The sequence below is a fragment of the Pristiophorus japonicus genome, chromosome 5 (genome assembly GCF_044704955.1).
Source record: "Pristiophorus japonicus isolate sPriJap1 chromosome 5, sPriJap1.hap1, whole genome shotgun sequence".
Taxonomy (NCBI): Eukaryota; Metazoa; Chordata; class Chondrichthyes; family Pristiophoridae; genus Pristiophorus; species Pristiophorus japonicus.
In genome coordinates, this window is record NC_091981.1 from 43,036,018 (window position 1) to 43,324,375 (window position 288,358).

General features: G+C 45.6%; 1 pseudogene; it reads right to left on the reverse strand.

The window, feature by feature from the left end:
* Positions 1 to 175,041: 175,041 nt before the first annotated feature.
* Positions 175,042 to 175,271, reverse strand: LOC139264924 (U2 spliceosomal RNA; annotated as a pseudogene).
* Between the last annotated feature and the right edge of the window lie 113,087 nt (positions 175,272 to 288,358).

A 288,358-nucleotide genomic window follows, 5' to 3' on the forward strand; every position in this document is an offset into this window, starting at 1 on the left:
TATTGGATTGGCTGCAACAGAGACAACTCTCAAATGGTCATCAGGCATTTCAACGTGTGTACTTCAAACTTGAGAAAACACAGGGAGAATGTTTTGTTTAAAGAATAAGACTTCTAATTGCTTCTAAATTTGTCAAAGTAGCATCTTGCATTATATTGACTGATAAAACTAACCATCCACCACCTAACAACAGCAGGCAGAGATGGTACATTCAATTGACAGATTTTGCTTATATTGCTTTTGTGACAAAGGGACAGTGTTAACTTAGGTATGTAATTGGCTAAGGGACAGGAGACAGGGAGTAGTGGTGAACGGATCTTCTCTGATTGGAGTGAAGTATGCTGTGAAGTCCCCCAGGCATTGGTATTAGGATCATTGCTTTTCTTATATATTAATAACCTGCACTTGGGTGTAGGGAGTACAATTTAGAAGTTTGCAGCTGATACAAAACTTGGCAAAGTAGTAAATAGTGAACAGGATAGCTGCAGTCTTCAGGAGGACACACAGACTGGTGAAATTGGCATGTAATTTAAAGACAGAAAAAGTAAGGGCAATTAGGGATGGGCAATAAATGCTGGTCTTGCCACATCCTAGGAACGAACAACAAAAAAGACTTACATTTATATTGCATCTTTCACGACCACAGGATAACCCAAAGCACTTATTTAAAAAAAAAATTGAAAATACTTAATTGGCTGTTAAGTACAGTCACTGCTGAAATGTAGAAAATGCAGTCACTGTTGAAATGTAGGAAACACAGATAAGTGAGAACATAAGAAATCGGAGCAGGAGTAGGCCATTTGGCCCCTTGAGCCTGCTCCGCCATTTAATAAGATCATGGCTGACCTGATATGGACTCCGCTTCACTTACCTCCCCGCTCCCCATAACCTTTTATTCCCTTATCCCTGGTGACAGATTAGGAAAAGGGGAGGTGCAACGAGACCTGGGTGTCATGGTACATCAGTTATTGAAAGTTGACATGCAGGTACAGCAGGCGGTGAAGGCGGCAAATGGCATGTTGGCCTTCATAGTGAGAGGATTTGAATATAGGAGCAGGGAGGTCTTACTGCAGTTGTACAGGGCCTTGGTGAGGCCACACCTTGAATATTGTGTTCAGTTTTGGTCTCCTAATCTGAGGAAAGACATTCTTGCTATTGAGGGAGTGCAGCGAAGGTTCACCAGACTGATTCCTGGGATGGCAGGACTGACATATGAAGAAAGACTCGATCGACTAGGCTTATATTCACTGGAATTTAGAAGAATGAGAGGGGATCTCATAGAAACATAAAATTCTGACGGGATTGGACAGGTTAGATGTAGGAAGAATGTTCCCGATGTTGTGGAAGTCCAGAACCAGGGGTCACAGTCTAAGGATAAGGGGTAAACCATTTAGGACCGAGATGAGGAGAAACTTCTTCACTCAGAGAATTGTGAACCTGTGGAATTCTCTACCACAGAAAGTTGTTGAGGCCAGTTCGTTAGATACATTTCAAAATTAGATGTGGAGTTAGATGTGGCCCTTATGGCTAAAGGGATCAAGGGGTATGGAGAGAAAGCAGGAATGGGGTACTGAAGTTGCATGATCAGCCATGATCATATTGAATGGTGGTGCAGGCTCGAAGGGCCGAATGGCCTACTCCTGCACCTATTTTCAATGTTTTTATGTTGAACTGGCTGACAGAAGTTTTGAGCATTGAAAGGCAGAAGAGAAAACCACAGGAAGAAATGGCTAGAAACACGATAGAGTACCTGCAATTTCAGGCCACCAAAAGTAGAAGGTAGTGTCAGGCTCAGCGAGAGGAAGGATATAGGAACTCAGAGAGCTGACAAGGCTGAGGGTCAGTTAAAAGATACAAAGATGGCAGACAGGGTAGTTCAAAATCAGGTATATGAAGAGGCCGATTACAGGCCCTGCAGTGAAAAAAATCAGTAAGTTGACCTTAGCATTATCCCGGGCCAGGGGTATGGGTGTCTTATGCCACCGGGGGAAGTTGGGGTAAACTGGGATGGTGAGAGAAAGGAGCCCGATGACGGATCCCAGTATAGTGAGGTTTGGCCAGCTCCCGAAGCACCGGGACCGATCAATAACTGTGATGAGGACGAATTGGCAGCATTGAGCCAGGATATAGGCCCCATTAACTTCACGGATGGTCCACTGGATGTTAATAGCTGCTGGGCGGATTTTTGGAGGGATAACCCGGAGGGGGGGGATGTGAACTTGAAGCAGATCCTTCTCAGTAGCTGCAAAATCATTTTTAGAAATTTGAAAGCTGACAGTAAGATGGTGCAGGAAAATGTGAAACAAGGTAAGCAGCAGGACCCTGCGGGATCCAAAAGGAAGTACAAAGCATGGCAATGTGTATTTGTGGTTCAGGGAAGCATTGTGTTTACGGCAATAAACGGTTTGTTTAAGAGACGAAAAAAAATAGAAAAGAATTTCTATGAGTTTAAGAAGGTGAACCCGACACTTAAAATACTAACTTTCGTGCCGCGAAAAATAAAACAGTGTTTGTACTGTGTGTTGTGTGTGAAAGCCTGTCTGTAAAAACTTTTGATGCTTTCAGGGATGTATTTTTTCTCAACTGGCACTGGTTAGTTTGAGATTGGTTTTAATTAATTTGGAGTTAAAGATTAATTAACCTGTGAAAACCAGACTTTCATTATGGCCATGGTGGAATTTTGGTTGGTTTAAATTGTGTGAAAAACCTCTGTCTCATGTCCGGAACTAATCACATATATTTGGTATTTTAAAAATAAAAATTTCTGACCAATTTCAAGAATGTGAGACCAGGGGAGAAAAAGGAAGGGACTGCTATTATGCGTAGAGAAGAGAATCATCGTAATGTGTAAGCTATTGGTACACCTGGTGTTGCTTTACAAATTGTTGGTACCATTGTTGTGTTTGTCAAACTTTTAAAATGCGGAAAAAAAATGTGAGGCTAACTCTTTGCACCAGGCTTCAGAAAGCAACACCTTGTGCAATGTTGAATGTAAATATTCTTAGCCTTTATGAAATGTTAAGAATATTTTAAGTTTCGAATTTGAGTGGATGTTTCCCTCAGTAACAAAAATGGATCAGAATTGATAAATTAACCCATTGGACTGGCACGAAAGCCACAATGGAGTTGCTGTTTTTTTTCTTCTAAGCAGGCCTGCTGATGGCAAGATTAACAAGAGAGACCTTTAATATGGAAGTGACTTCAAGGTGCTACCGAACTTGAACTTTTGCTGGAACAAAGGAGAAAAGCTCCAGTAATGTTCAAGAGTTTGAACTTCTTATCTGCAATGATGGATCTCAAATATCACAGCACGGTGACAAAATTGAACTTAAGACTTTGCTTTCAAAAAAAAAATGCTTGGAATTAATGATTTGGAGTCATGTTATCTTCCACGATACTCGACAGGGAAGATAAAGAACTTTCATCCAAATGCAGTGCAAATACCTTGTGTTTTGTTAAATCACAAAGGCTGGTCATAGTTGATTTAAATTTCACAATAAGCTAACTAAATTGATATGAGTTGCTGCTCAAGCACTCGGGAAGGGAAATTTATCATAAATTTAAGGGCATAATTCAATCTTATTTTTTTGAAAAGGTCCAGTCTATGTGGTTCCATTTAAACGGTGTTTAAAAGGATGTTTTTTGGGGGGAGTCTGTTGTGTTCTTGCAGACTGGACTGCTCTCTGGAATGACTATTTTAAGAAGGTTCATTAAGAGCTTATCAGCAGTCCAACTGTAAAAAACATAATCAGTAACCCACGGAAGAGCTTAAAACCAACATGCTCGTGTAAAGGGAAGATAGTGGTTCAAGTATTAGACACCTACTAACCCCGAGCCAACTACTCCACGCATTGTTCAGACCACCACCCCGATTGCTACGACCCAGCTTCTGGTTTGGGACTGCCCCAAACACAAGCTAGATCCAAGGGGAGCATATGCCATAAGGCCCACAGGAAAGATTGTGTATGATAATGTACAGTATGAATTGATACCTGTCGTTTTAAATATGTCAGATATTCAGTTGCCCGCCTGGTGTCCCAAAGGGATAAAACAGATATATCAAGCCTTGATCAGGGGGTTGCTCCAACAAGAGATAGGAAACAGCAGAGTTAGAGAAAAGAGTAGGAGTAGGAGAAGTATACTGAATGATATAGGTATGGCCTATGGTGCAGGAATGGCTACTGTAAATACTTTGGATATAAAACTAATCTGAACAGTAAAATTAAGACTGACTTCCCAAATAAAAAGGGTGCTGACCGAGATGAACAGCAACCGGGAACAATCCTCATAGGTAGGACAAAGTGGGATACAAACACAACAAGATTTGGTGATGATACCCTAGTTGGTACTACACTTGACCAATGCCAACAAACTGACCAGACAGTAAGATTTATCCAACTAATGCTGCAAGATGTGGTTCAAGGGGATCTCGGCTGTGAATTGCACCCTGAAAATGGAATCTACCACCAGAATGATTGTAAGAACCAGCTACCAGGGAAATGGAACTTATTGGTTCACCACAACCAAAGTCAGCTATCATTATGGGAACAGGGAATGTCCCATAAACACCTCAACTTTCTGAATGCACCCTTTAATACCTATGAGATTGGGTAATGAAGAAATCATCAACATTGAGAGAAGAGATACTGTCAGGATCAAGGTGACTGATAGCCTGAAAGGAAATCTGGACAATTACTTTGAGAAATATGACATTAATATCCAGTAGGAAAAGGAACATTTGATGAGAATCAATCATCAGCTTGAACTGGTACATCAGACCTATAGACACGAGTGGAGCAGAACACAAAGGAAATTGGCCAAGGAATAAAAGGTATCAAGTTAGATACTTAATGGGATGAAATATGGAACTGGGGTGAGAATATCAATGTCCACCCATGGATCAGACTGTTCTCACATCTTTCGGTGATCCTGATTGCTGTAGTATTCATATGTTTGTGTATCACCTGGAGGAGCATGGTACGATTGGAAAAAGGGTTGAAACTGAGACTCAACAATGTGGAAGTCTTTCAGGTTATGTAACACTTCACAGGAGATAATAATGAGGAAGGTGATGATCAATATGACCTATGGTTAATATGATCACAGGGAGGACTATGGAAAATACTGCAGCCACTACAGAATCAAGACATGTCGCATACACGGGCAACAAGTCACAACGGAACCGGACGCAATAATCACATTATCAAAAGCAAACAAATGGGAAGTCAAAGGCCGCCCACTTTCATCTAATCATAGGGTGCATAATCAGGTCAAAGAAAACATGAGATGCCTTGTGACTTCCACAAGATGTTCTGGAAGGCTGTAGCCTCATATCAGTCACCCCATGGGCAGGTTGGGGCACGTAGACTAAGTCTAAGAATGATATAAAAGTAGAGAGAAAAGGCTAGTCAACCAGAGAACCTTGGAGCAACACCTCGAGAAGCAGGGACCTCAAGTTAGGAACTTAAAGCGGGACACCAGAGCGAAGACTGATCACCTCTGTTTAAACGAGTAATATAGTACACAAGGTGTGAGGCTTGTGTGGTTTGCTTGTCTGTATTTTACTATTAGCTATAAAAGTGTTTCATTGGAATAGATGAGACTTGTTTCAATTATTCTCGACACTCAAAGACCTGAACCGTAATTGTTGTAGTACTGTACTGAACTACTAGTCAATCTAACACTCAGTTCACAAAGCCACAGCGAAAATATAGCAACATAACATGTGAATGGTGGGATGATGACCAAATGCCATTAGAGACAAAGAGAAAAAAAGAAACAGGCTCTGAGGGGGGGCAGGGGGGGAAAGGGAGCCAAAGATTGGCAGCAGTCACGCTCTGAAATTTTCGAACTCTATATTGAGTCCAGAAGACTGTAAAGTACCTAAACAAAAGATGAGGTGCTGTTCCTCGAGCTTGTGTTAAGCTTCGTTGGAACAGTGCAGGAGACAGAGGACAGAGAGGTCAGAGTGGGAATGCAGTGGAGAATTAAAGTGACAGGCTTTTGGAAGCTCAGGGTCACACTTATAAAAGAAAGACTTACATTTATATAGTGCCTTTCACGACCACTGGATGTCCCAAAGCTCTTTACAGCCAATAAAATACTTTTTGAAGTGCAGTCATTGTTGTAATATAGGAAACGCGGCAGCCAATTTGCACAAAGCAAGCTCCCACAAACAGCAATGTGATAATGACCAGATAATTTGTTTTTGTTATGTTGATTGAGGGATAAATATTGGCCAGGACACTGGGGATTACTCCCCTGCTCTTTTTCGAAATAGTGCCATAGGATTGTTTATGTCCATCTGAGAGCGCAGATGGGGCCTTGGTTTTACGTCTCATCTGAATGACGGCACTTCCGACAGTACAGCGCTCCCTCAGTACTGCACTGGAGTGTCAGTCTGGATTTTTGTGCTGGAGTGGGACTCAAACACAAAACCTTTTGACTCAGAGGCGAGAGTGGTATCCACCGAGCTACAGCTGACAGGGAAGATGGCAGGGCAACTTGATAAGGCAGTTAAAGCGCATGAGATAATTGGCTCTGTAAAGAGGAGCATTGAATTTAAAAACAAGGAAGTCATGCTAAACATTTACAAATCACTGGTTAAGCCTCAGCTGGAACATTGTGCACAATTCTGGGCATGACACTTAGGAAGGATGTCAAGTCTCTGGAAAGGGTACATAGGAGGTTTACCAGGATGATACCAGGTATGAGGGACTTCAGTTATGCGGTGAGAGTGGAGAAACTGGGATTGTTCTCCTTAGGGCAGGTTAAGAGTAAACCTAATAGAGGTATTCAAAATTTTGAGGGACTTTGATAGAACAAGCGGAGAGAAATGGTTTCCTCTGGCAAGTGGATCCATAAACAGAGGTCATAGATTTAAAATAATTGGCAAATGAACTAGGAGAAATGTTATCACATAGAAGCCCAAGATCTGGAACACATTACTTGAAAGGGTGGTGGAAGCAGATTCCACAGGAACTTTGAAAAGGCAATTGGACATCTACTTGAAGAGGACTATTTTGTAGGATTATTTGGAAAAAGCTGGGGTGTGGGACTAAATCAGACAGCTTGTTGAAAGAGCCAGCACAGGCACGACAGGCCAAATGGCCTCCTTCTATGCTGCAAGATTCTATAAATCTATGACATTGATCTTGAAGAGTTAATTCTACTCAATCAGAGGCCCAGGAAAAAAGGTAAGATTAGAATGAATGCCATATACATAGCACAATGATCAAAGGGAAATCTCGAGGTTTCCTTAATGTCTTAGGTGGTCAAAGACATTGAATAGCTGATCATTGGTCTGTGCTGATTTAACTGATCTCATGCAGGGCAGTGATAGTGGTGCTATAGTAGACCTCAGGGTCCCTAGTTAGGGAGGGGAGATCATTTAAAAAAAACTTGGCCAAGGTGTCCACTTTTAATCATAATCCAACAACACCTATGGACGTCAGATGGAGGACAGTGTTACCTTGGCTGAGATAACCTGACCGTCACAAATCCACGAATCCGACAACACTCACGGTCTAAGGCTCGGACCGGGAAGAACAGCTACTTGGACAAGGTGGCAGAGTACTGCTGGCATCTGTGGAGGTAGCAATGAGTCAACTCTATTCTCAACAGAGTTTCTCTCCTTTCCCACTAAGGCACTCAAGTTCTCGTATTTTTGCTTTCAAATCCATTACAGGGCGTTGGTAACAATAAGTGCCATTTCTGTGGGGGTTCGCACAATTCTCCACTGCAACGTCAGTGGGAGAGCCACAGAAATCTGAGGAAAATGATGTAAATGCTAACACCATTTTTACATGGTTTTCATGGCGCACATTTGGGAAAATTAATAGCTTATGTTTCTGAGAACCACTTGGATCAAGGCATTAGAAGATTGCAGCAGTATTTGCTTGATTAATATCCTCTGTATTGGATACCACTTTATTTTACCAAAGCTTGAAGGGTCCTAACTGCATTGTGAAACTTATTTATTGAGGGACAAAAAAGAATTTACCTATTACATATGGTTGACAACCTCAACAGCTTGGGGGATTTTCTCCCTATCTACCTAACACCTATGTCAGGATACATGTATTCCCTTTTAAGAGATTACATTTTGGTGGTCTCCAGCTTGGATCCTTATTGATACCAGTATGGACCAATAGAAAGCCATGGGTCGACTTTGGTTTTAATGACTAGACTGAAACATCAGCCTTGTGGAACAGTAGGATTATGCCATAGAACATTTTTGTCGTGTACCTAGATCCCAGAGAAACACAACTTGAGCTTTTTTTTTCATAATACTGATTACATTGCTTACTCAACCATCCTGATGGGCATTTAGGTATAGTCACATGAAGCTCCATACAGTACCAACGCTAGCATTATATTTAAAGACCATTTGTCTGGTTACGGAAATAGCCGCCATCCTCTCGGCCTTGAAGATTTTCCATTAACTCCTGGGATTCATTATTAAACTAAACACTACATTATGGGGTAGAGGGTGGGGAGGGTTGTATGGAGAGGAAGAATGGATAGCTGCAGAATCAGTCTAATTCAAGGTCAACACACCAGGAGGGCAATGTTAACATCATACATCAACAAGCCTATTAAGATGCTCATAGAATCACTCTGGCTGAAGCAACAAGCATGCAATCAAACAAGTAGTCAGCACCTGTAACATGTAAAGACAGCTTTGTGGAGAGTAGGCCCCTCCCCTTTTATAGGGGGCACTTGTAAAATATATGGTTTTAATGCCCCCCCCCCCCAAAAAAAAAATCACAAAAACCCCCCCCAAAAAAACATTTATTAGAAAAAGGGGCAGTTAAGTGTCTGGAGTGTCCCCCAGATCGGGGGGCACTTGATCCAACATTTATTTTGTTCCCCCAAAAGAGTTGAGGAGAGTAGGATACAGAGTTAAGGAATAAACTGGAGATTATTGCAAAGTTAACCCAAACTGGTTACCTTTTATCCTTCAACAGAAGTCAGATATTCTCTGGCGACCATTTCTTCTTTGAAAGATCTGATGAAGGTTCCATGTTAACTTGTGCGACTTTCACCGATCAATGGGCTCTTCTTTTTTTAATAAGAACATAAAAAATAGGAGCAGGAGTAGGCCATACGGCCCCTCGAGCCAGCTCCGCCATTCAATAAGATCATGGCTGATCTGATCATGGACTTCCCCGTTCACTCCCCATAATCCCTTATCCCCTTATCATTTAAGAAACTGTCTATTTTCTGTCTTAAGTTTATTCAATGTCCCAGCTCTCAGACAGCGAATTCCACAGATTTGCAACCCTCAGAGGAAATTTCTCCTCATCTCTGTTTTAAATGGGCGGCCCCTTATTCTAAGATCATGCCCTCTAGTTCTAATCTCCCCCATCAGTGGAAACATCCTCTCTGCATCCACCCTGTCAAGCCCCCTCATAATCTTATATGTTTCGATAAGATCACCTCTCAGTCTTCTGAATTCCAATGATTGGAGGCCCAACCTACTCACCCTTTCCTCATAAGTCAACCCTCTCATCCCCGGAATCAACCTAGTGAACTTCTCTGAACTGCCTCCAAAGCAAGTATATCCTTTCGTAAATATGGAAGCCAAAACTGCACCCAATATTCCAGGTGTGGCCTCACCAATACCTTATATAGCTGTAGCAAGACTTCCCTGCTTTTATACTTCATCCCCTTTGCAATAAAGGCCAAGATACCATTGGCCTTCCAGATCACTTGCTGTACCTGCATACTATTCTTGTGTTTCATGCATAAGTACACCGTCCTGCTGTACCGCGACACTTTGCAATCTTTCTCCATTTAAAATAATAACTTGTTCTTTGATTTTTTTCTGCCAAAGTGCATGACCTCACACTTTCCAACATTATACTCCATCTGCCAAATTATTGCCCACTCACTTAGCCTGTTTATGTCCTTTTGCAGATTTTTTGTGTCCTCCTCACACATTGCTTTTCTCCCACCTTTGTATCGTCAGCAAACTTGGCTACGTTACACTCAGTCCCTTCTTCCAAGTCGTTTATATAGATTGTAAATAGTTGGAGTCCCAGCACTGATCCCTGCGGCACCCCACTAGTTACTGGTTGCCAACCAGAGAATGAACCATTTATCCTGAATTTTTGCTACGTAAATTAGTTTTTCCTTACTCCAGTGAAATGCAAAACAGTTAAAATAATAAATTCATTGTAGCCTAAAGCTTAATAGTTTTCACATTCAACCTTGTTAGTTTTTAAATAAAGGTGAACAGCAGGCAGCTTCTGACAAAGTCAGACAAAGCACATGTTATATCAAAAAGCAGATCAAGATGTTCCAGCTTTAATTACAATCACTCAAGTATGAACCCAATTAAACTTGCAATCAAGTTCTTAAATAAATATCACAAAACACTATTTTACATAATACAAAATACTGAAAATTTGAAACACAAGAAAAAGTCATATAGGTATCACCTGGAAGCCAAAATCTGTGCTGGGCTGGGGAATGAACTCAAGGATTAACACGATTATATCAAAATAAGTTCACCTTGAGGAAATAAAGAAACGCATGCAACATGGAGAGTAAATCCCCCAGGGATAGATGGTTACATCATGAATTCTCAACATTTCTCCCAAAGATTTTCAAACCACCATCAAATGTTTACTGACAACCAATATAAATCCACAGGAGGATTCTGGAGGTTTTAGGATAGAAGGGGAAGTATCAAATGGTACATTCACACTTTAACCGTAGTGTTCGTGCGCAGCATAAAATTACATAGAACATACAACACAGAAGCAGGCCATTTGGCCCAATTGGTCCACGTCAGTGTTTATGCTCTACACGAGCCTTCTCTCACCCCTCTTCATCTAACCCTCATCTAATCCTAGCGGCATAACCTTCTATTCCTTTCTCCCACATATGTCTAACTAGCATCTCCTGAACTACATTTCCGCTGTTTACCTCAATTACTTATGGTAGCACCTTTTACATTTTAATCACTCTCTGGGTAAAGCAATTTTGCTTCAAATTGTAAGTGTAAATTCTGCCTCAATCTGGCTCAGGGCTCAACTCAAGACTGGGGCGAAGAGGAGCGAGCCTTCCCAGAGGAAGCAGTCTCACTCCACTTTGATTTAGAGACAGTTCAGGCCTCAGTACTTCACGTTTAACATCACTGCATAGGTGAAACCACTTTGCACCAATGCCAAGTCTGTAACGTAAATGTACTGTAACACTTTGCAGCAGCTACAAGCCTATCATTGCAAGTATGGACTGCAAATTCTTGGTCAAGACTCAAGAGTGGAACATTTCTTAACTACAAGTACAACGTCCAGAATCCGGCTGTCTGAAAACCGGAATTGTCTGAAAACAGGACATTTTTGTGGTGGCTAAGTTGGCGACATCGGGTGGCGAAGGACAAGGAAACCGGTAAAAATCGCAGCGCTAGGGGGCTGCGGGTGGCGAGAATCGGCAGGCAGTGAGGATTGGTGGATCGGCGGGTGGTGAGGAGCGGTGGGTCGGCGGGAGTCAAGGAGTGCCAACAGGAGGTCCGAAATCCGGAAAAATCCGAAAACCGGCACGGTCTTGGTCCAGAGGTTGCTGGATTTCGGATTACCACTCAGTTTGCCTTTTGTTGTCAAGTGCTAACAAAGAAATTGAGATTATATCAAACCCGAGTGGTTTAGTAACATTATCTTAACCTTCAAGCAGAGGAGAAATCCAATTAAAAGAATGATATAGACCTATATATCATAACTAGTCAATGCAACACTTGGTTACAGTGAACTAATACTCAAGATTACAAACACCCATGATATTTATCATAACAAAATAAATTAAGAGAAACTATTAAACATGCACTGATTTTCTTCAACTGCTTGTTCATTCTGCTGTAAACCTGTTGGCTTTCATCGGCAAAAACCCAAAGGGCAATTCATTGACAGTACAAAAAAAATGGCATAATAGAGAAATAAAACGATAAAATTACGATCCTTTATGTAAATTATTCATTGGAATATGTGGAGTGAATATTTTTGTAGTCAGAGGAGCACGTGTACAGAGTACGAAAAGCATTTATCAAGATTGAGCAGTCCACAGTGAAGTTGCTTGAGCGAAGATTGAATACGCAAAGACTCAAGGGGTAAATGTGACTTTTGGTGAGGGTGCAAAACTAGGGTATCCAATTCTGGTTGGATGCATTCTTGAGGTTTCATCACATAACCACCCACCTCCAACCAATCTCCAACACTTTTATAACTAACAAACAAGTGTTCAAAGAAAATAGAAAAAAAATCACTTTTTTTAATGTCCTTATGATTTTTCTTCTGGGTTACGAGCAGCAGTGTCAAAGAGATTAATCTTTAATTCCTGGAGACACCACAGCAATTCTTTAGGGTTGGCAACCCTATGTAAAACAGGCAATGTACACCATGCTCCATTTTCCCTTTCACTCACCACAATGGAAAGGAAAATCAGATGTTGTGTACATTGAGCAGCTAATTCAATTTCACCTATTTTACACCATCATCCAAAGTTAAAATTACCCCCAATCTTAAAGAAAACCTTGTAAAAATGAAAGGAACTGTTTATATATTAAGCACAGTGTGCCTTTCAGGTGACTAATGCCAATATTTTAAATTGTATTTCCGACAATTTTTTTTTTTTAAATTGAGTACAGAATGTTTAGTGTGCAATTTGATGACTTTTAAATAAACAAAGTATTACCAGACGTGTCCTAATAACTGATGGTGTCTGATTCTTGTATCATGTCAAGGATTTAGATGAACACAATCAAAAACTATTAAACGGGCATATCAAACCAGCTTTTTTCTAAGCCTGCATAATTTCTACAAAGATTCCGTTAAGTATCCTGCCCCTTTTTTGCAAAGACTTGGCACAATTTTCCATGTGTATTAAATCCCATTAAAATTAGACTGATTACACAGTATATTTGGACCAATTTCCTCAGTAAACATGGGTCCATGCTGTAATGTTGTCAGAACAAAATGTTAAACCCTGTGAAAAGCAATCTTCCTCCGTTGCTCCACTATTGTTTGATAAAAATGTACATTGTGCCGTTTTACTTGGAAATTGCACTAGAACATTAATTACTGTACTTTCAGGCTCCTTGCCATCATTCAGCCAATGAAAACCTGAAGGCATCACATGTCTTTAGGATGTGACAAGATAATGATGGCAGAGACAGACAGGTTTACAAGGTCAAGTGGATTAATTCAATACAGATTGATCTCAACTACTTATTTGATACCAGTAGCTCCATTTGCAAGTTTTCTAATTTCAAAGATGCACACAAGACCCTGAATACTGACTGACTGACTGACTTCAGGATGCATGCAGCAAAGTATACCTAATTTTGGTATTATGGCAATGCTGGGAGCCCATGGACAATCTTCAACTGTGATTGGTTGAAAAGTAAACTGTATTGTAATTTTTCTTAGAATGGGCTGCAAATACTTGGCACAACAATGCCAACATCTATGAACATACCATTGTCAATTAAATTTTGAAGATTTGTCACTGCTGCTAATCAGAAGAATATCCTGTGCTGGGTTGGTGAATGAACCCAAGGATCAACTTTATTCTGTCAAAAAAGCTTACCATAAAGCTCTTGTCCCTTCGAGACTGGCTCACAGCCTCTGGAGCATTATCCGTAGCATGTCATTTAGAATAGTCACCCTGAGTGACTGACCGATTCATCTTTCCCAATGCCCCTTCCATTCATCTCAATCACCTGGATTCCTCTGATTCTCTCGTTTGAACATCCTCAGCTTCTCCCTCCCAATTTTTTTGCTTTCAAGATCCTCATTTATTACACCTCCATCTTTGCACTGACCATCTCTCACCTTCAACAATCTCAATTTCCCCCTGCCCCCAATTCCCTTGCCCTGCTCAATTTCACCCTCCACATCAACTCCCTCAACCATACTAATCATCGCCGTCTCAACCTCATGGCCTCCAGTCCCTAGTGGACTCCATTGTTGACGAGACTGTGTCTAACCATTTCCTCATCTCCCTTCTCCTATTCAATGTCAAAGAGGAGCACCATGTAAACCGCAGTTTAGAATTATATAATCTTACAGCACAAAAGGTGACTATTCGGTTAAACATTCAGATCAGCCTTGGATTCTGACTGGAAGGAACCCCATTCAGAAACATCTGAAACCATTCTCACCAAGGAGGTGTTCTGAAAATCTCCAACTGAGATTAGTTGAGAAGTGTGCATCAATGAATTGTAAACTGCCTGTAAATAGTTGCTACATCGAGGGTATTTATATTGATAGTATTGCACCCTGTAGCAATGTCCTGCTTTTAATTTTATAAACAAATTCAGCACTGTATAAGGGACACAATGGGTGATTGAACTATTGTCATAATGAAACACTGGTGAAGGGAAAGGATTGCTCTGGTCACCTTGGCTGGGCTGTTCCGCTCAGGAAGCTGTACCAGCACAAGTTTGATAGAACAGGACTCCTAACCCACTGAAGAATACATCACCGTCCCTGGCGAGCATTGTGAGGTCAGCTTAAAATACATTTGGTGGGCTCAGGGGAGGGAAGGTCAGGAATAGCCCCAAGTGCCTGCAGTGGTGGATGGCTGGCTGCCTGGAAGTGCCAGCCATGGCTCAGTGGGTACCACTCTCGCCCGAGACAGAAGATTGTAGGCAACATTTATCCCTCAATCAATAGCACTAAAACAGATGATCTGGTCATTATCACATTGCTGTTTGGGGGAGCTTGCTGTGCGATTGTCTTGGCGGTACAGTTGTTTTCCTGTCCGGCGAGAGTTTCCTTTTTTCCTTGGTATTGCCCACATCTGAAGTCACCCGCCGGGACCAAACTGCCCACATGCAACACTGAGAACAACCGCTGACGTCCCTGTAAAAGCTGCTTAAACAGGACGGTAAGGGGGGACCCTGCAAAGAAAGGTAAGTTAAAGATTCTTCATTTATTTTTTCTTAATTTTAAAATGCGATTAGGTTTAAAACTGTCTTGGGAATGCTTTGTATGGTTTTATTATTTTTAACTAAAGTTTAGTATTTATTGTTCATTCCGGTAACGACCACCCATGTTGCTAACTTTCCACTTACCCGCCAAGAAAACCGCCGACAATGAGTGTGCAGCACCCATTTTCTCACCGGGCGATTCGTTTTACTTACTTTAAACACTAAAATGGAAATTCTTGCCAGCTTTTTTCACCCGAACATTAGCGGTTCTTCTCAGCGGGCAATCGGGCATTGAGGGCCTTTGGAGAAAGTCTAGCCCTATACTTCAAAAGTGCTTAATTAGCTGCGAAGTGCTTTGGAACATCTTAAGGTCATGAAAAGTGTAATATAAATGCAAGTTCTTTCTTTATTTGTGGCCAAAATTTGAAGTGTCCTCAGGAAAGGACTGGGTCAATCTACCCACGATTGATTCATTCCTTCGGGGTGTGGGGGGGGGGGGGGGGGGGGGGGGAGAAATTAAATATTTAAAGGGTCTTTAGCTGGCCTTGAGCAAAGCTGAACGGCAGTAACACAGTGTTGCTATGGTGGTAATGGTAGCAAATGTGACAGATTTGCCATTGCTTAATTACCACCTACTTTGATTATGCTTGCCTAATTGTCTGACATCAATATCAGCAGAAAAGCCTGAAAAGGCAACGATCAGCATAAAACCAACGTGACTTAAAAAGAAAAAAAACTCTCCCTAACGGGAAGCAACATTAGAAATTAATTCATGAAGATTTCCTTTTGTAAGTACTTCCACCAGATTTCACCAACATATTCATAAAAGAACACATTTATAATTTCACTAGAAGTACCTACGAGTGCATATCTTCAATAGATTTACAATGTTGCTCTTCATAATAATCCTTGCCAAAAACAGTCTTCAATCTTATTTTCCTCACCTATCTCTACAGGATCGTAGTCCCAACCAACACAGTCTGCTTCCAGCAGTCAGCTGACCACAATCAAAGGTTGTTCTGACATGGTGTAGATTTGGAGTACTGTATCGATGCATAACCCAGCCAGAGATGAGTTCAATCTACCGAAGTGTCCTTGAAGCTCTATTTGCTCTATTGAAATATTTTGCTGCCATTAACTTTCATGCTTGAAGGCATTTTTTATCTTGGATTGTAAACTGTCATAATAGAGTGTATCTCTATTTTAGATCTAGGACAGTGCTGCTCCAACACCCACATTCGCAAGACACTGGGTCATGCCCTACCTATTAAAACAACCGATGAGACAGAATGAGGAATTTTCTAGTAGGAGACTAAACAAAAGGAATTATACTCTTCAGAGAATATATTCTTCGGAATAAAGTTATGCCCCTTCCCATCAGTTTTATTCACCTACAGGTTGCTCTGCCCTACGCTTCCTATCTCCCCATCTCCCCCACCCCCCCACCCACCCCGCAAACATCAAGGAGATGGTTCTTTCCAAACCTGCTCTTGGGTAACCATCCAGAAGAAGCATGACAAAAATCTTTAGCCAATTTTTACTCTTATGAAACAACAGATGGCCTCTAACCAGCAAGGCCAAGATTGAGAATTCGAGAAACTGGATCCACTTCCCTCCATTTTGTCTGCACCATGCTTTGGGCACCCTGCTAAGTGGTGTTACCATTTTGTAAAACAGACAGTTATATAATGAAAGACACAAAACTTATGTTTTAACTCTCTTCCATAAAATTCCCCAACAAATTTTCCCCCTTCCCTTAGTGATTCTGGTATCTCACTTAAGTGGCAATTCCTCTTGCACAAGTCTCAGCAGAATATTTGACCATGGGATATCACAGCCTAGAATGATCATGTCCTCAACTGCTGCCCCGACGTGCACCTCCAGCAGGGGCCAATGTAGTGACCTGAGGAACCCTGTCCACTTTCTGTATCCTAACTCGCATCAAGTTCCACTTAGCCATCAACATCATAGGCAGCCCTTCGAAATCGAAGGAAAGGGTGGGGTGGGGAGTCTGGTTTGCTGCACGCTCCTTCCGCTGCCTGCGCTTGTTTTCTGCATGCTCTTGGCGACGAGACTCCCGGATGCTCTTCCTCCACTTAAGGCAGTCTTACCTGGTGGGGATGTTGCACTTAATCAAGGAGGCTTTGAAGGTATCCTTGAAATGTTTCCTCTGATCACCTGGGGCTCGCTTGCTGTGTAGGAGTTCCTAGTAGAGCGCTTGCTTTGGGAATCTTGTGTCAGGCATGCGAACATGGCCCACCCAACGGAGCTGATCGAGAGTGGTCAGTGCTTTGATGTTGGGGATGTTGGCCTGATCGAGAACACCAACATTGTTGTATCTGTCATCCCAGGGGATTTGCAGGATCTTGCAGAGACATAGTTGGTGGTATTTCTCCAGCGATTTGAGGTGTCTACTGTATATGGTCCATGTCTCTGAGCCATATATCACCCCTGTGCTCACTGACCTACATTGACCCAGTCTGGCAACGCATTGATTTTAAAATTCTCATCGTCATGCTCATCCCTTCATGGCCTCGCTCCTCCTGAACTCTAACCTCCTCCAGCCCTAAAACCCTTCGCTATCATTGCGCTCCTCCAGTTCTTGTGTATCGCCAATTTATCATTATTCCACCATTGGCGGCCGTGCCTTCAGCTGCCTAGGCTCTATGCTTTGGCATTACCTCCCCATCTCTCTCTCCTCCTTTAAGATGCTACTTAAAACCTACCTCTCTCCTGTCCCAATGTTTGGCTTGGTGTAAAATAGTTTGATAACATTCCTGAGAAACCCCTTGGGACATTTTACCATGTTAAAAGTGCTATTTAAATACAAACTGCTGTTGTCATTGTACACTGAACTAAATTGGTGTCCGACCACAGTGCCAATTGAGGTTGGCACCTGTGCAAGATGCCAAACCCGCAGGCATCCCAATTGGTATGGCTCAGCTATTCAAATGTCTGAACCCGCAGTGGCACGACAGACGATTACATTTTAGCTTTACTTCAAACTATTTTCACAAGATTGCTGTCCATAATCAAAAAATAGGATACATCCTGTATGCCAGTTGAACATTATACAGCAGTGTGTTTGTGTGTGTGTATACTAGGACCATGCAGCGGAGCCTGGTCTTCAATCATCTTGGATCCATTTGCCATTGGACCAACGGCCACCCCACATTAAAATAATTCTCGCAGAGGCATCTTCCACCTTTTAAAATGAAGTTCGGGACCTGGAACATCAGAATCCTCATGGATAATCCAAACAGCGACAGACTGGAAAACCGTACTGCTATCGTTGCCCGTGAATTCAGACGATTCGACATAGATATCGCCATCCTAAGCGAGACTCAGTAGGCAGGGAAAGGTCAGCTCAAGGAAGTTATGAGGAAAGGTCGAAGAGGTTGGGCATCTACTCATTGGAATTTAGAAGAATGAGAAGTGATCTTATCGAAACGTATAAGATTATGACGGGACTTTACAAGGTCAATGCAGAGAGAATGGGCCCAAGTTTCCACATGATTCGCGCCTGATTTTTAGGAGCAACTGGTGGAGAACGGACTATTTTAGAAATCGCAATTCTCCACATTTTTTTTCTGCAGTTCTAGTCAGGTAGAACAGTTCTACTTTAGAACAGAATTTTTTCTTCAAAAGGGGGCGTGTCCGGCCACTGACGCCTGATTTCAAAGTTTCCACAGTGAAAATGTACTCCAAACTAAAGTAGAATGGAGCCAGTGAAGATTTTTGTAGAACTGAAAAAACCTGTTCTACACATTAAAAAATCAGGCGCAGGTTACAAATTAGGCGTCCAGAACGAGGTGGGGGGGAGGGGGGGGGGGGAAGGGGACTCATTAAATTCGACAATAAATCCTTATTTATAATTATACAAATATTATGCAAATAAATCCAACCTGAATAAACATTTATAAGCAAAGAAAAGATTAAATAAACCATCTTCCTACCTGTGTGAAAGTGCTTCAGGCAGCTCAGCAATGTTCCCGCGAACGGGAGGGGGGGGGGGGGGAGGGGCAGGCAGGCAGTAACGAGGCAGCAAACAGCTTTCCACTTCAGGTGGAAGCCTGAGTCAACTCAGCGATGTTCCCGCGAACGGGAGGGGGGAGGAGGGAGGGGCAGGTAGTAACGAGGCAGCAAACAGCTTTCCACTTGAGGTGGAAGCCTTAGTCAGCTCAGCGATGTTCCCGCGAACGGGAGGGGAGGGAGGGAGTGCCAATGTTTTTTTCACACTGCGCATGTGCGAACGCTCCAACGCGCACGCGCGCACACGCTCCAACGCGCAGCGTTGCCGGCAGGGAAAACAACTAATTTAAATAGTACCCGCCCCCTCCCACTTACAAAATCGGTGCGAGTGTAGGCTCCGCCCCCCTGCACGCCGCGCCAGGCAGATAAGGAGCTGCAGAACGCTCGAGAATTGCGATTTTTTTTTTTAGGCGCCGTTTTAGGCGCGAAAAACGGGCGCCCAGCTCGGAGGGGTGCCCGTTTTTTTTCTTGTGGAAACTTGGGCCCATTGTTTCTACTGATAGGGAAGACTAGAACTAGGGGGCATAATCTTAGAATAAGGAGCCGCTCATTTAGGACTGAGATGAGGAGGAATTTCTTCTCTGAGGGTTGTGAATCTGTGGAATTTGCTGCCTCAGAGAGCTGTGGAAGCTGGGTCATTGAATAAATTTAAGACAGAGATAGACAGTTTCTTAACTGATAATGGAATAAGGGGTTATGGGAAGCTGGCAGGGAAGTGGACCCAAGTCCATGATCAGATCAGCTATGATCGTATTAAATAGCAGAGCAGGCTCAAGAGGTCGTATGGCCTACTCCTGCTCCTATTTCTTATGTTCTTATGTTCTAACAAGATGGTGGTTACACCTGCTTCTGGAAAGGTAAACGAGAAGAACAACACTGCTTTTCATGGGGTAGGCTTCGCCATAAATAATGAGCTAGTTGGGCAGCTCAAAGACTCCCCTTGCGAGATAAACAAATGCCTATGACCCTTCGGCTCACCCAAGACCGGACCCCAACACTGGAAATTACAGGCGAGACCAAAGAGGAATTCTATTCCAGCCTTGAACAATCCATGGCCTGAGTCCCATTGAGTGACAAGCTGATTCTCCTTGGCGAGTTTAATGCTCGAGTTAGAAAGAACACAGACCTATGGGGAGTTGTGATCGGCAGAGAGGGTGTAGGGAAAACCAACTCCAATGGTACCCTCCTCCTGACAAAATGCTTAGAACATGGTCTTGTCATAGCCAACACCTTGTTCCGTCAGAGACACAAATACAAGGCCTCATGGCATCATCATCATTGGCAGTCCCTCGAAATCGAGGAAGACTTGCTTCCACTCTTAAAATGAGTTCTTAGGTGGCTGAACAGTCCAATACGAGAACCACAGTTTCTGTCACAGGTGGGACAAATAGTGGTTGAGGGAAAGGGTGGGTGAGACTGGTTTGCCGCACGCTCTTTCTGCTGCCTGCGCTTGATTTCTGCACGCTCTCGGCGACGAGACTCAAGGAGTTCAGCTACTCCCAGATGCACTTCCTCCACTTAGGGCGGTCTTTGGACAGGGACTCCCAGGTGTCAGTAGGGATGTCGCACTTTGTCAGGGAGGCTTTGAGAGTGTCCTTGTAATGTTTCCGCTGCCCACCTTTGGCTCGTTTGCCGTGAAGGAGATCTGAGTAGAGCGCTTGCTTTGGGACTCTCGTATCTGGCATGCGAACAATGTGGCCTGCCCAGCGGAGCTGATCAAGTGTGGTCAGTGCTCCAATGCTGGGGATGTTGGCCTGGATGAGGATCTTGCGCAGACATCGTTGGTGGTATTTCTCCAGCGACTTGAGGTGTCTGTTATACATGGTCCATGTTTCTGAGCCATACAGGAGGGCTGGTATTACTACAGCCCTGTAGACCATGAGCTTGGTGACAGTTTTGAGAGCCTGGTCTTCAAACACTCTTTTCCTCAGGCAGTCGAAGACTGCACTGGCGCACTAGAGGCAGCATTGGATCTCATCGTTAATGCTCTTGTTGATAGGAGGCTCCCGAGATAAGGGAAGTGGTCCACGTTGTCCAGGGCCACGCCGTGGATCTTGATGACTGGGAAGGCATTGCTGTGCGACGAGGACAGGCTGGTGGAGAACCTTTGTCTTACGAATGTTTAGCATAAGGCCCATGCTTTCGTACTCCTCAGTAAATGTGTCAACTATGTCCTGGAGTTTAGCCTCTATGTGCGCAAATGCAGACGTTGTCCGCATGGCAACATCCTCGCTCGAAGCACTGGCATCTGCTGGACTACGCCTAGCAAGGGACTGCAAGGATGCCCACATCACCCGTGCTATGACAGGAGCTGACGACTGCTGGACAGATCACCGCCTAATCCGCTCTGACATTTCATAGAAACATAGAAAATAGGTGCCGGAGTAGGCCATTCGGCCCTTCGAGCCTGCAGCGCCATTCAATATGATCATGGCTGATCATGCAACTTCAGTACCCATTCCTGCTTTCTCTCCATACCCCTTGATCCCTTTAGCCATAAGTGCCACATCTAAGTCCCTTTGGAATATATCTAACCAACTGGCCTCAACAACATTCTGTGGTACAGAATTCCACAGATGCACAATTCTCTGAGTGAAGAAGTTTCTCCTCAACTTGGTCCTAAATGGCTTATCCCTTATCCTTAGACTATGACCCCTGGTTCTGGACTTCCCCAACATCGGGAACATTCTTCCTGCATCGAACCTGTCCAGTCCCGTCAGAATTTTATATGTTTCTATGAGATCCCCTCTCATTCTTCTAAATTCCAGTGAATATAAGCCTAGTTGATCCAATCTTTCTTCATATATCAGTCCTGCCATCCCGGGAATCAGTCTGATGAACCTCGCTGCACTCCCTCAATAGCAAGAATGTCCTTCCTCAGATTAGGAGACCAAAACTGTACACAATTTTCAAAGTGTGGCCTCACCAAGGCCCTGTACAACTGCAGTAAGACCTCCCTGCTCCTATACTCAAATCCTCTTGCAATGAAGGAGGAACTGAGGGAAATCCTTATTAGTTGGGAAATTGTGTTCGGGAAATTGATGGGATTGAAGACTGATAAATCCCCAGAGCCTGATGGACTGCATCCCAGGGTACTTAGAGGTGGCCTTGGAAATAGCGGATGCATTGACAGTCATTTTCCAACATTCCATAGACTCTGGATCAGTTCCTATGGCGTGGAGGGTAGCCAATGTAACCCCACTTTTTAAAAAAAGGAGGGAGAGAGAAAACACGGAATTATAGACCGGTCAGCCCGACATCGGTAGTGGGTAAAATAATGGAATCAATTATTAAGAATGTCATAGCAGCGCATTTGGAAAGAGGTGACATGATAGGTCCAAGTCAGCATGGATTTGTGAAAGGGAAATCATGCTTGACAAATCTTCTGGAATTTTTTGAGGATGTTTCCAGTAGAGTGGACAAGGGAGAACCAGTTGATGTGGTGTATTTGGACTTTCAGAAGGCTTTCGACAAGGTCCCACACAAGAGATTAATGTGCAAAGTTAAAGCACATGGGATTGGGGGTAGTGTGCTGACATGGATTGAGAACTGGTTGTCAGACAGGAAGCAAAGAGTAGGAGTAAATGGGTATTTTTCAGAATGGCAGGCAGTGACTAGTGGGGTACCGCAAGGTTCTGTGCTGGGGCCCCAGCTGCTTACATTGTACATTAATGATTTAGACGAGGGGATTAAATGTAGTATCTCCAAATTTGCAGATGACACTAAGTTGGGTGGCAGTGTGAGCTGCGAGGAGGATGCTATGAAGCTGCAGAGTGACTTGGATAGGTTAGGTGAGTGGGCAAATGCATGGCAGATGAAGTATAATGTGGATAAATGTGAGGTTATCCACTTTGGTGGTAAAAACAGAGAGACAGACTATTATCTGAATGGTGACAGATTAGGAAAAGGGGAGGTGCAACGAGACCTGGGTGTCATGGTACATCAGTCATTGAAGGTTGGCATGCAGGTACAGCAGGCGGTTAAGAAAGCAAATGGCATGTTGACCTTCATAGCGAGGTGATTTGAGTACAGGGGCAGGGAGGTGTTACTACAGTTGTACAGGGCCTTGGTGAGGCCACACCTGGAGTATTGTGTACAGTTTTGGTCTCCTAACTTGAGGAAGGACATTCTTGCAATTGAGAGAGTGCATTGAAGGTTCACAAGACTGGTTCCCGGAATGGCGGGACTGACATATCAAGAAAGACTGGATCAACTGGGCTTGTATTCACTGGAATTCAGAAGAATGAGAGGGGATCTCATAGAAACTTTTAAAATTCTGATGGGTTTAGACAGGTTCGATGCAGGAAGAATGTTCCCAATGTTGGGGAAGTCCAGAACCAGGGGTCACAGTCCAAGGATAAGGGGTAAGCCATTTAGGACCGAGATGAGGAGAAACTTCTTCACCCAGAGAGTGGTGAACCTGTGGAATTCTCTACCACAGAAAGTTGTTGAGGCCAATTCATTAAATATATTCAAAAAGGAGTTAAATGTAGTCCTTACTACCAGGGGGATCAAGGGGTATGGCGAGAAAGCAGGAATGGGGTATTGAAGTTGCATGTTCAGACATGAACTCATTGAATGGCGGTGCAGGCTCAAAGTGCAGAGTGGCCTACTCCTGCACTTATTTTCTATGTTTCAATGTTTCTTTTCTATGCCATTTGCCTTCTTCACCGCCTGCTGTACCTGCATGCCAACTTTCAATGACTGATGTACCATGATACCCAGGTCTCGTTGCACCTCCCCTTTTATGAATCTGTCACCATTCAGATAATATTCTGCCTTCCTGTTTTTGCTACCAAAGTGGATAACCTCACATTTATCTACATTGTCCTGCATCTGCTATGCATTTGCCCACTCACCTAACCTGTCCAAGTCACCCTGTAGCCTCTTAGCATCCTCCTCACAGCTCACATTGCCACCCAGCTTAGTGTCATCTGCAAACTTGGAGATATTACATTCAATTCCTTTGTCTAAATCATTAATGTATATTGTAAATAGCTGGTGTCTCAGCACTGAACCTTGCGGTACCCCACTAGTCACTGCCTGCCATTCTGAAAAGGAGCTGTTTATTCCTACTCTTTGCTTCCTGTTTGCATCAAGGTAGCCCCAAAACAGCAGCGGCAACAGAAATGATGCTGCCGGAAAATCAACGCTGGAGCCCTCAAAGACCCCGCTAAGAAAGCTCTATTCAGCCAGCACCTCAAAACCAACCTGACGACTCCTAGTGAACCGGAGATGCAGAGAGAGTCCACAGTGCCTGGTCTGCCCTCAAGACCTCCATAATTAGCACCTGTGAAGAGATGCTTGGTCACTCAACCAGGAAGCAGCAAGACTGGTTCGACGAGAACGACCAGGAGATCCAGGATAATAAGCTGCAAGTGCAAGGCATTCTTGAACTGTAAGCAGCAACACAAGTCCAGAGCAAGAAAGCAGCTCTATAGACGTCTGAAGGCCGAGGTCCAACGTAAAACTCACGATCTAAAGAACAGATGGTGGGTGAAAAAGCGCAGGCGATCCAGCGACTAGCCGAAAACTACGACGGCGTGGATTCTTTAGCCCAGTCAAGACCACCTATGTTATGTATGTAAACCTGTAACTACCATGTCTAACCACCAGAGGGCTTATCCCCTGGAGTCCCAAGGGATCCCACAATCCCTTCGGAGCATCTGTATATAAGGAGGCCTCACAGGCTGGAGAGGCACTCTGAGATCTGTAATAAAAAGGACTACGGTCACACCTTACTTTGAGCTTGCAGTATCTAGTCGGACTCTTTATTCAAGACATAACAACCTGCAGCTCAAACACCCAAGGTCCTACCCCACTGAGGGCCAAGAACAGAGAAGAAGTCATCAAGGACAGAGAGGCAGTCAATGCCCGCTGGAAGGAGCACTTCGAAGATCTCCTTAACCGAGACTCTGTCTTTGATGCGAATGTCCTAGACTCCATCCCACAGCATGCTACCCGCCACCACCTCAGCACAATCCCAGCCCGGCATGAGGTTGAAAAGGCCATCCAACAACTGAAGAACAACAAGGCTTCAGGAGCAAATAGAATCCTCGCCGAAGCACTAAAGCATGGCGGAGAAGCACTATTGGCGCGAATCCATGAACTCAATTCTCTTATTTGGAAGGAGAGCATGCGAGGGGATCTCAGTGATGCAGTAATCGTGACCATCTTCAAGAAAGGCGAGTTTCCCTGCTGTCTGCCACTGCGAAAGTCATCGCCAGAATCCTCCTCAATCGCCTTCTCCCAGTGGCTGAAGAGCTCTTCCCAGAGTCGCAATGCGGTTCCGCCCACTAAGGGGCACAATGGACTTGATCTTCACCGCGCTTCAAATTCAAGAAAAATGGAGAGAGCAGCACCAGCCTCTATACATGACTTTCTTTGACAAAGGTCTTCGACACTGTCAACCGTGAGGTATTATGGAGTGCCATCCGCAAATTCAGCTGCCCTCAAAAGTTTGTCACCATCCTCCGCTTGCTTCCTGATGACATGCAAGCCGTGATCCTGACCAACGGATCCACCACAGACCCAATACAGGTGCGGACCGGGGTCAAGCAAGGCTGTATCATCGCACCAGCGCTCTTCTTGATCTTCCTTGCTGCAATGCTCCATCTCACCCTCAATAAGCTCCCCACTGGAGTGGAGCTAATCGACAGAACAAACGGGAAATTGTTCAACCTCCGTCGCCTCCCGTCCAGATCCAAGGCCGCCCCATCCACTGTCATTGAATTACAGTATGCAGACGACGCTTGCATTTGCTCACGCTCGGAGGTCGAACTCCAAACTATTGTCAACATCGTCACCGAAGCGTATGAGTGTATGGGCCTTACACTAAACATTTGTAGGACAAAGGTCCTTCACCAACCTGCCCCCGCCACACAGTACTGCCCCCCCGATCATCAAGATCCATGAGGAGACCTTGGACAACGTGGACCCATTTTCCATACTTAGGCAGCCTCCAATCAACAAGGACAGATGTCGATGAAGTCCAACACCGCCTTCAGTGTGCCAGTGTAGCCTTTGATCGTCTGAGAAAGGTGTTTGAAGACCAGGACCTCAAATCTAGCACCAAGCTCATGGCCTACGGAGCAGTAGTGATAGCCACTCTCGTATATGCTTCAGAGACATGAACTATGTACAGCAGGCACCTCAAAGCACTGGAGAAGTAGCACCAACGCTGCCTCCGCTAGATCCTGCAAATCCATTGGCAGGATAGGCGCACCAATGTCAGTGTTCTCACTCAGGCCAACATCCCCAGCATTGAAGCATTGACCACGCTCGATCAGCTCTGATGGACAGGCCACATCATGCGCATTCCCAATACTAGACTCCCAAAACAAGCGCTCTACTCGGAGCTCAGACATGCATGCAGGTCCCAGGTGGGCAGAGGAAACGCTTCACGGACACACTCAAAGCCTCCTTGAAAAAGTGTAACATCCCCATCGACACTTGGGAATCTCTGGCCCAAGACCGCTCAAAGTGGAGGAGAAGCATCCGGGAAGGCGCCGAACACCTCTTTGCTGGAAGCACGTGGAAGCAAAGCAGAAATAGCGCACGACAACCCAAGCATCCCACCCAGCCCTTCAACCACCATCTGTCCCATCTGAGAGGGACTCGAGTTCTCACATTGGACTCATCTGTCACCCGAGAACTCATTAATGTGGAAGCAAATCATCCTCGACTCCGAGGTACTGTCTAAGAAGAATACAACAGATCAGAGGTTAAAGCTGGGTTAATTCCCCCAGTCATTCAGTCCCTGTTGGCAGCCTACATTGGTTGAGTCACCTTTAACCAAGAAATATAGCCATATAGATTACAAATTACACATTTAGTGCAACATAATTGATACCTCCTTCAAAAAGAGCCCAAATTTGTTTCTCTTAAATATCAAAAAGATGCAATTCTTAACACTAACATTTACTACTTAACTATGATTTTTACATTTATATATATTGCTAGGATTTCAACCAAAGTTTCCACTGAGGACACATGCACTCGATAACTTGTGCGCACAACAACTAACTGTATATAGCACCTTTAATGTTCCAAGTCGCTTCACAGGAGCATTATCAGACAAAAATTAACACCGAGCCAGAGAGATATATTAGAATAGGGGACCAAAAGCTTAGTCAAAGAGGTAGGTTTTTAGGAGTGTCTTTAACGAGAAGAGATGGAAAGGCAGAGACGTTTAGAGAGGGAATGCCAGAACTTAGGGCCTAGATGGCTGAAGGCACAACCACCAATCAAGGAGCGATGAAAATCAGGGGTGTGCAAGAGGCCAGAGTTGAAGGAGGATTAAAGCATGGAGGAGGTTATGGAGATAGGTATGGGTGAGGCCATGGTAGGATTTGAACAGGAGGATAAGAATTTTAAAATCGATGTGTTGCTGGGCCAGGAGCCAATGTAGATCAGCGAGCACAAGGGTGATGTGTGAACGGTACTTGGAGAGAGTTAAGATACAGGTAGCAGATGTAAAACTGAGTGACTGATGGACTCTCTGTAGCAGAAGAGCTGATATTTGAGAACTGACATTTGTGTTGAAGGAGCAGCTGTTTAAATGGCACACATTTCATGTACAAACAGCCTGTGTCTGCTGTACAAATGGCATAAAGCTCCAGTATGGTACCTGTGCCAAAATCAGCTTTTATAGAAACATCCTCCGAATAGGATGAAAAACTGGCCTGGAGTTTCCACTCGATCGCACTGGAGTTGTCGGTACAATACTCCCAATATCGGTGTAATTTTGGGCACAAATTGTGTTCAGCGCATCTCAAGTTTTGCAATCTTTTGTGCTAGTTTTAAAAACATCGTGCTAAAAGCAAGTTCCACCCACAAAACCGGCGACACCTCCAGGGTGAAATAATCACCTCTGGCAAATTGTGCTCGTTTGCAGGCCTTTGAGGGGAATCCCAAAATTAAGCTGGATCTTTTTGGCGCAAGACCACTAATACAGTGGTCCTCAAACTGCAATCTGTGGAGACTTTCCAGGGGGTCTGCGAAATAATGTGAACAGGACCTGTTGCTGCGATGGCGCAGGGTTGGGCGCGCAGTGTTGACCATTATTTTGATTTCCTTTGTCCACCTGAGTGGTGCAGCCGGGAGCTCACACACCGGGCAGTTTGATGTCAGGCCTGGAGGCATGGTACACTCGCACAGTGAGACACTGGTAAGCGATGGCTGGGCGGGCACTGGGGCCGAGGAAGCTCTGGAAACTGACATGTAACCAGATTAGCGGGGCCTTGGACTGAGTGAGAATCCCAAGAGAGGAGACAAGAGGTCCCAGCCATACCGGGAATGGATTTGCAGGGCTGGGGGAGGTTAGGAAGGAGCCGCCACATCAGCCTTTTCTAAGGGCCTGGAATGATGATCAATCCGAGTTTCATTTACTGACTAAAGTCGCAGTCCTAGTTACTGTTGGTGTGACAATGGCAGAAATGCCACACAGCAGGCAGCATGTCAGTGATACCCCAGCGCAGACAGGCCGGTAAACAGCAGAGGGGGAGGAAAAAAAAAACCCTGAAACATTCAGCAGCTGTGAAATGATTAGACGCCGGTGGAGGGTACACCTGAAACGTTGTCAGTGTTCCCAACAGGAGCCAAGGAGCCTAATCCCACTCCAGGAAGATGTCATGCAGTGAAGTATTCAACAAGCATGTTGCTGAACCTGTAGGGTTACCTTTCAACTGAAAGAAAGATAACATTTTTCACATCACCATTCACATCAATGCCCACGATATTAGACAGCCCTAGCAAAATGTCATGCAAGTCCCTTTAACAGGACAGTGAATGAACTTTTAAATTCAGAAATGTAAAATGTGCAAGGAGTTTATAGTATTATAATTTAGATGGTGGGGGGGGGGGGGTCCGTAATTACTAATCCATTTGAAAAGGGATTTGGGCAAATAGCCCAACTCTCCGCCTGCAGAGGCCCTTTACTTTCATATGCATGCGATCTGTCAAGAGGATTCGCATGTTTAAACCCGGAACTTGCGGGTCATCTACAGGCACGTGCGCACCTGGTACGGCCTTGTAGGGGCTGCGAATTCAGGGCAAACCTTAAAATAATTTATGCTATTCACTTCAACTACTCCACATGGTACCATGTTCCACATTTTCATCAAGAAGTTTCTCCTCCATTCTTTAGTGGATCCCCCCAGTCTGTATCAGGAGACATGGCTATCATCTCCCAGTTCGCCTTGGCCATTGCTGCATCCAGGAGGTTACAGAGACGAGACTTAATTGTCTTCTCTCTCAACAGAGAGAAGCAGAACAAGTGCACTTATGGCTTTGCCAGGAAAGCAGGCTTCCAATGCTGCAGGGCGCCTTCGAGTGTAGACACATGGCTTTGTGGGCGCTGTATGAGATGTTCTGTAATCGCAAAGACTAGCACTCACTTAATGTGCAGTTGTTGTGCGACCAGGCCCAGTGCATCATGATGGTGAATGCCCACTATCCTGGCAGCAGTCATGATGCCTCCATCCTGTGTCACCAATCTTCCAGCCACCATATCAAACCTGAGGGTGACTGCTCAGAGACAAGGGCTAGCCGCTTTGCACCTGGCTCATGATTCCCCTCCGCAACCCCAATCGTGCCCAACACTCATATAATGACAGCCATGAGGAACATCATCGAGCAGACCATCAGGGTTCTGCTGCCTTGACTACTCGACAGAAGCCCTCCAACACACACCGGAGCAGGTGTCCCATTTCATGTGCTGTATGCTCCACGTTGGCCATCAAGACGTGCAGCCCTTGCCACCGCAGGTTCCGGGACCACTAGAGGAGGATGAGGATGGACAGGAGGATGAGGACGGGGCATGCAGCACATCCCCATTCTGGACTGGCTGTCCGTGAGCATCTCACCAGACTCCAGTTCCAGTGAATGAAACCCTAGATCCCCGTTGCTCACCACTTCCCCATCTTACCATCCCTCTGTTGGAACATCAAAGAGATGCCCGAGCACAAAGCTGAAATGAGAGCCAACACAAAACACACATTCCAAACATAAAATTATAAATTTATCAAATTCAAATCAAAGTCAACTATTCACCCTTGTGCATTCCCTTAGTGGCTATCTTTCATTTGCCTTTCCTACTTTAGTGCTCCGACAAACTGCCCCTTCAGTGGCTGCAGCATGGCTGGTGGAAGGCTGCTGACTTTCAGTGTGGGAGAAGACTGATGGCCTTGCAGGACAACCTCGACCAGCTGTGGACTTCGAAGGACCAGCTGTAGACTGCACCACCTCAGCAATGGCAGCAGCAGTCTGGACTGGCTGGATGACAGGCAGCAGTAAGGGCCCTGATGGAGTGGCAGTAGGAATGCTGTCATCCTGAGAGAGGACAGCAGGTTCTTGCTCCACGGAGCCACTGGCACTACCCGGGGGTGGTGCCTCAGCATTCCTAGCCACCTAGTGGAACAGAGATTGCTGGACTGCTGTGACACACTGCAAGCCTTTTTCAACACTCGGAAACCCAGCCACGTGGCAGCAGTCTGGGGCTGCAGGAGAGCAACCTGCACTTCCACTGCTGTGATGAGACATTGGGTTACTTCCACCTGTGCTGTAATGGAAGCTGCGAGATTACCCATCACACCCAGGGTCCAACAAGTTCTCTCATGGAGTTGTCCATCATTTCCATCCTAGATATCATAGGCTCCAAGCTCTGCACAAACCCCATGCAATATTGGAGCCAGACTCTCCATGCTCCTTGACATTGACAAGAGGCTCTCTAGTACGCTTGCTACTGCACCAAGCACTTGTGTGTGCATGCCCATCAGCCTTCTTCTGAAGGCCGTCTTTATCAAGGTCATCGGAGTCCTGTGGAGAAAAACCCGTGCGCGAACTCACCCTCTGGGGAGTTGGTATCTGAATTACACTTTCCCCATGGCCTAGCTGCAGTCCACTCATGCCCAATGACTCATCACGTGCAGACCCCGACTCTATACTACTCTCAAGTACGCAGTGTGCCATTTTCCGAGCTGGTGACTGCGAGTGTCCGATGTGGTGGTGTTGGTATCCTCTTCCTCGATCTCCATCAACCTCCTCGTCCTCCATCTCCATCAATCTCCCCCTCCTCCTCCATCTCCATCAATCTGCTCCTCCTCCTCCATCTCCATCAATCTCCTCCAGAACTTCAGGACCAGGTTGGAGTTCTTGTGTACCTGAAAGGAGAAAAGTACAAAGGTCGGATTGTGGTGAAGCTGGGGCGGGGGGAGGGTGTAAACAAGATAGCCAAGCATACACCAAGCAGCTTGTAAATGAGAAGAGATTGTGGAATCAGGAGTAAGTGGGTTCTGAGAAGGATTGGGTATGAGCATACTGTCATCATCAGCAATGTTTTCCACTTCTCTGCTCACTACAGATTTTGTCACAGCTCCTCCAATGATGTCCAGAACTGCTTCCTCCTGGTCTGTCAGGTTATCAATTCTTGCTTGGTCTCCACCAGTTTGCTAGTGCTCTCTCTCGTTATGCGCCACCTTGGCCTGCAAGAGAAAGGAAAGTGTGCCAGTGAGTGTGGTACAATGTGTTTGGATGATGTGCCTGCCACGGTTGAGTAGCTGGCAGTGTGTGCAAGATGTGAGATGTGCGTCTGTGTTGCAACAGTGGTACCTGTGGTATGAGGGTGAAGCTATGATTGTAAGGCAAGAGTGGTGACGGGTAGAGATTGTTGGGTGTAGAGGTAGAGAGGTGTGGTATATTGAGCAGTGGTGAAGTTTGTGGTGCAAATGGTGGGATATGGCATTTGGTGAGGCATTCACTCACCTTGACCACTCAAGTGAGGTCATTAAACCTTTTGCGGCACTGGATCCAGGTCCTGAGGAACACTCACTGCAGTGACGGAATTATTCAATCTCCTCCAAGATCCTTCTTTTGATCATCCTTGAAGGCCTCTTGCCCCCCTGCAGGTAGAGGATGTCATGGCATCGTTGGACACCCAGGACCAAGACTTCCAGTGCTGTGTCAGAAAATCAGTTATCCTTTCTCTCTGTTAGGCTATGGCTTCCTTTCAACTGAAAATAAGGTGCTTCTGCAATAAAGCACCTCCCCTTTAAGTAATGCAGAGAGCCTGGGCCAAACTTTATTGGTCAGTTGATTGCACCCGATATTGGTGTCCCTGTTGAGCTCTAAGTCAATCAGCAGCGCATTTAGCGCTGAGATCAGTGCTGCAATTATGTAAATGAGCAGGCAGCATGAATTTTGTGTGCTGCCTGCACCATTTCACGCCCTTATCCAATTTCTAGGCCCTTATGAAAATCCAAGTATATTACATCTACTATATTACCCTTGTCTACTCTTATTGAATTCTTTGAAAAATAAAACAAGGTTGGTCAAGCACGACCTTCCCTTTTGAAATAGTGTTGACTATTCTTTATTACATTTTCAGTTTCAAGATGTTTTCTATTACATCTTTGAGTAAAGATTCCATTATCTTTCCTACCACTGATGTTAAGTTAACTGGTCTATAGATCCCTGGACTTGCTCTAACTCCCCTTTTAAATATAGAAATAACATAGCAGATAACGGATACGATGTAATTGGCATCAGGGAGACATGGATCCAGGGGAACCAAGGCTGGGAACTCAACATCCAGGGGTATTCAGCATTTCGGAAGGATAGACAAAAGGGAAAAGGAGGCGGGGTGGCATTGCTGGTTAAAGATGAAATCAATGCAATCGTAAGGAAGGACATTAGCCTGGATGATGTGGAATCGGTATGGGTGGAGCTGCGGAATATCAAAGGGCTGAAAACGCTAGTGGGTGTTGTGTATAGACCACCAAATAGTAGTAGTGAGGTTGGGGACAGCATCAAGCAAGAACTAAGGGATGTGTGCAATAAAGGTACAGCAGTAATCATGGGCGACTTTAATCTACACAGTGATTGGGCTAACCTAACTGGTAGCAATGCAGTGGAGGAGGATTTCCTGGAGTATATTAGGGATGGTTTTCTCGACCAATATGTCGAGGAACCAACCAGGGAGCTGGCCATCCTAGACTGGGTATTCTGTAATGAGAAGGGACTAATTAGCAATCTTGTTGTGCTAGGCTCCTTGGGGAAAAGTGACCATAATATGGTAGAATTCCTTATTAAGATGGAGAGTGACAAAATTAATTCGGAAACTAGGGTCCTGAACTTAAGGAAAGGTAACTTCGACGGGATGGGGCGTGAATTGGCTAGAATAGACTGGCAAACGATACTAAAAGGATTAACAGTGGATAAGCAATGGCAAACATTTAAAGATCACATGGATGAACTTCAGCAAATATACATCCCTGTCTGGAGTAAAAATTAAACTGGGAAGGTGGCTCAACCATGGCTAACAAAGGAAATTAAGAATAGTGTTAAAGCCAAAGAAGAAGCATATAAATTGGCTAGAAAAAGCAACAAACTTGAGGACTGGGAGAAATTTAGAATTCAACAGAGGAGGACTAAGGGTTTAATTAAGAGGGAGAAAATAGAGTACGAGTGGAAGCTTGCAGGGAATATAAAAAGTGACTGCAAAGGCTTCTATAAATATGTGAAGAGAAAAAGATTAGTAAAGACAAACGTAGGTCCCTTGCAGTCGGATTCAGGTGAAATTATAATGGGGAACAAAGAAATGGCAGACCAATTGAACCAATACTTCGGTTCTGTCTTCATGAAGGAAGATATAAATAACCTTCCGAAGGTACTAAGGGACAGTGGGTCTAGTGAGAAGGAGGAACTGAAGGATATCCTTATTAGGCGGGAAATTGTGTTAGGGAAATTGATGGGATTGAAGACCGATAAATCCTCGGGGCCTGATAGTCTGCATCCCAGAGTGCTCAAGGAAGTGGCCCTAGAAATAGTGGATACATTGGTGATCATTTTCCAACAGTCTATCGACTCTGGATCAGTTCCTATGGACTGGAGGGTAGCTAATGTAACACCACTTTTTAAAAGAGGGAGAGAGAAAACGGGTAATTATAGACCGGTTAGCATGACATCAGTAGTGGGGAAAATATTGGAATCGATCATGAAGGACGAAATAGCAGCGTATTTGGAAAGCGGTGACAGGATTGGATCAAGTCAGCATGGATTTATGAAAGGGAAATCATGCTTGACGAATCTTCTGGAATTTTTTGAGGATGTAACTAGCAGAGTGGACAAGGGAGAACCAGTGGATGTGGTGTATTTGGACTTTCAAAAGGCTTTTGACAAGATACCGCACAAGAGATTGTTGTGCAAAGTCAAAGCACATGATATTGGGGGTAATATACTGACGCAGATAGGGAATTGGTTGGCAGACAGGAAGCAGAGAGTTGGGATAAACGGGTCCTTTTCAGAATGGCAGGCAGTGACTAGTGGAGTGCCACAGGGTTCAGTGCTGGGACTTCAGCTCTTTACAATATACATTAACGATTTGGATGAAGGAATAGTGTGTAATATCTCCAAGTTTGCAGATGACACTAAATGGGTGGTGGTGTGAGCTGTGAGGAGGACGCTAAGAAGCTGCAGGGTGACTTGGACAGGTTAGGTGAGTGGGCAAATGCATGGCAGATGCAGTATAATGTGGATAAATGTGAGGTTATACATTTTGGGGGCAAAAACACGAAGGCAGAATATTACCTGAATGGCAGCAGACTAGGAAAAGGGGAGGTGTAATGAGACCTGGGTGTCATGGTACATCAGTCACTGAAAGTGGGCACGCAGGTACAGCAGGCGGTGAAGAAGGCAAATGGTATGTTGGCCTTCATGGCTAGGGGATTTGAATATAGAAGCAGGGAGGTCTAACTGCAGTTATACAGGGCCTTAGTGAGGCCTCATCTTGAATATGGTGTTCAGTTTTGGTCTCCTAGTTTGAGGAAGGACGTTCTTGCTATTGAGGGAGTGCAGCGAAGGTTCACCAGACTGATTCCAGGGATGGCTGAGGAGAGACTGGATCAATTGGGCCTTTATTCACTGGAGTTTAGAAGGAAGAGAAGGGATCTCATAGAAACATATAAGAATCTGATGGGACTGGACAGGTTAGATGCGGGAAGAATGTTCCCAATGTTGGGGAAGTCCAGAACCAGGGGACCTAGTCTTAGGATAAGGGGTAGGCCATTTAGGACTGAGATGAGGAGAAACATCTTCACTCGGAGAGTTGTTAACCTGTGGAATTCCCTACCGCAGAGAGTTGTTGATGCCAGTTCACTGGACATATTCAAGAGGGAGTTAGATATGGCTCTTACAGTTAAGAGGATCAAGGGGTATGGAGAGAAAGCAGGAAAGGGGTACCGAAGGAATGATCAGCCATGATCTTATTGAATGGCGGTGCAGGTTCGAAGGGCATAATGGCCTACTCCTGCACCTATTTTTCGATGTTTCTATTAGCTGTCCTCCAGTCCGCCGGCAGTACACCATTTTCTAATGCATTTTTAGAAATATACAATGATGCCTTGGCTATCTCTTCCCTAGCTTATTTTAGTATGTATGATGTAATCCATCCAGGGGTTTATCCTCTCCAAGTTTAAATAGTTTAGCAATTATTTCTGCCCTTTTGTCACGTCCAACTCATTAGTCTTCCTGGTAAATACAGATGCAAAGTAATTATTCAAAATTTCTGTCATTTTGCTGTCATTACCTGCAAGTTTATCTTGCACATCTGTTAGTGGCCCTATCCTGATTTTACTTTTGTTATTTAGTATACCCCTTTTTTTTATATTCCTTGATCATTTAATTTCATAGTGCCTCTGCTTTCCCAATTGTGTTTTTTTTTAAACTTTTCTCCGAACCTCTCCACATTCCTTTGGTCATCCTCTCTTTTATTGTATATGTACTTAGTATGTGCCTTTTTATGTAATTTCAACTTTACCCTCATCTCTTTATTCATCTATGGTGTTTCATTATTGGCTAGTCTGTTCTTGTTTTTTCGTGGAATATATTTCTCCTGAACTCTATTTAAATATTTCCCACTGCTGCTCTCTTAGTCAGTCAGTCAGTATTTTTTTTCCATTTTACTGTAAATATGAACAGACAAAATTGATGGGCAGGAAAGCGCTGCTGGTCCATGAAGCCTGCCCCACACTATGCTAGCTAGAACATTATGACTAAACATTTATTCACAGAACCCACACACACCATGCAGCCATGTAATTTCCTGGGAGAAGCAAAGAGACACAGTATAAATCCCAGGGTCAATAATGAGTTCCATTCTCGTTGCCTCAAAATTATTTTTTTTCCAATCTATACTTTAGTTTTAGTTGTGTCTTTTCCAATCATTGTCAACCTTATTATTTTGTGATTGTTATTTCCTAGATGCTCCTCTACATTTATTTATCTTATCTGCTCTGCTTCATTCCCCATTATTAGATCGAGCACTGTTCCTCGCTTGTTGGACTTCTTGCATACTAAGAGGAGAGTCCTGTACACTCGAAAAACTTTATTCCTTTTTCCCTACCTCATCTTGATCGTTAAAGAAAGAGGAAGTCTCACCAATAAAATAATCTACCTAAAAAGCACACATAATCCTGAATTTTGAACAGAAAGAAACACAGCAGAGTAGTGACACAAAATATTGTTACATCGTGCACATAGCACACACTTACCTAGCTGCAATTCCTTTTGCAGTCTCTAACCTTCGCTGCAACATATGGAGAAAATTGGACAGTGAGTAACTCTGATTGGCCAGTTCCGGAATGCTATTAGCAGAGGTCAGGATGCAGCAGACTGCTTTCAGTGAGCGAATGCTTGCATGACACTATAGGTTCAAATAAGGCGGGGACGTGGGAAAAAGGTTATAACCAAATCGAAGAATTAAAAGATTATATTGAAGCGAATTTGAAATGAATTGACTTTGGATGGGTTTTATTGTGAAATTTGATGAAGCCAGTATCAATGCTGAGTGTGAATTCACAGCAGGCGCAAGACTTCCTACAATGCATCAGATGCAACACCAATGTCAACTAGGCATCAGCAGTATGCATGCACATGCCTCAGTTTCCCAATTCAAATTGACCTTTGTTGCGTGAAGGTCTTCAAAACAAGTATAATACCTTACTTGGCATTCAAGTGATGTAAACTTGCTGCACACCATACTGTAAACAAAGATAAAGCTGAACTTTCATAGCTAGCTAAATGTTGTGTTGTCAGAGGGTGAACAATTTATGGTCAATAGTTAGACTCGGCTTTGGCACAGAATCAGATACTTATTTTTCCACTTTATTTCTCGCTCTTTTATTCCGTTCTTCAACACTCCGCCTGCCCGCCCACCCCTCTCCACAAACAAATTTGAAGAGACTTGCAATGCCACAGCCCATTCAGCCTGGCCAAGATTACATTCAAACTCCCTCCCCTTCATAAATTAGAACAAACTTATAAAGCAACGTTCATCCCAACAGAGATCATTATATCCGAGAGAAATGTTTTGATTGCTGTAATTTATCACCAAAAGACATCATAGCTGAAAGTGTGGAGCTTGAAAAATTTCTATTGTGTGTTCATTCCTCTGTGAAAGCCTATATTATAAATATATATATATATAATATATATGAAAAGTATATGAAAAGTATATATGAAAAGTGTGTATATATATATATATATAAAAAATAATATGAAAAGTATATTATATATATATATGGAAAGTTATCTTCTGCACCATCAAAATGAGTTCACATTTAAAAAGGAAGAGAAGAAATTGCTAATGAGAGAGTTCTGTAGTCTTGAAAAAAAGTATTTATCAATTTAGTTTTTATCTATTATGAAAGATCTCTTTCCTCCTGGAGCCTGAACTTCGTCTCTCCCAGTCTCATGTTTTTTTTCTCTTATTGCTACTCTCATCCTCTCTACCTCCACCTCTACTCTTCTCACTCCAATCATCTCCAGCACGCTGTGTGTGCTTCTTTCGACTCCCATGCATCTCTCACTTCCCCCAAGTCACTCCATCTCTTACCATTTCTATCATCTGCCCCCATCTATTCTGCATTTTTCTCCCTTGCCACTCCCATCTTCTCATCGCCCTATAGATTGCTCTCATCACAATTAAGATCTCTGCCTTCCTCTCCATAAACTCTTTAGCCTGTCCACCTGACCCTCTTCCATTCTCCTGCCCGTCCCTCGCTGTTTCTCTTCCACTCACCTCTCTTCGAAAAGATAGATTTGCATTTATATAACACCTTTCACAACCACCGGACATCCTAAAGTGCTTTACAGCCGATGAAGTACATTTGATGTGTAGTCACTGTTGCAATGTAACTCATCTGCTCTTCTCTGAAATAGTGCCATGGAATCTTTTACATCTACCTGAGAGCGCAGACAGGGCCTCGGTTTAATCTGAAAGAAGAGCATGGGCGTTCTCTCCGGTGTCCTGGCCAATATTTATCCCTCAAATAACATCACGAAAAACAGATTATCTGGTCACTATCACATTGCTATTTGAGAGTTTGCTGTGCGTATTCACATGCTGGTAAAAAGATTGTATATAACATGTGCGAGATAAACTATAGGGAAAATGTTCTGATCCCAGCATGTGGCGGGACCAAAGCAAAGCAAACAGTGCTTATTGACATCACACTGGACCAACCTCTCAGAGTTAGACATGCTTCAGTTCACCTCCCTATGTCTATATGTGGAAACTACAGTTTTGTGCACTTCACTATTTTTCCCACTTCCAAATGATTGCAGTATGCAATGACTTTTATTTCCAATAAACTTTCTTTTGACAGGTTCAAAAGAATAAAATGTGTTAAAAATTACTGTTGGCAGTATTAGCGGCTTTCTTTGTTATTTTAATGGATGGTGTTAAACCATTTGTTTTGGCTTATTGAAGTCTGCAGAACTGCTTTTATTTTCATCTGTACTTCAGTGAATACATCAGTGTAGTGACACCAGTTAGCTGTTTCATGCTGCTATTGCTATCCAGCAGGAAAGGAGATAAAAGTGCTGGCGGTGCTAACTGAGACAGGAGAAATTATAATGGGGAATAAGGAAATGGCAGATAAATTAAAATACTTTGTGTCTGTCTTCACAGAAAAAGACACAAAAAACTTCCCGAAAATAGTGGAGAACTAACGGTCTAGTGAGAAAGAGGAACTGAAAGAAATTAGTATGTTTAAAAAAAAGTACTGAGAAATTAATGGGACTGAAAGCCGATAAATCCCCTGGGCCTGATTGCCTACATCCTAGAGTTTTGAAAGTGGTGGCTATAGAGATAGTGGATGCATTGGTTGTCATCTTCCAAAATTCCATCGATTCGAGAACAGTTCCTGTGGATTGGAAGGCAGCAAGTGTAACCCCACTACTTAAGGAGGGAGAGAGAAAATGGGGAACTACCAGTTATAGACTGACACCAGTTGTAGGAAAAATACTAGAATCTATTATTAAAGACGTGGTAACAGGACACTTAGAAAATGTTAATAGGATTGGGCAGAGTCAACACGGATTTATGAAAGGGAAATCACGTTTGACAAATCTGTTAGAGTTTTATTGAAGTTGTAGCTAGCAGAATATAGGTAAAAAAACGGGATGAGGTCCTACGAGACAAATTTAGGGAGCTAGGAGCTAAATTTAAAAATTGGACCTCAAAAGTAGTAATCTCAGGATTGCTACCAGTGCCACGTGCTAGTCAGAGCAGGAATAGCAGGATAGCTCAGATGAATACGTGGCTTAAGGAGTGGTGCAAGAGGGAGGGATTCAAATTCCTGGGACACTGGAACCAGTTCTGGGGGAGGTGGGACCAGTACAAAGCAGACAGTCTGCACCTGGTCAGGACCGGAACCAATGTCCAAGGGGGAGTGTTTGCTAGTGCCATTGGGCAGGAGTTAAACTAACATGGCAGGGGGATGGGAACCTATGCAGGGAGGCAGAGGGAAATAAAATGGAGGCAGAAGCAAAAGATAGAAAGGATAGTAGTAAAAGTGGAGGGCAAAGAAACCCAAGGCAAAAAACAAACAGGGCCACATTACAGCAAAATTCTAAAGGGGCAAAGTGTGTTAAAAAGACAAACCTGAAGGCTCTGTGCCTCAAAATGCGCGGAATATTCGGAATAAGGTGGACGAATTAACTGCGCAGATAGCAGTTCACAGATATGATGTAATTGGCATCACGGAGCCATGGCTCCAGGGTGACCAAGGCTGGGAACTCAACATCCAGGGGTATTCAACATTTAGGAAGGATAGACAGAAAGGAAAAGGAGGCGGGGTGGCGCTGCTGGTTAAAGAGGAAAATAATGCAATAGTAAGGAGGGACATTAGCTTGGATGATGTGGAATCGGTATGGGTGGAGCTGCGGAATACCAAAGGGCAGAAAACGCTAGTGGGAGTTATGTACAAACCACCAAACAGTAGTAGTGAGGTTGGGGACAGCATCAAACAAGAAATAAGGGATGGTGCAATAAAGGTACAGCAGTTATCATGGGCGACTTTAATCTACATATTCATTGGGCTAACCAAACTGGTAGCAATGCGGTGGAGGAGGATTTCCTGGAGTGTAATAGGGATGGTTTTCTAGACCAATATGTCGAGGAACCAACTAGAGAGCTGGCCATCCTAGACTGGGTGATGTGTAATGAGAAGGGACTAATTAGCAATCTTGTTGTGCGAGGCCCCTTGGGAAGAGTGACCATAATATGGTAGAATTGGAGAGTGACACAGTTAATTAGGAAACTCGGGTCCTGAACTTAAGGAAAGGTAACTTCGACGGTATGAGGCATGAATTGGCTAGAATAGACTGGCAAAGGATACTTAAAGGGTTGACGGTGGATAAGCAATGGCAAACATTTAAAGATCACATGGATGAACTTCAGCAATTGTACATCCCTGTCTGGAGTAAAAATAAAACGGGGAAGGTGGCTCAACTGTGGCTAACAAGGGAAATTAAGGATTGTGTTAAAACCAAGGAAGAGGCATATAAATTGGCTAGAAAAAGCAACAAACCTGAAGACTGGGAGAAATTTAGAATTCAGCAGAGGAGGACTAAGGGTTTAATTAAGAGGGGGAAAATAGAGTACGAGAGGAAGCTTATGGGAACATAAAAACTGACTGCAAAGGCTTCTATAAATATGTGAAGAGAAAAAGATTAGTGAAGACAAACAGATTCAGTCGGATTCAGGTGAATTTATAATGGGGAACAAAGAAATGGCAGACCAATTGAACAAATACTTTGGTTCTGTCTTCACGAAGGAAGACACAAATAACCTTCCGAATGTACTTGGGGATAGTGGGTCTAGTGAGAAGGAGGAACTGAAGGATACCCTTATAAAGTGGGAAATTGTGTTAGGGAAATTGTTGGGATTGAAGGCCGATAAATCCCCAGGGCCTGATAGTGTGCATCACAGAGTACTAAGTGAAGTGGCCCTAGAAATAGTGGATGCATTGGTGATCATTTTCCAACAGTCTATCAACTCTGGATCAGTTTCTATGGACTGGAGGGTAGCTAATGTAACACCACTTTTAAAAAAAGGAGGGATAGAGAAAACAGGTAATTATAGACCGGTTAGCCTGCCATCAGTAGTGGGGAAAATGTTGGAATCAATCATTAAGGATGAAATAGCAGCGCATTTGGAAAGCAGTGACAGGATCGGACCAAGTCAGCATGGATTTATGAAAGGGAAATCATGCTAAGTGAATCTTCTGGAATTTTTTGAGGATGTAACTGGTAGAGTGGACAAGGGAGAACCAGTGGATGTGGTGTATTTGGACTTTTAAAAGGCTTTTGACAAGGTCCCGCACAAGAGATTGGTGTGCAAAATCAAAGCACATGGTATTGGGGTAATGTACTGACGTGGATAGAGAACTGGTTGGCAGACAGGAAGCAGAGAGTCAGGATAAACGGGTCCTTTTCAGAATGGCAGGTAGTGACTAGTGGAGTGCCGCAGGGCTCAGTGCTGGGACCCCAGCTATTTACAATATACATTAACGATTTAGATGAAGGAATTGAGTGTAATATCTCCAAGTTTGTAGATGACACTAAACTGGGTGGTGGTGTGAGCTGTGAGGAGGATGCTAAGAGGCTGCAGGGTGACTTGGACAGATTAGGTGAGTGGGCAAATGCATGGCAGATGCAGTATAATGTGAATAAATGTGAGGTTATCTATTTTGGGGGCAAAAACACAAAGGTAGAATATTATCTGAATGGCGGCAGATTAGGAAAAGGGGAGGTGCAATGAGACTTGAGTGTCATGGTTCATCAGTCATTGAAAGTTGGCATGCAGGTACAGCAGGTGGTAAAGGGTATGCTGGCCTTCATAGCTAGGGGATTTGAGTATAGGAGCAGGGAAGTCTTACTGCAGTTGTACAGGGCCTTGGTGAGGCCTCACCTGGAATATGTGTTCAATTTTGGTCTCCTAATCTGAGGAAGGACATTCTTACTATTGAGGAGGTGCAGCGAAGGTTCACCAGACTGATCCCAGGGATGGCTGGACTGAAATATGAGAGACTGGATCAACTGGGCCTTTATTCACTGGAGTTTATAAGGATGAGAGGGGACCTCATAGAAATGTATAAGATTCTGACGGGACTGGACCGGTTAGATGCGGGAAGAATGTTCCCGATGTTGGGGAAGTCCAGAACCAGGGAACATCATCTTCGGATAAGGGGTAGGCCATTTAGGACTGAGATGAGGAGAAACTTCTTCACTCAGAGTGGTTATCCTGTGGATTTACCTGCCGCAGAAAGTTGTTGATGTCAGTTCATTGGATATATTCAAGAGGGAGTTAGATATGGCCCTTACGGCTAAAGAGATCAAGGGGTATGGAGAGAAAGCAGGAAAGGGGTACTGAAGTGATGATCAGCCATGATCTTATTGAATGGCGGTGCAGGCTCGAAAGGCCTACTCCTACACCCATTTATTTTCTTCTAATTGGTACATCAGTCACCTGTTTAATACCTGTCATAGAAACATAGAAACATAGAAAATAGGTGCAGGAGCAGGCCATTCAGCCCTTCTAGCCTGCACCGCCATTCAATGAGTTCATGGCTGAACATGAAACTTCAGTACCCCCTTCCTGCTTTCTCGCCATACCCCTTGATCCCCGAGTAGTAAGGACTTCATCTAATTCCCTTTTGAATATATTTAGTGAATTGGCCTCAACTACTTTCTGTGCTAGAGAATTCCACAGGTTCACCACTCTCTGGGTGAAGAAGTTTCTCCTCATCTCGGTCCTAAATGGCTTACCCCTTATCCTTAGACTGTGACCCCTGGTTCTGGACTTCCCCAACATTGGGAACATTCTTCCTGCATCCAACCTGTCCAAACCCGTCAGAATTTTAAACGTTTCTATGAGGTCCCCTCTCATTCTTCTGAACTCCAGTGAATACAAGCCCAGTTGATCCAGTCTTTCTTGATAGGTCAGTCCCACCATCCCGGGAATCAGTCTGGTGAATCTTCGCTGCACTCCCTCAATAGCAAGAATGTCCTTCCTCAAGTTAGGAGACCAAAACTGTACACAATACTCCAGGTGTGGCCTCACCAAGGCCCTGTACAACTGTAGCAACACCTCCCTGCCCCTGTACTCAAATCCCCTCGCTATGAAGGCCAACATGCCATTTGCTTTCTTAACCGCCTGCTGTACCTGCATGCCAACCTTCAATGACTGATGTACCATGTCTAGACAGTACATTGGCTGACACTGCAGGTGATTCCCATAATAGTTTGGAAGGAGCGTTAGAAGTTGAGGGAGAAGGCGCCGTCTCTACAGTGTGGTTTGGCTGCAGGTGTTCTTAGCACTTCTCTGTAACTTGCTCCCTGGTCACCTGAAGCTGCAGAGTTAGATCACCATGGTCACTGTAAGGTAGGTATGTCAGGGTCCTCCTGTACAGTAGATGGTATTGTGGCAGGTGTGGATAGTCCAGCTCTGGTGGCTCCTGATCTCCCTGGCACATCACCTTTCAGCTAGTAGCAATTCAACTATGAAAGACTGCCTTCATAGAATCTTCCAGCTCAGGAGGCAGCCATTTGGCCCAATGTTTCTGTGCCACACCTTTGAAAGAGCTATACTATTAGTCCCACAGCCCTGCAATAGTTTTCCCCTTCAACTACATATCCAATTTCCTTTCAAAAGTTACTGTTGAATCTGCTTCCACCACCCTTTAAGGCAGTGCAATCCCGGTCATAATAACTCACTGTGTAGCATCAATAATCATTTTAACTTGCCCTGCTGACCACCATGTGAACTCTAATTTCCTCTTAAATACCTTGACGCTCCCTGATTTTCTGTAAAAGTTCTGCAAGAGCTTCTATTTCACATCTGTTTTAAAGTCTTCTTGTTCTGAAGTCTTGGAAATGCTCCAATTATAGTCAGCTTTCTAATGAATTAGACAATATTTAACTATTTTAGGTTTCACATAAATATAACTTGCTGTTAATACAAATTTGGAAGAGTAACTTCTTTTCAAAAATCTAAAGAGAATCCAAAAAACTTTATAAATTTGTGTATAATGTACTGTGAAACGCTAAACAGCTAAAATGCCTCTGCGCCTTTAACAACCCCATCGCAAAGATAGCCTACTTCCACCTTCAGCCTATTCCAGACTTGGCTATTCCAATGCTCTCCAAGCCGGCCTCTCATCCTCGTAAACTCCAGCTGATCCAAGACTCTGCTGGTCATATATTTCCCACACCAAGTCCTCTCGTCCAGCACCCCTGTCCTCGATGACTTACATTGTCTCCCGATCTATTTATGGCCTTGCTTCTACATCTTTGTAACCTCTTCCAGCATTAACACATCAACCACCGTCTTCTCCTTTCCACTCCGAATTATCCAATCCAGAGTCCATCCTTCCCTACACCATTGGTGGCCGTGCCTTTAACTGCCTCCTTAAACATCTTCATATCCCTCAACTCCTTTAAGATGCTCCTTAAAAACCCACTTCTTCGACCAAGGTCATCCCTCATGATTTGTCTCAATATGCATTTTTTATGCCTCTGAAGCACACTGCGATTTTTTTCTATGTTCAATGCGAGTTGTTGTTATTGATACTGAGCAATGATTTCTGAAAAGGGGAAAATAATTTTTTAAAATTCAAAAGTTGACCACTAAAAAGGATACTACTAAATCCGTAATATCGTATTAGAGATGTATTTCAGCTCACTAGCCAACATCATAGTATCAGCTGTGGCTCAGTGAGTAGCATGCTTGCTTGAGTCAGAATGTCATGGGTTCAAATCCCACTGCAGAGACTGGAGCATAAAATCTAATTTTTAGTGGATGTAAAAGATCCCTTGGCATTATTTTGAAGAAGAGCAGTTGAGTTCTCCCCATTGTCCTGGCCAATATTTGGCCCTAAACCAATACCACTGAAAAAAAAAAATTATCTAGTTATTGACACATTGCTTTTGTGGGGCCGTGCTGTGTACAAACTAGCTGCTGTGTTTCCTACATTACAGTGACTGCACTTCAAAGTACCTCCTTATTGGTTGTAAAATGCTTTGGGACATCCTAAGATCATGAAAGAAGTTATATAAATGCAAGCTTTAATTATTTTAATTGGCCTAAACTCATCAGCATTGTAGTTAAGGAGGAGAAGGAGGAGGAGTGTGAAATATTAGAGGAGATAATCATAATGAGGGGAAATATTAAGGGGTTTACCATCTTTGAAAAGTACATTAATCGCCAAGCCCGGATGAAATGTATCCCAGACTGTTAAGAGAAGCAAAGAAGGAAATAGTGGAGGCTCTGACCATCATTTTCTAATCCTCTCTGGCTATAGGTGTGGTGCCGGAGGACTGGAGGACTTAGTACCATTGTTTAAAACGTGAAAAAGGGACAGACTGAGTAATTACAGGCCATCTTAGTGGTGGAAAAATTGGAAAAAATTCTGAGGGACATTATTAATCGCTATTTAGAAACACATGGATTGATCAAGGTCAGTTAGCAGGAGGTCGTGTCTGATTGAACATTTTGAAGAGGTCACAAGGTGGGTTGATGAGGGGTATTGCATCTGATGTAGTCTGCATGGATTTTAGCAAGGGTTTTGACAAGATCCCATGTGGCAGACTGGTCAGAACAGTAAAAGTCCATGGGACCCAAGGAAAAGTAGGAAGTCGGTTCCAAAATTGGCTCAGTGGCAGGAAACAAAATGGTAATGATCGGCAGATGTTTGTGACTGAAAGGCTGGTTCCAGTGGGATTCCGCAGAGCTCAGTACTAGGGGCTAGAATTTCCCCAGCCTAATGCAGGTTTTAACAGCGTTTTTGCGTTAAAAGTGCTGTTTGTTTTTAAAAATGAAGTGCGCAAAATTCACCAAACCTTTAAAAAGGGCGTTTTGAAAATATCGACAAAATGCGATCGCCCTGGTGCAACGTGAAAAATAAACTGCACCGTCTAAGTTTGGCAATTCAGTAAACCCGTTTTGGGAGGGAAAAAACGCACGAGTACAGTAGCATTGCAATCTCAGAAGCGTCGGTAAGTAGGAAGAACTGCAGAAAAGGTAAGTTAAAATTTTATTTTTTAATTCTTTTGCAGCAATTAAGGTTCTTGTAAATCTTTTGTAATTTTTGCAATTTTGTGTGTGTTTCTTCCATTTCCAGGGCTTGTATTTTTGGCGTCGATAGGCCTCAGGCTAAAGTTGGCGAGATTACGGTTTTTAAGGCCAATCGTCATGCAACGCTGTTTTTTTTTTTAAGGACAAGCATATTTTGTGGCCAAATTTACCACCTTAAAAATGGCAACATTTTTTAATCTTATTTATTCACTAAAATTACGTTATTTATCAAATAATGACAGGCTGGGGAATTTCTAGCCCTAGGTCCCTTTTCTTTTTTGTTTTTTATCTCACTGATTTAGATTTCAATGTAGGGGGTATGATTAACATAGAAAATAGGTGCAGGAGTAGGCCATTCGGCCTTTCGAGCCTGCACCGCCATTCAATAAGATCATGGCTGATCACTCCCTCAGTACCCCTTTCCTGCTTTCTCTCCAGACCCCTTGATCCCCTTAGCTGTAAGGGCGATATCTAACCCTCTCTTGAATATATCCAATGATCTGGCATCAACAACTCTCTGCGGCAGGGAATTCCATAGATTAAAAACTCTGAGTGAAGAAGTTTCTCCTCATCTCAGTCCTAAATGTTTTACCCCTTATCTGAAGACTATGTCCCCTGTTCTAGACTTCCCCAACATTCCTCATCTAACCTGTCCAGTCCCTTCAGAATCTTATATGTTTCTATTAGATCCCCTCTCATCCTTTTAAACTCCAGTGAATAAAGGCCCAGTTGATCCAGTCTCTCCTCATATGACGGTCCAGCCATCCCTGGAATCAGTCTAGTGAACCTTCACTGCACTCCCTCAATAGCAAGAATGTCCTTCCTCAGATTAGGAGACCAACGCTGAACACAATAATCCAGGTGAGGCCTCACTAAGGTCCTGTACAACTGCAATAGGACCTCCCTGCTCCTATACTCAAATCCTCTAGCTATGAAGGCCAACATACCATTTGTCTTCTTCACCGCCTGCTGTACCTGCATGCCCACTTTCAGCAACTGATTAACCACGACACCCAGGGTCTCGTTGCACCTCCCCTTTTCCTAATCTGCCACCATTCAGATAATATTCTGTCTTCGTGGTTTTGCCCCCAAAATGTATAACCTCACATTTATCCACATTATACTGCATCTGCCATGCATTTGCCCACTCACCTAACCTGTCCAAGTCACCTTGCAGCCTATTAGCATTCTCCTCACAGCTCACACCACCACCCAGTTTAGTGTCATCTGCAAACTTGGAGATATTACACTCAATTCCTTCATCTAAATCATTACTGTATATTGTAAAGAGCTGGGTTCCCAGCACTGAGCCCTGCGGCACTCCATTAGTCACTGCCTGCCATTCTGAAAAGGACCTGTTTATCCTAACTCTCTGCTTCCTGTCTGCCAACCAGTTCTCTATCCACGTCAGTACATTACCCCCAATACCATGCGCTTTGATTTTGCACACCAATCTCTTGTGTAGGACCTTGTCAAAAGCCTTTTGAAAGTTCAAATACACCACATCCACTGGTTCTCCCTTGTCCACTCTACTAGTTACATCCTCAAAAAATTCCAGAAGTTTCGTCAAGCATGATTTCCCTTTCATAAATCTATGCTGACTTGGTCCGATCCGGTCACTGCTTTCCAAATGCGTTATTTCATCCTTAATGATTGATTCCAACATTTTCCCCACTACTGATGTCAGGCTAACCAGTCTATAATTACCCGTTTTCTCTCTCCCTCCTTTTTAAAAAACTGATGTTATATTAGCTACCCTCCAGTCCATAGGAACTGATCTAGAGTTGATAGGACTGTTGGAAAATGATCACCAATGCATCCACTATTTCTAGGGCCACTTCCTTAAGTACTCTGGGATGCAGACGATCAGGCCCCGGGGATTTATCGGCCTTCAATCCCAGCAATTTCCCACCGAAGGATATCCTTCAGTTCCTACTTCTCACTCGACCCACTGTCCCCTAGTACATTCGGAAGGTTATTTGTGTCTTCCTTTGTGAAGACAGAACCGAAGTATTTTATCATTTGGTCTGCCATTTCTTTGTTCCCATTATAAATTCACCTGAATCCGACTGCAAGGGACCTGTTTGTCTTCACTAATCTTTTTCTCTTCACATATTTATAGAAGCTATTGCAGTCAGTTTTTATGTTCCCTGCAAGCTTCCTCTCGTACTCTATTTTCCCCCTCCTAATTAAACCCTTTGTCCTCCTCTGTTGAATTCTAAATTTCTCCCAGTCCTCAGGTTTGTTGCTTTTTCTAGCCAATTTATATGCCTCTTCCTTGGCTTTAACACGATCGTTAATTTCCCTTGTTAGCCATGGTTGAGCCAGTTTTGTTTTTTCTCCAGACAGGGATGTACAATTGCTGAAGTTCATTCACCTGATCTTTAAATGTTTGCCATTGCTTATCCACCGTCAACTCTTTAAGTATCCTTTGCCAGTCTATTCTAGCCAATTCACGCCTCATACCGTCGAAGTTACCTTTCCTCAGCTCAGGACCCGAGTTTCTGAATTAACTGTGTCACTCTCCATCTTAATAAAGAATTCTACCATATTGTAGTCACTCTTCCCCAAGGGGCCTCGCACAAGATTGCTAATTAGTCCCTTCTCATTACACATCACCCAGTCTAGGATGGCCAGCTCTCTAGTTGGTTCCTCGTCATATTGGTCTAGAAAACCATCCCTAATACACTCCAGGAAATCTTCCTCCACCGCATTGCTACCAGTTTGGTTAGCCCAATCAAGATTAAAGTCGCTCATGATAACCTTTATTGCACGCATCCCTTATTTCTTGTTTGATGCTGTCCCCAACCTCACCACTACTGTTTGGTGGTCTGTACACAACTCCCACTGACATTTTCTGCCCTTTCGAATTCGGCAGCTCCACCCATACCGATTCCACATCATCCAGGCTAATATCCCTCCTTACTATTGCATTAATTTCCTCTTTAACCAGCAATGCCACCCCGCCTCCCTTTCCTCCCAAGTCTATCCTTCCTCAACGTTGAATACCCCTGGATGTTGAGTTCCCGGCCTTGGTCACCCTGGAGCCATGTCTCCGTGATGCCAATTACATCATATCCCTTAACTGCTGTCTGCGCAGCTAATTCATCCACCTTATTCCAAATACTCCTCGCATTGAGGCACAGAGCCTTGAGGCTTGTCTTTTTAACACACTGCCCCTTTAGAATTTTTTTGTAATGTGGCCCTTTTTGTTTTGCCTTGGGTTTCTCTGCCCTCCACTTTTACTATTCTCCTTTCTATCTTTTGCTTTTGCCTCCATTTTATTTCCCTCTGTCTCCCTGCATAGGTTCCCATCCCCCTGCCATGTTAGTTTAACTCCTCCCCAACAGCACTAGCAAACACTCCCCCTAGGTGCAGACCGTCTGCTTTGTACTGGTCCCACCTCCCCCAGAACCGGTTCCAGTGTCCCAGGAATTTGAACCCCTCCCTCTTGCACCACTCCTCAAGCCACGTATTGATCTGAGCTATCCTGCGATTACTACTCTGACTAGCACGTGGCACTGGTAGCAATCCTGAGATTACTACCTTTGAGGTCCTACTTTTTAAATTTAGCTCCTAGCTCCCTAAATTCGTCTCGTAGGACCTCATCCCATTTTTTTTACCAACATCGTTGGTACCTATATTCACCATGACAACTGGCTGTTCACCCTCCCTTTTCAGAATGTCCTGCACCCGCTCCGAGACATCCATCCTGGAGTCTCGGTTGCGGCCGCAGAAATGCCCATCTATTCCCCTTACAATCGAATCCCCTATCACTATAGCTCTCCCACTCTTTTTTCTGCCCTCCTGTGCAGCAGAATCACCCACGGTGCAATGAACTTGGCTGCTGCTGCTCTCCCCTGATGAGTCATCCCCTCAACAGTACCCAAAGTGGTGTATCTGTTTTGCAGGGGGATGACCGCAGAGGACCCCTGCACTACCTTCCTTGTACTGCTCTTCCTGCTGGTCACCCATTTACTATCTGTCTATGTACCAGATTAAGAGGTTTGCAGCTGATACAAAAATTGGTCCTGTGGTTGATAGAGAAGAAGAAAGCTGTAGACTGCAGGAAGATATCAATGGACTGGCCAGGTAGGCAGAAAAGTAGCAAATAAAATTCAATCTAGAGAAGTGTGAGGTAATACATTTGGTGAGGGCTAACAACGCAAGGAGAGAGAGAGAGAGAAAACAGGGAATTATTGACCGGTTAGCCTGACATCAGTAGCGGGGAAAATGTTGGAATCAATGATTAAAGATGTAATAGCAGTGCATTTGGAAAGCAGTGACAGAATCGGTCCAAGTCAGCAAGGATTTATGAAAGGGAAATCATGCTTGACAAATCTTCTGGAAATTTTTGAGGATGTAACTAGTAGAGTGGACAAGGGAGAACCAGTGGATGTGGTGTATTTGGACTTTCAAAAGGCTTTTGACAAGGTCCCACACAAGAGATTGGTGTGCAAAATCAAAGCACATGGTATTGGGGGTAATGTATTGACATGGATAGAGAACTGGTTGGCAGACAGGAAGCAGAGAGTAGGGATAAATGGGTCCTTCTCAAAATGGCAGGCAGTGTCTAGTGGGGTGCCACAGGGTTCAGTGCTGGGACCCCAGCTATTTACAATATACATTAATGATTTAGACGAAGGAATTGAACGTAGTATCTCCAAGTTGCAGATGACACTAAGCTGGGTGGCAGTGCGAGCTGCGAGGAGGATGCTAGAGGCTGCAAGGGGACTTGGACAGGTTAGGTGAATGGGCAAATGCATGGCGGATGCAATATAATGTGAATAAGTGTGGTGTTATCCATTTTGGTTGCAAAAACAGGAAGGCAGATCATCATCTGAATGGTGACAGATTAGTAAAAGGGGAGGTGCAACGAGATCTGGGCATCATGGTACATCAGTCATTGAAGGTAGGCATGCAGGTACAGCAGGCAGTAAAGAAAGCAAATGGCATGTTGGACTTGGCCTTCATAGCAAAAGGATTTGAGTATAGGAGCAGGGAGGTCTTACTGCAGTTGTACAGGGCCTTGGTGGGGCCACACCTTGAGTATTGTGTGCAGTTTTGGTCTCCTAATCTGAGGAAGGACATTCTTGCTATTGAGGGAGTGCAGCAAAGGTTCACCAGACTGATTCCAGGGATGGCAGGACTGGCATATGAAGACTGGATCGACTAGGCTTATATTCACTGGAATTTCGTGGAATGATTGGGAATCTCATAGAAGCATAACATTCGGACGGGATTGGACAGGTTAGATGCAGGAAGAATATTCCCGATGTTGGGGAAGTCCAGAACCAGGGGTCACAGTCTAAGGATAAGGGGTAAGCCATTTAGGATCGAGATGAGAAGAAACTTCTTCACTCAGAGTTGTGAACCTGTAGAATTCTCTACCACAGAAAGTTGTTGAGGCCAGTTCGTTAGATATATTCAAAAGGGAGTTAGATGTGGCCCTTATAGCTAAAGGGGTCAAGGGGTATGGAGAGAAAGCAGGAATGGGGTACTGAAGTTGCATGATTAGCCATGATCATATTGAATGGTGGTGCAGGCTCGAAGGGCCGAATGGCCTGCTCCTGCACCTACTTTCTATGTTTTAATACACAATAAATGGTAGGATACTGAGAAGTGTGGAAGGACAGAGGGATTTTAGGAGTGCATGTCCACAGGTCCCTGAAGGTAGCACAGGTAGACAATGTGGTTAAGGCAGCATACGGGATACTTTCCGAGGCATAGAATACAACAGCGGGCAGGTTATGCTTGAACTGTATAAAACACTAGTTAGGTCACAGCTAGCTAGAGTACTGTGTACAGTTCTGGTCACATCACAGGAAAGATGTGATTGCACTAGAGAGGGTACAGAGGAGATTTACGAGGATGTTGCCAGAACTGGAAAATTGTAGTTATAAAGGAAAGATTGGATAGGCAGGGGTTGTTTTCCTTGGAACAGGAGGAGGCTGAGGGGAGACTTAATTGAGGTGTATAAATTATATGGGGCCAAGGTAGAGTGGATAGGAAGAACCTTTTTCCCATAGCAGACAAGTCAATAACTAGGGGTTATAGATTTAAAGTAATTGGTAGAGGATTTGAGGGAAGTTGAGGAGAACCTTTTTTAACCAGAGTATTTTGAGAGTCTGGAACTCACTGCTTTTAAGGGTGGTAGAGGCAGAAACACTCGGTGCATTTAAAAAGTACTTGGACGTGCACTGAAGTGCTGTAACTGACAAGGCTATGGACCAAGAGCTGGAAAGTGGGACTAAGCTCGATCGCTCCTTTCTGGCCGGCACCGACCCGAATAACTTTCACAGACCGAATAACTTCCTTCTGTACCGTACATTTCTATAATCCCCTCAGCCTTTATTACATAGATCCTGCTCACCCCAAAACACAGAAGTTTTGACAATTCCTTTAGCATATTGTATATAGATTTGAATAAAATTGGCCATGATTTTCCCTACCTCAGCAGGTCCATGGCGGGCGGGATGTCAGTGGCGAGTCTCGGCCCAGTTGCTGGCTCCATCCCGGCTTCAGACATGATTTTCCCATGATTCGGCTTATTAAGCCCACCCAGCATGTTTCCCGGGCCAATTGAAGGATGCGGGTCTGATGATGCCATTTGATGACGCAATCAGCCAGTTTCCTTAAAGGGACCATGTGCAAATTTACTTAGACATTTGTGCTGTCAGTGTTCTACAGCATTGAGGTGCTGCGAACATTGACAATCACTGCACAGAGGTGCACGGCTGCACCAGGCATGTTTATGGAGGGAGTCACATCACGCAGGGAGGTCCTCTTCCCTTCTCATGGGCGGTCCTCTTCCCTTCTCATGGGCGGAGACCCAGGAGACCAATTCAGCCTGGTTACACATTGTATAGGAGGACACAAGAAGAGATGTCGTCAGGAGGAACAGGCTGCAGTGGCGCAAACCTTTCACTTCTCAGTAGATCACGAAACGTTACTGTAAAGCCAAACTCAACCTCATCCTGCTGTGCCACTCATCACATTCCCATCACGCTGCCTTTCCTACCCTACCCCTGCACACCTTTAGTCACACCAACTTAACTTGCACCTCCACCCATCCCTCTCTCTCTCTCTATCTATCTATCTACATTATCACTTCCCCATCTCACTAGCCAGTCCTCACACTCACATCCATCCTTGTGCAATCATAGCAACGGACAACAAGGGTAGGCACGTGTGTTTTAGCCAATGTTCATGTGAAGTTTCTGTTAATGTGCTGTCAAACATTGAAATCTTTATTTTCATATTACTATGACACAGTGTACGTGAAGAATATTTAAACCACCCAGATCCAGCACCATTGGGACTTCCCTGTGCAATTCAATGTACAAGTGCCAATGCAATTCCCTGTAGACAATGCAATTAAATAGAACCTCACAGTCATGTGGCATTACTTGTGAAATACACAATTCAACATTTTCAATTGTTTAAAACACTCCTTTGAAAGAAAGAGCTTGCATTTATATAGCACTTTTCACGACCTCAGAATGTCCCAAAGCACTTTACAGCTAATGAAGTACTTTTGAAGTGCAGTCATTGTTGTGTTGTAGGAAATACAACAATCAATTTGCACAAAGCAAGCTCCCACAAAGAGCATTATAATAATGATCAGATAATTCACTTTTAATGATGCTGGTTGAGGGATAAATATTGGCTATGACAGCAGGAGAATTCCCCTGCTCTTTTTCAAAATAGTGCCATGGAATCTCGAGGGTAGTCCGAGCCTCTGCTTAACCTCTCATCCAAAAGACGGCATCTTCGACAGTGTAACAGTCCCTCAGCACTGCACTGGAGTGTCAGCTAAATTTTGTGCTCAAGTTATGTCACTCCATCCCAAAGGCGACTGTTGAAAGTATTTCCATTGAGGATTCATTCTATTCTGTGGAAACATGTCATCGTGCGCAAAACTCTCCAAACCACACTACTGAGAAATCCATGTAAACAGTTTCTGTTTGGCCAATATGGAGTGCAGATCACAAAGGAACAGCCTACTTAAACAAACCTAGAGAACTCTGACAAAGGTTGGAAGCAAAAAATTAGGGACACTGGTTTGCAGTGGGGTATTGTGCAAGCTTAATCAGCTAAAGTCCCATAGCTTACAAGTAAAGGACATTGTAAGCTTCCCATTGGTTGCTTAGCTCGTAGCATCTTAACTATTAGGGGGCTGGTTTGCAAGATCATCTGGAGCTGAAAGGATCCCAGCTCTTTGGTGACATATCTATCCCTCCACATCTGGTCAATCTTCTAGAATACTATGGAGTACTGTGGGCCTGCTCTTTTCAGGTCGCAGATTAAGAATCTGCCTCAAAAGGATTGACTCTGCAGTCAGACACATTGACTGCAAAATCTCGGAATACCCCGTTTGAGGGTGGTAACCTTTCAGAGGGTGGATATTCTGCTCCCAGCACAGAAGTCCCACCCCAGAAGCGAAATTGTGGTTATCACCCCTAACAGATAGAGGAGCGCAATGTCATGCACTCCGCTTCCTATCGGGGGGTGCTACACGGGTGAGCGCGGACCGTTACGTGGTCTCTCCGCATAGCGCTGATGCGTTTCAAAGCCCCTCCCCTTCTGTTAAAGGGGAGGGATGCTGCGAGCTCTGCAGGCCTTTTGATGCGCCTCCACAACCACCGGGGATGCAGGGTGCCATGGCTGGAGCCCACACCAAAACAGAGTACCGGGCTGCTCAATCTCGCCAGGGACCCTGCGAAATCGGAAGAGAAAGGCCGACCGGTAAGTTGGCGGAAAGAAAATGGTGCCATGTGACAGCGCGCACCCCCCCTTTAAATTTCAGCCTGCGATTGGTGTGCGGTATCAGTTTGCGACCCATGAGGCTGGTGCTGACATTGCCCTTGGCAGCTTCACGGGCGCTGCCCAATTTTTGCCATAGGGCGAAAAGGGGATGCCGTGCACGGTAATGATGTCATCGCCAGAGGCGCAGCGGCCAGAGATGCTACTGCTTTCATGCTTTTCCCAACTCCCGCGCAATTTCACGGGAGTCGGTAGCATGCCCTCGCTCCCCTCCAGGCGAAAACACTTTTGTGTACTGTTAGCACCCCCCAGAGGCGGTAACAGTAGGCACATAACAGGAAATTTCGGCCCCCATTACCTTGAAGTCAGTCAACCTCAAAGAGGAGAGTCATTAAATGATTAAATGATTGACAAACACTATCAGTCACTTGCCTCTAATTAGTTAAACAGAGGAACATATTTACAAATGTTGGTGTCGCACTGATTCATGCAACAGTACTTTTACACTTTAAAAAAAAATGTCACTCCATGCTAAATATATTGTTAAATGTTTTGTATATATTTTAAATTCCAAAGCTAATTAATAAGTCACTAGTTTCCATCATTTTTAACTAGTTTTCTCTAATTTAAATACATCAGTAATGTCCAATATGTTGGCCTCTAGCCACATTTGGATAACTGGGAATACAGATGTGGTTAACTACATTTTTGATTAGTAAATAATGAGTAAAATCACCATCATTGAGAGTGCGCAAGTTATGGGTGTTTTACTTCATTGGTACTGTTTATTTGTTAGTAGTTAAAATTTAGTGTGCAACACGGATGGAAACATTGGACTTCAAACACCTGCAACGCTGCATGGAAAGCCGACCTGTGTTCGTGGCCGCTTCGACCAGAGTAACAGCTGCAGGCCATCAGAAGCAAGCCCAACCAGCTCCAAGGTAAGCAGCGTCCAACGCATTTTGGACAGAGAGTGGGGACAAGTTGGGGAGGAAAGAGACAGAGACCGAATCGGGGTAGAGAGGGACTGAAAGCAAGGTGGAGGGTCGGGGCGGAGAGCGAGTCGGTACTGAATGGTGATAGAATATTTACCTCTACTGTGTGAAAGGAGATTTCTTCTAAAATTAGTGCATGTGGCTGAAATGTGTCACCACAGCTATGTGCGGTGTGGCTAGTTAATGATTTCTATTGGACAAAACTGAACTACATATTTTCCATTATTGAGCACTTCTGTCTTTTGTGCCTCTCCCACCCCCTACTGTTATGGTATTTGTTTTACATTTCATATATAATTAACAAATCACCCCAAATTTGGCAATGCAACCCAACATATGCCATTTCTGAAGTTTTTGGCATCATCCCTCACATCTGTCCTTTCATACTTTGGCTCCTGCCTGTGAATGGAATCTGCAGCAGTTTGTTTGGATTATATCATTTCACAATGATAAATAATTCATCACACCTAATAATATCAAACATTTTTCAAAGATAATCATTCATAGTATTGTCACAAATCTTAGTATTCAATGTGCAAAACAGTTTCTGAATCAAGGCATTGAATATTTGTTAGTAAAAACAAAATTGTGCTGCGATGTGCATAACACAGCAAGAACCAAATGTTAAACCTGTTTTTTTTCACCCCATCATCTTAACCAATGTGCAGACATTAAATCTAGTTGCATTAAACATTAATTTAGTGCAGTCAGATCAGAAAACTGCACATCAACAATTTTTTTTAGATAAAGAAAATAACTATCATCAAAGCATATGGTCATTCAGTCAAACTGCTGGTGAAGGGAGGGCAGGGTGGAGAACCTTGGGAATAATTCTGAGCCTAAACTCAGATCCTGAATTCACAGGCCCTCCAGGGGTGCACGCACCCGTAGGGGTCGCACAAGTTCCAGGTTTATGCATGCGAAGCGTTTGCGCCTAAACCCGGAACTTGTAATGTCAAGAATGCCCCGGGGGCGCAAGGCCTGCTTTTATCAGCGTAAGACTTTTAAAGCACAGAATAATACATTTTTTTCAATAATTTAAACATTTAAAATACTATTACATCATGTAAATTTATTTTTAGACACTTCAAAATATGTAAATTTATTTAATTTTTTCAAGTTTTAATTAATTCCATTTTAATTAATTTTAAATACGTGTTGTTTTAAAAATGTTTTTATCTTAAGTGCTTGTGTGTTTTTGGGTGTATTCACATTCATACTTATGGTGATTGGGAATACCTAACTCTGATAGGTTGGGCTGGCCCACGTGATCCCAGCGATGCGTATGAAACGCTGGGATACGTGGCCCTCTACGCAGGTCTACGCATAGGGGCCCAGGATCACAAGTCTCCGAAACCCTGGGAACAACAGGTACGTTCGTAGAAATTTTTGCTGTCAGAGGCATCCACCGGCCGCAAATTCTGGGCCTCAAATTTTCTGCCTGCTGGAAATGAGGGTGAAGGATAGATCAATGTGAAGACATGAGCATAAAAGAACACAATTTGCTGCTCTTTCTTTTTAAAAAAAAGCAAGTCTACTTATTACATTTAACACTTCAATCAAGCATTTGCTGGAATGGTACCAGGGATGATGGACTTCAATTATGTGGCGAGATTGGAGAAGCTGGGATTTGCTCCTTAAAGCAGAGAAGGTTAAGGGGAGATTTAATAGATGTGTTCAATATTATGAAGGGTTTTGATAGAGCAAATAAAGGGAAACGGTTTCCACTGGCGAGAGGGTCAGTAACCAAAGGACACAGATTTAAGATAAATTGGCAAAACAGCCAGAGGCGAGATGAGGCGATTGTTTTTCTCAATGCAGCAAGTTGTTATAATCTGAAATGCACTGCCTGAAGAGGTAGTAGAAGCAGATTCAATAGTAACTTTTATAAAAGGAAATTGAATGTATACTTGAAAAGGGAAAATTTGTAAGGGGGCGTGTCCAGCCACTTACGCCTGTTTTGCAAGTTTAAGCAGCGAAAACTTACTCCAAACTAATTTAGAATGGAGTAAATGTAGATTTTTGTGAGCTCAGAGAAACCTTGCCTACACTTAGAAATCAGGCGTATGGAACGAGAGATGAGGGCGGGGGGGGGGGGGTGGGTGGGAAAGGAAGTTTACAAACATTAAACACTTCACTTTTACAAATAAAGCTGCCATCATCAATAGTAAATGATAAAGCAATAAATCAACCAATAAATCCAACAAAAAAAAAAATCAATAAATAAAAAAATTACGTTTCTACTCACCGACTGCAGCACCGGGAGCCCTCCAACAGCATGCTGGGACAGGGTTCCCCCAGTGTCTGTGTTTCTGACAGCGAGGGAGGAGGAGGGGGGGGAAGAAGGGGTGGAGAAGAGGTGGTGGGGGGGGGGGGGGGGAGGAAGAGGAGAAGAGATGGGGGAAGAAGGGGGAGGAGAGAAGGATGGCAGGGAGGAGGGGAGAGCCGGAGTGGGTCTTGAACCGGGGGGGGGGGGTGGGGAGCCGGAGCGGGACCTGAAGCTGAAGAGGAGGGAGACAAAAGTCCGATCTTCGCCGCCCCAGTGAGCCCATTCGGCCAGGGCTAGGGGCGGCATGCTTCGGGCCCCTTCCATACAGCCTCGGGGGCAAGGAGCTACTGCACGTGCGCACACACTCTAGCACGCATGTGTAGAGGTCCCGGCACTGTTTTCAGCGCTGGGACCTGGCTCTGCCCCCGGCCCCTTGTGCTGCGCCACGCCGAGCACGAAGACGTCCTGAAGAACACGTAGAATCACAAGGTAAGTTTTCGCCGCCACTTTTTCTTCTAGAAAGTCGGCGCACCTTATCGAGATGCGCCGTTTTTCCAGAGGGTGGAAACTTGGGCCCTATGATTCTATCTCCCCATGTCCCACACAGCGTATCCTGAATAAAAGACAGAGACGGTGTACTCCCAGACTTCTGACAAGCTGCCGGAGAATCCAGCAGATTGAGATCCAGCAGCCCGGGAGATTAGCGATTTAAATTTTCCACCAAAGGGCCCTCCGACCCGACCCCCCTCCACCTTTCCCTTCCTTGATGTCACCAGCTGCTGTTGAAGAAGTGTCTGGCTCAGTGGCGTTACCCGCAGAGAGCAATTGCTTCGACTGTAGTCAGGAGTGGACTGCACAGTTGGGAAGGCTCAGGAATCACAGGTGTCGGCATTCTGAGCTCGGCTTTGAAATCAGGATGAGGTCTCTGATCGGGACGGCGAGGGCTGAAATGAGGCGTCTCTGAAATCACGGGGGCTCGAGAGTGGGGGGAAGAATAGAGGGAGGCTGGGGAATGGGGGTTCAGTGGGAGAGATGAAGACTGGGGAATGAGCGCTCTGGGGAAGAGCAAGACTGGAGAACGGGGGCTCGGGGAGAGGGGGAGAGACTGAGGATATGGGTATCAGGAGGAGAGATGGAGATTAGGGAAAGGGGACTTGGGGTGGGGAAGAAAAGTTGGAGACTGGGGGATATGGGGATCAGAAGGAAAGATAGATAGATAGAGACAGGGCACTGGAGGGGTGGGGATGAGATGGAGACTGGCAAATGGGGTATGGAAGGGAGAGATGGAGACTGAGGAATTGGGGGGGGGGGGTGGGTGAAGGGAAAAATATGCTGAATGGGGAATGGGGGAGTGAGGGAGAATGCAGATGGGGGATTAGGGAATGGGAGGTCAGTGGAGAGCAGGCAACTAGGAGTTGGTGGATTGGTGCTTAAGCGCTTAAGCGAGAGTGGGGGTGGGGAGGGAGGAAGTTGGGAAAATGAGTCTGGGGTGAGCAGCAGCAACCCCTGCAGAGCCAGGAGCAGCATCAAGGTGGTGAGTGGGACCAGCACTGAAACCTTAGCACCTTACTGTTGGTAAATAGTGAAAGATTGTTTCTGTTGGTGGGCAAATGGGTAACAGAAACCAAGGATTCTCACTGGAATAAACAAGGAAGAAGGGAAGAAGAAAGTTCTCCTATGGGATGCTTCACCACATGTGGCTATTGAGGTAGAGACGAAAACTTAATTTCAAAAGAGAATGGGATAAATATTTGAAAATGAGGAATATAAAAAGATCTTATGGGTGGCAGGGCTTGGGGGTTACAGGAAAGAGCGCCAGCACTGGGGGGCCAAGCAGCCTCTTCCTGTGCTGTAATTTCTATAATTCTACGAAAACTTTTCCTCAGAGTCCTAGCTGAGGGAGTGGCTTAGAAATGTTGGTGCTGAGCTGAGTTTAGGACAATGTGCCCTGTGAGAACTGCCCCCAAGCACTGAACCCACTGCTCTATGTGTGATATCTTGGTTTGGTTCAGGTCGGTCTGTGCCACCCAGTTTTGACACACAACTCCCAAGTACAGATCAGCTCGGACTGAGATTCCCGGTTCAGTGTGGTCACATTCACATTGGACTCTGGTTGTGTGTGTGAGTGTGAGTGTGAATGTCTGCTAAAAGTGACATTGACTGGGAAGTCTGACCACACCTTGTGCAGTGCCATGTGATTCCGGTTATGGTTTCAGTGTGAATATCAGCAGGTTATAGGATTACTTCTAGTTACAGGTAGGATATTGGGGCATTACACCCATTATTACCAGTTGCATATAGACGATCACTGAGTTATTGTAGTACTGGTGGTTATGAGGAGAATCTGAGTGTTACCATATTATTATTTGTTATCAGTGCAATTTCAGTGAATTAACATTAGTTACTGGTCAAATCAAAGTTTCTCCCACATCTGATTTCCCCTCTGCAAATCGCTCCCCAGCCTTCGACTCCTCACCGCTGCCCTCGTCTTTATAGGTGGTAGAGGTCACGGATTTGGGAGGTGTTATCGAAGAAGCCTTGGCAAGTTGCTGCAATGCATCTTGTAGATGGTACACATTGCAGCCACGATGCGCCAGTAATGGAGGGAGCGAATGTTTAAGGTGGTGGATGGGGTCGAGCTTCTTTATGTGGCTTGGTGTCAAATTTTGTTTGAGAACACTCCAGTGAAGCCCCTTGGGACAACTTAATATATTAAAAGGTGCTAAATAAGTGCAAATTCTTGTTGCTGTTGCAGTTGTATATCCCAGTGCATTGAGCCCAACTGGAGTCTCCTACCACAGTGCCTGTTGAGGTCAGCATCTGTGCAAGATGCTTCAAATGTCTGAACCCACAGCGGCACTATAAAAGCTGAAATTTTAGCCTTAATTCGAACTATTTTCGCACAATAGGTGTCCACAATCTGAAAATAGGAGGCCCAGCCTTATTGATCTGGTGTATATGACAGAACTTCAAAGGCTAAAGCTGGTTTAGTTCCCCAAGTCACTCAGTCCCCACTGGCAGCCTGCATTGGTTAAGTCACCTTCAAACAATAAATATAGCCACGTAGATTACAAATTACACACTTTACTCAACAAATTTGATGCCTCCTTCAAACTTGTTTGTAAAATATTTTAGAAATCTAAATCCCAACACTAACATTTACTGCTTAACTGTGATTTTTACATTTTTATGATAATGCTCCTGAGAAATGCCTTCGGATATTTTACTAGGTTAACGGTTGTATACAAGTACAAGTTGTTGTTTGTTGTATAATGCAGACAGGCAGCATTGGACCCCTAACCAGATAGTTACAAGTTGAAGTTCCAGCATCAAATGACTTTCATGCTCAATTTTTATGGCTTTTGTTACTTCATATTTAGTTGCATACAAGACTGCTCCATAGTGGACTAGGAAACAAATAAACTGATAAATCTCCAGCCCAGAGGTCCACTTCCGAAGGTTGTCAAAACACCAACAGCAGCTGCAGAGAAGTCAATGATCCAGGATTCACTACCCCACCTCCAGCAGCTGGGAGTAATGATAAACTGATGATGTAATTCCCACCATCAACATTACCTAGTTTTCTTTAGACTTTATTAATGCTAAGGGTTATGATAAATGATACCACTCTACTATATTTCTGTCCATAGACCACTATCTGTGCTATCATTCATACTCAACTTTCATTGTGATTTTGCTACTTCATATTTAGTTACATACAACTAGAGAAAGAGTGCTATACTGTCTGAGGTGCCCTCTTTCGGACGAGACATTAAACCAAGGCCCTGTCTCCCTCGCCATTGGAATTAAAAGATCCCATGATACTATTCAAAAAGGAGGAGGAGTCCTGGCCAATATTTAACCGTCAACTAACACCCCTAAAACAGATGATCTGGTCATTTGCGCTTTGCCATTGTGGGACCTTGCTGTGCACAGCTTGGCTGCCATGTTTCCTACGTTACAACAGTAACTACACTTCACAAGTACTTAATTAGTTGAAAAGCAGTTTGGGATATCTTGGTCATGAAAGGCACTATATAAATGCAAGTCTTTCGATCATGTAAATAACAAAAATGATGCAAGGTGGCACACATTACCTCTGATGTCATCTATTGCTGATATCAAAAAGAGATTTGATGACAATCCAAACGAGAGAGATTTAAATTAATTAAAATGGGAAAAACCATGAATATCATGAAAGAAACTCATTAATCTCAAATAACCCTCTTTTGGGAGCTCTGAGCCACATGCTGCACTACTGTACAAAAGTACCGCTTGAAACACTATGGTTCAAAACTAAAGCTACTGCTATTGTTCATCCTTCCTGTTGTGCATACTAGGAATGACAACGTCGTTACAGTTTGACTGGGCTTTATAACCTACCAGAGTTTGACCTAATACACTACAGTAAACAAAAACACAGTCACTGAGATATTACTAACATTAACAATGAATTTGCAGAGAACTTGAATTCTCTATTATTACGCAAGAAAATGCAGTTTAATTTCCAGGAGCTATTAGTCCAAAGACAGAGTTTTATCATTGGCCAGTATCAGATACTTGATCCACTGGAACTACTCACAGATCCAGTGCTTTAAAAAAAAAATTGTACAAGGTCTGCCTCCCAACATTCACACACAAAGGAAAAAGATAATCAGCATTTCTATCATCTTCCTGTGAATCCCCGATTATTTCCTCCCAAATGGATAAATTATCAGTGCTACATAGGATGGTATGTATTTTCTAGTTGGTTCTCTAATTTGTCAATGAAACAAAGCACACCAGGGGAAGAAAAGAAATCACCGTGCGAAGTACGTTAATAGCTTGTCTATAGATTTATGGATGTGAATGATCAAATACAACGCCTCCTATCCAAGAATGTTGCAATTAAATCCTTCTACTATTGCTCCTCTCTTTTCATTATTTCTTTCATTTTTTCTGAATCATTGCAGCTCATTTTAAATCGTATTTTTTCTTGACCCCCAATTTATTTTTATTTGTATTAACAATTTTTTTCTATTACATATTTTCTTATTTGTAATTTAGTTTAATCTTAATTACATTTTCTATCTGTATTGCCTATTGCAGTTTGGTTTACATCTTCATGTTTTTCCTTGTATGGTAGTTCTTCAATCCCAGTTTCTGTAGATTCTCTTAAAAAACTCATTTTAGCTTTCGAATGTTGTTCAACTTTCCACTCGATTTTATTGTTTATACAATGGGGAGAGGGAAGAGGCGGCAGAGAGGTAGAGGACAAGTGTCCCACGTGTAGCAGGTAGAATGAAGCTCGCATGAAGCAAGAACAGGCAGAAGTAGTAACATCGTTGTGGTAACGCTGTAGCAGAGTCCCCAAGAAGAAAAAAGATCAGGAGCTGCAGAAGCAGTAACGACAAAGACAGGACAGAAATAAGGAGGGGAGTAGAAATTTTTTTTGGAACCATACAAATAGGGAGGCACTAGGAGAAGCTTGAAAGTGAACCAGGGAAGCAGTTAAGATTGAAGCAAAACCTCAACAGAACACATCATAGCTCCCACAGTTTGATGCACACACATGCATTGATTTTAGAAAAAGTCTCAACTCAACACATCATTTTTAAAAGTTATAAAACATGACATCTTCAGAATTAATGGGTTTTGACTGCTCAAAATTGAGTCAGTTCATCTTTGGCTTAACATGAAGTGATCCCTGTAGTCAAACTGCCATACATAAGTTATAAAGGCTTACAAATGTGCACAACCCCCTGACAACAACAGTAAATAAAATAGTAATAATATTTGATAAAATATTTCCCTTCTGTGGGGAACAGAAAATGCAGCTGATCGACCATGGCACAACGGTCTAAACAATGTACAAATATTATTGCAACCAGTCCAACAAAAATGGAGGGATATAAAGTTAGTGAACTGTGTATTGTTTTAGGACTCTGGTACCAGCCAGATGGTTCAAATTGTCTTTTCCAGTCTATGTTCCACTGTTTTTAATTATATTAGAAAAAGCAGGACTTCAGTCGCCATTTAAACTGCTGAGAGAGAATAATTGCAGCAGTTAAAATAAACTTGAGATTATTCCTCATGTCTGCACATGTAATCTGTGCAATGTAGCTACTGGAATATTGCCTCTGCAACAGGAATTTGCATTACCATCTCCAAGGTCTGATGCAATTTTCCCCCTACCACATGCACCAACTTTCTACTTCTGGCACTCTAATCTACAAGGCTATGTGTGTATTGGTTTCGGAATTATAAAATGCATACATGACCTTCACTAACAGACCACAAGTCTAAATGTTTTTGACTGCATGGTACTAACTTCAGTGAAATGAATCTGAAATAAACCGTAGAAGCTTGATGCTTTGAATTCAACTCTTAAGTTGTCAAGCTCCATCCAACATGAATAAATCAGCCTATTTTTTTCATGAGTGCAATCTGAATTGCCAGAGGCAGCCTGGAGAACTAAACAAGTAATTAAATTTGCAAATAAGTTTATTGAGCAACCAAAACATAATGGCAGCCCATCCTAATACATCTTGAGCGCCACTTCAATTATTGGGCACTTCTAACTACACAATTATTGTAACTCCAGCAATATTAACAAAGAATATTTTGAGCAACCTAACAATTTCATGTAAAATTAATTTTGCTGAAATATCTGGCATTCATTGTTTCATTCATCAGGTAAGCAGAACAGGCGATTTCCACCTTATAGCACATCAGAAGCAGATCAGGTTAAATTTACACCTCCTATATAGTGATGACCAGGTAAATTCAAACTTCAAACAGAGTAGAGCAAATGGAATTTCAAATTTATTGTAACAGAACGCATTTTCCTTTGGTCAGCTGGATGTCCGACATTAGTGCAAAACAATCCGCATGTTTAAGAATGTCCAAACTAAACTACTGAGAAATCAAAATAAGTTTGTGTTTTCATAACTGAGTGCACACCCTCCTCCCCTCCCCAGGAGGGGCACCTCACATACCCAGGTCGAGAGAACTCATGTCCAGGTTGGCAGGGACAAAACTTTATAAACACCTCAAGTGTACATAGTACTACTGCTGGAGATTAAACAGTTAAGACTGGACAGGTTACCAACACAGAACACTGGTCAGCTTCCTACTGCTTATCCAGGTAGGGCATGTTAGCTCAGTGGTTTGGAGAGTTATCTGGAGCCAAGCAAGAAGAATCACAGGCATAGTAATGGGTCTACCCTTTCAGGGCCCCACCAATGAGCCAGAGTGGCTGGGCATCACCAGCACTCATAAGTAACAGAGTTATCTGTTTACCAAATCTGCCCCAGAAGATCAACTTAGTTCCAATTTATCAGCAGTCATGTTGGAGCCAACTTGATCCTAAAGTGACCTCATTTACCCACTTCTCTCAAGTCAATAGTTGGTTATTAGACAACAGAAAGGTGCAGGATTGAGCCCTCGCTAAGTGGCAGCAGGTACTAGGCATGGTGAAAAGCATAAATTACCATAAAGTGTATGAGTGCATTGCTACCATCCTTTTGACCAGAGCACACCATATCCAACTGAGCACCGGTTCCACCATTTTGAGGTGTAAAGCTCCAGCAACAACTACTTGCTTCTGAACAATCCAAACGATGTAGGCACCAAACCCTAAACAAAAAAAGAGCTTGTGATCCAGGTACAGCTGTTGTCCCGAGCCTCCTTTTCTGCATTAGCTATATAATGAACATCTGCATTCATCGTGGAGAGGTACCTAAAAAAGGACAATGTGTGTCATGCCAGTTACTTTGATGTTCTTGGCATCCAATGTCATATACAATGCTTTTGCTTCATTAATTGCTTAATCCAGATCCATATACAAGGAGTTTAATCCAAGTCCATAGGCAAAGATGTACCGCTATGAGGCTGGCTTCGTTTCCAGATATCTGAGCAAAAGATTGGTGTCAAACAGAGCCCTCCTTCACAGCAACAATTAGGGCTGGATTTTCAGCCCGTGAGCACCCCAGAGTGGCGGTGGTAAGCACTTCCGGGTGGGCAACCAGCTTCCAGCGCCCCGTCTGCGCCAGTTTCGACAGGGCGCAGAGCATTATCGCCCGGAAGAGGAGAGTCTGTGTACAATGACCCTGGTTGCGACACCGGGCATGATCCGTAGCGCTCCATAGAGTCCGCTGCTGGGACTGCCTGTGAAAGTTGGCAGTCCGAGCTGTCGTGACTGCTGTGAGGTAAGTACAGTCGACCTCAGGTAAGTGAGATTGTTTATTTTATTTTTTTGAGATTTATGTTGTGGTGGTGTGAGCTATTTATTGGGAATGTTTTTGGTGGGTTTATTTTCACCCCCACGCCTCTTTTACAGTGCTCCGAGGCCAACTGTCGAGCTCGGGATTTTCATTTGCTCAGCCGGCCTAGCGCCTTAAGTGAGGTGTGTAACGCCTCTCTTAGCGTCCGGCCCACACTCGGGACCCAGCCGACGAATTTTGCTGACTGAAGCGCAAACTATTCATGAAGAATTATTTGGACACCCATCTTGTATGCCACAAATTTTAAACTGTATAGAGGAGGGACAGCGATTCTCTGCTGTATGTCATGAGTATGTTCAATATTAAATATCAATATTAATTTCTGTACAAATAGAGCAAGATTTTACTAAATTAATATAGGTACATGTATTACTGTGTTTCATTTAATGCAAAAAAATGACTTTGTGCTGTCAAATCTTGAGCTTTTCTCGGGAAGGTGATGAAGGAAGGGATAGAAATCACTCTACCCAATATGTAACCTCAAAATATAATCACACCAAATTGCAAAGAAAAACATATTCTGATAAATGATGAGTGTCTCGAAATATTGTTATAAACCTCCATGTTTCAGTCTACGATTTGGTTAAAGGCAGTAACAAAAGTGTGTGTGTGTCAGGAACAGTGAATAGCAAATAACAGTTTTGAGTATTATATAACAGTTTGGCAGAACTCAACAGATTGGAGTTTTATAAGTTAAATATTGAAAGGCTGAAGTTTATGCATACTGTAATTGTAAGGTAAAGTTCAATAAATATTAATAAAGACAAATCTTTGTTCGAGGTAATCAGTCTGCATGGTTCTGTCTGGTGCTATTGAGGACAAGCTGGAACTGGCATCCCTGTAAGGGTTTACTTAGCGACAACATGATTACTGATTATACTACAGAACAAAATCTGCGGTGTAGCATCAGAAGGTGCCAGTCTGAGCTGCAAGGGGCTGTTAGTGCAGCGAAGATGCCCATTAGCTGAAAAGCACTCTATGCCATTAGTGCATGAGTGAAGCACAATCCTCAGACATCACTACATTAGAAGAGTGTGTGTGTCAGGCAAATCGCCCAAACAGGTTTCAAAAATGGTGTCCTTGGACCCTAGGGGATCCCAGGATTCCCCAACAGCGTTAGATTTCTAGCCATCTCATTTGATTTCTGTGTTTCTCGATATTTGGTGGCTTACCAGTACATTATTTCTGTTGCTGTGTGCTATTATGCATTTTCTACAATAGTACTGTTTTCCTACTGGAAACTTGTACTGTATTTCAGAAGCTAGGATACAGAGCCCCAGTTTTTGCAGTGTCTGGGTCAGTTATCAACATCCAAGGCCCCAACCCAGACAAGAAATTGAAAACTACTGGCCCAGACTGCTCGGCTCCAATGATGAAACTGGCAATGTAACGTTAAGAGCTATCAATATTTTTGCAAAACTGCTAAATTTCCTACAGCATTGCTCATGGCAAGACAGAGGCTACAGCTTTAAATATCGACAAGAATGTGATACTATGAAATTTGAGTAGTATGTATTCAAGTTCTGGTGTTCTACCTCACAACCTGCCCAAGAGTGAAGGAGGTTTCGAAATGGTTACCTGCGTGGCTGCTGGTATGTATTTAAACCATGTCAGTGAGCTGATGCTTGCTGACTAGGGACAGTTGTAATAGTAACCATCTGGAAAGCTACTTTAAATGATAGGTGGGCTGAGAGGTGGAATATGGGCATTTTAAAGCATAAAGTTGGTTAAAATTAGATTTGTCTCAGACTTTGTTTCTCTTTCTGTACAAGTCTCATTGAGTCGGTCTCTTCTCTGTATGTCTGTCTCAGTCACTATTTTTTTCTTTGTCTTTCTCACTCGTTATGCCAGTTACTCTGCATCCTACTTTACTTTCACTCTCTGTCTGTTTCTCCTCACTCACATGCTCTCTTCCCTTCCCACTGCTCCCCCCGCCCAACAACAGACTTTATATATCTCCCACACACATACCTACCCTTCCAGTGACCAACAGCCTCCCGTCCCGCACAGACACAGCTTCCCTCTCTCTATAAAATATACATAAACAACTGTTACACATATTACTTGGAAGACTTGCCTCAAAAAGTCAAGAGCTTGTACTGTATTGGTAGAAAAATTAAAAAATCAATTACATTATGCTTTCCATTCTACTGGGAAGGAAAGCTTTCAAACACATCTAAAATATAAAACTAACAACACGTTAGACATAAAAAAACCTAAGAAAAACCTACCCGTTCCAAATCAGATACCTTCCTCTACCCCAGTCTTCTGCTCTCTTGGCCCAGGGCAGCAGGGGGGGGGGGGGAAAGCTCATAGGCAAGGAAGAGATACCCTGTGGATTGCGAATCTCCGAAAGTTGCTGCACGATTTGTGCTGCTGAGTACAGCCTCGCAAAAACCTCAAGACACCCTCAACCGCCCCGTGAGTTTCTTGAAATTGCTGCGTTTGTGCATTAATTGTCAATTAAACTTGCTACAGGAAATTAGGGTCGGAACAAAGTACCTTTTTAATGATGAGATTTATGTTCCAGCAATGTCATTCAACCTCTCCAGCCCAGAAAGAGAACAATTTAAACTGTGGGGTCTCATTCCTACAGTTAATGAATTGTTAAAGAGATTTTTTTGTGTCTTTTCTTTCTCTCTTAATCCAATCTTTCTTTCCATCTCGATTTCTCTTGCTGTACTCGATTTGATTCTAATTCAACCTATTTCCTTCTCATTCATTTATCTCTTTATTTCTCAATCCGTAAATTACATTGGTTAAGGAGATGCACTGTTGGTCCCATCGTGCACCACTCCCAGATGCCTCCGCTGCTCTCTCTATGCCGTTATCAGTTCGCACACTAATCAGAGATGAAGGGTGAGGGGAAAAGTCTAACTAATGATGAATGCTGTGACACTCCAACAAGATCTGGGCCGTAATTTTTTGTGCCAGTTATTGCCCATCTGATAGTAAGTGCCCCTCAGCTTGCCATTTTTTGTCCTATCTCCTGCTTTTCTTTTGCTTGTAAGCCACTTTGGGGCTCACTGCCCCATGTGCTGCTTGGCAATGCAAACAGAGTTGCAATTTTTTCCTGGTCCTCTGTGAAGGCTCAACGCTGCTCAAGATCTACCTCTGTGCAGACTGACTAGTTAAAGTAGCATGACCACCACCCCGCCTCCACAGAAAAAACAGCAAATTCAAAAGAAAGCTTAACAAAAATGAGATATGAAGGTAAATTTTACAAATTAGCATAGAACATCATGATATAAAATCCTATCAGGAATTCAGACATCGAGCTCCATGTGCTAGATTTGTGGCTGGTACAATTTTTCAAATTTATTTTAATGGACAAACCCAAATACCCAGATTCCAATAGGCACTTGCATCGCATGAAATTTCTATACACTGCGAGCTCTCAATCGTAAAATTTACTACAAGCTCAGAAAGAGAAATGAGACATTAATAAACAGAAAATCGAGATAGCTGCTAATTGGGTTCACTGACCTCTGTGTTCACTTCGCTGATCTGCAGTCACATCATGCGAGGGTCAGAACCAGTAGCATAGCTTTAAAGAAACAGCAATGTGACAATGATCAGACAATCTGTTTTTAGTGATGTTGATTGTGGGATAGTTATTAGCTAAGACACCAGGGAGAACTCACCTGCTCTTCGAAATAGTGCTATGCAATCATTTACGTTCACCTGAAAGAGCAAACTTCAGTTCAACATCTCATCCAAAAGACGGCACCTCCAACAGTACTTCAGTACAGCACTGGTGTGTCAGCCTAGATTTTGTGCTCAAGTCTCTGGAGTGGGACTTAAACCCACAACCTTGACTTAGAAGCGAGTGTGCCAACAACTGGCCCACAGCTGACACTTTGAATATTTTACCTAAAACCCTTGTCCTTACAAACAGCTCAACTATTTTAATGGAAACTATAAATCAAGTGCCCCCTTATTGAAAAGGGACACTAAAACCAACAAATTAAACTTTTAAAAGGATCAAATTAAAATTTGGTTGCCTTGATGCATTCCAGTCCCTCCGGCGCCCACCTCTCGCGGAAGGCCGCAAGCATAACGGTGAACACGACGTGCTCCATCTCCAGGGACACCCTGGCTCGGATGTAACCGAGAAAGAGAGGCAAGCAGTCAGGCTGAACGACCCCCTCGATGGCCCACTGCCTGGCCCAGAAGCAGTCCTACAAGAAGGCCCTCTGACCTGCCCGATGCCCAAAAGATCAGGAGTGTGGGACTGAAGTGCAACTAGAATTTGAGGAGCAGCCCCTTCAAATATTGGAACAGGGGTTGCAACCTGAGACATTCCATATAAACATGGACCACGGACTCTTCCAGACTGCAGAAATTGCAGGCGGCCTCGGAGTCCGGAGTCCGTGAACCGACTTAAAAAACAAGTGCACAGGACTGCCCTGTGCAATACTCTCCAGGCCAAGTCCCCAATAAATAAAGGGAGGACTCCCGCGTAGAGAGCACTCCATTGGGGACCACTGCCTCCTCCAGACAGCAAGATGGTGCGCCATGGCGTGTCTGGATGGCAGACAAGGATGGCAAAGTGGAGTGTGCAAGAGCAGCCCGTACAGGAATTCCTTCCATGCAGAACTGAAAGGCACGGAGGGGGATTTCCCGGAGGAGGCTCAAGTTGTGGGGCGGCACCTTCCGAGGGAGGTTTTGGGGCTTGGCGCCGGGGGAATTCCGTCCGGACTGGGGGTCAGTTCGGATAGGATCGCCCTTGTGCTTCAGCCTCCTCGACATCTAAATGGAGTCAGAGCCCAATGCCGTTTTTAGAGACTCGTTGGCATTGGTCACGCGCCGGACGTCAGCCCAGGATAGGCGCCATGCCAGCTCTTCCGTCGGCATCCAGCAGGTCCCTGACCATGGTCACTTTGCCAAACACAGCCCTCTCATCCACCTGCCACCTAAAACTGCACTCGTGGAGGTTTTCTGAGCAGCGGCTCGTGAAGGACAGCCACCACGCCAGACGGGGGAGAACTGCACTTGGTGCAGGCCCTGACTAGTTCCTGGTAAAAGACAAGCAACACCCCCACCCCCCCGCCGCATGGCAGTCCAGACGCATCCCAGGTTTACAAACAAGAGCTGCGTGTCATAAATGAGGCAGTACTGCTGGCGGAAGAAATACATGCCAGTACATACCATCTAGGAGGATGCTCGACATACAGGTATCTCTGCAGGATTTAAAGACGGAAAGTCGCAGCCTGGGTGCTCATACACACCAACGCCTGACCGCCCTCCCTAAGCGGGAGACTCAGAGCCGCAGCAGAGGCCCAGTGCTTCCTGTTGTTCCAGAAGTCAACCAGCTTCTTCTGTATCTTAGTGACAAACGCAAGGGGTGGGGTCAAAGTGACCAACCAGTACCACAGCATAGCGGCCACCAGCTGGTTTATGACTAGCGCTCGACCCCTGTAGAACAGCCACTCTGAACAGTGTTGTCCAGCGCCCTAAGCGAGCGGTGACTTTGGCCTCCAGCTCTTGCCAGTTCGCCGACCAGGCTGCCTCAGCAGGGCTAAGGTAGACTCCCAGATAGAGATGGGTTGTACTCCAGGCAAAAGGCCTGAACTCCTCCGGCAGGGAGTCCACCCACCACTGATCCACCAGGAGTCCGGAACATTTCTCCCAGTTGATCCTGGCGGAGGATGCAGCTGAGTAAATCTTCTGGGACTCACGCATCCTCTGCAGGTCAAGGGGATCCGCGACCATGAAGAGCACGACATTGGCGTAAGCCGAGAGGACGACCTCCATGTCCGGCCCTTGCTGAGCCAGTCCCGTCAACCTCTTCCAAAAGAGGTGCAGGAAAGGCTCAACGCATATGGCATATAACTGGCCAGACACGAGGCATCCCTGGCGCACCCCTCTCCCAAAGCGAAGGGGTGCTGTCAAAGAACCGTTAACCTTAATCAGACATTCCGTGACAGCATACAGAAATCGGATCCGGGCGACGAAATGCGTCCCGCACCTGAAAGCGAGCAGAGTCCCGAAAAGATACCTGTGATCCACCTTGTGGAATGCCTTCTCCTGATCCAGGGAAAGGAAGGCGACCAACAGACAGCCCTCTGGGAATGATGGACCAGGTCCCAGACTAGATGCAAATCCTACAGCACCTGGTAGTCACAGGCAGTCTCCCATCCAAGTACTAACCAGGATGACTCTGCTTAACATCCGAGATCGAGCTTTTTCAGACTAGTATGCCCGTAGGCTTTTAGAAATATTGGCCAGGACACAAGGGATAACTCCCCCTGCTGTTCTTCGAAATAGTGCCATAGGATCTTTTATGTACACCTGAGAGAGCAGACAGGGCCTCAGATTAACGTCTCATCCGAAATAAGTCACCTCCAACAGTGCAGCACTCCCTCAGCACTGCACTGGAGTGTCAGCCTAGATTTTGTGCTCAAGTCTCTGGAGTGGGACTTGAACCCACAACATACTGACTTATAGGAGACTGCCAACAACTGAGCCACAGCTGACACTTTGAATATTTTACCTAAAACACTTGTCCTTACAAACAGCTCATCATCTGATTTACCATGGCAGCTATATGCATTTGCTCAGAGTTTACTCAACAGCAAGTTAGACTTTATACCCTTAAAAGACACACACATACTCTTTAGCAAAAGAGCAAATTGCATTTTACATTATGTTCTACCTCTGTATTTATAAAACACATTCTCTGGCTTACCATGAATAATGCCACTGGAGATTTCCTACTAATATCTTTACAAAAGTAAGCTAACTGCTGATATGTCACACTGCAGAGTCACACTTTCTTCCTAAAATCTTAAAATTGTGCTCTGCTGCACTGGAGCCTCAAACAAAACAGCACATTTTAATTTGTTAAGTTCCTTAACCAAACAACAATTAATCTCTCAATGACCCAATATGGTTTACTTAACAATTAAACTTAAACAGTAGATGATCAGCCATTATATTGTGCATTACTTGGTTTAATACATCCATCATCCAAAGTACAGGAGGTTTAGTAATAGACCATCTGAATACTGAGAGCAATGTTCTATTATATAAAAAGTTGAGAGCAATCACACATCAAAAGTAAAACAAAGAGAAAAAGAAAAGCAATCATTTAATTTTATTTTTCCCTGAACTGCAGCTCAAAATGTAGAAGCATCCAATTTGAAAACTTCCATCAAATGGCATAAACTCTTAGAGTCCAAGCTATGCTGGCTTACAGCAGTTCAAATTTGCGGCATTAAACACAGATTCACTGTAGCAACGGAACAATACATTGCAAGTTACAGGGTTAATGCTCCTGTCATTATAAAACCTCATTATCTGACTTACTGTGAACACTACCATGGGAGACATGTAGTATTGTAAAGCATCACCACTGCCTGTAATCATGTGGACCTGCTTAGCTAAGTGGTTTGCATTGGAGGAGATAAAAATTAGAATGGAAAAACTCCAAAAAAGGTTACTAATGCTTAAATTGTATATACAGTAAGCAATATGTAAGAGTGTTCAGCTCTGTAACACACCCGTGGGGTTTGTGTGCCTAAATCACTTAAACTTTCTCAGTTTATTGGGTTTCTGCCAGTGTATAACATGCCCTGTAATGAAAGCAGTCTGCTATTAAAATTTAGCCAAGTACCTAAAGTTGTTCAGTTTGTTCTTTAGTTTTCTATTTTGTATTGTCGGTAAATATTGGGATCCAACACCAATCTCCCAATCAGGTCAAACCTTGGTTGGTGATCTTTTGGAATCTTGATAGTTGGAGTCTTAATAAGCTTCTTCCAGATTTCTTTCCAGGTTTTCATAAATCAACGTTGACTTCACATGATATGCAACATATTGCAATATGATTGACAACAGAATGTTCTTGCAGGGCTGTTCTTGACCAAAAAGGCCATTCTGTTGGCACATTCTGCTGGGTGACCATGGCCTGGTCATTTCAAATTTGATACTGACCCATTACTGAAAAGATTTATGCCCTCCACAGCTGGATAAAAGAAAGTTTTGTTATTGATACCAGTTCAATGCCTGGTTAGCTCCTTCACAAGTGTGAACGGATCAGTATTACAGATAGAAAGGAGGGAGATAATTGATAAACTAGTTAACGTCAAGAGGATACATCCGCACATACTAAAAGTAGCTAGGGAAGAGATAGTAGAGGCACTATTATACATTTATAAAACTTCATTAGAAAACAGTATAGTGCCAGAGGCCTGGAGAACAGCTAATGTTATTTCTATATTTAAAAAGGGAGATAGAACAAGTCCAGGGAACTGTAGACCCGTTAGCATAATGTCGGTGGCATAAAAGATAACGAAATATTTTCTCAAAGATCAATAGAAAATCATCTAGAAACCGAAAATACAATAAAGCATAGTCAGCACGGATTTCAAAATGGAAGTTCATGCATCACAAACCTTATTGAATTCTTTGAAGTAACAGAAATAGTAGACAAAGGTAATGCCGATTATGCAATATACTTGGATTTTAAAAAGGCCTTCAATAAAGGTACCATATAGCAAACTCATGACTAAGGTCCGAGTGTGTAGAGTCAGAGACAAGCAGCAGAATGGATAGCTAGCTGGCTACAAAACAGAAAAGAGAGAGCAGGGGTAAAAGGTAGTTCCTCAGACTGGCGGATGGTGGGAAGTGGTGCTCCACAGCTGGGACCACTGCTGCTCACCATTTACATAAATCATTTGGACTCAGGAATTTGAAGTACAATTTCAAAATTTGTGGATGACACCAAATCAGGAGGTATAGTTGACAGTGAGCAAAAACTGTAATAAAATACATGGCAACGTTAATAAACTTGCAGAAAGAGCATGTAAATAGGCAAGTATGAAACATAGAAAATAGCTGCAGGAATAAGCCATTCGGTCCTTCGAGCCTGCACCACCATTCAATATGATCATGGCTAATCATGCAACTTCAGTACCCCATTCCTGCTTTCTCTCCATACCCCTTGATCCCCTTAGCCATAAATCTAACTCCCTCTTGAATATATCCAATGAACTGGCATCAACAACTCTCTGCGGCAGGGAATTCTACAGGTTAACAACTCTGAGTGAAGAAGTTTCTCTTCATCTCAGTCCTAAATGGCCTACCCCTTATCCGAAAACTGTGTCCCCTGGTTCTGGACTTCCCCAACATCGGGAACCATCTACCTGCATCTAATCTGTCCCGTCCCATCAGAATCTTGTATGTTTTTATGAGATCCCCTCTCATCCTTCTAAACTCCAATGTATAAAGGCCCAGTTGATCCAATCTCTCCTCATATGTCAGTCCAGCCATCCCGGGAATCAGTCATGTGAACCTTCGCTGCACTCCCTCAATAGCAAGAACGTCCTTCCTCAGGATTAGGAGAGCAAAACTGAACACAATATTCCAGGTAATGAGGCCTCACCAAGGCCCTGTACAACTGCAGTAAGACCTCCCTGCTCCTATACTCAAATCCCCTAGCTATGAAGGCCAACATACCATTTGCCTTCTTCACCTACTGCTGTACCTGTATTCCAACTTTCAATGACTGATGAACCATGACACCCAGGTCTCGTTGCACCTCCCCTTTTCCTAATCTTCCGCCATTCACATAATATTCTGACTTCGCGTTTTTGCCCCCAAAGTGGATAACCTCACATTTATCCACATTATACTGCATCTGCCATGGGTTTGCCCACTCACCTAACCGTCCCAGTCACCCTACAGCCTCTTAGCATCTCCCTCACAGCTCACACTGCCACCCAGTTTAGTGTCATCTGCAAACTTGGAGATATTACACTCAATTCCTTCATCTAAATCATTAATGTATATTATAAATAGCTGGGGTCCCAGCACTGAGCCCTGTGGCACCCCACTAGTCACTGCCTGCCATTCTGAAAAGGACCCATTTATCCCGACTCTCTGCTTCCTGCCTGCCAACCAGTTCTCTATCCACGTCAGTGTATTACCCCCAATACCATGTGCTTTAATTTTGCACACCAATCGCGTGTGGGAACTTGTCAAAAGCCTTTTGAAAGTCCAAATACACCACATCCACTGGTTCTCCCTTGTCCACTCTACTAGTTACATCCTTAAAAAATTCCAGAAGATTTGTCAAGCATGATTTCCCCTTCATAAATCCATGCTGACTTGGACTGATACGGTCACTGCTTTCCAAATGTGCTGCTATTTCATCCTTAATAATTGATTCCAACATTTTCCCCACTACTGATGTCAGGCTAACCAGAATATAATTACCCGCTTTCTCTCTCCCTCCCTTTTTAAAAAGTGGTGTTACATTAGCTACCCTCCAGTCCATAGGAACTGATCCAGAGTCGATAGACTGTTGGAAAATGATCACCAATGCATCCACTATTTCTAGGGCCATTTCCTTAAGTACTCTGGGATGCGGACTATCAGGCCCTGGGGATTTATCGGCCTTCAATCCCATCAATTTCCCGAACACAATTTCCCGCCTAATAAGGATATCCTTCCGTTCCTCCTTCTCACTAGACCCTCGGTCTTCTAGTACTTCCGGAAGGTTATTTGTGTCTTCCTTCGTGAAGACAGAACCAAAATATTTGTTCAATTGGTCTGCCATTTCTTTGTTCCCAATTATAAATTCACCTGAATCCGACTGCAATGGATCTACGTTTGTCTTCACTAATATTTTTCTCTTCACATATCTATAGAAGCTTTTGCAGTCAGTTTTTATGCTCCCGGCAAGCTTCTTCTCGTACTCTATTGTCCCCCTCTTAATTAAACCCTTTGTCCTCCTCTGCTGAATTCTAAATTTCCCACAGTCCTCAGGTTTGCTGCTTTTTCTGGCCAATTTATATACCTCTTCCTTGGATTTAACACAATTCTTAATTTCCCTTGTTAGCCACGGTTGAGCCACCTTCCCAGTTTTATTTTTACTCCAGACAGGGATTTACAATTGCTGAAGTTCATCCATGTGATCTTTAAATGTTTGCCATTGCCTATCTACCGTCAACCCTTTAAGTATCATTTGCCAGTATATTCTAGCCAATTCATGCCTCAAACCATCGAAGTTACCTTTCCTTAAGTTCAGGACCCTGGTTTCTGAATTAACTGTGTCATTCTCCATCTTAATAAAGAATTCTACCATGCTATGGTCACTCTTTCCCAAGGGGCCTCTCACAACAAGATTGCTAATTAGTTCTTTCTCATTACACATCATCCAGTCTAGGATGGCCAGCTCCCTAGTTGGTTCCTCGACATACTGGTCTAGAAAACAATCTCTAATACACTCCAGGAAATCCTCCTCCACCGCATTGCTACCAGTTTGGTTAGCCCAGTCAATATGTAGCTTAAAGTCACCCATGATAACTGCTGTGCCTTTATTGCATGCATCCCTAATTTCTTGTTTGATGCTGTAGTGCATTTTGGTAGGAGGAATAAGGAGACCATATACATCTTGGAACATAAAAGTCTAAATGGATATAGATCAAAGGAATCCGGGGTACACATTCGCAAATCATTAAAAGCAGCAATGCAAGTTAAGAAGACCAGAAAAATGCAAACAAAGCACTGGTGTTCATTTCTAGAGCAATAGAATTGAAAAGCAGATCATTTGTGTTAAACTTGTTTAGAACCTTCATAGACCAGAAGAGAGTACTGTGCACAGTTCTGGTCGCCATATTATAAAAAAGATATCGAAGCACTGGAGAAGATACAATAAAGTTTTACAAGGATGATACTAAAACAGAGAGGTGAAAACTATTGGGAAAGATTGGAAAGGTTGGGGCTCTTTTCTCTAGAAAATAGAAGGCTGAGGGGTGACCTAATAGAGGTCTTTAAAATTATGATAAATTATGCAGGTGTTTGATAGGGTAATCAGAGAAGATATTTCCACTTGTGGGCGAGTAAAAAAAAACTAGGAGCCATAAATATAAGGTAGTCACCAATAAATCCAATAAGGATTTCAGGAGAGTGGTTAGAATGTGCAACTTGCTACAACATGGCAGTAGTTGAGGCAAATAGCATAGATGATTTAAAAGGAAGCTCAATAATTACATGAAGGATAAATAAATAGAAGAATATGCTGATAGGGTTAGATGAACTAGGGCGAGAAGGCTTGGAACATAAACACCAGCATAGACCACTTCTGTGCTGTAAATTCTATTTATGTAATGAAGTTCTCAGATGTTTATAATTTGATTTTAGAGTATGCTTGCAGCATCTAGAACACCAATCTGCTATATTGATACCTTATCTAACTTGGACATCTTTGATTATTTCCATGGTGTCCAATTAGAATTTCAACTGCGCAGTGAAATGCAAGGTTAAATCTAACGGGTGATTTTAGGTTTAGATACCATTCAAGCTTCACTCTCATGGTTTGTACCATTGCATCTGTGCCTGTTAAATGTGTGTAGTCAAGCCCATCCATGGTAAATAAACACACACACACACTTAAGGCCACAGAAGTGCAATGGCAATAAGCAGAACTAGTCTAAGGATTTTGCCTTCCCCCAACAAGGCTTACCATGCACTTTCACCAACCCAATCTGACCCTGTTTACACCACCACTCACTACACATACTGGAGTGGATATTAACCCCTATCCTTTATTCCTCCACCCCCTACCTAGCCAGACAAGATGGTCAAGGTGGCTGGGGAGGGCTCATGCGTGTATTTGGATTTCCAGAAGGCATTCGATAAGGTGCCACAAAAAAGGCTACTTCACAAGATAAAAGCTCACAGGATTGGGGGTAATATACTAGCATGGATTGTCTGTTTTCTGTTAGTTAGCCAGTCGGGATAAACGAGTTATTTTCTGGTTGGCAAACAGTAACTAGTGGGGTGCCACAGGGATCAGTGCTGGGACCCCAACTATTTACAATCTATATTAATGACTTGGATGAAGGGACCGAGTGTAATGTAGCTAAGTTTGCTGATGATACAAAGATGGGTGGGAAAGCAAGTTGTGAGGAGGACACAAACATCTACAAAGGGATATAGACAGGCTAAGAGACTGGGCAAACATTTGGCAGATGGAGTATAATGTGGGAAAGTGTGAGGTTATTCACTTTGGCAGGAAAAATTAAAAAATCAATTATTTAAATGGAGAGAAATTATAAATGCTGTAGTACAGAGGGACCTGGGGGTCCTTGTGCACGAAACACAAAAAGTTAGTATGCAGGTACAGCAAATAATCAGTAAGGTAAACGGAATGTTGGCCTTTATTGCAAAGGGGATGGAGTATAAAAGCAGGGAAGTCCTGCTGCAACTGTAGAAGGTATTGGTGAGACCACACGTAGGTGCACTGTGTACAGTTTTGGTCACCTTATTTAAGGAGGGATATACTTGCATTGGAGGCAGTTCAGAGAAGATTCACTAGGTTGATTCCTGAGATGAAGGGGTTGACTTATGAAGAAAGATTGAGCAGGTTGGGCCTCTAGAAGAATGTGGGCTTGACAAAGTAGATGCAGAGAGGAGGTTTCTCCTTGTGGGAAAATCTAGAACTAGGAGGGCATCGTTTCAGAATAAGGGGTCGCCCATTTTAAACTGAGATGAGGAGGAATTTCTTCTCTGAGGGTCGTAAATCTGTGGACTTCTCTGCCCCAGAGAGCTGTGGAGGCTGGGTCATTGAATATATTTAAGGTGGAGATAGACAGATTTTTGAGCGATAAAGGGAGTGAATGGTTTTGGGGAGCGGGCAGGAAAGTGGAGCTGAGCCCATGATCAGATATGATCTTATTAAATGGCGGAGTAGTCTCGAGGGGCCAAATGACCTACTCCTGCTCCTATTTCTTATGTTCTTATGTTCTCAACAGATCTCCCTCCCCACCATTGTAACATACTTCAAAACAGACACAGGACGGCCACCTGCCCCATGCAGGGAAAATCTACCTTACAGTCAGAAATCGCAGCCTGGTGTCAACTGTGCTGAGACGCAATTTTAACCGTCAAAAATCGGTAGGCCCAACAGCTACACCAAATCCTAGCTAAGAACTTAAGTAATCCTTAGAAAAGATAATTTATGAGCCAAGAGGAGCAGGAGTGCTCACTCAAGCCCCACAAAAGGAGTCATTGGGCTTCACCAGACTCGGCCTTACTTCTCCCTCCCAGTGCTGGCTCCCCTGCGTAACTCTCCCCTCCCCTATGAACAAGGACATAGGATGGTGTGCAGCCACGGAGGAGCTTGTAAATGACTGAGGGTTTTTAAATCAATGCCCTGGAGGATAGTGAGCCAATTTAGGTCTGCAAGCATCGACTTTCAACTTTACGGGCAGGCAGGCTTAGTTTTAATTCTTTTCCCCACCTTACAACGGTGACTACACTTCAAAAAAGTACTTCATTGGCTGTAAAGTACGAGACATCCGACAGTCGTGAAAGGCGCTATATGAATGCAAGTCTTTTTCTTTTAGTACAGGACAGATAATGAATGATGGAATTATAGATGAGTTGGGGTGTTGGAAGGGTGGAGCTAAACAAGGAACGGGTTTATGAAAGAGGCCTTGACGGTGGCGCAAAACGTGTAGTATCGGATCAGCCGCCTGTTATGTGCAGCACCTGATATTCAGTTCCATTGGATGCTATACCATTACGTATTATGCAAGAGAATTCATGTTTTCGACTGAAATTTGGTGTGTATAACATTTGTAATAAAGATAGAAAATAATGGAAGATTTCAAATTTCCATTTGCAGTCATTCTTCTTTTAAAAAGGTAATCATAGCCTGAGTTGTGATTATTAATTTTTCTGACAATTTAATCAATTGAGATTATAATCTTTAGCACTTCTGCCAGAGCTCCAAAAGAGTAAATAATTGGGAGGGAGGAGAGGCATGCCCTAGCATGTGATGCTCTGTGTCCAAGAGCACTGAATGGGAAAACATACCCCTTGACGCTTGCTTTCACGAGCCGAGGACTCGATTAGGCATTATTTCTCCATCCTGATGCCATATGATAAAAAAACGATAAATAGGCTCCACTGATGGCTAAGCTACTTAAAATGGTGAGCAACTGAACCACATAGAACAGGTAAAACTTGGCATTAACCTGCAATATGTCCTGAGTTAGTTAATCCGAGTCAGGGAGCCTGAAAGGACACTATAAATGACCTCAGTACCCTTGCATTCGGGAGAGAAAAATCAGCCAAAGGTTCCCACAGCTTTCATGTCTCCCCCAGGTCAATAGCTTGCTGACAACTACTGTCTGGGCTCACCCATAATTAAACAGCCATTTGACCAAAATCCCAGAGGCTAGCCAGCACAATTTCTCCAGGAATGAGAGAGAGAAAATTAAGTCATTATTCAGATTTCCATTGTTTGAAAGTTGGTTGGTTTGCTACTAGATTCGGTAATTTAAGGCTACCCGACACTCAATTTCAACCTGCTTTGCTTTTATTATAGGATGGGCAGAAATAAATGGAGAAACAGGCAAATAGAATAGGGAACATTGAATCACTGGTAAATTAAATAACTCACAACTTTCAAAATTCAACCTTCTGCACGGTGAGGCAAATTGAGCGTTGCAATGCTGAAATTACAGGAGATAAGTGAATGAACAGTCAACGTGTTTGGAAGAAATAATTCCATTTTTGAGCAGTGGCGGATGACACTTTAGACGCGAGTTTAATTGTTTCCAGACCCCCTTCACTCTCCGGCAGCAGTCTCATGCATTGATGCCATTTCGTCCCCATATGTAATCAGATCAGCAGCCACGGCAAGGTATGTGGAACACTTCCCAGTCAATAGGCTCCCACTTGATGCTGAAGAAATGCCCACAGTGCAGTCTATGCCCTGTTGCTTTATTGGGGCCAAGCTCAAGAATTCGTGAGATGCGTATCTGACACATTAACTTAATTACGTTACGAAAGGCTGACATGTTTTGGACGTGGTTGAGCAAACCAGTTTCTCTCATTTTGTTGAGAACCAATGTTGGAAGATATCTTGTTGGATTAATCAGACCTGACTTTCCTTTTATTATTTCTGCTAGACCCATGCACTGGCAGACAAGATCGATAACAACCTCCTAGTGAGAGGGAGGGGGAAAAAAACCAAGTCTCCTAACTCCCGACGCACAGTAATCCTCGAAGCAGCGAAATCGCATTCATTCATATTCTAATAACTATGCTAATAACGCGGGAGCGCCAGTAATAACGTCGCACCCAAATGATGGCGAACTTAAAAGCAGCAGCATCTTAACTTAATGCTGGAAATTCTAATGAAGAAAATCCAAATTTGCGAACTTAACTGAACGTACAATTAAAAAAAAGGGTTAGTTTATTTTTTTTGTTGCTATGCTGCGTTTTAATGCTACATTTTTTTTGCATAAACATCAGATCAAAACCGGCGCGGTAAAGTGATAGGATTTGGGGAAAATATAACCTGATACTTTTTCCTCCTTTCAATTTTAGCAGCAGCTTTATTGCAATATACATGAATACAATGCAACGTCTCCATCCCACCTTACACCGAGCTCCAGTCCCCTTCCTCCGCCAGCCGCGCACACTGATGAAAGACGTCAGCAGCATTAAGAAACCGCATGATAAAAGAAAGTCTGATGTATCCCCTTTTCTTCAATATTTAAAAAATGGGCTTAGCACTTAAACATGTCGAAGTACTGTCCGGATGAGATGATTACAGCAGCCCCATTCGACAATGGAGGGACAGAGCTGAGCTGAGGGCAGTCAGAACAGAGCCATTAAATATACAACAACAAAATATCACATTTCCATTAGCGTTGTTGGTCAATGGCAAAGCTAAATTTAATTTCTGGCTTCTTCTGTGTGTGTGTATTTCACTTCCAGACACCCATTCCATTTTTTTTTTAATCACCCTGTTTCCCCACATTACAGGGAGTCACTATGTTTCAATGTCTAGATCCCACAAAAATATTCCAATGACAAAACACAAGAAGAACGGTTACCGTCTCTCGGCAACATAGTGGCCGCTTCGTTTAACTCTCTTCATTTTAAACCACCTTAAACTAGATGCTTTGCAAGAGAGAGAGAAAAAATGTCATTTTTCTTTGGACTTACCGAGTCCGCGCGCCTCCAGGTAACATCGGATGAGGAGGAAGGGAGAAATAAAAGTGTTTTTTTTTTAAAGACAAGAACAAAAAGAAATCCTAGGGAAGGTGCACTGGAATCATCCTATCAGAGGAGAGCTGAGAGGGAGCAGAGCAGCAACATCAGCACCGGGCCAAGCCGGTGGAGGAAGCTCTCAGTTCCACAGTAACAATGTAACAGCCCCAGCTGCTGCTCCGCACTCCCTCTCTTCTTCTCCTCCTCCCTCCCTCCCTCCCTCCCTCTCTCTCTCTCTCTCTCTCGCGCTACCTCCAGGCTCCGGGATAGAAGCGCGAGAACTGTTGGGAGACAGTCTCTCGCTCTCTCTCTCTCTCTCTCTGCGCAAACGCGATACCTCCTCCCGCCCTCTCCATGCGCCGTCCAGTGCCACCGGCACGCGCTGGCGAAAGGTGGCCAAGCCCCAAAACAACCGAACGCAGTCGTCATCAGCATCAGTACTGAACGAGAAACTTACATTTAAATAGCGCCTTTCACGACGACTCAACAGCCAATGAAGTACTTTTGGAGTGCATTCACTGTTGTGATGTAGGAAACGCGGCAGTTAATTTCGCGCACAGCTAGCTCCCACAAACAACAAGGTGATAATTACCAGATAATCTGTTTTTGTTATGTTGATTGAGGGATAAATATTGGCCAGGACACCGGGGGTAACTCACTCCCCTGCTCTTCTCCGAAACAGTGCTATGGGATCTTTTACATCCCCATGAGAGAGCAGATAGGGCCTCAGTTTAACGTCTCATCCGAAAGATAGCACCTCCGACAGTGCAGCAAGCACCCTCAGTACTGCACTGGAGTGTCAGTCTAGATCTTAGTGCTCAAGTTCCTGGAGTGGAACTTGAACCCACAACCTTCTGACTCAGAGGCGAGAGTGCTACCCACTGAGCCACAGTCGGTTGGTTTTAAAAAGGATGGACAATTGTGGTTGAAGTTCTACCCTCTTCCACCCCATCCTTCAGAAGGCTGGTAGTTCGTGAGTGGAAGGGAAGTCACTGGGAGTTCTGACAAGCTACTCATAGCCCCAATGGTTTGAATTATTTTATTTTAACGTATCTGGTATGAACCGAATCTGACCTTTATCTAGTACCGTTTTAAAGTTGGGGAAAATGTCCCAAGACATCACAAAGCTGGGGGAGGGGTGGAGCTAAAGAAGAGATTAGGATGGGTGCTTGGTCAAGGGTGTGGCTTTTAAGGAGGGTCTTGAAGGAAGAAATGAAGGTGAAGAGATCAAGGGATTTAGGGAGTGAACACTGGAGAGGTGACCTATCGTCAAAGCATGCTCACCAATGTCATGAATGGAACCAATACTATTATAAGTGCAGACGGTGTATTATTACTCAAGTGAGCTGCTTTTCATCTCTTTCCATCCCCCCACCCCCAGAATGAATAGCATCTTGCAAATCTCCATAGAAATAATATAATCCATGGGCAATTTTGGCTTAAACTGTAATCTATCACAGCAATCAATCACAAAGCTGGGATGAGGTTTTGGTTTGTGACTCATGAAGACTACAAAAATGTAAAATAGTTAAAATTAGAGTTCAGACAGAGTAGTTTAAGCAATTTAAATGTACAGTTACCATTGGAATAATGGGGAACAAAGAAATGGAAGAACAATTGAACAAATACTTTGGTTCTGTCTTCACGAAGGAAGACACAAATAATCTTCCGAATGTGCTAGGGGACCGAGGGTCTAGTGAGAAGGAGGAACTGAAGGATATCCTTATTAGGCAGGAAATTGTGTTAGGGAAATTGATGGGATTGAAGGCCGATAAATCCCAGGGGCCTGATAGTCTGCATCCCAGAGTACTTAAGGAAGTGGCCCTAGAAATAGTGGATGCCAAGGTGGTCATTTTCCAACAGTCTATCGACTCTGGATCAGTTCCTATGGACTGGAGGGTAGCTAATGTAACACCACATTTTAAAAAGGGAGGGAGAGAGAAAACAGATAATAGACTGGTTAGCCTGACATCAGTAGTGGGGAAAATGTTGGAATCAATTATTAAGGATGAAATAGCAGCACATTTGGAAAGCAGTGACAGGATCGGTCCAAGTCAGTATGAATTTATGAAAGGGAAATCATATTTGACAAATCTTCTGGAATTTTTTGAGGATGTAACTAGTAGAGTGGACACGGGAGAACCAGTGGATGTGGTGTATTTGGACTTTCAGAAGGCTTTTGACAAGGTCCCACATAAGAGCTTGGTGTGCAAAATCAAAGCACATGGTATTGGGGGTAATGTACTGACGTGGATAGAGAACTGGTTGGCAGACAGGAAGCAGAGAGCCGGGATAAACGGGTTCTTTTCAGAATGGCAGACAGTGACTAGTGGAGTGCCGCAGGGCTCAGTGCTGGGACCCCAGCTCTTTACAATATACATTAATGATTCAGATGAAGGAATTGAGTGTAATATGTCCAAGTTTGCAGATTACACTAAACTGGGTGGCAGTGTGAGCTGTGAGGAGGACGCTAAGAAGCTGCAGGGTGACTTGGACAGGTTAGGTGAGTGGGCAAATGCACAGCAGATGCAGTATAATGTGGATAAATGTGAGGTTATCCACTTTAAGGGCAAAAACACGAAGGCAGAATATTATTTTAATGGCGGCAGATTAGGAAAAAGAGAGGTGCAACGAGACCTGGGTGTCATGGTTCATCAGTCATTGAAAGTTGGCAAGCAGGTACAGCAAGCGGTGAAGAAGGCAAATGGTATGTTGGCCTTCATAGCTAGGGGACTTGAGTATAGGAGCAGAGAGGTCTTACTGCAGTTGTACAGGGCCTTGGCGCCAAACCCCGGAACCTCCCTCGGGAGCCGGTGCCTCACAACTTGAGCCGCCTCGGGAAAATCCCCTCCGTGCCTTTCAGTTCTGCGTGGAGGGGTTTCCTGTACGGGCTGCTCCTGCACATTCTCAACCTTGCCATCCTCGTCTGCCGTCCGGACACGCCATGGCATACCATCTTGTCGTCCGGAGGAGGCGGGGGTCCCCAATGGAGTGCACTCTACGCGGGAGTCCGCCCACTATTTATTGGGGACTTGGCCTGGAGGGTGGTGCACGGAGCAGTCCTGTGCAATAAATTTTTAAGCCAGTTCACGGGCTCCCAGGCCGCCTGCAATTTCTGCAGTCTGGAAGAGTCCGTGTTCCATGTTTTTAATCGAATGCACGAGGTTGCAGCCCCTGTTCCATTATTTAAAGGGGCTGCTCCTCAATTTCTGGTTGCACTTTAGTCCCACACTTCTGATCTTTGGGCACCCTGTGCGGAGAGGAGCGGGTAGGTCCGAGGGCCTCCTTGTAGGACTGCTCCTGGGCACGGCCAAGGGTGCCATCAGCCGGTCCAGGCAGTGGGCGGTCGAGGGGGTCGTTCAGCCTGACTGCCTGCCTCTCTTCCGTGCCTACATCCGGGCCAGGGTGTCCCTAGAGATGGAGCACGCGGTGTCCACCGGTACGCTCGCGGCCTTCTGCGAGAGGTGGGCGCCGGAGGGACTGGAGTGCATTATCACCCCCTGCAACCAAATTTTTATTTGATTTTATATGTTTTAAAGTTTAATTTGTTTTAATTGCTGGGTTTTTAGTGTCCTCCTCCCCATTTATAGGGGGCACTTGTAAATTATGGTTTTAGAGCCCCCCAAAAAAAAACACAAAAAAAAACTACGGAAAATACAAAAAACCCCCCAAAAAACACAAAAGGGCCTTGGGAAATGTTTGGGGTGTCCCCCAGATCGGGGGGCACTTGATTTAATGTTTACTTTTTGTCCCCAAAAAGAGTTGTACAGGGACTTGGTGAGGCCTCACCTGGAATAGTGTTCAGTTTTGGCCTCCTAATCTGAGGAAGGATGTTCTTGTTATTGAGGGAGTGCAGCGAAGGTTCACCAGACTGATTCCCGGGATGGCTAGACTGACATATGAGGAGAGACTAGATTAACTGGGCCTTTATACACTGGAGTTTAGAAGGATGAGAGCGGATCTCATAGAAACATTTAAGATTCTGACGGGACTGGACAGGTGAGATGCGGGAAAAATGTTCCCTATGTTGGGGAAGTCCAGAACCAGGAGACACAGTCTCAGGATAAGGAGTAGGCCATTTAGGACTGAGTTAAGGAGAAACTTCTTCACTCAGAGAGTTGTTATCCTGTGGAATTCCCTGCTGCAGAGAGTTGTTGATGCCAGTTCATTGGATATATTCAAGAGGGAGTTAGATATGGCCCTTATGGCTGAGGGGATCAAGGATTATGGAGAGAAAGGAGGAATGGGATACTGAGGGAATGATCAGCCATGATCTTATTGAATGGTGGTGCAGGCTCGAAGGACTGAATGGCCTACACCTGCACCTATTTTTCTATGTTTCTATGTTTCTATCTTCTCCCTGTGGCTGGGGAGCTCCTCCCGGAGTCACATTGCGGATTCTGTCCACAACGGGGTACAACAGACATGATCTTTACAGCGCGGTAACTGCAAGAGAAATTCAGGGAACAGCACCAACCCTTGTACATGGCCTTCTTTGACCTTACAAAGGCCTTTGACACTGTAAACCGCGAGGGACCGCCTGCTCCACAACAACATGCAAGCCGTGATCCTGACCAATGGATCCACCACAGACCCAATCCACATCCGGACCGGGGTCAAGTAGGGCTGTGTCATTGCGCCAACCCTCTTCTCGATCTTCCTCGCTGCAATGCTCCACCTCATGCTCAACTAAACTATAGAACCAGTGAAAACCTATTCAACCATTGTCACCTACAGGCTAGATCAAAGACCGTCCCATCCTCTGTCGTCAAACTACAGTACGCAGACGATGCTTGTGTCTGTGCACATTCAGAGGCTGAACTCCAAGCCATCATCAACATCTTCACCGAGGCGCACAAAAGCATAGGCCTTACACTAAACATCTGTAACACAAAGGTCCTCCACCAACCTAACCCCACCACACAGCACTGCCCCCAAGTCATCAAGATCCACGGCGCGGCCTTGGACAACGTGGACCACTTTCCGTACCTCAGGAGCCTATTATCAGCAAGGGCAGACATTGACGACGAGGTTCAACGCCGCCTCCAATGCACCAGCGCAGCCTTCGGTCGCCTAAGGAAGAGAGTGTTCGAAGATCAGGCCCTCAAATCTGACACCAGGCTTATGGTCTCCAGGGCTGTAGTGATACCCGCCCTGCTGTATGGCTCAGAGATGTGGACCATATACAGTAGACACCTCAAATCGCTGGAGAAATATCACCAATGCTATCTCCGCAAGATCCTGCAAATCCCCTGGGAGGATAGATGCACCCATGTCAGTGTTCTCGATCTGGCCAACATCCTCAGCATTGAAGCACTGACCACACTCGACCAGCTCCATTGGGTGGGCCACATTGTCCGCATGCCCGACACAAGACTCCCAAAGCAAGCACTCTACTCGGAACTCATACAAGGCAAGCGAGCCCCAGGTAGATAGCGGAAACATTTCAAGGACACCCTCAAAGCCTCGTTCATAAAGTGCAACATCCCCACCGACACCTGGGAGTCCCTAGCCAAAGACTGCCCTAAGTGGAGGAAGAGCATCCGGGAGGGCACTGAGCATCTCGAGTCTCGTCACCGAGAACGTGCAGAAAACAAGCACAGGCAGCGGAAGGAGCTTGCGGCAAACCAGACTTCCCACCCACTCTTTCTTTCAACGACTGTCTGTCCCACCTGTGACAGAGACTGTAATTCCCGTATTGGACTGCACAGTCACCTGAGAATTCACTTTTAGAGTGGAAGCGTCTTCCTCAATTTCGAAGGACTGCCTATGATTTATGATTATGATTCATTTGTATCCTAACTCCATCCACCCGCCTTAGCTCCATATCCCTTAATACCCTTGGCTAGCAAAATTCTATCGCTCAAATTTAAAATTATGAATTGAGTAAGCTTTTTTTATGGAAGAGAGTTCCATACGTCTACCACCCTTTGCATGAGGAACTATTTCCTAAATTTTTTCCTGAATGGCCTGGCTCTGATTTTACGGTTAACTCCCCTTGTCCTAGGTTCCCCACCAGCAGAAAAAGTTTCTATCTACCCTATCAATTATTTTCATAATCCTAATAACCTCTATCGAATTTCCCCTTAACCATCTATATTCCAGGAAGATAAGCCTGGTTTATGTAATGTATCCACATAATCTAACCATGGTAACGTTCTGGCAAATCAGCTTGACATCAGTAGTAGGGAAAATGTTAGAATTTATTATTAAGGGCATGTTAATAGGGCACTTGGAAAATCAAAATATGATTGGGCAGAGTCAACACGGTTTTATGAAAGGAAAATTGTGTTTGACAATCTGTTAGAGTTTTTGAGGATGTAACTAACAGGGTAGATAGGGGGGAACCGGTGGGTGTAGTATATTTGCATTTTCAGAAGGCATTCAATAAGGTGCCACACAAAAGGTTGTTACACAAGATTAGAGCTCATGGGATAGGGGGTGATATATTAGGATGGATTGAGGACAGAAAACAAAGGATGGGAATAAACAAGTTATTTTTTGGGATGGAAGGGCGCAACTAGGTCAGTGCTTGGGCCTCAGCTATTTACAATCGATATCAATTACTTAGATGAGGGAACGAAGTGTAATATATCCAAGTTTGCTGACAATGCAAAGCTAGGTGGGAAAGTAAGTTGTGAGGAGGATGTAAAGAGACTGCAAAATGATAAGACCAGTTAAGTGATTGAGCAAGAAGGTGACAAATGGAATATAATGTGGGGAAGTGTGAAATTATCCACTTTGGTAGGAAGAATAGAAAAGCAGAATTTTTAAAAAAGGTGATAGACCAGTAAATGTTGGTTTGCAGAGGGATTTGAGAGTCCTTGTACATGAGACCACACCTGGAGTATAATGTACAGTTTTGGTCTCCTTACGTAATGAAGGATATATTTGCCTAAGCAGGGATGCAACAAGGTTTCACTAGATTGATTCCTGGGATGAAAGGGTCTATGTCGATAGATTGAGTAGAATGGGCCTATATTCTCTAGAGTTTAGAAGAATGAGAGGTGATCTCATTGAAAAGTATTACATTCTTAGAGGGCCTGACAGGTTAAATGCTGAGAGCAATGTTCCCTCTAAGATGTGTTTTGTTGTATGTGGACTGTTTATTTCAATGCACAGTCCCTTTAAATTTCTGCGCATATGCAATATTTCCAATGGAAAAGCTTGCGAGCGGCCTGCACAGTACCTTGCAGATTACTACACGACCGTGCACGCACATAGCTTAGAGGGAACATTGGCTGAGAGGCTGTTTCCCTTGGCTGGAAAGTTTAGAACTAAGGGTCATAGTCTCAGGATAAGGGGTCAACCATTTAGGATTGAGATGAGAAAAAATGTCTTCACTCAGAGTGTTATGAATTCTCTACCCCAGAGAGCTGTGGATGCTCAGTCGATGAGTGTATTCAAGCCTGAGAGCGATAGATTTTTGGGCACAATGGGAATCAAGGGATATGGGGAAAGGGTGGGACAGTGGAGTTGATGTAGAAGTTCAGCCATGATCTCATTGAATGACAGAGCAAGCTCGAGGGACAGTATAACTTACTCCTGCTCCTATTTCTTATGTTCTTAATCTGCACTGCACTCCTTCAAAGGCCAATATATCCTTTCCAAGGTGTGGTGCCCAGAACTGTACGCAGTACTCCAAGTTTTGTCTAACCAGGGCTTTGTACAGCTGTAGCAAAACTTCCCCTCTTTTCTATTCTAGTCTTTAGTTATAAAGATTAACAATTCATTCGCCTGTTTGATTATTTTTTGTAACTGACCTCTACATTTTACTGATCTGTGCACATGGACAGCTAAATCTCTTTGAACCTCCAAATTTTTATCATTGACTATACTTTAATACAGTATAAAGACAGCTGGGTGACATCAAGATTCGAGGGTAAATTATTTTTATACTGCAATGAAATGAAGTGCAAATAGTTTCTAAAAAAGAATTCTTAGGTAAAACGTAGTCCTGGTAGTTGCCCATTGTCATAGAAACAGGATGTTATTGGCCAGAAATATCATATTTTCCTCTGTGTGGCTGGAACAAGAGCAGTAGAAATTATCTGTTCCATCTGAGGGGATTTAGTTTGGGCTTTGAGTGCAGAATTAGAGCTTCTTTAATGACAGAATACATCACAAAAACATCAAAAAAGAAAAATATAGATATTAATTATGGCTTGAAAGAGGTCACAGTTTAGGACACCTAAGCTGATACTATAGGAGCAATTTTCCAACAGCACCTCCCAAACCTGCGACCTCTACCATCTAGGAGGACAAGGGCAACAAGTGCATGGGAACACCATCATCTCCTAGTTTCCCTCCAATCATGCACCATCCCAACTTGGACATATATCGCTGTTCCTTCATCGTCATTGGGTCAAAATCCTGGAACTCCCTACCTAACAGCATTGTGAGAGTACCTTCACCACATGGATTGCACCCGTTAAGAAGAAGACACACCACCACATTATCAAGGGCATTTAGGGATGGATAGTAAATTTTGACCTTGCTCGTGATGCCCAATCCTGAGAATTAATGGCCCTGAAATTCCGGCCTCCCCGGGAGTGTGTACGGACCCGGGAAGGCATCGGAAAAGCCAGTTTTTGGCGCGCAATGCGCATGCGCTGAAAACGGGCTTTTCCAATCTGTCAAGTTTCTGGCTTGACAGATCGCACACATCTCGGGAGCAAGGACATTCTCATGGCAGAGATTAGGCTATTTGCCCATCTCTTTCCCTGCGAATGTTCTTAAAACTCTTGCGTCTGGTAAAAGCAGACACATAGCTTACTTTTACCAGCCTAAGAGTTTAAAAACATATCAAAAACATATTAAAATAAAATTAAAAAAAACATATTTATGTTAAAAACCCTTCCCACTCAGGTACTTTTATTTTAAACCATAATTAAAACTTTTTTAAAACATTGGCAAATACTTTTTTTTTCAAAAACATTTCTATCAACTTTAATTTCTATAATGTATTTATGTGAGATGATTTTTTTATGTTTTTTGTAGTGTTTGGGTCTGCAGCATGGAGGCCCCAACCTGCATGAGAACACCAGCGGCAGGTCGGGGCCATAAAAGGAGTGGAGGTGCGGCGGCCCGGGAGCAGTTGGAGACATGCCACTTCAGGGAGCAGCGCGAGCTGGTGCAGGTGGGTGACGGCAGCGAAGAGTGATGTCATCAAGGTCCAGGTCGCTGATTGGAGTGTGGGCAGATACAGCAGGAGCAGCGAGAGACTGTGAAGGGATGTGATCGGGGCCCAGAAGAGACGTGAGTTCGGGCCCAGGGGCAGCACAGGCCAGCCCACACTGCGATATGTGTGCGCACTAGGTCCGTACAACAGAGCAGATCTCCAGTCGTCTTGGATAACCCTTGCCACTGGACCAAGACCTAGCTCTGTCAAGCCTGTGTGGTGGCTGGTGTGCAACGGCCACCACACGTTAAAAAAATCCACGCACAGGCATCTTCCACCCTTCAGGATGTAGTTCAGGACCTGGAATATTAGGTCCTTCATTGAAACATCTGTGAACTCGTCCTTTTTTGGCGTGAAAGCAAGTCATCCTCGCTTCGAGGGACAGCCTATGATGATGATGCGTGTTTTAGGGATGTTTCTCATTCATAGTAATAGGAGTTTCGGACTTATGAAACTCATATTACTATGAATGAGAAAATATTTTACCGTGATTGAATGTCCAGGCCCACGTGACTCCTATGGATGTCCCAATGTTAGCGCGCTCCGTTGCGCAAGAAGAGGAGGCCTCGAGTCCAGGATCTTTGGCGAGCGTTCGACCAAAAGGTAAGTGCACACCTTTTCTCCTATTTTTAATCGAATGCCGGTGGGAAGAAGAAACTGGGACTTCAGGGCCAATAAAAAATAAAATCCTGAATTTGCAATCCTGTGTGGACGACGACCTTCGGTCCATTAATGCACTCACAGTGGCCGGGACTGCATCAGGAGCATGAATTAAAAACATTACCCCTGTCTTGGGTATCTAAGATATGAGGGAGTGGGGCTGACAAAAATAACTTAAAGATAACCCAGTAGAAGTTCTCGAAATTTGTATGGCGGTTGACGAAAATTAATCCAAACAAATTGTTAACTTTGACAAAAGAATTTCAAAAACTTCTAGAGAGTGTACTTTGAAAGTTAAGGAGTTTATAATGAATTGAAGCAAAATTATTTTTACACAAAGGTCAGCAGACCTATGGGATATGTCCATTGACCTTGCAATAGCTGGGGAAGAACACAGAGCCAAATAGATAAATAGCTGCAAAAGACACCTAGATGTGTTTCTGGAGAATGAAGAGAGAGATGATGAGAAGGTAAGTTTGAGATCAATCAAAAAGAAATGGGCTTGTTATTCCAAATGGCCTTTCCACTATCTTCCTCAAATTTCCATTGTGGATTTGGACTCAAAAGGTAGTTTACTGTCCTCCAAATATTAGCACCACCTTGTGGACTGTCCTGGATTGTTACACAAATATAATTATGTAAAGTAAGATTTTCTAGTTATTTCTTTTTCTGGATCAGTTTGCTATATCTCAGTGAAATTGATGTAGAAATTTGTGTACACTTATCTTGCTGCCACCCATTTGGAGGTATAACACATTGGATCGGATTTTGCGAGGCTAACTGTTATATATGTGCAAATCGGACAGCAACTGCCGAAGACAACGTGTGCACAGTTAAACATGGAAATCCGTAAGTTGCTTTCCGAAATGCCCTGCTCCTCTAAAGGCTGCGCGAAAACACCATTTCGCAGTCTGACTCACCATTCAAATGTAATGAACACGTGAAGTTCCTGTACTTACCTCATAGATGTGGACTAAACATGGCAAAAAAGTTAAGGCTTGTCCATTCCAGTCTAATTACCCTTTTAAACAGCGTTATAAGTCTTAATTACTGCCAAACAACCTCTCTCGCACTGAAAATGAACTTTTACAAGTATGGAGTCTCATTCCTTCAACTTTTAATTATTGTGAATTGAAAAAAAAGTAATACTTTTGAAACTTTTTCTTTATTTCTCTCTTAATCCAATCTTTTTTTCTCTCTTTATTTTACTTCCTGTACCCGATTTGATATTGAATTCATTCTTCAAACTGACACTTCCTGGTTCAGACTTATTAATGATTCTTCAATCTCATTGGTTAAGGAGATATATAGTTCCCTGTTCACACAGGTCGCAGATGCCCTGTAGAGGGCGCTGTGTTTTTTGGATGGTTGTCTGATAGCATCTTGCTGTGCAAAAGCACATAGAAAGTCAATGGCCAAGTCCAAATCTAACAAATGGTTGTTGCTGTCCATTTGCACTCAGAGCAAAATCCAGCCCAAGATTGTAGAGGGCAAGATTGTCACATCTCCTTCTTAGGCAGTCCCTTAGAGTCGAGGATGACTTGTTTCCACACTAATGAGTTCCCAGGTGACTGATGAGTCCAATGTGGGACCTACAGTCTCTGTCATAGGTGGGGCAGATGGTGGTTGAAGGGACAGGTGGGTGGGGTTCTTGGATTGTAGTGTGCTCCTTCCGCTGTTTGCGCTTGGCTTCCGCTTGCTCCTGGTAAAGAGACTTGAGGTGCTCAGCACTTTCCTGGATGCTTCTCTACTTTCAGCGGTCTTGGGCCAGGGATTCCTAGGTGTTGGTGGGGATGTTGCACTTTTTCAATGAGGCTTTGAGGGTGTCCTTGAAACATTTCCTCTGCCCACCTGAGACTCGCATGCCGTGTCGGAGTTCTGAATAGAGCGCTTGTTTTGGGAGTCTAGTATCGGGCATGCGGACGATGTGGCCTATCCATCAGAGCTGATTGACCGTGGTCAATGCTTCGATGCTGGGGATGTTGGCCTGAGCGAGAACACTGATATTGGTACACCTATGCTGCCAATGGATTTGCAGGATCTAGCGGAGGTAGCATTGGTGGTACTTCTCCAGTACTTTGAGGTGCCTGCTGTATATATTCAATGTCTCTGAAGCAGATAGGAGGGCGGGTATCACTACTGCTCTGTAGACCATGAGCTTGATGCCGGGTTTGAAGTCCTGATCTTCATACACTCTCTTCCTCAGGTGACCGAAGGCTGCACTGGCACACTGAAGTCGGTGTTGGACTTCATCATCGACGTCTACCCTTGATGACAGTAGGCTCCCAAGGTATGGAAAATGGTCCACGTTGTCCAAGGCCTTGTCAGGGACTTTGATAATCGGGAGGACAGTGCTGTGTGGCGGGGGCAGGTTGGTAGAGGACCTTTGTCTTACGGATGTTTAGTGTAAGGCCCATACTCTTATACGCTTCGGTGGTGTTGACGATGGTTTGGAGTTCGACGTCCGAGCGTGCGCAGACGTAAGCGCCGTCTGCATACTGTAATTCAATGACAGAGGATGGGACGACCTTGGATCTGGACTGGAGGTGACGGAGGTTGAACAATTTCCCTTTTGTTCTGTCGATTAGCTCCACTCCATTAGGGAGCTTATTGAGGGTGAGATGGAGCTTTGCAGCAAGGAAGATCAAGAAGAGTGTTGGTGCAATGACACAGCCTTGCTTAACCATGGTGTGCATGTGAATTGGGTCTGTGCTGAATCCATTCATCAGGTTCACGGCTTGCAAGTCATCGTGAAGCAGGCGGAGGATGGCGACAAATCTTTGAGGGCAGCTGAATTTGAGGAGGACACTTCATAATCTCTCACAGTTTACAGTGTCGAAGGCCTTTGTGAGGTCAAAGAAGGCCATGTACAGAAGTTGGTGTAGTTCCCTGCATTTCTCTTGAATTTGACACATGGTGAAGATCATTTCCATTGTTCCTCTTAGTGGGCGGAATTCGCATTGCGACTCGGAGTAACTCTTCAGCCACTGGGCGATTGAGGACATGTTTGATGCCATTCCCCGACATGAACTCCCAGAATTCATAGCTAGTGAAGCACGGGCTGTTGTCGCTAACCAGGATATCTGGCAAGCCGCAGGTTGCAAAGACCACATGCAGACACTCCACAGTGGTGGATGTCATGCATAAATTCAATATAATGCACTCGATCCATTTCGAGTACGCATCAACAATAATGAGGAACATTTTTCCAATGAACGGGCCCGCGTAGTCTACGTGAATACGTGACCATGGCCTGGTGGGCCAGGGCCACGGGCTGAGTGGGGCCTCCCCGGGGGCATTGCCCAGCTGGGTACATGTCGTGCACCTGCGAACACAGTGTTCCAGGTCTGAATCAATTCACCATACATGTGACCGGGCAATGGCCTTCATTAGCACAATGCCTGGGTGCTCGCTGTGGAGTTCCTTGATGAATGCTTCCCTTCCCTTCTGGGGCATGACTACCCGGCTGCCCCATAGTAGGCAGTTGGCTTAGAAACATAGGAAATAGGTGCAGGAGTAGGCCATTCGGCCCTTCGAGCCTGCACGACCATTCAATATGATCATGGCTGATCATTCACCTCAGTACCCCTTTCCCGCTTTCTCTCCATACCCCTTGATCCCTTTAGCTGTAAGGGCCACATCTAACTCCCTCTCGAATATATCCAATGAACTGGCATCAATGACTCTCTGCGGCAGGGAATTTCACAGGTTAACAACTCTCTGAGTGAAGAAGTTTCTCCTCATCTCAGTCCTAAACGGCCTACCCCTTATCCTTAGACTGTGTCCCCTGGTTCTGGACTTCCCCAACATCGGGAACATTCGTCCCGCATCTAACCTGTCCTGTCCCATCAGAATCTTATACGTTTCGACGAGATCCCCTCTCATCCTTCTAAACTCCAGTGTATAAAGGCCCAGTTGATCCAGTTTCTCCTCATATGTCAGTCCAGCCATCCCTGGAATCAGTCTGGTTAACCTTCGCTGCACTCCCTCAATAGCAAGAACATCCTTCCTCAGATTAGGAGACCAAAACTGAACACAATATTCCAGGTGAGGCCTCACCAAGGCCCTGTACAATTGCAGTAAGACCTCCCTTCATCCTATACTCAAATCCCCTAGCTATGAAGGCCAACATGCCATTTGTCTTCTTCACTGCCTGTTGTACCTGCATGCCAACTTTCAATGACTGATGAACCATGACACCCAAGTCTCGTTGCACCTCCCATTTTCCTAATCTGCCACCATTCAGATAATATTCTGCCATCGTGTTTTTGACATCCAAGTGGATAACCTCACATTTATCCACATTATACTGCACCTGCCATGCATTTGCCCACTCATAGAACCTGTCCAAATCACCTTGCAGCCTCTTAGCATCCCCCTCACAGCTCACACCACCACCCAGTTTATTGTCATCTGCAAACTTGGAGATATTACACTCAATTCCTTCATCCAAATCATTAATGTATAATGTAAAGAGCTGGGTCCCAGCACTGAGCCCTGCATCACTCCATTAGTCACTGCCTCCCATTCCGAAAAGGACCCGTTTATCCCGACTCTCTGCTTCCTGTCTGCCAACCAATTCTCTATCCACGCCAGTACATTACCCCCAATACCATGTGCTTTGATTTTGCACACCAATCTCTTATGTGGGAACTTGTCAAAGGCCTTTCCAAATACACCACATCCACTGGTTTTCCCTTGTCCACTCTACCAGTTACATCCTCAAAAAATTCCAGAAGATTTGTCAAGCATGATTTCCCTTTCACAAATCCATGCTGACTTGGACCGATCCTGTCACTGCTTTCCAAATGCGCTGCTATTTCATCCTTAATAATTGATTCCAACATTTTCCCCACTACTGATGTCAGACTAACCGGTCTATAATTACCCGTTTTATCTCTCCCGCCTTTTTTAAAAAGTGGTGTTACATTTGCTACCCTCCAGTCCATAGGAACTGTTCCAGCGTTGATAGACTGTTGGAAAATTATCACCAATGCATCCACTATTTCTAGGGCCACCTCCTTAAGTACTCTGGAATGCAGACAATCAGGCCCCGGGGATTTATCGGTCTTCCATCCCATCAATTTCCCGCCTAATAAGGATATCCTTCAGTTCCTCCTTCTCACCAGACACTTGGTCCCCAATACGTCCGGAAAGTCATTTGTGTCTTCCTTCGTGAAGACAGAACCAAAGTGTTTGTTCAGTTGGTCTGCCATTTCTTTGTTCCCCATTATTAATTCACCTGAGTCCGACTGCAAGGGACCTACATTTGTTTTCACTAATCTTTTTCTCTTCACATATCTATCGAAGCTTTTGCCGTCAGTTTTTATGTTCCCGGCAAGCTTCCTTTCATACTCTATTTTCCCCCTCCTAATTAAACCCTTTGTCCTCCTCTGCTGAATTCTAAATTTCTCCCAGTCCTCAGGTTTGCTGCTTTTTCTGGCCAATTTATATGCCTCTTCCTTGGTTCTAACACTATCCTTAATTTCCCTTGTTAGCCACGGTTGAGCCAACTTCCCTGTTTTATTTTTACTCCAGACAGGGATGTACAATTGTTGAAGTTCATCCATGTGATCTATAAATGTTTGCCATTGCCTATCCACTGTCAACCCTTTAAGTATCATTTGCCAGTCTATTGTAGCCAATTCGTGCCTCATGCCGTCGAAGTTAGCTTTCCTTAAGTTTAGGACCCTAGTTTCTGAATTAACTGTGTCACTCTCCATCTTAATAAAGAATTCTACCATATTATGGTCACTCTTCCCCAAGGGGCCTCGCACAACAAGATTGCTAATTAGTTCCTTCTCATTACACATCACCCAATTTAGGATGGCCAGCTCTCTAGTTGGTTCCTCGACATATTGGTCTAGAAAACCATCCCTAATACACTCCAGGCTTGGATGGAGAGCTCATCCATCCGTCTGTGAAACGGTCTGACCTCCTCAGGGCATGCTCCGTGTGCGGGCGCCCAATCCCAGGTCAGGACACATTTCTTAATCAAGGACAGGAGGGGATCTCTGTTGGTCCAGATTTTGATTTGGCGGGCTGTGATGGGGGAGCCTGCGCTGTCAAAAGCATCGACAGCCATGACCATCTCAGCACTTTGCTCTGCTGCCCCCTCAGTGGTGGCCAGTGGAAGCCTGCTGAGCACGTCAGTGCAATTTTCGGTGCCTGGCCGGTGCTGTATGGTGTAGTCATATGCAGCCAGCGTGAGAGCCCATCGCTGTATGCGAGCTGAGGCATTGGCATTGACAGCTTTGCTGTCGGACAATAGGGATGTTAACGGCTTGTGGTCCATTTTTAACTCGAACCTTCGACCAAAAAGGTACTGGTGCATCTTTTTCACCCTATAGACACATGCGAGTGCTTCCTTTTCAACCATCCCATATCCCCTTTCTGCTTGGGAGAGCGACCTGGAGGCATAAGCCACAGGTTGGAGTTGGCCCTCCTCATTACTCTGCTGCAACATGCACCCAACCCCATAGGACGATGCATCACATGTCAAAACCAATTTCTTACAGGGGTTGTACAGGGTCAACAGCTTATTCGAAGAAAGCAGGTTCCGTGCCCGATTGAAAGCTCATTCCTGACAGTCCCCCCAAAACTAATCGCAACCCTTACGCAGGAGCATGTGTAGCGACTCCAACAATGTGCTTAAGTTCGGCAGAAAGTTCCCGAAATAGTTCAATCGTCCCAGAAATGAACGCAACTCCGATGTGTTGCCGGGCTGGGCGCACGACGAATCGCCTCCGTTTTGGATTCGTTATGGCCGGATCCCGTCTACGGCAACCCTTCTGCCCATAAACTCGACCTCTGGGGCCAAAAACACACACTTGGACTTCTTTAGTCGCAGGCCTACCCGGTCCAGTCGGCATAGCACCTCCTCCAGGTTGTGGAGGTGTTCCTCGGTGTCTCGACCCATGATAAGGATGTCGTCCTGAAATACGATTGTTCCAGGGATGGATTTGAGCAGACTTTCCATGTTCCTTTGAAAGATAGCGGCTGCTGAATGAATGCCAAATGGACACCTGTTGTAGACAAACAGCCCCTTGTGCGTGGTGATGGTGGTCAGTAGCTTGGATTCTTCGGCCAGTTCCTGGGTCATGTAGGCTGAAGTGAGATCAAATTTGGTGAACAGCTTGCCGCCTGCCAGCGTGGCAAAAAGATCCTCCGCTCTCGGAAGTGGGTATTTGTCTTGTAGTGACACTCGGTTGATAGTGGCCTTGTAGTTGCCATAGATCCTGGCCGAGCCATCCGTTTTTAGGACAGGCTTGCCCAGTCGCTGAATTCAACGGGCGAAATTATGCCCTCTCTTAGCAATCTGTCCAACTCACTCTCAATTTTCTCCCGCATCACATACGGCACAGCTCTGGCTTTATGGTGCACTGGTCTGGCGTCCGGGGTGATGCGTATGACTACTTTGGTATCTTTGAAAGTCCCGACACCAGGTTGAAACAATGACTCAAATTTCTGTAGGACCTGTGAGGAAGAACTTCGCTCCACATCCCCCCATTTCCAGTTCATCTCGGCTAGCCAACTCCTCCCCAAAAGCGCGGGACCATTTCCCGGGACAATCCAGAGTGGCAGCCGGTTCTCTGATCCATTATGTGTGACCACCAACATTGCACTGCCTAGCACTGGGATGATCTCTTTGGTGTACGTCCATAATTGCGTGTCAATGCGTTCTAGTTTGGGTCTGCTAGCTCTGAGTGGCCATAGCTTCTCGAATTGTTGGACACTCATAAGTGACTGGCTGGCCCCTGTGTCCAGCTCCATGCGTACCGGGATGCCATTTACTAGTACTTTCATCATCATAGGTGGTGTTTTTGTGTATGAGCTGTGGATGTTTGCCACCTGAACCCGCTGAACTTCAGCGTCCATTGCTGTGTCCCAAGAATAACCCTGCCTTACAGACCCCTCTTGTGGTTCATCTGCCTCGTAAATTAGCCTCGCTGCAGGCTTCCTGCACATTCTGGCTAAATGTCCACTGAAGTTACAATTTCTGCAGATGAATTGTTGAAACCTGCGGTTTTTGCAGCATGTCTGCCCCCGCACCTCCAGCATGAGCTGAGATTGTTGTGAACAAAAAAGCTGTTACCAGGCATTCCTCTCTGATTGTCTCTTTGATTACTCTTGAGCACTCTGTTAGTGGGTGTCAATGGCCCCATCCGGGATGTGTTGTCCCTTGTGATGGTGTAAATGTCCGTTCAACCTGCCATTGTCTCTGTTGAGGACCCACTCTCGAGTCCGTTACTGCCTAGTTGGTGTCGAATTGCCCTTGCCTGCCTGCGGCGTTCTGAGTCGCGTTTACAATGTTAACTCCCTGCTCCATCGCCATGTTGGGAGCAGAGTTGCGCGCGTATATTATCTTTGTTTCCTCTTCCCCCACCATGAAGGTTTGAGCCATCAACGTCGCTGCTTCCAAGGTCAAGTCCTTGGTCTCAATTAGCTTTCTAAAAATCCCGGCATGACCAATGCCCTCAATGAAGAAATCCCATAACATCTCCCCCCTGCAGGCGTCTGTGAACTTACAGAGGCTGGCCAAGCGTCGAAGGTCCGCAACGAAGTCCGGTATGCTCTGTCCTTCCCGACGTCAGTGCATATAGAATTGGTGTCGGGCCATGTGTATACTGCTCGCCGGTTTGAAGTGTTCACTGATCAGTTTGCTGAGCTCCTCAAAGGTTTTGTCCGCCGGCTTCTCGGGTGCGAGCAGGTATTTCATCAGCGCGTACGTCGTAGGTCCACAGCTGGTCAGTAGATGCGTCCTTCGCTTGTCAGCCGCTGCCTCTCCCAGCCAGTCCTTCGTGACAAAGCTCTGCTGGAGCCTCTCAACGAAATCGTCCCAGTCCTCACCAACACAGTACCGTTCCTCTGTGCTACCGGTGGCCATTCTCGTGAGTCGTTGATTCCCGTTTCTAGTCGCCAAATGTTGTGTCCTTACACATTACTGTAAATTCACACGAGGCACATTCTGCAGACAAGGTCACTCTGTGACCCTAACCTTTATTCATAGGACCAAGTGTGGGACCTCCCTTTATATACCTGGATAACCAGGTGAGGAGTGTCTCCCACAAGTTCACCCCCTGTGGTCAAGGTGTGCATTTCTTAGGTGTATACAGTATGCAGTGTTGTTACATGAAGGTTACAGTTACATGAAGGTTACATACATGACAGTTTGAAAATGTGTAAGGATAGCATCCATGTTCAAAAGTCAGACCTGTTTCAATTGTGAACAAATCGAAACCACTTGTAAAAAGTTTGCTAAGCTTAGTGGTTGGCAATAATTGTAATACAGTCTACTCCTGATAATTCCAAGTTACCTGTTGCACAAAAAAATGTAATTCATAGATTCATAGAAATTTACGGCACAGAAGGAGGCCATTCGAACCATCATGTCTGTGCCAGCCAAAAAAGATCTATCCAGCCTAATCCTACTTTCCAGCTCTTGGTCGCAGCCTTGTAGGTTATGGCACTTCAAGTGAAAATCCAAGTACTTTGTAAACATGATGAGTGTTTCTGCCTCTAGCACTCTTTCAGGCAGTGAGTTCCAGATCCCACTGCCTTCTGGGTGAAAAAAGTTCTACTCAACTCCCTTCTAATCTTTCTTGAATCTATGCCCCCTGGTTATTGACCTCTCTGCTAGGGGAAATAGGTTTTTCCTATTCACTCTATCTAGGCCCCTCATAATTTTATACACCTCAATCAAGTCTCCCCTCAGCCTCCAAAGAAAACAACCCCAGCCTATTGAATCTTTCTTATTAGCTAAAATTCTCCAGTCCTGGCAACATCCTCGTAAATCTCCTCTGTACCCTCTCTAGTGCAATCACATCTTTCCTTTAATATGGTGACCAGAACTGTACACAGTACTCTAGCTGTGGCCTAACTAGTGTTTTATACAGTTCAAGCATTACCTTCCTGCTCTTATATTCTACATCATGGCTAATAAAGGGAAGGACCCTATATGCCTTCTTAACAAGCTTATCTACCTGTCCTGTTACTTTCAAGGATCTGTGGACATGCACTCCAAGGTCCCTCAGTATCCTACCATTTATTGTGTATTCCCTTACCTTGTTAGCCCTCCCGAAATGCACTGCCTCACACTTCTCCAGATTGAATTCCATTTGCCACTTTTTTGCCCACCTGACTAGTCCATTGATATCTGCCAACAGTCTACAGTTTTCTTACTCACTATCAACCACATGGCCAATTTTAGTATCATTTGAAAACTTCTTAATCATGACCCCTACATTGAAGTCTAAATCTTTGATATGTACCACAAAAAACAAGGGACCTAATACTGAGCCCTGCGGAACCCCACTGGAAACAACCTTCCAGTCACAAAAACATCTGGTGACCATTACCCTTTGCTTCCTGCCACTAAGGCAATTTTGGATCCAACTTGCCACTTTCCCTTGGATCCCATGGGCTTTTATTTTCCTGACCAGTCTGCCATGTGAGACCTTGTCAAAAGCCTTGCTAAAATCCATGTAGACTACATCAAATGCACTACCCTCATCAATCCTCCTTGTTACCGCCTCAAAAAATTCAATCAAGTTAGTCAGACACAAATTGATGCTGACTGTCCTTGATTAATCCGTGCCTTTCTAAATGATGATTATTACTGTCCCTCAGAATTTTTTCCAACAATTTGCCCACCACCAAGGTTAGGTTGACTGTCCTTAAATACTCGGTCTATCCCTTTCTCCCTTTTAAACAACGGTGCAACATTAGCAGTCCTCCAGTCCTCTGGCACCACACCTGTAGCCAGAGAGGATTGAAAAATGATGGTCAGAGCCTCTGCTATTTTCTCCCTTGCCTCCCTTAACAGCCTGGGATACATTTCATCCGGGCCTGCTGATTTATCGACTTTCAAAGATGCTAAACCCCTTAATACTTCCTCTCATTGGGCCCAAGTTTCAGCTTGAGTTGCTCCTATTTTTTTGGAGCAACTAGTTTAGTATGGAGTACCTTAGAAATCGCAATTCTGGGCATTTAGTTTGCTCCAGTTCTAGTTAGTTAGAATAGTTTTGTTTCAAAAGGGGGCAGTACTAGCCACTTACGCCTGTTTTGCAAGTTTAGGCAGCGAAAAGTTACTCCAAACTAACTTAGAATGGAGTAAGTCGATTTTTGTACGCTCAGAAAAACCTTGCCTACACTTTATAAATTAGGCGCAGGTAGCGAGAGATGGAGGGGGGGGGAGAAGGGAAGTTAGAGGGAAGTTAGGGGATTTTACAAAGCAATAAACACTTCACTTTTACCAATAAAGAGCCATCATCAATAATAAATGATAAATAAATCAATAAATCTTACAAAAAAAATAAAAAAATTAAAAAATTAAAAATTAAAAATCAATCAATAAATAAAAAATTTAAAGTTTCTACTCGCCTACTGCAGCACCGGGAGCCCTCCAACAGCCTGCTGAAGAGCTGGTCGGGCGGGCCCCACTGCTGAAGAGGTGCTGCTTGGGCGGGCCCCACCACCGAAGAGGTGCTGGTTGGGCGGACCCCGCCACTGAAGAGGTGCTCGGGAGTGCCCCGCCACCGAAGAGCTGCAGTTCAGGCGGTGCCCGCAACTTCACACGTGCACAGCTGCTGGCACTCTTTTTGGCGCAGGGCTGTAGCTCCACCCCAAGCTGCTTGTATTGCGCTGCGTTGACTGTGAAACAGGCCTGCTGGACTCGGAGAATCGCAAGGTAAGTTTTAGGCACTTTTTTTATTCTAGAAATAGGCGGGCCTCTCGGAGTGCGCCATTCTGGGAGTACATCCGAAACTTGGGCCCATAATGTTTATGTCATCTAATATTTCCCACTCCTCCTCCTTAACTCCAATGCTGGATCATCCCTCTCTTTTGTGAAGACAAACGCTAAGTATTCATTAAGCACCATATCCCCGTCTTCTGCCTCCACACACAGGTGACCTTTTGGTCTCTAATGGGCCCTACTTTATTTTTAGTTATCCTTTTGCTCTTATATATTTATAAAACAACTTTGGGTTTTCCTTGATTTTACTTGCTAATATTTTTTCAGGTCCTCTCTTTGCTTTACTAATTTCACCCCTGCACTTTCTCTACTCCTCTAGGCATTTAGCCCTTGGTATCTAACATAAGCTTTCCTTTTTTGCCATATCCTACCCGAAATGCCCCTTGACATCTAGAGGGCTCTAGATTTGGGAGTCCCACCCTTTCTGTTTGTGAGAAAATGTTTGCTCTGAAAACTCATTATCTCCTCCTTGAATGCTTCTGACTGCTCTGACACTAATTTACCTTCAAGTAGCTGTTTTCAGTCCACTTTTGCTTAAAAAAAAGTTTTCTTGAATGCATTTTAAGGATTCTGTGCCTTCTATACCTTTGTCACTTATTCTATCCCAGTTAATGTTGGGTAGTTGAAATCCCCCTACTATTACTACCCTATTGCTTTTGCACTTCTCAGAAATGTGTGTACATATTTGCTCTTCTATCTCCCTCTAAGTATTTGGGGGTCTATAGGACACTCCCAGCAGTGTAATTGCCCCTTTTTTGTTCCTCAATTTAACTCATATGGCCTCATTTGATGATCCTTCCTATCATCGCTCCTTACAGCTGTAATTGTTTCTTTAACCAATAATGCGGCCCCCACCTCCTTTCTTATCCCTCTCTCTATATCATCTGAAAATTCTGTAACCAGTAATTTTGAGCTGCCATTCCTGCCCTTCTTTCCACCATGTTTCAGCAATGATATCATACTTCCACATGTCTATTTGTGCACTCAGCTTTTATGCCTTATTCACTGGACTCCTTGCTTTGAAGTATATGCTATTAAGCACTGCCAAGCCCCTTTGTTGTCTATTTTCTAGCCTTTGTTTCCCCTGCCTTCCAAACTCACTTACTGATTTACTGCCTTCCATTTCCAGCTTTGCTTCTCTCCCTTCAGAATCCACGCTCAGGTTCCCATCCCCTGCCAAGCTAGTATAAACTCTCCCAAACAGCACTAGCATTGGTCCCCACCTCCTCTTGAATCCCCAAATGCCTCAGGAATCTAAAGCCCTCCCTCCTGCACCATCTCTCCAGCCACTCATTTATCTGCTCTCTCTTTCTATTTCTGTACTCACTAGCATGTGGCACTGGGAGTAATCCAGAGATTACTACTTTTGAGGTTCTGTTTATTAATTTATTTTCTAGCTCCAATAATTTTAATTATGTGATGTAAATAACAGCAACGGGGGAACTTAGTGCAAAAATGAATTATGCAATCATTTGAATTAAACAATATAAATAACAAAGCAAAGGGGAATTTAGTGCAAAAAAATGAATTAAGTTACTTTAAATTGAGATTACATTAGACTCTGCAGGATACAAACATAGAAACATAGAAAATAGATGCAGGAGTAGGCCATTCGGCCCTTCGAGTCTGCACCACCATGCAATAAGATCATGGCTGATCATTCCCTCAGTACCCCTTTCCTGCTTTCTCTCCATATCCCTTGATCCCTTTAGCCGTAGGGGCCATATCTAACTCCCTCTTGAATATATCCAATGAACTGGCATCAACAACTTTCTGCGGTAGGGAATTCCACACGTTAACAACTCTCTGAGTGAAGAAGTTTCTCCTCATCTCAGTCCTAAATGGCTTACCCCTTATCCTAAGATTGTGTCCCCTGGTTCTGGACTTCCCCATCACCGGGAACATTCTTCCCGCATCTAACCTGTCCAGTCCCGTCAGAATCTTCTAAGTTTTTATGAGATCCCCTCTCATCCTTCTAAACTCCAGTGTATAAAGGCCCAGTTGATCCAGTCTCTCCTCATATGTCAGTCCCGCCATCCCTGGAATCAGTCTGGTGAACCTTCGCTGCACTCCCTCAGTAGCAAGAACGTCTTTCCTCAGATTAGGAGACCAAAACTGAACACAATATTCCAGGTGAGGCCTCACCAAGACCCTGTACAACTGCAGTAAGACCTCCCTGCTTCTATACTCAAATCCCCTAGCTATGAAGGCCAACATACCATTTGCCTTCTTCACCGCCTGCTGTACCTGCATGCCAACTTTCAATGACTGATGAACCATGACACCCAGGTCTCGTTGCACCTTCCCCTTTCCTAATCTGCCGCCATTCAGATAATATTCTGCCTTCGTGTTTTTGCCCCCAAAGTGGATAACCTCACATTTATCCACATTATACTGCATCTGCCATGCATTTGCCCACTCCCTAACCTGTCCAAGTCACCCTGCAGCCTTTTAGCATCCTCCTCACAGCTCACACTGCCACCCAGTTTAGTGTCATCTGCAAACTTGGAGCTATTACACTCAATTCCTTCATCTAAATCATTGATGTATATTGTAAAGAGCTGGGGTCCCAGCACTGAGCCCTGCGGCACTCCACTAGTCACTGTCTGCCATTCTGAAAAGGACCTATTTGTCCCGACTCTCTGTTTCCTGTCTGCCAACCAGTTCTCTATCCACGTCAGTACGTTACCCCCAATACCATGTGCTTTGATTTTGCACACCAATCTCTTGTGTGGGACCCTTGTCAAAAGCCTTTTGAAAGTCCAAATAAACCACATCCACTGGTTCTCCCGTGTCCACTCTACTAGTTACATCCTCAAAAAATTCCAGAAGATTTGTCAAGCATGGTTTCCCTTTCATAAATCCATGCTGACTTGGACTGATCCTGTCACTGCTTTCCAAATGTGCTGTTATTTCATCTTTAATAATTGATTCCAACATTTTCCACACTACTGATGTCAGGCTAACCGGTCTATAATTACCCGTTTTATCTCTCCCTCCTTTTTTAAACAGTGTTGTTACATTAGCTACCCGCCAGTCCATAGGAACTGATCCAGAGTCGATAGCCTGTTGGGAAATGATCACCAATGCATCCACTATTTCGATGGCCACTTCCTTAAGTACACTGGGATGCAGACTATCAGGCCCCGGGGATTTACCAGCCTTGAATCCCATAAATTTCCCCAACACAATTTCCCGCTTTATAAGGTTATCCTTCAGTTCCTCATTCTCACTAGACCCTCGGTCTCCTAGTACTTTTGGAAGGTTATTTGTGTCTTCCTTCGTGAAAACAGAACCAAAGTATTTGTTTAACTGGCTCGCCATTTCTTTGTTCTCCATTATAAATTCACCTGAATCTGACTGCAAGGGACCTACATATGTTTTCACTAATCTTTTTCTCTTCACATATCTACAGAAGCTTTTGCCGTCAGTTTTTATGTTCCCAGCACGATTCCTCTCATGCTCTATTTTCTCCCTCCTAATTAAACCCTTTCTCCTCCTCTGCTTTATTACAAATTTCTCCCAGTCCTCAGGTTTGCTGCTTTTTCTGGCCAATTTATATGCCTCATCCTTGGATTTAACACTATCCTTAATTTCCCTTGTTAGCCACAGTTGAGTCACCTTCCCCATTTTATTTTTACTCCAGACAGGGATGTACAATTGTTGAAGTTCATCAATGTGATCTTTAAATGTTTGCCATTGCCTATCCACCATCAACGCTTTAAGTATCACTCGCCAGTCTATTCTAGCCAATTCACGTCTCATACCATCAAAGTCACCTTTCCCCAAGTTCAGGACCCTCCTCTCTGAATTAACTGTGTCACTCTCCATCTTAATAAAGAATTCTACCATATTATGGTCACTCTTCCCCAAGGAGCCTCGCACAACAAGATTGTTAATTAGTCCTTTCTCATTGTACATCACCCACTCTAGGATGGCCAGCCCTCTAGTTGGTTCCTCGACATTGGTCTAGAAAATGATCCCTAATACACTCCAGGAAATTCTCCTCCACCGCATTGCTACCAGTTTGGTTAACCCAGTCAATATGTAGATTAAAGTCGCCCATGATAATTGCTCTACCTTTATTGCTCACATCCCTAATTTCTTATTTGATGCTGTCCCCTACCTCACTACTACTGTTTGGTGGTCTGTACACAACTCACACTAGCATTTTCTGCCCTTTGGTATTCCGCAGCTCCACCCATACAGATTCCACCCATACAGTCCAAGCTAATGTCCTTCCTTACTATTGCATTAATTTCCTCTTTAACCAGCAACGTCACCCCACCTTCTTTTCCTTTCTGTCTATCCTTCCTAAATGTTGAATACCCCTGGATGTTGAGTTCCCAGCCTTGGTCACTCTGGAGCCATGTCTCCGTGATGGCAATTACATCATATCTGTTAACTGCTATTTGCGCAGTTAATTCGTCCACCTTATTCCGAATACTCCTCGTGAAGGCACAGAACCTTCAGGCTTGTCTTTTTAACACCCTTTGCCCCTTTAGGATTTTGCTGTAATGTGGCCCTCTTTGCTTTTTGCCTTGGGTTTCTCTGCCCTCCACTTTTACTTTTCTTCTTTTTATCTTTTGCTTCTGCCCCCATTCTACTTCCCTCTGTCTCCCTGCATAGGTTCCCATCCCCCTGCCTGATTAGTTTAACTCCTCCTCAACAGCACTAGCAAACACTCCCCCTAGGACAGTGGTTTTGGTCCTGCCCAGTGCAGACTGTCTGATTTGTACTTGTCCCTACTCCCCCAGAACCGGTTCCAATATCCCAGGAATTTGAATCCCTCCCTTCTGCACCACTCCTCAAGCCACGTATTCATCGGAGCTATCCTGCATAGTATCAAGTGCCATTGGCTGCTACCAATTATTGGTGATAACAGCTACTTTGTACCTGGTTTCTTGTGCATCCCTGGGATATAATATACATTAACATACTTACCTGGCAGTAGCAGCTTATTTATTTGTTGATTTGTAATAAAATATACAGACCTACTCAGTTACACTTTGTGTTAATTTCACACAACTGAAATGATGTAAAAGTGCCAGAGGAACAAGAAATAGCTCATAGAACTAATCAAAGTGGAACCTTTTGCAGCACTCTGCAGCAAGGGCATTGTGTCAAGCATCTTAATGCTAGTTATTTTGGAATAGGAGCAAAAATAGCAGTGATCTCAGTCTAGAAGGCAGACTTTTAGGTCTTGAATTACCCAATACAACGCAAGTACCATTGATGTATTGCCAACGTCAACTTCAGCAAGGAACATTATTTAAAGAGTATGTACCTTGATAGGATACAATCTCAGACTTGTCATCATGCAGCCATGGATTAAAATTCAGAGAGCACTCACTCCAAGTGACGTTTCCACAGGACACATTCTTCAGATCTGCCGTACAATTTTGCATCATTGAGATAACAGATGCAATGGTTCAGTACACATCAAGTACAAGCTAGCAAGCATACAGCACCAGCTGGAGAAGAACATCCAATTTTTTTCAGCTACGTGGCATTTGTGTACAAGGTAGTTACATCACCATCTGTGCACCTGCTGACTTTCAGAAGACTGAATCTTGGGGACCTCTTCGAGTTATATCAAACAGTAAAAGAAAAGAAAGAACTTTCATTTATATATCGCATTTCAAAACATCAGGACATTCCAAAGTGTTTTACAGCCAATGAAGTACGTTTAAAGTGTAGTCACTGTTATAATGTAGGAAACGCGGCAGCCAATGTGCACACAGCAAGATCCTGCAAATATTAATGAGATAAATGACTAGATAATCTGTTTGTGACGCTGGTTGAGGAATAAATCTTGACCAGGATACCTTGGAGAACTTTCCTGCTCTTCTTCGAAATAGTGCCATGGAAAACTTTCACATCCACCTGCGAGGGCAGAAGGGCCTCGGTTCAACATCTCATCCAAAAGACAACACCTGTGACAGTGCAGCACTCCCTCTGTACTGCACTGAAGTGTCAGCCTAGATTTTGTGCTCAAGTCTCTGGAGTAGACTTGAACCCACAACACTCTGGTTCAGAGGAGAGAGTGCTACTGAGCCATGGCTGACAGTATAGAAAATGTAAATCAGGAACATTCGTTAAAATTAAATCATGGGTGTAGGAAGAGGGGAGCGTGTACAAGTTCAAACTAGTGAAAGGCAAACTTGCAGCTGACATCGGGAATTTATCAGTCACACAAGGAGTGGTCAATATCAGGACTTCTAGGGATGGTAGTGGAGGGAAAATCCCCAAATAATTTAAGAAACAGCTGAATGTTGTGCTGCAGAGATTGTAGGTTCCTTCTGGATGGATGTGCTTAGATCAGCTAAATTGCTCATCAGAATCTAACTTGTGACTGATTTCTATAGGCAACCTTCCAGTTACCAGTTAGAATTATTAAATATAACAAGAGAAATTCATTGTGACAATGTGACCATTGCATTTTATATGTAAACCAGTAAATGCTACGAACTGACGTGAGCTTTGCTTGAACTGCAATGTTTGTGATAGGACAGCGAGTATGAGACCTCTGCACACATGTCAGAAAACATTAAAAAAGTATATGGGATCCTTGGCTTTATAAATAGAGGTGTAGAGTACTAAAGCAAGGAAGTTATGCTCAACCTTCATAAAGTACTGGTCAACTTTAGGAAGAATGTCAAGGCCTTGGAGAGATGCAGAGAGGATTTACTAGAGTGACACCAGGGATGAGGGACAGGTTCATTTTTCGAACAAACGCAGGGTTAATTTGAGCATTGGGAGCTAGTGGGCGCGTAAATCATGCCCTAAGATTTGGTAATTCTGCGAATTACATAATTGGTGTAGGAGCAGGAGTAGGCCATTTGGTCCCTCAAGCCTGTTCTGCCATTTAATAAGATCATAGCTGATCTGTTCATGGACTCAGCTCCACTTCCCTGCCCGCTCCACATAGCCCCTTATCCCCTTATCGCTATGAAATCTGTCTTTCTCCGCCTTAAATATATCTAATGACCCAGCCGCCACAGCTCTCTGGGGTTGAGAATTCCATAGATTTACAACCCTCAGAAGAAATTCCTCCTCATCTCAGTTTTAAATGGGCGGCCCCTTATTCTGAGACTATGCCCTCTAGGTTTAGTTTCCCCTATGAGTGGAAATATCTTCTCTGCATCCACCTTGCCGAGCCCCCTCATTATCTTATATGTTTTGATAAAATCATCTCTCATTCTTCTGAACTCCAGTGCGTATAGGCCCAACCTACTCAACCTATCTTCATAAGTCAACCCCCTCATCTCCGGAATCAACCTAGTGAACCTTCTCTCAACAGCCTCCAATGCAAGTGTATCCTTCCTTAAATACGGAGACCAAAACTGTACACAATACTCTAGGTGTTGCCTCACCAATACCCTGTATAGTTGTAGCAGGACTTCTCTGCTTTTATACTCTATTCCTCTTGCAATAAAGGCCAACATTCTATTTGCCTTCCTGATTACTTGCTGTACCTGCATACTAACTTTTTGTGTTTCATGCACAAGGACCCCCTCTGTGCTGCAGCACTTTGCAATTTTTCTCCATTTAAATTATAATTTGCTTTTCTATTGTTTCTGCCAAAGTGAATAACCTCACACTTTCCCACATCATACAACATCTGTCAAATTTTTGCCCACTCACTTAGCCTGTCTATATCCCTTTGCAGATTTTTTATGTTCTCCTCACAATTTGCATTCCCACCCATCTTTGTATCATCCGCAAACTTAGCTACATTACACTTAGTCCCTTCATCCAAGATTGTAAATAGATGAGGCCCCAGCACCGATCCCTGCGGCACCCCACTCGTTACTGTTTGCCAACCGGAAAATGACCCAATTATCCCGACTCTGTTTTCTGTTAGCTAGCCCATCCTCCATCCATGCTGATATATTACCCCCAACCCTGTGAACTTTTATCCTTTGCAGTAACCTTTTATGTGGCACCTTATCAAATGCCTTCTGGAAATCCAAATACACCACATCCACTGGTTCCCCCTTATCTACCCTGCTCAATACATCCTCAAAGAACTCCAGCAAATTTATCAAACAAGATTTCCCTTTCATAAAACCATGCTGGCTCTGCTTGATTGAATTATGCTTTTCCAAATGGCCTGCTACCTGCTTCCTTAATAATGGACTCCAGCATTTTCCCAATGACAGATGTTAAGCTAACTGGTCTATAGTTTCCTGCTTTCTATCTGCCTCGTTTTTAAATAAAGGCGTTATATTTGTGGTTTTACAATCCGCTGGGACCTTCCCAGAATCCAGGGAATTTTGGTAGATTACAACCAATGTATCCACTATCTCTGCAGCCATTTCTTTTAAGACCCCATCGGCTAGATTTTACACTTTTGTGCCGATCGCCCAAAAATGGGTGTTATTTCCGGCGTGGGTGGTAAAAATGGGTTTTCAGATTACCAGCTTGTCGCCCGTTCTCAAAGCCCCAAGTCTCCATTTTTGAAATTGTGCGTTACCGCAAGCGATATGAAATGGGCGGAAGCATTAACTATCTCTGACCTTCTGCCATAAAGTGTTTCTGTAATTAGCAATGGCATGGCAATGCTCGATTCCCGTGATTCAGGATGTCAAGGGTCATCATCACATGCGCAGAAGAGGAGACAGAGAGAGAGGGTGCTGAGAGGGAATGAAGGCGTGTGTGGGTGAGGTGTGGCTGCTTTGGGAGGAAGGAGGGGGAGTTTAGAGCTTTGGAGCAAATTGGGAAAAAAATATTAGCTGTTACCAGCCAGATATTTGCCAGAATTTGGTGCGGATAATGGAGGGAGAGGAGGAGGCGACACAGCACGCTGTGGAGACTGACGCTGGTGAGGGCAGTGAGCTTGGAGAGGAGCTCATTGGAGGGCGCAAAAGAGCGAGGAGGTTCTCGGATGAGGCAAATGCCTCCCTTCTGCAGGAGGTCGAGTCACGCTGGGATGAGTTGATACAGGGAGGGCGTGGGATGCCCACCCCAAAGGCCTACCAGAAGATATGGGCCGAGATCGCAGAGATGGTCTCGGTGACCAACAAAGAGCGTGAGGGCAACCAATGCCACAAATGATGGAACGACCTTGTCGGATCTGCAAGAGTAAGTATTACATTGATTTATATGTATTTATGTATTTATATAATTTGATTTGTAAGACTCATGCGTGAAGCACCCCCAGACAGCCACAGAAGCATCTGCAGACTCTGAAGTGATGCGACGTGAGTAAAGTTTACACTATTACGTGATGTAAAGTCAATAGATGCCACACCCACTCATATCCGAACAATCATATATGATAGATGGTTTCTAAAATTGTCCTATAAATAATGCTGGCCTAATGAAAATCATTGCAATGCACAATGTGTTGATGGTCGTGAAATGTGATGTCTGTGATGATTTTGAGAGCGGTGGTGCTTTTGTCGTGCATGTGCTGTGTGTAGCGCTGGAATCACCTTGTGACCCTAGCACCCACTCCTCCTCTAATAGCCTCATTTGTGTTTTACAGCTCAGCCAGCAGTGCAATCCCAGGCAGGACCACAGAGGCCAGAGGTGGGGGCGCGGGGCTGGACTCTCCGGACGATCCTACATCTGGTGCTGAGGAGCTCCGATTCTCGCCCATCAATCCACTGGGCCTGTTCTCTATGGAAGAGAGCACAGACTTCGAGGAACCTGCATTGCCACGCTCCAGAAGCCATTTCACCCCAAGGCCATCTAGTGGTCCTCCGGCCATTCCCGCCTCCACTCTGGACATACCGGGCCCAAACACCTCGCCACAGGGCACCCCATTTGTCCCCAGGACGGTGCTGACCCCGCGGAGGTCTCGTGGACGCGGCAGGTCTGTTCCACGAGTGCCACATGAGAGCGGAGAGATGGTACAGTTGTCCAGGAGGACTGTAGACATTGGTGACCAGCTCATCGAAGCATTGGGGGGTATATCCCGACAGCTGGCCACCATGACTGAGTACATTCTGCGGATAGCAGAGGCCCTGGAGGCGATAGCCAGGAACACTGCTGGCACAGGCCTCCCAGTGGTCCCGGAGTGCGGCACTCCACCCCTAGGTTCCGCACCACCAGTGCCAACGACAGATGAGAGGCAGGACCAAGATCTTGCTTCTGCATCAGAGAATGTTCCCACCTCAGTAACCCCCGCTCCCGTACCCGTGCAACCACCGCCAGTGCCTTCATCCCCCACAATGAGGCACCGCCTGGGGAGCTCTTCGGCCAGGCGGCATGGAGCGAGGAGTGGAAGAGGTAGAGTTGGGGAGAAGAAGGGGAGGGGGGAAGGAAAATGAAGTACATGTCTGCAGGTGATGGCTGTGTTATATCCATCTGGGTGTATGCAATTTGTTGTGATGTATGGTGGGAGGGGGCCAGCCTCCTGCTTTGCATTTGTATTCTCTGTTGCTGGATATGTTGACCATTTGATGTCAATGGTCGAAAAAGTGGGTAGGGTATTTTTGCCCGTAATACTTATGATTTCAGACCAATGGTCGTATAAAATGTTTTTTATTCAACAAATCCTTGTTGCGCATTGTCTCACAAAGCTGGGCCGTTACACACTGGTGATTCCTTAACATGAAAGGGTTAAATAAAACTTAACTTGAATCAACTTAAACTTTAACTGGCACCAAGGTGATGCACACCATTGATGTCTGAGCTGCACACACACAGCAGTGTGTCAGTGTTGTCAATCACATCAGCGCTCTTTTAGGCAAATCGTTCAGTTATGAGCTCCTGATGTAAGAGTCTTGCAGCTATGTAGCCACCATGGGTCCTTTCCTGCGATCTGGTGGGGGGGGGGCGTGGGCATGGTTGCATTGTCAGCCTGATTGTCTGGCCCGAGGTCAGCATCCAGGCCCTTGTCCTCCTCTCTCTCCTGAGGTGGACCATAAGTCCCTTCTGGCAATTCTTGTCCCCTCCTGATAGCCAGGTTGTGCAGCATGAAGCACACAACCACGAATTTAGCTACTTGCTCAGAGTTGTATTGTAGCTCCCCTCCTGAGTGCTCCAGGCATCTATAGCGCTGCATAAGCACAGTTATTGTTTTGTGGCCCACATTGCATGTGTCTCTGTGGCTCTGGTTGTATCACTTCTCGGCCTTGGTGTGGGTGTCATGGAGGGGGTTCATCAGCCAGGTGGCTAGGCCATATCGATTGTCACCAAGCATCCAGCATTGTCCTTGTGGCTGACTCTTAAACATGTCAGAGACAACGCTCTCACGCAGGATTTGAGCCTCATCGAAGCTGCCCAGATATTTGGCATTCACTGCCATTATTATCTGGTTGTGGTCGACAATTAATTGGACCTTCAGGGAGTGAAATCCTTTTCCATCATGAAAAAGCTCTGGGTCCTGAGAAGGTGCCCGCATGGCGATGTGAGTGCATTGTATTGATCCCTGCACCCTGGGGAACTTAGCAATGTCGTAGAATGCTCCAGCCCTGTCAGTCTGAGCCTCCGTGGTCATGGGGAAGCTGATAAAGTCCATCCTACACGCGTACAGGGTCTCTGTGACCTGTCTAATGCAGCAATGTGCGGCACGGTGAGACAGAGAGGAAATCTCGACCGTGGAGGCCTGAAAGGGACCGGACGCGTAGAAAGACAGTGCCGTGGTGAACTTGACCTCGAGTGACAGTGATGTCCTGATGGTAGGCTGCATATGTAGCCTGATGAGCTCGCATATTTCATTGATCACCACCTTGTGGAAGCGCAGTCTCCAAAGGCAGGTGTACTCGGACACATTAAGGTAAGACCTCTTCTCCCTGTAAGTGCAGGTTGTGTATGGTCTGGACCTCCTCCTCATTCTGGCACGTCTTAGATTGAGCACATAATGATGTGAATTCAACGTTGTGCCATTTGCACTCTGCAGCATCTGCATATTGATCAATGCAGGCTGAGAAATGGCTGGCCCTATTCCAATGAAAGTATAATAGTGATTGATCAGAAGCAATCATTTCCACACTAAAATACACCTACAGTAAACCTCAATCGTCCAGAGTCTGAAAGGTGTCTGTTGAGATGGTCACTACACCTGAGAAGGACTCCAGAGTCAATCCAAACTCCCCCAAAGTTGAAGCAGCCTTTTCAATGAAGCGACCTGCGATTTGCAAAATGGCGCCCACACCGCTGTGATTTGTTCAGAACAGGTCCACTTTTTCTGAGCAGTGTTTTGGACGAGCGATATTGTGGGCGAGATGTGCGCGAGGTGGTGAAAGTGACGCTGGGCGATCTCCAGGGCATTCGTTTCGGCAAATTTGATCTTTACGACAAAATAAAGTGGGCAGTCGGTATGATTGAATCTCAACATTAATTACGCGCGGAAAGTAATGCTGGGTGATATTATGGGCGTTGGTTTCGCCCATTCTGATGATTCCGCCCCAAAAAAGTGGGTGAGCTGTATTTTTTCCCGGCTTTACGTACATGCCGAAAGTAATGCTCGGCGATAAGTGTCCGAAAAATGGGCATTAGTTTCCATTTTGTGGCTAAATGAGCAATATCTGGGCGTTATACCTCATTTCAACGGTAAAACGTACCATGAGTGCATGCATGCAAAAATAATGAAAAGTCTAGCCCTAGGATGCAAGCTATCAGGTCCAGGGGACTTGTCCGCCTTCAGTCCCATTACTTTACCAAGTACTACTTCATTAGTGGGCTAATTCCTCCCTCCTTATAGCCCCTTGATTAGCCACTATTGGAATGCTTTTAGTGCCTTCTATCGTGAAGACCGATACAAAATATTTGTTCAAAGTCTCTGCCATTTCCTTGTTCCCCATTATTAATTCTCCAGTCTCATCCTCTAGGGGAGCAACATTTACTTTAGCGACTCTTTTCCTTTTTATGTACCTGTAGAAACTCTTACTATCTGCTTTTATATTTCTTGCTAGTTTACTTTCATAATCTATCTCCCTCTCTTTATTAATTTTTTAGTCGTTGTTTGCTGGTGTTTAAAAGTTTCCCAGTCCTCTGGCCTCCCACTAGTCTTGGCCATATTGTATACCCTTGCTTTCAATTTGATACCATCCCTTATTTCCTTAGTTAGCCACGGATGTTTATCCCTTCTCTTACAGTCTTTCCTTCTCATTGGGATATATTTTTGTTGCGAGTTATGAAACATCTCCTTAAATGTCTGCCACTGCCATTCAACGGTCCCACACTTTAATTTATTTTCCCAGTCCACTTTAGCCAACTCTGCCTTCATACCTTTGTAGTCTCCTTTATTTAAGCTTAGAACACTGTTTTGAGATCCAACTTTCTCACCCTCCAACTGAATTTGAAATTCAAGCATGTTATGGTCACTCATTCCTAGAGGATCCTTTACTAGGAGATCATTACTTAATCCTGTCTCATTACACATTACCAGATCTAAGATAGCCTGCTCCCTGGTTGATTTCACAATGTACTGTTCAAGGAAACTATCCCGGATACACTCTATGAACTCTTCCTCAAGGCTACCCTGGCCAATTTGCTTTGTCCAATCAATATGAAGGTTAAAATCGCCCATGATTATTGCTGTTCCTTTTTTACAAGCCTCCATTATTTCTTAATTTATACTCTGTCCAACAGTGTAGCCACTGTTGGGGGGGTCTACAGACTATGCCCACCAACGACCTTTTCCCCTTATTATTACTTATCTCCACCCAAACTGATTCAACATCTTGATCTTCTGAGCCAATATCGTTTCTCACTGACGCACTCATCTCATCCTTTAGTAATAGTGCTGCATCACCTCCTTTTCCTTTCTGTCTGTCCTTCCCAATTGTCAAATACCCCTGAATATTTAGTTCCCAGCCTTGGTCACCTTGCAACCATGTCTCTGTAATGGCTATCAGATCATACATTTGTTTCTATTTGTGCCGTCAACTCATCTATTTTGTTACGAATGCTGCATGCATTCAGATAAAGAGCTTTTAAATTTGTTTTTTTACCATTTGTTCATGCTCCTCACTTTTCTCCTATGAGTAAATATGTCTAAATCACATGAACGCACTGCTCTGACATTCATATTATTTTTGTTACTTTGCAACAATTAAGGGAAACTGAACAAAAGTACTCAGGATTTAGCTGATTTGCAAATTATGTTAATTGTACATAATTGCATCTGGTGTTAAAGCATTAGCGCAGGCTAAGGGGTGAGCAGAGTAGAAGATTATTTATGGAACCAATCAGAGAGGAACCTTTTGGTAAATGCAGCAGCATGAGTGTAGCATCTGACTTCTTTGTTATAGGAAGAGGTGGCAGGGACAGGAAGAGGTCACAGCCACAGGGTGTAGAGGAGATTTACTGGAATGATACCAGGAATGAGGGATTTCAGTTATTTGTTCTTTCCTCCACTCTCTCTTTCCCTACCTATGTGCTTGCCTAAAACCTGCTATATCTCTAACTTTTTCCAGTTCTGACCTGAAATGTTAACTTTGTTTCTCTCTCCACAGGTGTTGGCTGACCTGCTGAGTAATTCCAGGATTTTCTGTTCTTATTTCAGATTTCCAGCATCAGCACTATTTTGCTTTCCTATTAGTGTTTAATTCACTACCACTTCTCTTCCAGGAATGTCCATCTTGAAGAAGTTCTGCTCTTCTCTCCGACGGGGTTTCCGTTTATCTTATTTACTTTGCTCACCTTCATTGCTTTCTGTTTCCCTTCTCGTGTTTGATCAGGTAGCTACCAAAACCCGCTTTCATAACCACATCACTTTCTTCAGCAACTGTCTCCAGCTCCGACTTATTCTACGTGGATTCCAAGTGAAATCCCATTCTTCATGTTTCAGACCCACCCATGATTACAGATATCTCCAAGAGATATCAGCGTTCCTCAAACCACCGCTCTCGCCATTTCCTGAGATCCACGCTCAATGCCACGCGCCACCACACGCGAGCTCTTGACCTCTCTCTTCAGAGGTCACTTTATCTCAAAGCTGTCCTCGTCTGCAGTTCCATTTAATCTTTCGCCTCATTCAACAAGTGTCAGCCAATGGCTCAGTGAGTCTGAGTCAGAAGGTTGTGGGTTCAAATCCCACTCCAGGGACTTGAGCACATAAATCTAGGCTGACACTCCTGTGCAGTGCTGAGGCAGTGCTGCACTGTCAGAGGTGCCGTCTTTCGGATGAGACGTTAAACTGAGGCCCCATCTGCTCTCTCAGGTGCACATAAAAGATCCCATGGCATTATTTCAAAGAAGAGCAGGGGAGTTATCCCTGATGTCCTGACCAATATTTAGCCCTCAATCAATATAACAAAAACAGATTACCTGGTCATTATCACATTACTGTTTGTGGGAGCTTGCTGTTCACAAATTGGCTGCCACGTTTCCCACATTACAGTAGTGACTACTCCATTGGCTGTAAAGCGCTTTGAGATGTCCAGTGGTCATGAAAGGCGCTATATAAATGCAAGTCTTTCTTTCATTTGCCCTTTCTTTCAGGTGTCAAGGATCGCAGGCTTCAACAATTCTTGGATCCTTCTTCCCCTTCACTTTCCTCTGACCGCATCCCTCCTTCCAATCTCGTCCTTTGTCATATTTTCACTATCCCCCTGATCTTCCCCTCTGTGACCCAAAGTGATCAGTCGACAGCAGAGGCTGAGTGTAGCATCAGATCTCTTTGTTAGAGGATGAGTTAGCAGTGACAGGAGGAAATCACAGCTGCAGAGTGTAAAAGAGATTTACTGGAATGATACCAGGGATGAGGGATTTCAGTCATCTGGAGAGACTAGAGAAGCTCAACTTCCACCCCACCAGCCTCCACATTCAATGGATTATCCTCCACCACCTGCAGCATGATCCCACCACTAAACTAATTTTACCCTCCCCCCTCTTTCAGCATTCCAAAGGGACCATTCCCTCCATGACATCTTGATCCACTCCTCAATCACCCCCAACAGCCTCTCCCCTTCCCATGGTGCCTTCCGTGCAAGTGCAGGGGATGCAATACCTGCTTTGTTATCTCCTCTCTTTCCATCAGCCAGGACCCCAAACACTCCTTGCAGATAAAACATCGATTTAGTTGTACTTCTTTCAATTTAGTACACTGTATCCACTGTTCATGATGCAGTCTTCTCCACATTAGGGAGACCAAACGCAGATTGGGTAACCACTTTGTGGAACATTTTTGGTTCAGTCCGCAAGCATTAGTACCATTGGTGTTGTGACCAACTCAAAGCATTCTTGGAAAAAATGTAACATCCTCACCGATTCTTGGGATTCCCTGGCCTAAGACCGCTCAAAGTGATGGAGGAGCATCTGAGAAGGCGCCAAAAACTTTGAGTTTCTTCGCCGGGAGCACGCAGAAGCCAAGTAGAAACAGCAGAAGGAGCGTACAACAAATCAAGCAATCCACCCACCCGTTCTTCCAACTGCCATCTGCCCCACCTGTGACAGAGACTGTAGATCCTGCATTAGTCTCATCAATCACCTTAGAACTCATTTTAGTATGGAAGCAAGTCATCCTCGACTCCGGGAGACTGCCTAAGAAGCAAAGGTGTTGTGATTTTACAATTGCTGTCTTTTTCATACAAATCTAAATAGTGAATCATGTTACCAAATAGCCTAAGGGATGCTGCGGATAGTAGTACATGGATTGCCTGAATACACGGGTATTAAGTTATGAGATTACAAAGAAAACCATTTAACCATTTAACTATATACACATATAATTGATAGCCTGACAGAAATCCACATGATCGAATCAGCACATTATATAAACCGAGCTGTGGAGATGCCAAACATGCTTAACGGTTTTCCATCAATCATTCAGTCCATCGTGAGCAAATGGACTACTTTGAACTTTGAATCAAAACACCCTTTTGATCTCTCATTTGGAAGCCACCATCTGAATACTTAATTGAAAATAGAAGAAGCACAATCTAGATCTTCATACCAACAGGGATTTCTAGGTCTTCTCTGATAATTGCCAGATTTAAGCCTGAAAAGCCTTCTAATACCACCTGACATCAACCTCACCTCTCTTGATTGATCAGCAGTATATATTATGCCAAGATATTACGGCGCCCCTATTTTTTGCAGTGAGCTACTACATACTTAGGTCAGGCCTTGATGAAGCCTGAAAAATCATACTCCATTATGTGAAATATGTTTTTGAACATCAAAATATATGTAAATGATCTTTAACTAAGTCAGTAATTACAGGTGTGGGCACCTATCTGACCTCAACCTGGACCGATTGAAACACTCGTACTAATCCTTTGGAAAGTTGCATTTGGACCAGCCAGTTTTGGGTAAGGCTATAGAACTTTCTCTGCCTGCTGTAAGAGCAGTGTCAGTCAGAGGCAAAAGTCCAGCTGGATTTGAATGATCGGTTTTGAATAAATATCAAGAGCAAAACAGAACAATCCTTTGATTAGAAAAAAAGGATTCATGAGAATGCCCTTTCTGAGCTGGTTATGGACTTAGTCACAACTCTGTAAATGGTGTCTCTTAATAATGGAACATAGGCACAGGAGTAGGCAATTCATCCCCTCAAGCCTGTTCTGCCATTCAATTAGATTATGGCTGATCTGTATTTGAACTCCGTCTACCCACTTTGGTTCCAGGTCCTTTAATACCCTTACCAAACAAAAACTTACCAATCTCAGTTTTTTGAAATTTTCAATTGACTTAACCTTAACAACTTTTTGGAGATCTAATCTAGCAGCTGTGGAGAGGGGTGGAAGCTGTGAATTAATTGCCCAAATTAATGGGAAAAAAGTACTGAGGATTGGAAGCTATGTAAAAACCAGCTTGAATGAGCTTGAGCAGTCTCGATTCAATTTTTAGCAGGTGCAGGTCCAAATTGTGGAACTACCAAAGATTAGCAGTTTTATATAGAGACTTTAAGGACGTCTGGTATTGGAAATGGAAACCATCACAGAGATGCAGTGGTGGGAACTCTTTTTTTGAGAGTTCGGTTAATGCGGTATCTGACCTGGAAGTGTCTGATAGTGCCAAAGGTGGAAAAATTTTCATTCTGACAACAAAAGTTTTAAAATAGTAAGGATCAGAAGATGGTTAAGAGTGGGATAAGATGCTAATAGAAGGAGAACAGGAATGAACTTTGGAATTTGAGGTATATTCAGCAGGTGAAAATATTGGTATCATGTTGACATCGCAGAAAAATGGCTGTGAGCAAAAGGTTGGCAAGTGATCAGATTGAAAAGGTACAGAATAGTTTGTAAGAGTTCAATTTATTAAACAGGTGGAAGAACAATATTAATAGTGGCTCAATAAATGACATATCAACTATTGAGAGGTTGGAAATAAGGGGAAATTAATATCAACCAGAATTGATCATAAGCTCGAGCAGAAGAGCTGGATGGTAAGCACATGCAGGAGAGAGAAGAAGAAATCATAATGTGAGAATCATTGGAGAATTTCAGTATCCCACAGGTAAAGTAGATATAGATAAGTTGCAAAATGACAGACATTTTCAAAGAGATAGTAATCGACAGCTTAACATAAGATATGAAACACCAGTAGGAAAGATGTTATATTAGGCTTAGTATGCAGCAGTGCAACAAAGGTGAGTACATGTGTGGGTTCATTTTATTGTTGGATTTTAGAGACTGAAAGCCATATAAAATACCAGCTGAAGTTAATTAAGATACGAAACAGAGGAAAACAGAAAAATAGATTCTCCATAGCAGTAAGAGAGATCAAAGTGATTTTGATCCCTATGTCTGAAGTTAGCACAATGCTGAAGACCAGAATGGATTTGTTGGCAAGAAATTTTATGTAAGAAATCAGAAAATGTTACTGTGCTAAATAGATTTTTCACATCAGTGCTCAAAACTGATGTCTGCGTGCAAGGAAGCTCCTTCAGAAATCTGTAACTTGCGTAGACCTCAATAAATCAAATTTTATGAAGAAATAAAACATATTAATGAAGTTGAAGTTCTTTGTTCATGAATCTTAGCTTGAAAAGTCCACATGAGTAATCAGTGACAGAATGTTAGGGGTATATGGCAGTGGATTCATCATCCATGTTTAGGGCTATTCACAGCATTCCTTCCGCTAGCAATAAGTTAAAGAAAGATTGGCTTAACTTGTTAATTTCTGTCAAAATTGCACAGCATTCAGCGACTGTGGAGGCATGTTGAAAGGTGGTTAAAACATGCTATCTTCGCCATAATACCTGAAGCCCTGTTCCTCACACACACACACACACACACACACACACACACACACTCCAATGTACTGCCAGCTGTGGTTCAGTTAGTAGCATTTAAGAAAGCAAATGGCATGTTGGCCTTCATAGCAAGGGGATTTGAGTACAGGGGCAGGGAGGTGTTGCTACAGTTGTACAGGGCATTGGTGAGGCCACACCTGGAGTATTGTGTACAGTTTTGGTCTCCTAACCTGAGGAAGGACATTTTTGCTATTGAGGGAGTGCAGCGAAGGTTCACCAGACTGATTCCCGGGATGGCGGGACTGACCTATCAAGAAAGACTGGATCAACTGGGCTTGTATTCACTGGAGTTCAGAAGAATGAGAGGGGACCTCATAGAACCATTTAAAATTCTGACGGGGTTAGACAGGTTAGATGCAGGAAGAATGTTCCCAATGTTGGGGAAGTCCAGAACCAGAGGTCACAGTCTAAGGATAAGGGGTAAGCCATTTAGGACCGAGATGCGGAGGAACTTCTTCACCCAGAGAGTGGTGAACCTGTGGAATTCTCTACCACAGAAAGTTGTTGAGGCCAATTCACTAAATATATTCAAAAAGGAGTTAGATGAGGTCCTTACTACTAGGGAGATCAAGGGGTATGGCGAGAAAGCAGGAATGGGGTACTGAAGTTGAATGTTCAGCCATGAACTCATTGAATGGCGGTGCAGGCTAGAAGGGCCGAATGGCCTGCTCCTGCACCTATTTTCTATGTTTCTATGTTTCTATTCTTGCCTTTGAGTCAGAACGCTGTGGGTTCAAATCCCACTCCGGGGACTTGAGCCAAAATTTAGGCTAAAATTCCAGTGCAGTACCATCACCAAATCCCACAACATCAACATCCTGGGGGGGGTCACCTTTGACCAGAAACTTAACTGGACCAGCCACATAAATACTCTGGCTACAAGAGCAGGTCAGAGGCTCGGTGTTCTGTGGCGAGTGACTCACCTCCTGACTCCCCAAAGCATTTTCACCATCTACAAGGTACAAGTCAGGAGTGTGATGGAATACTGTCCACTTGCTGGATGAGTGCCGCTCCAACAACAGTCAAGAAGTTCAACACCATCCAGGACAAAGTAGCCCGTTTGTTTGGTACTCCATCCACCACCTTAAACATTCACTCCCTCCACCACCGGTGCACTGGGGCTGTAGTGTGTAGCATCTACAAGATGGACTGCGGCAACTCACCAAGGCTTCTCCTACAGCACCTCCAAAACCCGCAACCTCTACCACCTAGAAGGACAAGTACAGCAGCTGCATAGGAACACCACCACCTCCAAGTTCCCCTCCAAGTCACACACCATCCTGACTTGGAAATATATTGCCGTTCCTTCATCGTTACTGGGTCAAAAACCTGGAACTCCCTTACCAACAGCAGTGTGGGAATACTTTCACCATACGGACTGCAGCGGTTTAAGAAAGTGGCTCACCACCACCTTCTCAAGAGCAATTAAGGATGGACAATAAATGCTGGCCTTGCCAGTGATGCCCACATTCCACGAACGAATAATAACAAATACAGCACAGTGTAAAATATATTTAATTAATTTGTGCAGCGCTAGTGGCAGATGTACTTAATGTGTTTGGCTACCACATTTGATCCTGGTGTGTTGTGAACATGGCTTGGTATTAAGTGTTCCCTTAGTTGAAGGAATAGCCTTGGTGGAAGATTGCATAGCTAACTATGGAGGTGCAGAGGTACACAACACCTTCTACATGTATCTGCCACTAACTCTTCTGGATATGTGTCAGTACCTGGGATCTCTGGGTCAGTGCTTTCAGAGGCAGCACTTTTTACTTGTGCAAGGCTACATGATGGCACAGAGCTGCAGTTGACCAGTGTTACCTGTACCACTCCATGTGTGCCACTGTGGATGGCATGTTTTCATAGTAACATATGTAATCATAGAATAGTATGAATCTATGAGGTTTCAGAATCCTCTCATGGGCTGCCTATTACCATATTCCAAATGAGTTGAAGCTGGTTATAGTTGCATCTTGCATTTCGATCCTAAAGCCTTCATAGCAGCAGTCCAGGTATCCATGAGAAATACTCCAATTGTGCCAATGTCCTGATTTACTGAGATCTCCATTCTAGATGCTACTTGCGTTATCTTGTGGTCAATTACAAATTTCAACCCATGCTCCATTACATTGATCGCAGAAAATAGCAGTGCACTTCTGGTTTTATGGACTCCTTCAACTTTTCAAGATCACCTTTCAATTATCCCTCTCTTTAAAAAAAAAACATCCTTGACCCCTCCGTCCTTGCAAACTATCATCCCATCTCCACCCTCCCTTTTCTCTCCAAAGTTCTTGAATGTGTTGTCGCCTCCTAAATTCGTGTCCACCTTTCCCAGATCTCCTTGTTTCAATCGCTCCAATCAGGCTTCCATCCCTGCCACAGTAATGAAACTGCTCTTACCAAGGTCACAAATGACATCCTAATTGACTGCAACAAAGGTAATCTATCCCTTCTCATCCTTCTGTACCTATCTGCAGCTTTTGACATGGTTGATCAAAAAGTTCTGCTCCAATGCCTCTCCACCGTCATCCAACTGGATGGGACTGCACTCGCCCGGTTTCATTCCTATCTTTACAACTGTTACCATAGAATCATCTGCAATGGCTTCTCTTCTCGATCCTGCACAGTAACCTCTAGTGTCCCCCAAGGATCTATCCTTGGCTCCCTCCTATTTCTCATCTACATGCTGCTCCTCTGTGATATCATCCGGCAACACAACATGAGTTTTCACATGTACGCTGATGAACCTCCACCTTTCTCGAACCCTCCACCATCTCTATACAATCAGACTGACACCCAGCACTGGACGAGTAGAAATTTCCTCAAATTAAAATTGGGAGCACGGTATATAAGCAGGCCACCCACGAGGTACCTGCACTCTAGAATATTATTAAAGGAGCTAAGGTCACACTCGCTTGTTGTACACAGCACACAGTTTCATCCTTTATTGTGAACGCATCAATTGGTGACAAGATAACGAACAACCGCATGAAAATGCAAAGAACAGTTGGTATTCTGGAGAAGTTCTCAGAAGAGGACGATTGGGAGGCCTTTGTGGAGCGACTCGACCAATAATTTGTGGCCAACGAGCTGGAAGGGGAGGAGAACGCTGCCAAATGAAGGGCGATCCTCCGAACTGTCTGTGGGGCAACAACCTATGGCCTCATGAAGAATCTCCTGGCTCTGGCAAAACCAACAGCTAAGTTCTATGAAGAATTGTGTATGCTGGTTTGGGAGCACCTAAATCCTAAGGAAAGCATTTTGATGGCGAGATATCAGTTCTACACATGTCAACGGTCGGAGGGCCAGGAAGTGGCGAGCTTTGTCGCCGAACTAAGGCACCTCGCAAGACACTGCGAATTTGAGGGATTCCTAGAACAAATGCTTACAGACTTTTTATACTGGGCATTGTCTATTTTGTACTGGACATTGGCCATGAAGTAATCCTTCGCAAATTGTTGACTGTTGAAACTCCGAATCTAAGTAAAGCCATAACGATAGCCCAGGCATTTATGTCCACCAGCGACAACACCAAACAGATTTTGCAGAGTAAAGAAGTTTCGGCCAGTACTGTGCGCAAAGTAACATCGCTTTCGAGCAAGAATATACATGGCAGAACGTACACGCCGGCTGCTGCTGCATGACCTCAGATAACCCAGAGTCCGCCATCAATCGTTAATGCGAGACAGTTAACACCTTGTTGGTGCTGTGGAGGTGATCATCGGCCCCATCAATGCCGCTTCAAGCACTATGCGTGCAGGCGAGCTGCAAACCTTGCAAACCATCACGTTGCAGAGGAAGATCACTCCACTGTGGATCAGGCTGAATTGAAGTCTCGTACCGAGGAGGCAGAAATGTATGGGGTACACACATTCACCACAAAATGTCCACCAATAATGTTGAAAGTTGAACTAAACAGAATTCCAGTGTCTATGGAACTGGACACGGATGCAAGTCAGTCCATAATGAGTAAAAAGGTCTTTGACAAGCTGTGGGGCAACAAGGCACACAAGCCCAAGCTCAGTCCCATTCACACCAAACTAAGGACTTACACCAAGGAACTGATCCCTGTAATTGGCAGTGCAGAAGTCAAAGTCTCCTATGATGGAGCAGTACGCGAACTCCCGCTGCGGATTATGCCAGGGGATGGCCCCATATTGTTAGACAGAAGCTGTCTGGGAAAAATCTACTGGTACTGGGACGACATCCGAGTGCTTTCGTCCGTTGACGACGCCCAGGTTCTGAGCAGGTTTCCATCGTTGTTCGATCCAGGCATTGTAAGCTTCTCGGGGTTGAAAGTGCAGATCCATTTGGTTCCCGGTACGCGACCCATCCACCACAAGGCACAGGCGGTACCGTATATGATGCGCGAGAAAGTGGAAATTGAGCTGGACAGGCTGCACCGAGAAGGCATCATTGTGCCGGTGGAATTCAACGAGTGGGCCAGTCTGATTGTCCCGGCACTTAAAGAAGACAGCACGGTCAGAATTTGTGGGGACTATAAAGTAACGATTAACCGTTTTTTGCTACAGGACCATTACCCGCAACCCAAGGCAGACAACCTATTTGCGACCCTGGCTGGAGGGAAGACGTTCACCAAGCTGGACCTGACCTCGGCCTACATGATACAGGAGCTGGAGGAGTCTTTGAAAGGCCTTGCCTGCATCAACATGCACAAAGGTCTGTTCCACAAGGATTCCAGAGTGCCAGTACCTCGTGGGTGGCCTGCTTATATACTGTGCTCCCAAGGGATGCTGAGATCTCTTGGGACTCCAACAGGTGGACCCTCTGGTGGTCAGGTGTCATGCAGGTTACAAAGGGTTAAATACATAACATCACTCCCCCGTGAATTCAACAGTACACTTATTTACAAGGTGAGACGATCTGGGGCTTTTCGCTCCCTTGTCAATCGTCTCGGTACAAATGTGAGTGTGGGTGGGTTGGTCAGTTCTTCACTGGGCTGTTGGGCAGCCGGCCTTGCCGGGCTGCTGGGGATGATGAGTTCAGTTTCGTGGTCAACCATGATGCCAGTTGCCACTTGTGTGTGTGTTGGAGGGTCAAAATTGGTGGTGTACTCTTCGGGTTGTTCGTAGCTGTTGATGAACCGCAATTTGATTTGGTCCAAATGTTTTCTGTGTGTTTGTCCATTGACCAATTTGACCTGAAACACCCTACTCCCCTCTTTGGCTGTGACTGTGCCAGCAAGCCATTTGAGACCATGTCCATAATTGAGCACAAACACAGGATCATTGATCTCAATATCGCGTGACAAATTTGCGCGGTCATGGTACACATTTTGTTGATGCCGCTTGCCCTCCACGTGATCATGGAGATCTGGGTGGACAAGAGAGAGCCTTGTTTTAAGCACCCTTTTCTTGAGCAGCTCAGTTGGGGGACCCCCGATGAGTGAGTGGAGTCTGATATGGTAGCTGAGCAGCGCTTGGGACAACCGGGTCTGCAGGGAGCCTTCCAACACACGTTTCAAGCTTTGCTTGATGGTCTGAACTGGCCGTTCTGCCTGGCCATTGGATGCGGGATTGAACGGGGCAGATTTGACATGTTTGATCCCGTTACGGGTCATGAATTCCTTGAATTCAGCACTGGTGAAGCCCGGTCCATTGTCGCTGACTGGGACATCAGGCAAGCCGTGCATGGCAAACATGGCTCATAGGCTTTCAATGGTAGTCGTAGACGTGCTTACAGACATTATTGCACATTCAATCCATTTTGAGTAAGCGTCCACGACAACTAAAAACATTTTGCCCAGGAATGGGCCCGCATCGTCGACATGGATCCTCGACCACAGTTTGGAGGGCCACGACCACAAACTTAGCAGTGCCTCTCTGGGTGCATTGCTCAGCTGAGAGCAAGTGTTGCAACTTGCGCACGCATGAGTCTAAATCTGAGTCGATGCCGGGCTACCACACATGGGATCTGGCTATGGCTTTCATCATTACGATGCCTGGGTGCGTGCTGCGCAGTTCACATGTGAATGTGTCTCTGCCTTTCTTGGGCAAGACCACGCGATTGCCCCACAATAGACAGTCCCCCTGCAGGGACAACTTGTCTTTGCGTCTGTGGAATGGCTCAATCGCCTCCTGAATCTCCACTGGGACACCGGACCAGCTCTCATGGGGGACACAGTTTTTTTGCCAAGGACAGTAAGGGGTCCTGGCAGGTCCTGATCTGGCGGGCTGTAATGGGGAACTTTGCGTTCTCGAACGCCTCCATGACCATGAGCAAGTCTGCTGGCTGTGCTATTTTCACCCTGGTGGTGTGCATTGGCAGCCGACTGAGAGCATCTGTTCAGTTCTCTGTGCCCGGTCTGTGGCGGATTACATAATTGTATGCCGACAACGTGAGCACCCATCTTTGGATGCGGGCAGAGGCATTGGTATTAATCCCTTTACTCTCACAGAACAGCGATATGAGTGGCTTGTGGTCAGTTTCAAGCTCAAACTTGAGGCCAAATAAGTACTGTTGCATTTTTTTTACCCCGTGAATGCACGCCAGAGCCCCTTTTTCAACCATGCTGTAGGCCCTTTCGGCCATGGACAAACTCGTGGACACATAAGCGACCGGTTGCAAAATCCCCAATTCGTTAGCCTGTTGTAGCACACACCCGACCCCGTATGACGACGCATCGCAAGCTAGCACCAATCGTTTACAAGGGTTATACAAGACAAGCAGCTTGTTTGAACATTTCAGATTTCTGGATTTCTTAAAAGCAGCCTCTTGTGAATTCCCCCATACCCAGTCGTCTCCCTTGCGCAGTAACGCATGTAGGGGTTCTAGCAGGGTGCTTAACCCAGGTATGAAATTACCAAAATAGTTAAGGAGTCCCAGAAATGACAGCAGCTCCGTCACGTTCTGTGGTCGCGGTGTGTTCTTGATGGCCTCCGTCTTGGCGTCGTTGGGTCTGATGCCGTCTGCTGCAATTCTCCTTCCCAAGAATTCGACCTCCTGTGCCAGGAAAACACACTTTTAGCGTTTCAACCTGAGCCCCACGCAATCCAACCGACTAAGAACCTCCTCCAGATTCTTCAAGTGCTCCATGGTGTCCCGACCTGTAACCAGTATGTTGTCCTGGAAGAGCACTGTGCAAGGAACCGACTTTAGCAGGCTCTCCATGTTCCGCTGGAAGATCACCGCGGCCGACCAAATCACAAACGTGCACTGGTTGTAGATAAACAGACCTTTGTGCGTGTTGATGCAGGTGTGGCCTTTCGAAGACTCCTCCAGCTCCTGCGTCATGTAGGCCGAGGTCAGGTCCAGCTTAGTGAATGTCTTCCCTCCAGCCAGAGTCGCATATATGTCGTCTGCCTTGGTTTGAGGGTACTGGTCCTGCAGCAAAAAACGGTTAATCGTTACTTTATAGTCCCCACAAATTCTAACCATGCTGTCCTCCTTAAGTACTGGGACAATCGGACTGGACCTCTCGTTGAATTCCACCGGTGCGATGATGCCTTCACGTTGCAGCCTGTCCAACTCAATTTCCACTTTTTCACGCATCATGTACGGTACCACCCGAGCCTTGTGGTGGATGGGTCACGTACCGGAAACCAAATGGATCAGCACTTTTGCCCCCGAGAAGCTTCGACACCTGGCTCGAACAACGATGGGAACTTGCTCAGAACCTGGGTACATGAGGCATCATCGACGGACGAAAGCGCTCGGATGTCGTCCCAGTTCCAGCGGATTTTTCCCAGCCAGTTTCTGCCAAACAACGTGGGGCCATCCCTGGGTACAATCCACAGCGGGAGTTCATGTCCTGCTCCGTCATAGGAGACTTTGACTTCTGCACTGCCAATTACAGGGATTAGTTCCTTGGTGTAAGGCGTTAGTTTGATGTGAATGGGGCTGAGCTTGGGCCTGTGTGCCTTTTTGCCCCACAGTCTGTCGAAAGCGTTTTCACTCATAATGGACTGACTTGCCCCCGTGTCCAGCTTCATAGATACTGGAATGCTGTTCAGTTCAACTTTCAACATTATTGGTGGACATTTCGTAGTGAATGTGTGTACCCTGTATACTTCTGCCTCCTCAGTATGAGTCTCCAATTCCGCCTGATCCACTTAGATCGATCTTCCTCTGCAATGTGGTGGTTTGCGGGGTTTGCAGCTCGCCTGCGCATTTGTTGGAGGTGTCCCATTGTTCTGCAACCATTGCACACATAGTGCTTGAAGCGGCATTGATGGGGCCGATGATCACCTCCGCAGCACCAACAGGGTGTTAACTGCCTCGCATTAACGATTGATGGCGGACTTTGGGTTATCTGAGGTCGGGCCACAGCAACCGGGGTGTACGTTCTGCCATGTACATTTCTGCTCGAGACCAACATTACTTTATGCACAGTACCGGCCAAAACTTTTTTATTCTGCAAAATCTGTTTGGTGTTGTCGCTGGTGGACATAAATGCCTGAGCTATTGTTATGGCTTTACTTACATTCGGAGTTTCTACAGTCAACAGTTTGCGAAGGATTGTCTCATGTCCAATGCCCAGTACAATGAGCATTTGTTCTAGGAATCCCTCAAACTCACAATGTCCTGCAAGGCGCCTTAGTTCGGCAATTCAGCTCGCGACTTCCTGGCTCTCCGATCGTTGACACATGTAGAACCGATATCTTGCCATCAAAACGCTTTCCTTAGGATTTAGGTGCTCCTGGACCAGCGTACACAATTCTTCGTAGGATTTCTCCGTCGGTTTTGCCGGGGCCAGGAGATTCTTCGTGAGGCCATAGATTGTTACCCCACAGACAGTTAGGAGGATCGCTCTTCGTTTGGTAGCATCCTCGTCCCCTTCCAGCTCGTTGGCCGAAAGTATTGGTCGAGTCTCTCCACAAAGGCCTCCCAATCGTCCCCTTCTGAGAACTTCTCCAGGATGCCGACTTTTTGCATTTTTGCGCGGTTATTCGTTACCTCATCGCCAATTGATACGCTCACAATAAAGGGTGAAACTGAGTACTGTGCGTAATGAGCGAGTGTGACCTTAGCTCCTTTAATAAGATTCCAGTGTGCCGGTACCTCGTGGGTGGCCTGCTTATATACTGTGCTCCCAAGGGATGCTGGGATCTCTTGGGACTCCAACGCGAGGGCCCTTTAGTGGTCAGGTGTCATGCAGGTTACAAAGGGTTAAATACATAACAGGTTCCTTGCACCGTGGTTTTCCAGGATGACATACTGGTTACAGGTCGAGACACCATTGAGCACTTGAAGAATCTGAAAGAGGCTCTTAGTCGGTTGGATCACGTGGGACTCGTTAATGCTTGTTTGCGGCGGCCATTCCAAAAAATCAAATGGCCGCCGCTTTGGGGTCAACAGGCCGACCTGACCGCCCAAGTGGTATCACCACCAGTAAAATGAATAGAACAACAATAAAAATACTTACCTAGCGATTTTCACCTCACTCCATGGATCCCCTACTGTCATTTCCCTGTCGGTGCACTTCTTCAGAATGACTGCAGGCCCGGCAACGCCGCGGTCCTCAAAACTGCAAAATACTGGCCCCAGGTTCGGTGGCCCAGTGGCCAAAGTTAAAAAATTGCCAGAATCTCTCCCCTTTAATGGCGCACCTGAATTTCTGCCGCACTTGAATTTCTGCCTCAGTGATTCAGAAAATTGGAAATTTTTAACTCTTGTACATACACTCTTTTGTCATGGCATATATAATGCAATTTGAATAACCCTGCTATTTTCACCTCAGTTTCCACATTTTTGCCGATATTCGACATTTCTTAATGTCAATGGTATTTACATAATAAATTAAATGTGCATTGTTCACAGTAAGTTGGAAGAGTGTGATGGGGGAAATGTGATGTGGAATGTGTTACAGGAAGTAAGTGTGGCACAGGATATGTACACTATATTCAAGCCTATTAATATATTATAGATATCTAGCTTTCACAACCACAGTATTTCTTCATGTATGGGTATGTGCTTGGCTCTTTCTTTATATTGGCCAAATCTTGCTGGACTGGCACATCTTATGATGCATCTTGCGGCTTACGCCATTAGTTACACTTTTTCCTGCACTCTTCAGCTTGAAAATAATTTGCGCCATAACTTGTTGGAAGTACGAGGGCAACAGGGATTCTGGGACCTTAATAAACAATGGGCCCAACAGTCATCCTCCTTAACCAATGAGATTTAAGGATTGAGAAAGAATCAGGAGTGACAGAGGAGGAAATAGGGTGAACTAGAGTCCAATCAGGTACAGAAAAAAGAGCCAAAGGAAGAGAATTTACTACATGCATGAATGAAATTCAACAGTTTAAATAGTTGCCTTTCTGGGTTGGAGAGGTTGATTGGCTTTTTTAATAATGATCACGTCGTTAAAATGGTACTTATGCTGTTAAGTACTTGGTCTAATTTTAAGATCTTAAAAATAATGTAGAGGTTGATGGCGAGCTGTCATTTGTGTGAGGCAAATGTTGGAGCGTCATAAATTGACGAGCAAATTCTGGAGATTCCCAACTCACGTTGTGGGGAGAAATTCGGTTGTGCTCCATTTGGGGATTAACTTTTAACATTTTGAAAATTTAGCACCAGGCGCAAAGGATTCTGAAGTTCTTCTAAATTGGGCTTTAGTGCCCCAGGAAGGAAGGGGACGGTAAGTCACTTGCTAATTACTTCAGTGGGGCACTATGGGGCTACCACCAGAGCGCGACTGAATTTCAGGTGACTTGCATTCAGCTATCATCCTTTAATCCTTCATACTGGCTCATTCCAACTCTTAGGACCCAAGTTTCCACACGCGCCTAGAACGGCGCAGTCCCAACCTGGACGCCCGTTTTTCACGCCACAAAGTGCGCCTAAAAAACTCCTCGGCATTCTCCACCTACTTGCAGGTCCTCTGGCCCTCGGCGCAGCCAGCACGAGCTGTGGGGGGGCGGAGCCAGGTCCCTGCACTGAAAACAGTGCCGGGACCTCTGCACATGCGCGCTACAGTGGGCACGCAAGTGCAGTAGCTCCAGGCGCCAAACTGTGTGGGAGGGGCCCGAAGCACGCAGCCCCTAGCCCTGGCTGAATGGCCTCACTGGGGCTGCGTGAATAAGGCTCCTCCCACGGCCAGCTCCTGCTTCCCCCCCCCCCCCCGACCAGGCCCGACACCCGCCCCCCTCCCTTGCCTCCGAACCAGACTCGACACCCGCTCCCTGCCCCCCCCCGCCTCCGGACCAGACCCGACACCCGCGCCCCCCCCCCCCCCGACCCGACCCGCGCTCCTGTTCCCGCTCCCCGCCCCCCCGACTGGACCCGACCCGACCCGCGCTCCCGCCCCCCAACCCGACCCGACTCGACTCCCGCTCCCGGACTGGATCCGACCTGACCTCCCCCCCTCCCTCTCTCTCTCTCTCCCCCCCTCCCTCCCTCTCTTTCTCTCTCCCCCCCTCCCTCTCTCTCTCTCTCCCCCCCTCCCTCTCTCTCTCTCTCTCTCCCCCCCCCTCTCCCTCCCTCTCTCCCCCCCTCTCTCTCCCTTCCCCCCCCCCGACCCGACCCGACCCAACGCCACCCACCTGTAAATCTGGTACTGGGGACGGACTCTGCCCGAAGTCTCGGGCCGGCCCGTTCAGCCTTCGGTCCCGAAAGGCCTGCCTGAACCACTTTCACACAGGTAAGAAGATGGTTTATTTAATCTTTTCTTTGCTTATAAATGTTTATTCAGGTTGAATTCATTTGTATAATATTTGTATAAGTATAAATAAGGATTTATTATAGAATTTAATGACTTCCCTTCCCCCCCCCACCTCGTTCTGGACGCCTAATTTGTAACCTGCGCCTGATTTTTTAATGTGTAGAACAGGTTTTTTCAGTTCTACAAAAATCTTCACTTGCTCCATTCTACTTTAGTTTGGAGTACGTTTTCACTGTGGAAACTTTCAAATCAGGCGTCGGTGGTCGGACACGCCCCCTTTTGAAGAAAAAATTCTGTTCCAAAGTAGAACTGTTCTACCTGACTAGAACTGCGGAAAAAAAATGTGGAGAATTGCGATTTCTAAGATAGTCCGTTCTCCACCAGTTGCTCCTAAAAATTAGGCGCAAATCATGTGGAAACTTGGGCCCATAAAGGGGAGGTTCTATCAAGCTGCAGCGGCTCATTTTAACCATTCCTGCAACTGAAGTCAACCTGAGACCAACTGAAAAACCTCATGGCCATGGCTGCTGCCAATCCAGATCGAAGCGAGAGAACTCGTCGGCTCAATGATGTTGGATTGGAGGCATTGGTGGGGGCAGTGGAACAAAGGAGGGAAGCGCTGTTCCTGGTAAGCGGAAGGAGGCCATTGCCACAGGTCTTCAGGGTAATGTGGAGGGAAGTGGCATAGGAGGTCTCAGCCAGTAGTGTTGTGCAATGGAGCCTGACACAGTGCCGCAAGAATTTCAACGACCTCAGTCGGGTGGTCAAGGTGAGTACATTATGCAGCAGCTCCTACATACCACCATCTGAACGTCTGTCTGTGCACACTGTGTAAACCACCACTCACCCACCAAATATTTGCAACTACTCAAACTCACATCCTCATCTCATGCCTTACTTTCACAGCTATTCAGCGACGGCAGGCATATCTCTCAGAGACATAGCTGGACTCTGACTCACACATATTCTTTTCTTTTGCAGGCCAAGATGGCCCACAATAGCCGGGAGCTATTGATGTAATGGGGGGGGATATGCAGACCAACCGGAAATTGGCATGGAATTCATTGGAACCTGTTGTGTATCTGTAAAGCATGCACTCCCATGTTCCGCCACCAGGGAGTGCATCCCCTGAAGTCCCAAGTGATCCCAGCATCCCTTGGGAGCACTGTATATAAGCCGGCACTAAGGCCTGTTCCTCACTCTGGAGTGTCTTAATAAAGACTGAGGTCACTGTTACTTTAACCTCCCTGTGTGCAGTCTCATGTGTGTTAGGAACACAACAACTGGCGACGAGTATACGAATCCAACACAAAGATGCAGCAAACTGTGGGCATCCTGGAGAAGTTCTTGGAGGATGAGGACTGGAAGCCTATGTCGAATGGCTAGACCAGTACTTTGTAGGCAACGAGCTAGACGGAGAAGGAAATGCTGAAAAAAGGAGAGCGGTCCTTCTCACGGTCTGCGGGGCACCAACCTACAGTCTCATGAGGAATCTTCTGGCTCCAGTGAAACCCACAGATAAGTAATATGAGGAGCTGTGTACACTGGTTCGGGAGCATCTTAACCCGAGGGAGAGCGTGCTGATGGCGAGGTATCGGTTCTACACGTGCCAGCGGTCTGAAGGTCAGGAACTGCCGAGCTACGTCGCCGAAACAAGGCGACTTACGGGACAATGTGAGTTTGATGGCTACCTGGAGACTTTTTTGTACTGGGCATTTGCCATGAAACCATCCAACGAAAACTTTTGACTGTAGAGACACCGACCCTCAGTAAGACCATTGTGATAGCACTGACGTTTATGTCCACTAGTGATAACACCAAACAAATCTCTCAGCACACAAGTGCTAGCAATGTTCATAAATTAACTGGAACTGTGTTTGCGAGCAGAAATGTACAGGGCAGAAACCACGAGTCTGCAACTGCCAGCAGGCCTCAGGTGACCCAGATGACTCAGAGTCTGCAACAAAGGATGAATGCAAGGTAATTCACACCTTGTTGGCGTTGTGGAGGCTTCCATTCAGCCTATTCATGCCGCTTCAAAGGGTATGTTTGCAAGAGCTGTGGAACAATGGGGCACCTCCAACGAGCTGCAAGTTCTGCAAAACCTGTTAACCACCATGTGGCAGAGGAAGATCGGTCCATGGTGGATCAAAGCAATTTCGAGCCTCAGAGAGAGGAGGCAGATGCTGAAGTACATGGCATGCACGCATTTTCGACGAAATGTCCACCCATAATGCTAAATGTAAAATTGAATGGCTTACCCATAGCCATGGAACTGGACACTGGCGTTAGCCAATCCATCATGAGTAAAAAGATGTTTGAGAGACTGTGGTGCAACAAGGCACTCAGACCAGCCCTGAGCTCCATCCACACGAAACTGAGAACGTACACCAAAGAGATTATCACTGTCCTGGGCAGCGCCATGGTCAAGGTCACCTACGAGGGCACGGTGCATGAACTGCCACTCTGGATTGTCCCGGGCGATGGCCCCACACTGCTTGGAAGGAGCTGGCTGGGCAAAATCTGCTGCAACTGGGATGACATCCGAGCGCTATCACATGTCGGTGAGGCCTCATATATCCAGGTTCTTAACAAATTTCCCTCCCTTTTTGAGCCAGGCATTGGAAATTTTCCAGGGCGAAGGTGCGGATCCACTTGGTCCCAGAGGCACGACCCATTCACCACAAGGCCCGAGCGGTACTTCACATGATGAGGGAGAGAGTGGAAATCGAGCTGGACAGGCTGCAACGCGAGGGCATCATCTCCCCAGTGGAATTCAGCGAGTGGGCCAGCCTGATTGTTCCAGTACTCAAAAGTGATGGCACGGTCAGGATTTGCGGCGATTATAAAGTAACTATTAATCGTTTCTCGCTACAGGACCAATACCCGCTACCTAAGGCAGATGACCTATTTGCGAAGCTGGCAGGAGGCAAGACGTTCACCAAGCTCGACCTGACTTCGGCCTACATGATGCAGGAGCTGGAGGAGTCTTCGAAGGGCCTCACCTGCATCAACACGCACAAGGGACTGTTCATCTACAACAGATGCCTGTTTGAAATTCGGTCGGCTGCAGCGATCTTCCAGAGAAACATGGAGAGCCTACTCAAGTCAGTACCACGCACGGTGGTTTTTCAGGACGACATATTGGTCATGGATCGGGACACCGTCGAGCACCCATAAAACCTGGAGGAGGTCCTCCAGCGACTGGATTGCGTAGGGCTGCGGCTGAAGAGGTCGAAATGCATCTTCATGGCAACAGAAGTGGAGTTTTGGGGGAGAAAGATCGTGGCGGAATGCAGACGTCAAGACAGAGGTTATCAGGAACGTACCCAGGCCACAGAACATCACGGAGCTGTGGTCGTTCCTGGGATTCCTCAACTATTTTGGTAACTTCCTACCAGGGTTAAGCACCCTCTTAGAGCCCCTACAAGTGTTATTGCGTAAAGGTGAGAACTGGGTATGGGGAAAAAAAACAAGTAATTGCTTTTGAGAAAGCCAGAAACATTTTATGCTCCAACAAGCTGCTTGTATTGTATAACCCGTGTAAAAGACTTGTGGTTGCATGTGATGCGTCGTCGTACGGAGTTGGTTGTGTATTACAACAAACGAATGTTGCGGGGAAGTTGCAACCTGTCGCCTATGCCTCCAGGAGCTTGTCTTAGGCCAAGAGGGCCTACAGCATGATTGAGAAAGATGCATTAGCGTGTGTGTTCAGGATAAAGAAAAGGCATCAGTACCTGTTTGGCCTCAAATTTGAGCTGGAAACCGATCACAAGCCCCTCATATCCCTGTTCGCTGAAAACAAGGGGATAAATACTAATGCCTCAGCCTGCATACAAAGGTCGGCACTCGCGCTATCAGCGTATAACTCTACCATCTGCCACAGGCCAGGCACCGAGAACTGTGCGGATGCTCTCAGTCGGCTACCATTGCCCACCACGGGAGGTGGAAATGGCGCAGTCTGCAAACTTGTTGATGGTCAGGAAGCGTTTGAAAATGATAAATCACCTGTCACGGCCCACCAGATTAGGACTTGGACCAGCCAAAATCCTCTGCTGTCCCTAGCAAAAAACTGTGTACTGCATGGGAGCTGGGCCAGCATCCCTGTTGAAATGCAAGCGCTAATCAAGCTGTTCCAGCGGCGAAAGGACGAGCTGTCCATTCAGGCAGACTGCCTGTTGTGGGGTAACCGCGTAGTGCTGCCCAAAAAGGACAGGGAGACGTTCATCTCGGATCTCCACAGCACACACCCAGGTATAGTAATGATGAAAGCGATAGCCAGATCCCACGTGTGGTGGCCCGGTATCGACTCTGACTTCGAGTCCTGGTTACGGCAATGCAGCGTATGTGCTCAGTTGAGCAACGCGCCCAGAGAGGCACCACTAAGTTTGTGGTCCTGGCCATGGTCAAGGATCCATGTCAACTATGCAGGCCTGTTTCTTTGTAAAATGTTCCTGGAGGTGGTGGGTGCTTTTTCAAAATGGATTGAATGTGAAATAATGTCGGGAAGCACCGCCACCACCACTATTGAAAGCCTGAGGGCCATGTTTGCCACCCATGGCCTGCCTGACATACTGGTCAGTGACAACGGGCCATCTTTCACCAGTGCCGAATTTAAAGAATTCATGACCCGCAATGGGATCAAACATGTCACCTCGGCCCCATTTAAACCAGTCTCCAATGGGCAGGCAGAACGGGCAGTACAAACAATCAAACAGAGCCTTAAACGAGTCACAGAAGGCTCACTCCAAACCCGCCTGTCCCGAGTACTGCTCAGCTACCGCACGAGACCCCACTCGCTCACAGGGGTTCCCCTGGCTGAGCTACTCATGAAAAGGACACTGAAAACCAGACTCTCGCTGGTTCACCCCAAACTGCATGATCAGGTAGAGAGCAGGCGGCAGCAACAAAATGTAAACAATGGTCGCGCCACTGTGTCACGGGAAATTGATCTGAATGACCCTGTGTATGTGCTAAACTATGGACATGGTCCCAAGTGGATCGTGGACACGGTGCTAGCTAAAGAAGGGAGTAGGATGTTTGTAGTCAAACTAGACAATGGACAAATTTGCAGAAAGCACCTGGACCAAACGAGGCTGCGGTTCACAGACTGCCCTGAACAACCCACAGCAGACACCACCTTTTTTGAGCCCATAACGCACACCCAAAGGATGAACGACACCACCCTGGACCAGGAAATCAAACCCATCACGCCCAACAGCCCAGCAAGGCCAGGCTCACCCAGCAGCCCTGCAGAACCAACAACACGCCAGCCCAGCAAGGGCACAGCCAACACACCAGAACAGATATTTGAACCGAGACGGTCCACCAGGGAAAGAAAGGCTCCCGACCGCCTCACCTTGTAAATAGTTTTCATTTTGACTTTGTGGGGGAGTGATGTTGTGTATCTGTAAAGCATGCACTCCCATGTTCCACCACCAGGGAGCGTATTCCCTGAAGTCTCAAGGGATCCCAGCATCCCTTGGGAGCACTGTATATAAGCCGGCCCCTAAGACCTGTTCCTCACTCTGGAGTGTCTTAATAAAGACTGAGGTCACTGTTACTCTAACCTCCCTGTGTGCAGTCTCATCTGTGTTAGGAACACAACAGAACCGAAGCCTGATGAGGCGCTCTTGGACCGCCTTTACAGAAGGCCGATTGAGTGCCACCTCCTCCTCCGGTACTGCTGCTGCTCCTGTTCCTCGTCGTCGTGCTCCTCCTCGTTATTGTCTTCATCCTTCTCCTCCTGCTCCTCCGCCTCCTGAGGTGGTGGAGCTATGCCTGGTGGGAACGGCTGCGCCCTCCTGATGGCCAAGTTGTGCAGCATGCAGCAGACGATGATGGAAAGGGACACCCACTCAGCCGAATACTGGAGGACTCCTCCCGAGTGGTTAAGGCAACAGAACCATTGCTTGAGCACTCCGATGGTCTGCTCAATGATGTTTTTGGTGGTGGCATGGCTCTCATTATCTGAGTGCTGGGCAGGAATCTTGGGATTGCGGAGGGGAGCCATGGGCCAGGCGGAGAGCGGATAACCCTTGTCTCCAAGCAGCCAGCCGTAAGCTTGTTGGGTTGGCTGGAAGAGAGCTGGCACACCGGTCTGGCACAGGTTGAATGCATCATAGCTGCTGCCAGGATAGTGGGCGTTGACGGTAAGGATTCGGTGTGTGTGGTCGCACACCAAGTGCACATTAAGTGAGTGGTAGCATTAACGATTACGGAATACCTCAGAATTGTTATGCGGTGCCCGCAAGGGAACGTGGATGCAGTCAATGGCGCCCTGCACCATGGGGAAGCCCACTATCCTAGCAAAGCCACAAGCATGCTCATGCTGCTTATGTCTGGTGATGGGAAAGGAAATGTAGTCCCTCCTCCTGTAGAGAGCATCTGTAACCTTGCAGATGCAGTAATTGACAGCAAGTGGGAGATGTTGGAGATGTCTCCTGTTGCACACTGGAAGGTTCCGCTGGCATGGAAATTGAGCGCGTTAGTGACCTTGACTGCCACTGAGAGAACCGTCCTCACCCAGGTCTAATGCTCGAGGTCTGGTTGCAAGAGGTGGCAGAGCTCTGTGACCACATCCCTGCTGAAGTGCAGCCTTCAAACACACTGTTCCTCAGTGAAATTGATGTCGGCGAACTACGGCCGGAATACCCTGGGAGGGTAAGGCCTCCTATTGAGAGCCCTGTTGGGCCTCCTGCCTCTGGTCACATTTTGCTGCCTTTCTCTGTGCCTTAGTTGCCTCCGAGACACTGGAGCACGAGGTCCAGTGCCAGCACAGCCCCTATGAAACAATATAAATGTTGGACTATCAAATCTACCCTGAATGAAAGTCACGAATCTTTAAGAGCCAGAACACTCCTTGAACTGCAAATTGGTCAAAACGCCTGTCTGCCTATTTGAAACTATGAAGGAAACATTATTATTGGCCGACTAAAACTTCACCGAATGCTGGTGCCTTTACATAGCAATCCTCCAGCTGACATCTGACTGAAACCCGATTGCTGATGATGTCATTGTCAGCGTCAGGCACATTAACCAGGGGGCGAGTGCCAATTTTGCTCCGGGGCGCTACTGGGGCACTGCACATGGTATTGACATCAGCACCGGTGGGCGCAGCAGAGTGGGGCACTGTGTTACCGCCGCTGCAAAACCCCCGGCGAATTTAGTGGGAGGCAATGTTCTCAATGCGCCTGGTTGCAAAATCATTTACGCCCCATAAGCACCCTCGGAGGCGCTAACGGGAGGTGCAAAGTAGCTCAATTTCTCCCACTGTATCTCTTCATCCCCTACACATGCTGGCCGATTTGCGCATTAATAACAATGTGTGTCGTGAACTAGTCGTTATTATTCCAGGAAGATTTGGCTCATTAAGATTCATGCCTTACCTCAGTGCACGATTTAGAGAAACACATTGAGGTAAAAATTGCAGTCGGAGGCTTCCCGCAGATGAACATCTCCGAGCTACAAGGCAAATACGCACCTACCTGACTGCTCCGGACCTTTGAAGACTTGCACTCCTGGGCCTGTAGGCGTACACCTGCGTAAAGACCCACGTATCTCAGTGCTGCATTTGGTTCACTAGGGTCATGTGGGCCAGCCCAACCAACGACAAAGGGCGATTCCTATTATGCTTATTGGGATTCCATTTGCGTACGCAATCTCCATAAACATAATAGAAATCAGCAAAAAAATACAATTTGACATCACTGAAATAATAATAAATGATCACAGGTTCAAAATTACTGAAAATACAATTTATTTGAAAAATAAATTTAAATATATTTAAAGGGGCCAAAAATAACCTAAACTAATTTTAAAGGTTTATGAATGTTTAAATCATTTTAAAAAATGTAGTTTATTATTTATTTAAGCCTTTTGCTTCACCAGGAGTAAGAGTTTCGTGGACATTCACTTTGCAGTAGCCGAACTCTGCGCCAGCGAATGTCAATTTCAAATGGATGCATACGATCTGTCAAGCAAAATCTTGACAGAGCGCAAGTTCTGAGTTTTCGTGCATGCGCATCGCATGCGTGGCGACCCAAACCTTGAGGGGTAATTTACCAGTGTAGGCTGTGCGTACACCGTCACAAGCCCCGGAAAATCCAGACCATTATTCTGAAGTCCTTGCTGTGTTCGGATACAGAAACAGTGTTTCTATGATGTACTATCTTTCTTTTGTACCTTTTTACGCATTGGGAGTGTTGATCTCCCCTTACATCTCTTCATGACAATGTTTACTAGTGCTAGCAAAGCCTAATCACTAAAATTGGCTTTGGATGGCTGCTCTTGTTGAGCTATTTTCAATGGCAATTGCACACTTTCAGAGCTCCATTCTCGGACATTTTGAAATGAAAAGATCATTACTGCAACTGCATTGTGATTGCCTGATACATTTCAATGCTGCTAATGAAATTGCATTTCTTGCAGTCAGCACTTAGGAATGTTGTACGATCTTATAGTTTTGTCAGCCTTTCCTTGGAAGCAACAAGTTTTTAGACAGTTCTCAGCAACCAAAGGAATGTTTGCCCTAAATGTTTATATGGCAATTGCACCAGATAGGATACACCCAGAGCTGTAGGGAAAATGCCCTGTAAATTGACTGAAATTAGTTTTAACTTAAAAGTGTCTACACAATAGGGAGTCAGTCCTGGAAAATAGCTGGGAAATAAAAACTAATGCAAACCATTACGCACAATAAAGATCTTTATTGGAGCAGAACATTTTATTCTGGTGCTATGATGCTTGTATTAAGGACTGAGCTCAGGAATAACTTGTCAGTGGGTCAGAAATATACCATACTTTGCTGCTGCTGTGTAGAACTCTTTACTAAAAGGTAGATTGAGAAGTTAGGGAACTGAAAATGAAACTTGGCATGCCCAGGTAGTCATGCCTCATCAATTTTGACATCTTCCAGGGACTTGCGCGAATGTTAGAAATGATCAACACCAAAAGATAAATCTTTCAGTTATATATCACCCAGATTTGTCAATTGAATGGAGAGGGGATTTTCGTTGAATTTAGGGTATATAAGGTGCTTAGCGCACCGCTCAGCATACTCTCTGGCCCTGATATTAATTCGGAGATGTGGGGGGGTGGGGTTCAATATCGTGCAGGAAACCCAGAAGTAAGATCAGTGCATCTCTCACTGGCTTTTTAACTCAGCCACTTCATTAGCATTTTACTTCTGGGTTTGGCATCCAATGTGTCTCTGAAAGCGTGATGACAACCTGCATGACAAAATTTCAACTCGAGTATTTATAGGGCCAATCCGAAGATGGAATTTGGAGGGCCAAGAGTTTGACACAAAGGAAGTGAAAGTTAAAGAATGGATTTGAAATAGGCAAAGGCTGCGCTGTGTTTCAATGACATCTCCCTTGATATGCTGCAAGGGGCAGTAAGGAGCCGCAAAGAGATATTCTTCCCCAGCAATAGGAGGAAGGAACCTGTGGTGACACCAAGAAGGCATGGCTGGAGGTGGCCTAGGAGGTGAGCAGCAAGAGCATAGTCCCACACTCATGGATTCCGTGCAGGACATGTTTTAATGACCTAACCAGATCAAGAAAGGTGAGTACAGTTGCACACTCACCTACATCCTGATATGCAGACAACCACATCCTCCACCCTGCCTTCTGAAGACTATTACATCACATCACTCCTCACAGCCACTTACATTGTAAGCGCAACCATCCTTCTCTTTCGATGCACTTCCTCACTGTTATGTATGAAGAAAAAGTCTGACTGAATACTGTGAGCTCAAAGTAAAGTGTGACCTCAGTCTTTTATTGCAAGTCTCCAGAGGCATCTCCAACCTGTGAGGCCTCCTTAAGTACCTGTGCTCTAAGGAGTTTACTACTAGAGTAGGCACATCAATTTGCAATAATCTCAAACACTGATCTCAACTATAATAGCTAATGATTCAGTAATACGGAAACACAGTGCTGCACTAAACTGCCGTTACAATTTCCGTTTCTCATCTTGGTAAATAACTATTAATTATTTGTTATTCGGATTGGTAGATAATCTTGTCGATAAATATCTATAGCTATCAATTGTTGGTGCACTAAATGTTTCAATTTAGTAATGATATTTACGATCTTGAAGTCAGTTAACAGGTGTCTTGTTGTCTGACTTCTTTTAATGTTTTGACAAGAAAGAGTTAATTAATTCACTCAGTAGTTTGTGAGTGTCCCAGTTGAGGTTTGGTGAGGTAAAATTCATATTCAATCTGAACTGGGTGATGTGGAACAGTTTGACAAGGTCGTATAAGCTCGAGAAACATTCACTTCTAGACCTAAGCTGCGAGGTAAGTCCCCAGATGATTCCTCGTGAGTGGGTTAAGGACTTGTTGGTGCATATTTGTCGGGATACCAAAACCCAGATTGTTACAGAACTGGAGAGTAGCTCATGTAACTGTTACATAAGAGTGAAGCAAGATATGAATCGAGAATCAAATAATCTAACATTGGTGATAGAAAAATTGCTGGGAAACATTTTCTATGATGCTATAAGTGCTTTGTAAAAGAGCAAAGGCTATTATGGAAGATTAGAAGTATGTCTGGTGAATCGACTGAAATATTTTTAGTAGATAGGTGAACCTACAGATGGACATTATCAGTGGATGTAATATAGTTAGATTTTCAAAATCCTCATCAGAGGATTTTAAGGAAGATAAAGGTAAATAGAATTAATGGTATATTAACTGGCTGAATTAAAAATTGTCATGGCAATAGGAAGCAGAAGATGATGATAAATGGGCAAGACTTGGTCTGGTGAAGCAATACTTAGTGTAGTTATGCAAGCATAGAAACATAGAAAATAGGAACAGTAGCAGGCCATTCGGCCCTTCGAGTCTGCACTGCCATTCAATATGATCATGGCTGATCGTCTATCTCAACACTATATTCCCGTTTTTTCCCCATATCCCTTGATGCCTTTTGTTTCTAGAAATCTATTTATCTCCCTCTTAAATATATTCAGTGACTTGGCCTCCACAGCCTTCTGTGGTAGAGAATTCCACAGGTTCACCACCCTCTGAGTGAAAACATTTCTCCTCATCTCAGTCCTAAATTTCCTACCCCATATCCTGAGGCCGTAACCCCTTGTTCTAGACTTCCTAGCCAGGGGAAACATCCTTCCTGCATCCAGTCTATCCAACCCAGTCAGAATGTTATACGTTTCAATGAAATCCCCCCTCTAAATTGACTCATTTGACTCTAAAAGTTGATGAAAAGCTGAAACAGGTGATTTAACCCTTTCTTCCTTTCAGAACGTAGGATCCTTTCCAGTTTTATATGCAAGAATAGTAATTTTCATTTAGATAAATCATTTTGTAGACCCGGCACATGAGCCACATGAAAATGGTAATCATTACCACCATTGCAAGTACGATTAATAGTTCATGCAACTTAATTAGTTCAATACTTAATTTTCTCTAAGCATTGGATTGCTATCAGTATAACTGCCTGATGCATAAATTCTTTAAGATATTATAATGATCTGATCACAAATATAAAATCACATTTGTTAGATTAGCTTTAGTGCAATTTCCTTTATACGTTCTCTTCCCAAAGCCTAGGGCTGGATTTTTGGCTTTCATGATTTCGGGGTGGTAATGGCGATGGGCTGGTAAGGTTTGAGCCCAGGAACAGTTTACGACTCAGTAAGTAAAATTGGGCTGCTGGGCCCTGAGTCAGGGGGTGCAGCGCTAAGGGAGGCATTGTACACCTCTCTTGGGCGCTAGCATGGGAAAAGCTCGAGCTAAAGATTCGAGCCAGGAGCGCTCCGAGAGACGCCTGAGGAGAAAAAAAAAACCTTAAAAAAAACCCCCACAAAAGCATTCCCAAAAATTGCCCACGTCACCACAACGTAAATCGCACAAAAAATTAAAGAAAAAACAATCACACTTACCTTAGTAGTCCATTACTGACCTCTCTGCAGTCGGTATCGTTGGACCGCCCGTTTTCCAAGGCTGTTACTGCGGGGCATGCTGTGGGGTTCACTGTGGGGCATACAGATTGGGTTGAAGTCAAAACTCGCATTGGTGTCGCAACCAGGGGTGTTGCACACTGGTGCAGCTCTTCCGGGCTGTGCTGCTCCGCACCACCGCAAAACTGGACCCGAGGATCCCTGCAGGGCGCTGGAGGCTGACCGCCCACCCAGAAGATCTCACCGCCGCCATTGCCACCACTCCGAAAAATGGAGAGCAGAAGACCCAAAAATCTGCCCCGATATCTATGTCGCACATATAACTGATTTTTTTCAGCCATAACATTTATATGTTTACTAGGAGCACATTAGATAATACTGAAGTAGTTCTACATTATAATCATACATTGTATTGCAGTATTCTGCTGGCAGAAATTCAGAGGTTTCCATGCAGGAAGTGTTCTTCTTCTGTGCACTAGATGTGGGCGGAAACATTTTCTTTATAAACACATTTAAAATTCTCCTATGTGAGGAAATGTCGGGTGCAGTAATATCGTAGTCATGGTACTGGATTAATAACCCAGAGGTTGTGGATTCAAATTCCATCATGGCAAATTGTAAAATTAAATGTAATTAATCTGGTAATTTATAGACTAGTACCAAAAAAAATGAAAGAAAGAAAGAACTTGCATTTATCTGGCAACTTTCACAACCTCAGGATGTCCCAAAGTGCTATACAACTCTTTTGGGGAGCACAAAATAAACATTAGATCGAGTGCCCCCCGCTCTGGGGGACACTCCAGACACTTATAACTGCTCTCTTTTTTTTGGTTTTTTGGTTTTTTTTTTTTCCTTTTGTGATTTTTTTTTTGGGCATTAAAATCATATAATTTACAAGTACCCCCTATAAAAGGGGAGGGGGACACTAAAGCCCGGCATTTAAAACAAATTAAACTTTAAAACATAAAATCAAATTAAAATTTGGTTGCCGAGGGTGATGATGCACTCCAGTCCCTCCGGCGCCCACCTCTCGCGGAAGGCCGCAAGCGTACCGGTGGACACCGCATGCTCCATCTCCAAAGACACCCTGGCCCGGATGTAGGCACAGAAGAGAGGCAGGCAATCAGGCTGAACGACCCCCTCGACCACCCGCTGCCTGGACCGGCTGATGGCACCCTTGGCCATGCCCAGGAGCAGCCAAAGTGCTATACAGACCATGAAACACGTTGGAAGCTGCTGGATCATTATAGAACCCACGAATGTGCTTTAGGGAAGAGAACCTGCCATCCCTACTTGGTCTGATTACAGTGTCACAGTATTTGGTTGACTTTTAATGCCCTCTGCAGCAGCCAACAGCAATAACAACATATAGCATCTTTCACGTAGTAAAACAACCCAAGGTACTTCACAGGAACATAATCAGACAAAATTTGACACAGAGGCAAAGAAGAAGCTATTAGAAGAGGCAACTAAAAGCTTGATCAAGGAGGTAGGTTTTACGGAGGGTGTGGCAAGGCAGAGAGGTTTAGGGAGGGGATTCCAGAGCTTAGGAGCTAGACGGCCATTTAGGACTGAGATGAGGAGAAACTTCTTCACTCAGAGGGTGGTGAATCTTTGGAATTCGCTACCCCAGTGGAGGCTCAGTTTTTGAGTATATTCACGACAGAGATCAATATATTTTTGAATATTAAGGCAATCAAGGGATATGAGGAAAGTGGAGTTGAGGTAGAAGATCAGCCATGATCTTATTGAATGGCAGAGCAGGTTTGAGGGGCCGACTAGCCTACTCCTGCTCCTAATTCTTATGTTGTTATGTAGATGGCTGAAGGCATGACCGCCAATGATGGGACGAAGGAAGGGAATGGAGATTTGCAAGAGGCTAGAGTTGGAGGAACACAGAGTTCTTGGAGGATTGTAGGAAGTTACAGAGATAGGGAGGTCTTGGAGTGATTTGAACATGAGGATGAGAATTTTTAAATCGAGGCATTGGTGGATCAGGAGCCAATATAGGTCAGAGAGCACAGGGGTAATGGGTGAATGGGGCTTGTGCAAGTTAAGATACAGGCAGCACAATTTTGGTTCAGCTCATGTTCATGGAGGATGGGAGAAGGGAGGCACATCAGGAGAGCATTGGATTATCATGATGAGGGTTTCACCAGCAGATGTGCTTAGGCAGGGGCGGAGATGGCTGATCTTATGGACGTGGAAATAGGTCATCATATGGAAACGGAAGTTCAGCTCTGGGTCAGATAGGATGCTAAGGTTGTGAACAGTCTGATTCAGCCTGAGACGGTGGCCTGGGAGGGGATGGAATCTGTGACAAGGGAATGGAGTTTATGGCAGGGGGCCAAAGACAGTGTTTAATTGATGGAAATTGCAGCTCATCCAGGACTGGATATTGGACAAGCAGGCTGCCAAGTGGCAGTGGAGGGGTCGAGGTGAGGTGGAGTTGGGTGTTGTCAGCGTGAATGTGGAACTTGATGTCCTATCTTCAAATGATGTAGTCGAGGAGCAGCATGGAGATGAGAAATAGGAAGAGGCTAACGATAGATTCTTGGGGACTCCAGAGATAATGCAGTGGAAATAGAAACCATTGCAGGTCATTTTCAAGCAACAACCTAGCAAGACAGTTCATTAAAAAATAATCGCTGGAAAGTTCATTGGACCTAATGGTAACGTCCCAAAGATCATATTAGTACATAGCTTATACAGTCTCAGTCCAGTCAAACCTTCAAAGACTGGGTGATCCTTGGCAGATGGCAGGAAGTGACAGGTGAAGGTAGAAAGGCAATCACGTGTGGTGCTAGATTTGTCTAATAGGAATACCAGTGATGTGGACAAAAAGGAGGAAAATAATGAGCAACTGCAAGTAGTGAACCTCTGGAATATGTTGCCAGCCGGCATGTGCTGACATTTTGCTTGCCTTCAAGAGGGAGCTGGACTGGTTCGTGAGTGGGACAGAGATCGCACCAGTCCGTGAACTCCTGGACTGGTTTTGATCACCTGAAGAAGTTGGAAAGGAATTTTTAATCCCTAGGTTTACTCTGTTTTTTGCCACTCCCAGGAGATTACATAGCTCGGGGGAAGGGGCAGGTGGGACAGGCTTGATGGTCTTTTCCTGTCCGCCATTTTCGTGTGTTAGTAAAGGAGCCAGTGGTTGCTCATGGGGAAACTGTATAGATAGTATAGGTAATTAGAATAGGCGAGTGGTGATTGTGCGGGGTTTCTATAGTCAGGGGACTAAATAGTTTCTTTTGTGGATGTGATCGGGATTCCCAACTGATATTACAAAGGCAAAATACTGCAGATGCTGGAAATCTGAAATATAAACAGAAAATGTTGGAAATGCTCAGCAGGTCTAGCAGCATCTGTGGAGAGAGAAAGAGAGTTAATAGGGCAGTTTTAAAATGGAGGAGCGGCTGGGGGGGTTAAAGCCAGTGAAGTTAAAAGCGTGTCAGGAAGCCGGTTCCAACCTGTCGACTTCTGGGTTTCATGTCAACACATTGGGCTGAGGTGGGTTGGCAATTACCATATGCTAATCACACAATTAGAACGATACCGACACAGATTTTTCACTTTAACATGCTCCACGGGTTTCCGCCAGTGAAAACAAAGCGAGAACACAGCAGCAATTGAGGGAGTCAATCAATATGAGGGAAATAAGGCTTTACATGCTCACCACTCACAGCTGCTTTCCTACCTGCGAGTGGGAATGGGTGATTGAAGTTGCACACTGATTGACATCATGATCTGCCTGCTCTTCATGCTGCCGGCGGACATCAGGTCTGCGAGTGCTGACCCCTTTACGAAATGGTGTCCGGCCCACTTCCCATCGAAAGTCATTTTGGATGCTTACATTGCCTCGTAGCGCCCAAAAGAACGAGTGCTACTGAACCCAATTTTGCCCTCCCAATGTTTTACTCCTTTCTAATTAAAAGAAGAAAAAAAGCCATGCATTTATATAACATATTTAATGGCCTCAAGACATCCCAAAGTGCTTTACAGTGAATTATGTACTTTTGAAGTGTTATCAATGTTGTAATTTAGGAAACGTGGTAGCCATTTTGAACACAGCAAGATCCCACAAATGGCAATGTGATAATTACCAGATAATCTGTGTTTTTAGGTGTTAGTTGAGGGATAAATATTATACAGGACTCTGGGGAGAACTCCCCTACTCATTTTTGAATAGTGCCATGGATCTTTTACATCTATCTGAGGGGTCAGACAGGACCTTAGTTTAACATCTAATCCAAAAGACAGTACTGCTTAAGATTATGTGCTCAAATTCTGGAGTGGGACTTGAATCCATGATCTTCTGATTCTAGAGGCGAGAGTGCTACCCATTGAGTCACGACCTGATACTCTAGGTACTGAACGATCATTGCGCTGTTTAAACACTGCGATCACATTATGAGATGATCAACTTAGTAACCATTTTTGTGGGGCCTAAATGAGCCGAGTGAACCAGTGAACCATTGTTGCAAGATCCTCCATGCCACAGGTCCTCCCTCACCACATTATATTGCATTATACCCAACGGGTAGCCCTTCACATCTGATAGTACAGATCGCCTGCGATCTGTGGTACCGGCAACAGAAATCACCTCTATGAATTGATAATAAATTGAATAAGGATCAGCTAAAGATCCTGGTCTCCATCCACCTCACACCAATATGGTTAAACTAAAAGAATACCAGGGTGCCTGATATCTTCCACAGGTGTTTCACCTGTGGAAAGGTCAGACCATTCTGGGATTTAGATGGAATTAAGTATGTGATCAGTTTAATTATAAATGCTAAGCCTCGGCACTATGAAGGAGTATCATAGTATCATAGAAACATAAGGAGTAGTCGAAAAACAGAAAATGCTGGAAATCTCAGCAGGTCCAGCAGCATCTGAGGAGAGGAAGCGGAGTTAACGTTTCCGGTCAATGACCCTTTGTCAGAACGAGAGTGTTCGAAAAGAACAGATTCTTAACAAGCACTGAAAGGGGGAGGGGAAGAAAGAACAAAAGGGAAGGTCTGTGATAGGTTGGAAGACAAGAGAGATTAAAGAGACAAAAGGAATGATGGCCCAAATTCAAGTGTTAATGCCAGGAGTTAGAAAAACATTAGTCGAGATAGGTGTGAATGGTGGGTTTGTGACCAACTGCCATTAGAGACAAAGAAAAAAAAAGAAACAGGCTCTGAGGGGCGGGCTGGTAAAGGAAGGCAAAGATTGACAGAGGTTACACTCTGACATTTTTGAACTCAATGTTGAGTCCAGAAGGCTGTAAAGTGCCGAAACGAAAGATGAGGTGCTGTTCCTTGAGCTTGCGTTGAGCTTCGTTGGAACAGTGTAGGAGACCGAGGTCAAAGTGGGAATGGTCAGAGTGGGTACGAAACGAATTTAAGGAGCTAGGAGCTAAATTAAAAAGTAGGACCTCAAAAGTAGTAATCTCGGGATTGCTACCAGTGCCACGTGATAGTCAGAGTAGGAATCGCAGGATAGCGCAGATGAATACGTGGCTTGAGCAGTGGTGCAGCAGGGAGGGATTCAAATTCCTGGGGCATTGGAACCGGTTCTGGGGGAGGTGGGACCAGTACAAACCGGACGGTCTGCACCTGGGCAGGACCGGAACCAATGTCCTAGGGGGAGTGTTTGCTAGTGCTGTTGGGAAGGATTTAAATTAATATGGCAGGGGGATGGGAACCAATGCAGGGAGACAGAGGGAAACAAAAAGGAGACAAAAGCAAAAGACAGAAAGGAGATGAGGAAAAGTGGAGGGCAGAGAAACCCAAGGCAAAGAACAAAAAGGGCCACTGTGCAGCAAAATTCTAAAAGGACAAAGGGTGTTACAAAAACAAGCCTGAAGGCTTTGTGTCTTAATGCAAGGAGTATCCTTAATAAAGTGGATGAATTAACTGTGCAAATAGATGTTAACAAATATGATGTGATTGGGATTACAGAGACGTGGCTCCAGGATAATCAGGGCTGGGAACTCAACATCCAGGGGTATTCAACATTCAGGAAGGATAGAATAAAAGGAAAAGGAGGTGGGGTAGCAGTGCTAGTTAAAGAGATTATTGCAATAGTTAGGAAAGGATTAGCTTGGATGATGTGGAATCTATATGGGTAGATCTGCAGAACACCAAAGGGCAAAAACGTTAGTGGGAGTTATGTACAGACCTCCAAACAGTAGTAGTGATGTTGGGGAGGGCATCAAACAGGAAATTAGGGGTGCATGCAATAAGGGTGCAGCAGTTATAATGGATGACTTTAATATGCACATAGATTGGACTAACCAAACTGGAAGCAATACGGTGGAGGAGGATTTCCTGGAGTACATAAGGGATGGTTTTCTAGACCAATATGTCGAGGAACCAACTAGGGGGGAGGCCATCTTAGACTGGGTGTTGTGTAATGAGAGAGGATTAATTAGCAATCTCGTTGTGCGAGGCCGCTTGGGGAAGAGTGACGATAATATGGTGGAATTCTGCATTAGGATGGAGAATGAAACGGTTAATTCAGAGACCATGGTCCAGAATTTAAAGAAGGGTAACTTTGAAGGTATGAGGTGTGAATTGGCTAGGATAGATTGGCGAATGATACTTAAGGGGTTGACTGTGGATGGGCAATGGCAGACATTTAGAGACCGCATGGATGAACTACAACAATTGTACATTCCTGTCTGGCGTAAAAATAAAAAAGGAAAGGTGGCTCAACCGTGGCTATCAAGGGAAATCAGGGATAGTATTAAAGCCAAGGAAGTGGCATACAAATCGGCCAGAAATAGCAGCGAACCCGGGGACTGGGAGAAATTTAGAACTCAGCAGAGGAGAACAAAGGGTTTGATTAGGACAGGGAAAATGGAGTACGAGAAGAAGCTTGCAGGGAACATTAAGACGGATTGCAAAAGTTTCAATAGATATGTAAAGAGAAAAAGGTTAGTAAAGACAAACGTAGGTCCCTTGCAGTCAGAATCAGGGGAAGTCATAATGGGGAACAAAGAAATGGCGGACCAATTGAACAAGTACTTTGGTTCGGTATTCACTAAGGAGGACACAAACAACCTTCCGGATATAAAAGGGGTCAGAGAGTCTAGTAAGGAGGAGGAACTGAGGGAAATCCTTATTAGTCGGGAAATTGTGTTGGGGAAATTGATGGGATTGAAGGCCGATAAATCCCCAGGGCCTGATGGACTGCATCCCAGAGTACTTAAGGAGGTGGCCTTGGAAATAGTGGATGCATTGACAGTCATTTTCCAACATTCCATTAACTCTGGATCAGTTCCTATGGAGTGGAGGGTAGCCAATGTAACCCCACTTTTTAAAAAAAGAGGGAGAGAGAAAATAGGGAATTATAGACCGGTCAGCCTGACATCGGTAGTGGGTAAAATGATGGAATCAATTATTAAGGATGTCATAGCAGCGCATTTGGAAAGAGGTGACATGATAGGTCCAAGTCAACATGGATTTGTGAAAGGGAAATCATGCTTGACAAATCTTCTGGAATTTTTTGAGGATGTTTCCAGTAGAGTGGACAAGGGAGAACCAGTTGATATGGTATATTTGGACTTTCAGAAGGCTTTCGACAAGGTTCCACACAAGAGATTAGTGTGCAAAGTTAAAGCACATGGGATTGGGGGCAGTGTGCTGACATGGATTGAGAACTGGTTGTCAGACAGGAAGCAAAGAGTAGGAGTAAATGGGTACTTTTCAGAATGGCAGGCAGTGACTAGTGGGGTACCGCAAGGTACTGTGCGGGGGCCCCAGCTGTTTACACTGTACATTAATGATTTAGATGAGGGGATTAAATGTAGTATCTCCAAATTTGCGGATGACACTAAGTTGGGTGGCAGTGTGAGCTGCGAGGAGGATGCTATGAGGTTGTAGAGCGTCTTGGATAGGTTAGGTGAGTGGTCAAATGCATGGCAGATAAAGTATAATGTGGATAAATGTGAGGTTATCCACTTTGGTGGTAAAAACAGAGAGACAGACTATTATCTGAATGGTGACAGATTAGGAAAAGGGGAGGTGCAACGAGACCTGAGTGTCATGGTACATCAGTCATTGAAGGTTGGCATGCAGGTGCAGCAGGCGGTTAAGAAAGCAAATGGCATGTTGGTCTTCATAGCGAGGGGATTTGAGTACAGGGGCAGGGAGGTTTGCTACAGTTGTACAGGGCCTTGGTGAGGCCACAGCTGGAGTATTGTATACAGTTTTGGTCTCCTAACCTGAGGAAGGACATTCTTGCTATTGAGGGAGTGCAGCGAAGGTTCACCAGACTGATTCCCGGGATGGCGGGACTGACCTATCAAGAAAGACTGGATCAACTGGGCTTGTATTCAGTGGAGTTCAGAAGAATGAGAGGGGACCTCATAGAAACGTTTAAAATTCTGATGGGTTTAGACAGGTTAGACGCAGGAAGAATGTTCCCAATGTTGGGGAAGTCCAGAACCAGGGGTCACAGTCTAAGGATAAGGGGTAAGCCATTTAGGACCGAGATGAGGAGAAACTTCTTCACCCAGAGAGTGGTGAACCTGTGGAATTCTCTACCACAGAATGTTGTTGAGGCCAATTCACTAAATATATGCAAAAAGGAGTTCGATGAAGTCCTTACTACTCGGCGAGAAAGCAGGAATCGGGTACTGAAGTTGCATGTTCAGCCATAAACTCATTGAATGGCGGTGCAGGCTAGAAGTGCCGAATGGCCTACTCCTGCACCTATTTTCTATGTTTCTATGTTTCTATGCAGTGGAGAATTAAAGTGACAGGCGACTGGAAGCTCAGGGTCACACTTGCGGACTGAACGGAGGTGCTCTGCAAAGCGGTCACCTAATCTACGCTTGGTCTCCCCAAAGTAGAGGAGACCACATCGTGAGCAGCGAATACAGTATACTAAATTAAAAGAAATACAATTATCTTTCAGTCCCTCAAACTCGTTCCGCCATTCAATCATGAGTGATTTAAGTGAATGGCGGAAAAGCTCTTCAACCATTGAGATCATGATGGCATGCTGCTCTTTCCAGAGTATGCAGGATTGATATTGATACAGCTCCATATATTAAACATCAGAAATGCGCACTTTCATTGAGCAATGTAGCTTCAAATCAATTTGTCCAACCATAAGTAAATTGGATTATGTTTTGCTTCTGTTCATCTTTTATACTGATACAATTATGCACTATTCCAGATTGCATTGTGCTATTGTTAAGAAGGGCTATTGTTGCATTGGTTAAAAGTGCTGCAGTGAATAGAACTTTATGTAATCTGTAATCATTATCAAATCAAATAAAGTTGTTTCAAAACTTGATGCGTTTCTAATGTTTTTGTTCATAAAACTTTTGCGTTGTGAATATTACACTATACTTATCAGAATACAAGGCATATAGGGAGTGATTTTCCACAGATATTTTAGGAGCTATTGACCCTCCAAGATGGGCTCTTAAGCTGAAATGCCGGTTTAGACTGCGTTAAGTGCAAGACGCCATCATGGTGAAGGAGCTGAACCTTGCGTTTGGAACAGATGCCCGGAGGATCATTAAACAGCTGATTGGCACTTAAATTGCCTGCTAGCACTCATTAATGAGACTGCATGGCATGTTGGTGGCTAGCGCTTGACCGAACACCCTCTCCTAATAAGCACCAGCTGATTAGGAATAAACTAGACGTTACAGAGGATTTTGAGCACTCATCATCATAGACAGTCCCTCGAAATCGAGGAAGGCTTGCTTCCATTCTAAAAGTGAGTTCTCAGGTGACTGTACAGTCCAATACGGGAATTACAGTTTCTGTCACAGGTGGGACAGACAGTGGTTGAAGGAAAGGGTAGGTGGAGAGTCTGGTTTCCCGCACGCTCCTTCTGCTGTCTGTGTTTGGTTTCTGCATGCTCTCGGCGATGAGACTCTAGGTGCTCATCGTCATCCCGGATGCTCTTCCTCCACTTAGGGCGGTCTTGGTCCAGGGATTCCCAGGTGCTTGTGGGGATGTGGCACTTTATCAAGGAGGCTGTGAGGGTGTTCTTGAAATGTTCCCTCTGCCCACCTAGGGCTCGCTTGCCGTGTAGGAGTTCCGAGTAGAGTGCTTGCTTTGGGAGTCTCGTGTTGGACATGCGGATGATGTGGCCCGCCCAACGGAGCTGGTTGAGGGAGGTCAGTGCTTCGATGCTGGGAATGTTGGCCTGATTGAGAACATTGACGTTGGTGCGTTTATCCTCCCAGTGGATTTGCAGGATCTTGCGGAGGCAGCGCTGGTGGTACTTCTCCAGTGCTTTGAGGTGTCTCCTGTATATGGCATCACTGCTGCCCTGTAGACCATAAGCTTGGTGCCAGATTTCAGCTCCTGGTCTTCAAACACTCTCTTCCTCAGGCGACCAAAGGCTCCGCTGGCGCACTGGAGGCGGTGTTGGACCTCGTCGTCGATGTCTGCCCTTGCTGATCGTAAGCTCCCGAGGTATGGAAAATCATCCATGTTGTCCAAGGCCGTGCCCTGGATTTTGATGACCGGGGGGCAGTGCTGTGAGGCAGGGTCAGGTTGGTGGAGGACCTTTGTCTTATGGATGTTTAGTGTAAGGCCCATGCTTTCATTTGCCTTGGTGAAGATATTGACGAGTGCTTGGAGTTCAGCCTCTGAATGTGTGCAGATACAAGCGTCGTCCGTGTACTGTAGTTTGACGACAGAGGATGGGACTGTCTTGGATCTGGCCTGGAAGCGATGAAGGTTGAACAGGTTTCCATTGGTTCTATAGTTCTACTCCAGCAGGGAGCTTGTTGAGAGTGAGATGGAACATTGCAGCGAGGAAGATTGAGAAGAACGTTGGTACGATGATGCAGCCCTACTTGACCCCAGTCCGGATGGGGATTGAGTCTGTGGTGGATCCGTTTGTCAAGATCACGGCTTGCATGTCGTCGTGGAGCAGGCGCAGGATGGTGACAAACTTTTGGGGGCAGCCGAAACGGAGGAGGACGCTGCATAGTCCCTCATGGTTGACAGTGTCAAAGGCCTTGATGAGGTCAAAGAAGGCCATGTACAAGGGTTCGTGCTGTTTCCTGCATTTCTCTTGTAGTTATCGCACGGTGAAGATCATGCTTGTTGTGCCCCATAATGGACGGAATCCGTATTGTGACTCTGGGAGGAGCTCTTCCGCCACAGGGAGAAGATGGTTGAGGAGGATTCTTGCGATGACTTTCCCAGTGGCCAACAACAGGGAGATTCCTCTGTAGTTACCGCAGTCAGACTTGTGCACTTTTTTGAAGATGGTCACGATTACGGCATCTCCTGGCATGCTCTCCTCCTACCAGATAAGAGAGATGAGGACATGCATTTATGCCAGTAGTGCTTCTCTGCCATACTTTAGTGCCTTGGCAGGGATTCCATCTGCTCCTGATTCCTTGTTGTTCTTGAGCTGATGGATGGACTTTTCTACCTCATGCAGGGCTGGAATTTTGCTGAGATGGTGGCGGGTAGCATGCTGTGGGATTGGGTCGGGGACACTCGTGCCAAAGGCAGAGTCTCAATTAAGGAGAACTTCGAAGTGTTCCTTCCAGCGGGCCCTGACTGCCTCGGTGTCCTTAATGAGTTTCTCCCCATTCTTGGTCAGCAATGGGGTGAGGCCTTGGGTGCTTGGGCCGTAGGTGGACTTAACTGCAGTGAAGGAAATGCAGAAAAGTGATTGTAGTAAAGATAACCAGATTATGTCAGGAAGAGGCAGAGCATACAAACAAAAGAGTGCACTAACAAATAGGGTCCAGGTAAGAAAAAATAGCGATGAGACAAATACGGCTATAGTACAAAATAATGTTAAGATGTCTAATAATGTTAAAAAGGCAAATTTAAAAGCATTGTATCTGAATGCACGAAGCATCTGTAATAAGGGAGATGAATTAGCAGCGCAAATAGATGTAAATGGATACGATATAGTTGCAATTACGGAGACATGGTTGCAGGGTAACCAGGGTTGGGAACTGAATAGCCAAGGATATTCGATATTTAGAAAGGACAGGCAAAAAGGAAGAGAGGGTGATGTGGTGTTGTTAGTAAAGGATGAAATCAGAGCAATAGTGAGAAAGGATATTGGCTCGTAAAATCAAGATGTAGAATCAGTCTGGGTGGAGCTAAGGAGCGCCAAGGGGCAGAAAACATTGGTGGGAGTTGTTTATAGGCCTTGAAACAGTAGTGGTAGTGTAGGGGACGGCATCAAACAGGAAATTAGCGATGCATGTAACAAGGGTACTACAGTAATTGTTGGTGATTTTAATCTACAATAGATTGGCCAAACCAAATTAGTAATAATACTGTGGCAGATTAATTCCTGGAGTGTGTACAAGATGGTTTTTTAGACCAGTATGTTGAGGAGCCTACTAGAGAACAGACTAACCTAGATTGGGTATTGTGTAATGAGAAGGGATTAATTAATAGTCTTGTTGTGCGGGGTCCTTTCGGGAAGAATGACCATAACATGATTGCATTCTTTATTAAGATGGAAACTGAAGTAGTCCAATCCGAAACTAGGGTCCTAAATCTAAACAAAGGAAACAAAGGTATGAGGAATGAATTGGCTATGATAGATTGGGAAGATTCATTAAAAGGCAAGATGATGGATAGGCAATGGCTAATATTTAAGCAACAAATGCATGAATTGTAACAATTATACATTCCTTTCTGGTGTAAAAACACAAAAGGAAAAGTGGCCCAACCATGGCTAACAAAAGAAATTAAGGATAGGATTAGATCCAAAGAGGAGTTATACAAAGTTGCTAGAAAAAGTAGCAAGCCTGAGGATTGGGAGCAGTTTAGAGATCAGCCAAAAAGGACAAAGAGATTGATTAAGAGGGGAAAAATAGAATATGAGAGTAAACTTGCAAAGAACATAAAAAATGACTTCAAAAGTTTCTACAAGTACGTAAAAAGAAAAAGATTAGTGAGGACAAATGTAAGTCCTTTACAGACAGAAACGGGAGAATTTGGAATGGAGGAACAAGGAAATGGCAGAACAATTAAATAAATACTTCGGTTCTGTCTTCACGGAAGAGGACACAAATAACATCCCAGAAATTCTAGGGAACAAAGGGTCCAGTGAGCAAGAGGAACTAAAGGAAATGATTATTAGTAAGAAAATAGTGCTGGAGAAGCTAATGGGACTGAAGGCTGATAAAGCCACTGGGCCTGCTGATCTGCATCCCAGAGTATTAAAAGAGGTAGCCATGGAAATAGTAGGTGCGTTGGTTGTCATCTTCCAAAATTCTATAGATTATGGAACAGTTCCTGCAGATTGGAGGATTGCAAAAGTAACCTCACTATTTAAAAAAGGAGGGAGAGAGAAAACAGGGGACTAGAGACCAGTTAACCTAACATCAGTAGTAGGGAAAATGCTGGAGTCTATTATAAAGGATGTAATAATGGCATACTTAGATAATACCAATGGGATTAAACAAAGTCAACATGGATTTATGAAATGAAAATCATGTTTGACAAACCTACTGGAGTTTTTTGAGAACTCCATAGAATAGATAAGGGAGAACCAATGGATGTAGTGTATTTGGATTTTCAGAAGGCCTTTGATAAAGACCCACATAAGAGGTTAGTGTGCAAAATTAAAACACATAGGATTGGGGGTAATGTATTGGCATGGATTGAAAATTGGTTAACTGACAGGAAACAGAGAGTAGGAATAAACGGGTCTTTGTCGGGGTGGCAGGCAGTGACTAGTGGGGTACCACAGGGCTTGGACCCCAGCTATTCACAATATATATATATAAATGATTTGGATGAGGGAACCAAATGTAATATTTCCAAGTTTGCTGATGACACAAAACTAGGTGGGATTGTGAGTTGCGAGGAGGATGCTAAGACGATAGGTTGAGTGAGTGGGCAAACACATGGCAGATGAAGTTTAATGTGGATAAATGTGAAGTTATCCACTTTGGTAGGAAAAACATAAGGACAAAGTACTATTTAAATGGTGATGGTTTGTGTTATGTCTATATTGTACTTATGAATGACTCCACGAGGCAATATGTTGTACTTGAACTGTAGTGACCTTGGTCTTTATTCCAAACTCCAGAGTGAGGCACAAGCACGGTGTGCAACCTTTTATACTGGGCCCTGCCACCAGGGCAGGAAACTCCCCCGGTCTCCACCAGTTGCACCCTTTAGTGGTGCCAGCATGTATGTACACGGTGTGAACCTTATTGATAGTACATCAGGTAAACAAGTCTCCATCTTATACAATCTCACTGTGACTATACATAGAGTACATCCATGGTCAGCATATACAACAGCTTGGGAAGTGTTGATGTACAGAGGGACCTGGGTGTTCTTGTACACCAGTCATTGAAAGCAAACATACAGGTGCAGCAAACAGTTAGGAAGGCAAATGATATGTTGGCCTTCAAGAGGATTTGAGTATAGGAGCAAGGATGTCTTACTACAGTTATACAAGGCCTTGGTGAGACCGCACCTGGAGTATTATGTGCAGTTTTGATCTCCTTACCAAAGAAAGGATATACTTGCCATAGAGTGAGTGCAGCGAAGGTTCACCAGATTGATTCCTGGGATGGCAGCACTGTCATATGAGGAGAGATTGGGTCAACTAGGCCTGTAGTCACTAGAGTTTAGAAGAATGAGAGGGGATCTCATTGAAACATATAAAATTCTGACTGGGTTGGATAGACTGGATGTGGGGAGGATGTTTCCCCTGGCTGGGAAGTCTAGAACAAGGGGCCACAGTCTCAGGATACGGGTTTGGAAATTTAGGACCGAGATGAGGAGAAATGTTTTCACTCAGCGGGTGGTGAACCTGTGGAATTCTCCACCACAGAAGACTGTGGAGGCCAAGTCACTGAATATATTTAAGAGGGAGATAGATAGATTTCTAGAAACAAAAGACATTAAGGGGTATGGGGAAAAAGTAGGAATATGGTGTTGAGAGAGAGGATCAGCCATGATCATATTGAATGGTGGTGCAGACTCAAAGGGCCGAATGGCCTACTACTGCTCCTATTTTCCATGAGTCTATGAAGAATCCTCGCACGTCATGGCTGTCGGCCAGCTGTTGGATCTCCTATGCTTTCTCCACCCACCATCTATTCTTTAGGTTGCGGGTTTTTTGTTGGACCTCGGCCTTCAGTTGTTTGTAGAGCTGCTTTGCTGCTCCCGAATTGTGTTGTTGCTTTAAGTTCAGAAATGGACTGCGCTTGCGGTTTATTAGCTCCTGGATCTCCTAGTCGTTCTCGTCAAACCAGTCTTGGTGTTTGCTGGTTGAGTGACCGAGTGTCTCTTCGCAGGTCCTGGTTATGGTGGCCTTGAGGGCAGACCAGGCGCTGTGGGCACTCTGCGGCTCGGGGCCATCGAGGGTCGCCAGGTTGGCAGTGAGGTGCTGGCTGTATAGGGCTCTCTTAACTGGGTCTTTGAATGCCCCAGCATTGATTTTTCTGTGGCACTGCTTCTGTTGCCGTCACCACTTTGGGGCTATATTAATGTTGATGATGGAACGGATTAGTCGGTGGTCCCCCCAGCAGTCATCCGCTCCGGTCATGGTGCGGGTGATGCGCACGTCCTTGCAGTCCCTCGCTCAGATGATGACGTAGTCGAGCAGATGCCAGTGCTTGGAACGAGGGTGTTGCCATGATGCCTTGTACTTGTCCCTCTGGCGGAACAAGGTGTTGGTGATGACAAGGTCATGTTCTAGACATTTTGTCAGGAGCAGGGTACCGCTGAAATTGGTTTTCCCTACCCTCTCTCTGCCGATCATGCCTCCCCAGAGGTCTGTGTCCTTATCGACTCTGGCTTTGAAGTCGCTGAGGAGGATCAGTTTGTCATTCATAGAGACTCGGGACAGGGATTGTTCGAGGCTTGAGTAGAATTCCTCTTTGGCCTCATCTGTTGTGCCAAATGTTGGGGCATATGCACTGATAACTGTGGTGCAGTAGTTCCGGGATAGGGTGAGCCGGAGAGTCATGAGACGTTCGCTTATCCCACAGAGGGAGTCTCCGGTCCTACGAAACGAATTTAAGGAGCTAGGAGCTAAATTAAAAAGTAGGACCTCAAAAGTAGTAATCTCGGGATTGCTACCAGTGCCACGTGATAGTCAGAGTAGGAATCGCAGGATAGCGCAGATGAATACGTGGCTTGAGCAGTGGTGCAACAGTGAGGGATTCAAATTCCTGGGGCATTGGAACCGGTTCTGGGGGAGGTGGGACCAGTACAAACCGGACGGTCTGCACCTGGGCAGGACCGGAACCAATGTCCTAGGGGGCGTGTTTGCTAGTGCTATTGGGGAGGATTTAAACTGATATGGCAGGGGGATGGGAACCAATGCAGGGAGACAGAGGGAAACAAAAAGGAGGCAAAAGCAAAAGACAGAAAGGAGATGAGGAAAAGTGGAGGGCAGAGAAACCCAAGGCAAAGAACAAAAAGGGCCACTGTACAGCAAAATTTTAAAAGGACAAAAGGTGTTAAAAGAACAAGCCTGAAGGCTTTGTGTCTTAATGCAAGGAGTATCCGCAATAAAGTGGATGAATTAACTGTTCAAATAGATGTTAACAAATATGATGTGATTGGGATTACGGAGACGTGGCTCCAGGATGATCAGGGCTGGGAACTCAACATCCAGGGGTATTCAACATTCAGGAAAGATAGAATAAAAGGAAAAGGAGGTGGGGTAGCATTGCTGGTTAAGGAGCAAATTAAGGCAATAGTTCGGAAGGACATTAGCTTGGATGATGTGGAATCTATATGGGTAGAGCTGCAGAATACCAAAGGGCAAAAAACGTTAGTGGGAGTTGTGTACAGACCTCCAAACAGAAGTAGTGATGTTGGGGAGGGCATCAAACATGAAATTAGGGGTGCGTGCAATAAAGGTGCAGCAGTTATAATGGGTGACTTTAATATGCACATAGATTGGGTTAATCAAACTGGAAGCAATACGGTGGAGGAGGATTTCCTGGAGTGCATAAGGGATGGTTTTTTAGACCAATATGTCGAGGAACCAACTAGGAGGGAGGCCATCTTAGACTGGGTGTTGTGTAATGAGAGAGGATTAATTAGCAATCTCGTTGTGCGAGGCCCTTGGGGAAGAGTGACCCATAATATGGTGGAATTCTGCATTAGGATGGAGAATGAAACAGTTAATTCAGAGACCATGGTCCAGAACTTAAAGAAGGGTAACTTTGAAGGTATGAGGAGTGAATTGGCTAGGATAGATTGGCGAATGATACTAAAGGGGTTGACTGTGGATGGGCAATGGCAGACATTTAGAGACCGCATGGATGAACTACAACAATTGTACATTCCTGTCTGTCGTAAAAATAAAAAAGGAAAGGTGGCTCAACCGTGGCTATCAAGGGAAATCAGGGATAGCATTAAAGCCAAGGAAGTGGCATACAAATTGGCCAGAAATAGCAGCGAACCCGGGGACTGGGAGAAATTTAGAACTCAGCAGAGGAGGACAAAGGGTTTGATTAGGGCAGGGAAAATGGAGTACGAGAAGAAGCTTGCAGGGAACATTAAGACGGATTGCAAAAGTTTCTATAGATATGTAAAGAGAAAAAGGTTAGTAAAGACAAACGTAGGTCCCCTGCAGTCAGAATCAGGGGAAGTCATAACGGGGAACAAAGAAATGGCGGACCAATTGAACAAGTACTTTGATTCGGTATTCACTAAGGAGGACACAAACAACCTTCCGGATATAAAAGGGGTCAGAGGGGTCTAGTAAGGAGGAGGAATTGAGGGAAATCCTTATTAGTCGGGAAATTGTGTTGGGGAAATTGATGGGATTGAAGGCCGATAAATCCCCAGGGCCTGATGGACTGCATCCCAAAGTACTTAAGGAGGTGCCCTTGGAAATAGTGGATGCACTGACAGTCATTTTCCAACATTCCATTGACTCTGGATCAGTTCCTATGGAGTGGAGGGTAGCCAATGTAACCCCACTTTTTAAAAAAGGAGGGAGAGAGAAAACAGGGAATTACAGACCGGTCAGCCTGACATCGGTAGTGGGTAAAATGATGGAATCAATTATTAAGGATGTCATAGCAGTGCATTTGGAAAGAAGTAATATGATAGGTCCAAGTCAGCATGGATTTGTGAAAGGGAAATCATGCTTGACAAATCTTCTGGAATTTTTTGAGGATGTTTCCAGTAGAGTGGACAAGGGAGAACCAGTTGATGTGATATATTTGGACTTTCAGAAGGCTTTCGACAAGGTCCCACACAAGAGATTAATGTGCAAAGTTAAAGCACATGGGATTGGGGGTAGTGTGCTGACATGGATTGAGAACTGGTTGTCAGACAGGAAGCAAAGAGTAGGAGTAAATGGGGACTTTTCAGAATGGCAGGCAGTGACTAGTGGGGTACCGCAAGGTTCTGTGCTGGGGCCCCAGCTGTTTACACTGTACATTAATGATTTAGACGAAGGGATTAAATGTAGTATCTCCAAATTTGCGGATGACACTAAGTTGGGTGGCAGTGTGAGCTGCAAGGAGGATGCTATGAGGCTGCAGAGCGACTTGGATAGGTTAGGTGAGTGGGCAAATGCATGGCAGATGAAGTATAATGTGGATAAATGTGAGGTTATCCACTTTGGTGGTAAAAACAGAGAGACAGACTATTATCTGAATGGTGACAGATTAGGAAAAGGGGAGGTGCAGCGAGACCTGGGTGTCATGGTACATCAGTCATTGAAGGTTGGCATGCAGGTACAGCAGGCGGTTAAGAAATCAAATGGCATGTTGGCCTTCATAGCGAGGGGATTTGAGTACAAGGGCAGGGAGGTGTTGCTACAATTGTACAGGGCCTTGGTGAGGCCACACCTGGAGTATTGTGTACAGTTTTGGTCTCCTAACCTGAGGAAGGACATTCTTGCTATTGAGGGAGTGCAGCGAAGGCTCACCAGACTGATTCCCGGGATGGCGGGACTGACCTATCAAGAAAGACTGGATCAACTGGGCTTGTATTCACTGGAGTTCAGAAGAATAAGAGGGGACCTCATAGAAACGTTTAAAATTCTGACGGGGTTAGACAGGTTAGATGCAGGAAGAATGTTCCCAATGTTGGGGAAGTCCAGAACCAGGGGACACAGTCTAAGGATAAGGGGGAAGCCATTTAGGACCGAGATGAGGAGGAATTTCTTCACCCAAAGAGTGGTGAACCTGTGGAATTCTCTACCACAGAAAGTTGTTGAGGCCAATTCACTAAATATATTCAAAAAGGAGTTAGATGAAGTCCTTACTACTAGGGGAATCAAGGGGTATGGTGAGAAAGCAGGAATGGGGTACTGAAGTTGCATGTTCAGCCATGAACTCATTGAATGGCGGTGCAGGCTAGAAAGGCCGAATGGCCTACTCCTGCACCTATTTTCTATGTTTTTATGTATCGATGTGATCAAGATTGACCAATTTGATTCATTTCAAGAGATGAACCAATTCTGGTGAAGGAAGGAGAAAGAAAAAATAAATAACTTGCATTTATACAGCGCCTCTCTGAACCTCAGAACGTCCCAAATCACTTTACAGCCAATAAAGTACTTTTTGAAGTATAGTCACTGTTGTAATCATAGAATACTCATCATCATGGACAGTCTCTCAAAATCGAGGAAGAGTGGGGAGTCTGGTTTGCCCATGCTCCTTCCGCTGCCTGCGCTTGCTTTCTGCATGCTCTCGGCGACGAGACTCGAGGTGCTCAGCGTCCTCCCGGATGCTCTTCCTCCACTTAGGGCGGTCTTTGGCCAGGGACTCCGAGGTGTCAGTGGGGATGTTGCATTTTATCAAGGAGGCGTTGACGGTGTCCTTGAAATGTTTCCTCTGCTCACCTGGGGCTCGCTTACCGTGTAGGAGTTCCGAGTCGAGCGCTTGCTCTGGGAGTCTTGTGTCAGGCATGTGAACAATGTGGCCTGCCCAGCAGAGCTGATCAAGTGTGGTCAGTGCTTCGATGCTGGGGAAGTTGGCCTGATCTAGGACACTAATGTTGGTGCGTCTGTCCTCCAGGGGATTTGCAGGATCTTGCGGAGACATCATTGGTGGTATTTCTCCAACGATTTGAGGTGTCTACTGTATATGGTCCACGTCTCTGAGCCATACAGGAGGGCAGGTATCACTATGGCCTTGTAGACCATAAGCTTGGTGCCAGATTTGAGGGTCTGATCTTCAAAAACTCTCTTCCTCAGGCAGTTGAAGGCTGCACTGGCGCACTGGAGGCGGTGTTGAACCTTGTCATCGATATCTGCACTTGCTGATAATAGGCTTCCGAGGTATGGAAAGTGGTCCACGTTGTCCAGGGCTGCGCCATAGATCTTGATGACTCGGGGGGGCAGTGCTGTGTGGCGGAGTCAGGTTGGTGGAAGACCTTTGTCTTACGGATGTTTAATGTAAGGCCTATGCTTTTGGACGCCTCGATGAAGATGTTGACTATGACTTGGAGTTCAGCCAAGCAGGCGCAAGCATCATCCACGTACTGTAGCTCAACGACAGGGGATGGGATGGTCATGGAACTGGCCTGGAGGCGACGAAGGTTGAATAGGTTCCCACTGGTTCTGTAGTTTAGTTCCACTCCAGCGGGGAGCTTGTTGAGTGTGAGGTGGAGCATTGCAGCGAGGAAGGTCGAGAAGAGGGTTGGCGCGATGACGCAGCCTTGTTTGACCCCGGTCCGAACGGGGATTGGGTCTGTGGTGGATCCATTGGTCAGGATCACGGCCTGCATGTCGTCGTGGAGCAGGCGGAGGATGGTGACAAACTTTTGGGGGCAGCCGAAACGGAGGAGGAAACTCCATAGTCCCTTGCAGTTAACAGTGTCAAAGGTCTTTGTAAGGTCAAAGAAGGCCATGTACAAAGGTTGTTGCTGTTCCCTGCATTTCTCTTGTAGTTGTCGTGCCATAAAGATCATGTCCGTTGTACCTCATAGTGGAGTACTTTTTGAAGTGTAGTCGCTGTCGTAATGATAGACTAGTACAGTACAAAAGGCGGCCATTCGGCTCATTGTGCCTGTGCCGGCTCTTTTTTTAAGTGCTATCCAATTAATCCCAGCCCCTCGCTCTTTACCTGTAGCACTGCAAATGTTTCCTTTTCGTAAAATATAAGTACATCTTTAGATTTTTTTTAATTCTTTTTGTAATCTCCCTCGGTGATTACTTTCATAATGCCTGTGTTCAACTATTTCAGTTGTGCACTTTAAACAAATGTCCCCTGCAAGGGGGGGTCACACTCCAAAATACATTTTTTTCAGTGCCCTTTCTTTTTTGTTTTTTTTTGGGGGGGGTTTTAGGGCACTAAAAGTAGAAATTATACAAGTGCCCCCTGGCTAAAAGATGCCTGTGTTCATAATACACTGGAGGTTTCCAGCTGCGTGAAATAATCAAAGCAATTGTTTTTTTCCCCTTACACCACAGATTAAGAACCTTTATTAAAAGAGCACCATCTTTATGGAGTTTTTATTGGTTTGTTTTTGAACAAAAGGAGGGTTAATTTGAGCATTGGGAGCTTGTGGATGTGTAAATCATGCTGTAAAATATGGTAATTCTCTGAATTACATAATTGGTGTGGGTGAAAACTCTGTTCATGCTCCTCATTTACCTCCTAAGAGTAAATATGTCGAAATCACATGAACGTACTGCTCTGACATTCATATTATTTTTGCTACTTTGCAGCAATTAAGAGAAACTGAACAATAGTACTCAGGATTTAGTTGAGTTGCAAATTATGTTAATTGTACATAATTGCATCTAGTGTTAAAGCATTAGAGCAGGCCAGCAGAACCTCTAAGGGGTGAGCAGATGATTATTTATGGAACCAATCAGAGAGGAACCTTTTGGTAAACATAGCGTCGTGAGTGTAGCATCAGATCTCTTTGTTAGAGGAAGAGGTGGCAGGGACAGGAGATCGTCATAGCGTGGAAGTCTCAAAGTTACAGGGTGCTGAGGAATTTTACGAGAATGATACCAGAGATGAGGGACTTCAGTTATGCAGAGAGACTGGAGAAGTTAGGATTGTTCTCCTTCGAGTGGAGAAGGTTAAAAGGAGATTTTATGGCAGTATTCAAAGTTATGAAGTGTTTTGATGGAGTAAATAAGGAGAATCTGTTTCCAGTGGCAGGAGGGTCAGTAACCAAAGGACACAGATTTAAGATAATTGAGAAAAGAGCCAAAGGGGAAATGAGGAGAAATGTTTTTACTCAGTGAATTGTTATGATCTGGAATGAACTATCTGAAAGGGTAGTGGAAGTACATTCAGTGGTAACTTTTAAAAGGGAATCGGATATATTCTTGAAAAGAAAAAAATTGCAGGGCTATGATGAAAGAGCAATGGAGTGGGACGAATGGGATTGCTCTTTGAAAGAGCCGGCACAGGCACTATAGGCCAAATTGCCTCCTGTGCTGTATGATTCTATGAGGAGGCGATTCTTCAGAATGCAATACTAATCGTTGGTTCGATGGTGTAATGGTGAGCACTCTGGAATTTGAATCTTACAGACCTTTAGAGACCGCATGGATGAACTACAACAATTGTACATTCCTGTCTGGCGTAAAAATAAAAAAGGGAAGGTGGCTCAACCGTGGCTATCAAGGGAAATCAGGGATAGTATTAAAGCCAAGGAAGTGGCATACAAATTGGCCAGAAAGCGCAGCGAACCCGGGGACTGGGAGAAATTTAGAACTCAGCAGGACAAAGGGTTTGATTAGGGCAGGGAAAATGGAGTATGAGAAGAAGCTTGCAGGGAACATTAAGACGGATTGCAAAAGTTTCAATAGATATGTAAAGAGAAAAAGGTTAGTAAAGACAAACGTAGGTCCCCTGCAGTCAGAATCAGAGGAAGTCATAACGGGGAACAAAGAAATGACAGACCATTGAACAAGTACTTTGGTTCGGTATTCACTAAGGAGGACACAAACAACCTTCCGGATATAAAAGGGGTCAGAGGGGTCTAGTAAGGAGGAGGAATTGAGGGAAATCCTTATTAGTCGGGAAATTGTGTTGGGGAAATTAATGGGATTGAAGGCCGATAAATCCCCAAGGCCTGATGGACTGCATCCCAAAGTACTTAAGGAGGTGCCCTTGGAAATAGCGGATGCATTGACAGTCATTTTCCAACATTCCATTGACTCTGGATCAGTTCCTATGGAGTGGAGGGTAGCCAATGTAACCCCACTTTTTAAAAAAGGAGGGAGAGAGAAAACGGAATTATCGACCGGTCAGCCTGACCTCAGTAGTGGGTAAAATGATGGAATCAATTATTAAGGATGTCATAGCAGCGCATTTGGAAAGAGGTGACATGATAGGTCCAAGTCAGCATAGATTTGTGAAAGGGAAATCATGCTTGACAAATCTTCTGGAATTTTTTGAGGATGTTTCCAGTAGAGTGGACAAGGGAGAACCAGTTGATGTGGTATATTTGGACTTTCAGAAGGCTTTCGACAAGGTCCCACACAAGAGATTAATGTGCAAAGTTAAAGCACATGGGATTGGGGGTAGTGTGCTGACATGGATTGAGAACTGATTGTCAGACAGGAAGCAAAGAGTAGGAGTAAATGGGGACTTTTCAGAATGGCAGGCAGTGACTAGTGGGGTACCGCAAGGTTCTGTGCTGGGGCCCCAGCTGTTTACACTGTACATTAATGATTTAGACGAGGGGATTAAATGTAATATCTCCAAATTTGCGGATGACACTAAGTTGGGTGGCAGTGTGAGCTGCGAGGAGGATGCTATGAGGCTGCAGAGTGACTTGGATAGGTTAGGTGAGTGGGCAAATGCATGGCAGCTGAAGTATAATGTGGATAAATGTGAGGTTATCCACTTTGGTGGTAAAAACAGAGAGACAGACTATTATCTGAATAGTGACAGATTAGGAAAAGGGGAGGTGCAACGAGACCTGGGTGTCATGGTACATCAGTCATTGAAGGTTGGCATGCAGGTGCAGCAGGCGGTTAAGAAAGCAAATGGCATGTTGGCCTTCATAGCGAGGGGATTTGAGTACAGGGGCAGGGAGGTGTTGCTACAGTTGTACAGGGCCTTGGTGAGGCCACACCTGGAGTATTGTGTACAGTTTTGGTCTCCTAACCTGAGGAAGGACATTCTTGCTATTGAGGGAGTGCAGCGAAGTTTCACCAGACTGATTCCCGGGATGGTGGGACTGACCTATCAAGAAAGACTGAATCAACTGGGCTTGTATTCACTGGAGTTCAGAAGAATGAGAGGGGACCTCATAGAAATATTTAAAATTCTGATGGGTTTAGACAGGTTAGATGCAGGAAGAATGTTCCCAATGTTGGGGAAGTCCAGAACCAGGGGTCACAGTCGAAGGATAAGGGGTAAGCCATTTAGGACCGAGATGAGGAGAAACTTCTTCACCCAGAGAGTGGTGAACCTGTGGAATTCTCTACCACAGAAAGTTGTTGAGGCCAATTCACTAAATATATTGAAAAAGGAGTTCGATGAAGTCCTTACTACTAGGGGGATCAAGGTGTATGGCGAGAAAGCAGGAATGGAGTACTGAAGTTGCATGTTCAGCCATGAACTCATTGAATGGCGGTGCAGGCTAGAAGGGCCGAATGGCCTACTCCTGCACCTATTTTCTATGTTTCTAAGTTTCTATGTTTAACCAGTGCAAAGTGAGTACTGCTGATGTTCCACCGACTTCAACCTTGATGCGGTACAGTGTGTACTGAGACGGTGTCCCTTAACAGAGATGTTTTTTAATGTCTGCGTCAGCTACTACAACCACACCTGCAAGAAAGGAGCTACATCCAGATGGCACTCTCAATGAAAACACAAGTTACCACTAAACTAGCGGGTTACTTACCACCCATTCTACCGGTGTAAAGCCCTGTCCACTAGGAAGAGCATTTCAGAAATTCAAACATGCACTGTTCATGATTTTCAGATCAGAATTTCTGAATTTGCAATCTCACTCCTGGCAGTTGAGGCTCCATACCAGGGATGTGAAGTCAGAAAATTGCCCCTTAAGTTTTTCGTGCTACTAATTCATTCCACCCGTATCCAACGGTTGGATCAGACAATATGAAGTCCATTATGGATGTGACCAATACCCTCTTTTGTTACCTGCTATGCCAACACCAGAGTCCTGATTTTAACTCTGGGTGGGAATCGGGCAGGAAAGGGCCGAGGCAAACGGAAAATCATCCTGACCGTGGCGCCATGAGGCCTGGCCGAACTTAATCTCTGGTCCTTGTTTTTCTGTCCCCGTCACTTACCCGCCCGAATGTGGCCAGAAGCGGCAGCTGGCCAGGGAGCAGGAGCAACATGTCGGACAGCTGGAGGGTCAGCGGGGAACAAGGAATGGTCCCAGGCACTCGTGTAAGTTGTAGGGAGAGGAGGGGGGTTGGATGCCCGGGGCAGAGAAGGGATTCCTTCTCCTCCTGGCCCTACCAGGAAAGTGAAATACCTACCTTATTGGACCTCTTTTGGCACCCGACTCTCTTCCCGCTAGCTTCACCTGGCAGGAAGGCCACAATGGTTTCCCCACTCAGGTCAGGCACCGAAAACGTCATCGTAGCCTGACCTGCACATTTTAAGGAGGAGTCCTCTGATTTTCCCATGGGTGTCCCTTTCACCTGCTCAGGAGAGCAGGTTAAAATTGAAGGCAGCGGGAACAGAGCGGAATGTTGGCGGGTAAATCTCTCCTGTGATTTGAACTGTCAGACGGGCAGGGTTAAAATTACTCTCCAGTTCAACATGGGCATGCAACACCATGTTCATTAGTTCTGTGGCATTCCCCCAGCACAGCCAACTATTTGATTGCATTCATGTCAGCATGCGGCATCCTTTTGCGTTGTCCAATTTTTACAGAAATAATACAGAAAGTATTAGGCCGCGAAATTCATCTCCGTAGCACCGGTACTTAAAAAAAAATCTGCCTCACTTCCGCCCACATCTGGCGCGGCCCTCGCTGTTCGCCAGCTTGATGAGGGCGATAGGATATGTGGTACGTGCCAATAGTATGCAGAGAAGGCAGATTGTGATGCACTAACTGCTATTTTTGAGATTGCCGCTCCACTCAATGCCGTCGCCTGAACACACACAGCTGAACATGCATTCAACCGCTCGAAAGACCAGCTCTACTTGGTATGCAACCACTGTCAAAATATTGTGCAAATTAATTCTCGATGTCCAGACAGCACTCTCATGCACACGTCTTGAGGAAATTAAGTGTAGCAGGATGAATAAGGTTAGAAATTCCATTGCGCCCCATTTGGGACGATAACTTTTAAATCTGAGAAAATTATCGCCAGGCGATAACCCTTTATTGATCCCGGGAGCTTCAGCTTTAGCGCTCCAAGAGGGAAGTGGAGTGCTAAACCAAGCGCTAAAGTATGTGAGAGGGGTGGCAGTGGCATAGCACTGAAGGAAGCTACTGGCATCAGAGACTGCTCCCCTTGCCTAAAGGGAAGGGCCAATGATGGTTTGCAACATTCTTCTTCTTAGTTCTGTGGGACCAGAGGACCTGCACGACTATCATTACAGTCCCAATCACTATCAGAGAGTGGAGGGCTGAGGCATCATGCAGCAATGAGATGTTCAAAAATTTCAGCAGGCACCAGACTGATGCGAAGAATCACATCCACCAAGCGGCCAGCTGAGGTCCTCTTACTGCCGTTGTTGACGCCCGGCAATGCAGCAAGGGACGGGAGCAAAATTCACATCCAGGGCGGTAACGGGATGCTGCGCACATGATGATGTCATGATTTACAGGGCGCTAGAGACCGAAGTGGTAAGTGTTAGCGCCAGTGCAAAACCACCATGGAAGTTCGTGGGTGCCATTGAATTCACCATGCCCGGTCGGTAACCCCATAGCGTCCGTTGTCGCCCCCCCCACCTCCTGCAGAAGCTAACGGGAGGCGCAAAGCAGCAGAATTTCTCCCCAATTGTATTTTAGCTCCTGGTAGATATGGGTTAACCCCTCCCATATATGGCTGATTTTTTTTTTTTTTTTTTTTAAATTCATGTCCAATCGTTATCCAATCGTTACAATTCTTTGTCAAACGCCAGAGGTCACCCTGCACCAGTCAAGGATCACTCTGCGCCAATGCTCTTAGCCAAAAGGCCTAGAGCCACTGCACCGTTCCTGGAAGTACTGCAATACCAGGTTCGTGCCATGGAGGTGGATGGGTCAGGTCCCCCACACACCTCCGTGGAGGTGGATGGGTCACCAATCCCACCCACCTCCTGTTTACAAAAATGTAAGCATATACCTTCCTGACCAGGGAGAAACCACCCGGACGTCATGGTGGCTGGTCAGGTTAGTTATGCAGATCTTAGCCAAAAGGCCGAGATGATATGGCTGATGATACTTCCAATGGTGTCAGTCTTGGCTGATTAGCAGCACTCTCTCCTCTGAGTCAGAAGGTTGTAGGTTCAAGCCCCACTTCACAGGCTTTAGCACAAAATCTATGCTGCCAATCCAGTGCCATACTGAGGGAGTGCTGCACTGTCAGATGACTCATTAAACTGAGGCTCCATCTGCCCTCTCAGGTGGTTGATACTTTGGCTTATTAAAATGTTTTCAATGTTTGGACCACTACGGTGCAGCCTTGTAGCACGAGCTGAAGTGAGTTGTCAGATAATTGCAGCATGTAGTATGCTGTACAATATTGCCTTTAAAAGTTGTTTGCCAAAGCTAGGCCCTGGGAAGGAGAACATAAACTTTGTACAGCACAGTTTTGACAGGCAACAATTATGATTTCCCTTCAGGCCCTATCTGCAAACAGCAGACCAGAATACAGAACGTTGTAAACACAATTAGCTAAAGTCACCTAGTTATTTCATTTTTTTGCAGTTGAAAGAAAAAAAAAGAACTGCAATCTTTTCAGTGTTGAGCAGTAGATAGGAAGAAATAGAAAAACTTGCATTTATATAGCGCCTTTCACGACCACCGGACGTCCCAAAGTGCTTTACAGCCAATGACGTACTTTTTAAAAATGTAGCCACTATTGTAATGTAGGAAACGTGACAGCCAATTTGCGCACTGCAAGCTCCCACAAACAGCAATGTGATAATGACCAAATATAGTGATGTTGAATGAGGGATAAATATTGCCCAGGACACTGAGGATAATTCCCCTGCTCGTCTTCGAAATAGTGCCGTGGGATCTTTTACGCCCAGCTGAGAGGGCAGACAGGTTTAATGTCTCATCCAAAACAGGGCACCTCCGACAGTGCAGCACTCCCTCAGTACTGCACTGGAATGTCAGTCTAGATTTTTTTTGTGCTCTAGTGTCTGGAGTGCGACTATGATCCCACAACCTTCTGACTTAATGGCGAGGGTGCTAACAACTGAACCACTGCTGACATGGTAGCTTTTATTAGAGTGCATGTGTGGAATATATTTAGCAGGCCAATGTAGCCTCCTAATTTATGGTATCCATGTTCACTTCGTAGTAGCAAGTTGCTGTTGTTTTTGTATCTTCACGCTCTTCCCTTAGAGAATAGTCTGACGTAGTGGATTTGCAGGCTTATTAACAGGCTGCAGCATGAAAGCTACTTCCATGACTGTAGCCATCTTTGTAAACACAGCAGCTTAAGACTATCTAAGTAGCTAGAGTAAAATAAAAGAGGTTCAGTAAACACTGTCATGAAGAAAAGGGCACCTTTAAAGATACTCAACTTGACATGGATTTTCTGCAAGTCAGGTCCTCAGCCATAAACAATGCATGCGCAGGAAGTTATTAAGAATGTAGAAGATGAGAAAAATAACAGAGAGCCAATAAATAAGTCATTTCTTTCAAGCCCACGAAAATTGCTCAGCCTGATTAATTATAAGGAGCTTTCAAAAATTGTATGCATTTCTAAGAGTTATTATTCTTCATATAGACATTGGGACGGCTTTGCTTTATTTGCCGCTGTGGATTAATTTGAAAAGTCGCTTTTTATTACAGAGAGATTTTTCTTTGTGTTTAACTGAAAAAAGCTGCTGGTGTCAAAAATTGCAGGTATGTCCCCAGAGGTTTGTGAGCTCAGTGGTATTATTGTGTCTTTGTTGTTGCTCATTACAGCACCAGCATTTTGTCCATACATGGTGAGCTACAACAACAACATGCATTTATATAGTGCCTTTAACATAGTAAAATGTCCCAAGGTGCTTTATGCGAGCATTATCAGACAAATAAATTGCCATTGAGTGAAAATAACAGACATTAGGACAGGCGACCTAAAGCCTGGTCAAAGAGGATTTAAAGAGTGTCATAAAGGAAGATAGAGAGTTGGAGAAATGAAAAGGTTTATGGAGGGAATTCCAGAGCTCGGGGCTGAGACAAATGAAGATAGCGAACAAACATTTGACACTCAACATTCAAAAAAATTATTAATTTCAGCAAATTGATTACATTTGAAAAAGCCCCTGGCAGCCATAAAGAGGATTAAAAGTAGTAGTTTCAAAGAAGAAATGTGTAGGTGGGGTTTAATTTATAGTGAAAATTGCTAGGAATAACATGGTGAGATAATCAGTTCAAGATTTTTTTTGAAAACATGTATTCAAAATTTTAACTAAAAGATTTTGGCCTTCTGCAGAGTTGGTATCTAGGGCTGGTTATATCTTGATAAATACTTTAAAGACTTTGGGCTAAAAATTTGTGAGCTTTACCCCACCAGCAAAAAATAGCGAAAAGAGGGTGGCTGCCATTCTTTTGCCTGCTGGTGGTGGGAGCCACGATGTCTTCCATTTTCCAAGGCCCGGCAGCACTGCCAATAAGATTGATGGCTCTGCAGATTTAAATGGCTGAAGCTCGACCCTAATACTGAGTTCAGCACTGGGTCCGAAGCTCGCCATGAAAACACAGAGTTCAGCAGACTCACAGAGGTGTTGTCAGCAACTCTTAAAGGGGCACACACATCAGTCAGGTAAGTTTGCATTTAAGCTTTTGGACTGAATTGTTTTGATTTTATTGAAGTAATGGCTTGCTGCAATATATGTTACAAGTTTAAGTATGTAGGGAGTGTTGCTGAACACATGTAAGGCCTCGGATGGTAAAGGAAGGCCTCTGAGAAGACAGAAAATGCTACAACTACTCAGCAGGTCAGGCAACATCCATGGAGAAAGAAATAGAGTTCACTTCACAGATCAAGATGCTGCCTGATCTGCTGAGTATTGCCAACATTTTATGCTGTCATTTCAGATTTACAGCATCCGCTCGCAAAGGGAAGAGGAGGAAGCAGAAGGAAGGATGCACCCAGACAGCCCCTTTCTGGCCGGTCCCATTGACCACAATCTCAATTCCCCTTTCAAAATTTGTCCCACACCTTACCTTACCTTCTCTCTGTGACTAACCATCACAGCGTCTTCTTGGCCACGATTTGGAAATAAAAACCACCACAAAGCAAACTTTCCAATCCAACGTTATACATCTAACCAGCCAATATGACATAAAGAAATCAACGAATCCCCCTCATGTATTCTATTAGTGACTGTCTTGCGTGTGCCTTTGCCTATTCTACTGATGTCACACAGTGCTACCGCAATGGCTACAGTATGGCTAGTGGAAGGCTGCTGACTTTCAGTGGGGGACACTGCAAATGGTCTTGCTGGTCAACCTTGAGGAGCTGGTGGCTGGGAGTGTCAAATCGAGTGATGGCGTTTCTTCATCTGCTTCACTCTCCTCTCCCTCTTGGTCAACCACTGGCTTGACAGGCTGCATTTCTTGGCTGTGTGAAATGAGGAAGGCACAAGGGTGGAGTTGTGGTGAGGGGAGGGTGGGAAAACAAGAGGTGCAAGTGAGAAGGAGGATGATGTATGAGGATACCAGCATCTTGTATACTTTCTGCCCCACCGCTAGCCAATGGCTCAACCATGCCCCTGTCAAGAATGGGCTGAATCTTCTTCGCAAGGGGATGAGGTGAGACTAGGAATTGGAGATGAGCCTTGTGATTGGTACAGATTTTAAAAAATTTGTTCCGGGATGTGGACATCACTGGTAAGGCCAATATTTATTGCCCATCCCTAATTGCCCTTGAGAAGTGGTGGTGAGCCGCTGCCTTCAACCTCTGCAGTTCTTGTGGTGATGGTACTCCCACAGTGCTGTTAGGGAGTGAGTTCCAGGATTTTAACCCAGCGACGATGAAGGAATGGCGATATATTTCCAAGTCAGGATGGTGTGTAACTTAGAGGGAACTTGCAGGCGATGATGCTCCCATGTGCCTGTTGCCCTTGTCCTTCTAGGTGGTAGAGGTCGTGAGTTTGGAAGGTGCTGCCAAAGAAGCCATGGTGACTTGCTGCAGTGCATCTTATACATGATATACACTGAAGCCACGATGCGCTGGTGGTGAAGGGAGTGAATGTTGAAGATGGTGGATGGAGTGCCAATCAAGTGGGCTGTTTTGTCCTGAATGGTGTTGAGCTTGAGTGTTGTTGGAGCTGCACTCATCCAGGCAAGTGGAGAGTATTCCATCACACTCCTAACTTGTGCCTTTTAGATGTTGGAAAGGTTTTGGGGAGTCAGGAGGTGAGATACTCACAGCAGAATACCCAGCGTCTGACCTGCTCTTGTTGCCACGGTATTTATGTGGCTGGTCCAGTTAGTTTCTGGTCAATGGTGACCCCCAGGATGTTGATGGTGGGGGATTTGGCGATGGTGATGCCGTTGTATGTCAAGGGGCGGTGGTTAGACTCTTGCTTGTCGGAGATAGTCATTGCCTGGCACTTGTGTGGCGCGAATGTTACTTGCCACTTATCAGCCCAAGCCTGAATGTAGTCCGGGTCTTGCTGTATGCGGGCACGGACTGCTTCATTTTCGGAGAAGTTACGAATGGAACTGAACACTGTGCAATCATCAGCGAACATCCCCACTTCTGGCCTTATGGAGGGAAAGTCATTGATGAAGCAGCTGAAGATGTTTAGGCCTGGGACACTGCCCTGAGGAACTCCTGCAGCAATGTCCTTGGACTGTGATGATTGATCTCCAACAACCACAACCATCTTCCTATGTGCTAGGCTTTTTTATTAGCGCTGAAGCAGTTTTCTATATTTTTGAGGCGCAGAAGGAGATTTAGCTTTAAGAGTTTTTCTTGCTGTTCATTTTTTTTAAAGGAAGTCAGGGCTGAAAACTGCATTTTCTGACTTCATTTTTTTTTAATCAGTTCAGAAGTGCCCTTTTCATGCATTGCCTTTTTAATGTCCCACAATGGACACAAAAAATCTGCAAAGGGATATAGACAGACGAAATGAGTGGGTAAAAATTTGGCAGATGGAGGACAATGTGGGAAAATGTGTGGTTATCCACTATGGCAGAAAAAATAGAAAAGCAAATTATAATTTAAATGGAGAACAATTGCAAAGTGCTGCAGTACAGAGGGACCTGGGGGTCCTTGTGCATAAAACACAAAACGTTAATATGAAGGTACAGCAAGTAATCAGGAAGGCAAATGGAATGTTGGCTTTTATTGCAAGGAGGATAGAGTATAAAAGTAGAGAGGTCCTGCTACAACTGTACAGGGTATTGGTGAGGCCACACCTAGAGTGCTGTATACAGTTTTGGTCTCCGTATTTAAGGAAGGATATACTTGCATTGGAGGCTGTTCAGAGAATGTTCACTAGGTTGATTCCGGAGATGAAGGGGTTGACTTATGAAGATAGGTTGAGTAGGTTGGGCCTATACGCATTGGAGTTCAGAAGAATGAGAGATGATCTTATCGAAACATATAAGATAATGAGGGGGCTCGACAAGGTGGATGCAGAGAAGATATTTCCACTCATCGGGGAAACTAAAACTAGGGGACATAGTCTCAGAATAAGGGGCCACCCATTTAAAATTGAGACGAGGAGGAATTTCTTCTCTGAGGGTTGTAAATCTGTGGCATTCTCTGCCCCAGAGAGCTGTGGAGGCTGGGTCACTGAATATATTTAAGGCGGAGATGGACAGATTTTTGAGCGATAAGAGAATAAAGGGTTATGGGGAGTGGGCAGGGAAGTGGAGCTGAGTCCATGATCAGATCAGCCATGATCTTATTAAATGGCGGAGCAGGCTCGAGGGGTCAAATGGCCTACTCCTGCTCCTATTTCTGATCATGTTCTTATGCTCTAGCTTCACATTCAGAGGCTGTTGGAAGATGGAACGCCGCTTCTGGATGCCAACTTCATCTCTGAAGCCTGCGCTAATGCCACCAGGCGGGCGTTATACAGTGTTAGCGCTAGGCTAAAAATTTTTAGAGCCCAGCACGAATTTCTGTGTCTTACTCTTATGACCACGTTCTGCAGTCGTTGAACTGGGGTCACGGTGACACCGGTAACTCGCGTAGCGGCCACTAATTTCTAGGCATTTGAATACGGTTCAACTTTGCATTATATTTAAACAAAACTGTAAATTATTATTATAATTTTTCTTACAGAAGAGAAGATTGAGAGGAGATTTGATAGCATTGTTCAAAATCATGAGGGGCCTGGACAGAGTCGATAGAGCGAAACTGTTCCAATTGGCAGAAGGGTCTTGAACCAGAGGACACAAATTTAAGGTTGTTATGTATAGAAGAACTCCACGTGGCTGAGTACTGTGAGCTAAACTTAATGTGACCTTGATCTTCTTTATTACAACTCCATGGCAGCCAACCTTTTATACTGGCCCTGCACGTGTGTGCAGGTGACCATTAGAACTCCAACAGTTGCGCCCTCTGGTGGCAAGTATTACATGGTTACATACAAAACATCACTTACCCGCCACCACCCCCCCCACCCACCCCACAAAGTCTTATGTACAAGTTATTTACAAGTTGAGGTTATCCGGAGCCCTTCGCTCCCTGGTTTATCGTCTGAGTTCAAACCCTGGCATGTGTGAGTTGGTCGGACCATTGCTGCACTGCACCGCGGCTGGTCTGACCGGACTGTCAGGAACGGTGGGTTCATCCTTGTGATTGACAGCGAGGTCGATTGTTGGTTATGTGTGTGTTGGTGGATCGTCGATGATGATGTCCTCTTCAAGTCGTTCCTGGTTGTCAGTAAATCGCAATTTGGTCTGATCTAAATGCTTTCTGCATGTTTAGCCATTTAACAGTTTGATTATAAACACCCTATTCCCTTCATTGGCCAAAACGGTGCGAGCAACCCCCTTGGGATCATGGGCGTAATTCAGGACAAACAGAGGGTCGTTAACATCAATGTCACGTGAAATGTGTCGCTGGGTTCCCACATGATCATTGAAATCTGCGTTGACTAGGGAGAGCCTGGTTTTGAGGGCTCTCTTCATTAACAATTCTGCCGGGGAACCCCGGTGAGCGAGTGGGGTCGTGTCCGGTAACTGAGTAGAATGCGAGACAAGTGGGTCTGCAGGGAGCCATCCGTCATGTATTTCATGCTCTGCTTGATTGTTTGGACTGCCCGCTCTGCTTGACCATTAGACGCGGGCTTAAACAGAGCAGACCTGACATGCTTGATGCCATTACGGGTCATAAACTCGTTGAATTCCAAGCTGGTGAAACACAGTCCATTGTCGCTGACAAGGACGTCGGGCAAGCCATGGGTGGCGAACATGGCCCGGAGGCTTTCAATGGTGGCTGTGGACGTGCCGGATGACATGATTACACATTCAATCCATTTGGAGTAAGCTTCCACTACTACTAAAAACATCTTTCCAAGAAAGGGGTCGGCAAAATCTACGTGGATCCTGGATCACGGTTTGGAGGGCCATGACCACAGAATCAGTGGAACCTCCCTTGGTGCATTGCTCAATTGCGAGCAAGTGTTGCACTGATGCACGCATGACTCCAAGTCCGAGTCAATGCCGGACCACCAAACATGTGACCTGGCAATTGCCTTCATCATGACAATGGCTGGGTGGATGCTGTGTTGGTCGCATATAATTGTTTCCCTGCCTTTTTTTTGGCAAAACCACGCGATTACCCCATAAGAGACAATGCGACTGGATGGACTTTTCACCTTTGTCGGTGAAACGGCTTAATTTCATCTTGCATTTCCCCGGGTACGGCCGACCAGTTCCCATTCAGGATGCAACTCTTTACTAATGATAGCACAGGATCTTGGCTGATCCAGGTCCTGATCTGGTGAGCCGTGACGGATGACCCCTCACTCTCAAAAGCATCCATGACCAGTAGCAAGTCTGCGGGCTGTGCCATTTCAACCCCGGTGGTGGGCAATGGTAGCCGGCTGAGAGCATCGGTACAGTTTTCAGTGCCTGGTCTGTGGCAGATAACATAGTCATAAGCGGATAATGTTAGTGCCCATCTTTGGATGCGGGACGAAGCATTGGTGTTTATACCTTTGCTTTCTGAAAACAGCGAAATGAGCGGCTTGTGGTCAGTTTTAAGCTCAAACCGAAGTCCAAATAGGTATTGGTGCATTTTCTTAACCCCATATACATATGCTAACGCCTCTTTCTTGAACATACTATAGGCTCTCTCAGCCTTAGATAGACTTCTAGACCTGTATGCAACCAGTTGGAGGTTGCCTGATACATTGACTTGCTGTAACACACAGCCGACCCCATACGATGAGGTGTCGCAAGCTAGCACTAAACGTTTACGTGGGTCATAGTGTACAAGTAACTTATTTGAACATAGCAGGTTCCTGACCTTCTCAAAGGCTGTGTCTTGAGATTTGCCCCAAACCCAGTCATCACCCTTACGTAGCAACATGTGCAAAGGTTCTAACAACGTGCTCAACTCGGGTAGAAAGTTAACAAAATAGTTGAGGAGTCCCAGGAACGAACGCAACTCCATCACATTCTGTGGTCTGGGTGCATTCTTGATGGCCTTTGTCTTTGAGTCCGTGGGCCTGATGCCGTCTGCTGCAATCTTTCTCCCCCAAAATTCGACTTCTGGTGCCAGGAAAACACACTTGGAGCATTTCAGCCCGAGTCCCACTCTGTCTAGGTGACTTAGAACCTCTTCCAGGTTGTGTAGGTATTCGATGGTGTCACGACCGGTGATCAAGATGTCGTCTTTAAACACAACGGTGCGCGGAACAGATTTTAGCAAACTCTCCATGTTTCTCTGGAAAATGGTTGCAGCCGAGCGAATCCCGAAAGGGCACCTGTGGAATATAAACAGCCCTTTGTGTGTGTTGATGAACGTCAGTCTTTTCAAAGATTCAGCCAGCTCCTGTGTCATGTAGGTGGAGGTTAGGCCCAACTTAGTGAATGAACCCCCCCCCCCCCCCGCTAACATTGTGAACAGGTCATCTGCCTTGGGCATCGGGTACTGGTCCTGTAGTGAGATTATCTTGTAGTCACCGCAGATTGTGACCGTGCCATCGCTTTTCAACACTGGAACAATTGGACTGGCCCAGTCATTGAACTCAACTGGCGATATGATTCCTTCGCGTTGGAGTCTGTCCAGTTCGATCTCTCCTTTCTTACTCATCATGTATGGAACCGCCCGAGCCTTGTGATGGATGGGCCGTGCATCGGGGCCGAGATGGATCTGTACCTTAGCACCTGTGAAGTTGCCGAAGCCTGGTTTGAATAGCGAGGGAAACTTGCTCAGCACTTGAGCACACTAGACATCATCCACTGAAGATAGTGCTTTGATGTCATTCCAATTCCATCCAATCTTTTCTAGCCAGCTTCCGCTGAACAGCGTTGGGCTATTGCCTGGAACAATCCACAATGATAGGTCATGCACAGCTCCATCATATGATACCTTCACTGTCGCACTTCCAATGACTGGTATGAGCTCTTTGGTGTAGGTACGCAGCTTTGCATTAATCGGGCTCAGTTTGGACCTTTGTGCCTTATTGCCCCACAGTTTCTCAGAAGCCTTGTGGCTCATTATTGACTGACTCACACCTGTGTCCAACTCCATGAATACTGGAACGCCATTTAATTTGACTTTCAGCATTATAGAAGGACTCTTGATGGTGAAGGTATGTACGCCATATACTTCTTCCTCGGGTTGAGTTGCCTGTGCTGCGTGATCTGCTTCAGATCGATCATCCTCTGCCACGTGGTGTGTTGCAGCACATTTGCACATTCACTGGAGGTGCCCCATTGTTGCGCAGCCTTTGCACACGTAGTGCTTGAATCGACATTGGTGAGCCCAATGATTACCCCCGCAGCGCCAACACGGTGCTGATGGATTCACATTCACCCCCAATAGCGGACTCTGAGTCATCACAGGTCTTGCAGCCGACATTACTATGAGCTAAACTTAGTGTGACCTTAGTCTTTATTACAACTTCAGAGTTGCCTAAGCAACATGCAGCCAACCTTTTATACTGGCCCTGCACGTGTGTGCAGGTGACCATTAGGACTCCAACGGTCGCGCCCTCTGGTGGCAAGTATTACATGGTTACATACATAACAAAGGTGATTGTCTTTGTCTTTGGTTCTTTTGCCAATGTAAGAAAAAACTTTTTTTTCGCAGCGGATGGTTTAGTTCTGCAATACACTGCCTGAAAGGGTGGTGGAGGCAGTCTCAATCATGGCTTTCAAAAGGAAGTTGGAGGAGTATCTGAAGGAAAAAAGATCGCAGGGCTACGGGGAAAGAGCAGGAGAGTGGGACTAGCTTAGAGTCGGCACGGGCTTGACGGGCCGAATGCCCTTCTTCCGTGCCGTAACCATTCCATGATTCTATTCTATGATTCAATTTGGTCTTGAGTCAGTGATCACAGTGCAATGGAACTCTATCAGTATATAATTTTGATGTATTTTCCATTTACTTGTATAAGAACATTTTGTACCATTTTTTAAGCTGCTTTTGAAATTAAAATTTACCATCTCCACTTTACAGCCATTTTTGCAGATGGTGTTCTTGGCAACTAGTTAAGAGATTAAGATACATATGTTTGCAAATTGCTCTTTATAACAATAACAACTTCAGGAAACATTGTACACCACAACATGTTATGATGTCTCTCACAGGCAGTATTGATTGCTGCCTATAGAGCACAACTGAGCTACATTCTGTTTGTACAGCAAAATGTAATAAACTTCCAGCAGGGGAGTACAGAACTGCACTCTTGAGGCTGGACAAATTTGCCAACAGGTCTTCTTGGCCAGAAGAAAGATGCATTGTGTGGTGAGATGAAAAAGGGGAAGAAGGAAGGGGATAAATAATGAAATGCCTTACATACATTTGTATTGCAGCTCACCTTTGACACTCATGTTTTTTTTGAAAACCATACATAGTCAACTTTGACACATGGAATATCAGCAACAAATGAATGTTAGCCGTGGCTTAGTTGGTAGCACTCTTGCCTTTGAGTCAAACGGGCCGAAATTGCCCCTTTTTATCACCATGTTAGCGCCTCCGCTAATGGGGCAATAATGATTCATCGCCCAGGTCGGGCGGCAGAAGCTACCCGTCTGGAATTGCCCCAGGGATGCCGCACACGACAATGGGTTTTTGCTGCGTCGTTTACTTTTTGCCCCGGGTGGGGGTGCACAAGGCGATGATTTCATTGCTGTGCGCGCCGACCCCTTATTGCCCCATGCCGACCTCTTTTGTGCCCCGTGGGGGAAATTGCCACGCGGGCGTGAGTGGTGTGGGGCAATGCCAATGATAGCCTCGCGGAGCGCCTTGTGTCCCGGCAGCCATCTTTTATTTGTCGGCTGGCTTTGCAGTTGGCCCGTCGGCGGGGTGGCCTGCAGAGTTCACAGCTGCCCTCCCCTTTAAAAGAAGAAGAGGGACGTTGTGATGCGTTAGCTGCTCTACCGCCCCGCGGAGGAGAATCATGCCTCCAATACCGCCCCGCGCCTTTTTTTCAGGCAAAGACCCCAATTCAGCGACATTTAGCGGCCCAACTTGCTGGCGCTAAATATTCATTTACTTCAAATTGTGCGCCCCAAACAGTGCACGGGACAATTTCACCCATAGAAGATGAAGACCCATTCTACAGATGTGAGCATATAATCCAGGCTGACACAATAATGCAGTACTGAGGAAACACTGCACAGTCCAAGGTGTTGTCTTATGGAAGAATCCCAAAACCGTCATCCCATCTACTCTCTCAGGTAGACATTAAAGATCCTATGTCACTATATAGAAGAAGAGCAGGGAGTTTTCCCCGATGTCCTGGCCAATATTTATCCCACAATCAACCGAACTAAAACAGATTATCTGGTCGTTATCACATTTCTATTTGTGGGATATTACTGTACGCAATTTGGCTGCAGTATTTCTTACATTACAACAGTGACTGCACTTCAAAGGTTCTTCATTTTCTGTGAAGCACTTTGGGACATCCTGAGGTCAAGAAAGGCACTATTTAAATGCGAGTCTTTCTTTTACCTGAGAAACACTGGGGGGAAAATTGGCCTCCTTAGCACCTCCTATTAGCGCCTCCAGGGGAGCGATAACGGGATGCTACCGGCGTTCTGACCGGGTGCCTGCAAACTTCCCTTGCAGGTTAGTGGTGGCCTTATCACCTCGACCTCCTAGGCCCTGGAGATCATGACGCCATCTGGTGTGCAGCGCCCCTCTACCGCCCCGGATGCTAACTTTGCTTCCGCCCCCTGCAGCATCGCCGGGCATCAATAATGGCACCTGCAGGAGGTGTTGTGAGGTACCGGCCGATTGGGGAGCGGTAGTTAAAGGGATTGCCGGTCAGGTAGGCCCAACTTTTTTAGCACCCCTCTCTATTCCTTTTTTAATATTTCTACTGTGCTATTGATCAGCCTTGCACTCTGTTAGAGTGCTTGGGGCTGATAATTGCAGATCACAGGTGCCGCTCCCGAGCAGTGGATTCGTTTTATTGCAGAGCCCTCAGCAATGGCCCTTCCCTTTAAGGGAGGGAAGGAGCCTCTGATTCCAACAGTGCTGCACTAGACATTGTGCAGCGCTCTGCCGTTACCTCTCCTCTTGCCTGGTTTAGCATGCCAAGGGGCGTGGTAGTGCTTGATTTAGTGCTCCACTTCCCTCATGGAGCGCTAAAGCGGAAGTTCACATCCACTGGAATTGGGTAGCGCCCAGTGATACTTTTGCGCTCCTGCAAAAGTTATCGCCCCAAATGGGGCGCTACATAATTTCTAGGCCATAAGGGTAAAGTATCCCTCACACCACATTGAACTTAGTGGAGGGGGAAGATCAATGCATTCTGAAGCCTCAAATTAACGATGTATGTGATTCTGTCAAGTGATTACCCAAATAAGAGATTATGCCCATACCTACCTACAAAAGGGTAGGTATGGGCATAAAGCCAAACTTCAGCTTATCCAAATAACACAGCTTAGTTATAATAACTGCAAGCCAAAACTAAGGCAATAGTGAGTTCACAACAAAGCTTCAGGACATAACATCATGATATTCGAATCAAGCTCTGATCCAATAAACAACTATTTTAGGCCTAGAAATTTCCTGCTGTAGTGCCGGCTGTTAAGGCTGGTTTTGTTGAAAAAATGGCAGCCGCGTTGATTCCCCCCGCGTCCGGTGTGGGGCACAGCAGCCGCCATTTTGGTGAGGGCCATAGCGATGCTGTTGCCATTGCTGGCCTCTTAAATTTAAATGAACAGATCATGACACCAATCGATGTGCAACGCCTGATTTGACACCACGACTGCTATTTTGGAGTCGCCGCATTCCATAATGCCCTGTCCTAACTATGCACGGAAAAATGTGCGTGTAGCAGCCCTGCTGAGATGCTGTCAGCACTTCTAAAGGGACACACACAGGTAAGTTTGGATTTCAGCTTTTGGACTTCTTTTTATATCATATTGAAGCAGTGGCTTAGTGCAATACATTTATAAAGTTGTTAAAGTGTGCATAGAACGCTGCTGGACACTTGCATGGATTTGGATGGTAAAGAAGAGCTTCTGCAAAGACAGAAAATGCAGGAAATACTCAGCAGGTCAGGCAACATCCGTGGAGAGAGAGAAACAGAGTTAACGTTTGAGGTCGAGATGCTGCCTGACCTGCTGAATATTTCCAACAGGTTTTGCTTTGATTTCAGAGTTCTGGCATCCGCAGTATTTTACCTCCTGAGAAGACCATTTGCTCACAATCCTGGGGGACACATGGGGATAAAGAAAAGGCAGCAAAGGGGACAAGCTGCTCACAGATGGAAGAGGAAGATGCAGAAGAGAAGGAAGCAGAAAGAAGGATGTAACCTAGACAACCCTTTCTAGCTGGGATACCTGGGATGGAATCATCTGCCTGTGACCAGTGACCACAACCCTAATTCACCTTTCAACATTTGTCCCACACCTTACCTTCCCTTTGTAACTGACCATCACAGCATCCTCTTGGCCACATTGCTGAAATAAAAGCTACCACAAAGCAATCTTTCCAATCCAATTTCTGAGCTGGTGCCTGGGAGTGTCAGATCGAGTGATGGAGTCTCTTCTCCATCACTCTCCAAAACATAAGAACATAAGAAATAGGAGCAGGAGTAGGCCATTTGGCCAGTCGAGCCTGCACAGCCACTTAATAAGATCACGGCTGATCTGATCATGGACTCAGCTCCAATTCCCTGCCTGCTCCCCATAACCCATTATTCTTTTATCGCTCAAAAATCTGTCTATCTCCGCCTTAACTATATTCAATGACCCAGCCTCCACAGCTCTCTGGCGCAGAGAATTCTACAGATTTACAACCATCTGGGAGAAGGAATTCCTCCTCCTCTCGTTCTTCCTGTCATGTATGTACATGCTGTTTGTAGCCACCAGATGGTGTCATTGTTGGAGGCCACAGAGCAGCACGCACCTGGTGCTGCTTTGGTATAAAAGACCAGCCATTTTGTGAGTCAGGCACTTTGGGCCGTAATAAAGCAGAAGCAAGGTTGTACCTTGCTTAGTTAAACAGTACTCAGTTTGTATCTTTATTGCATACATAACACTTCCTCTACTGGCTGGGCTGCTGGCAGTTCTTGGGTATCTGAAAGGAGAAAGGCACAAGGGTCGAGTTATGGTGAGGGGATCGGGTGAAAGCAAGGTGTACATGCTTACACCGTCAGTATCTTGTGAGTGAGAAGAGATTGTGCGGTGAGGGGTAAGTGGGATGTGAGAAGAAGGATTAGGCATACAGTCATCATCAATTCTTCCAACCTCGCCGCTCACCACAGTCTCAGGGACAGTCCTTCCAATTTTCTGCAGCACATTCTCCTTTAGCTCAGTAAGGTTGTGCAGCCGTGCTAGCCTCCCGCCTGTCTGTTGCTGCTCACGCCGATTGTGAGATGTGGGAATAACCCTTGCAGCAGTGATAAATGTCTGAGGGTGAAATGAAACTATGATTGTAAGATATGTCATGATTGCTAGAGATTGTTGGTAGGTGAGTGATGGGGGTGTGGTGCACGGAGTAGTGTGTGAGGCTAGTGGTGCAGTTGGTGAGTATGCATTTGAAGATGCATTCACTCACCTTGACCACTCGTGTGAGGTCATTAAACCTCTTCCGGCAGTGGATTCAGGTCCTGGTAGAAACATTGGTGGCATTGACGACTTGCGTCATCTCCTCCCACTACCTTCTGACGGTGGGGCCGAAATTCAACCACCTGAAAAGGCCTCTTACCGCCGGAAGCCAAGCGGTGGAGTCGAGTGGCCGTCGATTTGCGGTCGAATGGCCGCCACCAGCGAAATTCACCTCAGGAGTTTCTGCAGCGGTGTTCACTTCCGCTGCGGTCTTGTGAATGCGGCCTTAAAGATGTCATCAGAGCACGCACCGCTGCCTCTCCGTCCCTGAAGCTATATACAGTATAAAAAATCGACTTGCCGCATGATGGTGCCCCCGACAGCTTTTTGTGTTGGAGCACTGTGCTGGCCAGTTCAAGACCATCAGCGGAGGTGAAAGGAGTGTTGCGTGAATCGCCACATTTTCAGTCAAAACTTTTTTGGATTTGTGAAAACTTTTTTGGACTTGTGAAAACTTTATAGGACTTATGGAAAACTTTCGACTCGCCTTTTTGAGATGGGCATTGAATACTAGTGGCCTCGGGGCCTCAATCTGTACTCCAAAGAGGCCTCATAGTGAAGGTTGAGCCTGCAGACGCAATGGGCTCAATGCTAGTAAGGGAACGCCTTGTGCACATTGTGTGCGGCAGGGAGGCACACAGGAGAAGGTGGCGCCATCAGCAACGGCTCCAGAGGCAGCGGGTAAGGGAGGCAGCAGACATTGCTGCCCAACATAGAGAAGGGCCTGGAAATGGCGACAGACCTCAAGGCAGAGAGGTTGGTCAGGAAGGAGCTTGTATGAGGAGGAGGGTCATGTACGCTGATCTCCCCGTACCAGATAGTGGGCAATGAGGCAGATGATTGCCAGCAGCAGCCTGCAGAGGCTGAGGACCATGAAGGGGATGAGGGAGAAGGCAATCAGCCAGCTGCCATAGGAGGGCGCAGCATAGAGTTGGGGGAAGAAGGCCCGATCATGCAAGGGTCTACAGGCACCAGTTTTCCATCATGGAGCTCACAGATGACCAATGTCTCCACAGGGTCCGATTCAGGAAGGACATCCTCAGAGAGCTGAGCAATCTCCTGCACGCAGATCTGCAGCCTCAGACAAGGCTGAGGACAGCTCTGAGCGTGGAAACCAAGGTGACCATTGCACTAAATGTTTATGCAACCAGCTCTTTCCAATCTGCAACTGCAGACATCTCAACATTTCTCAGTTCCCCGTCCATCGCTCCATCCATCAAGTGACAGAAGCTCTCTACAAGAGAAGGTTGGAATACATTTTTTTCCCGATGACCTGAGAGAAGCAGATGGAGCGGCAGACCGGGTTTATGTAGATTGCAGGGCACCATCGACTGCACACATGTTGCACCGAGGGCACCACAAGCCCATGCGGAGATATTCATGAACCAATAGGGATTCCACTCCCTCAACGTGCAGCTGGTGTGCGACCACCAGTGTAAGATCATGGCAGTGGATGCCCGGTATTCAGGCAGCAGCCACGATGATTTCATCCTGCGCCAGACCACTGTGCTCGTAGTGTTCTCGGGCCCAAACCAAGATTGTGGCTGGCTGCTTGATGACAAGGGATATCCACTGTGCACTTGGCTGTTGACTCCCCTTTGCAACCCCAGGACTGCTGCGCAGCATGCCTACAACGACTCTCATTCAGCCACCAGGTGCATAATTGAACACTGCATCGGGATATTTAAGCAGAGGTACCGTTGTCTAGATCGCTCTGGTGGAGTGTGGCATTACTCGCCTGAGCGGGTCTCCCTATCTGTGGTTGCCTGCTGCATGCTTCACAATCTGGCAATCGTGAGGGGTCAGATTCTGGAGGTTGATCCAGCAGTAGCACATCAGGAGGAGGAGGAGGCACAGGAGGAGGAGGAAGAGGACCAGGACAAGATGCACGTTGCCAGCCACCCAGGAGGCATCGTCGCCATCCCAACCCTGCAAGGGAACTGCAGACTCGTATCATTGCTGCTTGTTTCCGATGAGTTAATGGCCACATCACTATCATCTTTGCATTTCCATGGCTATCCCAATGAGTCCTTTCAGCCATCATTGTCCACAGTCAAATAATACACCTGCCCAGATATAGGAACACAAAATAAAGACTTATTACAAAATAAAAAAAGATGCAAAAAACATACACAATCATTTATCACCCTTGTGCAGCCAATTATAGCCCCTCTTACGCAAACCTATTCTACTACTATGCCACAGTGTCTCCCCTGTGGCCTCCTGATGGGTCCGGGAAGGCTGCTGTGTTTCCAGTGTAGAAACTACAGATGTCCTTCTAGGATGCACTCGATCAGCTCTGGCCCTGGAAGGGCCGGCTGTAGACTGGTCAGCATCCTCTTCAGAGGGTTCAGTCGGTCTTGGCTCAGGCGACTCTATGCTTGGAGGCAATTGGGGATTGACAGGTCTGGGGCCAGGAATGGTGTGATCCTGAGAGGCAGCGGGAGGTCGAGCTGTGTTGGTGAGGCAGCTTGGGGAGGCCGATAAAAAGGCCCAGCGTGGTGAGTCGGAGAGGCCGGCCGGTGCAGCTGCAGCAGGGGCAGAAGGCAAAAAAGAAGTTTAAAGAAACCGAAAGATGATGTCACAGCCAAGGGGGTAAGTGATTGGCTGGTGATTGGTAAGTAGTTTTTCTTTTTCTTTTCTATATCAGTAAGTAACATTTAGCATTGTTGGTTGCCAATTTAAGTGTATCTAAGGGTTAACTCATGGTAGGACAGCTCGGACACATGGTATGCTCCTCCTGTACTATGTGGGAAGTCAGGGACGCCTCTGGTGTCCCTGACGACTACATGTGCGGGAAGTGCATCCGCCTGCAGCTCCTGATGGACTGCATTGCGGCACTGGAGCTGCAGATGGATGAGCTCTGGAGCATCCACGATGCTGAGAATGACGTGAATAGCATGTTTAGTGAGTTGGTCTTACTGCAGGTAAAGGGTACACAGCCAGATAGTAAATGGGTGACCAGCAGGAAGAGCAGTGCAAGGAAGGTAGTGCAGGGGCCCCCTGCGGTCATCCCCCTGCAAAACAGATACACCGCTTGGGTACTGTTGAGGGGGATGACTCATCAGGGGAGGGCAGCAGCAGCCAAGTTCATGGTACCGTGGGTGGCTCTGCTGTACAGGAGGGCAGGAAAAAGAGTGGGAGAACTAGAGTGATAGGGGAATAGATAGACGTTTCTGCAGCCGCAACCGAGACTCCAGGATGGTATGTTGCCTCCCTGGTGCAAGGGTCAAGGATGTCTCGGAGCGGGTGTAGGGCGTTCTGAAAAGGGAGGGCGAACAGCCAGTTGTCGTGGTGCATATAAGCACCAACGATATAGGTAAAAAAATGGGATGAGGTCCTACAAGACGAATTTAGGGTGCTAGGAGTTAAATTAAAAAGAAGGACCTCAAAAGTAGTAATCTTAGGATTGCTACCAGTGCCACGTGCTAGTCAGAAAGTAGAAATCGCAGGATAGCTCAGGTGAATACATGGCTTGAGGATTAGTGCAGAAGGGAGGGATTCAAATTCCTGGGACATTGGAACCGGTTCTGGGGAAGGTGGGACCAGTACAAACCGAACGGTCTGCACCTGGGCAGAACCGGAACCAATGTCCTAGGGGGAGTGTTTGCTAGTGCTGTTGGGGAGGAGTTAAACTAATATGGCAGGGGGATCGGAACCTATGTAGAGAGACAGAGGGAAGCAGAATAGGGGTAGAAGCAAAAGATAGAAAGAAGAAAAGTTAAAGTGGAGGGCAGAGAAACCTAAGGCAAAAAGCAAAAAGGGCCACATTACAGCAAAATTCTAAAGGGGCAAAGTGTGTTAGAAAGACAAGCCTGAAGGCTCTGTGTCTCAATGCGAGGAGTATTCGGAATAAGGTGGATAAATTAACTGCGCAGATAGCAGTTAAAGGGTATGATGTAATTGGCATCACGGAGACATGGCTCCAGGGTGACCAAGGCTGGCAACTCAACATCCAGGGGTATTCAACATTTAGGAAGAAAAGACAGAAAGGAAAAGGAGGCGGGGTGGCATTACTGGTTAAAGAGGAAATGAATGCAATTGTAAGAAAGGACATTAGCTTGGATGATGTGGAATTGGTATGGGTGGAGCTACGGAATACCAAGGGACAGAAAACGTGAGTGGGAGTTGTGTACAGACCACCAAACAGTAGTAGTAAGGTTGGGGACAGCATCAAACAAGAAATTAGGGATGCATGCAATAAAGGTACAGCAGTTATCATGGGTAACTTTAATCTACATATTGATTGGGCTAACCAAATTGGTAGCAATGCGGTGGAGGAGGATTTCCTGGAGTGTATTAGGGATGATTTTCTAGACCAATATGTCGAGGAACCAACTAGGGAGCTGGCCATCCTAGACTGGGTGATGTGTAATGAGAAAAGACTAATTAGCAATCTTGTTGTGCGAGGCCCCTTGGAGAAAAGTGACCATAATATGGTAGAATTCTTTATTAAAATGGAGAGTGACACAGTTAATTCAGAAACTAAGGTCCTGAACTTAAGGAAAGGTAACTTTGATGGTTTGAGGCGTGAATTTGCTAGAATAGACTGGCAAATGATACTCAAAGGGTTGACGGTGGATAGGCAATGGCAAACATTTAAAGATTAAATGGATGAACTTCAACAAGCAGCAAACCTGAGGACTGGGAGAAATTTAGAATTCAGCAGAGGAGGACAAAGGGTTTAATTAAGAGGGGGAAAATAGAGTACAAGAAGAAGCTTGCTGGGAACATAAAAACTGACTGCAAAAGCTTCTATAGATATGCGAAGAGAAAAAGATTAGTGAAGACAAACGTAGATCCCTTGCAGTCGGATTCAGGTGAATTTATAATGGGGAACAAAGAAATGGCAGACCAATTGAACAAATACTTCGGTTCTGTCTTCACGAAGGAAGACACAAATAACCTTCCAGAAGTAGTAGGGGACTGCTAGTCTAGTGAGAAGGAGGAACTGAAGGATATCCTTATTAGGCGGGAAATTGTGTTAGGGAAATTGATGGGATTGAAGGCCCATAAATCCCCGGGGCCTGATAGTCTGCATCCCAGAGTATTTAAGGAAGTGGACATAGAAATAGTGGATGCATTGGTGATCATTTTCCAATAATCTATCAACTCTGGATCCGTTCCTCTGGACTGGAGGGCAGTTAATGTAACACCGCTTTTTAAAAAAAGAGGGAGAGAGAAAGTGATAATTACAGAGCGGTTAGCCTGACATCAGTAGTGGGGAAAATGTTGGAATCAATTATTAAGGATGAAATAGCAGCGCATTTGGAAAGCAGTGACAGGATCAGTCCAAGTCAGCATGGATTTATGAAGGGGAAATCATGCTTGACAAATCTTCTGGAATTTTTTGAGGATTAAATTTTTTGAGGATGTAACCAGTCAAGTGGACAAGGGAGAACCAGTGGGTGTGGTGTATTTGGATTTTCAAAAGACTTTTAACAAGGTCCCACACAAGAGATTGGTGTGCAAAATCGAAGCACATGGTATTGGGGATAATATACGGACGTGGATAGAGAACTGGTTGGCAGACAGGAAGCAGCGAGTCGAGATAAACGGGTCATTTTCAGAATGGCAGGCAGTGCTTAGTGGAGTGCCGAAGGGCTCAGTGCTGGGACCCCAGCTCTTTACAATATAATTCAATGATTTGAACGAAGGAGTTGAGTGTAATATCCCCAAGTTTGCAGATGACACTAAACTGGATGGTGGTGTGAGCTGTGAGGAGGACGCTAAGAGGCTGCAGGGTGACTAGGGCAGGTTAGTTGAGTGGGCAAATGCATGGCAGATGCAATATAATGTGGATAAATGTGAGGTTATCTACTTTGGGGGCAAAAATGCGAAGACAGAATATTATCTGAATGGCGGCAGATTAGGAAAAGGGGAGGTGCAATGAGACCTGGACGTCATGGTTCATCAGTCATTGAAAGTTGACATACAGGTACAGCAGGCGGTGAAGAAGGCAAATGGTATGTTGGCCTTCATAGCTAGGGGATTTGAGTATAGGAGCTAGGAGATCTTACTGCAGTTGTCCAGGGCCTTGATGAGGCCTCACCTGGAATATTGTGTTCAGTTTTGGTCTCCTAATCTGAGCAAGAACGTTCTTGCTATTGAGGGAGTGCATCGAAGGTTCACCAGATTTATTCCCGGGATGGCAGGACTGATATATGAGGAGAGACTGGATCAACTGGGCCTTTATACATTGGAGTTTAGAAGGATGAGAGGGGATCTCATAGAAACATATAAGATTCTGACGGGATGGGACAGGCTAGATGCGGGTAGAACGTTTCCGATGTTGGGGAAGTCCAGAACCAGGGGACACAGTCTTAGGATAAGTGGGCGGCCATTTAGGACTGAGATGAGGAAAAACTTCTTCACTCAGAGAGTTGTTAACCTGTGGAATTCCCTGACGCAGAGCGTTGTTGATACCAGTTCATTGGATATATTCAAGAGTGAGTTAGATATGGCCATTACGGCTAACGGGATCAAGGGGTATGGAGAGAAAGCAGGAAAGGGGCACTGAGAGAATGATCAGCCATGATCTTATTGAATGGTGGTGCAGGCTCGAAGGGCCAAATAGCCTACTCCTGCACCTATTTTCTATGTTTCTATGTTTCTATCCTGATCCGAGGAGCCTGTGCCACTCCCCGGGGGCAGCACATCACTACCGGCACCAATCTGGTGCTGTGGTGCCACATCGGAAGGTCCCCCGTGGCCAGTGGTGGACCCAGCCGAGAAGTGTAAGAATAAAAGTGTTTATTAATTGATTCTGTGTATGTATAAATGTTAAAAGTGTAGATTATACGGGAAGGCCCATCTGTGTTGAAATAAAATTTATTAATTGATTCTGTGTATGTATAAATGTTAAAAGTGTAGATTATACAGGAAGGCCCATCTATGTTGAAATAAAAGGAATCAAAATGAAAGCCCCCACAGATGCCACATGGCTTTTGTCCTTTGTCATAATTGGAAAGACATTTTAGCATAATCTAGTCAAGAGTTGGATGGGCTAATCCAAATAGCCACATATGTGAGGAGAGCCAATAAGGAACAGCATTTAAGACAAAGAACAATGAACTTTTGGAGTATAAAGGACCCTGCAGCAACTTTTCGCTCTCTCTTGGGAACACACGGCACAAGATATTCCTTCTAAGACCAGCTGAAATGGCAAGCTGTGTGTTCAAACCCAGCCAGCCAAAGGGACGTAATTGCTTGTTATTATAACCTCATTGTAGCTCTGTTATAAGATAACTGATCACTGTTGATAATGTGCATGTGTGTATGTTTTTAATAAACTGTGCCAATTGTTTTGAAAGAATCATCTCACTGTCAAATGCAAGCCCAGAGAGATTTAGAAATGTTATAAATTGGCGGAGAATGCGGGCAACTGGCGAGACAGCTTTTTGATGATTCTTTTGAATAATTGGAAATCTCGGGAGTTGCGAATCTAACTTGTGTCGCGACTATAATTGAAACGACTAAACGGATCGGGAGTAATTGCATCTTAAAAAGTAGAACGGTCGTCTCGATAGTTGTAACTGTTTAAGAGGTGGGTTGGAACTGTTTAAGTAGGGACCCACCAATAGTTATATTCAAAAGACACAGGATGAAGGGATCAATCATGGACAGAAAGCAAACAATAAAAAGTAATGTTGAGCTAGTTTATCAGGAGGCGTTGTCCAAAAAGCTCCCGATATAAGCCATAGAAGAGTTAAGGGCACAGGCACGGCACGAGGGTAGACCTGTGTCATTTAGGGAAATGGTGAAACTTATATAGGAGAGGGTAGATAAGGGAGAGCTGAGATCAAAATGGGCAAACAATCTCGTGGTGGTTTCGCACTTTTTATTGTGCCAGGAGAGATGAGAAAATAATGAGGTAAGACGCCAAAGTGATACAAGATTTGAAAGAATTGCAAGTAAATGAGATTCAGTTAAAAGAAAGAGACATTGAAGGTATAAAACAACAAAAAGAAGAAGGCCTTCAACTTGTGAAGCAGTTAAAAGAGGGAAAAATACAGCATTTAAGACAAGGAATTGGCCAATTAAACCACAGTATTAAGCAATTAGAAAGAGGGGCCGAACAAGCAGCTTCACTGCTACAGCAACAAAGCCTTTCAAACTTAAATGCCACTGAAGCCGTTATTGAAGCAAATGAAAACAAATTAGAGTTAAAAAAATATAAATTGGAAATCTTGAGGCTCCAGCAAGAAATAAAAGATGCTCGGGGTGCATTAAGACAAGTAATTAAGAAGCCATATAGGGAGGCAGATCACTCCTAGTGTCAACTAGAAATGGCGAGGTTAAAAAGTAAGTTAAGGGAGCAACAGGCCCTGATATCTGCAGTAACATGGGGAGCCATAACAGAGACTGATTGGGAAGAGTACGGAAGTCAGTATAATCCCCAGGAGACTGGTGTAGAATGAGATATCTTGGAGACACAAGAGCCAATCGTAGCCGTAGTAACTGCTTCTTCGTGACGTAATGCACATGGTCACATCACTAGTAACCATACCGACTCACAGCCCATATCTGGCGCTGACGCCACGGCATGTAGTCACGAGTTGGGGCCTATTAATGATGGGAACGACCCACTGGAAGTTAATACGAGGTGGGCAAATTTTAGGAGGGGTCACCCCGAGTTGGAAGAGAGAGACTTAACGCAAGTCTTCTTCTTGGCCTGTTCCACTTCCCTAAAAGATAATCTGCCAGAAGCAGTCCTCCAGCCTGGTGCTGCGACCGATGTACTCATGACTGAGATCCTAAACCATTTAGGGATCCGAAACTTGAACTTAGTGGCTCTGCTTAATCAGACCAAGCAGCGCCCAGAAGAGACCCCTAGAGCCTTCAGAAATTGCCTGTACGACATCTATCAACGTACGCAGAACCAGGCACCCGCAAATGTAGGAAAGAATCAGGAACAATTTAAATCGATGTTCCTGACCCAAATCCACCCTTTAGTTAAAACTAACCTGGGAATAGCCATGAGGCCCAACAAACAGCGGACAGATATAGAGACCAACGTTCAAATAGCCTGGGAGATGGTAATAGACCAGTTAAAGGGGAAGTCACCACCCACTGCAAATAAACCAGTGTCAATGGTGGAGGGATCTCAAAATTACCCCTTTAAGGGACAGTGCTTTAATTGTAAGAAGGTAGGCCACCTAGCAAAAGACTGCAGCAGACCCAGACCAGCACCGAATCATGATGCAATGCATAGATACCTCCCGAGGGATGAATTGATAGCCCTTATACAAACCCAAATTGCCACGGGGAGGATGAAAAATTATACCGGTGCACATAATCGACAATGCACACTCATTAGAGAGACCCATTCCAAGATCGACCCTATGACAGGGTTCGGCCCCCAAAGATTGGTCGGAAGTGGGGTTCCGACGTGATGGTAGTGGAAGACCAGTAATTCTTGTTGTCTTAAAAGGGGGCTGACAGTAGTTTATGCTTATCGATACTGGCTCAGCCGTTACCATCATCCACACCCCATACCCTGAACACCATGCAGCGGTGGGCAAGGGTTGTATGACCCTTACAAGGAAGGCCACTGAACTTCAGTTGGGCGGCCTCACGTGTAAGGTCCCAGCACCTATGCTGATGACTGTCATGTATTCAACCAGCATTGTAACCCATGTATAAACTGACAAGTTGTACACTGTGAGAACACTGACCACTAGGTGGTGAACTTTTGGGAGACACTCCGAACCTGGACCTTCAGGTATAAAAGGGGAAACTCCACCCACCTTCATCACTTAAGTGCTATGAAATAAAGGACAGGTCACAGACTGACCTTCTCTCAAGCATGGGCCTCGTGTGCATTTATATTGTAGAGTAAGGACGTATCAATGGTGACAAGAAACTGGGATTTAAACCACGCGAGCATGGCCACTAGCAGAACAGACAAGAGGTACTGTGTTAAGGAATGGTTGGGACAGAGAATCAACATTGTAAAAGCAGCACACAGTTCTCCAGGCAGACAAGGGCAATTAGGCATGCCCCAACATGTAGCCGAGCCCAGAGGGGAAGTTCGACAGAGACAATGGCAGGCTGAACGGCGATTCACGCCATTGCAAGGGACAATGCGGCCAGTAATAGGGCCATCAACACCTGTTAATGGCGCACTTAAGGACAATCACAGAGGCAGTCAGAGACGATCGACTGGCAAGGGACCTTTTGTTTCCAACAACAGCTCATGTTGGAGGTGTGGAGGCATACACTCAGCCAGAGTTTGCAGAGATGAGCAAATTATCTGCAGAAATTGCAAAAATGAACGCTGAGGGAAATCGCTGGAAGCTGAAGTTCAGCGAGTTCATGTGGAGCACGTATACAGTTCATACACCAGGACGCCACCGATAATGATGAAAGTTCTCCTCAATGGCATCCCAGTATCAATGGAGCTAGACACGGGGGCCAGCCAGTTCCTGATGAGTATCAAACAGTTCAAAAAGTTGTGGGCGTCCAAGGCCAGGATACCAAAATTATCGCCGATTGACGCACAGCTACGGATTTAAAAAAGGAGATCATTCCGGTGCTAGGTAGCGCCACGGTAGTCGTGATCCACAAAGATTCGGAGAACAGGTTGCCACTCTGGATTGTCCCGGGGGACGGTCCCGCACTACTGGGGAGGAGTTGGAAACAGATCACAAACTCCGAACGTCCCTTTTGGTCGACAACATAAAGGCAAACGCATCGGCCCGCATACAGAGGTGGGCACTCATGTTAGCCGCCTATGACGATACAATTCGGCACAGACCGGGCACTGAAAACTGCACCGATGCACTCAGCAGGCTCCCACTAGCCACCACTGCAGGGGCTACCGAGCATGCTGCTGAGATGGTCATGGCTGTTGAAGCTTTCGGAAGTGAAGGCTCACCCGTGACAGGCCGTCAGATCAAAGTCTGGACAAATAGAGACCCGCTATTGTCTTTAGTCAAGAAATGTGCCCTGAATGGGGACTGGGCAGCCACGTACCGGGCATGCCCTGAGGAATTTAAACCATTTCACAGGCGCAGAGATGAACTCTCGATTCAGGTTGATTGCCTACTATGGGGAAACTGCGTAGTCATGCCCCAGATGGGCAGAGAGGTGTTCATCAGAGAACTCCACAATGAGCACCCGTGCATTGCCAGGTCACCGTTTGGTGGCCAGGGATCGACGCAGATCTGGAACTTTGTGTTCGCAGGTGCAACACGTGTGCCCAGCTGGGCAATGCGCCCAGGGAAGCCCCCCTTAGCCCCTGATCCTGGCTCGCCAAACCTTGGTCATGCATCCATGTGGACTACGCAGGTCCTTTCATGGGAAAAATGTTTTTGGTTGTAGTAGACGCCTACTCCAAATGGATCGAGTGTGACATTTTAAATTCAAGCACATCCTCTGCCACGGTAGAAAGTCTACGGGCAATGTTCGCTGCCCACGGTCTACCGGACGTCTTGGTCAGTGACAATGGCCTGTGCTTCACAAGCACTGAATTCCAGGATTTCATGAAAGGCAATGGAATTAACCATGTCAGAACGGCACCGTTCAAGCCGGCCTCAAACGGCCAGGCAGAACAAGCAGTGCAGATAATCAAACAGGGGACCTCAGAATCCAAGGGGGTTCCCTACAAAGCCGCTTATCACGCTTCCTGTTGGCCTCCAGATCCTGACCACACTTGCTCACAGGGGTTCCACCCGCAGAGCTGCTAATGAAAAGGATGCTCAAAACCAGGTTATCCCTTATACACCCTACCATGAAAGAAATTGTCGAGAGCAGGCGCCAGTCACAATGTGACTACCATGACAGGAATGCGAGGGCGCGATGTATTGATGTAAATTACCCTGTCTTTGTCCTCAACTACGCTGCAGGGCCCAAATGGCTCGCAGGCACCGTGATTGCAAAAGAAGGGAATAGGATTCTGGTAGTTAAACTTACCAATGGACAAATCTGCCGCAAACATGTGGATCAAACAAAAAGGAGGTTCAACAACCCCATAGAAGAAGCAGAGGAAGAACATGATATAGAGTTCACTCCACCACAGGTGACCGAACACCAGAACCAAAGGGAGGAGAGCCCAGTCACTGTGGGCAGTCCGGACAGGCCTGAGGCACCGCAAACAGCAGACACTCAGGCCAGCGCCCAACAACCGGAGCCCCAACTCAGGCGCTCTACAAGAGAGCGTAAACCACCAGAGAGACTCAACCTGTGATCCCAATAAGACTTTGGGGGGAGCGAGGTGATGTCATGTATTCAACCAGCAATGTAACCCATGTATCAACTGACAAGTTGTACACTGTGAGAACAATGACCACTAGGTGGTGAACTTTTGGGAGACACTCCTAACCTGGACCTTCAGGTATAAAAGGGGAAGCTCCACCCACTTTGATCACTTGAGTGCTATGAAATAAAGGACAGGTCACAGACTGACTTTCTCTCAAACAAGGGACTCGTGTGCATTTATACTGTATAGCAAGGACGTATCAATGACCACCCCCAACGGAAGGGGAATTTTAGGGACTGATGTGTTGGATCAGTATGGCGCAGTAATAGATTATAATCAGGACTGTGTTTGGATGGGATTGGGAGATAAGGCAGGAGTGATAGAAATTTCAGATGCTCACTCGGTTTTTGCTATTAAAAAGCCATCTGAGTATGATGCTCCGGTAAGCGAAAATGAAGCTGTGGCAAAACTAATTCAGGAACACCTTGCGGTGTTTGCCACGTGCAAGCATGACTGTGGAAAAGTGGCAGGTGAGGAATCTATTGAGGAACCCCCCCCACTCATTCACTAAACAGTACCCCATCCCAAGGGAGAGTCACCCTTACATCCGAGGCACCATAAAATCCCTAGTCGAGCAGGGTGTTCTTAGGACAGGTACTTTCACGACCAATTCACCCGCATGGCTGGTTAAAAATCCTGATAGCAGCTGGCGACTATTGATTACAGGAAGTTCAATTCTGTAACACCAGCCTGTTCATCGGTAGTAAGAGAAACTCCGACCATATTATCTCAAATTGCTGCTGGTTCCAAGTGCTTCTCGACCCTCGACATCGCCAATGGATTCTGGAGTATCCCTGTTAAAGGGGAAGACCAGTACAAATTTGCGTTCACATTTGAGGACCAGAGCTACACCTGGACATGCTTGCCTCAGGGGTTCCACAATGCCCCCACGATATTCCACAAAAGAATGGCTGCAATTTTAAAAGACTTTCCCCACCCTACCTGCTTGCTGCAGTACGTAGACGACCTACTGCTGGCAACCAACAGCATGGAGAAGCATCTCTCCTTTTTCACGAACTTTTAACATTGTTGGCTCAGGCGGGACTAAAGGTGAATCCCAGTAAGGCTCAATTAGTAAAAGAACGGGTCACCTTTCTTGGAGTGTCCATTTCTCCAGAGGGATCATCCCCTGACTCTCACAAGGTGGAGATAATACAGCAACTGCCATTAGCCACTTCGAAAACAGCCCTACGATCATTCTTGGGTTTGGTGGGGTACCAAAGGAACTTTATCCCAGGCTTTGCAGAGTGTGCAAAGCCCTTTTATGATTTAATAAAACTGCAGGAAGAGGACATACGCCCAGCATGGACCGATACCCACACCCAGTCTGTGGCTAAATTAAAAAGTGCAGTGATACAAGCCGCATGTCTGATCCCTCCTGACCCCATGCAGCCCTTCCATTTGGTGGTCAGGGCCACAGAGCAAAGCCTCACTGCAGTTCTGTGCCAAATGCTAGCTGATCGACTACAGCCTGTTGCATATGCGCCTCGAATCCTGCAGGGGGCAGAAAAGACGCATACTGCATGTGAGCGCCACCTACTAGCCATCTCCTGGTTGGTACATCACTTTACTTTTATTACTGAGTTACAGTCTACAATCCTGCACAGTGGACACACACCTTTGAAATTACTGATGAAACCTGGAGATTCGCTAGTTTCCTCGCAGCGCCTCAGCAAATGGACATTGGAATTTATGGAAAGAGACATTGATACCATTTCCAAACCCACCATCTTGCTGCCACAATTTCTGATCCATGAGGGGGACCCAGCCGCGAAGACAACACTGAGGTGTCACGTGGCATCCAGCTGAGACTGCATGACAGCAGCCATGGTCTCAATGCCACCAGACATGAGGGCAGTTAGACGCTCCGTGGCCTGTTGCCCAGAGTGCATAAGAGCATTCTGAGCTTCCAGGGCCGTGGCCATCCTATCCAAAGCGGCACTGATACGCTCGTTCACTTGCGCCTGTGCTGTAATGGCAGCTGCAACATCACCAACGAGTTGCGGCATCACAACTGGATCCGCAGTCTCTCTGGGAGTCTACCATCGCTTGCACACTGGCAATGATGGGCTCTATGGTGTGTGCAGAGCTGTTGACAATGTGGGAGGCGGCCTCCTCCACACTCTTGACCACTTCCGACAGCCACTCCGGCACCCTTTCCACCTACCCCAACATCTGGGAATGCATGGCCTCCACTCTTCTTTCATAAGCCCCAACATCGATGGATTCATCTAAGTCCTCTTCAGCAGAACTTCCGTGCGCACTCACCCCCTGAAGAGATGTCACCCGAGTTTGCCTTTGCCCATCAGCATGCTGCAGCCCACTAGGCCCCGGTACAACACTCAGTGCAGACCCCTCTGCTATGTCTAATAGATCCGACCGCGTACTCCCAGTATCTGAGCTGGCGCGTGTGATTGTACAAAGCAGTGACACGGTGCTGCCAGCAGTGTCCCTCTCTTCCTCTGCCTCACCTGACATGGCACCAGCTGATGGAGTGGGCTCCAGGGTGTCATCCAGGCTCGCGCCCCCAATGTCCTCCAGGGTGTCAGGCTGGTCATGGCTATCATTGCCCTTTTGGCTGTCCTCCAGGCTTGGCCTCTCATTGTCCACATCATACTCTCCCTGGCCTCGGCTGCCACTGCCCTCGTGGCTGTCCTGTAGGCTTGGCCTCTCATTGTCTACATCACCCTCTCTCTGGCCTCGGTTGCCACTGCCCTCAAGGCTCTAGTCCTGCTTTACCCTCCCACTCACACCAGCGCTAGGACCCTTGCCTTGGCTCTCACTCAACCTCTCATCTGCAAGCATTAATGGCTCAAGGGCTGCCGTGAGGGGGAGGTAGGGAATTGACGCATGCAGGCTGTAATTTGCACACTATCAGAAGGAAATGCACAGTCGGCGCTGGCGCTTTCAGGGAGAGATAGCATTAAAGGAAGGCTTTCACTTACCATACTGCCCACAGCAGGATCGGCAATACCGGAGGCCACAGGGAAGGCAGCATGTCTGCCCACTAACGCCCCGACCCTCTCTTCCAATGTTGTGAGGACCTGTATCTCAGCCTCGCCACCACCAGTCCTCCTTTGCTCCATGCAGTTGTGAGCAACCTTGGCCTGCAAAACAAAGAATACTTGCTGAGTAGCAGTGTCATGAGGCATTAGAAATGAGTGCACAAGAGTGCGTCCCTGGCCTGCAGCTGTAACTGTGACATGAAAGGGAGTCTCCACTGCGAGAACGCACACATATATATACAGGTCTCAACAATAAAATGCTGCTTCAGTGACTATAGTGAAGGTGGGAAATAAGAGAAGGATGAAGGAGAGGCTCGCTGATGGAAGGCCAGCAGTTGGTGAAACAGGTACTCATTTTCATCAGATGAATGATGTCATTCATCCTTTTCCGGCATTGGGTGGCGGTGCGATCATGAATGGAGGTCCCTGAGACCTCCACAGCTATCTCTCGAAGCATTAGTAAAAACTTCATGACTCTGTCTGCCTGCATCGGGGTACAGGACTCATCTCCTTCTCTCCGTAGCCTGCATGAGTGTCTCCAGTTCAGCATCAGAAAATCAGCTTGCCCTCCTTCCTGCCAGCTGGCTCATTAGCAGCCAATCACCGCAGATGCAGATGAGAGGTTGAGTGAGAGCCAAGGCAAGGGTCCTGAGAGAAAATGACTTTTGTCCTCTCAGTCCCTGTTTATTTTTGATGAAAGGAGGACAAATTTGGAAGCTTAAAATAAAAGATGGTTTAAATAATTCAAGCCAAAGAATAGAAGTTGAAATGGAGCTGCCTAACCACAAAGAATGTTGGAGTTGAAGTTGTTGGTACCATTCAATTCTTCCACATGGTCACCCAGAATCCAGTGGAGAGCAATGTAAATGTAAAACATTTAGCATATCTGCATGCATTTTTTATTTATGAATACATCCATAAATGAATAACATTATTTCAATAATTCTTCTTGTTGCATTAAAGCTAAAGCTTTGTGTCTCCACAAATGAACATAATGGGCTCAATTTTCCCCCGTTATTTGCGTTGTTTTTTTGAGGACGCGCTTATTTGTACTGCAAATTTGGCCAACAGACTCCACCCCTTATTTGTGATTGGTCCCCTTGGTGGATAAGCCACACACTGAAGTTTCACAGGAATGTGTCACTGGATGCACCCATCCCAAGGTCTCACTGACTTTGCAAATTGTAACTCGATCCACTTTGACTTCCTGAAGCAACGGAGGACAGAGCTCCCCTGAAGGCATCAAGGGCCAGCCAAAGTGCCTTACCCCAGTCCAAGTATATGTCTCCGCCAGCCAAAGTGCCTTACCCCAGTCAGAGTGCATGTCTCCTCCAGCCGAAGTGCCTTACCCCAGTCAGAGTGTATGCCTCCCCCAGCCGAAGTGCCTTACCCCACTCCAAGTGCATCCCCCCCCCCCCCCCCGCCCCCCCGATAGATGGGGCACTGTGTACGGATTGTTAACAGGTTTATTGGGTATGAAGTGAAGAGTGACAGTGTCGTGACTTCTGGATATCATCTACTCCAATGATGTCCCTTGTAGGGGGTTGGAAGAACGTGATCAGTCTTTCCTGAGTTCCCTCGCTCCCCCCCTGCATCCTCCCTTCCCCCTGCCTCAGCCTCTTTCACTCTCTTCCAGCCTCTCTCCCCCACACAGCCTCTCTTCCGCCAAGCCTCTCTCTCTCCACCCAGCCTCACTCTCCTCCCCTCCCAGCCGGGCTCACTCTCAATCCCAAGGCCCTCCGACCCATGGCCCCAAGACCCTCCAACTCTCCGCCGCCCCCCTCCCCCCAGCCTCTCTCACTCTCAATCCCAAGGCCCTCCGACTCATGGCCCCAAGACCCTCCGACTCCCCCCCCGCCCCCCTCCCCCCAGCCTCTCTCACTCTCAATCCCAAGGCCCTCCGACTCCCCCCCCACCCCCCTCCCCCCAGCCTCTCTCACTCTCATCCCAAGGCCCTCCGACTCTCAGCTGCCCCCCCCCAGCCTCTCTCACTCTCATCCCAAGGCCCTCCGACTCTCAGCTGCCCCCCCCCCAGCCTCTCTCACTCTCATCCCAAGGCCCTCCGACTCTCAGCTGCCCCCCCCCCCAGCCTCTCTCACTCTCATCCCAAGGCCCTTCAACTCTCCGCCCACCCCCCGGCCGACCCGCTGCCGCCGCTCTCTCCCACTGCCTCTGTCGCTCCAGACTCTCGGTTCACCGGAGGCTCGGGGCCCAGTCGGAGGCTCGGGGCTCACAGCTCAGCAGGAGGCCTAGTTGGGGGGGGGGGAAGGAGTCTGAGTCGGCGGGCCGAGTGAGACCAGGGGAGGGAGGGTCGGAGCGTTGGGCCGAGTGAGTCCTGGGGGGTCAGGGAGTCTGAGACGGCGGGCCCAGTGAGCCCGGGGGGGGTGTGGGGGCAGGAGTCGGAGAGTCAGGCCTCGCGAGTCCTGGAGTGAGTCGGCGAGACCTGGAGGGAGTGAGTCAGCGAGGGAATCAGCAGAGTCTCAGGTCTTGGGTCCTGCTTCTCGGCACCATGTGGACAGAATTATTCGGGCCCAGGAGGGGACGGTGGGCGGAGCTTGACAGGGGGCAGGACTTGTCACCTGCCGGTTAAAAACATGCAGTATGGGCGGGGGGTGCGGAGCTGGACGGACACCTGACTGTCAAAGAAAAGTGTAGTACAAATAGTTAGTCCCTTTTTTGAAGCGCAGTTTTTTTTGACGAATTAATTTTTTTCCAAGTTTCCCCCTGCGATCTGCGCCGGCATAACTGGTTCAGTTACAATTTTTCTAGGCCAGTTTTTTTTTTAACGTCATGTTTGCGCCGGCTTTTATAATGTTTCGCAGTTTGGCCAACATTTTTTACTCCTAGGTCGGCGTATCTGGCCACTCCCGAAAAACCTTCTGCGGACTTAAGAAAACCAGCGCACATTGAGAAATCAGTGCTGAAAGACGCCATTGTTCTTAAATCGAAGATTTTGGAGGGAGTCAAGAAAACTGTCAAAATCAATAATAAAGTTCAACTTTTTTTTACCTGTCAATGTAGTAGTGTAAATTTGTTGGATTTGAGAAGTTTTCTCATTGTTTACTCACTCACGCACCACCACCGAACGTCTTGAAGCAGGGCTGGAGGGTCGTAGCTTTGGCCGGCAGAATCGGCCCCGTGCCTGGACACAGGGGCTCGGCTAGTAAATAGGCCGTTGTGGGGCAGGGGGAGGAGAGAGCGAGGTGCCGATCAGAAGGCTTTGAGTCCGGGGAGCAAGGTGTCGATCAGAAGCCTTCTGCACTAAGGCTGGAGAATGAGGTGCCGATCAGAAGATTTCTGAAGATAGCAATGTGTGGGGGGGATGCGGAGAGATAGAAGGAGAGAAGTCACAAGACTGCAATTAATTAAGGGGGGGGGAAGAGAGGAGACTATGAAGGTATGAGGGCAGAGTTGGGTAAAGTGGACTGGGAAAATCAATTAAAATATAGGACGGTTGATGAACAGTGGTGTACATTTAAGGAGATATTTCACAACTCTCAAGAAAGGTTGTAAGAGAAAAGATAGCCATCCGTGGCTAACTAAAGAAACAAAGGATGGTATCCAATTAAAAACGATGACATACAAAGTGGCCAAAACTAGTGGGAGGACAGAAGACTGGGAAGCTTTTAAAAGTCAGCAAAGAACGACTAAAAAAATGATTAAGAAAGGGAAGATAGACTATGAAAGTAAACTAGCGCAAAATATAAAAACAGATAGCAAGAGTTTCTATAGGTATATAAAAAGGAAAAGGGTGGTTAAAGTAAATGTTGGTCCCTTAGAGGATGAGACCGGGGAATTAGTAATGGGGGAACATGGAGATGGCAGAAACTCGTAACAAATATTTTGTATCAGTCTTTACGGTAGAGGACACTAACAATATTCCAACAGTGGATAGTCAAGGGGCTATGGAGGGGGGGCGGGGGGGAACTTAACACAATCACAATCACTAAGGAGGTGGTACTCAGTAAGATAATTGGACGAAAGACAGATAAATCCCCTGTACCTGATGGCTTGCATCCAAGGATCGTAAGAGAAGTAGCGGCAGGGATTGTGGTTGTAATTTACCAAAATTCCCTGGATTCTGGGGAGGTCCCAGCAGATTGGAAAACTGCAAATGTAATGCCCCTATTTAAAAAAGGAAGCAGACAAAAAGCAGGAAACTATAGACTAGTTAGCCTAATATCTGTGGTTGGGAAAATGTTGGAGTCCATTATTAAAGAAGCAGTAGCAGGAATTTGAAAAAGCAAAAGTCAGGCAGAGTCAGCATGGATTTGGAAGGGAAAGTCATGTTTGACAAATTTGCTGGAGTTCTTTGAGGATGTGACAAACAGGGTGGATAAAGGGGAACCAGTTGATGTGGTGTATTTGGACTTCCAGAAGGAATTTGACAAGGTGCCACATAAAAGGTTACTGCACAACATAAAAGTTCATGGGGTTGGGGGTAATCTATTAGCATGGATAGAGGATTGGCTAACTAACAGAGAACAGAGAGTCGGGATAAATGGTTCATTGTCTGGTTGGCAAACAGTAACTAGTGGGGTGCCACAAGGATCAGTGCTGGGACCCCAACTATTTACAATCTATATTAACGACTTGGAAGAAGGGACTGAATGTAACGTAGCCAAGTTTGCTGATGATACAAAGATGGGAGGCAAAGCAATGTGTGAGGAGGACACAAAAAATCTGCAAAAGGACATAGACAGGCTAAGTGAGTGGGCAAAAATTAGGCAGATGGAGTATAATGTTGGAAAGTGTGAGGTCATGCTCTTTGGCATAAAAAAAATCAAAGAGCAAGTTATTATTTAAATGGAGAAAGATTGCAAAGTGCCACAGTGGGGGTACTTGTGCATCAATCACAAAAGGATAGTATGTAGGCTCAGCAAGTGATCAGGAAGGCCAATGGTATCTTGGCCTTTATTGCAAAGGGGATGAAGTATAAAAGCAGGGAAGTCTTACTACAGCTAGATAAGGTATTGGTGAGGCCACTCCTGGAATACTGCGTGCAGTTTTAGTTTCTATATTTACGAAAGGATATACTTGCTTTGGAGGCAGTTCAGAGAAGGTTCACTAGGTTGATTCCGGGGATGAGAGGGTTGACTTATGAGGAAAGGTTGATCAGGTTGGACCTCTACTCATTGGAATTCAAACGAATGAGACGTGATCTTATCAAAACGTAGAAGATTATGAGGGGGCTTGACAAGGTGGATGCAGAGAGGATGTTTCCACTGATGGGGAAGACGAGAACTAGGGGGCATGATCTTAGAATAAGGGGCCGCCCATTTAAACAGAGATGAGGAGAAATTTCTTCTCTCAGAGGGTTGTAAATCTGTGGAATTTGCTGTCTCAGAGAGCTGTGGAAGCTGGCACATTGAATAAGTTTAAGACAGAAGCAGACAGTTTCTTAAACAATAAGGGGATAAGATGTTATGGGGAGCGGGCGGGGAAGTGGAGCTGAGTCCATGATCAGATCAGCCATGATCTTATTGAATGGCAGAGCAGGTTCGAGGGGTCGTATGGCCTACTCCTGTCCTATTTCTTATGTTCTTATGTTGTGCGAGCCTTCTGCATCATGCTATGTAGGAGACAATTGATTTGACGACATCGCATCAGGAAGATCAGAGCACATAGGTTGCTGGGCAGGAAGCCTTACCCACCTCAGGTATATCGAGACAGATCTCCACCTGAGTGATGCAGACTGTGTCAGAAGGCTGCGTTTCCGCAAAGAAGTTCAACTAATATGGCAGGGGGATGGGAACCAATGCAGGGAGACAGAGGGAAACAAAATGGAGACAAAAGCAAAAGACAGAAAGGAGATGAGTAAAAGTGGAGGGCAGAGAAACCCAAGGCAAAAAATAAAAAGGGCCACTGTACAGCAAAATTCTAAAGGGTCAAAGTGTAATAAAAAGGCAAGCATGAAAGCTCGGTGCCTCAATGCAAGGAGTATTCGGTACCCAGGAGAGGGCTCTGAGCTAGTTAGAGTGGGTGAGAGCTCAGATGAACAGGACCCCAAGAAGAATGCAAAAAGCAGGAGGCAACAGAGCAGAGTAGCACTGGGGTAAGTGTAAACCACAAGGTGATAGGAAGGGACAATATGTATGAATATAAAGGGACTGCAGGAGGGGTCAAAACTAAAAATCATGGTTTAAAAACGAGTATTAAAACACTCTACCTAAATGCACGCAGCATTCGAAATAAAGTAAATGAGTTGACGGCACAAATCATTACAAATGGGTATGATTTGGTGGCCATTACAGAAACGTGGTTGGAGGGGGGCCAAGACTGGGAATTAAACATACAGGGGTATCTGACAATTCGGAAAGATAGACAAGAAGGGAAAGGAGGTGGGGTAGCTCTGTTAATAAAGGAAGATATCAGGGCAGTTGTGAGAGATGATATTGGCTTGAATGAACAAAATGTTGAATCATTGTGGGTGGAGATAAGAGACAGTAAGGGGAAAAAGTCACTGGTGGGCGTAGTTTATAGGCCCCCAAATAATAACTTCACGGTGGGGCGGGCAACAATTAAGGGAATAATGGAGGCCTGTGAAAAAGGAACAGCAGTAATCATGGGGGATTTTAACCTACATATCGATTGGTCAAATCAAATCGCACGGGGTAGCTTGGAGGAGGAATTCATAGAATGCATTCGGGATTGTTTCTTAGAACAGCATGTTACAGAACCTACAAGGGTGCAAGTGATCTTAGATCTGATCCTATGTAATGAGACAGGAATAATAAACGATCTCCAAGTAAAAGATCCTCTCGGAATGAGTGATCACAGTATGGTTGAATTCGTAATACAGATTGAGGGTGAGGAAGTAGTGTCTCAAACGAGCATACTATGCTTAAACAAAGGGGACTACAGTGGGATGAGGGCAGAGTTGGCTAAAGTAGACTGGAAACACAGACTAAATGGTGGCACAATTGAGGAACAGTGGAGGACTTTTAAGGAGCTCTTTCATAGTGCTCAACAAAAATACATTCCAGTGAAAAAGAAGGGCGGTAAGAGAAAGGATAACCAGCCGTGGATAACCAAGGAAATAAAGGAGAGTATCAAATTAAAAACCAATGCGTATAAGATGGCCAAGGTTAGTGGGAAACTAGAAGATTGGGAAAATTTTAAACGACAGCAAAAAATGACTAAGAAAGCAATAAAGAAAGGAAAGATAGATTACAAAAGTAAACTTGCGCAAAACATAAAAATAGAAAGTAAAAGCTTTTACCGATATATAAAACGGAAAAGAGTGACTAAAGTAAATGTTGGTCCCTTTGAAGATGAGAAGGGGGATTTAATAATGGGAAATGTGGAAATGACTGAAACCTTAAACAATTATTTTGTTTTGGTCTTCACAGTGGAAGACACAAAAACCATGCCAAAAATTGCTGGTCACCTTACTTAAGGAAGGATATACGAGCCTTGGAGGGGGTACAGAGACGATTCACTCGGCTGATTCCGGAGATGAGGGGGTTACCTTATGATGATAGATTGAGTAGACTGGGTCTTTACTTATTGGAGTTCAGAAGGATGAGGGGTGATCTTATCGAAACATTTAAAATAATGAAAAGGATAGACAAGATAGAGGCAGAGAGGTTGTTTCCACTGGTCAGGGAGACTAGAACTAGGGGGCACAGCCTCAAAATACGGGGCAGCCAATTTAAAACTGAGTTGAGAAGGAATTTCTTCTCCCAGAGGGTTGTGAATCTGTGGAATTCTCTGCCCAAGGAAGCAGTTGAGGCTAGCTCATTGAATGTATTCAAATCACAGATAGATAGATTTTTAACCAATAAGGGAATTAAGGGTTACGTGGAGCGGGCGGGTAAATGGAGCTGAGTCCACAGCCAGATCAGCCATGATCTTGTTGAATGGTGGAGCATGCTCAAGGGGCTAGATGGCCGACTCCTGTTCCTAATTCTTATGTTCTTATGTTCTAAGTTGTAACTGAGATCTGTGAGTTGGTCAAAGCAGACCTGCAACCTAGAAGCATCAGGAGGACTGCTTTATCAGTTGAAGTGAAGGTTACAGCTGCACTTTCATTTTATGCCTCCGGCTCATTTCATGCTGCAACTGGGGATGTGTGCGCCATCTCTCAACATGCAACACATGTCTGCATTTGCCAGGTGACAACTGCACTGTATGCGTGGAGGAATGACTTCATTAAGTTCCTCATGACCGCCCAAGCAATTCATGACAGGGCTGTGGGCTTCTCCTGGATTGCTGACTTCCCAATGGTACAGGGCTGCATTGATTGTACCTTCCGAGCACCTTTGAAGGATTCCGAGATGTGCAGGAACAGAAAAGGCTTCCACTCCATCAATGTACAGCTCGTGTGTGACGACATGCATCATATCAGTCGATGCAAGATACCCTGGGAGCACCAATGATGTGTTCATCCTATGCGACAGCGTCGTATCTGCCATGTCATGCACTTTGGCAGAAAAAAATCAAAGAGCAAGTTATTATTTAAATGGAGAAAGATTGCAAAGTGCCGCAGTACAGCGAGACCTGGAGGTACTTGTGCATCAAACACAAAAGGATAGTATGCAGGTACAGCAATTGATCAGGAAGGCCAATGGTATCTTGGCCTTTATTGCAAAGGGGATGGAGTATAAAAGCAAGGTAGTCTTGCTACAGCTATGCAAGGTATTGGTGAGGCCACACCTGGAATACTGCATGCAGTTTTGGTTTCCATATTTACGAAAGGATATACTTCCTTTGGAGGCAGTTCAGAGTAGGTTCACTAGGTTGATTCCGTGGATGAGGGGGTTGACTTATGAGGAAAGGTTGAGTAGGTTGGACCTCTACTCATTGGAATTCAGAAGATCTTATCGAAACATATATTATGAGGGGGCTTGACAAGCTGGATGCAGAGAGGATGTTTCCACTGATGGGGGAGCCTAGAACTAGAGGGCACGATCTTAGAATAAGGGGCCGCCCATTTAAAAAAGTGGAGGAATTTCTTCTCTCAGAGGGTTGTAAATCTGTGAAATTTGCTGCCTCAGAGAGCTGTGGAAGCTGGGACATTGAATAAATTTAAGACAGAAATAGACAGTTTCTTGAACAATAAGGGGATAAGGTGTTATGGGGAGCCGGCAGGGAAGTGGAGCTGAGTCCATGATCAGAGCAGCCATGATATTGTATGGTGGAGCAGGCTCGAGGGGCCATATGGCTACTCCTGTTCCTATTTCTTATGTTCTTATGTTGTTATGTTTCAGCAGCAGCAGCCAGAAGGGCAGAGCTGGCTACTTAGAGACAAAGGGTACAGCCTCGCCAGCTGGCTCATGACGCCCCTACGTGCACCCCTGATGGAAGATGACCGTGAATACAACATGTCACACATTGCGACGCGCAGCATCATAGAGAGGACCATTGTCATCTTGAAACAGCGTTTCCGATGCCTGAACCATTCCGGAGGCTACTTGCTGTATTCCCCTGAGATTGTCGGTCAGTTCACTCTTGTTTGCTGCATAACTTAGCCATCAAGAGGCAGCAGCACCTGGTAGTGGAACACCCATCTGCGGTGAGAGTGGCTGATGATAATGAAGTGGAAGCTACAGATGACGAGCAGGAGGAGGACGACGAGGATGAGGAAGCCATACAAGTGCCTGAGGCCGGAGAATGATGGCGGAGGAGGGCAGGCCATCATGCCCATTTAACGATTGCTTGAGCCTTGCACCAGCAGCTCATCCGTGAACACTTTACTGATGCCTGAGGGCTCAGGGACAACTATTCCACATGGACCATGCTTACTGTTTGTAGCTGTTCCGTAATGTTGTGTTGTTAATGGAACAAATAAATGATTCAGTTTTAATGTAAAATATATTTTATTCAAAAGTTTAACAAACAGTTCTTTTGTACTTAACTTAACTTTAATAAAATGATTCTTGTATCAAACTTTACTTTAAGATGACTCTTTAAGATCAATTAAAAACTAAGTTCACTTGCAAACTTTTAAACATGTAAATTTACATAACTTACAAAAGACTTTTAATTTGAGAACAGTTACAACAATAACGACAATAATAACAACAAAAGGCTGCACCCACCCATCTCTCCTCCACTTTATTCTCAGACCGCGCGCTGCGCTTGGTCTTGTACTCTCCATCACCCCTGCCCGCAGGCGGTGGCACAGTGTTTCTTGGCTTGGCACGAAGCTTATTCTTTCTAAGATCTCGGGTACTGCGCACCTGTTGAGGCGGGGGACGGGGGACTATGGCGGCAGGCAGCAAGTTGGAGGACCCAGGCAGCAATTTGGAGGGCTTGGCTTTGGGCTCTTCAGAGGCTGGTGTGGGGATTGGAGTTGGAGTGACCGTTGATTCTGTCAATGGGTGCAGGATCTGGGCGTGTTCCCTTATTGCAGCAGCTAACTCCAACATGCCGTCCCTCATGCACCCTGACAGTGTCTCAACGACCTGCAATATTCCCTCCCTCATGTTGAGCAAAACTGTCTGAACTACCGACAACATTCCCTCCCTCATGATCAGTGATAGTGTTTGCACTATCTCTGACATTCCCTCCCTCATGGCCACTATTCCCTCACTGATGGTCCCAGACGTTGTTCCCATTTCTCGTGTTATTGCTGTTACTTCTCCCGACAATCCCGCTACCTCATCACTCACTCCACTGATGGCATCCAGGAGTAATCGGGTAAAGTCATGTGCTCCGCCCTCAATGACATAATCTGAACCACATCTGTTTGATCCTGCACTTCAGGAAACCGCAGTCGAACTCTCCTTCACCCCCTCCCTACGGGTGTGCCTCGCTGCATCCTACCACTGGGATCCGTAGCCTTGTAGGGTGTTTGTTTTTCACTCTACTCTGATTCTTAGACCTCGGAACTTATAATGGGAAAGGACAACACGTGGCACAAAATTTAGGCTTAACCCAGTGTCAGTTTTATTATGCACAAAAGCCGACTAAAACTACAGGACTAGACTTCTGAGAGAAATCGACTGAAAACATTCAATCACCCTTCCTAGCTGTAGCTATTGTAGGTTCGCGGTCGTTGGTTGCGTGACCGGTTGGTTCTTCTTCTGGCCGTTCTCTGTAGTGCTGTTCCTTTCATGTACGTTTCGTACTACATGTCCTTCCGTCCGTTCATCTGTTTGTTCTTTCGACCTGTGTCCATCTGTACATGTGTCCTTCTACTTCTTCTGTGTGATTCTTCTTCTGTCTGTTCCTGTCCTTCTTCCGTCTTCTCTGTCCTTCTGTCTTTTACTGAGCTGCTTCTAGCTTGCATATTTATATCCAGGTTTTGACTGATCTCCCCACAATGCGGTTTCTGATAAAGTGTTTGCATCGATACAGTTTGGTGATCCCCTTGGTTAATTGATTGCAATAATGGACTCGTCTGTTTTCCCATTTGCACTCTGAGTCTGCAAGGCTCAAGCTGATTTCTCATCTTAACACCTCGTTCCCAAAAAATGTGTACCTGTTGTGGTTTCTTTGTTGTCTGGTCTTTTTACAGACTTGGTGTCTCCAGTGGGTTTGTTTTTCCCCACCCTGATCAATCAAGTTCAGGGCCTCACGTAACAACTCCATTGTTGTTATGCATGATGTCAGTTTTGGTTCCTGACCACAGAAGCTTGTATTAAATTCCAAAAGCTTGGATTAATCAATTTTTAATTCATGGTCTATTTCTGTGCTTTTCTGAAGATTAGTAACCTTACAGCCTGGGACGGTAGGACCCTGGGTGTGCCTCGCTGCACCCCGCCACTGGGACCCGCAACCTCGGAAGGTGAGAAACCATGGAATGTCCCATCAGCACTTAAACCACTAGTCACGGAAGGGGCCGTCACCGCAATGAGCGGCATCTCCTCCAAAGTCAATACAACAGTGGGAGCTTATCCAGCTCCATCCCCTCCCCCTCCCCCTCCCCCTCACCCCCATGTTCTTGGTCTGGAGGGTTGGATTGGAAGATGTTCTCCTCTTCAGGCTCGTCTGCATCTGAATCTTCTTCTGCATCGTCAGGGTTGGCCTCAAGTTCTGCAAAATATAACAGAAGAGTCAAATGGTTAGCAGCAGAGGAGGGGGCAGGGTGGGTGGATGAATAAACTCACATATCACAGGCCAGGCAACAGGCTGATTTGAAGGACCACGATGAATTTGCAGGACTTGCCTCGAGAGTAGGCCCAGCTTGTGCAGTGGTGATTGCTTTTCTCCAGGCAGCGACCCTCTCTTCCAAGGGTGTCAGTGGCTGCAGATTTGCCGGGTCTCCTCCTGTTTGAGTTCTTTCCCTTTTATTGTGTGCCACCTTCCTCTGCAAAGATGAAAACCTAACTTTTTAAAGAGGGTATCTTTCTGCTGGGTGGGACATACAGATGGTCACATTAACAATTGCAATTCCATTGAATAAATGAAAATATTGCTTACACTAACTACTTGACCAAGGTCCTGCCATTTCTTTTTACACTGGCCTCCAGATCTCGGGGTGGTCACTATTGCGCAGTAATCTTCTGCAAGGTGGTTCCAGCATTTCTTCATTTCTTTTGGTGGAACTTTTATGTGACTTCTGCTGGTGGCCAGCTCCTGTCATCTGTTCTCAATCACAGTAACTCGTGCCTCCACTTCTTCCTGTGAGAAATTCTTGGTCCTTGCACCGTGTTGCATCTTGTACTGCTGCAGCTGTGATTTTCCCAATGCTCTCACACAGCACTCCTCACACACGCAATTGACTTTTTAAAAATGGCCGATTACCAACTCGTAGCTGTACTGCGCATGCATGTCCATTACAACGACGTCAGAAACATAACTTTTTTTTCCCGCGCATGCGCAGAACGTGCGGCATTGTTTTTCGGCGCAGACAACAGGCTCCACCCCCCGAGGCGACTGGACACGCTGCGCGGCGCCAAATTTGAATTATACATCGGGGAAACTTTGGCAAATTTTTTCTGACACATTTCTGGCCTCGAAAAACGGGCGTAACTCTGGCAATATACCAGCAAACGGGCTTGGTCAAAATTGAGCCCATGTCCTGTAGACAGTTTTTGATCAGTCCGCATGGGAATGCTGTACTCTGTTGCCAGAAACAACATCAAATATCACCATTCTTTTCTTTCATCAGAACACATGTGCTTGAGAGTTCATTAAAACCTGAGCTTCATGCTAAAAGTTAAACTCATCAATGTACATTTTCTGGCTTTCTCTCTAACTGGGATTCGTTCATTATTTGTTTACATCTCAGTTATTAATCGTTCGTGGCAAACCCCACCAACTTGTTTCGATGATTAAAGAATACTAGGACCTGGATACACTGCAGGTGTGCATGAATTAGGTGCGACTTTAGGATTGTCGAGACATTCTTCCTTCGTCCAAGTCTAGTTCAGTCGGACCTCTGCAATCTTTTCCAAGTTGCATTCTCTTACCTTCTTTTGGCTACTTGTCAGTAGATTTCACAACAATTCTCTGGGACTTGATAATTGGGGAGCCGTTCATTGAAAATTGGGCTGTGGGGGGAGCGGGGAGGTGAGTTTGAGGGAAGAAGGGGCATCCCAGCCACCCCATTGCCATACAAGGTCCACCTAACTGGCTTGCAAACAGGCAATCAGCCTGTCCACCTGAAACAAGCTTAAATATGGAAATCGGGTTCTACACTGGTTGTAGGACTCCAATTGCATTTTACAGCTACAAATGAGTGGATTCTGCCCCTCAAAGGGACCATTAGAGGCCGCTCAAAAAATGAATTTTTTTTTGGTGAACCCAGGAGTAGCAGAAGTGCTGCTGATCTCAGCTAGTCTGCTCTGATGAGGAGTCCAGCAGTGGACCCTACAGGTATCTCCACACAGTGATGAAGAGGAAAATCATAGAAACAGTCATCACTGGGCCAGTAGTTCTGCCTCTCATTGACTGGCTCAAGAGCAACATGGTTGGAGGCTTCAGATCATGTCACCTGCCCATTCTCTCTCTTCCCACCAGAAGCATAGGGGTTAACAAGGGCAGTAGGGGAGAACAATTAGAATAACAGATTCAATGGCCTTTACTCTTAAGTACGTCATACTTGAGGATAAAGCCATAATGGATCTTATCCGAGACATTTACTTCAGCAGCTATCCTTGGACATAAATCACTGTCATTCTAATAGCCACTGTGCACCACTTATTTGTCTTTTGAATAAGATCAGCGTTTTACCAGCAATGCTCTAAAATGATTACTCATTAGCTCAGTTGTTTATGCTGACATTTGGATAGCTGTTCTTCAATTCCTGTGACATTGTTTGTTAGGAATTTAACTGCAAAGGTCTTGAGTGAATAGAATTAGTACAGTCTGGGAGAAAAGAAAAACTGTTGTGGAACTGCTGCTACATAATGTGTGCTGGACTTGTGGTGCATTGAAAAAAGTTTTGATAGTAAACTATTGAATATGGAATTTGCAAGAGTGGCACCTAAGGCTGACAGTGTCTAACAGCAGTGAGAATTCTAGTCTTCCCGCACCAGTCATTGGCTGTAAGGTCCAACTTCGGCAAGGGCACAATGCATGAACAGCAATGTATCAGCTGTCTGTATACACACCACCTGATTCTCCTTTCCACAATGGCAAGACAACCGGAGCTGATGTGCTGCCTGTTTTGCAGGTCAAAGGTAAATTTAATACAGAGTAATTTAAAAAAAAGTTTTCAACACACATTGTGACGTTGAAACCATAAAGTAGCAAAGTTGCTAGGGTATCAGGAGTAGATTTATAGAAACATAGAAACATAGAAAATAGATGCAGGAATAGGCCATTCGGCATTCAATAAGATCATGGCTGATCATTCCCTCAGTACCCATTTCCTGCTTTCTCCCCATACCCCTTGATCTCTTCAGCCGTAAGGGCCATATCTAACTCCCTCTTGAATATATCCAATATATCCAACTCTCTGCGGTAGGGAATTCCACAGGTTAACAACTCTCTGAGTGAAGAAGTTTCTCCTCATCTCGGTCCTAAATGGCCTACCCCTTATCCGAAGACTATGTCCCCTGGTTCTGGACTTCCCCAACATTGGGAACATTCTTCCCACATCTAACCTGTCCCATCCCGTCAGAATCTTATACGTTTCTATGAGATCCCCTCTCATCCTTCTAAACTCCAGTGTATAAAGGCCCAGTTGATCCAGTCTCTACTAATACATCAGTCCAGCCATCCCTGGAATCAGTCTGGTGAACCTTCGCTACACTCCCTCAATAGCAAGAACGTTCTTCCTTAGATTGGGAGACCAAAACTGAACGCAATATTCCAGGTGAGGCCTCACCAAGGCCCTGTACAACTGCAGTAAGACCTCCCTGCTCCTATACTCAGATCCCCTAGCTATGAAGGCCAACATACCATTTGCCTTCTTTACCGTCTACTGTACCTGCATGCCAACTTTCAATGACTGATGAACCATGACACCTAGGTCTCGTTGCACCTCCCCTTTTCCTACTCTGCCACCATTCAGATAATATTCTGCCTTCGTGTTTTTGCCCCCAAAATGGATAATCTCACATTTATCCACATTATACTGCATCTGCCTGCATTTGCCCACTCACCGAACCTGTTCAAGTCACCCCGCAGCCTCTTAGCATCCGACTCACAGCTCACACCGCCACCCAGTTTAGTGTCATCTGCAAACTTGGAGATATTACACTCAATTCCTTCATCTAAATCGTTAATGTATTTTGTAAAGAACTGGGGTCCCAGCACTGAGCCCTACGGCATTCCACTAGTCACTGCCTGCCATTCTAAAAAGGACCCATTTATCCCAACTCTCTGCTTCCTGTCTGCCAACCAGTTCTCTATCCACATCCGTACATTACCCCTAATACAATGCACTTTGATTTTGCACACCAATCTCTTGTGCGGGACCTTGTCAAACACCTTTTGAAAGTCCAAATACACCACATCCACTGGTTCTCTCTTGTCCACTCTGCTAGTTACATCCTCAAAAAATTCCAGAAGATTTGTCAAGCATGATTTCCCTTTCATAAATCCATGCTGACTTGGACCGATCCTGTCACTGCTTTCCAAATGCGCTGCTATTTAATCCTTAATGATTGATTCCAACATTTTCCCCACTACTAATGTCAGGCTAACCGGTCTATAATTAACTGTTTTCTCTCTCCCTCCTTTTTAAAAAAGTGGTGTTACATTAGTTACTCTCCAGTCCATCGGAACTGATGCAGAGACGATAGACTGTTGGAAAATGATCACCAATGCATCCACTATTTCGAGGGCCACTTCCTTAAGTACTCTGGGATACCGACTATCAGGTCCCGGGGATTTATCGGCCTTCAATCCCATCAGTTTCCCTAACACAATTTCCTGCCTAATAAGGATATCCTTCAGTTCCTCCTTCTCACTAGACCCACTATCCCTTAGTACATTCGGAAGGTTACTTGTGTCTTCCTTTGTGAAGACAGAACTAAAATATTTGTTCAATTGGTCTGCCTTTTCTTTGTTCCCCATTATAAATTCACCTGAATCCGACCGCAAGGGACCTATGTTTGTCTTCACTTCAGTTTTTATGTTCCTGCAAGCTTCCTGTCGTACTCTATTTTCCCCTTCTTAATTAAACCCTTAGTCCTCCTCTGTTGAATTTTAAATTTCTCCCAGTCCTCAGGTTTGTTGCTTTTTCTAGCCAATTTATATGCCTCTTCCTTGGTTTTAACACTTTCCTTACTTTCCCTTATTAGCCACGGTTGAGCCACCTTCCCTATTTTATTTTTACTCCAGACAGGGATGTACAATTGCTGAAGTTCATCCATGTGATCTTTAAATGTTTGCCATTGCTTATCCACCGTCAACCCTTTAAGTGTCCTTTGCCAGTCTATTCTAGCCAATTCATGCCACATATCGTCGAATTTATCTTTTTTTAATTTCAGGCCCTTAGTTTCCGAATTAACTGTGTCACTCTCCATCTTAATAAAGAATTCTACCATATTATGGTCACTCTTCCCCAAGGGGCCTTGCACCACAAGATTGCTAATTAGTCCCTTCTCATTACACCCAGTCTAAGATGACGAGCTCTCTAGTTGGTTCCTCAACATATTGGTCTAGAAAACCATCCCTAATACACTCCAGGAAATCCTCCTCCACCGCATTGCTACCAGTTTGGTTAGCCCAATCAATATGTAGATTAAAGTCGCCCATGGTAACTGCTGTACCTTTATTGCGCACATCCCTTATTTCTTGTTTAATGCTGTCCCCAACCTCACTACTACTGCTTGGTGATCTGTACACAACTCCCACCAGCGTTTTCTGCCCTTTGGTATTCCGCAGCTCCACCCATACCGATTCCACATCATCCAGGCTAATGTCCCTCCTTACTATTGCATTCATTTCCTCTTTAACCAGCAACGCCACCCCATCTCCTTGTCCCCTCTGTCTATCCTTCCTAAATGTTGAATACCCCTGGATGTTGAGTTCCCAGCCTTGGTCACCCTGGAGCCATGTCTCCGTGATGCCAATTACATCATATCCATTAACTGCTATCTGCGCAGTTAATTCGTCCACCTTATTCCGAATATTTCTCGCATTGAGGCACAGAACCTTCAGGCTTGTCTTTTTAACACACTTTGCCCTTTTAGAATTTTGCTGTAATGTGGCCCTTTTTGTTTTTTGCCTTGGGTTTCTCTGCCCTCCACTTTTACTATTCTCCTTTCTATCTTTTGCTTCTGCCTGCATTTTATTTCCCTCTGTCTCCCTGCATAGGTTCCCATCCCCTTGCCATGTTAGTTTAACTCCTCCCCAACAGCACTAGCAAACACTCCCCCTCGGACATTTGGTTCCGGTCCTGACCGTCCAGCTTGTACTGGTCCCACCTTCCCTCGAACCGGTTCCAATGTCCCAGGAATTTGAATCCCTCCCTTCTGCACCACTCCTCAAGCCACGTATTCATCTGAGCTATCCTGTGATTCCTATTCTGACTAGCACGTGGCACTGGTAGCAATCCTGAGATTACTACTTTTGAGGTCCCACTTTTGAGGTCCTACTTTTAATTTAGCTCCTAGCTCCTTAACTTCGTAGTATTGAATGTATACTGCTAATGTAAACTATGTTCAATAATTGTTAGTTCTATTCTGTTTTGCTTTGTTATGGAATTGCATATATACTTGAAGGGGAGAGCCCTTACAGGGCTTTGGAGAAAAAGCAGGCGTTCCCTTTGGGAACATAGAAGTAGGAGTAGGCCATTCAGCCACATGGGCCAGTTCCGCCATTCAATTAGATCAAGGCTGATCTGTATCTTAACTGCATCCACCTGCTTTGGTTCCTGAATATCCTTACCTAACAATTATCTATCAATCTCAGTTTTGAGATTTTCAATTGACCTAGCCTCAACAGTCTTTTGGGAAGAGAATTCCAGATTTCCACTACCCTTTGTATAGGTGCTTCGTGACATCATCCCTGAATGGCCTAGTTTTAATTTTAAGGTTATGTCTCCTTGTTCGGGACTACCCCACCAGAGGAAATAGTTTCTCTCCATCTACCCTATTAAATTCATTAATCGTCATTAACATCAGTTAGATTGCTCCTTAATCTTCTGTACTTAAGGGAATGCAATCCTAGTTAATGCAACCGGTCCTCATAATTCAAACTTAGGTAATATTAAGTAGTGCTGGAAATGGCTACCTCCTGACCTATACCACCCATGATTTGTGGATAGATTGAGGAAGAATTGGTGGCAGCGATGATTGACATGAAAATTGCATGGGGTTCTTAACTACGACATTTGACCCCTATTTACTTAGACTCCCCCTCTGTAAGCGGATGGTCTAGGAGGTCAGGTACACCTCTGACCTTCTGAGCGGTTCAAATCGCTCCCACTCCCTTGGGTTCGAGACTCTGGATTTATTTGGAGGACGTGATAAAATGCAAGGGACAACTGGTCCAATCGATCAGCGGGAGTCCGGGGAAGGCCTATAAAAGGCCCACGTCATCAAGGAGTGGCAGTCTGAGCAGCAGGAGTCCGGGGGAGGCCTATCAAAGGCCCAACATCGTTGAGGAGCGGCAGTCTGAGCAGCGGGAGTCTGGGGGTGGCCTTTTAAAGGCCCAACGTCATCGATGAGGCTAGCCAGTGCAGCTCCAGCGGAGAGAGAAGGCAAAAAAGTAGAAAGAAATAGAAAGGTGACATCACAGCCAAGGGGGTAAGTGATTGGCTGGTGATTGGTGAGTAGTTTTTCTTTTTCTTTTCTTTATCAGTAAGTAACCTTTTAGCATTGTTGTTGCCAAATTAAGTTAATCTAGGGGTTAAGTCATGGCAGGCCAGCTTGGACATGTGTTATGCTCCTCCTGTACTATGTGGAAAGTCAGAGACGCTTCTGGTGTCCCTGACGACTACGTGTGCGGGAAGTGCATCCGCCTGCAGCTCCTAACAGATCGTATTGTGGCACTGGAGGAGCAGGTGGATTCACTCTGGAGCATCCACGATGCTGAGGTTAACGTGAATAGCATGTTTAGTGAGTTGGTCTTACCGCAGGTAAAGGGTACACAGCCAGATAGGGAATGGGTGAACAACAGGAAGAACTGTGAAAGAAGCTCGTGCAGGGGTCCCCTGTGGTCATCGCCCTGCAAAACAGATATACCACTTTGGGTACTGTTGGGTGGATGACTCATCAGGGGAGGGCAGCAGCAGCCAAGTTCATGGCACCGTGGGTGGCTCTGTTGCACAAGAGGGCAGGAAAAAGAATGGGAGAGCTATAATTATAGAGGATTCATTTGTAAGGAGAATAGATAAATGTTTCTGCAGCCGCAACCGAGACTCCAGGATGGTATGTTGCCTCCCTGGTGCAAGGGTCAAGGATGTCTTGGAGCGGGTGCAGGACATTCTGAAAATGGAGGGTGAACAGCCAGTTGTTGTGGTGCACATTGGTACCAACGATATAGGTAAAAAAAGGGATGAGGTCCTACGAGAAGAATTTAAGGAGCTAGGAGCAAAATTAAAAAGTAGGACCTCAAATGTAGTAATCTCAGGATTGCTACCAGTGCCACGTGCTAGTCAGAGTAGGAATCGCAGGGTAGCTCAGATGAATACGTGGTTTGAGGAGTGGTGCAGAAGGGAGGGATTCAAATTCCTGGGACATTGGAACCGGTTCTGGGGGAGGTGGGACCAGTACAAACCGGACAGTCTGCACCTGGACAGGACCGGAACCAATGTCCTAGGGGGAGTGTTTGCGAGTGCTGTTGGGGAGGAGTTAAACTAATATGGCAGGGGGATGATGCCTCAGGTTTAAAGCAAAAACTGCTGTCACTCACCGGACACCAGAAGTGTCCATGCTGGTAGTGGGGCGCACTGGTGGTGACACAATATGTCCCACCCCCTATGTATGCTACCTGTGGAGGAACATGGTCTTGTGTCATTACCTCCATGGTACAGTTGATAGGCTGTGCACCAGCAGCTTTAAACCCACACTGTAATTTAGAATAGGCATTCAAGTACTGAGGACACAGTATTATGTGTGCACCCCGGCTCCGGCACCCGGAGAGGTCAGTACCCGTCACAGCGTGCTCCCACTTTATGACATAGGGTGGGACTGCAGCGAAACGAACGTGTGCACCTCCTTGAATGACTCCAATGTTCTCCACCCGGTATACCGGTGCGGGTCGGGCTGTCCTACCCATGACCGGCATCCTTAGCATGATTCCCATAATGGTGTGGTTAGATTTCCTACAATCTACTGGGACAGGGTAGGCTTCAGAGGCTAGGCGGAGCTGGCATGGGATTAGTGAATTACTGTATGGGTGGAGGGCAGTGAGATGCTTGTTCCTGATCCAAGAGGGGACTAAATCTTGTTTTAAATCCTCCAGTTTGTTGCGGCCCTTGCCCAACAACCATGCCCCATACAGTCCGCACACCTCGTTCTGTGCAACCTGGTCGGAAGCGTTTCTATCCTCCCGTATGAGTGCATTCACTGTCTGCATATTTTTCCAGCTCAGCCACGATTTCCTTTAAATGGACCGTCATTGCCTGGTCCTCATGTAGCTCTGAGCCTACTACTGTATTTTCCTGTTTTAGGATCTTTCTCTGTTGGTTCTTTCGACCATTTATCTGTGTTTGTAGTTCTATATCATCTAGGCTATTTATCACAGAGGACCCTGAATTATATGCAGTAAAAATGTCGTTCAAGGTTCCCCTTCTAGGTCTCCCCATGCCCATGGTGTCCCTAGCGTGTAGGGTGCATAAATCTGCTTTGTCTACATTCCCAAAGTCTAACTCGTAACATTTCTTGAACATTTCTCTAAGTAGGGCCTAGTATAGCAGTTCTGTTTCCTTTGGGCACCATGCAGGTAAGTGCACCTCGGTAAAGTTTAAGATAACTGAAGCTACTGCATAGTGTACCCCTTGGTATAACACCTTTTTGGTCGGTACCAATACTAATCCGTTCCCTGGTCCCTTGGTGGTGGTAGGACACCTTTCTATTACTGTGCCTATTGGCGGGGTTGTGGGCAGGGGTTTCTTCATGTGTGCTCTAAGTTCGGTGGCGTTAATTGGGAGTGGGAAGTGTGGGACTGCACACCCGTGTAGACTAGAATCCCACCCCATCCCTTCCCCCTCATCTTGCCATTGCCTGGCGAAGGCGATTGATATGCCTGCGGTACAGATCTCCTCTGACCTCCACATGCAAACGTAAATTCCCTGTTCGGACTCCCACCACTTGTTCCGACACACCTTCACTCCTCCCTTGTCCCCGTGATGGTACGGTACGTGTCATTACCGAGTCTTTCCCAGTCAGATTCCTGGTCTCCCGCGTCCTTGCTCAGCTTCCTGAGCCACCACCATCTACCCAGGGAAATCTGCCCTTTACAAGTCAAACATACCCGTTTTCCCTCCGTAACACTGACCCGCTCAGCAACGACCCGTATCCTGGGGCATGGAACAGACGCCTCCCCATAGGTAAACCTTTCCTGGCTGGAGTAGTGGATGGAGTTGGACCCCAGCCACCCTGGCTGCCTCCCTTCATGGGCATAAACAGCGAGCTCTTCCACACCCGGTGTGCCACCCCCTGCAGTCACGATCGGGGCTCACTCTCCTGAGCACCCATAAATGAGGAATTCTTCCACATCTCCTCGGCCGCCGCTGCTCATCCTTATCAGGGCGAGCAGGAACAGGACCCTTCTCATGTTGTTCGCCTTCCTGTAGGGGCACATAAAACAGATTGTCTAGCCCTGAGAAAAGCTCTCTGTCTTGACAAAGGTGACCAAGTTCCAATTTGGGCTCATTTCTTCTCAGACACACTATACAGTCTTTAATCGACCGGCTGTCTTATTCAGGTCTGCTTTTAACTTTTGTCTCACAGCCGTTTTACTCTTATCTTACTGGTGCTTCCTTTAATAGCTATACCGGTAGATTCTTCCTACTCCAGGGTGTTACCCGGCCTGTGCCTCTTTTAATAGCTGCACAGGTGGATTCTTTCTCTTACCCCACTAACTAGTACATATGTCACTATCATTACACAGATAATCCGACACTACGCTCGAGCCTTACTAAACATACTTAAATTGATATCGTGCTGTATATGTATATCTACCACCCGTCTCCAGGTGGCCAGGCTAATTCCTGTCCTTCTCCTTTCTTCTCTGGCCTCTGGGTTTCCAGCGGGGCTGGTAGTAGGTTGGCCTGTACCACAGGACCTGGAGTGTCCTGACCGGAGGTGGGTCTGAGTCCCACACTATTGGGGGAATGTCCCCTCTGGTGCTGCAGAACACCGCTCCTTTGGGGGTGGCTGCCCGGTTTATTTCTTCACCTGGGAGTTCTGCCTGGTCGAGGGCTACCGGCTGGGGACTCTGCTCACAGGCTGTTCCCTGATTTTAGCTACCCCTTTGCAGCTGGTCCCTCTCCCTGGGCTGAACCACTTAAATTGGGCCGTGGCGTGCGGAGAGTTCTTCTCAAGATTCTGGCTACTGGGGGTGAGTCCGAGTCCCAAATTATTGGGGGGATGGCCCCTCCAGTAACACAGTCCACCGCCCCTCTAGGTGCAGTCTGTGGGTCTGCCATGTCCCCTGTGGGATTTCCACAGTTGGGGGCTGCTGGCTGGGGATCCCTGCCTTTAGTACGGTTCACTGTTTTTGGCTGTCCCTTACGTTTAGCTGCTGCCCTGGGGTTGAAGAGTTTGCAGTAGTTAATGTGGAACCAGTTTGTACGGTGGGGCATTTTCACGGCATAGACCATGGGGCTTGCCTTGTCGACAATGTGGTACGGTCCCATGTACCGTACCTCAAAAACCCCTACTCGAGTGTAGTTCCTTACCATCACCTGGTCCCCTATCTCCCATTTGTGGTGTTTGCAGGGCTCTAACAGCAGTCGGTTGCTCCGATGCTGTTTTCCCATGTTGTTAGCAGCCTGCCAGTGAATCTGTTTAAGGTGTTCAAACCGATTCCTGACAAAGCTGTCCCGGTTTGCTTCCCTGAGCTGACCTTCCGTGAGTACCGGGGCTAATACATGGGTGGGGGTTCGCATAGCTCTGCTGGTCATGAGCTCGTACGGGGAGTACCCCGTGCTCTTTGATTGGCTGGTCCGGATCTCCATGAGCACCAGTGGTAGGACTTCTACCCACCTCTTGGGTGAATCCCCTGACGCTTTATGCAGCCTTTCTTTGATAGTGCGGTTTAAACGCTCCACAGGCCCGGATGACTGCGGGTTGTGGGCGACATGCCATTTCCCTTTGATGCCGAGCACCTTAAGGGTCTCCTGCATCACCTGCCTGGTGAAGTGGCTCCCTTGGTCAGACTCCACGTACAGTGCTCGTCCCCATTGGGAGAATACATTCCCTGACCAGGATCCTAGCTTTTCCCAGAGCAGTAGCTGTTCAGCATGGGAAGGCTTCCACCCATTTGGTGAATACATCCACCAACACTCAGCAGTACTTGTAGCCTCCCTGGGCAGCGGGCAAGGGCCCGATGTAATTGATTTGGATCAACTGCCAGGGTCCCTCTACCCTCCTGATATGTCCCACAGACACCTTTCTTTCCTGGGGGTCAGGGTTGTTGACAGCGCACACCAGACAGCCGGCGCAGAACTTGCAGACGTCTTCCCTGAGTCCCGGCCACCACCCTGCCTGTTCCACCTGTTGCCAGGTGGTCTCAGGTCCGGGTGTCCTGCTCCTGGACCCTCGTGGGCCAGCTGGAGGAATTCTCTCTGGTGTTGTTGCGGCACTATCCATTGCTCCCCCCTGAACAGCATGCCTTCTTTAATGGCAATAGCTGCGGTGCCGTACAGGCCGTCTACCCTTTCCCCTTTTACTAGCATGTTTAGGACGGGGTCCTGGGTCTGAACCGTTTTCAGATCCGGGGGCAATACTACCCCTGCACCCCTGTCATCCTTATCCTGCCCCTGACTGCTGCGATGGGGCCTGGGTTGTACGGATCCCAGAGCTTGCCCGTGCGGGCACCTTGCTTGGCCAACATGTCAGCCTGCTGGTTTGCCTCGCTATGGGGTTCAGTGGTGGAATGTGCCTTCACTTTATGTATATAGATCTTCCCTTCCTCCCCCATGGCTGTCATGATCTTTTCCAGTAAGGGCTTAATTGCCAAAGGTCTCCCATCTGCAGATGTGTATCCGCGGCGGGACCAAATAGCCGGGTATTCCGTACACGAATTGCATGTGAACATACTATCTGAGCAAATCGTGTATGGGGTGGGGAATTCTTCGGGCTTTGTGACTACGTACACCACCGCAGACAGTTCAGCTCATAGTACTGGGGAGTTTAATCGCCTGCCTCTGGGTCATAAACTCCGCAGCCTGTGAGTCGTTCACCCGCAGATACCGTGCTTGAACCATCCACATAGATCTCTCAGCCTGTGGGGTGTAACCCAGCCCAAAAACCTATGTTAATTTTCCATACCCCTTCTACGGAACATCCCTGGATAGATCATGTTGGCTGCGAACCTCGGCTCACAGAGATCCTTTACCCTTAGGTCCATTTGAGAGAGGAGCAGGATCAAGCGAGCAATGCGGGCACTGCTCACTGTCCTGTCCTTGATTCTCCCGTCTAGGAGCATTTGGGTGGGCATATGTTGGGTAAGGAGTATGATAGGGGACCCCCCTGTGAAGATCAGTGATCTTTTCACAGCCCAGTGAATGGCTAGGAGGTGCCGCTCACAGTTGGAGTATCCCTTCTCCACGTCCGTGAGTATCCTGGAGGAGTAGACCACTGGTCTCAGCCGGCCGTGCCGTTCTTGGAGCAGTACTGTGCTCAGGCTGTCTCCGCTGGCTGTTACTTCCAGGAAAAACTCCATCGATAGCCCCTAGAGCTGGCTCGGTCTGCAGGTCTTTCTTGAGCTGGATAAATGCTGCCTCACAGCCTTCGTCCCATTCCCACTCCACTCCCTTGTGTAGGAGTTGGAACAGAGGGGCTGCAGTGGCTGCATAATCCTTAATGAAATCTCTGCAGTACCCGGTTAGCCCTAGAAAAGATCTTACTCCTGTTACTGTGTTGGCGGCTGGTAACTTCTGCACTGCTTCCCTTCTAGCTTTGTCAATGGCCCTTTCCCCAGCGCACACAGCCAGTCCCAGGAATTTTACTTCCTTCAGGCCGATCTGTGCCTTCTTGGGATTCACTTTAAATCCTTCTTCTTTTAGCAGCTCCAGCAGTTCAGCCAGCAGTGGCCATGCTCCTCCCCCTCATCGGTGAATAGAAGCAGATTGTCCACAAACTGTACTAGCTGCTGGGGTCTGCTGAAGCTCTTTAAACAGTTGGCCATACATTGGTAAAAAATGCTAGGGCTGTTGTGGAAGCCCTGAGGGAGGCAGTTCCAAGTATATTGCTGTCCTTTAAAGGTAAAAGCAAACCTGTACTGATCTTCTCTTCTTAAAGGTATGGACCAGAACCCGTTGGAAATATCCAGCACCCATGAAGGTGGTCGCGGAGGCTGGGATACTTCCGATGAGGTCGGCGACGGCAGCCATGGTGGGTGCGCGGGCGGGGATGTTACGATTGAGTACTCGATAGTCCACCGTGACTCTCCAGGAGTTGTCCGGTTTCTTAAACGGCCACAACGGGGCGTTCACATGGGTAGCTATTGGTCTCAATACCCTCTGTTTAACTAAAGAACCCAAGGCTGTTTCCATGTCTGCCTCCGCCTCCCTGGGGAAGTTATACTATTTCTGCGGTCGGGTCATGGGATCCGCATCTATGCTAACCTCGACACCGTTTATCCTTCCACAGTCGTGTTTGTGAGTGGCAAAAGCTGCGAGATTTGCCCTCACATACTCTTGGTACTCCATTGGAGTGTTACTGACCAGTGATTCAAGGTCGTAACCCTCCTTTGGTTTCATGGTGCACACTGTCTCTTTTCCCCGTTTTTCTGGGATAACCATCACCTCACTCTCCTGTCCTGTACATACTGATCCCCAAAGACAGTGGTTTCTTAAATCCACTAAGGCCTAGAATGAAGTCGGCCCCCAGGATCCCTCTCCCTTCCTGTTCCCACTTCATCAGGACACAAGTCCACTTGGTGTGGAGTGTTCCTATACGAATAGAGAGCAGAACGGAGAATGAGCCAGCCTGCTCAGCGCCTGTGAAACCCACCAAGCTGTAGGGGAGCCTGCTAGACAGAGGTGAGGTGGCGGGGTTAGCTGCATAGACAAGGGTGCTTGAGGCACCGGTATCCAGCAGGTAAGTCCCTTTCACCCTTTCCACTTCCATCTGAACGGTCGGTCTCCCCCACGCAGCATACGCGAGGGAACACAGGTGAACAGGCTGTGCCTGTCCTAGTCACTGTTTTGGCTGGGATGGGGCAGATGGGGTTTCGATACCGGTGGTGGCGGCTACCCTCCCAGGGCCATCTAGCATTGTTCGGAGCGCAGTCATGAATGTGTCAAATGTGTGGAGAGGGTCTGGCTTCTCGGTCTCGGTCTTTTGGGCAGGGGCTGGAGAACTCTTCCATGCGCTACTCTTCCATAGATTTCTACAATCCTTTCTCCAGTGCCCACTCTTCCCGCACCCGAAGCAGGTACGTTTTGTATCGGAGGGATTGCCCCCCTCGTGGCGCCATTCCCTCTTATCCTGACAGGTCTGACTTCGTGGACCCTTCCCTTGGGTGGGTGCTCTTCCATCCCCCTGCCGTTCTGGTAGGCTCGGGTCAGTTGCCTGACTACTCCCTGTTTGGTGGCCTGGGGATCTCTTGGGTCAAACCAGGCCTCAATCTTTGTTCTTATTCATGGTAAACTGTTTGCTACCAGGCTTTGGAGCCAGTGGGCTATCTCGTCCTGGCTTAAGTGATTCCGGTTGAGGTCCCCTCCACAGGCGTTCTGTTACACAGACCACAGTCTGTCTGCGAAAGCCTGTGGGGTTTCCCCTGTGAGCTGCACTGTTTTCTCTACTCTGGAGAAGGGACTCCCATCATTACAGCCCATGGCTTCTAGAATGTCTTCTTGGACGGTGGCACATGTTCTCTGTCCCCTTTTGCTCTCGGCAGAGAGGGACTGATACAGCTTGCCGTCCAGTGAGAGGAGGAGCATCTTTGCTATACCGGCATCATCACACCTGTTAATATCCCCTGCCTGTTCCACTTCCATAAAGTGAACCAAGAGGTCTCCCTTTGGAGTGAGCTTTCCCAGGTAACTTATCATAGCCCTAAGATGTTGGATAGTGTGGGGAACCACAAACTGACTTTCCAGGGGCCCCAGACTTCAGCACCGGTGGGCGGGCCAAACTTCTGTTGCCGGACCGGGCACATTGGCCCTGGCTCTGGCTCTTCCTGCTCTGGATCGCCTACCCCTCCTCCCTGCTGCCAAACCAAGCTGAAACCCGGCGCCACAGGTGGTGGTGGTGGTCCGCTATCCCTGTCCGCCCCGCAACTCGTTCGCCCCTCCTGCTGCTGAACCGGTGTAGTCACCACGCCACAGGAGGTGGTTGAACAGTTTCCTCCTTCTTTTCCAGGCTTACCTGTGCCATACCTGGGTTTATTAGGCATACCATGCCTTTGGCCTTGGACAGAGCAAGGGTTAAACTTTTGATTTGTTGCTGACAGGGACCGTGGTCTCCTGACTCAAACCCGTTAGTGCAAGCTACTTTATATGTTGCCTGTACATCTCTTAATTTCTCTTCCAACTCTTTTACTTGAAGGGTGAGGAGAGTGCTTTCCTCCCGCAGTATCTTTTCATTATTTTTAGCCTCGGTAACCTGACACTGAAAATAGTCCTGACTGTTCTTAAACCTTTCCATTAGCTGGGCCTTTCCATGTTTTAGCTTACCGAGTTCTCCCCATAACTTTTCTTCTGCCATAGACCTTTCCTGTGATGTCTCTGCGCATTCCTATAATTCTGCCTATAGTGATTCAACGGTGTTGTCTAGGAGTTGGACCTGTCGCTGCTGACAGACCAACCAAATTGCCTTTTCTACTGATTCTTTGTGGTCCTTGCTTGCTGTCCACTGGGCTGCAGCATCTCCCGGATGCTCAGCACGCAATAGACCAAGCACCCACTCTTTAGTGACATTCACTTTCTTATACACATAGGAGGAACTTCTCTCTTCCATCTTGGTTCTTTCTCCCAAACCAGCACTCTCTGCATCACATCCCTTATACCAGAGTCCTTCCGCGGTTACCATTTTGTAAGGGGATGGTCTAGGGGGTCAGGTTCACCTCTAACCTTCTGAGCGGTTCGAATCGCTCCCACTCCCTTGAGTTCTCGACTCTAGATTTATTTGGGGGACGTGATAAAATGCAAGGGACAACTGGTTTGGTGCAAAAGAACTTTGATTTTATTGCAGGCAAGAAAATACAATGTCAAACTTATAATCACTCAAATAAAGAACAGTACATCACACATTCAAAGGGGTTACAGTGAATAATACACCTCCCACTTCCCAATACCTAACACTGACTAGATTAGACTCCTGGAGCAGACAGGGACTATGCTTACCAATCCTTTATGGTCAGTTAGCGGTAGTTCGCAATTTCGTGCTTCGCTGGATTCTGTAGGTTCTGCTTGCCGTACCCCGAACATCGGAGAAGACTTCTTATTGCGCAATCTTCAGTTGGGTGGTGTCCACTGATGCGGTAAGGCATGTTTTGGACTTATGGGGTAAGTACCCGTTTTCTTTCGTTAGAAATAGGTTTAAAGTCTTTTTAGATAATGTTTTCACCTGTTGGTAATCAGGCCTAGGTTGTAGAGTGGAAACTTTTGATTCTTCGGTTTCTTCCTTGTGGAGTTTTGTTTCGAAGTTGGTCGGTCGCGGTGGTTTTGGTGGTACCACGTTGGCTGTGGTCGGTTGCTGCCGCGACGGTGATGCTTTTCCTTCCTTTTCGATTTCAGGATTTCGGGGCTGGAGAAGTTAGTTACAACTGCTGCGGTGGTCTCTCTCCCGTCTTGATCCTCTCTGATGCTATGCTGCTGTGTGCATACCTTCTGTTAAGCATGGCATGTCCTTTGTTAAAGCAGGGCCCAGTTATACCTTTGGAGCTGTTCTAATCTTCGCACCAAATCAGCCAGGATTCTTTGTTCAATTTCTGGTGGATTTGATTGTTCTTTGTCATATTTTTGTGGGCCCATTAAATGTCTCGGGTGTGTCGATCTTCTAAATTTGTTTCTTGATGGAAATATTAGCTTGGTATTTGCAATGTCTGTCTGTGCTTGGGTTTTTTTCATGCAGGCTGGATAGGCCTTTGTTGTTATGCATATGCTGGATGATGGTTAACTATCTCTGGGTTAATTGTCGCTATGTTAATGTCTCTTGTGGAGAAGGATTTTCAAGTATCCATAATTCTCCAGATAATTTACTTTAGTTTCCATACCCCAGACAGCTTCAATACACAAACTGGTTTCTTTGTAGGATAGTTGTCCTTTAGTTCTCTAGCCCTGCCCACACAGACTAAATTTTTCTCATAAAATCCCAAAATCGATTAAAGTTCGTCGTTTCTTCCATGTGTACTTTAGGATTTCAAACTTTCTGGTAGATAATTCCAAATTAAATTTCCTTTCCAATGAGTCCAAATACTGGTGGGTGGGGGGGGCGGTTTCTCACGAATTTTGCACCTCATCACATGTTTCTGTTAGGAGCGCTGTCAACTTAAATCAAGGTCCACCCGAAAATTGGAATGGGCCGACATCCAGCTGTAAATGAGCGGGAGTTTTCTGTTGCAATTCCCCGTCCAGTTACCACCCCCGTAGCCAGGCATAAGTGGGATGATAGCGAGTTGACAATCGCCCCCTTGGTGTCAGCATGCTATTCTACTCTCGGGCATCACAGCCAAACTCAATCTGTCTTCACCAGTCGTCAATATTCAGAACCCTGATTAAGTATTAAAGCCAAGCGGGCAAGAGTGGAACAGAAACAATCAACTCATTGGCAGCACTTTAGAGAATAAGGGGCTTATTTTGGTGCAAGGCTGAAAACAGATGCTAAATGAGGGCTGTGCGAATAAGACACACTTGTTTGAAAGACTGTTTTTTTGCATGCAGTTTTGGGTCTAATTGCTAATTACCATAATTTGAACTTGCGTGGTGGTGCAAAATCAGATAACAGCAGGTTTAGCATTCAAGTGCTCCATGTACACACTTCCACTGAAGGCGGACACACAGCGGCAGGTTTCATGGTGGCTCAGGGACCGAGTGAGTGGGCACACATGTGCTCGGATGCACCACTGGAGATCCTGGTGGAGGAGGTCCAGAGGAGGAGGGATGTCCTGCACCCGCAGGGGGGGAAGGAATCCATCTGGCCCTCCTCTCCCTCTCTTCTGCAGCAGCTGGAGCTGCTCTGCCTGGCCTCGTGTCCTCCTCCCATTCCTCCTGTAGTCCAGGGTGACCATTAGCAAGATGCCAATGACCAAGCACTCCCTTTCTCCTGGTGTTTCCTATAAGGTAGAGTCGCACAGCACTGACACTTTTTAGGTGAAGTCCTTAAAGAATTTCAGAATAAATGTTGATCAGGTGTTGGTAAAGTAATAAGAACATAAGAAATAGGAGCAGGAGTAGGCCATTTGGCCCTTAAAGCCTGGTCCGCCATTCAATAAGATATTCTACCTCGACTCCACCTTCCCACACTATCCCCACATTCTTTGGTTCCCTTAGTATCCAAAAATCTATTGACCTCTGTCTTGAATATACTCTACGACTGAGCCTCCACAGCCCTCTGGTGTAGCGAATTCCAAAGATTCACAACCCTTTGAGTGAAGAAATTTCTCCTCAGTTCAGACCTAAATGACTGACCCCTTATTCTGAGACTCTGACCCCAAGTTCTCGACTCCCCAGCTATATTAAACATCCACTCAACATCTACCCTGTCAAGCACATTAACAATTTTATACGTTTTAATGAGATCACTTCTCATTCTTCTGAATTCTAGGGAATATAGGCTTAATCTACTCAATCTCTCCGCATAGGACTAAACTGGTGTTTCAGTTTAAGACCCCATCTTGACCACTTTGGAGGCTCTTTACCGACTCAAGTATCCATGGAAAATCGTCCCTGAAACATCTCACTCACCATTGGTACACACAAATTATATAGGCAGGGCTGAACAATGGGAAAAATTTCACATTGATTGCTTTCCATTACATACTGTATGTACACATTTTTCTTCTTTTCATGCATGCTTTGCATGTGGATAGTTTGACGACACAGTTAAGGAGTCATTTCCAATTGAAAAAATAGCACAAATGTAACATCAGAGATACCATATCACATGAGATGTTAGTTGGCACGAGTGGAAAATTATAGGATACTAATCTCCATGATTTTCATTAAAAGCTGCAGGTTAGAAGGATATCATGCTCAGGAAATACAAATCGATCAAAAGTAACTTGTACTTCGAGTAGGATAAAATGCGTTATTCCAGTCTCTGCACCTGCATGAATCTGTAATGGGTTTTGAATATCACACAAGGTTTATTTGTTTCAGTCAGGCTCGTAATTATCTGCCAGCATTTTGGAACTAAGATGAAAATTTTATGGAAGGCTTGAAGTATAATTCACTACAAATCTTTCAGCATATCGTAAACAACAAGCAAAATATGTTTCCGACAGAAAAAAATGCTGTTGTTTTTTATTGATCTTTCAGGGTAAACTGCTTCAGTGGTTGAACGACAGATCAATAGGTCAGAATTTAATGATGAAATTAAGCAACCTTACACCATTTGCAACAATATATCAGATCTGCCAATACTGGTGGTAAAATCACCATCTACCAAGCCTACCTATCGCCATTCACTGCACTCCAAAAGCACTTTATCATGTGAAGCATTTTGAATTGCTTCAAGAATACGCTATGGGTAATATTTATTTTTCTTTCTACCATAGGGCCTGTATACAGTATAGTTAATAATGAAGGATTGATATTTTTTCATACTGCCACGGTAATGATCACTGTTCAAGGTCAATTTATCCACCGTAATCTTCTACCTTTACAATAACATTTTATGTCTGCCATGTACGTTAAGTCTGTTGTTTACGTCATGACCATTGAGCCAGTCAATTTTTTTCTTCTTCATTGGTTAAGTGTTTAAATCTCTGTGTTTTTCTCCTTCCTAATTACAAGAAAATAAAAAGACTTGCATTTATTTAGCAGATTCCACAACCTCAGGATGTCCCAAAGCACTTTACAGACAATGAAGTACTTTTTGAAGTGTAGTCACTGTTATAATGTAGGAAATGCAGCAGCAAAATTGTGCAGCAAGATCCCACAAACAGCAATGTGATAATGACCCGATAATCTATTTTATGTCATGTTGGTTGAGGGATATACATCATAGAAAGGACATCAAGCAGAACTCCCCTGCTCTTTTTCAAAATAGTGCCATGGGATCTTTTACGTTTACCTGACGAGGCAGACGTGGAAACCCTTTTAAAGTCTCATCCAAAAGACAACGGGGCCAAAATTGCCCCTTTGCGCAAGGCCTGTTAGCGCCTCCGCCTGCCACTAATGGAGCGGTAATGAGTTAATGCGCAGGCGTGACGGCCACAATGACCCACGCGGAATTGCTCACCTCTTCGCCAACGATGCAATGGCTTAGTGCCCCACTCTGGTGTCGCTCACGTCGCTCCTCTGCACATGGCGATGATGATGTGAGCATCGCCTCGTGACTGTCCCGGAAGTTAAATTGCCCCACGTCCCTCTACCTAAGGCTTGCCAATGCCAATGACAGCTTTTGCTGTCGATTTTAAGTCGGGAAGCTGCAGCGCTAACGATATTTAAAGGACATTATTTGTCGGCCAAATGTTTTTACCAGCTATTTTGTTTTTCGATATGCCACCACCATCTTTGATTGCTGGCCCTCATTTTACTTAGCCTCCCATCACTCCCCTTGGTTCAGTCAAGTCCATTTGGACACAACAAGATTCTTTAGCAATCATGGGCTCAGTATTGGCAGTGGACCGCCTCCTCCACCTTCACCATGGTTTGCAGAAGACAATGGCGGCATCAATTAGCGAGGCAGAGACATCAGGAGAGGGAAAGAGAAAAGCTCCTATTGGGAGAGGGACCTGCACTGTGAGAGGACCATGGAGAGGTCCATGCACCGAGGATCAGGGAGAGGATCAGGCAGAGGGAAAGGGACAGACACAGGCAGAGGGAAAGGGACAGGGAACAAGAGCAGCAGGCAGAGGCATGCCAACAGGAGGATGCAGAGGGACAGGAATAGCAGGAGCAATATGAAGAGGTCCATGAGGATATGGGTAGAGGAAGACGCATAGACAGACATGCCAACAGAAGGCCATATGCACCCGTTCGGCAACAGTTTTCCTACATTCACTTCACTGAGGAGCAGTGTGTCCGAAGGCTGCGATTTAGGAAAGACTGCGCCATGTGTTGCAGCCAGACCTTGAGCCTCAAACAAGGGTGAGGATGGCTCTCTCAGTGGCGGTGAAGGTCACCATTGCTCTCAATTTCTATGTCAATGGATGTTTCCAGGGAGCCACAGCAGACATCTCGAACATCTCCAAGTTTATTGCCCATTGCTCCAATCGTGGTGTCACAAATGCTCTATACAGAAGGAGGATGAACTACATCTCATTCCCCATGACCAGACAGAAGCAGCTGCAGCGGTTAACTGGCTTTGTCAGGATAGCGGGCTTCCCCACGGTGCAGGGTGCCATAGATTGCACACACGTCACCTTGAGGGCTCCGCACCGCAATCCTGAGATCTTTCAAAACCAAAAAGGATACCACTCACTCAATGTGCAGTTGATGTTAGACAGCACACACACAATTATGGCCGTTAATACCCGCTATCCTGGCAGCAGCCACAATGCCTTCATCCTGCGCCAGACCGGTGTGCCAGCTCTGTTCCAGCCACCGAATGCAGCTCCCGCCTGGCTCCTCAGAGACAAGGGCTACCCGCTATGCACCACTCCTGCCCAGCACTCTTACAATGGCAGTCATGCTGCCACCAGGTACATCATTGAGCAGGCCATCGGAGTGCTGAAGCAATGGTTCTGCTGCCTTGACCACTCAAGAGGAGTCCTGCAGTAGTCGCCTGAGCAGGTATCCCTCTTCGCCGTCGTCTGCTGCATGCTTCACAACCTAGCAATCATGAGGGCACAGCCATTGCCCGAAGACATAGTCATTGCTCCTCAGCAGCAGGAGAACGAGGAGCAGGAGGATGTGCTGACACCGTCCTGATCCTGCAAGGGAGGTCCGAGACCGTCTCATAAGATCTCGGTTCCAATAAGATCCTCGACACTTACCGTTTCCATTGTGCCTCCCCATAAACACATCAATGAGCCCTTCCTTTCATACCACATGCCCTACTCTGAAATGAGAGACAGCAAAGATGAAAATCAACATTTATGTGTAAAAAGTGCAACATTAACATAACATATATCATTTACCCTTGTGCATCTCCTTATATTCCCTTTTACGTTAACCTATTCGAATACTCCTCCACAGTGTGTCCCCTGTGGCTGCAGCATGGCTGCTGGAAGGCTGCTGTGTTTCCGGGCCAGACACTACACTTGGCCTTCGAGGATGCCCTCGACCAGCTCTGGGCCTGGAAGGCCTGGCTGCAGACTGAAGCACTTCAGGCTGGGCAGTGGTAGTTTGGGCTGGCTGGGTGACAGCTGTGGATAGTTGCAATGACACAGTGGCAGTGGTGGGATCAGAAATGCTGTCATCCCGAGAGAAAACAGCAGGTTCCTGCTCCACTGACCCAGTGCCACTCCCCCGGGCAATGCCTTAGCCTTCGCATCAATCTGATGGAGCACAGATTGCTGGACTGCTGCGACACCGTGTGATCCACGGTGGACCGTGATGGACCCAGCAGTGATGGAGCAGTCAGGGCTTGCCTGGCATGCAGCTGAAACTGCATAACATCACCAAGGCATCAAGCTGAGACTACATAACATCACCAAGGCATCAAGCTGAGACTACATAAGAGCAGTCTGAACATCCATGCAAGCAACCATTGACTCTACTGCAGCACCAAGACGTTGCATTGCTTCTGCCTGTGCCGCAATGGAAGCTGCCACATTGCCCATGAAATGCTTGATGAGGTCTGGATCTGCATGGTCCGTCTGCATACTGGCAATGATGGGCTCCATGGTGTGTGCAGAACTGTCGACAATGTGGGAGGCGGACTCCTCCACATTCCTTACCACTTGCGACAGGCTCTCGGGCACCCTTGCCATTGCCCCGATCATGTCTTCACCCTTTCTTCAAACACCTCCCCAACGAGGACCTAATCTGAGTCCTATGGAGCAGAACTTGCCCTTCCGGGAGCTGGCTCCCGAGCTTGCCTTACCCCTTGGCTCTGCTGTAGCCCCCTAGGCCCTGGCGCATCATCCAGTGCAGACCCCTCTCCGAAGCTCAACTGCATCGACTGCGTACTCCCAGTATCTGAGCTGATGCCTGTGAGTGTGAGAAGCAGTAATGCGGTGCTTGGATTGTCCTCCTTCTCCTGCTCCTCCTCCTCCTCCCCAATTTTCCTCCCTGCAGAATAGGTTGGGGGTAGCTCAGGAATAGGCTGGGCCACAGGCGGGGCATTGTCTGAAAACAAAAATGGCACAAGAGTCACATTAAGATGAGAGAAGCGGGTAGGCATGCAGGAAGAAAGGTAGTCAGAATGTAGAGTGGCTAAATGATAAGACCTTCTTCTTTAAAAGGAAAATGGGATGACAGGAAGGCTTTCACTTACCAATGTTGGCCCCAGTGGGCTCAGAGGTCCCCACTGCCACGTGGATGGTGACCTGCGGACCCATAAGGCGAAGTACTTGCTCTTCCAATCTGTGATCTGGCGTAGTTCAGGCTCCCCCTCTCCTGTTTGCTGCTGCTACAGCCTTTTATGTACCATCTTGGTCTGCAAAAGAAAGGAAGTTGTGTGAGTCACAGTGCACTTATGTATGTGGAAGAAATTCATGGGCAGCTTAAGCAACTGTGATTCTAAGCAAAGCATCCTATGAGGCAATAATGTGAGTAGGCACACATCCTGAGTTAAATGCTGCTTTGCTGAGTCTGCACAGAGGCTGTCTTGTAAGAGTTGTGGGAACAGACAGAGGCTCACAGGTTCATAGGTGCGAGTTGGGGGAACATGTACTCACTTTGACCAGACGAGTGAGGTCGGAGAACTTCTTGCGACGCTGTGTAGGTATGTGGTTAGTGACGGAGGTGCCCCACTCCTCGGCAGCCACCTCTGCCCAGATAGCTCTGAGAAACTGTGGAGCGGACCTCCCAGCTGGAGGGAAAAGGATGCGCCTCCTGTCTTCCACTGCCCCACCAGTGTCTCCAATTCGATGTCTGGGAAACACCTGGCCCTTGTATTACCTCTCTCAGCTGCCATGATGGACCTCAGCAAGCAGCTGCTCAACTGTGAAGAACAAGAGAATCAGCAGAACAAACTTGCAAGGCATCCCCTTTAAGAAACCCAATGACCAGGTGACTTGTTATGAGTGAATGAAACTCACCTGTAATTGGCTACACATTTCCATAACTGCCTCTGCAGCGCCTCTCCAGCACCATGCAGAGACCATTTAACGCTCCAACAACGCAGCTCTCAATTTGGGAAACAAAGTGCCAAATTTACAAACATCCTCCCGCCCATCTCGGCTGACGCTAAGTTTTCACTGAATCAAATTATGCACTCCAAACCCAGCGCGGGGCAATTTTGCCCCCAACATCTTTGACAGTGCAGCACTACCTCAGTACTGCACTGAAGTGTCTGCCTAGATTTGGTGTTCAGGTCTCTTGAGTGGGACTTGAACCTACAGCCTCAAAGATGAGAGTGTTATCACAGTTGACACCTAATTGCCTATTTTCTAATTTAGTTATTTGCCTATCACATTATACAAAACTTCCCTCTAGGTCACATTGCACCAAAAATATTCTCCACCATTGATAGTCCACACCCAGGCTCAGACTGAGAGAAAGGCGTTAGTTAATTGCTTCACATGTTTTGAATTTGATGATGGTTCGATTCATCATTTGTTGAAACGTTAGAAATTGTGTGCAGTCAAAAAGATGGTAAAGCAAGAATAAGAAAGGTAAGTTAACATTTTGGGTGGGACTCCTTGTCAGAACAGTTCTAATGATGGGTCACATTAATCTAGCTTTCTCTTTCAGTTGCTGATGTACCTGCTGTGTAATTCTGGCATTTATTTGCCTTAATTATAGCTTTTCTATAGTAAAACAAGACGAACAAAAGCATCTCTTGTCTTACGCTCAGGGCATCATGAGATAACATCGAATTGCACCACATACAGCAAGCCCATGTATAGCCAAAGCGAGAGAAAAAAACACAAACATTCTAGGGGCAATTGTGAATGTACTTGGAGACAAATTGATTTTTTTTGTGTGTGAAGCTTGGTGGAGTAGCAACAATCAATAAGAGGTCAGTCTGCCTCAGTATAAGTGGTATGTGATTATCAATGTTTTTAAATAACACTTGAATAAATTAAATCTGCAACAGACTTGTTTCAATGTTAATGTCACATCCCATGATAATTTTATTTATGAGCCGTTTATCTTTCCTTTTTAAGGAAAAGGAAAATTAAACCTACATTAGTTAGTTCATACTAATATAATTCAACCTATTAACCTAATTTGGATAATTGAATAATGAACAGGCAGAGGAGGAATTTTATCAAACCCTGTCAGACAGGAATGAAGTGGGAGGGGAGGCTATAAAATGGAGCCTCGCTGCTCCGTTCCCTCTGGAATCCCACTGGCCACCATTTTAACCATTCGGTGACTGAGGAGCCCTCCAGAAGCAAATAGGAGACTGCGAGTGCATTTTGTGCTCGCCCTTCCTCCACCAATCAGAAATACGCTGGGAGCTAAAACTGACTCCATAGTATCATTAATTTTAGATGGACATATTGCTATGTCAGTTTTTAATTTGTTCTTGAAATGTGAGCAATTCTGGAGCGGTTATATTTATTTGCCATCTCTACCTGCCCTGAAAAGGTAGCTGTGGACATTCTCTTTGAAGTGCTGCAATCTATTAAGGTGAGGATGCTCTCATGGTATTAGGTAGGGAATTCCAGGATTTTGACCCCACAATGATGAAGGAACAGCGCTATGGGTCCAAGTCAGGATGGTGTGTGATTTGGAGGGGAACTTCCTATGACCATGCAGCTCGTGTACTTCTCGGTTATAGAGGTTTTTGGGTTGGGACTTCTTGTCATAAACCTCATCTGAGGATAGGATTGCATTATTGGCTTTTATTTCGGCCTCCATAATATTTCACGTTTCCACCCCTGCTTCAGTTCATCTGCTGTTGAAACCCTCATCCATGCCTTTGTTCCCCCCATACTCAACTATTCTAATGCTTTCTTGGCCAGGCTCCCATCTCATGCAAAACTTTGCTGCCCTTTATCCTGACTCACACCAATTCATGTTCACCCATCACCCCTGTGCTCGCTGACCAATATTGGCTCCATCTCCAGCAGCACCTCGATTTTAAAATTCTCATCCTTGCGTTAAAATCCCTCCATGGCCTCACCCTCCCTATCTCTGTAACATCCTTCAGCCCTACAACCCTCCAAGATTTCTGCGCACCTCCAATTCTGACTTCTTGCACATCCCTGATTTTCATTGCTCCACCGTAGACAACCATGCCTTCAGCTGCCGGGGCCCTGAGCTCTGAAATTCCCTCCCTAAATCTCTCTGCTTCTATACTTCTCTCTTCTCCTTTAAGTCGCTCTATACAACCTATCCCTTTGACCAAGCTTTTGGTCACCTGTCCTAATAGCTGTTTATGTGGCCTCATGTCAAATTTTATCAGATAATGCCCCTGGTTATGCAGCTTGGGATGTTTTTACTACATTAAAGGTGCTCAATAAATGCAAGTTGTTGTTGCTTAGAGCATGAATGCAGACCCAAAGCTACTACTGATTGGGGCCAATCAGTGGAGGGACATTTCATGAGTGTGTAGAGAAACTGTATGAAGATTTGTTACTGATTGCTGTCATGTTTCGCCTTGCAGTGGTATTAATGTAGCCCTGGGAGTAAGGTTGCTTGTTCATCCTCATCATCATGTACAAGCACAAATCTTAAAATAAATATGATAGATCCAATATTAAAAGCTATGCTCCAGAATAGCCCTAATAACATGAATATATCCAAATAAATAATTTAGCACATCAGGAACTATTAGTTATTTGTTAAAAATGAATTGAATTAGAATTGAAGCGATAGTTTTAAATGCACTTATCTCATTACTAATCTCATCATCCAATGTCATGTCCACCTATTCTATCACCTTGGTAAATACTGAAGCAAAATCATTATTTTAAATTTCTGCCATCTCTCTATTGTTTCCTGTGGTATTATCCTGTCTATCCCTTAATGGCCCTATTCCCATCCCAACCTTTCTTTTTTTGTGTGAAAATGTGAAATGACAGCATAAAGTGCTGGTAATACTCAGCTGGTCCAGCAGCATCTCGACCTGAGACGTGAATCCTGTTTTTCTCTCCACAGATGTTGTATGACCTGCTAAATATTTGCAGCATGTTCTGTCTTCTCATAAAAACACAAGAACATAAGAAATAGGAGCTGATGGGGCATTTGGCCCTTCGAGCCTGCTCCACCATTCAACAAGTTCATGGTTGATTTTCAACCTCAACTCCAACTTCCCGCAGTATTCCCATATCCCTTAATTCCTCTATTTCCCAAAAGATTATCGACCTCTGTCTTGAATATACTCAACCACTGAGTATGCACAGCTCTCTGAGGTAGAGAATTCCAAAGCTTCATCCTCATTTCAGTCCTAAATAGCCGATTCCTTATTCTGAGACTGTGACCCCATGTTCTAGATTCTCCAAACAGGGTAAACATTTTCTTAGCATTAACCCTGTCAAACCCCTTAAGAATTTTATGTTTCAATTAGATCACCTCTCATTCTTCTAAACTCTAGGGAATATAGGCCTAGCCTGCTCAATTTCTCCTCATAGGGCAATCCCCTCGGCCCAGGAACCAGTCTAGTGAACCTTCATTGCACTCCCTCCCTAAGGCAAGTATGTCTTTCCTTGGGTAAGGAGTCCAGAACTGTATGTAGTACTCCAGGTGTTTCCTCAACAATACTCTGTATAATTGTAATAAGACTTCTTTACGCTTGTCGTATAATCCCTTTGTAACAAAAGCTGACATACCATTTGCTTTCCTAATTGCTTGCTGTACCTGCATGTTAACTTTCTGTGATTCACCCAGGTCCCTCTGAATGCAAACATATCTCAGCCTCTCCCCCACGATCAGGATCCCACCACGATTCTCCCACCCCACCCCCACTAGGACTACCTGCTCTCAGCCCAGCTCAGCTGAGGCCTTGTGCTGTCGGCTTCCCTAACAGGCCACCAGCCTATCAGTCAAGCTACCTGTGGACGGGAGACTGACAGAAAAAAAATTGAAGCAGCCTTACTGTTAACAACTGCAGGGTATTTGGGAAACCCATTTTTCCAGGTTTCCCAACCTCAAAACAGCCCTTCTGCATGGAACGTGCCTCCAGGCTAAAATCCAGGCCATTGACTTCGAAGTCAAAAGGCGTGTAACATTGGACTAATGTGCTATCACCTGTTCTGCGCTACCTCCCAAGACAAGTTTCTCGTTGAATGTTTGTATGATGCAGTTAAACAAAAGTATATCAAAATTGACTATGAGTCAAATTTGGAATGAAAAGTAGCCTTGCAAGCAAGCTTATCTTATAGTTCCACACTCTGCTTAGTCTAAGGGAATGCGTATAAATCAGGAATTATTTTAGGACTTTACCGTTTATTCTGGATATGTTGAAAAAGTTAGTAACTACCCAGAGAACAGATTAAAATCAGTCTTTCCCACCTAGTTAGGCCTTTCAGCCTCTTTTGTGCATTGTCAGAAGGTTTTCAATCTTCCCGGTGGGGACCGGTGGGGGACTCCGGTGGATTGGATGGGGCGGGGGGCTGGAGAAGGAAGATCAGGGCCTCCATAGGATCAGAGGGGTGGGGTGGGGGGCTGAAGAAGGTTGGGGCTGGCCACCAGAGGATCTTGGTCAGCATCGGGTGGTGGTGGTTGCAGGGGTGGGGGGGGGGCGCGTGGAAGTCTTGAAAGATGATCGGAGGCCTCGTGAGGGGGCCTCCAATCGTGGGGGGGGGGGGGGTGGGTTTGGCAGACAATTCAGCTCAGATCTGTTGATTTAGCCCTAGTTTTGAAACGAAATCTGACATATTCAGGTGCACGTGGCTCAGACTTGAAGAACCACTGTTTTTACCATCAGGAGTCTCATTAACTTTAAAGATACAGAAGTAACAAACTATGGCCCCTATTTTCCACTTGATGGATTTTGGCGCCTGTACAATTTTTTTGTGTAAGTTTGCGTCAGAAAAAAGAAATCGGGACTTTCGCCCAAAAAATATTGGAATTTGGCGCAGCGCTCTCTGAAGTTAGTCTGGGGGGGGGGGGCGGAGCTTCAAGTCTGCGCTAAAAACTCTCTGGGCATGTGCGAAAAGCTGAAATTGCCAGGGCAACCAGAGGCGCTGAAGCCCGCTACCCCGAAAGCACTGCTACCCACCGCTGCCGAAAGGGTCACAAAGGACATCTCCCCCTGCTGGACCTGCTGCCACTGCCCCCCTCCCTCCGGCTGGACCCTCTTCCACCGTTCCTCCCTCCACCCCCCCCCCCCCCAGGCTGGATCCACTGCAATCCCCGGCCGAATGGCCCTCCTGTTCCCGAACTTCAACTCGCAAGGGGAGCGGGACTCAGCAGGGGGTCATTCAGCCCAGGATTGCAGCGGGTCCAGCTAGGGGGTCCTTTCGACCCGGAAATCTTATTCCCTTGCTCCAAAAAGAGTTCACTGTGGGAAAAAAAAACATTTTATTGTGTATTCTATTGTCTTGCTCATGTCATCTTGTGCGCCGCGCCAGTTACTTAAGTTAATGTATGCTTTTTTTTGCTGGGCTTTTGGGCATTGTGCGCTGCGCTGAAAAAAATTGTGGACGGCCAAAGTCGATTAAGTCCAGAAAAACGGCAGCCGATCTTGTTTTGACTCATGTCAGCATCAAACAATTTTAAACTGGTGCACATGGTCGCGCCGCGTCCAAATGCTGGCGAAAGTTGGAAAGTGAGTATTTCACGCTAAAAAAAAGTTTGGATGCCAAAAAATGGCGGCGTAAATAGGGGCCCATTAACCTTATAATTAGTATTAGTGTTGTAAATAAGTGGACATTCAAAAAAATTCATGTTCAGAATAATATACTCATTTGAAGTATATTACATAAAAAAATAGACATCTTCACTTTATTTCACAGGGATAGAAGAGATATCAGACTTATTAGCTGGAATTTTAACTCTAGCTGCCCAACAGAATGGGAGTTAAAATCCAAATGGTGCTCTTGTTTCCCGTCCTCGGCTATTTTAAAGCTATCATTTTCTTGGGTGGCTTAGGCATTGCCTGACTCAGACAGGAGCCTCCAAAATATTTGCAAATATCACTTAGAAAGGACCCTGATACTATATTAATTACTTGATGAAAACGGCCCACTAAGTAAAACCTGTCAGACACTTAGTAAAGACCCCACAATCAAGTGTAAAACTTATCTTTGTGGGGTGCGGAGAAGTAAGAGTGCAAAATTATTGTGCTAAAAGCCGAGAGGTTTGGACTACTACTGACCTAGCCTCACTCCTTCCCACTCACAAAACCCTCCCAAATGCCCCCTGCCGTGACCTACCTGACTGGTGGCTTCTGGGGCACCTGATCTTTGTTGGACCAAATATGGTGAGCTACCTTTAGACACTTGTTTTGAGGTAGGGGATGTGGTAGCTGGCCAGTGGGATATTAATGAGGCCTGGCTATTAAAATGGACAAGCATTCCACTGCAGCCTTCTCACCCAGCAGTTAAAATTCCTCCAACTGAGTTTGTTTATGGAAAAAATGAAATGTTGGTCCTGAAATACTGACTTCTTACCAGAAGATGGTGATGTTGTATTTTACCACGCCCATGGCCTCCAGCTGTACATACTTAACCTTAGTGTCCTCTTGGTTCAACACTTTGTCATCTTGTTCACTGCAGCCATTGTGACTTCAATCTTCATTATTGTAGATCAGGTGGTGATATGGAAATATACTGGAGTGAAAGGGATTTGAAAATTGGTGAAATAGTCTGTTCGAAGGTTGTGGGTTGAAGCTACACTCCAAGGCTTGAGAATGTAACCTAGGCTGAAGTTCCAGTGCAATACTGCATTGTTGGTGGAGCTGTCTTTCAGATGAGATGTTAAACCAAAGCCTTGTCTACCTGTTAACGCAAAAGTTAAAGAGCATATGGCAGGATTTGAAGAGCAAAGAATTCTGCTGGTGTGCCGGCCAACATTCTTCTCTCGACCAGCACTGGTGGTCCCTGAGGTTCGGAGGCTTGCGGTCCTGATCCTCTATGTGAAGGTCTTCGTAGACGTACATGTATCCCAGGAGCATATGGGTTTCCTACGCATCAATGGGATCACGTGGGCCGGCCCAACCTATCAGAGTAGGGGGATCACCATTTATACTTATGGTAATTCCGTATATACGGAGCTGCCATAAGTATGAATGGAAGTACCCCCAGAAACACAGAAACACTGAAAATAACTATTTAAAAAAATCACATATTTCAAATTAATGAAAATTGAATTTAATTAATGATTTAAAACAAAAATTTGATTTTAAAAAAGTACTTATTTTAAAGGGTCTAAATATAAACTTACCTTATTTAACTGGATTTTAAATGTTTAAATTATTTTTTAAAATGTATATTTCTGTACGTTAAAAGACATGCTAATAAAAGCAGGCCTTACGCAATTTGAAGGACATTTGCTGGGTAGGAGTTCGGCAAATAGCCCAAATCTCCGCCCGGGGAGGACCTTTACTTTCGCACAAGTGTCGGGTTTAGGCGCATGTGCTTCGCATACCTAAACCTGAAACTTGCAAGGACCCCATGGACATGTGTGCACCTCGTACGCGCCTGTGGGGAGTGCGATTTCAGGCCCAATATAATCTAATTTCTTATCTTTTTCTTTGTAACTCTATTGGAATGTACTGTGCTTTAAAAAAATCTCTTAATGATGTCTACTCCTCAAACTACCCATGTTGTTGAGAAAATCCAAAAGAAAGACAAAACAAAGTGATATCATAGGAGCAAACGTAGGTCATTCAGCCCTCAAACCAGTTCCGTCATTCAATTAGATCACAATTTATCTGTGCTACAACTCCATTTACCCGTCTTTGCCCCATATCCCTTGATACCCTTGCCCAACAAAAATGTTGCAACCTCTGAAATGTCAATTGACCCAGCATTCACAGCCTTTTGGGCGAGTGAGTTCCAGATTTGCACTAACCTTTGTATGAAAAAGTGCTTCCTGATTTCACTACTCAATTGGGCTAGCTCTAACTTTAAGATCATGCCCCTTGTTCTGCATTTCCCCAGCGGAGGAAATAGTTTGTCTATATTTGCCCTATCAAATCCCCTTATCATTTTAAACCCCCCGAGTAGATCATCCCTCAAACCTCTAAACTCAAGGGAATACAAGCCATGAAATCTTTGCTCATAATTTAACGCTTTATCATTCTGGTGAATCTGTACTGTACTCCTTCCAAGGCCAATATATTTTTTCCAATGTTTGGTGCTCAAAACTGAATGCAGTACTGTGGACGGATCTAGCCAACTGAAAACTGTAAAACTGAAACATCACTTTTGAGTTCCAACCCCCTTGCGATAAAGACTAACATTCTATTAGCCTTTTTGATGAGTTTTTGAACTTGTGCACGAGCTTTTAGTGTTTTGTGTACATGGAGACCTTTGCTCCTCCACAGCTCCTAGTCTCTCACCATTAATAAAATATTTGCCTTTTTCGGATCCAAAATAGATAACCTCGCACTTCCACAAAATGAACTCCATCTGCCATAGTTTTGCCCACTCACTTAGTCTGTTTATGTCCTCATAACTTAGTGTCATCTGCAAACTTGGATATATACCTCTATTCCTTCATCCAAGTCACTGATATATATATGGTGAAAAGCTGAGGCTCCAGTGCAGATCCCTGGTGAACACTATTTGGCAGATCCCAGCAATCAGAGAACAAACACTTTACCCCTACTGACTGTCTCCTACCTTCCAATCAATTACCGACCAATGTCAAAAGGCAAGGTCCAATTTCGTGCGCTTTAATTTATATTAATCTCTTGTGCCGAACCTTGTCAAATTCTTTCAAAAGTCCATATAGACAACATCAACAGACACTCTCCTATCCACCTTGCTAGTGACCTCAAAAAAATTCAGCTAGATTAGTCAAATATGACTTACACTTCACAAATCCATGCTGACTCTCTTTGATCAGCTGATATTTTTCCAGCTGCTCAGTCAGTCTGGCTCCGAGTTTAACCACCTCCACCTGGTGAAAACTAGGCAGTGAGCAGTTAAAATAATGGCTGTCAGTTACTCCCACTAATACTGCTTCCTTCCCTCCATGTCCCCAAATCCCCACATTAACCTCTTTTGAGCAGGCGAGTAGAACAGCTGCAGGAAGGAAGTGGAGTCCTGTTTCAAATATGCAGATCTGGTCCTATGGTGTCATTAAGACCAGAGGCTGGAGTTTCCTCATTTTTTGCATGCTTAATGCACATTTAACGTCCATTTTACCGCTGAAATGTCGTATAACACCCATATATCGGCGATTTAGCCACAAACTGGAAACTGACGGGCATTTTTCTGAAACTTATCGCCGAGCATTACTTTCCCCATGTGCATAACGTTGGGAAAAAATAATACCGCCCGCCCACTTTTTTTGGGCAGAATCATCAGAATGGGCAAAATAACGCCCATAAAATCGCCCAGCATTACTTTCCGCACGGAATTAACGCCAAGATTCAATAGTACCGCCCGCCCATTTTTTTTTGTCATAAAGAGCACATTTGCCGAAACTAACAGCCATGAGATCGCCCAGCATCACTTTCATCACCTTGCACACATATCGCCCACAATATCGCTCACCCAAAAGACCACCCAGAAAAAGTGGAACTGTTCTGAACTAAAGCCAGCGGTGTGGCTGCCATTTTGAAAATCGCAGGTTTCTTCATTCAAAAGGCTGCTGCGCTTCAACCTCGGGGGAATTTGGATGTACTCTGGAGGTCGTTGGAGTTGATGTGAACATCTGTACAAACATCTTGACCATACTGTGACTGATTGGAATTTAATAGGTGTCTTCGTTGGGACATTCATTGTTTGTGACCAATTGGTGGAAAACAGAGAGCTATTGCAATGGGACCTGTCCTTTCTCACCCTCTCTTGATGACCAATTACATGCTGCAGACTTGAGATGATCGAATGTACGCTTCAATGTAAGATGGCCATACCGATGAGGAGGACCAGATGTTACACCCCCCACAAGTACAGGGAGAAGCAGTCTTACCTCGACTTGCCCAACACCACCTGCCTTCGGGGACTGCGCTTCCACAAAGAGGTTATCACTGAGGTCTGCCAGCTCATAAGGGGAGATCTGCAGCCTGCCAGCACCATCAGTACTGCACTGTCCGTCGAGGTCAAAGTCACCGCGGCACTGTCGTTCTACGCGTCAGGTTCTTTTCAGGCTTCAGCTGGTGACATTTGTGGTTTGTTTCAGCATGCCACACATTGCTGCATTAGACAGGTCACTGAAGCCCTGTATGCATGCAGGAGGGACTTGATCAGCTTCCTTATAACCAGGGAGGCAGAGAGTGAGAGGGCTCTAGGATTCTCCAGAATTACAAATTTCCCCAAGGTGCAGGGAGCAATAGACTGTACGCACATCGTGATGCGGGCACCTTTTCAGGATGCAGAGGTTTTCAGGAACCGCAAGGGATTCCACTTCCTGAATGTCCAACTCGTTGTCGACCATCAGCAAATTTATAATTGCAGTGAATGCTCAATTTCCAGGCAGCATCCATGATGCTCACATCCTGTGTGAGAGCACTGTATCTGACTTGTTTAACAATCAGCCACAAGTCAATGCTGGATGCTTGATGACAAAGGATATGGTCTCGCCATCTGGCTGATGACCTCCCTGCGTGACACCCACACCGAAGCCGAGAGGCGATGCAATGAGAATCACAGAGCCACTCGCAATATCGTGAAGAAAACCATTGGAGTGCTTAAGCAGCGCTTTAGATGCCTGGACCACTCAGGAGGCGAGCTCAATTCATGGTGGTGTGATCCATACTGCACAACTTGGCTATCAGGAGGGGACAAGAATTGGCCGATGAGTCTGACAGTCCACCTCACCAGAGAGAGGAAGAGGCGGATGAGGAGGCGGACGCTGACATCGACCCACACAATCAGGCTGACGGTGAAGCCATATTCCCGCCCCTCCCCTGTAGACCACATGATAGGGCCCGTGGTGGCATGATAGCTGCAAGAGCCTTACGTCAGGAGCTCATCAATGATCGCTTTGCCTGAAAGAACGTTGGTGTTATTTACAAGGCTGACACACTGCTTGGTATGCAGGTTTTACATCAATGGTGGGCATCACCTTGGTGACAGTTTAAGTTGATTGAAGTTAAGTGTAATTTTACCTTTTGATGTTAAGGAGTTACCAGCGTGTAATGGTGCAGCTATCTGAGCCAATGTACAACAAGGTTTTGTTAAATAAAAAGCATTTAAACTGAACATTAGTCTGAAATCATCAGTATTTCTGTAAAAAACAACCCTCCCCTCCCCCCCCGCTTCTGCTCCCCACCTCTACCCCTTTCCCCTCCTGACTCCAGGCCGCCTGGACGAGGAGCTCCTCAGGTGATGCTTCATTTGGGGGGGGGGATGACGGCCGAACTGCTGCTTGGGCGGATATGGGAGAGGACAATCCCATGGTATTAAGGTGCTCTGAGCCAGAAGCAAGATGTTGCTCCTGACTCTCAAGTGTGGTTGGCAATGGGGGTGCGGCACCTTGGGGTGCAGTGCCATGCTCTGGATCATTGGGAGACCTCTGCCACCAGCGTTCCTGGCTACCAGCTCCAGGGCCTCCACCATCCCTTCCATGTTATATATTATTTGGTAAACAAAAACTCAGTGCCAACTATGTTCTTGGTGCTTAGTAGGCTTTTTGCGGCTGATGAATCTCCCTCGTGCCTCCCACAACAGTCAAACAAGCACACACCACAGCCGTACACGCCTTCAGTCCCTCTCAGCTCCCTCTCGCTCTGTCTCCTCTTCTGCGCATGCCATGATGACCCTTGACCTCCTGAATCGCAGGAATCAATGCCGTTGCTAATGACAGCAACACTTTACGGCAGAAAGTCAGCGAGATTTAACGCTACCGCCCATTTCATATCGCTCATGCTAACACCCAGTTTCAAAAATGGAGACTAGGTGCTTTGAGAATGGGTGAGAAGCCAATGATCTGAAAACCCATTTTTACCACCCACGCCAGAAATAATGCCCATTTTTGGGTGATAGGCACAAAAGTGTAAAATCTAGCCCCAGGTCTGCAATATCAGCCAGAGGCCTGAGCGGGGGATGGGGGGAAGCAGTTTTGGCTCACCATCAGACAAAAACTGCCAGAGGCTGGATCCAGGGTCAGGTAAAACCCAGCATGTAAACTTGAAAAATGTATCCGGTTTACTTGTGGGCCAGGAACTGCTCTTCGGAGACTCAAAAGGAAGCCTTAGGCCTCCCTTGAACTGGGCTAACCTCCGCCTACCCCCAATCAAGGCAAGATCCCCTCCCCCCCCCCCCCTCCGTCCTCCATACGTGACAAGGACTCCCAGTCCCAATCGCGGCAAGACCTCCTCTCTCTGCACCCGGCCCCGAACTTCCAGCCCCTCCTACCCCTTCCCAATCGTGGCCCCAACACCCCCCCCCCCCACCAAATGGCGGAAACCTTCTGCTTACTGCCGGTCCCGCCCACCAGCCAAGCTGTCAATCTGTCAGGCTGTCAGACAGGACACCGAAGTATTTTATGTAAATGAGGCCCCTGCCATTGAGATTGGCATGGTCTCCATGTCCCCAGCCTTTCCAAGTTTTTGATGCGCTACCAGTCTCCCCTGCACCCTCCTCATCTACCCATTAATATCAGGGCCTCTGACTCTGATGATACATTCCAGTAGGCTCTGCAGAACTGCATTAAATTGACAGATCTATAGTTATCTGGTTTCTCCTTCCTCCATTCTTAAATAATCAAATGCAATTTTCCAATCCAAAGGCACAATTCCTGAATCTAGAGATCTTTGGACATTTATGACTAATGCATCTGCAATTTCCTCACCTATTTCTTTGAATATCCTGAGGTGAAAACCATTGTGTCTTGGAGACTTGTCTATCTTAAGTCACGTTATTTTCATCATTATCATTTTCTTTAACTTATATTAAATCTGCTATGTTCCTCTCCTTGACTTATTTTTAGGTTCCTTTGTACCCGCTGGTGTTTTGTTCTCTTTCTCCACTGTGAAAATGAACATAAAGTACCCATTTCACAAGTCAGCCATTCCCTTATTATCCCTGAAAATCTCACTTGCATCTGTCTAGAATGGACCCACATTCCCCTATACCATTCTCTTTCTCTTACTATATTCATAAAAATGTTTGCTGTTAGCTTTGATATCTCTTGCAAGTATTTTTTTATCTTCCTTTTTTGAAACTCTTATTACTTTCTTTGTATCCCTAAATTCAGTGGTAAGTTGAGCTGGATATAACAGTTCAGATAATGCATAATTTGTATTTGCAACATGACAGTGTTCTCCTCTTTAATGTGGAGGCTCTTTGACTATTACACCAATGTTACTGTATAAACCACTAACTGCAGGAACAGAAAGCTGCTAACAGTGCACTTTTCTCTTATTAGAATGGTTTATAGAAATACTGCAACTCTAACAGTGTTCATTTGTGACAATAATTTGAAGAAAATGTCTGACAATATAAACTTCATTTAAAATGTTTTGCCTACATTCTCCGTCCATAAATCCACATAATTTTATTTCAGACGGTGCTTTTGTAGATGTCTATGTGTCATGCCTGATAGGTGTCTGAAATTTTAAGTGGAATGCACTAAAAAAATCTTCAATAAAATTGGCTCCATTACTTGCCTCTTTCCATTTTATTGGTAGCCAGTGAATGGCACATTGTCAACAAGGGAAATAAAGGAGTTTTAACTAGCTATATGAAATTTAAAGGATGAAGACACATTTTCTGTAGCTGTAACCAGATGCATTGGATTACTTAGGGGGTGCGAATATTGGAATATTGGTACGTTGAAATGTAATCTTGTAAAGGATCCCAGACAATTTTCCTTCCATTTAAATTCAACATCACTTCCTTGTTGTTATATTCAATGTATAATACTAGAGTCTCATTTGCCTTTTTATGGTCCTTTCTACCTGCACTCTCACCTTTTAAGGGTTTAATGTATCTGCACCTCTAGATACCTCTGCACCTCCACTATGTTAAAGGTTATACTTTTCACTGTTCCTTTTCACAAATGATTAAAGAATGGCGTACCATCAAACTGAAAAGAACATGAATTTTTCAGCATGGTTCATGCAAGAATTTAAAGAAGTTTAACTCCAAGCCCTTGGAAAGTAGCTCCATTTCCAGCCAAAAAACTCATGTAAGCAAGAAGATTTTGTCACTTTTCCTTTCTTATCCTAATGTTTTACTGTAAGATTCTGTGCAATACGGTTGGAGAATAATGAAAGAGCAACAAACATTGAAAGCAACCTATTTGAAAGGCAAGTATAAGAGACACCTAATCACTTAACCACTGAAGAAGAAAATTGACATCTCAGCGGTCACAAGATATGCACCACAGATACAAGAACTGTTATGAAGATTAAGGTGACGTCAACTATGTTTATCACGTTGCATGATACTGGATTTTGCTTGTGTTTCTTGCACCAATACAGTTTTATAGAATGGCAATATAAAACAACAAACATGCAGGTGGTTGTGTGTTAAAAGCCAACAATGAATCCTTTAAGTAGTAATTTATTGGTATATTTCAAAATCAACTTGCAAAATTAAGAGAACCTATCATCAGCTTTTAAAAAATTCATTCTAAGTACTTAGGCATTTCTGGCAAGGCTGCCATTTATTGACCATCCCTAGTTGCCCTTGAGAAGGTTTTGGGGGGGCCTTCTTTTTGAACTGCTGTAATCCACGTGATGAAGATAACTCCACAGTGCTGTTAGGTAGAGAGTTCCAGGGTTTTGATCCAGTGACTGTGAAGGAATGGTGACATATGTCCAAGTTAGGATGGTGTGTGACTTGGAGGGGAGCTTGGAGGTCATGGTGTTCCCTTGCATATGCTGCCCTAGTTGTCTAAGGTGGTGAAGATCGTACAATGTTTGAGAAGTGCTCCTGAAGAAACTTTGGAGAATTGCTGCAGTGCATTCTGTAGATAGTACACACTGCAGCCATGTTGTGGAGGGAGTGGATATTTAGACTAGTGGATGAGGCAGCACTGAAGCGGACTGCTTTGTCCTGTGAAGGGATTAAAAGTCATTAATATTTCTAAAAAGTGTGTGGCTAAGCTTAAGTTGAGCGTGGGACCACAATGTATAACTCTCGAGAAGGGAGTATTTGGCAGATGTCCTAGCATAGACAGAATTACATGAGATAACGATAAACACACCAGCTTTGTCTGTCTATTAACAGAAGATTTAGTCGAGGACAAATAGGTCTGGGAAAAAGTACTTTCACAGGAATTGCTTAACCATAGAAAAGTAATGATGTAGCATGTAACTGATCAGATAAAAGGCACACAGGGAAAGCTTGCTGTCAATATAATTGTATTAACCAATTAATATTTGTACTCATAGTAGTTAGTCAAAACTTTGTGATGCAGCAGGGAAACAACAAATGGAAAGCTTCTGCTCAGAACTTCATGATTTTGTATGTGTTTTGACTGTATAAAAACAGTAAGCTGACGATTGTTCAAAGTGAATGGCTGGTTTGGGTCACCAAGTTAATGAACTCATGTAGAAGCTGTCTCTCCCTTGATCGAGTACTTTATAATAAATGATTCTTTTCTTCAAAACAGACTTGTGTTGAGTATCTTTGTAATACTCCACAACAATTGGTGCAGCGAGCAGGGTACCTACGGGTTAAAGACAGACGGGTGTATTACAGGGCATCACGAGTGAGTATATTTAAACTACCACTCATAATCCGATGTAAGCTGTTAAGAAACGTGTCTATTGCCCGGAGTACCTGAATCTGTGAAAAGTTTGTTATGGTACAAAAGACTTGGGGGTAATTTAAATGTGTTGTATATCTGTCATTATATAAGTCAAAGTGGGAAACTGGTAGTGGTTGCAAACTCTAGGCTTAGGGAACCAGATCAGGGAGGCAATCAGTATAGTTAGTCCAGCCAGACATTAGAGGTGTCCAAGGGCTTGGAGACAGTTCACAAAATCCAGTGAAGAAGTAGACGTGCCCAAACATGAGATTATAAGGTATCGATGGGATTGTAGACTCTCGGGAGGGATAATCAGTATCTAAGAATACAGTTTAAATCGATAGGAAAATATTAGTGGAGCCGTAGACTCTGGGTTTAAGGGAAAGCAAGCAGAGGGACGGGTGATATCTGATAGAGTGAAACTGATTAATAATGACTATGTTAAGTGACGGGTGGGATCTAAAATAGAGCCAGCCAAACAGAAGTTATGGTGGGAGAAACAGAAAAATAAGAAAACAGCCAAAGCAGGATTAATGGTAATAAGTCAGCGCCTACAATTATGGAGGTTAAGAGTAGAAGTGAATAGTTTGAGAATGATGCCCACTGGATGGTTGAGACAGAGACTGATGAAGAAAAACAAGGGAACCGGAAAAAAAAAGAAAATAAGCTTTGTTGAATGAAAAATTGGTGTGAATGTCTGTCTTCAAATGAAAGTGCTTGTGTGGAAATTTTCTTGACTGCGGTTTAGCTCCACCCACTTTTTGAGACCGAGAGTTGAACGTTTTTAACCCTTTATAGTGTTGTCCTAGATGTGGGAAGTTTTAAGAAAGTGTGAACCTCGAATTGAATTACATTTTAAGTTAGAAACGCAAGTGCGGATTTATTTTGATTACGATTTACGGAGCGATGAAATGCACAAAGGATGGGTTTGTTGAACAAAAGATAAAACCTTCAGCCTTGCTAAAAAAAAATTTTAAAAAAAAGAGAAAACAGAACTGACACAGAAGCTTCAGCTCTTGTGCCAAGAAATTTGGACGTTCTAATGTGGTCTCATTTTTTTTTTTTAATTCCGACACGCTCACTTACTTGTCAAAAGAAAACACGTAATCATTGATTACATTGGGTTGAAAGAAAATAAATTTAGTCTAGGCATGAGATAAAGAAAGGAGAAAGGAGAGTGTCATGCCTTTTTAAAAAAGCCTGCATGGGTTTCTCGAGGTTACGGACTGGGGGAAGCTATGTCCTCATTTCTAGCTCAGTAAAAGAGATTTATATAAAAGATTGGCAGTACAGTATTTGAATTGGGATTTTAAGATATTTCAGGTTATTCTCCTTGATAAACATTTTGGTTGTATTGGAAAATCTTGGGTTTGGAAACCTTTTTAATAGAAATAATAAAAGTACACATCTGTGTAACTTTACCTCAACTACTATGTCAGAAGCTGAAGCTTAAAAGATGTAATTTATGAGATACTGTATCACAAGATATATCTTGAAGTTACAGAACAAAAGATTTTCTACTTATGCTATTCCTACTTGTTTTAATGTTCAGCTTCTAAAACAGAAGTTCGGCATATAATTATAAAACAAGTACTTTGCATTATGTGATCTGTGAATCACTTAGGCATAATAAGTTTAAACTATAAGCACAAATGAGAATTTCAATATTTAAAAAATAGTATTACCATTTAAAAATAAATACAGATACTACAAAAGGGGAGCAGCAATTAGAATTGGAACAGTAAAGAGTTAATTTTCTTGTAAAGGTTTCAAGTACCACTGGTTAAGAAAAGGTACAACAAAATACTGAGATACATTTAAATTGAGCCTCTTTAGAACTAGTTTGGTGTTTGAGATTTTTTTGTTGTTGATCTGACAGCGATCTATTGAAAGAGTGTTTTTCATCAAAAGGACTCTCTAAATAAAATGTTAAATATGGGTACTAACCAATGATGCCAACCTACAGTTCAAGTGTATGCAAATTTCTTTAAAAAAAATAAAACCAAAAAGTTTGGAAACAATCTAAAAATGCCATTTTATCTGATGAAAGACAGAAATGCCGTTTGGGGGAGACGAGATAAGATATGGGAGTAGCCTTGGAAATGATTTGCAAGAACTTGAATTGCGAGCACTTGTATGTTAAGATAGTTTATAAACTGCCACTTGTTTTTGAAATACAGGAAACCGGACAATTCTGGCCAGAATGAGTCCTACGCCACACCAAATAGAATTGACAGGATTAGCCCCCTATGAGCTAATGACTGGATGTAATGAAGTTACCCGAGGGGATAGTTACAGGAGGGGCAGAATTAGGACCATTACCAGAAAAGGTAAGGATTTAAGAAATAGACAAAGGAACGCAGATAAGAATATATGGGTATGGCTGATGGCAGAACTTAAGATACTCCCGTAATCTACTCCTTAAAATACGCTTTAGAGTATAAGGAGCGGAGAGATGCATTGATAGATGGACTTTTCAGGGGACTAGGATTAATATTTGCAATACTAGGGGTACTTGCCATAAATGAAATGGATCTGGGAAATAGTGCAAATGATCCGGTAGAAGTAGAAATGGTAAGAATCTAACTAAAAAACCTGGAATATCCAGGATGTGTTTTATCAACAGAATATATATAAATGTGATCACCACCGCTCTTATGATTCTACAAGGACAGGCTACAAGGCTGCCCCTAGGGGGCCCAGAAACATATACCCACACCAGAGGGTACACCAACTATGTAAAGCAACCTCTAGGGGGTGGCATCCAAGTGTCAGGAGCATTTATCTTGCAGCCACAAGATAAGTGGATAACAAAATGTTACCTGAATATTGTAAACCGGGGAATTAACCTTGGGAAAGCGCGTGGTAGTTAAACCTGGAACAGAAGTAATAGTACATTGTCTGGATCCAGAGAGGGATACAGTCTTAGAGCTATCCTCGTTAAAAGCGATAGAATGGGTCATATGTCAGGAAGAGATAAAGTGTTCAGGTCTAGCAGTGATGATTTATTGGCAAAAACCTATAGTCACGACCACAGGACAAACAACACTACCACCAATTACTTGCCCCCTCCTTACTGAAGGTCTGCCCGGTGGGTTGGTGATGAGATTGGAGGGAATGTTGTTATTTGACAATGCACAGCATGAACTGTTACCTGTGATCATAAATTTAACAGACCTATACCTGCCAGAAAAGTGTAGCCCCAAGACTAAAGTGTTGTACACACGGTTGCTCGACACAATCCTGAGAAAAGCTAGTGACGCATCAGGAGCAAGGGACTATCACAAGCAGCTGAGACACAAAGGAGGGAGACAGAGGCGATCTATAGGGAATGACGTATTAACTGGAGTAAGTACAGGGACCTCTCTAATAGATGCACTAGATATACAGGCAATCCAAACAGGAGTAGATAGTTTGAGGGGAACGATGGAGTTTCTAAAGAGGAAACATGCCGGGATAGGGATAGAATCTTCAGAGTTAGGATCTAAAACATCCAAAATACTACTAGAGGTTATATCCGTATTGGAAGGCCATGCACGAACAATTAACGAGCTAAATAAGCAGGAACAAGAGGACGATGACAAGGACAGGAAAAGAGACACATATCATGCCTGTGGGAGATGGGTGATCGGTCAAGTGAGACACAATATGGATCACATACAAACCAGCGAGTTCCAGATTAGATAAATAGCACCCAGTTGAAAGAAATGGCACAGCACACTGGGCCATTAGATGCCTGCACCCTGAAAGGAATGACTAGGGTATATGCGGTTACGGGAGGATGTAAGGGGAAACAAACCCCTATGGTAGGGACAATACTAGTGATCCCCGTAATAAACCAAGGCTCAACTGTCGCAGGAGAGAGAGTGGAGAGCACCAGTTCCAACTGTCACAGGATGGGAGAGTGGAGAGCACGAGTTCCAACTGTCACAGGGCAGAGAGTGGAGAGCACCAGTTCCAACTGTCACAGGACGGGAGAGTGGAGAGCACCAGTTCCAACTGTCACAGGGCAGAGAATGGAGAGCATCAGTTCCCACTGTCACAGGACGGGAGAGTGGAGAGCACGAGTTCCAACTTTCACAGGAGAGAAAGTGGAGAGCACCAGTTCCCACTGTCACAGGACAGAGAGTGGAGAGCACCAGTTCAAGCTGTCACAGGACGGGAGAGTGGAGAGCATCAGTTCCCACTGTCACAGGATGGGAGAGTGGAGAGCACCAGTTCAAACTGTCACAGGACGGGAGAGTGGAGAGCACCAGTTCCCACTGTCACAGGACGGGAGAGTGGAGAGCACCAGTTCCCACTGTCACAGGACAGAGAATGGAGAGCACCAGTTCAAACTGTCACAGGACGGGAAAGTGGAGAACACCAGTTCCCACTGTCACAGGACAGAGAGTGGAGAGCATCAGTTCCAACTGTCACAGGACAGAGAGTGGAGAGCATCAGTTCCAACTGTCACAGGACAGAGAGTGGAGAGCATCAGTTCCCACTGTCACAGGATGGGAGAGTGGAGAGCACCAGTTCCAACTGTCACAGGGCAGAGAATGGAGAGCATCAGTTCCCACTGTCACAGGACGGGAGAGTGGAGAGCACGAGTTCCAACTTTCACAGGAGAGAAAGTGGAGAGCACCAGTTCCCACTGTCACAGGACAGAGAGTGGAGAGCACCAGTTCAAGCTGTCACAGGACGGGAGAGTGGAGAGCATTAGTTCCCACTGTCACAGGATGGGAGAGTGGAGAGCACCAGTTCAAACTGTCACAGGACGGGAGAGTGGAGAGCACCAGTTCCCACTGTCACAGGACGGGAGAGTGGAGAGCACCAGTTCCCACTGTCACAGGACAGAGAGTGGAGAGCACCAGTTCAAACTGTCACAGGACGGGAAAGTGGAGAACACCAGTTCCCACTGTCACAGGACAGAGAGTGGAGAGCATCAGTTCCAACTGTCACAGGACAGAGAGTGGAGAGCATCAGTTCCAACTGTCACAGGACAGAGAGTGGAGAGCATCAGTTCCCACTGTCACAGGATGGGAGAGTGGAGAGCACCAGTTCCAACTGTCACAGGACGGGAGAGTGGAGAGCACCAGTTCCCACTGTCACAGGACGGGAGAGTGGAGAGCACCAGTTCCAACTGTCACAGGACGGGAGAGTGGAGAGCACCAGTTCCAACTGTCACAGGAGCATCCAGTCATGCCCCGGTAACTGCCCCCAAAGGAAGTGGAGTGTGGGAAATTGCACTCCGCTTCCATTGAGGGGTGGTAAGGCCAATTCTGCGGCGGGAGCAGGACTTCCATGCTGGGGGCTAAAATTCCCGGCCCCAGAAGGTGACCACCCCCAAGATGGGAGCCTGTGCGGGGAGGCCGAGGGAAGTTGAGGGGAGACGGGGCGCGGGATGGAGAGGAGAGTGGTGGAGGTGGGGGGCGGAGAAACCCAGGGCGGGGGACAGATGGGGCCACATTGCAGCGAAGGTCTGGGGGGGACAAAGTGTGTTGGGGGGCGGGCCTGGGGACTCTGTGCCTCGGTGCGGGGAGTGTTCGGAGTGGGGTGGACGGGTTGACTGCGCAGATGGCGGTTGGTGGATGCGGTGTGGTTGGCGTTGCGGGGGCGTGGCTCCGGGGTGGCCGGGCTGGGGGCTCGACATCCGGGGGTGTTCGGCATTTGGGAAGGATTCTGACTGGATGGGGCGGGTTGGGTGTGGGGCGAGTGTTCGGGTGGGTCCCGAGCCGGTGGGGTGCACGCTCTTGGGATGGGGGGTGGGCTGTTTGGGGCTGGGATTGGGAGAGACTTCTTCACGCGGGGAGTTGTTGGCCTATGGTGTTCCCTGCCGCGGAGAGTTATTGATGCCAGTTCATTGGATGTGTTCGGGAGGGAGTTGGATGTGGTCCTTGCGGCTGGGGGGGTCGGAGGGTGTGGAGGGGGCGTGGGGGGGAGGTGCTGGGGTGGGTGATCAGCCACGATCTTGTTGAATGGCGGTGCAGGCTCGAAGGGCCGAATGGCCTACTCCTGCACCTATTTTCTATGTTTCTATGTTTCTATATCCGTATCCTCAATATGCAGTTGAAAACATAGAGATAATATGAGGGGAAGAGTACATCCGCCATTACCCGATGGACCAATATGCGATCAAAAAGAATGGAAATATAAGGGGAATATCTTTATCCGGGTGCCGGATAGAAGGAAGCCTAACTATATGCCTTCATCCAGTGGGAGATGGGAGCAAGGATAGCTGCGGGTTTGACAATACTACGGAAGGATGTGTCATTGGAATAAGCCCTGCCTGAACCGAACCCACAAATTATGCCTATCAATGATGAGGAGAATATTGTGTGGTAACTAGTCTGGGAACTTACGATTATGGAGGCTTGACTTGTAACATTACAATGCCTAACTTTTGCTTTACTCCCAAAGTGTCGGTGGCAGTGGGAAGAGTACACATGACGTATATACACGCCAGGAAGACAATGATATTAAATATAAACGATGAGATTAAGCAAAATATTGATGATTACATACCAACAATTCCCCTGTTACTTGAAGATTTAACTGAGCTGAAAGGACCATTAAGAAATAACATTAAAAGATATTATGAGCTAAAGGTTAAAAGTAAAGAACTGGACAGTGAAATAAAAGATAACCTGAAAAACCCGCCTTGGTACTTGAGATTATCTGAGGGATGGAAAATGGAGCTGGATATTGTGCAATTATCAGCAATCAGCCCCAATCTGGACCTCATTGATGTAGCAGCTGAAGATAGTTGGGTCCAGGACACTGCCCTGAGGAACTCCTGCAGTGATATCCAGGGGCTGAGCTGATTGATCTCCAATAACTACAATTATCTCCCTTTGTGCCTCCAGCCAGTGTAAAGTTTTCCCCCGATCCCCATTGACTTCAATTTTTCATTCGGTCCTTGGTCACATTCAGTCAAATGCTGCCTTGATGTCAATGGCAGTCACTCTCCCCTCATCTCTGGCATTCAGGTCTTATGTCCATGTTTGGACCAAGGCTGTAATGAGGTCTGGGGCTGAATCATCCTGGTGGAACTCAAACTGAGCATCGGTAAGCAGGATATTGGTGAGTAAGTGCTGCTTAATAGCACAGTTGACGACTCCTATTACTTTCCTGATGATTGGGAGGAGGCTGATTGTGTGATAATTGGCCGAGTTGAATTTATCCTACTTTCTGTGGACAGGACATACCTGGGCAATTTTCCACATTGTTGGTTAGATGCCAATATTGTAGCTGAACTGGAACAGCTCAGCTAGAGGCCCAGCTACTTCTGGAGCACAAGTTTTCAGCACTACAGTCGGGATGTTTTCGGGGGCCCTTAGACTTTGCTGTGTCCAGTGCACTCCCAGTTGTAAATTAGGGAAAAGACTGTGGAGGCGAAATTGGGGTAGTTTGCGCCTCCCATTAGCACCTTTCAGGGGCACTAACGGGCGCAAAAGAGATTTCGCCCAAGTGCGGCAAGAACAGCACCTTCCACTAAATTGGGCGGGGGTTTGTGGCGGCGCTAACAGGTAGTGCCCCAGTTGGCTGTGCCCGGCGATGATGACGTACTCAGCGTCCCGTTACTGCCCCAGAAGCTAAATTCGGTTGCAGCCCTGTAGTCCTGCCAGGCACTGACAACGGCAACTTCAGTGTGTACAGACAGAGGTTCAGAGGCTGTTATGTAGGAGATATGGAAGCATATACTCACTTTGACCACCCAACTGGGGTTGGGAACATCTTCTGGCACTGTGTAAGGGTTCAATCGACTACAGTGCTGGGCAACACCTCCTCGGCCACTTCTCTCCACATTGCCCTGAAGACATGACAGTGGACTCCTTCCAGATCTGGGGAACAGCGCATCCTTCCTTCTCTCCACTGCCCCCAATAATGCCTCCAATACCACATCATTGAATCGTCTTGCCCTCTTTCTTCCAGCAGGATTTGCAGCAGCCATCCCAGAAAGTTGTTGCACTAGCTCACAGCATTCCCTCAAATGCAGCAATGCTGAAAATGAACTTATGCAGCTTGATATGACCTCCCATTTAAGAGCTGGAATGAGCCATTGTCAAGGATTGAAGGATGATTGCTGAATAGAAGTTACCTGAAATTGGCTCTGCAACATCCCCCTCAGTTCACTAACACCACATTTACTGCCACCCCCCTTCCTTCCTGGGGCGCTAATGTCCAATTTAGCAGAAGTTGGCAATTGTTTGCACCTGGTGCTAATTTTTCATAGTTTTATAAGTTATCACCCCAGAATTTCGCCCCCCTGTATATCTTCACAACAAAACATCACATGAATTTATTGTTTTAAAAAAAGACACATAACAGAAAATATGAGCATGTTATTTTAACACAAACAGTGGGTTAGTCAGCACATTGGTGCTGCAACTTATCAGGCTGCGAACAGAAAAATACGTGCCCTGAAATCCCAGCCTTGTCGGGTCCATACGGAACCCGACGAGACCTCGCAAAAGCCGGTTTTCTACACGTAATGCGCATGCGCCGAAAACTGGCTTTTCCGATCTGTCAAGATATCTCTTGACAGATCTTCTGCACCCCCGCAGCCAGGACATTCGCGTGGGCGAGATTGGGTTATATGCCCAACTCTTGCCCAGCGAATGTCCTTAAAACTCTTGTGCCTGGTAAAAGCAGGCACATAGCCTACTTTTACCAACATAAGAGTTTTAAAACATATAAAAATAAAATTTAAAAACACATTTTTACGTTAAAAACCATGTCCACTAAGGTAAGTTTATTTAAAACCCTATTAAAAAAATCCCGAAAAGATATATTTTTTCTAAAACATTTAATTAACTTTAATTTCAATTAATGTTAAATATGTGAGGTGTTTTTTTAATTTTTTGTTTGGGTGTTTTAGGGGGTATTCTCATTGATAGTAACAGGAACTCGGATATACGGAGTTCCCATTATTATCAATGAGAATACTGTACCGTGATTGGTTGTCCAGGCCCACGTGACTCCAGCTTTTACTTGCGTATCAAGAAGACGTGGACGGGCTGCGAAGCACGGGAAACATAGAAACATAGAAAATAGGTGCAGGAGTAGGCCATTCGGCCCTTCTAGCCTGCACTGCCATTCAATGAGTTCATGGCTGAACATGCAACTTCAGTACCCCATTCCTGCTTTCTCACCATACTCCTTGATCCCCCGAGTAGTAAGGACTTTATCTAACTCCTTTTTGAATATATTTAGTGAATTGGCCTCAACAACTTTCTGTGGTAGAGAATTCCACAGGTTCACCACTCTCTGGGTGAAGAAATTCCTCCTCATCTCGGTCCTAAATGACTTACCCCTTATCCTTAGACTGTGACCCCTGGTTCCGGACTTCCCCAACATTGGGAACATTCTTCCTGCATCTAACCTGTCTAAACCCGTCAGAAATTTAAACGTTTCTATGAGGTCCCCTCTCATTCTTCTGAACTCCAGTGAATACAAGCCCAGTTGATCCAGTCTTTCTTGATATGTCAGTCCCTCCATCCCTGGAATCAGTCTGGTGAACCTTCACTGCACTCCCTCAATAGCAAGAATGTCCTTCCTCAGGTTAGGAGACCAAAACTGTACACAATACTCCAGGTGTGGCCTCACCAAGGCCCTGTACAACTGTAGCAACACCTCCCTACCCCTGTACTCAAATCCCCTTGCTATGAAGGCCAACATGCCATTTGCTTTCTTAACCGCCTGCTGTACCTGCATGCCAACCTTCAATGACTGATGTACCATGACACCCAGGTCTCGTTGCACCTCCCCTTTTCCTAATCTGTCACCATTCAGATAATAGTCTGTCTCTCTGTTTTTAGCACCAAAGTGGATAACCTCACATTTATCCACATTATACTTCATCTGCCATGCATTTGCCCACTCACCTAACCTATCTAAGTCGCTCTGCAGCCTCATAGCATCCTCCTCGCAGCTCACACTGCCACCCAACTTAGTGTCATCCGCAAATTTGGAGATACTACATTTAACCCCTCATCTAAATCATTAATATACAGTGTAAACAGCTGGGGCACCAGCACAGAACCTTGCGGTACCCCACTAGTCACTGCCTGCCATTCTGAAAAGTCCCCATTTACTCCTACTCTTTGCTTCCTGTCTGACAACCAGTTCTCAATCCATGTCAGCACACTACCCCCAATCCCATGTGCTTTAACTTTGCACATTAATCTCTTGTGTGGGACCTTGTCGAAAGCCTTCTGAAAGTCCAAATATACCACATCAACTGGTTCTCCCTTGTCCACTCTACTGGAAACATCCTCAAAAAATTCCAGAAGATTTGTCAAGCATGATTTCCCTTTCACAAATCCATGCTGACTTGGACCTATCATATCACCTCTTTCCAAATGCACTACTATGACATCCTTAATAATTGATTCCATCATTTTACCCACTACCGATGTCAGGCTGACCGGTCTATAATTCCCTGTTATCTCTCTCCCTCCTTTTTTTTTAAAAAGTGGGGTTACATTGGCTACCCTCCACTCCATAGGAACTGATCCAGTCAATGGAATGTTGGAAAATGACTGTCAATGCATCCACTATTTCCAAGGCCACCTCCTTAAGTACTCTGGGATGCAGTCCATCAGGCCCTGGGGATTTATCGGCCTTCAATCCCATCAATTTCCCCAACACAATTTCCCGACTAGTAAGGATTTCCCTCAGTTCCTCCTCCTTACTAGACCCTCCGACCTCTTTTATATCCGGAAGGTTGTTTGTGTCCTCCTCAGTGAATACCGAACCAAAGTACTTGTTCAATTGGTCTGCCATTTCTTTGTTCCCCGTTATGACTTCCCCTGATTCTGACTACAGGGGACCCACGTTTGTCTTTACTAACCTTTTTCTCTTTACATATCTATAGAAACTTTTGCAATCCGTCTTAATGTTCCCTGCAAGCTCCTTCTCGTACTCCATTTTCCCTGCCCTAATCAAACCTTTTGTCCTCCTCTGCTGAGTTCTAAATTTCTCCCAGTCCCCGGGTTCGCTGCTATTTCTGGCCAATTTGTATGCCACTTCCTTGTCTTTAATACTATCCCTGATTTCCCTTGATAGCCACGGTTGAGCCACCTTCCTTTTTTATTTTTACACCAGACAGGAATGTACAATTGTTGTAGTTCATCCATGCGGTCTCTAAATGTCTGCCATTGCCCATCCACAGTCAACCCCTTCAGTATCATTCGCCAATCTATCCTAGCCAATTCACGCCTCATACCTTCAAAGTTACCCTTCTTTAAGTTCTGGACCATGGTCTCTGAATTAACTGTTTCATTCTCCATCCTAATGCAGAATTCCACCATATTATGGTCACTCTTCCCCAAGGGATCTCGCACAACGAGATTGCTAATTAATCCTCTCTCATTACACAACACCCAGTCTAAGATGGCCCCCCCCTAGTTGGTTCCTCGACATATTGGTCTAAAAAACCATCCCTTATGCACTCCAGGAAATCCTCCTCCACCGTATTGCTTCCAGTTTGGTTAACCCAATCTATGTGCATATTAAAGTCACCCATTATAACTGCTGCACCTTTATTGCACGCACCCCTAATTTCATGTTTGATGCCCTCCCCAACATCACTACTACTGTTTGGAGGTCTGTACACAACTCCCACTAACGTTTTTTGCCCTTTGGTATTCTGCAGCTCTACCCATATAGATTCCACATCATCCAAGCTAATGTCCTTCCGAACTATTGCCTTAATTTCCTCCTTAACCAGCAATGCTACCCCACCTCCTTTTCCTTTTATTCTATCTTTCCTGAATGTTGAATACCCCTGGATGTTGAGTTCCCAGCCCTGATCATCCTGGAGCCACGTCTCCGTAATCCCAATCACATCATATTTGTTAACATCTATTTGCACAGTTAATTGATCCCCCTTATTGCGGATACTCCTTGCATTAAGACACAAAGCCTTCAGACTTGTTTTTTTAACACCCTTTGTCCTTTTAGAATTTTGCTGTACAGTGGCCCGTTTTGTTCTTTGCCTTGGGTTTCTCTGCCCTCCACTTTTCCTCATCTCCTTTCTGTCTTTTGCTTTTGCCTCCTTTTTGTTTCCCTCTGTCTCCCTGCATTGGTTCCCATCCCCCTGCCATATTAGTTTAAATCCTCCCCAATAGCACTCGCAAACACTCCCCCTAGGACATTGGTTCCGGTCCTGCCCAGGTGCAGACAGTCCGGTTTGTACTGGTCCCACCTCCCCCAGAACCGGTTCCAATGCCCCAGGAATTTGAATCCCTCCCTGCTGCACCACTGCTCAAGCCACGTATTCATCTGCGCTATCCTGCGATTCCTACTCTGGCTATCACGTGGTACTGGTAGCAATCCCGAGATTACTACTTTTGAGGTCCTACTTTTTAATTTAGCTCCTAGCTCCTTAAATTCGTTTCGTAGGACCTCATCCCTTTTTTTACCTATGTCGTTGGTACCAATGTGCACCATGACAACTGGCTGATCTCCCTCGCTTTTTAGAATGTCCTGCACCCGCTCCGAGACATCCTTGACCCTTGCACCAGGGAGGCAACATACCATCCTGGAGTCTCGGTTGCGGCCGCAGAAACGCCTATTTATTCCCTTTACAATTGAATCCCCTATCACTATCGCTCTCCCACTCTTTTTCCTGCCCTCCTGTGCAACAGAGCCAGCCATGGTGCCATGAACATGGCTGCTGCTGCCCTCCCCTGATGAGTCATCCCCCTCAACAGTACCCAAAGCAGTGTATCTGTTTTGCAGGGGGGTGACCGCAGGGGACTCCTGCACTACCTTCCTTGCACTACTCTTCCTGCTGGTCTTCCATTCCCTATCTGGCTGTGTACCCTTTCCCTGCGGTACGACCAACTCGCTACACGTGCTACTCACGTCATTCTCAGCATCGTGGATGCTCCAGAGTGAATCCACCCTCAGCTCCAACTCCGCAACGCGGACCGTCAGGAGCTTGAGGTGGATACACTTCCTGCAGATATAGTCGTCAGGGACACTGGTGTCGTCCCTGAGTTCCCACATGGTACAGGAGGAGCATATCACGTGACCGAGCTCTCCTGCCATGACTTAACCCTTAGATACACTTAAATTGGCAACAACAATGTTAAAAGTTACTCACTGTTATAGAAGAGAAAAAGAAGTGAAAAAGAGAAAAACTACTCACCAATCACCAGCCAATCACTTACCCTCTTGGCTGTGACGTCACCTTTTGATTTCTTTCTACTTCTTTTTTGCCTTCTCTCCCCGCTGTAGCTGCACAGGTACGTCTCTCGCTGCCGCTGGTGCTCTGACCGGAATCCAAGGCACCTCCAGGACCACCAGGTATTTTCGTAGAGAAGTTTCAGGTCGGAGGCATTCGTCCGAAGGAAGCCTCCGACCGCAATTTTAGACCCATGAATTCACACTAAATATTGCCCAAATGATAAAGTCACAATTTTGAGTGTGTTCAATGGAGGAAGCAGAGAAAGTCAGAGGTTAAGTGGGAGAGGCACTGGGTTAGATTTACGACTTGCATCCTTGACATAAAACTGGAGTTGGGGAACAGCCGGCCGTTATAGAAACTGCCTGATTTTCACTTCCATTGAAATCAACGGGAATGAAGATCAGACGGTTTCAAAAGCGGGTGGCTAATTGGTCATGCCTGTATTACACCCCGCCGCTTGGTCAAAACTTTACCCTGCTCATTCATGATCATTGTTATAAATCTCCCAGCAGTTGGTTACAGAGTAACAGGGCTGGCAGCCTGAGAGTGGTTCATCTGTTCCTGCAGTCTGCTGAGGGATGATGTGTAGTGCGACAACACCAATAAAAGGAAGGAGAAAAAAATACAAAAATAACTTCAGCTTTAACTTTTTTTAAAAAAGTTATTTTAAGCTCTTAAAACGCTTGAAGTTTTAGTGGCAACTATTTTTGTACATAGTGTGTAGGTGGAATATTTGGTATGGATTTTTAAATAGAAGAGGTGGAGGATCCAAGTGATTGTCAGAGCAGCTGGATATTTTGAGCAGTTTAAGTGCACTGCAAACATTTACACAATGTATAATACAAGTCCCATAGGCTCATCCAATATGTCCAATATGCATTTATATCTCAACGGGCGAGAAATTGTGTTGTGCCCTTTTTACATAAGCACGTAAAAACATTAGAAATAGGAGTAGAAGTAGGCCATTTGGTTCCTCAGGCCTGCTCCGCCATTCAATGAAATCATGGCTGATCTTCTACCTCAATTCCACTTGCCTGCACAATCCCCATATCCCTTGATTCCCTTAATATCCCAAAATCTATCGATTTCTTTCTTGACTATACTCAACAACTGAGCTTCCATGGCCCTCTGGGTAGAGAATTCCAAAGATTCACAATCCTCTGAGTGAAGAAATGTCTCCTCATCTCAGTCCTAAATAGCTGACCCCTTATTGTGATCACTGGTTCTAGACTCCCCAGCCAGAGGAAACATCCTCCCTGCATCTACTCTGTCAAGCCCTGTAAGAATTTTGTATGTTGCAAGAGCTCGCCTCTCATTCTTCTAAACTCTAGAGAATATAAGCCTCGTCTACTCATTCTCTTTTCATAGGACAATCCCCCCCACCACCCATTCCAGGAATAAGTCTGGTGAACCTTCGTGCACTTCCTCTGTGGCAACTATATCCTTCCTTAGGTAAGGAGACCAAAACTGTACACAATACTCCGGAAGCACAAAGGTATTGTCGGGCGCTACTCAAGTGAAGCAGATGCAAACTTCTGGTTTAGCACTCTAGGAAGAGGAACACTAAATCAAGTGCTACCACCTCCCTTGGAGTGCTAAAGCAGACAAGAGGGGTGGTCGCGTCAGAGCGCTGCACAATGTCCAGTGCAGCACTGCCGGGATCGGAGGCTCCTTCCCTCCCTTAAAGGGAAGGGCCATTGCTGCAGGCTCTGCAATAAATCTAAGCCTCTGCTCACCGACGGCACCCATGCTCTGCCATGATCAGTCCCAAGCACTCTAACAGAGTGCAGGGCTGATCAATTGCGGCACAACAAAGTCGTAAAGAAATGACCTGAGGGCTCAATACAAATTTTTCACTCCCCAAAGCAGTATTACCTTTAAATACCACTCCCCAAGCGGCCGGCCCCTACCTCACAAGGCTTCCTGCAGCTGCCGGTGTTGACGCCCGGCGATGCTGCAGGAGGCGGAACCAAATTTCACATCCGGGCTGCGCACCAGATGGCGTCATGATCTCCGGGGCGCAGGAGATCAGGAGATTGTGGTGTTCGGGGTTACTGCTGCTGCTAACCTGCTCGGCAAGTTTTTGGATGTCAGTACTCTTGCTGCGCCAGGTCGCAGAGCCATGTAGCTCCCCGTTATTGCCCCCCGGAGGTGCTAACGGGAGGCGTAAAGGAAGCCAATTTCTCCTCCAACTTGTTTTATGTTGTGTAGTAACCTGTACAGAGGGAATATTAAGCAGGGTGTTTTAAATATTGAATATAGATGACTGTACATCATTACAAGATAGGAATTTTTTCCTCGTTTGCAATTTGAACAATTCATATGTTGTCATCTCACTTGAGAAAACATGCTGAAAAGCCAAGGCCGATAGTACAGGACACCATCAAGTTTGAAAACAGTAACATTTTAGACAAGATAGAAACATAGAAACATAGAAAATAAGTGGAGGAGTAGGCCATTCAGCCCTTCGAGCCTGCACTGCCATTCAATGAGTTCATGGCTGAACATGCAACTTCAGTACCCCATTCCTGTTTTCACGCCATACCCCTTGATCCCCCTAGTAGTAAGGACTACATCTAATTCCTTTTTGAATATATTTAGTGAATTGGCCTCAACAAATTCCACAGGTTCACCATTCTCTGGGTGAAGAAGTTTCTCCTCATCTCGGTCCTAAATGACTTACCCCTTATCCTTAGACTGTGACCCCTGGTTCTGGACTTCCCCAACATTGGGAACATTCTTCCTGCATCTAACCTGTCTAAACCCGTCAGAATTTTAAACATTTCTATGAGATCCCCTCTCATTCTTCTGAACTCCAGTGAATACAAGCCCAGTTGATCCAGTCTTTCTTGATATGTCAGTCCCGCCATCCCGGGAATCAGTCTGGTGAACCTTCGCTGCACTCCCTCAATAGCAAGAATGTCCTTCCTCAAGTTAGGAGACCAAAACTGGACACAATACTCCAGGTGTGGCCTCACCAAGGCCCTGTACAACTGTAGCAACACCTCCCTGCCCCTGCACTCAAATCCCCTCGCTATGAAGGCAAACATGCCATTTGCTTTCTTAACCGCCTGCTGTACCTGCATGCCAACCTTTAATGACTGATGTACCATGACACCCAGGTCTCGTTGCACCTGCCCTTTTCCTAATCTGTCACCATTCAGATAATAGTCTGTCTCTCTCTTTTTACCACCAAAGTGGATAACCTCACATTTATCCACATTATACTTCATCTGCCATGCATTTGCCCACTCACCTAACCTATTCAAGTCACTCTGCAGCCTCATAGCATCCTCCTCGCAGCTCACACTGCCACCCAACTTAGTGTCATCTGCAAATTTGGTGATACTACATTTAATCCCCTCGTCTAAATCATTAATGTACAATCTAAACAGCTGGGGCCCCAGCACAGAACCTTGCGGTACCCCACTAGTCACTGCCTGCCATTTTGAAAAGTACCCATTTACTCCTACTCTTTGCTTCCTGTCTGACAACCAGTTCTCAATCCATGTCAGCACACTACCCCCAATCCCATGTGCTTTAACTTTGCACATTAATCTCTTGTGTGGGACCTTGTCGAAAGCCTTCTGAAAGTCCAAATATACCACATCAACTGGTTCTCCCTTGTCCACTCTACTGGAAACATCCTCAAAAAATTCCAGAAGATTTGTCAAGCATGATTTCCCTTTCACAAATCCATGCTGACTTGGACCTATCATGTCACCTCTTTCCAAATGCGCTGCTATGACATCCTTAATAATTGATTCCATCATTTTACCCACTACTGATGTCAGGCTGACCGGTCGATAATTCCCTGTTTTCTCTCTCCCTCCTTTTTTAAAAAGTGGGGTTACATTGGCTACCCTCCACTCCTTAGAAACTGATCCAAAGTCTATGGAATGTTGGAAAATGACTGTCAATGCATCCACTATTTCCAAGGCCACCTCCTTAAGTACTCTGGGATGCAGTCCATCAGGCCCTGGGGATTTATCGGCCTTCAATCCCATCAATTTCCCCAACACAATTTCCCGACTAGTAAGGATTTCCCTCAGTTCCTCCTCCTTACTAGACCCTCTGACCCCTTTTATATCCGGAAGGTTGTTTGTGTCCTCCTTAGTGAATACCGAACCAAAGTACTTGTTCAATTGGTCCACCATTTCTTTGTTCCCCGTTATGACTTCCGCTGATTCTGACTGCAGGGGACCTACGTTTGTCTTTACTAACCTTTTTCTCTTTACATATCTATAAAAACTTTTGCAGTCCGTCTTAATGTTCCCTGCAAGCTTCCTCTCTTACTCTATTTTCCCTGCCCTAATCAAACCCTTTGTCCTCCTCTGCTGAGTTCTAAATTTCTCCCAGTCCTCAGGTTCACTGCTATTTCTGGCCAATTTGTATGCCACTTCCTTGGCTTTAATACTATCCCTGATTTCCCTTAATAGCCACGGTTGAGCCACCTTCCTTTTTTATTTTTACGCCAGACAGGGATATACAATTGTTGTAGTTCATGCATGCGGTCTCTAAATGTCTGCCATTGTCCATCCACTGTCAACCCCTTAAGTATCATTCGCCAATCTATCCTAGCCAATTCACACCTCATACCTTCAAAGTTACCCTTCTTTAAGTTTTGGACCATGGTCTCTGAATTAACTGTTTCATTCTCCATCCTAATGTAGAATTCCACCATATTTTGGTCACTCTTCCCCAAGGGGCCTCGCACAACAAGATTGCTAATTAATCCTCTCTCATTACACGAGAAAGCAGGAATGGGGTACTGAAGTTGAATGTTCAGCCATGAACTCATTGAATGGCGGTGCAGGCTAGAAGGGCCGAATGGCCTACTCCTGCACCTATTTTCTATGTTTCTATGTTTCTACAACATCCAGTCTAAGATGGCCTCCCCCTAGTTGTTTCCTCGACATAGGCAGTGATCAGCTGATGTGAAGTTTGGGTTTTAAAAGAATGAGGAAGCTATGGAGTTCAACAATGTTGAAGTCCAGGGAAAGGATAAGTTAGGGAACAATTTTAACCTAAAAAATCGGACATGTTGGGGGCGTGCGGGTAGTTAAAATGTTAAAAATTTGAATCCCGACTGAACCGGCCCACTTCTGGCTTTAACAGGGACGAGACGGGAGTAGGCAGCCAACCCGCTACCAGGAGGCGAGACATCTATTTAATTATAATGAGCCACGAAGCCTCTTCTTTAACCTACATTAGGGTGGGGAACATCAGTTGGTGTGTTGTCCCGAGTGGAGTGGTAAATTTTGCGCTGGCAAATGGTTTGTGTCTGCCGGTGCGAAATTCATCTGCTGCGCCCAGACTTTGGAGTGGGGCCAAAGGTAGACGTTGCATACCTCTTTTAGGGCGCAATGCTGGCTGAGCAAGTGAAAATCCAGGACTAAACAGCCGGACTTGGAGCACCATACCAGTGGCCTGGGGGGGAAAAAAACTTTAAATAAAACACCAAAAACATTCCCAATACATAGCTCATGCCAACACAACATAAATTGCAAAAGAAAATTTTAATAAACAATTACACTTACCTAAGATTGGTATTACTTACCACACTGCTACAGCTTGGGATGCCTGCTTTCACAGGCGTTCCCACTAGGGCATGCTACAAAGTGCTAAGGGTCAGGCGGCAACCAGAAATCGAGCCAGTGTCGCAACCAGGGGCGTTGCACACCAGCTCGCCTCACCCGGGCGGTAGTGCTCCGCGCTCCGTCGATACCGGCACCGAATGTTCCAGCGGGGCGCTGGAAGCTAGCCATCCTGGTGCAAGTGCTTTCTGCTGCCATTGACGCCCCTCCAGGGTGCTAAGAGGGGAGGTAGAAGACTGAATTTCCAACCCTTTGGGCTGGATTTTCGGCTTTTTGCGGTTTCGCCCGTTTCCGGGTGCAAACCGTGGCGAAATCAAAAATTTGCCGCCAAGTTAGCATTAGCACCAGAGCACGCAACTTTCACCAAATGAAAGTTCACAACGAGCCTTGGCGCTAACTCTGGCGTTGCACCACAGAATTTGTCTTCCAGAGCCGAAAGTTCAGGCGCTAAAAAAATCGGATGATCCGCGCATGCGCAAATTTTTTATTTTCTTTCCCGCGCTTTTGGTCTGCTGTCCGATCGCAAACACTTATGCAGGGCGCGGTTACGCGCATGCGCAGTACACCCGTGGCTGAATCAGCCATTTTAAAATTCGATTTTTATCATGGAGGAGGAGGATAGCAAACAGCGTCCCAGGCGATTTACTCAAGAGGCTAACAAAGCTCTCATGCAGGAAGAGGAATTCAGAGATCAGCTGACTCCGGGGCAGTTGCACTGTACAACATTTTTTCCACCAGCAAACACCTCGTCTGAGGAGGATGATGTAAGTTTCTCGTGATTTGACATCTCCGAGGCTCCTGGGACTAGTGGCATGCAGCAATGCAATTCTGGGATCGATGGCAGGAATTACATTGGCAGGGTGGATCTAGACCCCGCCATCTATTTTTAATAGAATCTGGAGGGAAATCACTGAGGAGATCTCTGCCTCAGACACAGTGGCCAGGAATGGGAAACAGTGCCGAAAAAAGTTTAATGATCTTTCGAGGGTCGTTAGAGTGAGTACAATTTTTATTGATGCACTCCTTTATTACTTCAATTATAAATCTGACACATTATTTGTTCTCATACTGTTGCTGTCTCTCAGCATTCTATGGGTTGCCTCCAAAAATGCATGACAACTAGGTAGGCTTAGTTTGGCACCCTATTTGCCATGACTGATCCTTACACATTATTAAGATTGCTTTCTGAGATCTCACAAGATGTTTCCGTACTTCGATGTCCTCCTGATGAACCACGTGCCACTTCCAAGGCTATTACATTCAGACAATATAGTATAAGTGCTTTGGTGGCTATCTATCTGTGCCACAAGAGCAGATGGACCCTCTGGTAACCATTCCCATTTTCATCTTTAAAGACAAAGAAGTCCCATACCGCAGCAAACAGGTGAGGAAAGGCAGTGGTCCGCCTCAGACCCTGCCACTTACAGACCTTGAGGAGCGAGTGGTAGGCCTCATCGGCATCTCAGGTCCGGCAACTGCCACTGATGGCACTGACCCCTGCTTGGATATTGAGGGTAAGTCCTACACACTCCCTGGGCTGGGTTGGGGCAATGTGATGCAGTGTCTGTAGACTAGAGTTTGGGCAATGTGATGCAGTGTCTCTGGACTAGGGTTGGGGCAATGTGATGCAGTGTCTGTGGTCTAGGGTTGGGGCAATGTGATGTCATGGAGTAGTGGCGGTCCTTCAAATGAGCCCGTGCTATGTGACCTTCCTCATGTCACCCTGCTCCTTCCCCTGCTGCTAACCACTCGTCTGGTGCTTTCTATTTCCAGATGACCAGTCACAGGCGCAGTATCCCTCAAAGCAACACTCCTCGTCAGGCCATCATGTGAAGGGGGAGGAGGAAGAGGAGTTCAGAGATCAGCTGACTCCGGGGCAGTTGCACTGTACAACATTTTTTCCACCAGCAAACACCTCGTCTGAGGAGGATGATGTAAGTTTCTCGTGATTTGACATCTCCGAGGCTCCTGGGACTAGTGGCATGCAGCAATGCAATTCTGGGATCGAATCCTGTATGGCATCTCTCTGGAGGGTGTGACGGCAAAGTCGGTCTGCTGACAGACAGGCAAACATGGAACTGGATATGGTGGGACTGTCCACCTTACCTGTCAGCTCCTTTATGTCTTGGGTAGGATTCCCACGACCATCGAGAATCTCACTTCGACCATTATAGAGGTAGGGTTGCAGATTGTCATTTCAAGCTGTGAAACCTGCGAGGCCATCAGTGCCCACATGAGGCTGGTGGCCTCCAGGAGAGGTGACGTGAAGCCTCGCCGAATATGGTGCATCACAGGCACAAGCTTTACTTCAGCTTGGGCAGGTGATGCAGTCCATAAACCCTTCCGCCATACTCTCTGCCTTCCCCAGTGTCACACCCAGACCCACCCCACCTGTAACTGGTGACGCCAATGAAGAGGCTCGCCAGTCAGAAGCCGGGCCTTCCACGCCACGAGCTGGTCCAGTGTGTCCCCAGGAGACATCTCCAATGTCTCTCCCCCAACGCAGCAGCACTCGAGCAACAATGCTGCATGCCATCGTGGTGCCACTTTGGGTAGGAGCTGCAGGCAAGGGAGGGGGATAAGAGTAAGAGGGGGGTGGGGGGGGCAGTAGGAGGGAAGCCTGTGGTAAAAGACAGTGGGGCAGGGGTTGCTGCATTATGTTCTGCATTCTGTTGTTTATAATGTTGTTGTTGAATAATCACATTGCTGGATACAGATCATTTATGTTATTTTATTGAAGTTTCAAAGTTTCAAAATTAAGTTAACAAAGTTATAAAAGTTTATAATGTTTGATAAATTCTTTTGTTCATCTCAGCCATTCCTGTGTAGTGTCTCATTTAAGAATAAAATGGGGAATAGTCAACATGGTGGAATAGAGTGGCCAGGCAACGGTCAAATGTGCTGTTCACTCTTCAAGCAAAGCGTTGAATTATGAGCTGTCAACTTAAGTCTTTTGCAGTGGCGAAATTTCCACGATGCCTCCCCTGTGGTTGTGGTGGTGGTGGCATGGGTTCCTCGCCAGGCTCCTCTTACTCGTCTTCCTCCTCCTCTTTCCCACCCCCCCTCTCTCCTGAAGTGGTCCTGCAATCCCATCGGCAAATCCTGTCCCCCTCATGAAGGCTAATTTGTGTAGCATGCAGCACACTACAATGAACTCGGAGACTATGCTGAGGGGAGTATTGCAGCAGCCTCCTGAGTGGTCCAGGCATTGGAAGCGCTGCTTGAGCACTCCAATTGTCTGTTCAACGATGTTGCATGTGACTGTATGGCTCTCATTATAGCGATGCTCGGCTTCTGTCTGAGGGTTCTGGAGGGGGCTCATGAGCCAGATGGCGAGGCCGTAACCTTTGTCCCCCAGCATTCAGCCCTGGCCTTGTGGTCGATGCTGGAACATACCTGAGACAATGCTCTTACGCAAGATGAAAGCATCATGGATGCTCCCTGGATATTGGGCATTGACTGCCATGATGCGCTGAGTATGGTCGCAGACGATCTGTACGTTCATGGAGTGGAATCCCTTCCAGTTTCGGAAAACCTCTGGAATCTGTAAAGGTGCTCGCAGGGTGATGTGCATACAGTCAAGGGCATCCTAAACCTTGGGGAAGTCATCAAATCATTCAAAACTTACAGCTCTCTCATTTTGGGTCTCCTTGGTTATTGTGAAGTTTATGAAGTCCATCCTGCGTCCGTACCGTGCAATAGTCATCTGGCGAATGCAGTAATGTGTAGCATGCTGCGAGATGGAGCATATGTTCTCCTCTGATGCCTGAAACATAGAAACATAGAAAATAGGTGCAGGAGTAGGCCATTCGGACCTTCGAGCCTGCACCGCTATTCAATAAGATCATGGTTAATCATTCCCTCAGTACCCCTTTCCTGCTTTCTCTCCATACCCCTTGGTCCCCTTAGCCGTAAGGGCCATATCTAACTCCCTCTTGAATATATCCAATGAACTGGCATCTACAACTCTCTGCGGCAGGGAATTCCACCGGTTAACAACTCTGAGTGAAGAAGTTTCTCCTCATCTCAGTCCTAAATGGTCTACTCCTTATCCTAAAACTATGTCCCCTGGTTCTGGACTTCCCCAACATCGGGAAGGAGCCGGAGGCATAGAAGGCCAGTGCCACAGTCACCTTCATCTCGACGGGCAGTGCAGTCCTGGTGCCACTGGTAGGTCTGCCTGTACGAACTGGCATATCTCTGTCAGCACTTCTTTTCGGAAGCGCAGCCTTCTCGCACACTGTGCTTCAGAGAGCTGCAGTTATGAGTGATGCTCCCTGTAAACTCGCTGGGGGTAAGGCCTCCTCCCCATATGTATGCGACCTCTTTGATTACGTTGAAAATGATCAACAATAAGCCTTCTTTCAGCTTGACGTCGTATAAATACAGCAGCCAGGATTAATGGCTGACATAACATGGCCTCCATCTTTTAAAATGTCCTTAAATGTCCTTTAAAACAAACTATAATTTCACATAAACTTCACAATCAAAAGTAACGCAGTGTTCTTCGCCCAATGCTTTAATCACTCAGAACTCCAACTTTCTCCTTCATTTCCAAGATGGCGCCGTTAGTGCCTGGTACGCTGGGGTGCTTTTTCCTGGTGGGTTCCTGGGCGGACGCTAAATCGGCCAATATGCTCGAAGGTTCCACCCAGGGTGCTAGCACAGCGATGCACGATGATTTACCTCATCCAAATGGTGAAAATAACGGGCACGCTATTTAGTTTTAGCGCCGCAGCAAACCATTGCCGAAAATTACGCCCGGGCACAAAGTTTTGTGCATCTATTTTCACACCCAAAAAATCATTTTTGCGCCTTGCCTAGGCGCTAAACGGGGCGCAAATGAGCCGAAAATCCAGGCCTTTTTGTTTAACTGTAGCTGGTCAGGTTTTACACACCTTGTGTATATACACAGCAAGGCACGGACTGGTGCAGCCAGGAGGTACCTCCTGGATCCAGGGTTCCTGCCTGAACCACCCCCCATGTTCGGAGACATCACCGCAAGGCCTCAAATCACCACGCCAAGGCCTCCCCATCCTTCTCCTCGCCCCTAGACCTCCGAGCCCCTCCCCCTCCTCCAACCCTTCCCATGCTGCTCCTCCAGCCCCCAATCCTTGTCGGACCACCCACATCCTCCTCCAGCCACCAGTCTTCTCGCCACTCCTGCTCCCCCCACCACTCACCCCCCTCAATCATTTTGCTGCTTCTGACCTCTCAATCTTCTCCTGGCCTGATCACCCCCAATCTTCTCCCGGCCCGACCCCTCGATCTCCTCCTGACCCCTTTGATCTGCTTCCAGCCTAGCACCCCCCCCACCCTCCGCAACCCCTGCCCGATCTTCTTCCAGGCCCGGAATTAGATCTTCTCCCAGCCTGACCCCTCATTCGTCTTCCGGCCTGACTTCCAGCGATCCCTTCCTCACTGCTCTGTGCAGCACAATGCCGCAGGCCTACCCACCCAGAGCCAGCCAGCCTCTCAGTCTGGCTGGCTGCCAGCGGGAAACAGCGGCTTCTCATTCAAATCAGTCCCTGCCATTAGAATATGGGTCCAAGAGAGCCAAATATCAAATGCAAACGCAATTTGCGATGTTGCACATCGGCGCATCTCTCCCCGGCGGTACGCAAAAAGGTAGCCCAAAGATCCCGCTGACCTGGTTTTCGCCGCGAAGGGTCAAATTGCGGCGAAAACCCGGTCTCAAAGTCATCGAAAAGCTAGCCATAGGATCGTCTGAAGATACAAAATGATGATAATGTATAGAAAAACGTCCCAAGGTACTTCATGAAGCGTAATAGACAAAAATGAAACTGGACTTAGACATTACTGCTAGCAATAATTCCAGACAATTAATTAAAATGTTAGTATTGCATTCTTCTGTCTCCTATTTTAGCAGAGGCATTAACCCAGTGTTAAAAATGTATTAACGCCTACATTAAAATAGGGAACAAAGGAATCTGATATGGACACACTAAGCTTCAATCTGCTAATAACACAAACAGTAAATCCTGAACAGTACACTCTGAAATTAGGATGGTTTTATTCATGCAGATGGTGCACTCTGTGATGTCGATGTGTGATGAGTTCCACATTGAAGGATAAAGGATAAAGGATTGGGCCATAATCACTACAGGTAGAGAGGAGCGACAGCCAACAGTTAATTACTAGGAAATAATCAGCTCAGTATGTATGACCCTTAGGAGGCTTTGCTCATCAAGGCACAATTACTTTACTTGTCAATCAGCAGCCCTTTACTCACTTTTCAAGCAGGTTTTGCCTTCTCTATCTACATTCCTTGGTGTGGTAAAATGCTCCATTCATCATTACCTCATTTTAAGTCATTTCTTCATCAGACTCAAACACACTTAGAAAAAATTTCAGGAGAGTTTTTTATTCTTGATCATTTGTTCATTTGTACTTCGACATCGAAAAAGGCAATCAAAATATCATCTCATTTTCTGCTGTGAGTTCTTTGTTGACTGACGAAATCGATTTTTGCTCAGAATGAGCATCCACAGATTGAACAGTAGATCCCGGACACACCAGGTTGAGGATCTAGATTTTTCAGGCGAGACTTCCTCAGCTGACATTTATATTTAGCATCAGCAAGGCGATGGACCTCATAGCAGGAGGTGCCTTCATGGATGTTTTTTGCCATGCTTTCATATCTTGAGCTAGTTGTTCCGACTAATGGGCATCTATTTTGCACTGTTTCAGAGTCAGTTTGTCGATTTGAAGCAGTCTTTACCAATGTTCCTTCTTATTTTTTGGGGGTTCCCGGCGCCTTTAAAGAGCTGTGCGGTCCATTCACAGTTTCGTGTATGTGTGAAACCTCCCATTGAAAAAGCTGGTCCCAGGCTCTGCGTGTGACTGGCAGAGGCTGATAGGGAATTAACGCTTGCTCATACAGCAGTGTCTCGGATCCCCTTGCCACTGGACCAAGACCTTGGTCTGCTAAGCCCGTGTGGTAGCCGGTGTGCAATGGCCACCCAACGTTAAAAGAACTCACGCACAGGCATCTTCCACTCTTCAATATGAAGTTTGGGACCTGGAATGTCAGGACCTTCATGGACAACTCCAACAGCGACAGACCGGAAAGCCGCACCGCCATAGTTGCCTGGGAACTAAGACGCTTCAATGTCGACATCGCCGCCCTAAGCGAGACCCAGCGGGCAAGGGAAGGCCAACTCAAGGAACAAGGTAGAGGTTACACTTTCTTCTGGAAAGGCAAACCAGAGGAAGAACGGTGCCTCCATGGAGTCGGTTTTGCCATCAAGAACGAGCTGGTTGACCGCCTCAGAGACTCCCCCTGCAGGATTTGCGAACGTCTCATGACTCTCCGACTCACCCCATCCCGGAACCAATGCACCACAGTCGTTAGTGCGTACGCCCCAACACTCGATGCAACAGATGAGGCCAAAGAGGGTTTTTACTCCAGCCTCGAAAAATCCCTGTCCCGCGGTCCCTACGACGACAAACTGATCCTCCTCGGTGACTTCAACGCCAGGCTCGGAAAGGACACAGCCCTCTGGGGAGGTGTGATCGGTAGAGAGAGGGTAGGGAAAACTAATTCCAGCGGTACCCTGCTCCTGACAAAATGCCTAGAGCATGGCCTTGTCATCACTAACACCTTGTTGCGCCAGGGGGATAAATACAAGGTAACACCCTCGCTCCAAACACTGGCACCTGCTCGACTACGTCATCGTCCGAGCCAGGGATCACACAGAAGGCTTTCGACAAGGTCCCACACAAGAGATTAATGTGCAAAGTTAAAGCACATGGGATTGGGGGTAATGTGCTGACGTGGATTGAGAACTGGTTGGCAGACAGGAAGCAAAGAGTAGGAGTAAATGGGTACTTTTCAGAATGGCAGGCAGTGACTAGTGGGGTACCACAAGGTTCTGTGCTGGGGCCCCAGCTGTTTACATTGTACATTAATGATTTAGACGAGGGGATTAAATGGAGTATCTCCAAATTTGCGGATGTTACTAAGTTGGGTGGCAGTGTGAGCTGCGAGGAGGAGGCTATGAGGCTGCAGAGTGACTTGGATAGGTTAGGAGAGTGGGCAAATGCATGGCAGATGAAGTATAATGTGGATAAATGTGAGGTTATCCACATTGGTGGTAAAAACAGAGAGACAGACTATTATCTGAATGGTGACAGATTAGGAAAAGGGCAGGTGCAACGAGACCTGGGTGTCATGGTACATCAGTCATTGAAGATTGGCATGCAGGTACAGCAGGCGGTTAAGAAAGCAAATGGCATGTTGGTCTTCATAGCGAGGGGATTTGAGTACACGGGCAGGGAGGTATTACTACAGTTGTACAGGGCCTTGGTGAGGCCACACCTGGAGTATTGTGTACAGTTTTGGTCTCCTAACTTGAGGAAGGACATTTTTGCTATTGAGGGAGTGCAGCGGACTGATTCCCGGGATGGCGGGACTGACAGATCTAGAAAGACTGGATCAACTGGGCTTGTATTCACTAGAGTTCAGAAGATTGAGAGGGGATCTCATAGAAACGTTGAAAATTCTGACGGGATTAGACAGGTTAGATGCAGGAAGAATGTTCCCAATGTTGGGGAAGTCCAGAACCAGGGGTCACAGTCTAAGGATAAGGGGTAAGCCATTTAGGACCAAGATGAGAAGAAACTTCTTCACCCAGAGAGTGATGAACCTGTGGAATTCTTTACCACAGGAAGTTGCTGAGGCCAATTCACTAAATATATTCAAAAAGGAGTTAGATGTAGTCCTTACCAGTTGGGGGATCAAGGGGTATGGCGAGAAAGCAGGAATGGGGTACTGAAGTTGCATGTTCAGCCATGAACTCATTGAATGGCGGTGCAGGTTCGAAAGGCCGAATGGCCTACTCCTGCATCTATTTTCTATGTTTCTATGTTTCTCCTTAACCGAGACTCTGCCTTTGACTCGAGTGTCCTCGACTCCATCCCGCAGCATGCTACCCGCCACCATCTCAGCAAAACCTCAGCCCTGCATGAGGTAGAAAGGCCATCCATCAGCTCAAGAACAACAAGGCAATGGGAGCGGATGTAATCCCCGCTGAGGCACTAAAGTATGGCATAAAGGCACTATTGGCATGAATGCATAACCTCATCTCTCTCATCTGGAAGGGAGAGAGCATGCCGGGAGATCTCAGAGAAGTAGAAATCGTGATCATCTTTAAAAAAGGGGACAAGTCCGACTGCGGCAACTACAGAGAGGAATCTCCCTGTTCAGCCACTGGGAAAGTCATTGCTAGAATCCTCCTCAACTGTCTTCTCCCTGCGGCTGAGGAGCTCCTCCCAGAGTCACAGTGCGGATTACAGGGTACAACGGACATGATTTTTACAGTGCGACAGCTGCAAGAGAAATGCAGGTAACAGCACCAACCCTTGTACATGGCCTTCTTTGACCTCACAAGGGCCTTTGACACTGTCAACCCATGAGGGACTATGGAGCGTCCTCCTCCGTTTCAGCTGCCCCCAAAAGTTTGTCACCATTCTCTGCCTGCTCCACGACGACATGCAAGCCGTGATCCTGACCAACGGATCCATCACCGACCCAATCCACGTCCGGACCGGGGTCAAGCAGGGCTGAGTCATCGCGCCAACCCGCTTCTCAATCTTCCTCGCTGCAATGCTCCACCTCACACTCAACAAGCTCCCCGCTGGAGTGGAACTAAACTACAGAACGAGTGGGAACCTGTTCAACCTTCGTCGCCTCCAGGCTAGATTCAAGACCGTCCCATCCTCTGTCATCAAACTACAGTACACAGACGACGCTTGCATCTGCGCACATTCGAAGACTGAACTCCAAGTCATCGTCAACATCTTCACTGAGGTATACGAAAGTATGAGTCTTACACTAAACATCCATAAGACAAAGGTCTTCCACCAACCTGACCCTGCCACACAGCACTGCCCCCCCTCTCCTTTCCCCCCCCCTCCCACCCTGGCAGTCATCAAGATCCACGGTGCGGTTCTGGACAACGTGGACCACTTCCCATACCTCAGGAGCCTATTATCAGCAAGGGAAGACATCGATGACAAGATTAAACACCACCTCCAGTGCGCCAGTGCAATCTTCGGCCGTCTGAGGACAAGAATGTTCGAAGATCAGGCTCTCAAATCTGCCACCAAGCTCATGGTCTACAGGGCTGTAGTGATACCCGCCCTTCTGTATGGCTCAGAAATATGGGCCATATACAGTAGACACCTCAAATCACTGGAGAAATACCACCAATGATGTCTCTGCAAGATCCTGCAAATCCTCTGGGAGGACGGACGCACCAACGTTCTGTAATGTACTTATGAATGACTCCACGAGGCAATGTGTTGTACTCAAACTGTAGTGACCTTGGTCCTTTATTCCAAACTCTACAGTGAGGCACAAGCATGGTGTGCAGCCTTTTATACAGGGCCCTGCCACCAGGGCAGGAAACCCCCGGTGGCACCCTCTAGTGGTGCCAGCATGTATATACACAGTGTAAACTTACTTGATGGTACATCAGGTAAACAAGTCTCCATCTTATGCAGCCACACGGTGACTACACAAAGAGTACATCCACAGTCTTCATATACAACATCACACTCCCCCAAGTCCTTTGTGCCAATTACCTTTGCACAACGTACTCTGGCTTAGCTCTCCCCAGACTTAAGTGCCAGTAGCCCTTGCACCTTGGCTGTGCTTTGGCTTGGCTCTCTCCCTGTTAACCCCCAAGTCCTTTTGCCACAACGTTGGGTAGTGGTTACCAGTTTGGATGGTTCGATGATGCAGTGGAGGTTCCAGAGGGCTCTGGGTGTGATCCATGTGTGTGTCCATGGCTACATACATTCATTTCCCGCGCTCCCACCACAGCGAGGTCATGAAGCTGGCCCATTACATTAACATAAAGGATCAGACACAGTGCAAGTACAAAGAAAGGAAGAAGAACATTTTGTTACCGTTTGTATCGCGACCCCTTGGTTCAGTGACTTACATTCGTTACGTTTTACGGTTGTGCGTCAGGATTGGGTAGATTGCATTCATGGTTCAGACATGGTCAGTACTGAGGTAGCAGTACAGGTATGCGAGGACGCTAGTTCCAGAGCAACCAGACGGGGTCTTAGTCGTCTGATAGCGGCGCTGCGCCCCCTGCGAGTAGGGTAGGCTTGGTTCATTCGCCTAGCCGGGACTCAGGGCCTTTGCTGTTGCCTACTGGTGGGCAGAGCCACAGGTGTGTGTGGCCTCCCTGTCCTCCTTTGAGGGCTGCAGAATCTTCCGCCTGCTCTCTAACGGTGTTGGGAACCTGGCTGTTCCAGGTCCCGTTTGGGGAACTTGTTGGTTCTGACCTTTCGCTCCCGGACATGGCCGAGGTAGCGACTGGGTCTGGGGGCTGCGCCGTCTCCACCTGGGTGGTGGGCAACGCCGGCCGACTGCGCGTATTGGCACCGTTTGTGTTTCCAGGTTCGTGGTGAATAGTGCCATCGGGTGCCTGCAGCGTGGGATAGACCTGCAGCAGTGTACCAGGATCAGTGCCTACACCCTCCCGAATTCGCTCGCTTGCTACTTTTGGGGACACTCTATTCCCGACATCTCGCAACAACATTTTGTTCTTTACATTAGG